Here is a 252,659-nt window from a genome sequence, read left to right as displayed (position 1 = left end):
GATCCCCCCACCACTCCTGGGTGCAGAGCCCAGGTTTCCCTGCCCTGCTGCCCACACCTCCTCCTCCCAGAGTGCCAGCCCTGGGGTTATGAGCTTAAAGCAAAGAGGGTTGTGAGCAGTCAAAATAGCTGCTGCTAAGGCAGCTCAGGGGATTAGACAGCTCAAGCCCAGCCCTGCAGCCACCCTGGGAACCTGCAGAGGACGAGCCCTGCAGGCTGTGCTGGGCACCAGAGCTGGGGTCACTCACCCTGCCAGGCCAGGCTGGAGGTCAGCCTGAGTGCTGCCCTTCCCCAGGGCACTGCAGGGACTGCAGGCAGTGTTGGCTCTCTGCAGAGAGGGTGATTAGACCAGTATTAATCACTGATTTTACCACAATGACCCTGTAAAGTCTTGGTTTAACCACACAATAAATTCAGCTTGGTGACCCCTTTGACAGCACTGCCACAGTGTCCAGTGACAGACTGGCCCAAAGCAGTGAAAGATTTCAGCAAAACCTTCTCATCTTTAAACCCCAGGCACAGCAAACAGCATCCCCACAGCACCTGGAGAATTGCAAAGACAAAGTTTAATCACAAGCACTGGGACAGAGCAGAGAGAAACCAGATGGGATGAGGGACACAGGACCTGGGAGGGAGCAGGAAGAGCATTTAAGGCTGAGTTAAACACAGACCCTGAGGGACAAACTCCTGGGGAGAGGCACACACTGCCCCAGGGCTGAGTCACATCCCTGGGTTTGCATGAGGTTGATTTCTGCTGTTCTCAGACTTGTCAGAATCTGGTTGATTCCAACCTGCAAACGTGACACTTTCCTGGTACATTAAATCCTCGGGGAAAATGCAGCTGGCACAAAATCTGGTGAGTCTTTATCTGTACCCATCTTTCCAAAGCTCTGATTTCAGGGATCCAGGGAGCTGAACACTCAGAGCAGCAGCTCCCCCCTCACAGCTCAGCCCCTCCACAGGCAGGAGCTGAATGTCTTCAGAGTCTTCTCCCTATTTGCAGTGTGCACACTGAATATTCCAGGCTAAATTTAGGGGTGCAGATAAGAATATCAGCCTCAGCCACACAGCTCCAAGGGCACTGGGGACATGGACAGCAGCCAAGGCTCAGCAGCCACAGCTCCAACAACGAAATTTCAAGGCAGCAATTCCCAATTTGGTCACACAGGGAAAAAAACCCACAAGTTTAGGGCTCGGAAATGACTTAAATGTCACAGTATTTTCTCTAAACCAGCAGTGTGTAGAAATGTGATGTCAAAGCAAACCAAATCCATCCTACAATCCTCTCATCTCCCATGGGGCTGGGAGGGCATTTCCAGGGGTGTAGCTGTGACAGGGATGGGGTTCTGCTGTAAAAATAGAAAAACAGAACTGATGGCAACCCTTTATATTGTGATGGCCCTGCCTGTAAAGAAAGGAATTAGAGCTGTGTTCATGGCAAAGGGCTCTGGGGCAGATGGGGAGGAAAAATAATATTTTAATGTCTGTGAGATAAAGGAAAGCAAGAGGGGAAAAAGGAAAAAAGAAAAAGAAAAAGGAAAATCTTCATCTGATTTGATAATGATTTGAAAAAAGCCAAATATCACTCCAAAAAGGGAAAGAAAAAATAAAAAGAAGTGGTATCCAAATTCCTGCCAAGTGTTTTTGAGTCTTGGAGCTGCCTGCAGAAACCTGCCCGAGTTCCAGCCGTGCCCTGCAGGGGCTCTGCAGCTCCCCTCTCCCAGTTTGCTGTCAGGACAAGTTTCCTTCCCAGCTTTGGAGAAATCCCCATGAGCAGAGCAGGCAGGGGAGCAGCAGCATCCCCTGGGGAGCTCAGCACAAACACACAGGAGGGAGCTGGAGCAGGGGAATCCATCCAGGGCCATGCAGGAGCTGCCTGGCACCCGCCAGGGCTGGGCACAGCTCTGGGCTTGGAGCAGCTGGGATCAGAAAATCCTTCCCCACTAGCCCTTCCTGCCTCCCTCCCCACCCCCAGGAAAAGTTAAAAACAAGTTCTGGAGCTGCACACAGGAAAACAAGGCCAGAAAAAGCCGTGAGTGGGAGTGAGGAGCAGCAGCACCCTGGCAGGGATGGGAGGCTGGGAGCAAACCCTGCACTGAAACTGCTTGTGCAGGAAAACCGGGCTCAGTTCTGTCCAAAATATCCCATATTTCAGTCCTTTATTGCAAAAACCCAACCCCACAATTCTTGCCTTGCAAGGCAGGTCAGTGCTGGTTCTGGAGTCTCCCAGTGCCCCACGTCCCCTGGAGCCACCACAGAGCAAAGGACACGATTCCTTCCTGTCCCCTTGCAGATGGTGCACAGGGGCTGGTGATCATTCCTTCACTGATGCCAGTAATAAACTAAAATATCTTGAAAAGAGCCTCTCTCCCTGGCAGCTGCAGACAAGATCCCAGCCCAGATATGGTTAATTACTTCATTTTCCTTCCCTTTCCATAGCCAAGGAGTGAAATGGTTGCCCCATGATCACAACCCAAGCTCCAAGCAAGGCAGGAGAAGCAGAGTGACTGCACTGCTGTTATCTGACCCAGTGTGGGCTGAGTGCTTCTTATCAGAGGGAAAGTTGAGACTGGAGTAGAAAGGCAGAAAAGGAAAAAAAAATCACCCATAAAGCAGCAGCAAGGCCAGAGAGCAACTGAATTAAAGCACTTGTATTTTAAAGATATAATATGAGGGGAAAAAACATTGAATAATTCTGTGTTAGAGAGAGCCAGGCAGAGTGCTGTGCCCCCAGACATCAGACCACAGAGCACTGCCCTGCAAACACAGCTTTTGTCCCAGCAGAGAGGGCTGAGCTCTGGCAGGGCAGCTCCAGGAGCTCCCACAGCATTTCCCATCCCTGGTACTGCAGGATGGAGATCCCAGCCCCAGACCAAAGCTGGGAATGCTTTATCCCCATGGCACAGTATCCACAGCATGGAATGTGCTGCTGCTGAGGCTCAGGGAGTTACAGGGTGTTCTGTGGGTTTTCCTCAAGATTATATTCATTTAAAAGCCAGAAGAAAGCTCTTGCAAAACCCAAAGGAGGAACCACGGCAGCAAGGCCACTGATTTTCTGCAGAAAACACATCCAGGTTTTCCCTGCAATCCTCTCTGTGCCCCTTGGGGCTGAGGTGGCTGCACCCCACAGATGGATCCAGCTCCCTCATCTGCTCACAGACAAAAAGAAAAGAGATGAAAAACTCAGCCCTGCCTCAGCAGAGCGCTCCTGGGGCTGTTTGGGTGCAGTGCTGAGTCCCTGCTGCCAGCACCCCGTGCCAGGAGCTGCTTTGGGGCACTCAGGGCCAGCTGTGGGTGCCCCCCACGCCAGGGCTGGGTCACATCCCTGCCCAGGGCCTGCAGGAATAAAGGACAATGTTTAACCACCTGCACTGAGCTCCCTCTGATGTTCTCCAAGTGAAACTTGATGCTGCTCAGCAAAGACACACCTCTTCCAGGGTGTTGTGCAAAATTCTGCATTTTAATGTAGGACAGGAAATATGAAAAGAGCCGGGCAGAACCCAAACAGCCCCGCTGGCCAGGCCGAGCAGCAGGGAGCAAAGCAAAGGCTTTGCTTGGCTCATCCATCAACCCACCCGTGATTTTCCAGGGCTCTGGAAGCTGCAGCTCCGCCGCTCACAGGTTTTTAAAGGGTCACAGAGTTGTTTCCCTCAGCTCTGCAGAGGGGTTTTTTTGTTCCTTCCTTCTCTCTCATGCTGTGTTTCCTGACTCCACAGTGGGATGGGTCGGTTGCAAAAGATTCTCATTCCCTTCCTGGGATTGGTTTTGGCCTTCTGGTTCTATTCTGCGAGGGACACTTTCAAACCGGGTAAGTATCCAAAGGGAATCTGACTTTAAGGAAAAAACTACGAAAAGCCACATTTGGGTGTTTTGCATAGAAACCGGCCAGAGCTCGGACCAAGCCACGTCCGAGCCTTGGTGTGGTGGCAGATGCTGGAAAGTTGCTTTAACAAAGATTTAAAAGCAAGGACTGTGCAGTGAAACCTCCTGAGGGAGCAGGTGAGGCAGGGGGTGAGAGGGAGAGGGCACCGAGCTCCATTTTCCTGTGTGCAGGAAGAGTTTACAAACAGAGCTTGTAAGTGTTGGAGTTTCAGTTTGGAGCGCACACTCAGTGGGTTGTTTTTATTACAGAATAGTTGGGGCGTTATTAAATTGTGTCCTGGCTTGTGGGAAAAGCTGCTGGAAGGGTCCAGCACTGTCCCTGTGTCACTGCACTCCCAGGGGAGCTGCAGCAGCTTTTTCCATGAGATGGGAGAGCTCTGCTGCTGCCACATGCTTTGCACTCGCAGGCTCGTTTACCTGCCAATTAACTGCTGGTTTTTTCAGTTTTGAGATTTGTTCTAAGAGCATTTGGGTGACTGAGATGCCTCTGTCGCAGAGATGCTGCGGGGCAAGCGGGTGATCGTGACGGGAGCCAGCACAGGGATCGGGGAGCAGATGGCTTATCACCTGGCACGGATGGGCTCCCACATCCTCATCACTGCACGGACAGAGGCCAAGCTGCAGAACGTAAATGACAGCCTGGGCACTGCCAAGGGGTCACACAGACACGGGGAGGAGCCTCCCATCACAGCCTGGGCATCCACAGCACAGCCCTGGGCATGGGGACAGTCACAGGTGTCACTGGGTACAGTGATAGTCACAGGTGCTACCTGGGCACGGTGACAGTCACAGGTGTCACTGGGTACAGTGATAGTCACAGGTGCTACCTGGGCATGGTGACAGTCACAGGTGCTACCTGGGCACAGTGATAATTACAGGTCCCAGCCAGGCACGGTGACAGTCACAGGTGCCAGCCAGGCACAGTGATAGTCACAGGTCTCACTGGGCACGGTGACAGTCACAGGTGCCAGCAGGACACGGTGGCAGCCCTGGGAGCTCCTGCACACAGCCATCCCCCGTGCAGACACTGCACCCTGCACTCCCATCCCGAGCTGAGCACACATCCCCACACCCTCATTCCAGGCAGGGCTCGCCGGCTCCGGCTCCCCTGCGCACACACACACACACAGCCAGCTGCCTCGGGCAACACGCTCACCCCAGCAATCATTTCCAGACTCCCTTTGAAGCTCAAACACCCTCCCCAAACCCCAGAGCGCTGGTTTGAGGTGGGGACACGCCTCGGGGAGGGCGGGGGGCGCTGACCCCGCTGCCGTGCAGGTGGTGCGGCGCTGCCTGGAGCTGGGAGCAGCCTCGGCGCGTTTCGTCAGCGGCACCATGGAGGACACAGCCTTCGCCCAGAGCGTGGTGAGGGAGGCACAGACCTCGCTGGGTACGTCTGCAACCTGTCCTGCACACTGCCAGCATCCCAGCCCGGCCCTGCCTTCTGCCACGTGCAAAAAACATTGGGAGAGATGGGGAGATGTGGGTGATTCAGATATCCCTTTAGGGTGCCCTCAGAAACTTATCCCTTTGATAAGAAATCCTGCCTTAGGATGACTCATGCTAGAGAAATGTTCACCCCCCTGTAGACCCCCGTGATATCCCTTAGTGTTCTAATTGGTCTTTTTTTTCCTTTTAAGTAATTGCTCACCTCTTCACCTAAAACCTTAAAATAGTTGGATAGCTTTCAACTTGTAACTTTATTCACTTCTCAAGCCACCTCAAACCTATAAAATCCCCTTTATATTCTCTGTACTCAGATTTGCTGCCGGATTCCTTTGCAGAAATAAAGGTGCCTGCAGAACTTCCATGCAGGGATCCCAAATCTCTTTCTCACTGGCTAAGACAGTGCTGCAAGCAGAATGAAATCACAGAAGAGCTGATAGCCAGAGCCCAGGCCTTGCTTGCATTTAAGGACTCTGTGGCTGATGTTTGCCTAAAGCAGCCAGGACAATCTGTTCTATTCCAAACGTTTTATCTGGGCTTGCTGTGGCAGCCTGGAGCAAAACCCCAGCCCTGGCTGGGGTGAGACAGGAACAATTCTCCCCTAATTCTGCCCTTTGCAGCCCTGCTCCTCTGCCTGCATTGCTGCCTCTCAAACTGAACTGCGCTCTGGATTTCAGCTCTGGGCCTCCTGACAGCCTCTTGCAGTCTCAGAGCCCTGGATTTCATCAGTGCCAGGCTCTGAGGGATCCAGCAGCCCCGACCACTGTGGCCATGGGTCACAGCTCAGAAATGCACCAGCTCTGTGTAGAGCACTGCCTCTTCCTCCCCAGCCCTCTGGCAATTCAGGGGTGATCTCCCTTGGGCCATGGTATTTGAGTTTTGAACTAAAATAATATATCACAGCAAAATATTTACTGGCAGCCACCATCCAGGCTGTATCCCTGCTGCAGAGATAACAGGCCACAGCTCTGACCCAAAAACCTGATTTCCTTGCATTGCACTTATTCTGCTCCCAGAAAATGTTGTTTTGCAGCCCTCTCCCCACCAGCACTAATGCCCTTTTTTTTTTTTTTTTTTTGCTTGCAGGAGGCCTTGACATGCTGATTCTTAACCACGTTGGTGCATCCTACTTTGGTTTTTTTTGATGGGGATGTGGAGCACGTCCGAAAGCTCCTGGAAATCAACTTCCTCAGCTACGTGGCCATGACCACGTCAGCCCTGCCCATGCTGAAGGAGAGTGAGGGCAGCATTGTGGTGGTTTCATCCATGGCAGGTGAGGAGGGGGCAATGTCACTCAAAAGGCACCTGGGCTGACTGTCAGAACAGCACACAGAGACACCAGGCATCCTCCACAGCCATAAACATCAAAACCAGCCCCAACACCCAAATCCAGATGGGTTTGGGACTCCCTTGATGGAATTTGTTTTCTGCTCAGTCCCATTAAACCCCACAGCTGCTCTGTTGGTCAGTGTTCTGCTGATCAGTGCCCAGGGACAGGAGTTTGAACTTTGCTCCTTCTCTCCCCTCTGAGGGTTTTGTGGTTTTTGTGGGTTGCCCATGCCCAGAGCAGAGATGTGAGCCATGGCTTTGGCCTTAAGATCTGGAAGCCAACAAGAATATTTGTAAGGTTGCTGTTCAGGTGCCAGGATGACCCTTCACTTCACCCAAACTCCCTTTGAGTAAAATACTCAGGGGTTTTTTACCTTTGTCTCTGTTGAAGGGCAAAATAGAGGCTCAGGCAGAGCAGCCTCGTGTGCTAACACAGACCTTCACTCTGTGTCCAGGTAAAGTCGGGTTTCCCTTTACCGTCCCCTACTCTGCGACTAAGTTTGCCCTGGATGGATTTTTCAGCTCCCTGAGGCAGGAATTCGCCATTCAGAGCATTAATGTTTCCATCACGCTCTGCATCCTCGGCTTCATCGACACGGGTAAGAGCAGCGCTGCTCAATCCCCGCTGAGCATCCCCACCCCTGCTCCTCCCCCTGCCCTCCGCCCCTCATCCTTTCACCTCTGCTGCAGCATCTCTGGGGGATCCCAGCTCTCTGCCACCAAAAAAACATCTTCTAAAGTCATTCACTCCCCCATGCCGCGTAAATCTGGGCGCTGCTTACAGGCTGGCACCGCCTCGGGTGCCCACTCTTCCTTCATCCTCCGGGGGTGCCCACTGACCCCGCATCCCTGGAGTTCCCCGCTCTCCCCGCATCCTCCGAAGGTCCCCGCTGGTCCCACATCCCCCGGGGATGCTCCCTGGCCCCGCACACCCCGGGAGTCCCCACTTTCCCCGCACTCCCCGGGGATCCCCGCTGGTCCCACATCCTCCGGAGGTCCCCGCTCCCCTCTAATCCCGCGGGGGTCCCCGCTGGCCCCGCACACCCCGGGGATGCTCCCTGGCCCCGCTAGCCCCCGGGGGTCCCCGCTAGCCGCGCGGGGGTCGCGGCGCTGACCCGGCGCGCAGAGCGCGCAGTGCGCGCTGCCGCGGAGGTGCTGCAGGAGCGGCCGGCGCCGCGGGACGAGTGCGCTCTGGAGATCCTCAAGGGCGCAGCGCTGCGCCGGAGGGAGCTCTACTACCGCTACAGCTCCACGCGGCTGCCGCTGCTGCTGCGGGACTGCGCCGCCGAGCTCCTGGATTACCTGGTGAGGAGCCGCTACCGCCTGCCCGCGCCCCCCGGCGCCCCCCGCCCGCCGCACTGAGCCGGGAGGGTCCCCGGGCACCCCCGTCCGTGCCCGGCATCGCCACCGGGAGCGTCCCCGGGCACCCCCGTCCGTGCCCGGCATCGCCACCGCCCGGTCCGCGATGCGCTGGCGGCACCCGCAGGGACAGAGCGGGGCCAGCAGCGGCGGCTCCGTGCCCTGCTCGCCCCCGTCCGGCCGCGGAATGATAATTATTGTTAATTGTTAAATAAAGTGTAGTAAAGGGACTGCTCTGCGTGTGCTGGCGGGGTTTTATCGCGTTGCACTGCTCTGCTGGGCGCTGTCGGGGATGCAGGGACAGCCACAGCCAGGGCCGGCCCACCCTCACAGGGAACAATCCTTTCCTAATTTCTCTTCTTACTCCAAGACCACCCACACAAACCAGCACACACAGAGTGGGGTTTGCCCTATAAACTTTCAGAAAATCACTCTCAAATCCATTCACATCTGCCCAGCAGCCACTGAGCACTATCGCAACACTGGGAAAGATGAAAATCTTTGCTATTCTTCCATTTGCTCTTTCACTGCCTTCTGCAATCCATGGATTCAATAGTGATATTTTTTAGGGGTAAGAGCCACCCAACAAACTGCCAGTATTGTAGCCATGGTGATATCCCAGAGGATAAACCAGAACCATCAGTAATGGCTGGAAAATGGAACTTCAGCCAGCCCTGTTCTCTGCAGGTATTGCCATGAACCTGTAGAGCAGAGAGTGCTGAGCAGTAAATCCTTGTGCAGCCAGCAAGGAAGGGAAGGGCTGCTCCTGGTTTAGATGTGGAGTAGGGAGAGAGGGATGTGCACTCATCCCATGGATGTCTGCTCTGAGGGGACACTGCTGTCCCAGCCCCCAGGGCAGCCACCAAACCACACACCCACCACTCTGTGGAGCTGGAAGCTGCTCAGTGCCTTCCCTCCAGCACTCTCAAAGAGCACACCTGACACTCCTGGCAGGCCAAGGGTGCAAAGGGACAGCCTAAAGTCCAAAGCCACACACTTCACTAGGTTAATGTTTGCTAAATCACTGGCAGGGCAAAGAGAAGGGCCAACAGATATCAGCAAACCTGTGTGAGATAAGAACCAGCTCAAAACTGCCCAGCTCCATTTGCAAGCTCCAGCCACCTTCACCTCCCCATTCCTGCCTGTACCCCTGCAAAGGCATGGGATTGCTCCTGAAGATTTTCATCCCTTTGTTGGGAGCTGCACTGGCCTTTTATTTTTATTCAGCACCTGAGAACTTTGATGAAGGTAAGTCGTGGGACAAACAGGCTTTACAAGCACAGAGGGTCAGTGTGTGCCGTGCACAGGAACCTGGCAGGGCCTGTCAGGGTCAGAGCAGGAGGGCTGGGAGGGCAGACAGGCCCCAGGCAATGGGTCAGAGCACAGGGAAAACTCATGGAATTACACTGGGACACAGTGCCTGACCTCTGTAAATGACTTATTTGGGAAACGAGCAATTTTCCCACTTTAATCCTTTTATTGGTCAGCTGAGTGCAGAGCTCAAGCCTCACACGTGCTCCCCACCAAACTGGGATCAGAGTCCAGGCTCCAGCGGGGTCTGACGAGGCTGGCAGGGACATGGAGGAGCCACAGGGACAGGAAGGGCAGTGCCCATGAGCAGGGGGACAGGGAGGGCCGTGCCCGCTCTGAGCTCTGCCCTGCCCTGCAGAGATGCTGCGGGGCAAGCGGGTGATCGTGACAGGAGCCAGCAGCGGCATCGGGGAGCAGATGGCTTATCACCTGGCACGGATGGAGGCCCACCTGCTGCTCACAGCACGGACAGAGGCCAAGCTGCAGAAAGTAAATGGCAAGCAGGGCACACTGGGCTGGGTGTGGATATTCACTCCTGGTACCCTCCAGATGAACCCCAGGGCTCCCCCAGCACCAGCCCCATCTGGCCCAGGATGGGAACAGCCTGGGATGGGGGTTCCATGCAGGGGAGGCCATCCCAGCCCCTTGTGTCCCCCAGGTCGTGGAGAGGTGCCTGGAGCTCGGTGCTGCCTCCGCCCGCTACATCAGCGGCTCCATGGACAGCCCCAGCCTGCCCCAGCAGCTGCTCAGGGAGGCTGAGAACACCTGGGGTAGGTGCTGCGGGTCCCTCCCCACCCCACAGCACAGCCTCCTGGTCGGGAGAGGAAGGTGGCCAGTGGCAAACATGCTCTGCCCCCAGGTGGCCTGGACATGCTCATCCTGAACCACATCGGCCAGAGCAGCTTCACCTACTTCAGTGGGGACATGGAGCACGTCCGGAAGCTGATGGAGACCAACTTTGTGAGCTACGTGGCCCTGGCCACGGCTGCCCTGCCCATGCTGAAGGAGAGCGAGGGCAGTATCGTGGTGGTTTCATCCATTGCAGGTGAGCTGGCTGCCCACAGCCTGCCAGGGATCCCTGCTGAGAAGGCAGAGAGCTGGGACTCAGGGTCAGCACGTGGTTTAGATCTTTGGTGCACAATTCAAATCCTCTGGGAAATTTCCATTTTGTCCTGTCAGTCTCTTGGCGCTCTCTGCTCTCCCTGACATGTGGCAGTGCAGGTATTGAACACACATTTGCAGTACGTGGGCATCTCTGTGGGGATACAGGAGCAGTATCAGCTGCACTGGAAGGCACTCTGTGCCATATGCTGCATTTTAAACATTCCTGCTTGTGTTTGTTTCTCTCAAGCATTCATGACAGCTTATTCCAACACCCTAAATCCCAAAGCTGTAGCTCCTGGCATGGCAAGAGGAAGGCAGAATTGGTGCCTGCCCAGCACCTGAACACTGTGTCTGTGCTCCAGGTAGGATTGCTGGCCCGTTCACTGCTCCCTATTCTGCAACCAAGTTTGCCTTAGAGGGATTTTTCAGCTCCTTGAGGCAGGAATTCATCATAGACAAGGTGAACGTTTCCATCACCCTCTGCATCCTGGGCTACATCAACACAGGTAAGCTCAGCCCATGCCAGGCACAGCCAAGCTGAGCCCTGGTTCCAGCCTGCACCTCTGGAAACAGGAGGAGAGGAGAGGAGAGGAGAGGAGAGGAGAGGAGAGGAGAGGAGAGGAGAGGAGAGGAGAGGAGAGGAGAGGAGAGGAGAGGAGAGAGGAGAGGAGAGGAGAGGAGAGGAGAGGAGAGGAGAGGAGAGGAGAGGAGAGGAGAGGAGAGGAGAGGAGAGGAGAGGAGAGGAGAGGAGAGGAGAGGAGAGGAGAGGAGAGGAGAGGAGAGGAGAGGAGAGGAGAGGAGAGGAGAGGAGAGGAGAGGAGAGAGAGGAGGAGAGGACGAGGAGAGGAGAGGAGAGGAGAGGAGAGGAGGAGAGAGAGAGGAGAGGAGAGGAGAGGAGAGGAGAGGAGAGGAGAGGAGAGGAGAGGAGAGGAGAGGAGAGGAGAGGAGAGGAGAGGAGAGGAGAGGAGAGGAGAGGAGAGGAGAGGAGATCTTATAATTGTTACTGTCACTGTTCTAAGCCTGGCTGAACAGCTCTGATGCCCTGAGTGTGTGGGTTGGAGGGTGCCCCAGACGCCCCGAGTGAGCTGCCAGCCCCTGTCCCTTGCAGAGAGCGCCGTGAGCGCCGTGTCCCACGTCATCCCCGACACGCCGGCCCCCAAGGAGGAGTGTGCCCTGGAGATCATCCGGGCAGGAGCCCTGCGCCACAGGCAGCTGCTCTACCCCGCCAGGGCCGTGGGCACCATGCAGCTCATCCACAGCATCGCCCCCGAGCTCTTCGAGTCCATCGTCCGCAGCAGCTACCGCCTGGAAAACGTCAGGAGAACGTAGCCCCGAGATGGGAGGGACACCTGGGGCTCAGCAGGATGGGTCTGGGTGGTCACCCAGCTGTTGGGGGTCCCTTTGCGTCACTGGGGCATCCCTGTGCTGGCACAGGGAATTCCAGGGGTCTGTAATGCAGCACAGAAATGTCATTTTTAGTAATGGGCTCCTGTAAAGGGATTTTTCCAACCTGAGGCACTTCAGAGAAGTCCTGCAGCAGCGTCTGCTGCCAGTGTCCTGCTCACCAGCAGGATTCCTGCTCACCCTGCAGAAACTGTTCCCTCTGGAAAGTCACTGGGGCAGCTGAGCTGAGCCCTGGCCCAGAACCAGGGCTTGGGCCAAGCAGCACAAACCACCCAAAGCCACGGGAGTCTCTGGACCTGGAGATTTTCTGTCACACATCCCTTCCATGCTGGACTTTGTAAAAATAAATCCAATGTTGCTTTGAGATCTCTGCTTTTCCGGGTGTTCCTTCCCACGTGCACAAGCAGGGAGCCCTTATCAGTGCCCAGCACCCTTATCAGAGCCCAGCTGGCTAAACCGACCTCCTCCCGATTTGCATTAACGAAGCTTTCACTTCTCTAAAGACCTTAATGAATTTCTGCCATTCCTGACCTCTCCTCAGCTGCCAAAAACACACTTTTTCCCCCCTCTTTCAAATCTGCAAGAAGCTTTAAAATAATAGCATTACTGTACTTCCCTAAGTCTGGATTTCTCAAAGCCGCTGGGGGGAAACTCCATCCCCGAGTGCCACGAGCAGCTCCATGAACCAGCCCCCAAGCTCTGTGTCACAGGCCAGCACGGGGAGATGCCCCAAAAGATAAATGCAGGCCCTGCTTGGAGCCAGGCTGGACACCCAGGGGCTCCCAGGATAAGCCTGGCCCTGCTGTGAGCCGGGCTGGGAGCACACACAGGAACCGGGGCTCGGCCGCAGCTGCAACGTTTCCTGTTTGACACAGAGCAAAGACAGCGAGAGCCAGGATGGGGTGGTTGGCATGAAGAGGGCAGTGGGGCGTGTTCCTGCCCGCTGACACCCGGCTCAGCTCGGCACTCGAGGGGCAGGACGGGACCCTGGCACCAGGTAAGTGCTGCAGCACCCCCAGCACTGCTGGGGCTGGAGGGGAGCAGAGGCTAAAAGCAGCACCAGGCACCTTTTTCCTCTTTTTTCACCCCATACAAATTGCACCGGGAAACTGTAATGTGAACCAGCAAGAAACAATTTTTTATTTTTTTTTTTTTCTGGTTTCCCTTGAAGCAAGAAGTGTAACAGCTTGGAAAGCAAAGATAGAGGACATGTTTAATTAGAGAGGGTAATTTGGGGTAACAGAAGGAGGAAATAGAGCATTAGCTTGTCAAGAAAGCCTCGAGGGTTTGCTCAGCCCGGGGTGAGTAATGGACTGTGTTTCTTTAAGCTTTATTCTGCTTTTCGGTGCATTTTTGGTGTGCTGAGGCTTTTACAGCCCTGGGATAGGCTGGGCAAGCCAGAGGCAGCACAGGTGGGAGAGGCTGAGCCTTTCCTGATGGGAGGAGATGGATGAGTGGACACTGAGCAGGACACACAACTGGGCCTTTTCTAAAATGGAGCAAAACAAGTTGGAAAACGCTCAACATTTGGAGCAGTGTCCTGGCTGGGGCTTGTGAGCACCTTCCCCACTCAGAACAAGAGCTGACCACCCCAAAAACGCTGCTCACCTTCCAAGGAGGCCCCTCCAGTAAAAGATAGAAGCAGGAATGAGCTTTGAGCACAGCTACCACATGGAGATTAAAAAGAATTACCGAGCAGATTTTAACAGAAACTAAGCAGCATGGGAGTATTCTACATATGAACAGCACTCCAGCAGCACTGAATACCCCACAACCATTAAACGCCAGAAATGTTTGATTTTTGCCTTAACCCGTGTGTTTTGTCCCGGTTGCACAGGGCAGAGACCCCGAGGGGACGAGGCCACCATGCCCAGGAGGGCACGGCCACAGCGGCGGCGCCCGGGCGAGAGCTACGAGGAGAGGAGCGAGAGGAGGCAGGAGGCCAGGGAGGGGATGTGCCACAGGCACAATGTCACCTCCTGCCGCCGCCCAGCCCGGCCAGCCCCGCGGGCAGAGCACAGCCCCCGCCAAAGGGAGTTCCTCAGGAGGAGGAACCTGCCCGGAGAGACCCTGCAGGGACAGGAGCCCGAGGCACGGACCGGAACGAGCATCCTGCTCCAGGTAACTGTGCCTGCAGCGCAGCCCAGAGCTCAGCCACCTCTGGAGCATCGGGAAAGCACAGACAGAATGCAGACTGGACAGACAAAGTGGGCATTTCCTCACCAACTGCAGAGTCAGGCGTGGGGACACACTCACCTCCCTGCTCCTCTCCTGTTTGCCAAGCCCTGAACCACGTCGAGATTTTTCTGCCATTTCTCCAAGTACCACTCCAGCTTTTTGCTGCCAGGCTGCAGTTTTGCACTTGCACAAATTCTTTTTACCCATGATAAGTGAGGTCCATCCACCTGGCTTCCCTCCATCCCCTGTGCTGTGAGCAGGGAGGGTGGAGAAGGCAGGAAACTCCCTGGCGCACAGGATCCCAGAGGGGTCTCTGCCTTCAGGGACAGCTTTGGGAAAGTGCAAAACACCCCAGGCAGAGCCAAACGGATCTCCTTGTAAATACATTTCTGTGTAAAATTCCCTGGTGCACCTTGAGGGGCACAAAGCTCAGTGAGCAGAGACAGCTGAGCACAGGTGATGACACAGAACCAGCCTGGAGCTCCTGTACGAAGCTCTGGAGCTGCTGCAGCCAAAGCAGAAATTCCTGGGGATTTGCCACGGCTCCTTGGCATCTCCTCAGGATGTCCTGGGCAGACACTGACTCCAGCTGCCCTCTCGTTCCAGCACCCCAGGAGCTGCCCCATTTCTCCTCCTGCTCAGTCCCAGCTGAGCCTCAGCAGCCCCCGGGGACGAGGGGACTCTGTCAACACCCAAGGTAGGTGAGGGATGCTCAGATCTCCCAGCACAATATTCCCTTCCCTTCCCATCTCCACGGAGCTGTTTGGGATCAGCTGGCAGCTCCCCAGCCAGCATCCCCACTCCCGTGTTTTACCAGCCCAGTCCGATTTGCCCTGCAGACTGCAGGAATTGGGAATATTTTTCCTGGGGCAGGACAAACCAGCAGCGCTGCTGTGCCCCAGGGCTGCCCTGTTGCTGTCCCGAGATCAGCCAGGGGAGGGATTTCACTCGGGATCACTTCCAGCTGCTTCTCCATCCATCAGGGCAGGGCGTTCTTTGCCTCCTGCCCCCACTGAGCTGCCACTGGACACTAAACTGGGATAAATGGGAGCCAACTGGGAGATGAGCTCATGAAGAGCATCCCCTCGGGGGATCATTCACACCCTCTCCCTTTGCTCCCACAGGAACCCAGACCCTCCCAAAGCCCAGCTCAGCAGTGAAAGACTCGAGCCAGCAGACAGAGTAAGCAAAGCAGCTCCTGCCCCTGCCTGGGAATTCGCGCAACTCCCCACGCCCAAAGCGCTCCCCCTCCGAAAGGTTTGCTGCACAGCACTCACAGCTCAGCCAGAGAGGGGGTGTCCAGCCTGAAGACCCTCCCTGACCCCTCAGTAACACACTTTGTTTTTCATTCCAGCTGGGGAATTGCAGTTTTAAACAAGGTAAGCTAAGCACAGGTAATGACCAGCCTGAAACCGCTGAAAGTTAAACTGCTGTGGAAATATTTCCACTTCCCTGGGAAAACTACCCCAGTGGACCCCAGCAGGCCCTCCTTCTCCACCAGAATATCGGCTGTTAATTCACTTTTATTTAAAAATATTTAGATTTTTGTATCAAGTTCATGACGTGTTTATAAACGGAAACAATCCTGTTTTTACACATTTGCCCTTTCCCTTTCAGGAAATGGTGCAGCTCTCCAACTACCTGAAGGTAGGTACCAAACAGTGCTCAGCACCCACTGGGTGCTTTTCATCAAGAATAACACTTTTAAATTAATATTGTATTCATATTGCTAAATGAAGGGGTGCTAAAAGCTCAATGTTATCACGGCCAGAAAAGCCAACAGGGCTGGGGGGCTCTGGGCTGTCCCCCCAAACTCTGACCGTGTCCCCCTTGCCCACAGGAGGCTCTGCACCGTGAGCTGCTGCTCAAGCAGAAGATGGTGATTTTACAGGAGCTTTTGTCCACTCTGCTCCAGGCATCAGAGAAATCCTGGCAGGTATCAGAGAGTTGCAATCCCCTCATCACCTCCCTGCCCTGCTTCACCTCTCTGCTTAGGGAAGGGGGGAGCTCGACCTGAATTTTTCCCTTTCGTGCCCAAAGAGATTCTTGCAAAATGCACTTTGCTTTCAGATCAACAGCAAGTTTAAAAATCTGTATTATTCTGTAAGGTTTGGAGGGGTTTTTTTAATAGTTTGCCTTTCCCACTGGTTCTTAAATAAAAGTCAACACCAGTGAGTGGGGAAGAAATACCAGGATCATCCTCCCTGTTCTTTTCAGGGATTTATTCTGGGCTCCAACACAGTCCAGAGCCCCAACACCAAGGCTGTTGGTGCCTGGCATCCTCACAGCTTAAAAATAATTCTCTGGACACCCTGAGACAGGGACCCTTTTTTTTTTCCTTCTGTGAGGATGAAAAATTAAGATATTTTATGTAATATTCGAGGTATTTTTACAGAATCATTAAATCAAACAATTCATGCCATTGTGGCATTAAAAAGTTTCTGTTGGGGCAGAGAAGCGAGTGATTGGGTGAAGGGGCACAAAAACTTGTGTTAGACATCCTGTGGTCAGAAACTTCTGCCTTTGCTCGCTCCTTCCATATAATGTGAGCAGGAAAAAACACTCAGCCACACTCACAGGAAGCGGCCACGAAACCTCAGATGACAAACAGGTGGGTGCCCCTCGCTGCTCCTGCTGCAGCAGAGGCTTTGCTGCTGCCTCCTGCACGCTGCTGTTCATCAGCCTAAAAACCAGCTTCTCATCAGCCTAAAAAACCAGCTTCTCATCAGCCTCAAATCCCCCTCGGTGCTGGAGCCAAAGGCAGATGCTGCTGCTTGCAGGGGATTCCACGAGGCAGGTGGGGCTGGGGGTGATCCAGGGGGTGCTGGCAAAGGGAGGGAGGGATGGATGGAGTTTTCCCATAACGCTGTGCCTTGGAAAGGGAGGGCTGGCTGTTCCTTTCCAGCCTCAGGTGAGATGCCAAATGTTTGCTGCAGCAGCTTTTTAACCCTTTCTAACAGCTGGGTTTCAAAGATGAGCTGTTAAGTACCTGTGAATGATGTGGCAGTAACTCTTGGAATGGCCAGAGTCATTTTTGAGGTGCTGCTCATGTGTGGTTGGGGTTTGATGGGGCAAGTGAAGCTCTGCAGGAGGATGGGGGTGTCAGACTGCAGGGATAAAGCATTTGGCTCCTTCTCCCTCCCACAATTTTCACTTCGAGGTCAGAGAGACCTCCCTACCCCAGGCCTGTGCCTTAAATCCCCCAGCAGTTGTAAAACTTGCCCAGCTGATTCCAAAATGCTGCCAGTGAAGGATGATGCTCAGTGAGTCTCTGTTGTGATTGAGGCCCCTTCCAACCCAAACCCTTCCCTGATTTCTGCTCCAAAGCACAGGAAGGGCCTGATTGCCTGTACCTGGCACAGCCACATCTGTGCACAGCAGCTGGGACCTGTGCAGGAGGAAAACCAGGCAGAATATTGCACATTTAAAATTGCTTTTCAAAATTCCACCTACTTACTAAGAGCCTTTAGTTCTTTGCACCAATAACTGAACTGGGAAGATTTGGTCCCTGGGACTCTAAACATGCTTCTGTGTGAATTTAAACACTGCTGAGACACCAGGGAGTCTAGTTTTGCTTGGGTCTGTCAGCTATTCCTGTAACATCAAGGAGTTTCTTCTCAGAGTCGTGACTTCAAACAGCAGTGGGCAGAGAGGATATTGGTGTTCTCACTATTGGTGGTGGAAAAAACAGCCTACATGAACTCTGTGCTGGAAATGTTATCTGAATTTGCATGCAGTCTGCTTCACAGAGCCTGAGCAGCCTGACTAACAGCGAGAGGAGGTGATGATAATGAGGAAGATGAATCATCACCAGTGCCCTCCATCCCCCTGCCCAACTGCAGATGTTGCAACACAGACCCAACCTATTTTCTACGGAAAGCAACGAGACAAGACCGTTCCAGCAGCTGGAGCTGGAGGCAGGGAGGGAGCACAAGCAGAGAGCAGGGATGCTCCTGGGAACAGGCAGCAGCTGCATTTCTGCCTAAGCCAGACAGAACAGCCCAAAATCCCCTCATGTCATGTCAGTGCCAGCACCTGCACCCAGCAACCAGAGAAACTGCCTCAGGACAGGGTTTCAATCCATCAAAGTTTTATTTCCCCCATTTATTGTGAGGCTGGGAAGGTTGAATTGAGGTCTCAGCACTGAAGAGACTGATCTGATTGCAGACGAAGGGAGAAAATGAATCAAACCTAACCCAGCGAAACACTGGGGGCACATTGTGCAGTTCATTTCACATCTCACTTCAGTTGTTTTTTCCCCAGGGTCAGCTGAATGAAGACAAACTGAGGTGTAAACTACGGGTGCTGGAAAATCAGCTGCAGGCCTGCACCCAGGTAATGTCTGATTCACTGACAAACACAAGTGAAGAAAGGCAGGAAAACAAAAACCAAGCCTTGTAAGTGGGTCGGGTCTCAGTTTCTACATAATCTGATTAGATACATATCCAAAAAGGACTTCAACTCCTTGCTGAAGCAATACTTCACAGCACATTAGCAGTAGCACTTACACACTCTGGGTTTCCTAATACTCAGGTTTAGCAAGGTCAGGAATCTGACAGATGAGCACTTCAAGCTCTCTTTCTCTAGAGTTACTCAAAGGAGTGTGTGAAGAAGATCCTGATTGAGATGGAGGACCAGAAGCAGACCTATGAGCAGAAGGCAAAAGAGGCTCTGCAGAAGATGCTGGAGGACAAACTCCAAACAGAGCAGCAGCTGCAAAGCTCTCAGGTGAGCAACGTGTCTTACAGCTGGCCTGGCTTTAATTTAGCCCAAGCGTGACAAAGAAAACCCACATGTCAGGGAAAGGTGATGACAAGCTTACCATCAGCAGCAAAGATAAAAAAGGATGAACTTTGAGCTACTCAGCAAAGCCCAAAGCAGCTTTAATGCAACCTGTTCTCACTGCACATCAAATTACAGACAGCTCACAGCTGGAGAAATGTACTTGGGTTTGTCAGCTTGAATTGCAGCCCCTTCCCCAGCAGCATCCCAGCTCTGGGCCATTCCCTGCTCTGCACACACTGACAGACACCAGGGCACGAGGTCTCCAGAGCTGTTTTTTTCTAGAGTTGCTCATTTATATAAAAACAGATTTTCCCTTAGAGGAAGCAAATTGCTTTGGCCCACAGGATAACTGGTATTTACAGAAAAACAAGTGAGTTTTATCCCGAGCAGCACCAGGCTCAAGCCTTCTCCAGAGGGAACACCGCCCGTGTGGGCTCTGTCCATCAGATGGCATCAGCCCCACACGGGTTTTGTGTGCTGGGGCAGCCAGCACAGCCCAGCTGGTGTGACCCAGGGCAGGCTGGCAGCTGGGGCACCCACCCCTGGGTCACAGCCACCCCTGGGTCCCTGCTCTCCTCCAGAGGAGCCTGGCAGAGACACGAGAGGACCTTGCCTTCTGGAAAGAGCACGATGCCACGCTCAAAGCTGAACTGACCAGGGTGACCACAGCCCACACCGAGCTCATAAACAGCTTCCAGGCTCTGCAGAGTGAGCTCCAGGTATGTCAGAGCCCTGCAGCAGCAGCAGCTTCCTCAGGAATGTGTGATTGTGCTGATGCTGGGCTGCCCAGAACAGCCCAAACCCAGCAGTGTCCAAGGCCGGGCTGGACAGGGCTCGGAGCAGCCTGGGCCAGGGGAAGGTGGTGTGGGGGCAGGATGAGATGAGCTCTGATGTCCTGCCCAACCAAACCTGCCCGTGCCTCTGTCCCCTGTGTTCCCATGTCCCCTGCGTCCCCTATGTTCCTTGTGTCCCCTGTGCCCCCTCTGTCCCCCGTGTTCCCTGTGCCCTCTCTGTCCCCCGTGTCACCACTGTCCCCTGTGCCACCCATGTGCCCTCTGTCCCCTATGTTCCTTGTGTCTGCTGTGTCCCCTCTGTTCCCTGTGCCCCCTCTGTCCCCCGTGTCCCCTGTGCCCTCTTCGTCCCCCGTGTCCCCTGTGCCCTCTTCGTCCCCTGTGTCCCCTCTGCCCTCTCTGTCCCCTCTGCCCTCTCTGTCCCCCGTGTTCCCTGTGCTCTCTCTGTCACCCCTGCCCCGTGTCCCCTGTGTCCCCCGTGCCCTCTCTGTCCCCTATGTTCCTTGTGTCTGTTGTGTCCCCTCTGTTCCCTGTGCCCCCTCTGTCCTCTCTGTCCCCTGTGCCCCCGTGTCCCTTCTGCCCTCTCTGTCCCGTGTCCCCCTCTGTCCCCCGTGTCCTCTCTGTCCCCCATGTCCCCTCTGTCCTCTCTGTCCCCTCTGCCCCATGTCCCCTGTGCCCTCTCTGTCCCCCGCGCCCTCTCTGTCCCCTCTGTCCCATGTCCCCCGTGTCCCCCGTGCCCTCTCTGTCCCCTCTGTCCCCTCTGTGCCCTCTGTGCCCTCTGTCCCCTCTGTGCCCTCTGTCTCCCGTGCCCTCTGTCCCCCGTGCCCTCTCTGTCCCCTCTGTCCCCTCTGTCCCCCGTGCCCTCTCTGTCCCCTCTGTCCCCTCTGTGCCCTCTGTCCCTTCTGTCCCCCGTGCCCCCTCTGTCCCCTCTGTCCCCCGTGCCCTCTGTCCCCCGTGCCCTCTCTGTCCCCTCTGTCCCCTCTGTCCTGTGTCCCCTCTGCCCCGTGTCCCCCGTGCTCTCTCTGTCCCCTCTGTCCTCTCTGTCCCCTCTGTCCCATGTCCCCCGTGCCCTCTCTGTCCCCTCTGTCCCCTCTGTCCCCCGTGCCCTCTCTGTCCCCTCTGTCCCCTCTGTCCCCTCTGTGCCCTCTGTCCCCTCTGTCCCCGCAGCGGGCGGACTCTCAGAAGGAGCGGCTGAGCCGGGAGCTGCAGGCGCTGCGGGCGGAGCGCACGGAGCTGCTGCACACGGCCAGCGCCCTGCGCAGCGACAACGACCGCCAGGCCGGCCACATCCGCCACATCCAAGGTACCCGGGGCCCCCAGGGGGGGGTGTGCCCCCCAAAAACACGGCAGGGATAATGAGGAAAACGCTCCTAAACCCGCGGTGCTCTGAGCCGCGTGCGAGGCTCACAGCTCAACTCGCCACAAAAGCTGCTGATTGTAAAGTCACCTAAAAGTTGTTCCTGACTAGATTGAAGAGTTCAAATAAGTTGCTTTGCTAGAGGAGAGCTGAAATATAAAAATCTAAGCTGTGTCCTCAGCTTGGATCAGGGCTTTTCACCTGTGCCAGACCACTGCACTGCAGCCCTGGGGGCTGTGTGGTGATGGGGTTACAGAGGAGCTGATCCTGTCCTGAAGCTCCAGTTCAGAGGCATGGAAACTCACACACGTTATTTTAAATGCATACATGGCTATTTTAAAGCATAATTAAGGAAGAGAAAGTGGGTTGCAGTTCTAATCTCCTAACGGGTCTTGCATGAACAGCTTTAAAATAAACCATAAATGACTTGAATGCAAGGCATGAGTGAAAAAGCTGCCAAAAAAAAAAGGGCAGTAAACAGCTAAAAATCCCATCCCTTCAGAGAACAGGGCAGCCAAGAACCTCTGCTCCACTCTACGCATGTGGAGAACAGAAATGTTCCACCTTGCATAAAGATACACAGATTTACACCAACCTTGATTTCCTTCTATCCTTATTTCAGATAAACTGCAAAAAGAACAAGAGCAGAAGGCAACGCTGGAGGAAACAATCAGCCACTTGCAGAGTAAGTAACACAAAAGCACCAAGTTAGAGACCTCCTTTAGTGCTGGAGACAATGATGTTGCTTTTTGTGTTCCCAGACTTGATCCACAACCAGAACAACCAACGGAAGAGCCAGGAGGTGACGGTGCAAAGGAAAGGTCAGCAAACTTTGTAACCCCCACTCCCTGGACAAGGAACACTAGCCCTGACTCTAGGAAAAGTCTGCACTGGTTTAGAAGAAAGGGTTATTTTAGAGCTACACAGTTGTTTTGCTAGCTAACATTAAAATATAAATGTATTTATGATGGCAAACACTTTAAAAAATAAACTGATTTCACTGCAAATTCTACTTCAGTGGCTATGCCATATTTTTTTCCAAACAAAACACATTCCAGCTTATAATTGCTATTACAGCTGTATTTGACAAAGAGAAAGTAATAAAAAAGACATTTTAACTCTCCCTCCCTTCCATTTCTGGCAATTGCTTAGAAATATTGTTCTTAAGATGATGAACTTGTAGCTACAGCAGAGAAAGGTCTGTGATAACAAACTCAGCTCCTGTGTCTTCTGCTTTGTGCATAGGACACAAATATTATCCTTAAACTGTGCTGAGTAAACAAGAGCTAAAGCCAGCCCAGAGCCTGGAGCTGTTTCTCATCAGAAGCCTGACTGTTTTCTAGACCAGGTTTTCACCACACAGACCCCACCTCTCACTCCTGCCAAGGAGAAACCAAACGCTCTGTTAGAGCCCCCCGAGGAGGAGGAGGAGGAAGGAACAGAAAGTCTGCAGGATGAGATGCAGAGAAGGACATCCCAGCTCACAGCGAAGGAGAACGAGGTGAGGAAGTCACTCAGTGCTGGTTCTGCTCCAGCAGAAACCCCAAACACCAAAGCTCCTGCAGGTAACCCAGGCTTGGTGTCTCCTCTAAGGATTATCTGCCCTGATTTTTTATCCTGATACCACCCTTGCCTAAACCCCTGATACAAGGATAGGGCTGCAGGAACAGAGCTCTCCCTGTACAAACCTACAAACCCACTGCTGCTCTCACAGACAGCAGAGCCTCCACAGCCTCACAGGGAAAAGCCAAAGCCACACTTTAGGAACCAAGTCCTGAGCATAAAAGGAGGAAAAGAAAATGCTTGCAATAATTACAACAATAAAAATAACAGGAAAGGTCTGCTAACAGGACAACTGGGCTGCAAAAACCCAACCAACCAAAGCTTTGCAGCCTTTTGCACATGCCCTGCCAAACAACAGCCTTCTACCAACCAACAGCCCCTCAATTTTTACAGCAGTGTTCAGCCAGCAAGGATTGATTAAAAGTACTTAGGAAAAATAATTTATAACTTACTGTAGCAGAGCTGAGAGCCACAGAGAAGAGCTTGTCACACTAACACACAGAGCTGAGGGCAGCAGCAGCATCAGGGATCACCCAGCAGCTGCCAGGAGGGTTTATGAAGCACAATCATGGCAAGAGGGAACTGCTGGAGGGGACAAGACACCCCCACTTGGGCTCCTGGAGCCTCTGGGCACAGGCAGCTCATTCAGAGCTGCTGCCAATGCTCTGCCCATCAGAATGCCAGGGAGAACTCACTCCACCTGGGTGGGCAGGAAAAGGGGCCAGCCCTGAGTCCCAGCTCCCACAGGGTTAAAAGGACTGTCAGGAATTGCTGTCAGGATCAGTGAAATGCAGAAGGAATTTCAGGCTGAGGGGCAAACCCTGACAGGAGTCTGCATTCCACATCTTCTGACCTGCACACTCCTGTGGCTGTTACAATCACAGTTTCTCCTTTCTCCTGTGTTGGCAGCAGAGGCAGGCAGGTGTGGGATGCAGGCAGGTGTGGGATGGAGGCAGGTGTGGGATGCAGGCAGGTGTGGGATGGAGGCAGGTGTGGGATGGAGGCAGGCAGGTGTGGGATGGAGGCAGGTGTGGGATGCAGGCAGGTGTGGGAAGCAGGCAGGTGTGGGATGCAGGCAGGTGTGGGATGCAGGCAGGTGTGGGATGCAGGCAGGTGTGGGAAGCAGGCAGGTGTGGGATGCAGGCAGGTGTGGGATGCAGGCAGGCAGGTGTGGGATGCAGGCAGGCAGGTGTGGGATGCAGGCAGGTGTGGGATGCAGGCAGGTGTGGGATGCAGACAGGTGTGGGATGCAGACAGGTGTGGGATGCAGGCAGGTGTGGGATGCAGACAGGTGTGGGATGCAGGCAGGTGTGGGATGCAGGCAGGTGTGGGATGCAGGCAGGTGTGGGATGCAGACAGGTGTGGGATGCAGACAGGTGTGGGATGCAGGCAGGTGTGGGATGCAGACAGGTGTGGGATGCAGGCAGGTGTGGGATGCAGGCAGGTGTGGGATGCAGGCAGGCAGGTGTGGGATGCAGACAGGTGTGGGATGCAGGCAGGTGTGGGATGCAGGCAGGCACTGCCCCAGCACCCCGCTGCAGTAACGCTGAGCTGTGCTCTGTCCCTGCAGGTTCCCCGGGATGCTCAGGCAGCAGAGCCGGGCTCTGCCCTGCTGCGGGCGCAGCGCTGCAGCCGCTGCAGCAGCCCGGCCGCCCGGGGTGCCTGCAGCCCCCAGGGGACCCCCCCTGCTCGGGACCCGCCCTCGCCGTGCCGGCAGTGCTCGGAGCTGCGCGCGGAGCTGGAGGCGCTCGGCCGGGAGTACCAGCGGTGCCTGAGCCGGCTGCGGCAGTGCCGCGCGGAGCTCCGCCGCCCCCAGGGCAGCCCGCAGCAGGTGCGAGCTCCTGCCCCCACCCCAGCCTGGCGCCGAGCCCTCTGCGCCGTGCACGGAGAGGATCGGCTCGTTTGCCAGGCTGGGATGGAAGTGCCTTCCCCCGGCACACTCCAGTAACACCAGCTTCTCCCGGCAGAGACGGCGCGGGCCCTGGATCCCTCTCCTGGTGGCCGTGGCCGCGGTGGCCATCGCCGCCTTCCTGGCGAGTTCCAGGCTGTGAAGGAGCTCCCTGATGACTGACTTCACTGTGGGAACTGACCTCTGCTTCACCAAAACCTCACCCCACCTCTGCTGTTGTGTGTGTGCACATTGGGTTGGTATCCTGAGCTCCAGACAGGTCTCAGTGGCCACGGGGACATCACTCCTGCCCTTGGCTGCTGTGGTTCCTCTGTTCCTGCTGGAGGCTGCACTGCCCAGTCCCCGAGGCACGGGGGGACAAAGCCCCTCTGGCTGCTGCTGCTGCTGTGGCTGGCACAGGGTGAGAGGGACAGGGCATCCCCTGCCCTTGGCATCCAGCCTGCCTGGGTTCCATGCCCCCCAAGTTCTCCTCCTGTATTTATTGTCTCCCTAAATGGGAGATACTCGATCCTGAGCCATCACTACCCTCACCTGACAAAAAATCCAGCTCAGAGGGGTCTTTAGCAGAGTCTCCTGTATCCTGAGCAATCCTACCCCACACCCACCAGGCCATTTTTGTGGCCTCCAGCCTCTCTTGTGGCCAAACATCCCCACAGCCACACCTGCTTCCCTTTCACTGCCAGCCCACATGGATTCATCAGAGACAGGGGTTTAAAGTCCCTTTTGCAGCTGCACCGTGCAGGTTTTACAGCAGCACTTGCCCTTCATTCGTGTGCAGGCTCAGACACAACACAGGCCATGCCACCAACACAGGGGAAGTAAATAGAACTGAAATACACACGTAATGTGTAACTTAGTAAACACACACGGAGCCTACAATAAACTTCACTAATTCAAAGCACCATGGTGATAAAATCATTTATTCATCTTCAGCTGCCCACTGCGAATAAATACACACTGACTTTGCAGGGTGCAATGTGCAGGCAGGGCTGAGGCTGCTGGGAGCACACGTGTCCACACACTCGGTTTTTTAAAAAACGTGTTATTTGGTTTTGCCACCGGCCCGCGGTGACTGTCACAATTCAGCCTTCAGTGCTCAAGGACCACGAGAGATGCAGGGGACTGGATCTTCTGTCTCGGTCCCTGGCGCAGTGAGGAAGGGTAAAGAGTCAGAGAAACAGAAACGCTCGTGTTTCACAAGGCAACCGCTGGCAGAGACACGACCTCGCTGGAAATGCAGAGATCTACAAAATCGGTCTGGGCACTGAAAGCCTCCCTGAGCTCGTGGCACCAGGCATCCAGCACATCCCCGAGCTGGGCGCAGAGACTCTCCGGGACGCTGAAGGAGCAGATGCGGACCCTGAGCCCGTCCTTGATGCGGGGGCAGGCGGCCTGGGCCGTGAACACCCGCAGCGGCGTCAGCGCCAGGCAGTTCTCGGCGCCCTGGGCGAACGTGTACACGGCGGGGTAGCCCAGCAGCACCCCGGCCACGGTGCACAGGTTCCAATCGCCGGCGGCGACCTCGCCGGCGGTCACCGGCTCGGCGCTGGCGGCCTCGGCGTCCCGCAGGTGGCCCAGGAGGGCGGCGAGGTGCCGGAGCGCGGCTCGGGCCTCGGCCGGGCCGCAGAGCGCCGGGCGCCGCCGCGCCGCCGACACCTCCACGAGCGGCGGGGCCCGGCAGCGCAGCGCGGCCCGCAGGCGGCCCCGGGCCGGCCCCGGCCGCAGCACCAGCGCCGAGCCGCCCAGCCCCAGCACGTGCAGCCGGCCCGCGGCCAGCCCGGCCTCCCGCAGCCGGCACAGGTACCGCCGCAGCTCGGCCGGGCCCGCGGCCCCGCAGTCCCACAGCAGCGCCGGCTTCAGCCCGGCCGCCACCGCCAGCACCTCCCCGGCCGCCTGCAGCGCCCGCGCCGCGGGCAGCCGCCGCCTCCGCCCGGAGCCACCGCCCGGCCCCAGAGCCTCCCGGGCCGCCGCCACCAGCAGCGGCACCGGCAGCGGACCCGGCACCGCCGCCATCAGCGGAACCCGGCGCGGATCCGGGGCGGGCCCGAGCTCGGCACGGCCCCAGCGGAGACACCGCCTGTGGGCGGGAGCGCTCCGGGAGGAGGGAAAGGGGCCGGGAGAAGGGAAAAGAGCCGGGAGAAGGGCCGGGAGAAGGGAAAAGAGCCAGGAGGAGGGAAAGGGGCCGGGAGCAGGGCCGGGGCAGTGCCCGCACCTGGGCACAAAGCAGGGCACAGGACAGGGACAGGCACAGGGACAGGGACAGGGACAGGCACAGGGACAGGACCCAGCCGTGCTGGAGCCGCTGCCAGCTCTGTACCATCCCTGGGTGCTCAGGCTTGTACAGATGTGAACGATCATCCCCAGGAGAATCGAGGAGCTCCACAGGTCCCTTCCAACCCCGTTCTGTTATATATGCATTTCCAATATCTGCATATACATATCCCTATTAAAAACCCACACTGTAAGGAGAATCAGCCTTCGAGGTTGCTGCTGCAGCCCCGTTAAAAATAATACAATTAGACAAGGTGATATTGTCCAGGCACGTTTAATAGAGCACAGGTTATTTTCTTTCTCCTCCTCTAATGATCACCTGTTTATATACACTGTATTAATAGCAGATTAAAAATTTTACAGAATTGAAAATCTGATTTATACAGAGGAGTTGCTTAAGCAAACAAGATGTAAAAGGTGAAGGAGCAAAAAGTATTCCTGTAATCCCCTCTGTTTCGAGCCAAAACAAAAGCACCACAGACCGCTAAAATCGTGGGAATCGGATGACGAGATTTACAGATTTCATTTATTCAGATTAAAGCAAGGCACTGGTTAAGAAACACTCGTGTATATGTACAACTAAGGAGCCCCGGGGAAGCCGAGGGCCGGTCACTGTGCTGGCAGTGGCTGTGCCATGTGCAGGGCAGGGCCCTGCATGGGCCAGCCCTCCTGGTGGTTCTGCAGCAGCCGGTAGAGCTGCTTCAGGTGCGCCACGATGTTGTCCTTGATGTCCGGCGTGGAGATCTGCAGCCGCACGCTGCCGCTGTCGAAGGAGCGCGTGAAGTCCCCGGAGAACATCTCGTAGATCATCCGGGCCACAACGGGGATGACCTGATAAAGGAAAAAAGTCCCTTTTCTCAGCCTAAAGGCACAAATATCCCTGGGATTCTGCAGGAGCCCCTGGCCTGCATGCAGAGATGGTTTCCACAGTACCCTAAAATGCACTCACAAACCAATTCTATCCAGCACGTGACACATTTTTATTTGCTCTCCCAGACCATCAGTTTTACTGGAGTTTTCCTGGTGGCAGAAGCCACAGCAGAAAAGAACAGGTCTCAGTATGCACAGGAATTGATCCCAAACCCAACAAGGCTGGCACATGTCACCCCAGAGCCCCTGAGCCCTACCTGCACCACAATCAGCTTCCTCTCCCTGGGTTTTCCATCAGGCCACTCTTCTCCAAAACAGAAGTAGATCTCATATGGTGGCTGTTTCTCAATTTGTCCCTTCTGATGGGCAATCAGCTCTAGGAAGGAGGAAAAGCAGAGTGCTGCAGGGCTGTCCTCTTTAGGCTGGAAACACCCATGGCATCCCACCTCATTGCACCACCCCGGGTCTTGCCTGCACACTGCCCTCTGCCACCTCTCACACAATTACAGCTCACTCCTTGCACCTGAAGTGCTTTCTTTAAAAGCAAGTCACTCTGGCGTCCCTCAGAGCATTAAATGAGTGTACAGTGCCTTTCTCCTGCCACACACCCACTCCAAGCTCCCCTGAAGTCAGGGCAGCAGTGTCCTCAACCCACTCTCCACACCTGGTGCATGCAGGCAGGGCACCTTTCCAACAGTGTCCAAGACCTGCTTGCCAGAGCAGAAGTTACCTACCACTCAAGAACGTTTCCAGACAGAAGAGCTTGACCTTCTTCTGCCTCTCGATGAGATTTGGGGTGGTGGAGGAGGGGGCACAGGGCCCAGACCAGTACACCTTGCACTGGCAGAGCCGCACGGCGTAGATGGCGTGGCCGCTGACCTCCAGGATCAGTCCCCTGTCCATAACATCCAGCAGCCGGCTCGTGAAGATCTTCTGCCTTTCATTGGTGATCTGCTCCGTCCCTGGGAACTTGACCTGCTCCAAACTGATGGGCCCAAAGAGCTCCTCCTGGTCTGGCATGGGACCCAGCTCTCCGTAGAACAGTCTGCAGCCCTGTGGGTTGCTCACGGTCGTCGTGGGTCCGGTTTCCTTCCCTCGATACTCAAACTTGATTTCTAGATCTGTCACTGAGAGAGAAACCATCAGTATGGCTTCCCCTGGGGCAGCAGCAGCAGCAGGGACACCAGGCAAACCCCGCTGCCCTCACAGGGATGTTTAAACCACACACAGCTCTATTTAAAATACACAAGTTCTCCTCACTCACCCACAAACAACCACAGGAAAAAGAAAGGCCAAACATTATTCTTTGTGGGGTTTTAAAGCACAAAAGCAGCAACACTGCTACAAGCCCACGCACGTACTTGGCAGGGAGCTGATCCAGAGCTCGGGGCTGCTGAAGAAGTCGTGCTGCAGTGCTGTTGGGGGCATTTCCATATCCAGAGGTTCATTCTTTGGCCACACAGTTTCAGGGCTGCAGTTTTCTGCATTGGCTGGAGCCATTGGAGAATCTACAACAAGGCAACAACTGTCAATAAATCAAGATTTCATTTCAAGCATGTGGCAATTTACAAACAAACGCCGTCATTAATACATTAGTCTGTGCCACCAACCATTGATATTAAGAAATGGAAATGTCTCTTGAATTGGGACATGCTGAGATTGGTTCAATTCTTCTTCCTCTTCATCATCAAGATCATTATCCTTTTCATCCCACGGAGCTGAGCCAGTGGAACCTGCAAACAAGCACATTCTTGTGGGTGGATGATCAGCATGAAACACTGGAAAAATATCATCTTCATATTGGATATTAATTTGTGTATTTCTCCAATTTCAGTAAAAAAAGGATAAATCTGATCCATACAACATGCTAATTTTAGTTTAATATTTACTTTTAGAAAGCAAAGATTGAAGTATTGATGAAGACACAGCATTACCAATATTAGACTGTTTAGCAGGAAAACATACAACTGTGTGCAACTTCATTAATTTTAGGCTTGCAGCATGGTCCAAAGTCCTTTTAATTTAAGTCCAGGCTTCACCTGGCAGTGCTGCTGCTGCACAAGGGCAGCTGGAGAGTTAATGCAGAGAGAAGGAGCTGCCTTGGCTCAGTGCCTGCCCAGGAGCCAGCCCGTGGCAGCAAGGCCCTCACCTGGATTAATGATTGATCCCTGCGACTGCGGGATGTCACACACTTCATAAATTTTAATGGGGTTCATGGGCACCTCCTTGGTGCCATCGTACATCAAATTAAACTCGCGGCTCTTGTTCAGCGCACACCGGAGCTGGGCTTTCCACTTGGCAGGGTCGGGCTCGTCCACTCCTTCCTGGTACTTTCCTGTTTCCACGGCCCATGCCTGGGGACAAAGTACAGCCACAGCTGAGTCCAGCCCTCCCCACAGAGCAGCTTTTATCAGAAATCAAGCTTCCAAACAAATCCACCGTAAAATCTTTCCCTTGCAGAAGTCTTAATTAGAGCTCTCGTGATAACAACAAAAAATGGAAGTTCCCTCTTTAATTGTTTTTGCCATTAAAAGTGGAGAAAAAAAAAAAAAATCCAAATTCCAAAAGAATGTTCACAAATCTGGGTTAGAGATTTTGTGGGTCTCAGATTCAACACCAGAAGTCATTTTTGACAGGGAGCCTGTGCAGGAGGAATGGACTCGGTTAAAATGGAGTGGAATAACAGCCACAGACATCCAGCTGGCCTCTCCCTCTCTCACCCCAAAATCTGATTATTGGTCCAAGATAACCCTCCAAGACAGAGGTGAGAAATTCCTCAGAGGAGTGCAGGGAGTTACAGGGAATCCCTTGGGATAAGAATATTAGGGACAGCAGCGATGAGTGCTTGTGATGAGCTTGTGGTGGACCTCTTAAAACTTATGTAACAGCGTTCCATGGTTTGCTGCCAAGAACAAGCCAGTGACCACATCCCAGCCCGAGCAGATGAAGCCAACAGCAATCATCTTCCAGAGCCCATGGATCACACAGCACCCAACCTTTGGTGGTGGGAAAGGGTTAAAGAACTTTTAAAGAACTCAGCCCCATCTCAGGCAGTGCCAAGCTTGGCATCCAGGTGCACAGAGCGGCTTTTCTGAGGTCAGATAAATGAAACCTTCCTGCAAACAGCTCCCGAGGTGCCTGTCCAGCTCCTGGGCCAACAATCCAACCCTTTGTGTCCGTTTCAGAGCCGGGGGATGCCCAGCCCTCCCTGCCTCACCTTGAAGATGGTGTTCTCCTCCTCGTGCTGGGGGCTGTGCCGAGTGGCGTGTTTCCAGGGGATCTGGAAGCGCTTGGCCTCGCGGTTCAGCCAGATCAGCCCGGGGTACATCCCGCTGTCCACCTGGGCCACCAGCCACGGCTTCAGGCGCACCCTGCGCGGGTGGAGGGCCATGCTCTGCAGGGGTGACAGCACAGCCGCCGCTGCAGGTTACTGGAGCCTCGCTTGCTTCAAAGAAACCGAATTCATTTCACGAGAAAGGGCCCTGTCCCTGCTGTTATTGTGAGGGCACCGTGCTCTGAAAGCACCAATGCAGATCCAGCTGGACTCCTCTGCCAGGAGCAGTCCCTGAGCGGGGCCCAGAACTGTTACCAGGACAAGAGCTCACATTCAGCATTCCAGAGCGTCACTTGTGCTCAGCCAGCACACGGAGGGTGAGCTCTGAGCAGACCTGGGCTACAAACCCTGGGCAGGAGGTAGAGACACAAACAAGCCACAGCAAGAACAGGCAGCAGAGCTCCCAAAGCCTCCACGTGCACCTTGGAGAGGGGCTGGTGTGATCTCTGCTCCATCAGTCCTGTCACACTCACAGCGAGCAGGAGAAAGGCTCGTCCTGACTGGGAGGCTGTAGGAGCCAGGCTGAGGCACAGGGGCTGTTTTACCACACACACAGACTCTGAAAGTCATTTTATGACTTTTCCATGAATGCCCTGAATGCAGCATAATCATTGGCAAACAGCAATGACCTGTAATAACCAGGATGTTTATCCAGAAGGACATGAACTGCAGGTCTGCCTGCACTGCTGCTAAAAATCGAGTGCTGTTTACTTAATGTTTTTGTTAAGTAGCCCTGTGTTGCTCATACAACTGCAGCCAGCCAACAATATTTTCCCTGTGTAGAACAAAGCCAAACAAACAAAATTAATTCATGTCCCTCTCTAAGAGGAGGCAACATTCGGTATCTTTAGATTTTGGGAGGGGATTTCTGCGCTGCACTGTGCTTAGAAGGTGCATCTCCCACATTCATTTGTAAATCCTGAAACAGAGGTGAGAAATTACAAATATTCCCAGTAATAAAGCAGTTACAGGACAAGTAAAACCTTTGCCATAAGCCCTGAATATTGCTGGAGGAGTTGCAAAATGCATCTGGTAGCAGAGATGGAAAAGATTAAAAAAAAATCCTATCCAAGAACTAGTCTAGGAACAGGTTTTATTTGTTCAAATACCTGCAGATCCCATTCAGATGCAAGCGCTCACACAAAATTAATCCAAACACAACTCAGTTTATCTGTATATCTTTTCTGCAAAGAAAATGTTCAGCTTCAACTCCAAACCATCTTTAAATAATAGTTTGAAAATGTGTGGGCACATTACCAGACTGTTTCCCAGGAGCTGCAAAGGATCAGGAAGCAATCATCAAAATTATTTTAATGCTCCTCGCACTCTGCTGTGTTGGTTCTCCATGTTGAAAATGCTGTCAGAATTAAATCTTCAGAAACATGCTTGCAAAGACACAAAGTTCAGGATCAACCTGAACTTAGAAAGGAGACCAAAATCAGGCACTGATTCCTCTTGAAAAGGACAAAAAGTGACATTTTGAAGAATCATTGCTGGGGGTGGTTTCCACCACCTCTTTTACACTTAACTTTACAAGCAGTCCCTGCTAATAACGCGTGCTGTGCACACACAGTTTGCAAGACAAGGAGTAAATTCAGACGGCCAGAACAGCAGATTTGTGCTGGCTGGGATTGTCCCCGGGCCCGCAGACAACGTCTGCACTACAATGCTTTATGACCTTTTATCACCAATGACTTGTTGACACAACAACTGAGAGCAAATCAACTTGAATCCCATTGCTGGGCTCAGACGGTGAGTCAGACTCTTACAACCTTCAACTTCGATCCGGTGGGTTCCACCGATGCCAAACACCTGGGGAATGCCTGTGCACATTCCCGGCTCTGCCAAGGCAGGCTTGGCTCCTCTCGAGCCTCCTCGGTGCACAAAGCAGGGTCTATCCAATTCCCACTCAGTTTGGGAGGTGTGTGGGGATAATTAGCACATCCCCGTCCTGCTAATGCATCTCTGGTCAGTGATGTAATTAGTCCCTGTGCCCTAATTATTAGGATTTCTCCTTGGAGGCATTCAGCCCAACGAGAACAAACTCGGGAAGGAGCAGCCAGCCTGCAGCACTGCCCGGAGGGCTGCAGAGGAGTGACCAAGGTCAGGGACAGCCCCGGTCAGCTGTGCTGCCACTCGGGGCCCTGCTGAGCTCCAACAGCACACGGAGCACAGGAAAAACCTCCTGAAACCCAACCCAGCTTTGCTGCACAGATGCTTTCACTCCCCACCGCAGACCCAAATATATTCAGTGTTCCTGCTCCACCTCATCCATTAAAGCCTCTGAAGATGGAAGGGGTTCCTTGGGATTCACTGCTGCGAACCCACAGACTCTGCTCCTTCCTTGTTACCTTTGTTTGACTTTATTATCCTGGATTTCACGATCCTGTACTCGTTTTCTCAAAGGCAAACGTCATCCCTGAGAAACGGGCTGAGTTTCCATCTGACGCTGAATCACCTCCCTGCACCGGGAACCTTGGGTTCCACATTTCAGAGGTCTCCGGGTACATCTCCTGCCTCGCACCACCCGTGCTGCCCCCAACGCACCCCAGCACCATTAACTCTTTGAATTCCCAGTTTGCGCACCCCCATCTGGTCACCTCAGCCCCGGAAACTGGAATGGGCACGAATTGTTACCCTAACTGTTTTGGGGTTTGGGGGTGTAACAGCTGCGATCCGAAAACCGCAACGGGTGAGGGGGGTGGTGAGAAAACCCCAGCCTTGTCCTAACTTTAGGCCTGGCTTTACACCGCCCTGAAAGGCGTAGCCCGGGGCCAGCCCAGCGCAGCCGAAGGCAAGGAGCGCTCAATGGGCATTTCCAGCGGGCTGTGCCCTGCCGGCTGCGCCCCCGCAGCGGGGCCGGGGCTCTGCAGCCCCCCGAGCCCCCTCCGCTCCCGCCCCGAGCCCCACGCGGGACGGGGCCGCGCCCGGTGGATCCCGGGCCGGGCGGGGCCGGGGCCGTCCGATCCCCGCACAGCTCACCGCAGCTGTCCGCTTGTCCGTCCGTCTGTCCGTCCGTCCGTGGGGCTGGGGCGGGTCCGTCCCGCGGGGGCTCGGGGCCGCCCCGCGGGGGCAGCGGCGCTCGGGCAGCGGCGGCCGCGCTCGCCCAGCGCCCGCCCCGCCTCACCTGCCCCGTCCCGCCCCGCCTCACCTGCCCAGGTGCGCTCGGCGCAGCCGCGCCGCCCGCCCCGCCCCGCCCCGCTCCCGCAGATCGCCCCCGAACCCCGCAAATCCCCCTCTGAAACCCGCACATCCCCCCCCGAACCCCGCACGGGGAATCACCTCCCAATCCCGCCCCTCTTTTCCTTTCAAATGGAGTAAGTTTCCTAACTATCCAAATCCAAACAGGAATTTTTTTTTCTCCCTCCCGGTTAATGGAGTATTTAGGAAAAGAAGTTTGCTTTTAAGCGGGGTATCTTTGCCTTTTAAATGGGATATTTTGGGAAGAAAACATGAAGTTCCTGGGCTTTTTCACAGTTCAAGGCATATTCAGCTGAGTCATAGAATCACAGAATAATTAAGGCTGGAAAACGCCTCTAAGACCATCGAGTCCAAACATTAACCCAGCACTGCCCTGCCCACCACTAAACCGTGCCCCTTGACACCACTGCCACAGGGTTTTGAACATTTCCAGGGACGGTGGCTCCACCACTTCCCCAGGCAGCCTGTTCCAACGCTTGTCCATCCTTTCAGTGAAGAAATTCTCCCAAATATCCAACTAAACCTTCCCTAGCACAACATTTACATCCATATAAATCCACATCCAGTCAATGACAGCACAGGATGAAGCCAAACCCTGAAGTCAGCTCTGATTGAAGCTCCGTGTCAGACACACAGTTTTTTTTCTCTAAAAAGCAGGAAAACTTCTCTCTTCTCTGCCTCCCTGCCCGCTCTGGGGTCACACCTACCCCTGGGGAGGGGCTCAGCAGCTTCTCCCTGGTCCCTCTGCAGCCTCCTGCCCTCCAGCCTCACGTCTTATTTATTTTCCTCGTAGGTGGAGAACCGTGACTCAGTGGTGAATCTTGGTTTCAAGGATCATACAATACTTCACTATTCAGTTTCAATGAACTAGGAAAAAAGAATGGGAATTTCCCTTCTCCTTCTCACCGTGAGCACTGTGGATAATGCTGAACCCTGACTTTGGCAAGGATGACTTACACCCACAGCTCAGTCCCGAGCCAAGAGTTTGGAACTAGACAAAATCTTGGAGATCTTCACACAGAGACAAAACAATTCACTGTTTTTCTGAGGAAGTTTGCCTTGCTGGATGCCAAGTGCAAGGTAAATATTTCAGGCTTCATCCAGCATGGAATTCCACCCAGAGGAAACGTGCAGGAGAAAGAAAATCTTTCTGGCAATAAGCAGAAGACAAGATGTGTCAGAGCTCTGTGTTGGGTTTTGTTAGTGGTACCTGACCATTCCTGATGTGTAAATCAGGAGACAGCTGCTCCTGGAATAGAACACCTTTGTTATTCCTGCTGTATCAGAGCCTGCAGTGATGGGACAATTTTGGGAGCAACTGGGAAGAGACACGGGGAAACACTGGGCTGAACTCCAGGCCAAGCTCTGAAGGATCTTTGATCTCTCCTCTGATGGGTCAGCACAAAAGCAGCCCTTCATCCTCCCTGCATTCCTGCTGTCCCCGCCTCCCTCCTGCCTGGCGGAATTTTGGGATGCTTTGGGCTGGCTGTTGGAGCTGTGGAAGGAGCCAGCAGCTCCTGCTGGCTCTGGGCAATGCTGGAGCTGCCCAGGCTGGGTTTGCCCTTTCCCTGGAGGGACACTCGAGATGCACGAGGGGTCCTGGGGCAGCTCAGGGCTGGGGGATTTTAACAAAAGGAGCAACGTGGCAAAGCAGCTGGGTGAGAACTGCTGGTCCAGCCCTGCCTGCAGTGTCCCTGCCAGCACCCTGCTGCCTCTGCCACAGCCTCTGCTCCTTCCCAGATGCCAAACAAATGACTCTTCCCAGCCCTCTACAGGGTTTGGTGGTTGTTTTTTTTTTTTTTTTTTTTCCCTCCTGAGTTTCTACCAGGCTGCGCTGAAGCGTGTGGCAGCACGTTGGGGTAGCAGCTGATGGGAAATAAGCTCTTTTTCCATGCTCTGGGCTGGGAAACCCCACAGCTGTGGAGCTGCAGAGGTGATAATGCAGGGATAACTCATCAGGCAGGGCTGCAATCAGATGTTACCTGTACCTGATCATCCACTGTTCACTCTGACACAACACAGAGCATTGATCCTGCTCCTTCAGACAAACAGCACCCACCTCTGCACTGTAGTGTTTTCTAGAAATGGTTCTTTTTATTTTTACTTCTCTCTGCCTATATTTACCTCTACCTGCATTGTTTTTTTTAATCAAATTAAGAGATCTTTTGGCTGATAAGCTGGACCTTATGAGGTGACAGCAGCTCTTTCAGTGCAGTCTGCAGAGCACACAGAAGATGTGCTGAGGAAATTTCATGCCAGGAGCTATAGGATTTACTTTATTTCAGTGCCAAATTAATATCACTGTTTTATCAACACGATTGTATGTCATGATACCTGCAACAGCAGCAGCTGGGCTTTGTACTCCAGGTCTCTTGCAGCCCTTTGTTCCCAGCTGGAGAAGATTGCAGTCATCAAAACAAAAAGGAACCATTTTCTCTCCTGGGAACAGATCACCAAGTTCCCATAAGGCAAAACAAAATTATGCAATGAGTCAAGACAATGTCCTGGGCATGTGGAGTCTTGCTGTGTGCTCTCAGCACTCACATTCCAGCAGGCAGCTCCGTGCAGGAGAGCAGCACAAAATGGTGGAGAGGCTTCACCCCAGCACAGCCCAAACTCCCCAGCTGTGCTGCAGGAAAAAGGAATGGCCAACACCAAAAAAAAGAGTTCCAAAAAATGAGCAGCTTAAATCATCTGGGTCTTGGCATTAGGATAAGAGAATCTATGGTTTCCTATTAATGCTGCTCCAATCCTCTTAATGAAGATATTGGGCTGGCTTGGGCACATTTATAGCTCAGGTCATTCTTTCCACTGGCACAGATACTGGTTGGGTTCAGAACAAGTGGTCTGGTGTCCAGAAAAGTTGGTGGCTCCTCAGCAAGAGGAAAGGGCTGTGTGTGTGCTGAGGCTGTGGCTCTGAGTGCCCAGGGAAGAGCTGCACTCTGTGTCTGTAATCAAAGCAATAAATCAGGGGGAAGGGCTAAAGCAGGAGAATTTCCATGGGCACAAAGAGAGGAAGGGAATAAGGAGAATATGCTCTAAAAAGATGGAAATGAACAATTTTAGCTTAAAGCTTTAAGATGTGACAATAAGAGAATATGAGTGTATCCAGGTGCCTTCACTAATTGTCTCACAGCCTACAGTAGGTATTCAATTAATTTAATCCACCAGCAGGTTTTTTAATGGAAATATTTGTTTTCTCAGGGTTCCCTCTCTGTGGTTGTTGTTTTCCCTATGCCCCATCTCACTGAAGCACTGAGCAGGTAAATTACCTGCAGGTAATTTAGCACAGGCAGGTAAAACAAGCCAGCATTGCAAAGATTAATGTTCCTTCCCCTGTAATCCCTTTTCTCCCCTAGAAAACTCTGCAGTACAGAGTGTGGGGCTGTGTGTGGTGTGCACAGGGAACCTCTGCTCCCAAATTCTTTGACAGGGAGTTATTAATGTGTAGAAAGACCCTGAGCCCCTGGAGTTCACTTCTAAATAGGGCACAGCTTAGAACATCTGAAGGTCTCTGGGGCTCATGGGTGGGAATCTCCTAATGATCTTTAGTTATTTTTATCCTTGCCCAGTGCTCAGTGCTCTGGGGCAGAGGAGCCACTCTCAGATCTCCTGGGGAGCTGAGGAGGAGAGGAGGAACAAGAAAATAAAGCACCAAAAAGGGAAGGTGGCATAGCAAGACACAGCAGTAGCATCAGAGAGAGGCACGAGACAGCAAGAAGGAAAAGAACAAAGGACTTGGGCAGGGTTTTCTTCTTTTCCTTCTGTTTTTAACCCTGCACTCAGGAGGAAAATGGGACAGCAGTTCACCAACGCTGAAGGGGAGCAAGGAGAGATCGATGTTGCAGAGCTGCAGGAATGGTACAAGAAGTTTGTGGTGGAATGTCCCAGTGGGACCCTGTTCATGCACGAGTTCAAGCGGTTCTTCGGGGTGCAGGACAACCAGGAAGCAGAAGAGTATGTGGAGAACATGTTCAGGGCTTTTGACAAGAATGGGGTGAGTGCTGAGAAGGTTTTGCTGTTATTTGTGTCATAATTTCCAAATCTGATTTCTGCAGTGGGGAGGTGTTTGGGCTGTGCCCACCCTTGATGGGACTGAGGTGGGGCAGGAGAAGGACACAGACTGGCCTGGATTTACCTCCTCAAATCTCTACCTAAATCAAGGTCAGATTGTCTCCTTTAGGTACAAAGGGTGGATTAAAAAGTTAAAACTTGGGCAGTCACACTTTGAACCCTCAGACAGCCAAGGCTCCCACATGGCAAAAACATTTCTCTGTTGAGATAGAGGGGAGATTACAGTGCAGGCAAATCCTACTCAGGCTTGTTGTGTTGGAGGAACTGTCTGTATCAAATATGGGCAGGTGGTTTGTAATAAAATAATGATTTTAGCTTTGCTTTCCAAAAGCAAAGGAGTGCTGAACAGTTCAGACATTCTGAATTTGATTCCCTTTGCTGTATTTGTCCTGAGACACCTGAGGAAAGTGGATTTGTTGTTTAGTCCAGCTCCTGCACACCCTGCCCTGCTGCCACGGGGCAGAATGGTAGAACTCAGCTGCCCTGGCTGAGTTAAATTATTATTTTCCTGAAGCTCTTGATCATATTCCAGCTGTGGGGATGTTTGTTTCTTCTATCAATACAGGAAAAGGGGACTCAGGTTGTTCAACTCTGAGCAACTCATCTCCTTTAAGCTCCCTTTGAAAATAGGGTCAGAATCTCATTGAAGAAAAGTTTGTGGGAAAGGATTTAAAAAGGCCATGAAAGATGTGGGCAGGTCAGGCTTGTCTCAGAATTCCACGTTGTAAAAACCCAAATTCCTGTGAAAAATGAAAGGTTCAGGTCCCAAACTCTGCTCTGAAAACTGTGCAGAAGAGGTGGCAGAGCAAACTGCATAGAAGATGAAGTCCCTTTCCTGATTTATTGTATTTTCCCAACAGGACAGAGATTGTTTTTAAGGATGCTGGGGCATGGCAGGATGGGGGAGGAGGAGCCCAGGTGCTCAGGGTGTGTCTGTGCCTGCTGCAAACCTTCCCCAAAGTGCCAAACCACCCCTGTCCATGCATTATCCCCCTGGCAGTTTTACCCAGGTTTTCTGGAAGTTGTACAGCACTTTTCTATCAACTTTCCAGCCAGCCAAGTGTCATCCAGCTGCTGTTTCTCTGTTGGCACAGGATAACACCATTGATTTTCTGGAATATGTAGCTGCCTTGAACCTTGTTTTGAGAGGAAAACTGGAGCACAAGCTGAGGTGGACGTTCAAAGTGTATGACAAGGATGGGAATGGCTGCATAGATAAACCTGAGCTGCTGGAAATCGTTGAGGTAAGTGGGCATTGCCCAACCCCTCTTTGAAGCAATCCCTGCTCTTTGGCAATGCTATGAGGCCTTTGGGGTTGGTGATAATCAGGTTTTAAAGCTGCTCTGGGTGGTGATGGAGGGAAAATGCCTGAGCTTGGTGGAAGGGTTTGGAGGTTTCTGGGGTCTGAGGGCTCTGCTGTACCCACTGGGACAGCCTCTGGCTGCTGGGGATCCCAGAGCTCTGCTCTGCCTTTCCTTCCAGCCTGTGCTGCCTGGGGAGGAGGGTTGCACCCCATGCCCTCCCTGGGGCTGTGGCCTGGCTGGTGGATGGTCAGGATGCCCTCAGGGGCACCAGTTAGTGCCCAGATCCCTTTGTACTGGTGCCTGTCTGGGCTCCTGCTGTGCCCTGCACTTGGATTTAACCATGACTGTGTGGAGTGGAGAAGAGGCCCCTCAGTGATTCCAGGCTTTGATTGGCAAGGTGGGAGCTGCTCCCTCCTCCTGAGAGACAGAACAAAGGGAAATCCCCTCGAGTTGCAACAGGGGAGGTTTAGATGGTTATTAGGAAAAATGTCTTCACTGGAAGTGCTGTCCAGCCCTGACACCAGCACCTGCATCCCTGCAGGGTTATAAAAGCTGTGTAAATGTGGCACTTGGGGACAGGGGCAGTGCTGAGGGAATGGTTGGGTTGATCCTGAAGGGCTGTGGGGCTGAGCAGTCAGCCAGGCACAAGCACCTGTGCTCTTACCTGAGGTGGAATATCTTGGTGGCTGTGCTTCAGTTCCCTGCTCAGCAGTGCTCAGGAGGCTGAAAACCAGACCTGTCCCTCACCTGAGCATCTCAGGGGAGTGCAGGAATTGCCCCTGTGGGCAGCAGGGCCTTCTGGCTGGGAAGGTGAGCAGCTAGTCACCTGCAGCAGCAGGTGTGAAAGCAGGACAGCCTGTCTGGGCCATGTTCATTGCAGTTTGAGGTCAGCCAAGAATTGCCCAGAACTGTGAGGCCACTGCTAATCCTCTCTCTGGGAAGACTTTAGACAAAACCCTTCAGCCTAAGCAGTAAAGGTAACAAAGGTGCTGCCACGGGAGGAGTAGATAAAGTCTGACCCTTTCCTGTGGCAAAGGGGAGCAGAAACTGTGGCTCAAAACATGTGTTTGATCTGCAGCCTGCACACAACTTCCCCAGAGAGAGGGCTGGGCTAGTCCAGATGGGCCTGGCTGTGGATGTGAGCAAAAAATCACTCTCAAGGCTTTTGATTTTTCCCATCTATGAAACTCTGGCTTTGTTCTTTGCAAAGGAACCTGAGGTCTGAGCAATATGTGTAAGGAGAGCAGAGTGCAGCAGCTTCACAGAGCAAATGAGGTAATTAATGTGCAGTGAGTGTAGGGTAAGGTCAGAGGTTCCATTCCAGATCTGAGGCTCTTGAGGGGCAGATCCTTCCAGAAAGGCCAAGCCCCAGGCTTTGAAAAAGACCTTCACAGTGATGGGATGATAACAGAGTTCACTGCTTTTCATTTCCCACTGCTTTTCCTAATTTGTGAACCCCTTTCAGTCTATCTACAGGCTGAAGAAGGTGTGCTGGTCAGAAGTGGAGGACAGGCCCCCGCTGCTGACTCCAGAGGAGGTGGTGGAGAGGATTTTTCAGCTGGTGGATGAGAATGGGGATGGTGAGTGCTGGGTGGCACAGGCTGCACTCCTGCTCACCTGAGCTGAGCTTTGATCCTGGCTGTCCAGAGAGCACTTGGCTCTGCACAATGGACAGCTGGGTTTGGTTCTGCTCTGTTCCACTGAGCCAGGAGTGTCCTGGTGGAGCAGGGTGAAACCTTTCTCATTGTTCTTTCAATGTAAAATACTGAGGAGTCGCTGCTCGGGCTGGATTTTGATGTCACTCAGGTCCCATCCTCTGACAGCCCCTGGCAGCCAGAGGGCAGGTCCCAGTCCCAGCACAAAGAGCTGAGTAAGAGCACTGGTTCCAGTCAGACTGGGACCTGCAGGACCTGACTGGCCCTGGTGCTGGAGGAGCCCCTGCAGCATCTGGAGGCTCCCGTTGGGATGGGGCAGGTGGGAACAGCCCCTGCAGAGCTGGGCAGAATCTGAGCTGGTGTCTGCCTCACGTTTTATCTGACACATGGCTGGAATTGCTCCTCCTGCTCTCTTCCCTCCTGTTCTGCTGCCCACCTGTGCCCCCTGCTCTCCCCCACAGGGCAGCTCTCTCTTGATGAGTTCATCGATGGAGCCAGGAAGGACAAGTGGGTGATGAAGATGTTGCAAATGGATGTGAACCCCGGGGGATGGATCTCTGAGCAGAGGAGAAAGAGTGCTTTGTTCTGAGAAAATTCGGGTTTGACACAGCTGAAATCCTGATGCTGACCCTTCCTCTAGCCTGGTAGTGACTTTCCTTTTTAATTCTATCTCAGCATCCAGATGAACCCTGGAGTGGTTAAGGAGCCGTGTCACTGTTGGTACCCAGGGACTATTTCTGGCCCATGAATAAGTCTTGCTGTGTACACAACACTGTGTTTGCCAGCTCTGCTTTTTGGTTACACCCCAAGGAACAAACTTTTTGTGGCTTCCTGCAGCAGATCCCGAGCAGGGTTTGGGGGCTGGTGGCAGATGGGGCTGGGAGGTGAGGAATGCAGCCAGGGGTGCTGTCAGCAGTGCCACAGCTCATTCCTGCAGCACCCAGCCCAGCACAGGGGCTCTGGCAGGTGCTGTGTGTGCTCTGCTGCTCGTGTCACATTCCTGCAGACCAACACACAGCCAGGAAAAATGAGAATTGGATCAGAGAACACACATAGAGCTGAGGGATGGCTGGGCAGGAGGAGCAGCAGCTCCTTCCTCTCCCTGCTGGGCACCAGAGGCTGCTCCTCCTGCCTGGGGGGCTGTGAGTGCTGCCATTGCACAGCCCCACTCAGAACAGCACAGGGTGACTCTGCTCCCTCTGAGCCCCTGGTTCCTACAGAACCATCACTCTGAACTGTTCCTGCTCTGGGAACAGTGCATGAGCTCAGGGAGCTCCAGGATTTCCACTGCACTGGGAAAAGTTTGGTGTGGGAGCAGATGAGGGAAGAGCAGGGTTTTGCTTGGAAGTGTCTCTGCAATGAGAGGATTTGTGCTGCTCCAGGGCCACAGAATCATAAATTGTGGGTGGTTGGGGTTGGGAGGAACCTTCAAACTCCTTGATTTCCAATCCCCCTGCCCTAGGCAGGGATGCCACATCAGGTTGCTCCAAGCCCTGTCCAAACTGGCCTTGAAAAGTGGAAAAAAATGACAAAAATTCCAGTACAGTGGTTTTACACTGGACTTAATTTAGCCCCAGACTACAGATACAAAATTTACACAAGCTGCAGTCTGAGCCCTGCTGTTCTAACCCATGTTTCTACATAGATGTATGTGGGAAAAAATCTGGGTTGAGTCAATATTTTGGTTCGCCTTTATTGGGTTTATTGATTCATTTAAAAGAAAAAAGTTCCCAGGAAAATAACATGAGTTTGTCTGTTCCCTTTTAATTTTCCCATGGGATCAGTGGGTCAGGTCATACCAATGAAAAGATTTACAACCCCTTTTTGTGGCCTTTAATTAGGACTGCAGTAAGTGTCATTAGCTGATTAATTTCCTGGTTTGTGGTCTTGTCAGTTTACCCAGTGTTTAAATTCCATGGGGAAGTGTTCAGGATTAGACACAATCAGTGCTGCATTTCCACTCTGAAATAGCCTTTCTATGAGTTCTCTGTAAATACTGAGCAGTTTGTGGTGTGCTGACTTATCAGAGCTGATTAAACCTGTGCTTTCTGCTGCTCTGAGGCAGCTGCTCAAAGCTCTCTCTAGTCAATAATTTATCAGCCCAAGATCTGAAAGAAAAATCTGACTTCTAACTTGAGAGCCCGGGTGAAAACATTCACTTTTATTGATTATCCAGCTTGTGAAAAAAAAATGTTTTCATTGTAGGATAAAAATCTCTGAGAATTCCTTATATTTCAGCATCTCAACCAAGGTAACACACCCTGCTCCTTGCAGGGATTTAGAGAGGCTGTTTAGTTCCTAGAATTACATTTTGCTGGTTCACTGAAATGCTTCAAATTCTCCAATTCTGCTCACCCAGACTCCACAGGGGCTGCTTGGGGACCCCCAGGCCAGCAGCCTTCCCCTGGTGAGCACTTGTACAGATGTTGGCAGAAGTTTTGTAAAACACGAATTGAATAAAGAAATATTTATTAAAAACCTTTGTTTCGTAGTATTTGTTTGTTAATTAGGTGAAAATCTGTGTAAGCACCTGAGCATCTGACTGAAACTGTGGCCTGAGTCTGATCTATTGAATTTAGGGGAGGAGCTGGGTCAGACAGAGATAAGGCAGAGATGACCATGCTGTTGCAGAGTAGGGAAGGAGCCTCTTCTGTTTAACTTCCACATGATTACAGCAAAAACTATGAGAATATAATTTTTTTAAAAAATTGTTTCTCAATGGAATTTTTGTTGGTTTCACCTGCTTGTGGGGAGGGGTGGATTCCCCTCAGGGAAAGCTCCACGTGGCCTGGGAATGGAGGAGGCTGTCCCCAGCCCCCTCCATGCTTTCCTCTTAATTATCTGGATACAATTTTAACTTCTTAATGTCTGGATAAGATTCTCAATCTCCTGAACCCCCTTAATGAGAAGAATAAAGCATGGAGTCCACAGAAGTCGGCAGAATGAAGATAAAGTTCCTGATGGGAAGAGATTGAAAAGATGCAACTGATAAGTAGCTGAAAACCTTTTTTGTGGGGTTATGAGGGGATTGTGACTTCACTAAAATTCCTTTAAACTGTGAAATATACTTGGGGAGGATGGGTGTTTGAGATGAAGACTTTTTTGCCTCGGGAAATTGAGCTCTCTGTTTTGGGACTGGAATATGAACAGAGACATTTGATAGAGAAGGAGATGAAGAGGATTTTGGTTTTCAGCAGCCTGCCTTTAAAAGTAGCACCCCATGTGTGCATTGTAACCCATAACACGGCTCTGTGGGACTGTGGGAATGAGAGGAAAATTCATTGTTCTGTAAGTCCCTGGCAGATGCAGACAGTGAAGGTGAAGACACCCCCCAAGTCTAAAGCAGAAAAAGGAACTTTGCTCTCTTAAGTGAACTGAAATGATTATTTGAGTGGATAACTGACTGAAGTGTTCTCTGTATGTGTTTGGTAAGAAATGTGGAATGAAGGGAGGAGGGAATAATCTAGGAATCTTATTCTGAATAATTTTTCCTGTGTTATTAATAAATTTCTTCTTGTACTTTTGTTTTGTTTGAAGCCTGCGTTGTCTTTACTCCTAAATCCTATCTCTAAAGGAAATTAAGTATTTAAAATTGGCAAACCCTCTAGTCACACTGTGACAAACTTTAAAGTGGTTCTTAAATGGAGTGAGCTGACTGCTGCAGTCAGATGTCCCATTGTGACCTGCCAGGACTGGATCAGGACCCCTGAGGGCTCAGGAGCTGGGTGGTTCTGTGCCCTGTGGCCTGGGCAGGTATGGGATGGAGGTGCAGGGGCTGAGTTTGTGTCAGAGCTGGCAGGACCCACGGAAAATTGTTCCTCTTATCAATTGTGTAATCTTTGCTCAAGAAATGGCGTGGTGCTTTGGCCTGAGCTATTTTAAAGCCCTGGGTATAAACACACTGATCTGCTCTCAAACCCCAACATTCTTAGCAGTTGATGCTGTTGATGTCAGGCACTTTGCATAATCCATTTTCCAGACTTAGGGCCCAGGTGGAATTGGATTTGACTGATCCGATTTCTTTCTGCTCTAAACTGGGAAACAGGCTGGCTTGGAAAAGGCAAATGCCACCTGACTTTTCTGGGCTACCATCTGCTCTGTGTTTGATGCCCCTGCAGCTGGCCAGGGTGCAATGATGAGGTTGGAAAGCTGGAGCTGAGGCTGTTGTTGAAGGGAAGAGGGAACAGGAGCCAAGGAGGCATCACATCCTAAAATGCTCCAGGAGATGCATCCTGGAGAAAGTGCTGGGCAGCAGGAATGGAAGACTGAGGAAGAGAGAGGATCCCTGCAGCAGCTCTGGGCTCAGCCCTGCTCTGTGTGCAGCTGAGCTTTGGGCTGCCCCCGGGGTAGGGTTTGTGTCCAGGTCATCCCTGAAGCACCTGTGGGCAGATTCCCTTCAAAAATGTCCTGTGGAAAGGCAGAGTGACCTCCTGAGCCCTGGTCACTGCAGGCACTGCCCCTGCTCTCAGTGCTTTTCTTACAGCACCTCTGCTCAGCTCTCCTGTGGCAAAATTCCTTTCCTCTCCTTCCTCCCTTTCCTTCTTTTTCTCCTTTTCCTCCTTTATTTTCCTTCCTTTCTTTCCTTCCTGCCTTCATGTCTGCTATTCATCCTTTCCTTTCCTTCTCCTCCCTTTCCTCTTCTTTCTTTTCTTCTAAGTTAAGTGCACCTCAGAAGCTTAGAGTGCCTCAAGTGCATCACTGGAGAAGCTCCTGCACCTGAGGATGTTCTGGGGTCTGAGGGATGCTGTGACAGCGCCCGAAACCTGCGGGAAAGGGATTTTGGGAAGGGCTGAGAATGGCTTTTGTGGCTTTCTGTGAGATCAGCGCCTTGGGGGATTCTCTCGAGTTTGGGTCCCGGGGCTGTTTTGGGGGATCCGCTCGGGTTTGGGTCCCGGGGCTGTTTTGGGGGATCCGCTCGAGTTTGGGTCCCGGGGCTGTTTTGGGGGATCCGCTCGGGTTTGGGGTCCCGGGGCTGTTTTGGGGGATCCGCTCGGGTTTGGGGTCCCGGGGCTGTTTTGGGGGATCCGCTCGGGTTTGGGGTCCCGGGGCTGTTTTGGGGGATCCGCTCGGGTTTGGGTCCCGGGGCTGTTTTGGGGGATCCGCTCGGGTTTGGGGTCCCGGGGCTGTTTTGGGGGATCCGCTCGGGTTTGGGTCCCGGTGCTGTTTTGGGGGATCCGCTCGGGTTTGGGGTCCCGGTGCTGTTTTGGGGGATCCGCTCGGGTTTGGGTCCCGGGGCTGTTTTGGGGGATCCGCTCGGGTTTGGGGTCCCTGGGCTGTTTTGGGGGATCCGCTCGGGTTTGGGGTCCCGGGGCCGGTCCCGGCGCGCTCCCGCTGCTCCCCGCGCGGCCGGCAGAGGGCGCTGCGGGACGGGCGGACACGGCGGGAGCGCGGGGGGAACCGGGGGGGTCCCAAAAAACGGGATGGGGTGGGATGGGATGGGATGGGATGGGATGGGATGGGATGGGATGGGATGGGATGGGATGGGATGGGATGGGATGGGATGGGATGGGATGGGGACTGGGAAAGCCCTTTTAGAATAACTTCGGCTTTGTAAATAGAAATCTGTCTGGTCAAAGCTGCTTCTTGCTGCTCCTTGGGCGCAGAGGAGAGGCTGAGGGAAGCTCGGGTGGGGCTGACGGTGTCCGTGCCCAGGGAGGGTGCTCAGAAAGCCCACGCTGAGCTCAGCTCCCTCCTCCTGCTGCTGCAGAGCCAATGGCTCCGAGTTTTGTGCTGGTCATCTGTGGGGGAGTTGGTTTTTTTGCAAGAAGGAGAGTTACACTCTGAGTAACCAGCTCAGCCCACCTCCAGTGAGCCTCTTGCAGGGTTGTGAGTGGACAAGTTGGCCCATCGAGGGCTCCTGTCCAGGGTGCTGTGGTTTGTGAGCCCAAGAACAACCCCAGAGCAGCATTTTCTGTGCTGGTGTGAGCCACTAAATCTGTCCTGCTGGAAACAAGAAGAATTGATTGGAAGAGAGAAAAGCATGAGCTGAAATAATATTGTAAAACATCTTTATTAGTTCACCATAGGACTGGAAGTACAAAAGCTTCCAGGCAAAACTTTGTCAAATGAAAAAGACACGCAGGAAAAAACAGTCAGGAAGCTGCTTATGAATTGCAAACACCCAATAACAATAAATAAATATAAAATAACAAAACTCTCAGCTGGGCAAGGAATCCTTCCTGGTGTCCTGTGTTGCTTCACCACGCCTGGGACTGCTCCCGTGGATGAGGAACCTGAGCAGGAGCTGTTTGGGGTGAGGCTGCTCCTGCAGCCACCCTTGGTCCTCTTTGGGGTCCTGGCAGCCCTGCCCCAATGCCCAGGGGCTGCAGAAAGCAGCACTGAGCTCCACAGGCACTGCCCTGAGCCCACCTGGAGGTGATGGGCCCCAGGGTCAGGGATCCTCAGGTACCTGTGGGTGCTCTGATTCTCCCCCTCCAAAACCCACACAGGGTCAAAACCTCCTGCTTCTCCTTCTCCAGGTGCTAAAACATGCAGGAACAGTCCCACAGCGCTTCTCCCTCTCAGGTTATTGCATTGCTGATTATCTGGAAGCCCTTCCTTCCTTCCAGATGCTTCAGGGAGAAACACTTCCTTCCAGTCCAGGGGGTTGTTAAAAAAAGGCACCATTCGATGTTTTTAATGCTTTTAAACAAAGAAAAGCCACTGCATTCACCTGTCCCCTTTTTCTAGCTAGTTATCACTAATCAGTGCTGAGCAAACAACAACAAATGAAGGAAGGAGTGACCAGAACTCATCAATTGCTCTGGAAACACACATGGAAGGAGAAGGTTTGGATCTGCTTTTGCAGGACCCCTCTCACTGGGGCCAAGTCCTGGGCAGCCCCGGGTTGGACCCCGCAGGGGGGTGTCAGCCAAGCCTCAGTGGGAATTTTGGGGTGGTTTTGGTGCATCCTTGCCCTGCACAGGCTCTGCTACTCCCCTGCCCAGGCAGCACCAGCTGTCCCCTCTCTGAGCTCAGCAGCAGCAGCATCCAGAGGCCCTGAGGCCATCCCAGCTCCGTGTGAGATGAGCCCATCTCTCCTTGCAAGGGTCTCTCCTTGAGCTGTCTGTCAGTCTGTCTGTCAGCAGGACTGCAGCCCCACAGCCCAGCCCGAGGGGTCAGAGCCAGGGGGAGGCCACGGGAAAACATCCTGGGGGCTACTGAGCATCCTGGGGCTCCTGCCCGGCCTCGTGCGGGTTCTTGCCGTCGTTCTGGATCAGCCGCACGATGTGGGTCAGGTCCAGGCTGCGGGTCAGAATTTCCAGCAGCATCTCGTCCTTCTGCACGCCCTCCATGAACTCCTCCAGGGACAGCTCACCTGCAGGGCAGGTTCACAACGCTCTGTTAAACACCAGCCTCGCTCCGCCCCGCGCTGCTGCCCCCCAGCATCGGCACGGAGACAGGAATTGGGATCTCAGCGCTGGAACTGGGATCTCAGCGCTGGAACTGGGATCTCAGCGCTGGAATTGGGATCTCAGCGCTGGAATTGGGATCTCAGCGCTGGAATTGGGATCTCAGCGCTGGAATTGGGATCTCAGCGCTGGAACTGGGATTTCAGGACTGGGACTGGGATCTCAGTGCTGGAATTGGGATCTCAGCGCTGGAATTGGGATCTCAGCACTGGAACTGGGATCTCAGCACTGGGACTGGGATCTCAGTACTGGAACTGGGATCTCAGCACACTGGAATTGGGATCTCAGCACTGGAATTGGGATCTCAGCGCTGGAACTGGGATCTCAGCGCTGGAATTGGGATCTCAGCACTGGAACTGGGGTCTCAGCACTGGAACTGGGATCTCAGCACACTGGAATTGGGATCTCAGCACTGGAATTGGGATCTCAGCGCTGGAACTGGGATCTCAGTGCTGGAATTGGGATCTCAGCACTGGAACTGAGCTCTCAGCACTAGAACTGGGCTCTCACCACTGGAACTGGGCTCTCAGCACTCAAATTGGGCTCTCACCACTGGAATTGGGCTCTCACCATTGGAACTGAGCTCTCAGCACGGTGCATTGTGCCCCAAAGCCCAGCACAGACCCCACCCAGGAGGGGCTGTGGGCACTGTCCCCTCTGGGGAGGGGGGGCTCAGCCTTCACTGGGTCACCCTCTGCCAGCTCTGTGCTGGTGTTTTGGGGCTGGCAGCAGCAGGAGCTGCTCTGGCAGCTGGAGGGCAGGAAGGGGGGAGGCAGCAGCAGTGGCACTGCCCAAGGCAGGGCCTCACCATCTCCGTTGATGTCGATTTTGTCAAACACCATGTCTGTGAACTCCTCTGCCGTCATCTTCTCGTTGCAGCGGTTGATGGATCGGATGGCCTGGGGGGAACGAGGGGCACAGGCAATCACTGAGGGCTCTGCAGGTTTGTGTGTCCATCACAACATGAGAGGCCAAACTCTTTTTCAAGGCTAAAACTCGTTCTCAGACAGTTAGGCTTCGAAAGGAATAAGTCCTGTCTAAAACTCTGGAGATTAAAACCACCCAGAAAGGGAAGCAATGCTTTATGAGATTTAGTGGGCATGCTGGGATAAGCCAGGAGCCATTCACCTCTGCAAACCCTTAGATTAAATTCAAGTGCTTATCTGGGCCCCAGTTTTAGTGAAGAGGGTTGAAGAACCTGCCAGGAGAGGACGAGGGGCTGGGGGGTGTCCGAGGGGTGTGGGAGGGCAGAGGGAGGATGGGCAGAGGGCAGGCAGCAGATTTGGGCACTGGCTGCTAACTGACCATGGGATTCCCTGGGCTGGAGGTCCCTGTGCCAGCCTCTCTGGCTCCCTGCACCCAGTGCCCAGCTGTGGCAGGAGTGGAGAGCTGAGCCCACTCACTTTGATGATGTTCAGCAGCTCAGCACGGTCGATGCAGCCATTCCCATCCACATCATAGAGCTTGAAATACCATCTCAGCTTCTGATCCACCTTCCCCTTCAGCACCAGGCTCAGGGCTGCCACATATTCCATAAAATCTATGTAGCCATCCTAAAAGCAGAAGGTTAGAAGCTAAGGTGAGATTGAAAGCAGGGTGGCAGGCAGTAAGGGATTTTCTTGGTCACTTTTGGAAGTCCCCACTGGAACTGGTGCCTCCACCCTGAGACCAGGGGCTGGTGGGGCACAGTGGTTAAAGCCAGGGTTCCACCTTGATCTGTGCAGAAATGTAGAATCATAGAATTATAAAATCATGAAGGCTGGGAAAGGCCTCCAAGGTCACCAAGTCCATCCTTGGACCATGACATGTTGGGAAGGCACAGACTGGGTGGGTGGGTCTGGCTTGGGGACTGAGAGCTGGTCTGTGCTCAGGGAATTAACATGCCAGACATTAATTAGCAGCCCAAATCAGTGGGAATTCAGAGGTCAGAGTGGTTTATGCAGATGAACCCAACCTCATCCTGCCAGCACACACCTACAGCTCCTTTCTCCTGCCAGGGGTGTCTCATTTCCAGGAGAGGAGTCAATTCAGGAGCCACCCCAGCACTGCTGACCCCTCAGGCTGGGAAGGTGTTTCTCTGTCCCTGTGCCATTTCTGTACCTGCTCCACGTTTGGAACACAAACACTTTTATCTCTGACTTTGCTGTGGGTGTTTGCCCACCCCAGCTCACACCACGGTGTTTGAGGTGCCAGCTGCACCCAGGGTGGTGGAACCAGTGCAAAGCTGCTGCCAGGAGCTCACAGGAGCTGCCCCAGACACTGCCCACAGCTCCCAGCAGGGTGGTAAAATCCATCCTGCACACCAGAGCGTTCCTGTGGTGCTCTGAAAGGTTCTTTGAAAGGTTCTTGCTGTGGTTTGTGGCACCTCCCTGGCAGTGCTCAAATCCCTGTGGAAGTGGCACTGGGGACATGGGATGTGGTGACCCCAGCAGAGCTGGGTTCAGTCATCTTAGGGGCCCTTCCCAACCTCAATGATTCCATGATTCCCACTGCCATGGGCAGAGCAAAAATTAGGGTTTAGCCCATGAACAGGCATGCCCCCAGGCTGGGGCCACTTCCAGAGGAGATCATCTGCTTTATCCCATGGCTGCAGGAGCCAGATTAGGTACAAATAGCTGCTAAGCCCCATCCACAGCAGGATTTCCTGTGCATCAATTCCCTTTCCAGGCATATGCTCAAGCACTGGGCAGCGAGCCAGGGAAAGGCCAAGGCACAAACCAAACACCTGAAGGATTTAGGGCCTGATTTGCATTTTTGTCAATGGGATTAATGCCATTAAGCTCTTTGGGCTGCCAAAAATAGATTCCTCATCTCCCAGGAGGTGCAATTTCAGGTCATTTGCAAGTAGAGGAGATGCAGTTTCCTGTTGGGGACACAGCATCCATCTGTTTCCCTGAGCTGGGGGAGCAGCATTCCCAAATATCTGCTCTGGGGCTGCATTCCCAAATATCTGCTCTGGGGTTGCATTCCCAAATATCTGCTCTGGGGCTGCATTCCCAAATATCTGCTCTGGGGTTGAATTCCCAAATATCTGCTCTGGGGTTGAATTCCCAAATATCTGCTCTGGGGCTGCATTCCCAAATATCTGCTCTGGGGCTGCATTCCCAAATATCTGCTCTGGGGTTGAATTCCCAAATATCTGCTCTGGGGTTGCATTCCCAAATATCTGCTTTGGGGCTGCATTCCCAAATTCCTGCTCCAAGCCAGTCCTGCTCTGGGGTCCAGCCTGGGCTGCAAAGCCTCTCCACAGAGAGTTCCTTATCCCATGGAATAAAATCAATCTCAGGGCAACCCATTCACAGTTTCAAACAATGCCAGCAGCCCTCACTGTCCCTGATGAATGCAGCCCTTGTCCTCACAGAGACTGTCACAACATCCAGAGTTTAAGGATTAAAGGGCACTTCATTTGAAAGGGATCAAAGACTGCCAGATAAAACCCCACTGTTATAAAAGGAAAATACCAGCTCTGGAAGAATTCTCTGTGTCCTTGAAGAGCAGGCAGTGGGTGAAGAATTTTTTGCTGGCACGTTTCACCTTCCAGAACTGATTCTACAGTTTATGAGGCCACAGTAAATCAGGCTGTGCACGCTCAGAGCAGTTTGTCCCTCACACCCACCCAGCCCAGGGGATCCCAGGGTGCAGAGCACGGCCGAGTGGGAAGGACAATATTTACCTTGTTAAAGTCAAACGTCTCAAACATTTGCTCAACGTATTTGTTCGCTGCTGGAGTCAGGTTTTTCAAGCCAAAAAACTGTTTGAACTCGTAGAGGGTGAGCTGGCCAGAAGGACACTCTGTCATGAACTTCTTGTACCACTGGTGGCACTCGGTGGTGCTCAGCTCCTCCACGGTTTTCCCATCCATGTTCCCCATCTCTACACCAAGTCCTGGGCCCTTTGCAGCCAAAAATGGAGGCTTGGAGAAATTTAGGAAACAAAAATAAAAAAAATCTCACAATTCTGCTTCTTGACTTCAAAGTCCAGATGTGCCCAGCACTGCAGGGGTCATCAGGAAAAGCCAAAGTTGCTGGTGCTGTACAAATTCCAGTGGTGATGGAGACTCTCCCTGAGAAAACCCAAAGGCACAAAACCCTCTTTGGAGGGGAAGGTGACATTTAAGTACCCAGCAAATCCCTCCCCAGCCAATGGGGCTGGGGTGGGGGTGGTGGGCTCCTGCCAGGCATTAAGAGTTCAGGGTTAAAATAGAAAAGAGGTAAAATGGGGAAGTCTTGCAGATTACAGGCCCAGCAGGAGATTAGGAGGGTGGAATTTTCTCTGTGATGAGCTAATCTCTTAATCCACTTCATTTATCTTTTGGGGGGGGGTGGGAGGGGGGCTGGTGTCACATGAGCAACAACTTTTGCATCAGAACCAGAGTAAGAAGAAATGAGAGAAAACCACTTTGTATCCTCTGTTACTGCTTTTTGCTTTCCCTTCACCTCACTCTGCCAGAGGATTCCACAGGGGCTCTAGAGCCTGGAATTCAAGGAGAGGGAAGTGCCACTTCAGCTCCTGGAAGAGACCAGGAGGGTAAATTTAGAGTGAGGAGACAAATATAGAAACATAATTGCTTTGAAAGGTAAAGGTTTAAGTGTTTTAATTGCAGACAGCAGGAAGGGGAAGGGCCCTGTTCCTCCAGCTCCAGGAGTCCTGTGTCCAGTCTTGGTCCTGCTAATTGGGTGGTTTTTCCTCAAAATTGTCCCAAACTCTGCTCACCCCAACAGTGTGACCTGGCTGCTGTGTTAAAATCTCAGCTCACAGCAGTGGAGTTAAATTCAGCTTCAATTTTCACTGATGGATTATTATGAAAAATTATCCATGCAAATCCAACCAAATCCAATGTTGTTTTCACTTGGACGTGCAGCATTTTGAGAAGTACTCAGGAATAAATTATTCCTGAAATAAATTATTCCAGAAAGCATCACAGGTCAGGTCCTGGGCTGGAAGTGAATGGTTGTGACTGCAGGGTCTGTCCCACAGGGAGTTTATCCATAACACACAGTTTATAACACACAGTTTATATCTCACAACTGCAGTTATCTAACAAGTGACAGATACTGCACCATGTAACTTAGGAATAACTCTGCCAAAATAAGCAGCATTACACAATCATAAAACACTTACAGAAAAGGAATTAAGCTGAGGAGCACTAATTGGATGTGCTAATTCTGTCCTCACCACCAGGTCCCTGTGCAAGACAAACCTGCAGGGATGCTCTGAGCCCCAGCCCAGCCTGTGCTGAGCCAGGTGAGCTGGGCTTCTCAGTGCCCTGTGCTGGGACACCCAGAGCAGCGGGCAGCAAGCCACAGGACAAGTTGGACGGGGTTTTTTAGAGCAAAATCCACTCTGCATATTTCCCTGGGGAGCAGCAGCAGAGCCTCCCCACCCAGCCCTGCCCGGGCTCAGCACGGATGGGACACTGAAGCGACACAGCTGCTGTTTGGGGGTTTTATTGCCTGTCTGGGCTGCTGGCAGCTATGGCTTGGGGCGGTGGAAGGATCTCCATTTCCTGGGGCTGGCGCTCTCCAGGCCGGAGCGGGACCGGCCGTGCTTGGCGCCCTCGTGGAAGCGGAACCCGCAGAAGGGTTTGTGCGCGGTGCAGAACGGGGCCAGCGAGTTGGGCCACTCGGGGCGGTACAGCACGAACTCCACCGAGCTGAGGGAGCGGCTCTCGGGGTGCACCAGCACCGGCACGAAGCGGGAGCCCAGGGCAGGAGCTGGAGGCGGCCGGTTCCTCGGCCTGGGAGGTGGGTTGGTGGCCTCGGGCGCTGCTTTGTCCTTCTCCATCCCCTTGGCTTTTGTGGGGTCCTTGCCAGGGGCTTCTGGTGTTTTAGCCACCTGTGGAGCAAAAGAGGCAGAGAAATGTGTGGCAGCTGCCCCCACCCCTCACTGCAAAGGCAGTCAGGGCAGTGTGGGTGCTGAGGGTTTGCACATCCCTGGCCAAAATTCTGAGGTGGAGCTTCTTAAAGACAAAAGGGGTTTAAACTCAAATGATACTCTGGAAATAGAGTTTCCTTTTTTTTCGCTTTAGACAAATGATGAGAGAATACAAATAACGAGACACAAAGGGCTGGATTCTGTCTTGACTCCCAGTTACAACAGATAAATGCCAGCAGCACACACTCCTGGTGAAGCTGTCACCAACCACAGCCATGGCAAACCTGCCTTGGAAAGGGCTGAACACAATCTGACCCAAGAGGACACAGCAGGGATGGCAGTGTCTGGCTCTGTCCTTTGGAGCAGCTCAGCAGCTCTGGGTCCCTCTGCAGGGACCCCACACCTCCCTGAGCCTCCTCCTGTTCTGGGAATCGCTCTCAGCAAATCTCCAAACAGGTTTCCCCCCAGAAATGCAAAGGCTCCACCCAGGAGCAGGGAAATGTTTGGCCTGAGCTTTTCCAAGAACCCTTTTCAGAGGAGGGGTGGGCAGGAGCCCCGAGACACCCACGGGGTGACCTGTGACCCAGGGCTGTGCTTGGCTGCAGAGATTCTCCTGCTGCTCTTACCTAAGCATGACTCAGTTCTCGTGTTTTCATTGACGACACCTCAGTGCCAATGGAAACTGCCTCTTCCCTCAGCAATTAGCCACTCTGCTCCTGCCTGTCCTGAATCAATCCTTAGCTGGTTGTTTATTTTTAACCATGTAAAGAGGTTTCCTACTTTCCATGACGTACTTGGTCCTAAACCTATTAGAAGGGGAATGCCTGCAGATGGTTTGGAAATCTCCTTAAAGCCTTTGAGGGGAATCACCACTACCCTACAGGTTCACCACCTGCTTTTGTCACTCCTTTCTCCAGGGCAGACGTCAAATGGCTGAAAGGCTGGAGCTCAGCACGCAGGGGTTATTTCAGCACTTGCTGCTGCAAGGAAACCTCAATCCAATTTTCCCCAGGGGATAAAATAATGGGGTTTTGACTCCTGAAAAATCAGATTTTGTATCAGCACAGCCATTTCAGTGAGGTTTGTGCACCCCTGCTCTGGACTTAGGTTGTTCAGAAGCTGCTGTTTTCACACACGTATGTGCTGGTGGCTCTTGGCCGTTCTCGATTTGGAAGAGACAAGTACACACACGACTGTGCTGATGCCTGTGCACCCACCCAGCAGCAGCACTAAAGTCATTAATCTCCTGTATTTGGGGCGTGGAGGGCAGGCTGGAGCTGCCTTGGCAGATTGCTAAGTCATGCAGATGCCTTCAGGACCAGCAGGGCTGGCTGGGCTGGACCCTTCAGTGCCCTCAGTGAGGGGCAGGTCCTGAGCAGGGTGTGCTGAGCTCTGGCTCAGCTCCTGCCCTGGGGTTTGGCTGCCTGAGGGTCCTGCTCATCCTCTGGGGCACCTGGAGCTGTGCAGGAACCTCCTCCTGCCCAGGTGAATGCACTTGCTTGCGTGAGCCCTGCTTGGAGGGGAAGCACCAGATTAAGGCCCTGGTGCTATTTATGGCCCTGCCAGAGCTCCGTGCCTGAATGAAGAGTCACACACAATCCTATTGCACCTGCTCCTACGTAGAGAGATCCCTAATCCCTCCCAAACTGCCTGATGTCTGTCACAGCAAATCCCCCAGGTGGGTCCCAGGGAAAGGCTGAACAGGCTCAGTAATGGGGGAAGCAGGAAGGTTTCAGTGGAGCTGCTGGGGGACTGTCCCTCAGAGCCACCCAGGAGCCACCCAGGAGCCACCCAGGAGCCACCCAGGACTACCACAGGCAGTTTGCTGTGAGCTCTCAGCAGGGGCAGAGCTGGCTGATGGCAGCAGCAGGATTTGCACAGCAGGGATGGGATGGAGCATCTCACTGACATCACTGGGACCTGTCAGGTTGGTCACCCTCGGGCAAGGATCTGCAGCCCAGGGGAAGGGGACATGGGGAGGGAGTGTCCCTCACCTGGGACATCCACCTGTGAGGTGTTGGTGATGGAGGCCCGGGGTGTGTGTCTGTCTGGGGTGGAGGCAGGAGGCAGCACTGGGCAGGGCAGGGCTGGCTCCCAGAGCTCTTGGGGCCATTGTGACCACAGGGGCCTTTGTGACCACGGGGTGCCCCCGGGTGCTGGGTGTCACAGTGGGCTGGGCAGGGCAGGGGGTGCAGAGGAGTGCAGGGGCTCTGCCATGGGAACAGGATCTCCAGCCAGGCTCTGCAGGACATTCTGCTGGCCCCTGTCCCCGCTGGCACAGCTGGCTCTCTGTCCCTGGGAGCCCTTTGCTGTTCTGCAGGCAAACCTGAGAGTTTCTCCTCCCATCCCTCCTCCTCCTGAGCTGCCCTCACTGCACAAACCCCTCTCACACCTGCGAGTGCAGCAGGAACCACCAAATCTGAGGGTGCAGCTCCTCACCCTGATGCAAAAGCAGATTGTTCTGGGCTGTTTACCCGTGTTGGGATCAAAGGCAGCCTCACACTGTGGTGTGTTACATCACAGCACTGCTCACACGGCTCTTTCCATGCCATAAAATCTGCTGGAGATCTTCCAAACACTTTCCTGAGCTTTGTGCCCAGCCCAGCCCACCTTTTGCTGTGTGGCCTCAATCACTCAGGAGTGACAGTTGTCCTTCCTTAAAAATACAACCCAACCACCCAACTTGGCAGCTTCCCTGTGTCTCTGGAGTTTGCACTTCACAGGAGCCACTGTGCCCAGCAGCACACCCAGCCTGCTCCTCGTGCTGCTCCTGAGTCTTTCCTGCCCTTTGAGGGGAGGTCTGTGCTTGGCTGGGAGGTGGAAGGTAAAGAACAAACACCTTTCATCTGGCACAAACAAATAGGAATGTGCACAGGAGCCCTGGCAGAATTGCTCAGCAGCTTGTGTTCAGGGATAATAAATTCACCTCAAAACCCCTTCATGTTGTGAGGGTGATGTTTTCCTCGCTGGCCACCCAAGCTCTGCTCCCTCAGAGCAGCCCCACAGCCCCTTTGAAGCCTCCCTGCTGTAATGAGATTTTGTGGGACACCTTTGTCATTCCACAGCATTTATTGGCTTCGCTTCTTAAAATAGCTCCCCTTCTCCTTCCCTTTTCCCTGTGTGTCTCTGTGTGTCCTGCTCTGTTTGCTCACACAAGGGCTGTGGGTATCAGCCAGCACTTTTGTCTTGGAGAGAGACACTGAGTCCTTTGTCTTTCCAGCAGGGAATGGATTCCTCATTCCACCTGATTTCTGCTTTTGAGAGGTGCCTGGGAATTTTCTTTAAATGCCCCAGGTTGGACTCGGTGATTTCAGAGGTCTCTTCCAACCTCTTTAACTGATCCTGTGCTGTAGACAGGTAGAATTATAAAATAAAGGCTTTATGAAATCAGGCCTCGCTCTGCTGGCCTGTCATTGCTGCTAAACGCAGCTAACAAGCAATTTGCAAGTTCCCATGTGAAGCAGACTCCAAACCCATGGGTGCTTTGTGCTTTTCTAGTGTTTTCTACGTTTGTCTTTTGGTATTTTTTCTCCTTACAATCTGCAGTTTTTAGGGTTTGTTTTTTATTGCCTTTTCCCCTCCTCTTTTTCAACCACAAGTGTTTTAGGGGAAACAGAGATATAGGACAGTGCTACAGAGTTTTCCATTCCCTACCACTGCAGATCTGTTCCTTTTTTTTTTTTTTTCTTTAATTCCTAAAGAGAAATAAATTTTATTATAAAACATAAAATATGTTGAAATAGCAATGACTTAGCTGACTTCTTACTCTGCTGTTCTAGGCAGAACAAAATGTGACTGAATGCTCTCAGGAAAGCCAAAACAAAATTACCGAAGTAGCATGTTGCTGCACTGAAGTCACTTTCTTTGGATAATTTCTGCTTTCCAGCTGACAGGATGGGTTTCTTCAGTCACAGTATCATCTTCTTTGTATACTTTTATGGTTTTAACAGCTCCAGCCATTAGAAATCTGCTTTCTGATTGGTCAAAAACACAAGCAAACATTCCTGGCCCATTAACAGAAGATATCTCCCTGGAGTTATGAGGGATGGGTCCTGGGTGAGATAAGGAGCACTGCTCCAGCTGGATTTAACAGCAGGTGATAGAACACACACTTCCAGTTACAACTTGCATTGCAACCTAAGGCAGTAAAACATTACTTTTCTACGTTGTAAGGTGTAGTTTTCTTTCAAGTTGCTTTCTTTCAAGAGACTAAAACCAGCTGTGATGAGACACCGATGAACAGCTGCTTGTGGATAAAGAGGATCCAGCGTGTTCACCCCTGATTTTGTGCAGGATTCTATTGCTCGTTACAATCTCTGCTGTTTTATCTTCCCCAATTGCACAGAAGGGTCGCCCACCCCGCTACAGCCTGTCCCTGCTGAGTGCCAGGGCAGGTGTCTGTCTGTCTGTCTGTCTGTCTGTCTGTCTGCAGCGGCGTTTCTGTCTCACCAGCAGCACTTAAGATAACTGTTGGGAGAGTCCCACTAATTGCAGGGCACGTGCAGGGCACAGAGCTGCTCCAGCCACGGCTAAAACCCCCAGAAAATGCTTTAAATTATTAGAGCTCCTCCACCACAGCCACGGGATTGAATTTTAACATTTTAATTCTCCTTTTCCTTCCCCGTTTCTCATTCATAATTCACTTTATTCAAGTGCTGCCTCATAATCTGGGCCATGACTAGATTTCCCTTTTGGAATATTCTCATTTCTCATTCTTCACGCGGCACTTAATGTGTTGCTTTAATTTGTTCTTAAAAGCAAAAAAAAGAAGTCACTTTTAACAAGAAAAACATCATTTCAAAGTGATTAAATAAGTGATAATAACTGGGAAAAAACCCCAACTATATTGTTTTGACTCTCAAAACTTGGTAGAAAGAGGTGTAAGATCTTAACCTGAAGTTGGAAACTGTGTTTCAGAGTTAATGTTTTGACAACTATTTGGGGTTTAAAGTTCTCCAGAATCCCCTGCATTTATTAGTAGTCAATGTTACTCATTAACTCTCAATTTTTACTTGCGTGGGACAAAAAATCAGTGCTAGAAATTTGCTTTTATACCTAAAACTAGAAATGGTTTGGGGTCCAGATCTATTGAGTTCAAGGTTTTGCATCAAAAGCACCCAGACCCTGGGAGCACCCCAATCTCCCCAGGAGTTCCTGGCCTTGCCAGGGAAGCTGGGTCCCAGGAAGGTGAAGGGACAAACACGGGAGGGAGAGAAAGAGCAAAGCCCTCGAGGGTTCTGGCTCAGGAGAGCAGAGCCAGGGAGATTTGGGCTGGGTATAGGGAAAGTTCCTCACCCAGGGGGTGCCTGGGCACTGACCCAGCCTCTCCAGAGCTCAAGGAGTGCTCGGACAGAGGTGTCAGACACACACGGGGGGGATTCCAGGGTGTCTGGGTGGGATTTCAGGGTGTCTGGGTGCGATTTCGGGGTGTCCTGGGTGCGATTTTGTGGTATCTGGGGTGCGATTTCGAGGTGTCTGGGTGCGATTTTGTGGTATCTGGATGCGATTTCGGGGTCTCTGGGTGCGATTTCGGGGTGTCTGGGTGCGATTTTGTGGTATCTGGGGTGCGATTTCGGGGTGTCTGGGTAGGATTTTGGTGTATCTGGGTGCGATTTCGAGGTGTCTGGGTGCGATTTTGTGGTATCTGGGGTGCGATTTCGAGGTGTCTGGGTGCGATTTCGGGGTGTCTGGGTGCGATTTTGTGGTATCTGGGTGCGATTTCGAGGTGTCTGGGTGCGATTTCGAGGTGTCTGGGTAGGATTTTGGTGTATCTGGGTGCGATTTCGAGGTGTCTGGGTGCGATTTTGTGGTATCTGGGGTGCGATTTCGAGGTGTCTGGGTGCGATTTCGGGGTGTCTGGGTGCGATTTTGTGGTATCTGGGGTGCGATTTCGAGGTGTCTGGGTAGGATTTTGGTGTATCTGGGTGCGATTTCGGGGTGTCTGTGCAGGGCCAGCAGCCGCACCGGGACGGTGCCCGCCGAATTTCGGCTCTCCCGCGGCTCAGAGAGCCAAAGTCTCGCTGGGACTGGCTCGATCGCGGGCAGGGGCACCTGGCGAGGGGTGGGGCCGGGGTGGGGCCGGTCCCGCCCCCGGAGCCGCTCGGCCCCGTTCCCAGCGCGGCGATGCCCGGCCGGGAGCGCGGCGGCAGCGCCCGGCTCGGCCAGCATGAAGAAGCACCACCCGCACTCGGTGCAGGGCACCTTCAGCCGCCTCTTCGGCAAGCGCCACTCCAGCCCCAGCGCCACCTCCCTGTTCGCCACCAACCCGCCCTGGATCTTCACGCAGGAGGTGACCTCGGACAGCGCGGGTGGCACCGGTCAGTGTCCCCCCGGAGCCGTGCGGGGTCGGGACGGGGGGAGCGCGGTGCGCTGGGGTCGCGGGCTCCGCTGCTGCCCCGTGGAAGCGCCCGGTGGCACCGGGATGCGGCAGCATCCGAGCGGGCGCGGAGGGTCCGCACCGGGGCTGGGTCGCTGTGGGCGAGTTAAACTTGGCAAAAAGAGGCTGGAGAGTGGCTGTGAATGTGTTTTATTGCTTCCCGTCGCGCTTTCCCACGCCATGTTTGATCTGCGCCTTCGCAGGTTGGAGTTATTTACTCATAAACCTGTTTCTCGCAGGGCTGCGAGCGAGGAGGGAGCTGAGGGTTGCAGATCCCTCGGGATTTATTTGTGTTTCTTTGTGGTTTTAATTGCAATACGGTGCCCTGGAGGCTCATGTAGGAGGGAGCCAAATTAATAATAATGGAGCCAGGTAGATAGAAGATAGCAGTTTGTGGATGAAGTTTGGTGGTTGTAAGAGCCCGACAAACTCTTCCAAGATTAAAAAATTGGAAGTGCTGCCTGCTGAGCTGTGCAGGGTGAAATATTGTCTGTGGAAGCAACTGCGAGGTGGTTACACCCCAAAGGCCAAGCTGCTGAAACCAAGATAAAATGAAAATGTGACAGGGAGTTTCATGCAACTCTGCAACCTAGAAGGAAAATTGCTGATTTCTAACTGTCGTAAATCTGAGGAGGACTCAAGCTTCTCTCTGATGTGGTTTGGATTAAAAAAACAGAAAAGAAGTTGCTGTGTCTGCTTATTACAAGCCTGATTTCCGTGGCTGCAGTTCTGCAGTGGCAGGAAAAAAAAAAAAAAAAAAAAAAGCTTTATACTCAGGTGTGGGTCAGACTGCAAAGGAAAAGCCGGGAATGCTGAAGCTGAGCCTAAGGAGGAGATCTCGAATCGTTCCTTCGCATCCTCCTGGCGTTTCTGCCCCGAGCTCGGCTGGCCGAGGGTGCGGTGACAGTGTGACACTGTGACAATGTGATACTGGCAGCGCTGTGAGGAGGGTTCAGCATCCCCGGGACAGCCCCAGCCCCGTTTTTGGGACGTTCCCTGCAGTGCCCCGTGTCAGGAGGAGTCCCCTGCTGATCCCCACCTGCGTTTCTCATACAAAGTAAACACAAGTTAAGCAATGTGGAATGGGTGTAGGTTTGCATGTCCCTGACTCAGAGATTCCTGAATATAGTGACTGATGCCTCCTCCTCCTCCTGGGAGCTGTGGATACCCCGGCTCAAACCTGCTGCACGTCCTCCAGGTGATGCAACCCCCGGGGAGGAAGAAGTTCCATTACATGCGTGGCAAATTGTTTATTTGATTTCCCATGGCTGAGCAAACACAAATGTCTGCAGGACAGGCTGAATGTCAAAAAGTGGCCGAAGCAAGGCCAGTGCTTTGAGACAGCTGCTTCCCACAGCTCCCAAGGATGCATTTCCTGATGCCTCCTTCCAGGAAACGAGGCTGGCACAGCTCAGGTCTTGCTGCTGAAGGGCTCCCAGCAGGCAAGTCCTGTTTATCTAGCAAAGAAAACACAACTACAAGCGCTTCATTTTACTTTAATTAAAGCATTCAGGGTAGCGATGCTTAGTAATCTAGGATCAAAGTCCTTGTGATCTTTAATCCAGTTTCTCACTGGGTTTACCTAGTGACTTGTTAAATATAAAACTCATCATTTCAAGGCTCAGAACTATTCTGTCGCTGCTCAGGCTGTCTGAGTTCAAACTCCCCTGTTGCTTTGCCCTTAATTCCTGCTCCTTACTCACCGAACGCAGGGTCACCCACAAAATTAATCATCACAGAGTGGTTTGGGTGGAAAGGGACCTTAAAACTCATCTCATTCCACTCCCTGTTATGGGCAGGAACATTTTCCACTAGGTCAGGCTGCTCCAAGTCCCATCAGCCTGGCTTTGAACACTTGCAGGCAATTTGCTGGCACCTCTGTCCTCCCTGGGACTCAGCAGCTCCTCCTGAGTGCTTGGGCCCCTCCCAGGCAAGGAAGTGGTGAAGCCTTGGTAGGACCAGGCTGGCTGAAGCACAGGGTGATTTGAAAGCTGGACATGATGTCCTTTGTGCAAAGGATCACTTGTTGTGGGAGAAACTTGGTGTGAGGGAGGGGAGGCTGGGGGTATTCAGGGTAACCTGGGGGTGGGAGAAGGGAAAAGCTGACGTGCTCCTGGACTCTGTGGTGTGTTTGAAGGTTGTGTGGAATTCATCTGCCTCCAGAGGCTGTGCTGCCTCGTGCCCAGCCCTGGTGTGGTCAGGTTCTTCATTCCAGGTGTTCATGCAAGTGCTTTCCTTCTGTGAGACACACACAGAGGCATCTGCCCTCCTCTTTTTTCATAGACCTGGTGTGAAGCTGTTTCCTTGTGAGCTTCCTCCTGACTTCTGCCCATCCTTCTTCTTCTCCTCCCTTCCTCACTATCAAAGTCTGTTCTTGGGACACTCCTGCAGCTTTCCCTTCAGTCCCAGCCATTTTGTTTTTTTCCCCCCTCCTTCCTCAAACTCAGTTTTTCTTTAATGTCGGTCTCCTTGGCTACGAGTTATTTGTGTATCTCCTTCCAGCCAAGGTGGGGTTTACGTGCTTCAGTATTTCTGCTTGTTAATTCATGCTGCTAATCAGACACAAAGAATGTAATTAAATTAATTTTATGAGCTTTATTCACTGTCAGAAATAAACCGGCCCAAGAGGTGTGGTTCAAGGGGAAAGCACAAGGCTGGGAACCAGGAATTCCTGATGGTTTCTCCTGCTTGTCACACCAGGGCCCTGTGACTTCCTGCCCTGGTCTGTCCCTCCATCCACAGCAGTATTTGGTGGGAAGTCACCCAAAGCAGGCTGGAGTGTGGAAGTGTTGTGAAGCACCTGGAATTCCCTCTGGCTTGGCTGTCAGTGCTCTGACAGTGCTGAGCAGGGCAGGAAGGGCAGGAGCTGTCCCTGCTCCTGGTCAGCTCTGCTGCTGCCTCCCCCTCCAGTCCAGCTGCTCAGAGCAGCCAGGATTGCATCCTGTTCCTCCTGAGCTGTTCAGTTCCACCCTCCAGAGCTCAGGGAAGGCTCCTGGTCCAGGTGTGTGACAGGGTTGTGCCTGTCCTGCACACACGGGACCTTTCCCTCCCTGTCTCCCACTCACCTCCAACACACCCAGGTTTTCCTCAGGACCTGCTGGGCTTTGCCCACTCCTGGGAGCAGATGCAGCAAATTCCCCACAGCTCTTTAAGCCCCCGCTGTGCCTGGTGTTGTTTTTGCTCAGTGCTGCTGTAACTGTGCTCTCCCTGCAGGTGATGTGATCGAGGTGTACTACGGGGACAATCGCTTCGGGACAGTGACAGACTCTGGCACAGCAACGCTCAAACCCCGTCCCAGGGTCCGGCCCCTGCTGACCTTCCTGCCCCTGGTGAGTGCCCCAGTCCTGCTGGGCTGGCTGCTGCTCTCAGCCCCTACCTGAGGGAGAGCAGAAATGAAAAGCAAAAGTGCTCTGTAGTGAGGCTGGGGACGAGGGACTGGGAGGTGATCTGAGTTCAGGGCTGGTGTGGGGCACGGAGGAGGCACTGGGGGAGAGGCATGAGCACATCAGGCTTGCATTTTCAATTAAAAAGTAATTGCTGAGCACAGAGATGAGAGATCAGGCTTGCACTGCAGTTATCTCAGTGCTGCTGGCAGGATCTGTCCCAGGATCAGGGGTGTTGCTGGAGCAGTGCTGAACCGAGTCCTGCTGCAGCACAGGAAGGAGGTGATGCTGTGAGTGTGCAGGGGATGATTATTTTCAACATCTGTATGAAAAAACCATTCCCTGCAGAGCTGGGAGCAGGAGCTGGAGCAGCAAGGGCCAAAACAGCCAGAGCAGAGGGCCCGGAGGTGGCTGTAACTCCCAAAGCCACATTTGCTTGTGGCTGGATTTGAGGAGCCCCATGCAGCCCTTCCCAGAGGTCCTGTTCCCTAAAGAGCACAGAGAGGCACAGGGTTCACAGAATCCCAGGGTCTGGGCTGGAGGGGACCTTAAAGCTCATCTTGCTGCAGCCCCTGGCACTGGAGCAGGTGCTCAGAGAGGCTCTGCAGGTGTCAGTAGCTGAATGAAGTGATACCTGCAGGTCACCAGGTCAGTGAGGACAGTAAAATGCTTAAATCCTTTGGTCTTGGCAAGGAGATGATTTCTGCTAATGGAAGTGTGTGTGATGGAGGGATTAAGAGCAGTAATGTCCCCAGGACAAATCCTAAAGGTTGTCACCCAAGCCCTGGGGCTCTGTTTCCCCTGTGAGGGTCCCTCACAGAGCTGGGTGACAGCTTTGACCGGAGCAGTTAGTGGGAAAAGGCAGCGTTTTGAAGGATCACTCTGTGTTGGATGTTTGACTCTGGTGAGGTTTGATCATGATTGGATCTGGCACAGACTCTTCTGCTGCCACGTACATACCTGCACCAGGTACACACCTGCACGGGGCTGTTCTGCAGCTCCTGCCTTAACCCTTTCTCCCCACCCACGGGGAGCAGCTCCCAGTGAGTCAGGAGGATGCACACGCCCTGCCCTGCAGCTGCTGTGCCTCTGCACCTGGCAGCTCTTCCCACAGGAGCAGCTTCCTGCCCACAGGGAACCACAGCAGGGACTGCAGGACAGGGGTCCCCCCACAGCCCCCTGCCCACCTGGGCCCCCCAGCACTGCAGGGAGAGCTTTGGCATCCCAGGGCAATAAATCCCTTCAGCAAACCACCATGCTGCCCTAGCTCAAGCACGAGGAGTCTGGGGGCAGCTCTTTGTATTCAGAGAAATTCGTGGCCTCTCTGAGATCCCAGGGTGCTCAGCAGTTGTATTTTGGGGGGGTTTTTGTAAGGGGCAGCCTCAAACCTTGGTCATTTAATGGGTGGGTAGTTTGGGCTCCTGAGAGCCCATCAGGACAGGCAGGCTCCCCTCTCCAGGGACTTCTGACTGTTCCAGGGATGAAAAGTGATTCCTGGTGGTTCCAGTGAAAGCTTCCCCCCACGGGATCCTCAGCAGGCACAAATCTGATTCAGGTACCACAAACTGGAAATGCAGGTTCCTGGCACAGCACCCAGAGCCTGCTCTGAATCAGCTGGAGGTTTTCTGGGCTGGCCACACCCCGAGCAAACACCAGGAACAATCTTCCCAACCATCTCTGCAGACTGGCAGCGTGCTGGGGATGCTTTCCATTTTAGAAGCCAGCTCATGACGTGGGGATGGGTGGTTTTGGAGAGATGCTGAGCATTAGCAACTGCCACAGAGGGTTTTGGCGATGAACAGGTTTGCCCAGTTTGAAATGACACAGCCGAAATTACTGGTCCTTTATGAAGTGCAGACTGTGTCCTCCAGCTTTGCATCGCTCTCTCCTGACTGCCAGTCCCTTCCCTCTCCTCTCCAAGCAGGTGATGCATATGCTGCTGCTAAAGCAGAGCTCAGACATCTTTGTGTCCCTGCAGGTACCCTGGGGGTGCTCTGGGAACCAGCAGCAATGGATTTCCATCGCAAATGGGAACTGCTGGGGCTTTTTTCTTTGTGGTTTTGGGATCTCATTGCTCTGGACAATTTAACTATCAACTCTTGGAGTGCCTCTCTTGGTCTCTGTCTTCCCTCTGGCTCCCAGATGAAGTTCAGGATCTGCCCTGATGCCTTGGCAGCACTTGGCTTCTCCATCAGCACGGGGTTATCTGGTCCTTTGTGCAAACCCAGGCATGTGAATTCCCTCACTCCTGGGTCACAGTAACTGGCTCCTTCCCTGGTGGTTATAGGGGAGCTTTGCTCATCTGCAGGGTGATGCACGTAGCAAGTGAAGTATGTGTATTTTTATTCTATTTTGGCCAAAGCTGGGGCATTCCAGGGCTCTTCCACAGGAGCCCGGGTGCTGCTGTTAAATCAGCTCTGTCCAGCAGCTCCTGACTCCCCAGCCAGGGCAGTGTGTAACTGTGAAGTGCAGTCGGAGCCTGGATGGGGCTGCATCAACAAATCCAACTGACCTTTGATCCCGGAGACTTTGGAATCCCGCAGCAATCTGATGTGAAAACGGTGATAACGGCAGTGAAAGCAAAGGGCAGGGGCTCAATCATTATCCAGGCTTTTGTGTGCAGGAAATGGCTCAGGGAGAGGCGCAGGCTGATGGCAGGATAACATTTCCTTTGTCAAGGGCTGTTAACAGCTCGAGCAGCTGCCTGGGGTGAGCAGGAATGCAGCGGGCTGGATGTGGGGCTTGGGAATGGGACAGGACACTGTGTCCCTGGGCGCTGCCCATCGTGTCCCTCCCTGGATGCTCCTTCAGAGCTCTGTGTCTCTCTGACATTGTAGTGAAAGCTGCCCCCACTCCCCGATCCCAGCCACCAGAGCAGGTGTGCACATGGGTCCCTGTGTGCCCAGGTGTGTCCCCGAGGCAGCCCAGCCCCTCGGAGCCATGAGCCGTGAGTCAGGGCTCAGGAGAGGCTCTGTGCTGCTGGCAGAGCCCCACCGGCTCCAGGTGAGTCAGCCTGCCTGTCTCACATTGGGTGGCTGTAATTACCTGCAGTGCCCTGGCTTCAGGCATCCTCCCAGATGTGTGGGCTGCCGAATTGCTGGTCCTGTACCAGCTAAAGGCACTGCTGAGTTCCCAGCATGAGCGTGAAGGGAGTAATTGAGAGCAGAACACAAACCACACAAGGAGCAGTTTTCCCCAGAGTGCTCAGATATGCTGGTGCCAGTTTCCCAAAAAGCTGGAGGTCTGTCTGTGACCTCGGTGTGGTGTTTACGTGCCTGTGGCAGTTCTTGCTGCAGAAAAACACCCCCCAAACGCGGGGGAGCTGCTCAGTTTGCTGGGACATGGATGGTGAGTAGCAGGTGCTGCTGCTGGCAGGCTGGGGAGCCCCAGGGGATGTGAAATAGCTGAATTCCTCCCCTGACCTCGGCAAGTTGTGTCCATGGCCTGTGCAGCCTTGATCACTTCACTCATCCCCTCCAACCCTGTCAACAGCAGCTTCCACAGGGCCCTTCATACCACAGAAACTGCCCTGGATCCCATCAGGGCTTGTGTGGAAAGATTACCAGCTGCTTGTCAGCCCTTTGCTCTGATCCCTGCGTGTAAGACTGACAGCTCTGTTCTCTCAACTCGTGCAGAACGCCCAAGAATCCCATGGGGTGGCTGTGCCAACACCGTCAGTGCCAGAAGACTTTCAGGAAAAGGCAGCTCTTGGTAAGGGATGTTCTCTGTGGAGTCCTGGCCAGCACAAAGTGCTCACCACGGCCTCAGGGCAGGAAGTGTGTGTGTGTGTGTGTGTGTGTACCCAACTCTGGAGCAGACAGTCTGCTCATATATTTTCATGCTAAAATGGAATCTGCTATTAATTATTTTTTAAAGTAATTGAAAATTAATTAATTCCTAAGGGGTGAGGCAGAGTGGCTGTTACATTTCAGAAGTTTTAGGCAAGCCTGGCAAGGGGCTGCTCCCTGTGCCAGGCTGGCTCAGCTCTGGTGGAGAGGTGCTCACAGGCTGTGCTCTCGCTGCTCTTGCAGGCTCTGGCTCGCAGCTCAATGGCAATTACCGGATGTACAGCTCGGTGGGGGACCTGCGCCCGCAGGCTCTCGATGGGGGCGACCTGGACGAAGACATCCCCCCACCGCCATCGGTGCCCCCTCCACCCCCTCCAGCAGTGCCACCCCCTCCAGCCTCGCCCGTCCCTCCACCCCCCGAAATGCTGCCACCGCCGCCGCCACCGCCACCTGAGCTGGTGCCACCGCCGCCACCCGAGCCGGTGCCACCTCCCCCTGCCATGGCAGCCCCGCCACCTCCCTCCTCTGCCCTGTCCTCCCCCAGCACTCCAGCTCCTCCCGACTTCATCCCACCAGCCCCGCCGGGCGCCCGGGACCCCGCAGCCTTCGCCCCCGGCATCTCCAAGTGGAAGTCGGAGACGGTGCTGAACACGAGGCAGGCGGACGCCGAGGGGCCGCTCTGCCCTGCCGAGGCCGGGCTGCCCGCAGCCCCCAGCCCCAAGGAGAGCCTGCAGCCCAAGCCCGAGCCCCACCTCACCTTCCCCAGGTCGTTCAAGGTGCCGCCGCCGGCCCCGGCGCGCTCCTCGTCCATCCCGGTGCAGGAGGCCCAGCCCGGCCGGCAGCAGCCGGTGCCCAGGCAGCCTCACGCCCGGCCCCCGCTGCCACCCTGCTTCACCATCAGACCCGCGGCCAAGGCGCGCCTGGGAGAAGCCGAGCAGAGGAATTCGGGGCTCAAACAGGGCGTTGGGAAGTCGGCTGTGCCCCCTCCGCTGAGCCCCAAGCCGGGCCCAGGGCTCGGCCGAGGGGTGAATGCTGCCGGCCGCCGCTCCCCACTGCCAGGCTCCGAGGGGGAGAAGATTCCCCAGCTGAAAACAGCTGGGACAGACTCCCCTCCAAAATCTGAACCTCTCACTGCCAACGACCTGGATCTCCCTCCTCCGGACTACCCGAGCTGTGAGGATGACTGGAAGGATGCCAACAACCTGAACAAGCTGCGGGACGAGCTCTCGGCGCTGCTGCGCTCCCCGCGCCGGGAGGAGAGGCCGCTGGACAGGCCGGGCGCTGCCCAGCCCCTGGATGGCGCTCCCAGCCGGGCTGGCAGCCGTGAGCCGGGGCCCAGCGAGCCCCAACTCGCCAGGAAGGACACAGGGTTACCCAAGGGAGGGGAGAGTGAGAAGAAAGAGGTGCCCAGCAGCCCCCCCGGCACCAATGGGGGTTCTCCCAGCGCTGCAGTCACTGTCCTGGAGAGCAGCCCTGACATACAGCCCCGCAGTGTGAGGACGATCAGGAACGAGCTGGAGGCTGTGCTGTCCTTGAAGAAAGAGGGAAAACCCGCCCCGGGGCTCAGCAGCCAGAAGCAGGGTGTGGAGAATGGCACCAGCACCCCGCAGGTGAGGAAGAGCCCCCCTGACCTGAGGAAGAGCCTCCCTGACACAACTGGCTCAGTGGTGCCAAAACCGCTCCCAGCCCCTGCTGTGGAGAAAGATGAGACAGATCCCAAGGACCATCCTGCTCCTGCTGCTGGCAAGGTCACAGAGGACCTGAGCTCTGCTCCTGGGCACCCCAACAGCAGTGTGAGTCCCCCAGACCCACCTCAGGGACCGGCAGAGGAGCCCCCTGCTCCCAGCCCCTCCTCACCCCCGGTGTCCCCTGCACAGGGCCCGGCACCACAGCCCAGCTCGGCCGTGTTCCAGTACAAAGTGCACCGGGCCGAGCCGCCCCCTGCCCCGGGCTCAGCTGAGCCCCCCTGCCCCGGGAGCTCGGCCAGGAGCCCCCCGGCCACCTCGGGAGCAGGGCAGGAGGAGGAGGAGGTGCTGATTCACCCGGTGACCGGGGAGCGCGTGGAGCGGGGCTCGCCCATGGCCCTGCTGCTGGCGGCCCGGCAGCGCGCCCAGCGGGGCCGCCAGGCCGGGGACGGGGCGCTGAGGGCCAGGCCGCCCCTGGGGCTCAGCAGTGCCTCGTCCGACACCACCTCCAGCAGCTTCTTCCGCCACGAGTCCAAGCCCTTCTCCTTCACTGTGGTGCCTCGGCCCTCGGCGGCCGGTGCCGCGGGGTCCGGCTGGAGCAAACCCCTCTCCTTCTCCAGCTCCTCGGAGCAGGGCCGGGACGTGCGGGCGGTGGGCGAGGCGCAGCCCCCCGGGCCCCGGCGAGCCGCCGCCTCCAGCCTGCTGCGGGGCCTGCTGGACTCGGGGCAGCCGGCCCAGCCCGGCCCAGCCCGCCACGGAGCGCCCAGGGAGGAGGAGAGCGGGGACACGGCGCTGGACTTCGGGATTATCCCCCCACCCCCCGAATTCAGCAACGAGACGGACGAGGGTCCCCTCCCGAGTCGGGAGGAGAACCGCAAGTGCCCCAGTGTCCCTGAGAGCAGCCGGGGTTCGGGCGAGCCGCGCTATTTCAGGTGGTCTGGCTACAGCCGCAGCTACGGGGGCAGCCAGGAGCCGGCAGCTCCGCCGCCCTTGGAGAAGAGCTGGAGGAACGGCGACTTCACCGCCCAGTACCCGGATTACAGCAGCTCCACGAGTTTCCCCAGCCACGGCCCCAACCCACGCCCGCTGATCAAGAAGCGCCTGTACATGTCCGAGCCCGACAGCTCCTACCCCCGGGCAGCCGCAGCCCCCCGGGCCTCGGGAGCCCTCTCCTCCTACGGCCCCGGGGGGTTCAGCTCCACGGCCGGGGAGGGGTCTCGCCGCCTGGGCTCTGCCCTCAGGAACGGCCCCTCCAGCGCCCAGGGCAGGCGGGCGACCGCGGACGCTGCTGGCAAAGCCACGGCCTACGGCAGCAGCGGGGCTGACGCCAAGTACAAGGGGCAGAACGGGGACTTCTCGCCCGCCAGCGTGCTGGCAGCCAGCAGGTACGTGCCCCCCTGAGCCCACCCCTTCCTGCCCTCCCTGTCCCTTGGAACTGGCCCCAGAGCAGCACTTGGGGCTCCAGAGCAGTCGCTGCCCCTTGGTTTGTGCTGTTGCCTTTAGGAGCAGAGATCACACAGTTAGGGGAAATAAAATGGGTGTTTATTGAAAGGCCTGCAAAGGCCACACCCTGACAGTACCAGTGCCACAGTGTGGTCCCTGCCCTGCCTCAGTGGCTCCAAGATGGGAGTAAAAGGGGGTTTGGTCACATGGTTGCACATTTTATATACTTCAGGCCATTTGCATACAGGAGTCAACCATCCAATTAATAGCCTCAAATTGTAAGGTGTCATCCTCCTCTTCTCCTGGCTGGCCTGCCCTCCTCTTCTCATGTTGTTTATACTTAGGACCTGGAGTGTGAGGAGACTGTCCTTGAATCCATAGCTGGTATCAGACTATTTTGTCTTTACCACCCTAAAGCACAATGGAACATACCCAAGCAGAACAGAAAACTCAGACCTTAAGGCATCAGTGCTCATTCCCAGCTCTTGCTGCTGCCCTGTCCAAGGGCAGTGACTGCTCCATGGCTGCTCCCTGTGACCCCAGTGCCCACCTCCCTCCCCTCCCCACCTCACTCAGCGGGGACACAGAGTAAAACCCACCGTGGCACTGACTGACCACCGAGGTGTGCCTGGCTTTGGGTGACTCACCCTGTGTTTTCCCTGCAGGCCTGCCCACGGCTCCTCGCACTACGGGCCCCCCTCCAACACCTTCACGGTGCGGCCTGGGGCGCGCCAGCCCATCTCCTACACCTACCAGAGCCACCGGTAGAGCCGCGGCTGCCCCGCCGGGACGGGCCAGAAGGTGCCCAGGCTGCTCCTTCCCTTCTCCACGGACACCAGGGACGGTCCAGCCCAGCCTGAAAATGCACTTGCTTGAATCTGCTGATGGAGAAGGTGGGGAATGAGCCTGAGACTTGGACTTTTCTCACAGGACTGTCATGGAGAGTAGTTACTGAAGAGGGCAGGCTGCTGCCTTGTTACCTGAGCAAACGTGGCTTCCCTTTTTCCCATTTTCCTCCTGGATTGTTTTCAGAATGCTGCCTAATAGAAAGCCAAAGAGCATCCTCAGCTCTCTTTAAAGAGCATCACCACTGGCAAGATAGATTTCAGTTTGGTTTTTAATTGGTTTAAGTCCAGCACGTTTGGGAGCAGGGAGAAACCAACCGAGAGATGTGCACAATGGAAGCAAAGCAGTGTATAGCTGAATGTCAGGGATTAAAATAAGAGTGTGAGGCCAGTGGGATAGAGGAGAGTTTAGGATGCCTAAATCCTGACCCTTTCTGTCCTTCAAGAGTTTGCAGCAAATAATTTCTGCCTTAAACCCAGCTCTGGGCAGTCTGTCTGCTGAGCTGGGCTCTGACCCTTCTCCAGGAGCAGCTTTGGGAGCAGGGGCTTTGCTGTGCCTTTAAATGTAAATGTTGGCCACTGTAAATGTTTCTGTTGGTAATTATTCCTCGTGGGAGGAGGCTGTGAGGCCTGCCTGGATGGCTGTAAAGCACTTTGGAGGACATGGAGCAATCCTTTTCCTTGGGCTGGTGGGTGTCAGCAACTCTCTGCCCCTGAGGGGTCTCTTGCCACTTCACACCTGTGTGACTCCCCAGGTGTCCTTGTTAACTGTTCCACTTGGCTCCCAGACCAAGGAGCTGAATTTCAGTGGGGCTGTGCTGATCCTGGTGGGGTATGGGGTGTCTGCAGGGACACCCTGGAGGGAGCTGGTTCCTGCTGTTCCCCCTCAGTGCTTTTCCAGGTGCTGGATGTGTAGAGCTGCCCCTGCTTCCCTCTGAGCAGCTTTCAAGAGGGTTTCAGCCTCCAGAGTGTGCAGTGGGGTCTCAACACAGCTGACCTGATTTGGGAATAGCCAACCTCCTGAAACTAGACACAGAGAATCTTCCTCCTAGGTAAACTTGCTGAAATCACTGTAAGATAACTGTAAAAAAACTTGTAGAGAGTATTTTCTGATCACTGACAAACTAAAAGCACTTTGAGACACGAGTCTGTTTTTATGGGAAGCACTTTCTGTTTTCAATGCTATAAATACCACTGGTTCCACTCCAGCTTACCCTGCCTGGCACACACCTGGATGTGGCCTGCAAGCAGATCTTGCTCTACAATTCAGCTCAAAATCAGGGATAAATTTGCCTTCACAGTGGAATTCTCAAAAGTTATCTTGATATTGAAGTCATGTCACTGACATTCTATGTTTTGTATTATTCCCAGCTTTACCTAATAATTTAACAGGCCTTTCAGCAGCAGCTTAAAGTATTCTGAACTTTACTTTGCTGTGAATAAATGAAAATGCAAATACAGTAATCAGTCTAATAGCTAATTCAAAGGGCATTTTAATGCCAGTAAGTCACGGTGACTTGGAAGATTTCCATTGCTCACCCCAGCCAATATTGAAATAATAGGCTTTAAATGTCTGGGTGTTGGTTTTAAAAAAATATTTATGGAGAAAAGTGACTATGGAGTAACTCTGAGGACATTTAAGTGTGCCAAGTGTCATGTGGAATACCAGCTGCCCCAAAACATGGAATTTTCTCTGTGCAAGGAGCATCCTGAGCACTCTCATTCATCTGTAGAAGCAAATCCATGCTCCTCCTTGAGGGGCTTCACCATCATGTTTTGATATTGGATGAAGTTTCACCAGTTTAACTTGAAAACAAACAAAGGAGTCCCTTTGCTAACATTGCAAATTAATGTTTGTTTGTTTGTTTTTTCTTCTGATACTTTGTTTTCAAAATAATAAGCTATAATTGCAAATGAGCTCTCAAAAACAGTTTTAAGGTTGGGTGGGCATTTTCAGCTTTTGATACTGACTTTGCCCAGAAGTGGGGAGGGTGGGGGTTTGTGTGCAATTTTCCACCTCAAGGATTCTTCCAAACTGGAATCTGTCCAACACACGTTTGTTTTTGTTCTTTTTGGAGAAAAAAAAAAAAGTGACACTCCAATGCTGGCAGTTGCTTTAAATGTCACATTTACTATTTCACCCAGACAACACAATTCATGTGTAGTTGAAGTATGGCTTAGACACCACAGAGTGTCTCATTTCTAGGAGACATAATTGTCTTAATTTACTATTAGAAGTGTGATACTATAAGTCAGCTTTATAAAACATCAGACAGTGGCACTCATTTCAAGAACAGCCTCATAAAACCTGGGCAGAAGAAGCCTCATGGCTCAGCTGCACTCTTTGCTCCAATGGTTCCTGTCTCATCCTGGCTGAGCTCAGAGCTGTTCAGCTGGCCCTGGACATTGCTGAGAGAGAGAAATGGCCAAAGCTCTGCCTTTACACTGATTTATGGATGGTAGCCAATGCTCTGTGGGGTTGGTTGGAAAGGTGAGAAGGAACAGAGAGGAAAACCACTCAGGGCTGCTGATGAGTGGAAAGACGTTGTCACTCTGTAAAAGTTGTCACGTTGATGCCCATGTTCCCAAGAGCAGAGCTAATAACCAACACAACGAGCAGGTAGCTCAGGCTGCACAGACAGAGGTGGCACAGACAGACTTAGATTGGGAACACAAGGGAGAATTGACCTGGCCTCAGGTCACCAGGGCAGAGACAGAGGGGTGGATCTAAGCATGGACATCACCAGGGTAGAGACCAAGGGATGGATCTAAGCATGGACATCACCAGGGCAGAGACCAAGGGATGGATCTAAGCATGGACATCACCAGGGCAGAGACAGAGGGGTGGATCTAAGCATGGACATCACCAGGGCAGAGACCAAGGGATGGATCTAAGCATGGACATCACCAGGGCAGAGACCAAGGGGTGGATCTAAGCATGGACATCACCAGGGCAGAGACCAAGGGGTGGATCTAAGCATGGACAGCACCAGGGCAGAGACCAAGGGATGGATCTAAGCATGGACATCACCAGGGCAGAGACCAAGGGATGGATCTAAGCATGGACATCACCAGGGCAGAGACCAAGGGATGGATCTAAGCATGGACATCACCAGGGTAGAGACCAAGGGATGGATCTAAGCATGGACATCACCAGGGCAGAGACCGAGGGGTGGATCTAAGCATGGACAGCACCAGGGTAGAGACCGAGGGGTGGATCTAAGCATGGACATCACCAGGGCAGAGACCGAGGGGTGGATCTAAGCATGGACAGCACCAGGGTAGAGACCGAGGGGTGGATCTAAGCATGGACATCACCAGGGCAGAGACCGAGGGATGGATCTAAGCATGGACATCACCAGGGCAGAGACCAAGGGATGGATCTAAGCATGGACATCACCAGGGCAGAGACCAAGGGGTGGATCTAAGCATGGACAGCACCAGGGTAGAGACCAAGGGATGGATCTAAGCATGGACATCACCAGGGCAGAGACCAAGGGATGGATCTAAGCATGGGCAGCATCTCTCAGGTCTGCTATGAGGGGCTGGGGTCCAAATATAAACACAGGGGGGTCTGGCAGACTGACTGCATCCCCCTGCCCCAGGCACGGCACGGCAAATGCTGCATGCTGACCAGGGTGGTTGGAGACCTACCCTGTGCCTCACGCCACTACCCAGAATCATTGCATTATTGCATTATTGCATTGGATTATTGCATTATTGCATTGAATTATTGCATTATTGCATTGCCCTCCCTAGCGCGCCCTGCTGGCCGCTGTCCCTCCCCGGAACCTTTGTGCCCGGAACCTTCTGCGCGGCCGCGGGGCTCCCCCGGCCTGCTTCCCGCTGGGATAGCGGGAGCACCACGGGAATGGCGCCAGAATAGTGGGAACAGGGAATCCCTCTGGGATAATGGGAATACACCGCTGGGATAATGGGAATACACGGCTGGGATAATGGGGATATACCGCTGGCATGGTGTTCTCATATTGTCCCTGCCCTGTGGGGAGCTTGGGGGGGGCACTGACACTGCCCTTGGGGAGTTTGAGGTGGCACTGCCGCTGTCCCTTAACCCTGGTCAATAAATTCCCAATTCCCCAATTGTCCCCTGTCCCGTGGGGAGCTTAGGGTGGCGGCACTGCTCTTCAATAAACACAACAACCACATTTATTTATTTATCTATTTATTTCTTTATTTACTGTGAACATAGTCCGGGTGGGAATTGACATCCTTGAGGCGGCGTGAGGGACGGGACGGCGCCTCAGGGGCTGAGGGGATCTGGGACCATTCTGGGGACATCGGGTGGAATTTCCTCATGGAAATGGTGGCCGAGGGCTCCGGGACCTTTCTGGGGACATCGGGTGGAATTTCCTCATGGAAAGGGTGGCCGGGTTTTGGAAGGGGCTGCCCCGGGAGGTTCTGGAGGTGACAAGAAGGTGACAAGGGAGGGCTGGACGTGGCACTGAGGGCTCGGGTGGGATCGCGAACAGCTTGGTGATCCTGGAGGGATTTTCCAATCGAAATTCTATGTGCACAGAGCAGATTGGTGAAACACGGTCCTGATCGCTTCACCGTGAGAAGCTCTGCTCCCTTTTTTAAGCGTTTTTGAAACGCCGGGAAGCAAAAACACAGAAAAATCCGCCTCAGTCGCGCGCCCCTTCTCTCTCCCTTCCCGTCGGGCGCGTGAAGTCAGAATGGAGAAACACGCTCCTGTTCGCTTCACAGGGAAAAGCTCTTTCCCTTTTTTGAGGCGTTTTTGGTTTTGTTTTTTGGGTTTTTTTTTTTTTGTTTTGTTTTGAAAAGATTTTTGAAGCGCCGAGAAGCAAAAAACACAGAAAAATCCGCCTCAGTCGCGCGCCCCTTCTCTCTCCCTTCCCGTCGGGCGCGTGAAGTCAGAATGGAGAAACACGCTCCTGTTCGCTTCACAGGGAAAAGCTCTTTCCCTTTTTTGAGGCGTTTTTGTTTTTGTTTTTTGGGGTTTTTTTGTTTTGTTTTGTTTTGTTTTGAAAAGATTTTTGAAGCGCCGAGAAGCAAAAAACACAGAAAAATCCGCCTCAGTCGCGCGCCCCTCCTCTCTCCCTTCCCGTCGGGCGCGTCAAGTCAGAATGGAGAAACACGTTCCTGTTCGCTTCACAGGGAAAAGCTCTTTCCCTTTTTTGAGGCGTTTTTGGTTTTTGGGTTTTTTTTTTTTTTTTTTTTTTTTTTTTTGAAAGATTTTTGAAGCGCCGAGAAGCAAAAAACACAGAAAAATCCGCCTCAGTCGCGCGCCCCTCCTCTCTCCCTTCCCGTCGGGCGCGTGAAGTCAGAATGGAGAAACACGTTCCTGTTCGCTTCACAGGGAAAAGCTCTTTCCCTTTTTTGAGGCGTTTTTGTTTTTTGGGTTTTTTTTTTTGTTTTGTTTTGTTTTGTTTTGAAAAGATTTTTGAAGCGCCGAGAAGCAAAAAACACAGAAAAATCCGCCTCAGTCGCGCGCCCCTCCTCTCTCCCTTCCCGTCGCGCGGTGAAGCCGCTTCCGGCCGCCATCTTGGCCGCGGGCGCGCTGAGGCCGCGCGCGCGCCGGGCGCCATCTTTGAGCCGGGCAGCGGAGACACGGCGGCGGCGGCGGAGCGCGGCGACAGCGGCGCGGCGGCCCCCGGGGGCTCGGTAAAACTCCCCGATCGAGCGGAAATTAAAGCGCTTCGGAGCCCCCGCGGCGGCGGCGGGGAGATGGGGGGAACGGGAGGTGCGGGAGGGAGGGGAGGTGGTTGTGACCCGGTTCCTCCGCAGGCCGCGCGTTCCCCGCGCTGTCCCCACAGCTGAGGGGTGAGGTGGGATGAGCTGGAATTAAATGGAATTAAATGGAATTAACGGGAATAAAAGCGGCATGAGGCGGGTTCGTACCCGCAGGGCTTTGAGGAGGGGACCCCAGGCCTTTCCTTAGCGCAGTTTTTTTATAAATTTCCTCGTTCGCAGGTAAAACTTCCTTCTGTGCTAGCGCCGCGTCCGAGGGGCTTTTCTGCCGTAATCACTAATTATTTTTAATTTCCTAAAGGAACTTCACACTGAGTAACTCTGGAGGCAGCCGGCCTGAATCCCTCCCCTGGTTTGTTCAAACAACGCGATTCCCTCCATTTTTTGGGGATTTTTCTTCTATTTTTTTAAAAGGTTGGAGCTGAGAGGTTTCTGCTTTCTGACGATTTTTTTGTTATGCAAACGCCAAAAAGAGATTTTTTTTTTTCTTGTTGTTATTACAAGGATTAGAACCTTCAGGTTATTCACACTCAAGGTTACACTTCCTAAATGTTAAAAAAAAAATATAATAAGAGGAGATTTGCTGGGGAATGAAGGAATTTGGGGTTGAATTCAGGCACATCTGAAGCAGAACAGGAGATGTAATAAATTTAATTAAATCTCATTTTTGGTATTGTCACAGCAAATCACTGCCAGGCCCTGAGGTTGAGGTCAGAAATACCAGAGGAGGGAAAAAAAAATTTATTTTCTTTAATTCTTCCTGTTTTATCGAAGAGTGAATGTAGCAGCTTCTCTTAATTTGGAATTGATTCCTAAGGAGGGAAAAAATCTAAAAAAAAAAAAGGGGTTCAAATATGGAATTCCTGGTGCTTTTCCTTCTTTGTCACTCCTGATAAACAGGAAATGAATCATCAAATGTCATCAGGAATTCAAGGCACACACAAACAGCAAGGAAAATTTTTTTTCCAGGAGAAATTTGAGGGTTTGAAATCCAAAAATTCCTCTCAGGGAGGTGCAGGAAAACTTCTCTTGGCTGTTTGGTTTTACTTCTCCTTAAAAAATAAGTTGGTGTTGGTTTTTTGGTCTGGTTATTGCTGACCCTCAGCTGCTGCATTTTGGATTTTTTTAAATTTTTTTTTCCCCCTAATAATTGGTTTAAAAATATTTCACTACAAAAAAAAAAATTGTAATGGAATTCTGGACAAAAAAAAAAAAAAAAAAGTGTTTAAATTTCTCATTAACTTCAATTCTAGACCTGCTGAGTGCACCAGAGTTACTCATTTTTATTCAGGATTTTATTTCTGATTGCCACCTTTTTAAAATTTACAATTAGAGAAATAAGCTTTCTAATGAACCTTTTTTATAATTAAATTATGATGGAGTTTAGAACTTCAACTTTTTGGGGGAGGGGGGGGATTGGTTGATTTTTTTTTTTTCTGTTGTTGTTTCTTTTTAAGGTTTTATTCCAATTTTAAACAAGGTTTAAACTCTGAACTGGAATATGAAAAAAAAAGCTGATTTAATTTATCAAGAAATTAAATCTGAAGGGATTTTCTTTCCCCCCCCAGGGTAGTGGATGTAGAAATTTTGCATTTTTAGGTGTCACCTGAGGAAAGGAAATTGCAACCCCAATCCTCAGGGATTTCAGTGCTGGCTGAAGAATTTAAATTGAAATTTAATTTTAACTCCCAAGAGTGTTGGGGAAAACACCTGGAAAAAACGTTGAATTTCACAAGAAGGAAAATCCTAAATCTCCATCACCCAAAATTTGTTTTTGGAAGGTTGAAAATTGAATTTGGAGATGGAAGAAGGGGAGGGAACCCTGCACTTAATTCCTGTTTTATTCCCTTATTATATAAAAAAAAATCTCTAATATGAGAATCCAACTTTTCTTTATTTTAGATTTGGAAAAAATTCCCTGGGCAAAAAAAAAAAAAAAAAAAAAAAAAACAAACCTGGGATAATTCATTAGTATTTGTGTGAGTAAAAGATTCCAAATGTTTCTTTTTAAGCTGTAAAGAAAAAATTTCATTCAGTTTTGTCCTCCCCAAAGTGTCAGAAATGTCAGTGGGGTAAAATTGACTTTTATTTGGATTTTAGCTGCTTTGCTTACAGGTTATGTAAAAAAAAAAAACCCTAAAAATGTGATTTTTATCAGAATATCCAAAAAAAAAAAAGTGATTGACATAAAAAAATCAACTTTTTTGGCACCAAAACCTCCCAATCAGCTGCTGGATTGGATCCAAACAAAAAAAAAAAAATTGGATAAATGGAATTCCTGACCCAAATTACCAATTTTTGCTTCCCTCCTGCTTTTCCTTGGATGCAGAAAAATCCATTCCCAGCATGGGATTGTCCCTAAATCCCTTCTCCAAAATTCCACAAAAAATCTCATTTTCCCCCCTCCCAGTGTGAGATTTACTTGCAGTTTGATGTGGGAAATTTACCAAAATTCCTGATTTTTTTTATTTTTATTTTTTTTTGTTGGTTTTCTCCTTGTTCTGCTGTCCCTCCCTCTTTTGGGGTGTGTATAAACACATTTATGGGTTTATACACACAAAATTTGGGTTGGTTTTTTATTGTTTTTATTTTTTTTTTTTGCTGTACAGGTTATAAAGACGGGGAAAGGTTTTTTTTTTGTGTTTTCTTTAATAGGTGAAGAAATCTCAGAAGACCCGAAATTGCAACTTACTGAATTAAATAATTAACCAAAAAAAAAAAAAAAAATAGAAATTTCCCCAGCTGTGGAAGATGGAGCCTCATTTTTTGCATCCACTTTGAATCCTGAGTTCATCTTTAAAAAAAAAAAAGGCGCTGGGGCTTTTTTTTTTAAATAATTTTTGTTATTTTTTATGGTTCTTTTTATTTTTTTTTTATTGGAAGAGCTAAAATATCCCTGCTTATCTCCAGTCTGCCACTTTTCCAATGGACTCTATTCCTCCATTAGTTATCAGATTGTTCTGAGAGCCACCTCAGAGTTTGGCTGAGAGGTTCCCTTTGGAATTATCAGGAGAAAAAAACCAAAAAAAAGGCAAAAAAAACCCAAAAAACCAAAAAAAATTCTTTCTGCCCCTTTGTTATTCATTGACGGACTCCTTCGACCTACAGGAGAGGGAACTGCATGGCTGGGAAGATCAAAATCTCTGCTCCACCTGGCCAGGTGAGTGAGCTCCAAAATCACCTGGCAGGGGAGAAATTATGGGATGTGCAGCTTGGGCAATCACAGGGATCACCCTTGTCCTGCTCAGATCAAGAATTAATTGATGGGAGTTGAAGGAATGGGGATATTTCCAATTAAAGGTGGGAAAAATGTTGTCTCAAAATCCATTCTTGAGGCTTGGATTTATTATTATTATTATTATTATTATCATTATTTCTGTTGTTCTAGGATTATTATTATTATCATCATCATTATTGTTGTTATTATTATTGTGTGATTTTTATTCTGAGATTGTTATTCTTCTGTGATTATTGTTTGATTCTATGTGTTTATTATTCTGTGACTATTATTGGTTATTATTCTGTGATTATTCTGTGACTTACTCTTTGATTATAATTATTTGGTCATTATTCTGTGATTGTTATTTTATTATCATTTTGTGGCTATTATTATTACTATTATTATTATTATTCTGTGATTATTAGTAGTATCTAATGATGAACATTTAATTTCAACTGGGAAAGAGAAGATTCTATTAATAATCTGCAATAATACCTCATAACAATGAATTATTGAATCAACATTGTTGAAAACTCACAATTACAGAATTTGAAACACACCTTAAAATTAGAGTTTAATTAATTTCCTCCACCTCAACACCCAGAACTATTATTAAGATCACAGATTACAATTTATGCTGACAAAATTCCTGCACTTTTAACCAAACCTGACTTAAAACTTCACCTCCACTTCCCAAATTTAAAAATTCACCTTCAACTCAACAACCTCCCCTTCGCTTCTCTACCCACTGATCCCAAATCATTCCACCCCTCCAGAAATGAAGAAATTCATAAGAGAACTCCTCCAACACCAGCAATTTTTGCTGCTCTTCCCCTCCCTGCAGGTTTTCTTTGCAAAGAAGCTGTCCCAGTAAGGCAGGAGCAGGCTCTGAAGGAGGCACTGGTGGCCAGGCTGCAGCAGAGCCATGTCCAGCCAGGGTGATGATTGCTATTTCTACTTCTACTCCACCTGCACCAAGGTCAGTGAGCTGCAGCCCTGCACTGCTCCTCTGCCTTTCACTCCCAGGAAAAAAAACAAATTCCTCTTGGCTACTTCATTCTTCTTCAGCTCCCACTTCTGAAAATTGCATTATTTAACATGTGGGATTCTACTTTCCTCTTTTCACCTGTGTTCTTTTCTCAACTGGTGGGATTTCCATTTCCAACACATTTTTTTTAACATGTATGATTTTCCCATCCCATTTGTTTAACCTGGGTGATTTCCCTTTCTAAATAAATTTTTTATTGGATGATTTCCTTTTCTAAATAATTTGTTTAACCTGGGTGATTTCCCTTTCTAAATAAATTTTTTTAACCTGGGTGATTTCCCTTTCCAAACAATTTTTTTACCCTGTGTGATTTCCCTTTCCATCCCACTTTTACCCTGTGTGATTTCCCTTTCCATCCCTTTTTTACCCTGTATGATTTCCCTTTCCAAACAATTTTTTTAACCTGATTTCCTTTTCCATCCCTTTTTTTTACCCGTATTCTTTTCCCATCCCATTTTTTCATAACCTGATTCTTTCCCATCCCATTTTTCACCTCTGTTCTTTTCCCATCCCACTTTTTGTAACTTCTATACTTCTCTTTTCCAATCCCACTTATATTTTGAAACTGACTGAGTTTTTTTTGTTTATTTTTTGCTGATTCCTTGTGGATTTCAGGGAGACTCCTGTGCCTTCCGCCACTGCGAGGCTGCCCTGGGCAGTGAGACAGTCTGCACCCTTTGGCAGGAGGGCAGGTGCTTCAGGAATGTCTGCAGGTTCAGGCACATGGAAATTGATGTGAGTGTACCCCAAAAATCCCCAAAAAATTACCACACCTTCCCAGGGATGTGAGAGGATAAGTGGTTTTTTTTCCAGCAGTGATTCACCAGGAGAAAGGGAAAAAAAAAAAATCAGTTTTGAAGGTGTTTCTCAGCAGGAAATGTTCTTATTGTTTGCTGTTATTTGTCTGAAATGTTGGTATTCCTTAATTTTATACCAGAGAACCTACATGGATCCCACTTCTTAAATATAGTGGGAGATCTGGAATTCTCCCCAACACTTTATCCTGAGCTCTTAAGTGGGAAGAAAAAAAGGATGGCAAGGAGCTAAAGCTCTAAAAGATAAATTCAGATGGATTTCACCAGCAGTTGAAATCTGAAAATTGAAATTTTTCCCTGTCATTAATCCCATTATTTTGGATTTTGTATTCATTGACCTCAGTGACAATGTGCTGTCTTTTCCAGCTCAATGATATAAAAAAAAAACCCTGATAAATCCCATTTTCCCAACCTCCAAAACCTTATCCCTAAACCCTCAAATATTTTTTCGCCGCCCTTTAAAATGAATTCCACTTTTCCTTGTGACCTGTTGACAAACTCTGGCAGTTTGTAGATCCAAGGGAGAATTCCCTGAGTTTGACTTTGATGGTTTTTTTTCCCTTCAGAAAAAAAGAAGTGAGATTGCCTGTTACTGGGAGAACCAACCTGGGGGCTGCCAGAAGCACAACTGTGCCTTCCACCACACCAAGGGACGTTATGTGGATGGGCTCTTCCTTCCCCCCAGCAAGAGTGAGTTTGTCATTTCCTTTTTTCATCAAAATATCCAAGAATTCATGCTAAATACTCCTTTAAATTGTCTGGATAAGCTGTTCTTAACCCCTGAGCAAAAGTCACCTTTTTTCTTAAAATATTGAAGAATTAATGCTGAATATTCCTATATGGATGGGCTCTGCCTTCCTCTGTGCAAAAGTGAATTTTCCACCTCTTTTTTTCCCCTCAAAATATCCCAAAATTCATGGTGAATATTCCTTAAAATTATGTGGATAGGCTCTTCTTACCCCTGAACAAAAGTGAGTTTTCTACTTGTTTTTTTTCCATGGAATATCCAAAAATTAATGGTGAATATTCAAAAATTCATGGTGAATATTCCTCAAAATTACCTGGATGGGTTTTTCCTACCCCTGAGCAAAAGTGACTTTTCCACCCCTTTTTTCTTGGAATATCCAAGAATTCCTGGTGAATATTCAAGAATTCCTGGTGAATATTCCCATGTGAATGGACTCTTCCTTCCCCTGAGCAAAATTGAGTTTTTTGCTTCCTTTTTCCTCAGAATATTCAAGAATTCATGCTCAATATTCCATAAAATTCCATGCAGGCCAAGGAATTATTTTATTTTAAGGAATGTATTTTTTTATTTTATTTTAAGGAATTTATTTTATTTTAAGGGGAGTTTGCAGTCAGGTGAATGGAGAGAAAATCTGAATTTTTGGACTTTTTTTTCCCTGCTCAGTGCTTGTTGATTTTTATTTTTCAGGTTTCATTTTCCCTTTTCTCCTTTAACCCCTTTATGGGTGTGGAATAAGGAACTGAATCCAAGACTGTTCTGTTATTAAATTTACAACACTTTGGGGTCAAAGTTTGGGATTTGAGTCACATTTGAATTATTTTTTTTCCAGCCACACTTCCTGAAAGGGAAGTTTATAATCAGGGGAATGGAGCAAAATTCTAATTTTAATTTTTTTCCCTTGCTCTGTGCTTGGTGATATTTACATTTCAAGATTCCTTTTCCCTTATTTTTACCCCATTTATAGATGGAGAAGAAAAAACTTGACACCAGATATCTTCTGTTATCAAATTTCCAACTTCAGGGTGAAAATTTGGGATGTTTTTTTCCTTTTTCCAGCCACTCTCCCAAACCCCCCTGAGGCTGCAGAGGATGAGGTGAAAATGGTGCAGCTGCAACAGAACAAACTCTCTGTTCAATCCAACCCCTCCCCACAGCTCAGGGGGGTGATGAAAGTGGAAAATTCTGAGAATGTTCCCAGCCCCACCCATCCCCCAGTGGTGATCAATGCTGCAGATGATGATGAAGATGATGATGGTGAGAAATCTGCAATTTCTTGAAAATATTTCTGGTTTTATTCAAGATACCAAATCGTTAATTTGGGAATTATGCAGCAGTTAGAGCTGAAGAAAAGAATCATAAATATTTTTATGGGTTGAGATCTTGAACCAGCTAAAAATGAATAATTCTGCTTAAATTCCTGCTCCATAAATGATTTAATTTTGATTTTTCCCTTCCAGATCAACTTTCTGAAGAAGGAGAAGAAACCAAAACCCCAGTCCAGCCACCACCCCCAGAAAGCCACAATGGGCTGAGGGTGATTTCCACCAGGAAATCCAATCCCAGTGCAAATCAAGGTATTCCAGGAGGAAGGATTGGGAGGAGAATTTCACAATTAAAACCAAAATATTCCTAAAATAAAATAGAATCCAGGCATAATGGATGAAATCCAGGAGTTCATGTTCCCCAAGCAAGGAAACTCCTCCTGGTTTGGTTAGTTTAAAAGAGTTTAAATGGAATTTGAAAGAGTTTAAATGGAGTTTAAAGAATTGAAATGTCTGCAAATGTCCCTTCAGGCACTGTGGAAATCCAGATCCAAGGAATGCACAAATCTTTAATGAATTTGTGCTCAGAATGTGGATTTTTTCCCTTAGAGGATGAAAAAAAGCTGCCACTTTTCCAAAATCCCACCTGTTGTGGGAATTTTAACTCCAGGGCATTGATGACAGAGTTTATTCCCAATATTTTGGGAAGGATTTTCCTCCATTTCCTGAATTTTTTTTTTTTTTTTTTTGCTTCCAGATGACAACTTAAATTTTGGGATAAAAACCTTAGAAGAGATCAAATTGAAAAAACTCAAGGAAAAAGCCAAAAAACAAGGTGGTGAGTTCATATCCCTAAAATCCCTCCTTATTTACCCTTCTTTTCATCCTTGGCTTTAATCCTTGATCATTTCCAAAGGAAGGAATTTTTTATTTTTACAAATTGAGAGGAATTATTTTTACAAATTGAGAGAAAATTTTTTATTTTTACGAATTGAGAGATCCTGCAAGGGACAGACTCGGATGTTTTTTTTTTGTAGCTGCTTGGAATTCTGAGGGAAATCCAAATAGGTCATTTAAAATGAATTGCTAATTTCTAATAAATTGCTGATTTTTCCATGGTTTTCCATGCAGAAGGTCCTTCAGGAGTGGCTGTGGATCCTCTCCAGACCAGGAGCATTCCTGTTCCAGAGAAGGAAAACGTCCGGACTGTGCTGAGAACTGTCACCCTCTCCTCCAAGGAAGGTAAATCCCAAAATTCCCATTCCACAGCCCCCAAATCAAATTAGTGAGAATTAGGATAATTCAGATTTGGTGTAGCCTTTTCTGAGATGAATTTTTTTTAATTTGCTGGGTTTGGTTGGTGTTAAAACTCAGGCAGTTTAATCATTAAAACAGTTTTCCTTCCTGTGGTTTGGCTACCAGAAAATGTCATTTTTTGGGGTAAGGGCTGCTTGCTACACTGAAAAGATGATTCCTGATTTTAGGGGAGGACCCTGTGATCCAGCTAAATCTTCCTGACAGACTGGGAAAAAGAAAAACTGTCCCAGGTGAGAGCTTCTGGTGATGTATTTACCTCAAAACCAACAAAATCTAATAGCAACTAAAACCCAGAAATATTAACAATTCATCTGGGAGGATCCAAGTTCATGGGGAGAAATTGTTCTAAACCCTCCTGCAGAGGAATATTCTCAAAGAATTTCTCATTTTGTGTCTTTTTGAAGGTGGGAAAACTTTCCTTCCATTGAGAAGAAATGTTGGGGACAGGCTGGGGAGGAAGGCAGAGCTGCAGGAAAACACTGACAAGGCCCCAAAAAGAGGCACAGGTACAAAATTCCCACCTGGAGTTTCTGTCCAGCTTTTCTATTTGGGATTTTTTTTTTTCCCCTCCAGGTTTTTTCTGTTGGGATTTTGTTCCTCCTTTCTTCTCCTGTTTGTTTTTGTTCTCTGGTTGGGGTTTCAAGGTCACTTTGAATCCCACTGAATCTCATTTCCTACCCTATATTGGGATTTTTGCCACTTTTTAACTTTTCCTCTTGTTTTTTTAGTTCAAGTCCTGAAGTCCCTGAAGGAGAGGTTGGGGCTGCCCTCTGAGCAGAGCAGCACTGAGACAGGTAAAAATCAGATTGGAAACATTCCTTTTTTTTTATTTCCCAAGAATTTCTATGCAGCCTTAAGTTGGTAATTTTAAAGCATAACTGGCTCTGATATTCCAAATCCAAGTGAAGTTTATTGTTCAGGGAATTGGGATTCAGTCTCAAGAGGAGGAATTTTGGGATGGGAGGAATTTCCAGCCTGCAGGAAAGGTGGAGAGGGAATATTCCCAAAGGATGGAATGGCTGCAGACTGATGGGGTTTAGTTGGAATTTTGGGAATAAATCCTTCCCTGGGAGTGTCCAAGCCCAGGATGGACAGTGAATAAAGTGAATAAAAAGACAAAATTGGTGAAATGGGATAGTGGGAGCTGTCCCTGCCCATGGGATTGGATGATCCAACTCAACAACTCCAGGATCCCCTGTGCTGGTTTGGGATTTGGGGATAAATCCTTCCCTGGGCTGGGATGGAATTCCCAGAGGAATTCCTGGGAGACCCCAAGGCTGGATGGGCTTTGGAACAAACTGGGATTGGGGAAGGTCCTGCCCATGGCAGGGTGGGAATGGGATGATCCTTAAGATCCTGCAACCCAAACCATTCCATGATCCCATCAAAAATCCCATTTTCAGCACTCCTGACTCATTCCCACAGAATCTGTGGCTGCCCCATCCCTGGCAGTGTCCCAGAGCACTCTGGAATAGGGGAAGGTGTCCCTGGAGAACATCCTTCAAATCCTTCCCACCCTCAATCCCAAATTCCCTCAGCACTGGGAGAAATTCTGGAGACTTTTCCCCCCTCTTTGATCTCAGTCCCACTGACCAGCTTTGATTCCTGTGCCTGCAGACAAAGCTGCCAAACCCATGGAGGAGATCAGGGTGAAAACCCTGGAGGAAATCCGACTGGAAAGAGCCAAGCAGAGGCGAGGGGAACCCCCAGGGAAGAGCCCAGGAGAGAACAGGAGAGCTGAAGATCCCAGTTTGGGGGCCAGAGCCCCCCCAGGCACCCACAGCAAACCCCTGCCAGGAGCCCTGGCTGAGAAAAACCACAAGAGGTCGGCAGAGGAGAAGGAAAAACCCGAGGAATTCCCCAGCAGGGCCAGGGCTGAGGCTGATGGCAGGAAACAGAACATTCCAGCTGTGGCAGGCAGGGCACAGCTGGCAGAGGCTGGGAGAGCCAGAGGGGCTGGAGAAGTTCGGATCAAAACCTTGGAGGAGATCAAGAGAGAGAAAGCACTGAGGATGCAGCAGAGAGGGGAGAGCCTGCCCCAGCCTGGGCCTGGGTCTGGGTCTGTGCCTCCTCCTCCTCCTCCTCCTCCTGCTGCTGCTGCTGCTGCTGCTGCTGCTGCTGCTGGCCAGCCTGAGGCTGCCCTCAGGGGCAGGAGACTGCTCAGGGTCACCAAGCTCATGGGTGAGGAGGGAATTCTGCTTCCTTTGGGGGTTCTGCTTCCTTTGGGGGTTCTGCTTCCTTTGGGGGTTCTGCTTCCTTTGGGGGTTCTGCTTCCTTTGGGGGTTCTGCTTCCTTTGGGGATTCTGCTTCCCTTTGGGGATTCTGCTTCCCTTTGGGGATTCTGCTTCCTTTGGGGGTTCTGCTTCCTTTGGGGGTTCTGCTTCCTTTGGGGGTTCTGCTTCCCTTTGGAGATTCTGCTTCTTTCCTTTGGGAATTCTGCTTCCCTTGAGGGATTCTGCTTCCTTTAGGAATTGTTCCCTTTGGGAATTTTTCCCTTTGGGAATTCTGCTTCCCTTGAGGGATTCTGCTTCCTTTAGGAATTGTTCCCTTTGGGAATTTTTCCCTTTGGGAATTCTGCTTCCCTTGGGAATTTTTCCCTTTGGGAATTCTGCTTCCCTTGGGAATTCTGCTTCCCCCCTGGAAATTGATCCTATTTGCTCAGGAGTCACTTGGATTTGTCCTTTTGGGTTTGCTTGAAAAGCTCTGAGGTTTAAAGGTTCTTTGGGTTCTCCACAAATTCCATGAATTTCTGTGTTTCCCACTGGAAAATTCACCCCATGAAAAGTTTTAGACTCCAGGGTTAGAAGGTTGATGGATTTTCCAAGAATTCCATAACTTCCTTCAGGAGCTTTTAGGCTCTGGAGTTAAAAGGATTTTCTAATTTTTTTTTCCATTCATTCCATGAGAATTTCCCACATTTCCCATTAGAAAATTCATTCCTTGAATTTTCAAGCTCCAGAGTTAAAAGGACTTTTTGATTCTCCATGAATTCCATGAATTTCCTGTGTTTCCTATTGGAAAATCCATTCCTGGAAAAGTTCCAGGCTCTGGAGTTAAAAGGATTTTGTGATTCTCCATGAATTCCATAATTTCCTACTGGAAAATCCATTCCTTGATGAGTTTTTTGTGCTGTAATTCCCTTTTTTTTTTGTTTTTTTTTTCTGCTCTGGTTTTGTGTGGTTGAATCTTCCCAATCCTGGACTCCACTCCCCTTTGAAATAGGGTTTAATGAGGATTTATCAGCACAAAGGCATTAAAAATTTCATCCTTAAAATCACTTAATCCATGATGTGACTGAAGGAGAGAGAAAATCCTGCAGGAATTTGCTTCTCTTAATAAAAATAGAGAAAAATAAAAAAACCCTCAATTTTTAATTTGTTTTTTAATTTGTTTAAAGCACCTGGAAGAGAAGAAAAAATGATTGTGGAGCTGAACAAACCTTCTCCTAAAGGCAACTCTGCACCTGCTGAGGTGAGTCTGGTGTGAGGATGAACAAATTTATAACAAAAATTCCAATTTCTGAGCATTTGGGACATTAAATAATAAATTTTCCCAACAATTTTGTCACTTTTTTAATTCCTGCTCCTTGTTTCTCTCACCTTTCCTCATTTAGAAATTGGGGTGAAATCCTAAAAGCTGTCAGGAAATAAATCCTCCCTTTGAATTAATTACTTAATTTGAATTAATTTTTTAGATTATTTCTGACAATGAATACAAAACAGAAGTGGGCAAAATATTTTTGTTTTCAGTGATATTTTTTTTTTAATTTTTAAAATCCCAAGTTGGATATTTTAACCTTAAAAACTTTGGATTTTAAATGAAATCACTCTGTAGAGGAATTTAGTTTTATATTCCCAGAAAAATGGAAAAGGACACAAGCAAAGCCTTTTGCTCCATGAAAATTTGGCTTTTTTTGGGAATTGCAATTTTAAATGACATTTCCATAGGAGGGATCTTGGAAAAAAAAAAAAAAAAAAAAAAATTTGGATTTTAATGGTGCCACTTGGAGCCATTTGGGAGGAGTTGGCACCCAAAATTCCTTGGTGAATCCCTGGATTTATTTATCTGTCTATGGATTTATTTACCCAGAGATTTTAATTTTTTTTACCCATAGATTTTTTTTTTTTTTACCCATATATTTTTATTTTATTACCCATAGTTTTTTTTTTCCCATAATTTTTTTTTACCCATAGATTTTTATTTTTTTTACCCACAGATTTTTATTTTTATTACCCATAGATTTTTATATTTTTTTACCCATAGATTTTTTTTTTTACCCACAGATTTTTTTTTTTACCCATAGATTTTTATATTTTATTACCCATAGATTTTTATTTTATTACCCATAGATTTTTATTTTATTACCCATAGATTTTTATTTTTTTTACCCACAGATTTTTATTTTTATTACCCATAGATTTTTATATTTTTTTACCCATAGATTTTTTTTTTTTTACCCACAGATTTTTTTTTTTACCCATAGATTTTTATATTTTTTTACTCATAGATTTTTATTTTATTACCCATAGATTTTTATTTTATTACCCATAGATTTTTATATTTTTTACCCATAGATTTATATTTTTATTACCCACATATTTTTATTTTATTACCAATAGATTTTTATATTTTTTACCCATAGATTTATATTTTATTACCCATAGATTTATATTTTTATTACCCACAGATTTTTATTTCTTTTTACCCACAGATTTTTATTTTTTTTTAACCCACAGATTTTTATTTTATTACCCATAAATTTTTCTTTTTTTACCCATAGATTTTCCTTTACCTATAGATTTTTTTACCCACACATTTTTTTTAATCCACTCTTTTCTCCATAACTTTTCTCCATAACTTTTCCTTTTTCCCTCCACAGATTTTTTCTTTTCCCCACACAAATCCTTACCCTAATAACCCTCTTATGATGATTTTTTTTCCTTTTTTTCCTTTTTAGAACTCAGGGAATTCTGGAGTTCAGGTGAAGAGCCTTGAGGAAATCATGTGGGAAAAACGTCAACTCAAACAACTGCAGGAGGAGAAAACCCCAAAAGGATCTGGGGCAGTTCCAGCTGAAATCCAGGAGAAAAAACAGGAAAAAAACCAGGAGAAGAACCAGAAGAGCCCAGAGGCTGCAGGAGGATCAGCCCAGGCTGGCAGGAGGAGACTGGGAAGGGTCCAGGAGACCCCAGGGGGGAGCCCAGACAAAGATCCAGGGAAAAAAGGAGCTGAGAGGAGAGGCAGAGGTGAGAACTGGGAATGGACATAAAGCAGCTCCAGGAGGGGGCAGGGATGGCTGGGATTTTGGGATGGAATCCTCTCCTGGGAGTGTCCAAGCCCAGGTTGGACAGTGGATAAAGTGAATAAAAAGATAAAATTGGTGAAATGGGATAGTGGGATTGGATGATTCAACTCAACAACTCCAGGATTCCCTGTGCTGGTTTGGGATTTGGGGATAAATCCTTCCCTGGGGCTGGGATGGAATTCCCAGAGGAATTCCTGGGAGTCCCCAAGGCTGGATGGACTTTGGAACAAACTGGGACTGGGGAAGGTCCTGCCCATGGCAGGGTGGGAATGGGATGATCCTTAAGATCCTGCAACCCAAACCATTCCATGATCCCATCAAAAATCCCATTTTCAGCACTCCTGACTCATCCCCACAGGATTTGTGGCTGCCCCATCCCAGGCTGGGTTTGGATCACCCTGGCTGATCCCAAACCATCCTGGAATTCCAGAATTACCAACAAAACCTGAGAATTGTTTTTGGTGGGGGTTTTTTTGTGGTTTTTTTTACCCAAAGCTGATAAAATTCCCTTTTTTCTCTCCACTCCAGCCAAATCCAAGGTGAGCCTGAAACCTCTGGATGCCAAAACCTCTCCCAAGCAGCCCCTGAAGAGGAAGGGCCCTGAGGGGCCCCCCCCTGCTGTGGTGGCTGTGAAGCCACTCAGTGCCACCCCTGGGGACAGCCAGCAGCCCTCAGCCAAGGTGAGGCCCCAAACCCTCCCTTCTTCCCAAAAAAAAAAACCTGGAAAAAACTGAATCTTCCTCCAGCTCTCCATCCCTTCTCACCCCACAAGTGTCAGAGGCACATTCCTCCTCCAGCATTCCCTGCTGGCATTTGGGCAGGATTTTATCCTATTCCAAGGCAAAAATTCCTTTTAAAAAAGAAAAAGTTAGTTTTATATCCTAAAACTTGTCCTGCTCCTCATTTCCAGGTTGTTGCCAGTTCTGCAGAGAACAGCCCAGGCTCCAACCATGGGAGAGAGAATTCCCAGAGCAGGTAAAGCAGCCCCAGCCTCTCCCCATCCCAGGGCTGGGGGGCTCCAGGGGGAAATTCCAGCTGAAATCCAACAGCTCTGGGATTCACTGGAATCAGTTTGGGATTTCTTCAAATGCTGCACTTGGGCAGTGGCTCCCTGGGGTTTCTTCAGTCTTTTTTTTTATTATTTTTTTGGTGATATTTGGGGTTTCTTCTTGCCCCTTTCTCCCCCAGATTCCAGCTGTGTTTCCTCACAGCTGAATCCCCAAACCCTGAGCTGATCCAGCTCATCCCAGACTCCCCAAAACCCATCCCAGACTCCCCAAAACCCATCCCAGACTCCCCAAACCCATCCCAGACTCCCCAAAACCCATCCCAGACTCCCCCAAACCTGATCCCAGACTCCCCAAAAACAGATCCCAGACTCCCCAAAACCCATCCCAGACTCCCCAAAACCCATCCCAGACTCCCCAAAACCCATCCCAGACTCCCCAAAACCCATCCCAGACTCCCCAAAACCCATCCCAGACTCCCCAAAACCTGATCCCAGACTCCCCAAACCCATCCCAGACTCCCCCAAACCCATCCCAGACTCCCCAAAACCTGATCCCAGACTCCCCAAACCTGATCCCAGACTCCCCAAACCTGATCCCAGACTCCCCAAAACCCATCCCAGACTCCCCAAAACCCATCCCAGACTCCCCAAAACCCATCCCAGACTCCCCAAACCCATCCCAGACTCCCCCAAACCCATCCCAGACTCCCCCAAACCCATCCCAGACTCCCCCAAACCCATCCCAGACTCCCCCAAACCCATCCCAGACTCCCCCAAACCCATCCCAGACTCCCCCAAACCCATCCCAGACTCCCCCAAACCCATCCCAGACTCCCCAAACCTGATCCCAGACTCCCCAAAACCCATCCCAGACTCCCCAAAACCCATCCCAGACTCCCCAAAAACCCATCCCAGACTCCCCAAAACCCATCCCAGACTCCCCAAACCTGATCCCAGACTCCCCAAAACCCATCCCAGACTCCCCCAAACCCATCCCAGACTCCCCCAAACCCATCCCAGACTCCCCCAAACCCATCCAGACTCCCCCAAACCCATCCCACACTCCCCCAAACCCATCCCAGACTCCCCCAAACCCATCCCAGACTCCCCCAAACCCATCCCAGACTCCCCAAACCTGATCCCAGACTCCCCAAACCTGATCCCAGACTCCCCAAACCTGATCCCAGACTCCCCAAACCTGATCCCAGACTCCCCAAAACTGATCCCAGACTCCCCAAACCTGATCCCAGACTCCCCAGTACCAATCCTGGACTCCCAATACCAATCCAATACTTTGCAAAATTGATCCTGGACTCCCCAAACAGATCCCAGACTTTCCAATACCAATCCAATACTCCCCAGAATTGATCCTGGACTGCCCAGAATTGATCCTGGACTCCCCAGAATTGATCCTGGACTCCCCAAACAGATCCCAGACTTTCCAATACCAATCCAATACTCCCCAGAATTGATCCTGGACTCCCCAAACAGATCCCAGACTTTCCAATACCAATCCAATACTCCCCAGAATTGATCCTGGACTCCCCAAACAGATCCCAGACTTTCCAATACCAATCCAATACTCCCCAGAATTGATCCTGGACTCCCCAAACAGATCCCAGACTTTCCAATACCAATCCAATACTCCCCAGAATTGATCCTGGACTCCCCAGAATTGATCCTGGACTCCCCAGAATTGATCCTGGACTCCCCCAACCCATCCCATCCTCCCGAACCATCCCCAAACTCCCGCACTCCCCAATTCAATTCAATTCCCTCATTAAGCTTCACCTCAGGGATCTCCCAAACTGATTTTTTTTTTCCTGTCCCTGTTTTTCCCCAGCCCCCAGCTGCAGGGGGGTTCCCTGGCACAGTCAGAGGTGTCAGGATCCTCCTCCTCCTCCTCCTCCTCCTCCTCCTCCTCCTCCTCGCTGGAGGTGCCGCTGAAGCTGCGGCGCCTGAGCAGCGCCGGCGCCGCCAAACCCGCCCTGTCGGTGGAGGACGACTTTGAGAAACTCATCTGGGAGATCTCAGGGGGAAAACTGGAAGCAGAAATCGACCTGGATCCAGGGAAGGATGAGGATGATCTCCTGCTGGAACTCTCAGAGATGATTGACAGCTGAGAGCGGGACTTTTAACAACAACAAAAAAAAACGCGGGGAAAAAAGAGACGCGACACCAAAAAAAAAAACTTTCAAAGAAGCAAAATTCTTCCCCCCCCACCCTCCCCCCAAAATCCTGTAAATGTTGTTGGTCCCTGGAGGAGATGCTGTTCCCAGCTGCCACAGCTGGATTGGTAGGAATAGGCAGAGGCTGAGCTGAGTTATCCCAAACTCTGAGTTCATCCCTGCGCTGCTCCCACACGGGACAGACAAAGCACTTGGAATTCCTGGGGGACACAGATCCCAACTGCAGAGCCATCCCAGCTCCTCCTGGACACTGCCCCCAAAGCTGGAGTTACTCTGTCAGCTCTGGAATTCACAGATGGACTCAGAACTGGGGAGTTCAGGAGCTCCTGGCTGCGTTGGGGGATTTGGGGATTTTGGACCAAGCACTGCCAGGAGGATCCTGACTCCCAGTGATCCTTGGGATCCTTCCTGATGGCACCAGGACCCTCCATGGGCAGCCAAAATTCCTCCTGGCTGCCTGCAGGAATTGGGGAGAAGGAAAAGGAGGATTGCTTCAAGTGCCTGTCGCTCCTGAGGATCCCTCCCTGCTGAAGGACTGGACTCAGCCTCTCACATCCAGAATTTTGGGAGGGTAAAAGCACCTGGAATGTTCCTCCTTGGCTGCTTCCCTCTTTTCCAGCCCATGAAGATGGGATTGGGTGGAATCCCCGTGGGTGGTTTTTTTTTTTGTTTGTTTGTTTTTTGGGATTTTTTTTTTGTTTTTCCTGTAAATATTTTATTCTTCCATTTTATATTTGTATGATTCTATTTAAGGGATTAAAGGTAGGCTGCTCACTCTGGTGTCTATGCAGAGCTCTATGCTTTCCATGGATTAATTAAAGAATGGGTTGGGAGTGTTAATTAGAAATTAATGAGGCACAGGAGCAGGGGGAGGGTTGTGGGATCATCCAGGGAAGGGAATGGGGCTGGATAAGCCTGAGGGGAAGGGGCTCAGCCTGGAGAAAAGGGGGATTGGGGGAATTTGTGGCTCTGCACAAACCCCTGACAGGAGAGGGCAGGGGGGGATTTGGGATCTCATCCCAGGGAACAGGGACATGGGCGGTATTTCTGTGAGTTTTGGCTTCTTGGGACAAATTAACGGGAAAACTCCGGTGCCTGGAGCAGCACAAAAAGCCACTGGAATTTAAAGTCGGGCACTTTAATGCACGGCTCTGCTGTAGTTCTGAGCCAGGGGAATCGTGGTTATTCAAACCAAATAAAATAATAGCAAAAATTAAAAAAAACTTAGTAAGGGGCAAAACCCTGCTAACAGCAAAAATAATGAGAAAAATCCCACCACTCACACCGCCACTATCCCACAGTGCCCCGCGCGTGTTATTTCCCACTCACACCGCCACTATCCCACAGTGCCCCGCGTGCTCGCATCCTCTCACTCCTCCACTATCCCACAGTGCCCCGCGCGGTGCCGTTCCTGTACCACCACTATCCCACAGTGCCCCGCGCGGTGCCGCTCCTGTACCGCCACTATCCCACAGTGCCCCGCGCGGTGCTGCTCCTGTACCGCCACTATCCCACAGTGCCCCGCGCGGTGCCGCTCCTGTACCGCCACTATCCCACAGTGCCCCGCGCGCTGCCATCCCCTCACGCCGCCCCTGTCCCACAGCGTCCCGCGCTCCGCGGGCCCCGAGCAGCCATGGCGTACCGCGGGCAGGGCCAGAAGGTGCAGAAGGTGATGGTGCAGCCCATCGTATCCTGCCCGAGCCGCTGAGGGCGCGGGGGAACGCGGGGCGGGCGGGTTTCATTGCCGGGGTAGCGGCTCCTTCATTGCTGCGGGCGCGGGTTCCCCTCAAGGTTTGGGGTTCATCCTCGAGGGTCGCGGGTTCTCCTCAGGGTTTGGGTTCCCCTCAAGGTTTGGGTTCCCCTCAAGGTTTGGGTTCCCCTCAGGGTTTGGGGTTCATCCTCGAGGGTCGCGGGTTCTCCTCAGGGATTTGGGTTCCCCTCAGGGTTTGGGTTCCCCTCAGGGATTTGGGTTCCCCTCAGGATTTGGGTTCCCCTCAGGGTTTGGGGTTGGTTTCTGAGGGCTGTCCCGTGTCCCGGCTCTGCTGTGCCCTTAACTCTCCTCTCCAGAACCTGATTTTCCGCTACCTGCAGAACGTGAGTGCCGGGGCTGCCCCGGGGGGACGCGCCCTCCGCCCCCCATCCCCCATCCCCCATCCCCCATCCCGGCAGGGACCCCCCCATCCCAGCAGGACCCCCCCCCATCCCAGCCCGGGGCAGCCCCGGATCCTCTGGGAATTCCATCCCAGGGAAGGATTTATCCCCAAATCCCAAACCAGCACAGGGAATCCTGGAGTTGTTGAGTTGGATCATCCAATCCCATGGGCAGGGACACTTCCCACTATCCCATTTCACCAATTTTATCCTTTTATTCCCTTTATCCACTGTCCAAACTGTCCTGGAGCACTCCCAGGGATGGAGCAGCCCCAGCTCCTCTGGGAATTCCCTCCCAGGAACATTTATTCCCAAAATATCCAATTTAACCCCCATTTTTTCCATTTAAAACCATTACCCATGAGGGGAGTGCCTGCTGCTCCTGCACCCTGGGGATATTCCTGTGGATAATTCCCACTCCACCCTGCCTGGGGGCACTGAGGGAACCAGCCTGTTGCCATCCCTGTTTTTCTCTGTGATTTGCAGAGATCCAGGATCCAGGTGTGGCTCTATGAGCAGGTGAACATGAGGATAGAAGGCTGCATCATTGTGAGTCCCCTCTGCTCCTTCCCCACTCCTGAAACCATTTCTTCCTTTTTTTCCCCCATTAAAAAGCAGAGTTGGGGTGGGAATCTTCCTGTTTCTCCTGGGTTTGGGGTTTTTTTTGGGGGGGGGTGTTTGAGGTTGCTGCTGCTCTTGCAGGGTTTTGATGAGTACATGAACCTGGTGCTGGATGATGCTGAGGAGATTCACTCCAAAACCAAATCCAGGAAACAGCTGGGTAGGTTGGGGGAGGGGATGGGAGGTGGAATTTGGGGGGTGGGACCTGAAATCCAGGTGTGGAACGTGGAATTTTGGGGGTGGGACCTGAAATCCAGGTGTGGAACGTGGAATTTTGGGGGTGGGATGTGGAATTTGGGGGGTGGGACCTGAAATCCAGGTGTGGAATGTGGAATTTTGGGGGTGGGACCTGAAATCCAGGTGTGGAATGTGGAATTTTGGGGGTGGGATGTGGAATTTGGGGGGGTGGGACCTGAAATTCTGGTGTAGGAGCCTGAACTTCAGGGGTGAGAGGGGAAATCCAGATGTGGAAGGGGAAATCCAGGTGTGGGATCCTGGAGCCAGCGTTTGGGAGCTGGAATCCAGATGTGGGAGCTGGAATCCAGCTGTGAGCTTCAACTCCAGCTGTGGGGAGTTTGGGGTTGGGGCCCGAAATCCAGATGTGGGACACGAAAACGGCGCATGGGAGGCCCCAAATCCAGATGTGACCACCTTGTTGGGAGCTGCAGTCCAGATGTGAGCCTGAACTCCAGCTGTGGGAGCCCAGATCCAGCTGTGGGAGCCCAGATCCAGCTGTGGGAGCTCAGATCCAGCTGTGGGGAGCTCAGATCCAGCTGTGGGAGCCCAGATCCAGCTGTGGGGAGCTCAGATCCAGCTGTGGGAGCCCAGATCCAGCTGTGGGGAGCTCAGATCCAGCTGTGGGAGCTCAGATCCAGCTGTGGGAGCTCAGATCCAGCTGTGGGAGCCCAGATCCAGCTGTGGGGAGCCCAGATCCAGCTGTGGGAGCTCAGATCCAGCTGTGGGAGCCCAGATCCAGCTGTGGGGAGCCCAGATCCAGCTGTGGGAGCTCAGATCCAGCTGTGGGAGCCCAGATCCAGCTGTGGGAGCCCAGATCCAGCTGTGGGGAGCCCAGATCCAGCTGTGGGGAGCCCAGATCCAGCTGTGGGAGCTCAGATCCAGCTGTGGGGAGCCCAGATCCAGCTGTTGGGAGCTCAAATCCCAGTTTGGGGTGCTGGAATCTGGGGGTGGGATCTGAATCTGGATTTTGGGATTGGGATCCAGATGTGGGGTTGGATTCAGATGTGGGGTTGGATTCAGATGTGGGATTGGGATCCAGCTGTGGGGTTGGATCCAGCTGTGGGGTTGTATCCAGATGTGGGGCTGGGATCCAGCTGTGGGGCTGGGATCCAGATGTGGGACTGGATCCAGCTGTGGGATTGGGATCCAGATGTGGGGTTGGATCCAGCTGTGGGGTTGTATCCAGATGTGGGGCTGGGATCCAGCTGTGGGATTGGGATCCAGCTGTGGGATTGGGATCCAGATGTGGGGTTGGATCCAGATGTGGGGTTGGATCCAGCTGTGGGGTTGGGATCCAGCTGTGGGGTTGGATCCAGCTGTGGGACTGGATCCAGATGTGGGACTGGAATCCAGCTGTGGGGGGTTCATTCCCTGATCCCTTTGGGTTCCAGGTCGGATCATGCTGAAGGGAGACAACATCACCCTCCTGCAGAGTGTCTCCAACTAAAAATTTGGGAAAAATTTGGGAAAAATTTGGGATTGGGAGCTCTGGAAAACCAGGATGAGCCAGAGCTGGAGATCCCAAAATTCCCTTGGGAATTGTGTTTTGTAGTTTGGGGCTTTCTTGGGGAAATAAAAATGGGTTTTTTGGTTTTTTGTTGGTTTTTTTTCCACACAAAATTGGGGAATTGGGGTTTCAGTCTTGGGGAGGGGAAGAAGAAATTCCAGGGGTTTTTCCCTGTGGGATTAAATCCTGGAGTTCCCAGGTTTTCCCTTTATCCCAAAACAATCTCATCTTTCCCAAATCAGTCTCTTCATAAAACCCATCCCTTATTCCCCAAAATAATCCTTTTTTTTCCCAAAACAAATCCCTTTTACCAAAAAAAAAAAAAATCCCTTTTCCCCAAACAAATCTCTTCATCCCAAAATCCTTTTTTATCCAAGAAATCCTTTCCCACTCCTCCCTCAAACCTCAGCTCTGCTTTGGGATTTTTTCCCCTTCCAGCATTTCCAGCTGGGAATTTTGTGAGAATTTTGTGGGAATTTTGTGAGAATTTTGTGGGAATTTTGTGGGAATTCTACCTGGAGCATCCCAAATTCCTGCCAGAAGGGGAAATTCTCCCCGCGGGCAGAAGGGGGAGCTGCGGATTTTCTGCTTTCTCTTTTTTTCCCAATCCCATTTTTCCAGAGGGTGAAAATTCCTTTTGCTCCCGGGCAGGGCTGGGTGGGGGTGGAGCCGTTTTGGGGCAGGAATTCCTGGAGGAAATTCCTTGGAAACCCCAAAATCCTGGATGTGGCATCTCCAGGGATGGGAATTCCCATTTTCTCCCTTTTCCAGCTCCCACAAACCCAAAATCTGGGGGCGTTTTTAGCTTTTCCCAGTGTGGCATTTATTGGGAAAAAAACCTCATTTTTTCCTAAAACTGGAATATTTCAGCCCCATTCCTGCCCAGGAGGGATCAAATCCAGAATCCTGGAATCCCCAGACTCCCTGGGGCTCTCAAGATTTTTTTTTTTTTCCTTTTTTTTTCCCTTTTTTGGGGATTTTTCCCTCCCTCTGGCACTCAGGAATTTCCCATCCCAATCCTTTTTTGGGATTGTTGATCCCAGTACCAGACTGGTTTTACTGGGATTGCTCCATTTCCTTCCTGGGACACCTGGAATGTTGCTCATCCCCGAAGGATCTTACAGGGTGAGGGAATTTATGGGGTGACTTTTATAGGATTCTGTGGGAATCTTCGAGGGTTTTACACATTTGGATTCTCCAGAATGTGGGAATTTGGGAATTGGGTGGGGAGGGCACACCCAGCTCTCCAAAATTTGGGAATTCAGTGAGGAGAGCACACCAAGCTCTCCAAAATTTGGGAATTCAGTGAGGAGAGCACACCAAGCTCTCCAAAATTTGGGAATTCAGTGAGGAGAGCACACTCAGCTCTCAGGGATTTGGGAATTTGGTGAGGAAAGCTCTCCAGAATTTTGGAATTTGGTGAGGAGAGCACCCCCAGCTCTCCAGAATTTGGGAATTGGGTGGGGAGGGCACACCCAGCTCTCCAAAATTTGGGAATTCAGTGAGGAGAGCACACTCAGCTCTCAGGGATTTGGGAATTTGGTGAGGACAACTCTCCAGAATTTTGGAATTTGGTGAGGAGAGCACCCCCCAGCTCCCTGGGGTTTTGGAATTTGGTGAGGAGAGCACCCCCAGCTCTCCAGAATTTGGGAATTTGGTGAGGAAAGCTCTCCAGAATTTTGGAATTTGGTGAGGAGAGCACCCCCAGCCCTCCAGAATTTGGGAATTCACAGGGAGCAACCCCGGCTCTCCAGAATTTGGGAATTCAGCACGGGGAGCACCCCCAGCTCTCCAGAATTTGGGAATTCACAGGGAGCACCCCCAGCTCTCCAGAATTTGGGAATTCACAGGGAGCACCCCCAGCCCTCCAGAATTTGGGAATTCACAAGGAGCACCCCCAGCTCTCCAGAATTTGGGAATTCACGGGGAGCACCCCCGGCCCTCCCGGTGCAGAGGTGACCCTCCCGCCGTTGTCACCCCGCGGGGACCCCCCAGAGGGGTTCGGGGGCAGCGGGACCCAAAAATCCGTTCGGGGACCTTTATCGGGCAGCGCCCGTCAATCAGCGGGGAGGAAACGAGATAAGACGGGAGCGAGGGGGAGGGGAGGGAGCTCGGCGTGGGGAGGAAACCGGGGAGGGGGGGGGCTGGGCTGGGGGTGCGCGTTTGGGGGTACGGGTTTAGGGTGCGGGTTTGGGGGTGCGCGTTTGGGGTGCGGGTTTGGGGGTGCGCGTTTGGGGGTGCGGGTTTGGGGTGCGGGTTTGGGGTGCGGGTTTGGGGGTGCGGGTTTAGGGTGCGGGTCTGGGGTGCGGGTTTGGGGGTGCGGGTTTAGGGTGCGGGTTTAGGGTGCGGGTTTGGGGTGCGCGTTTGGGGTGCGGGTCTGGGGTGCGGGTTTAGGGTGTGCGTTTGGGGGTGCGGGTTTGGGGGTGCGGGTTTGGGGGTGCGGGTTTGGGGTGCGGGTTTGGGGTGCGGGTTTAGGGTGTGCGTTTGGGGGTGCGGGTTTGGGGGTGCGGGTTTGGGGGTGCGGGTTTGGGGTGCGGGTTTGGGGGTGCGGGTTTAGGGTGCGGGTTTGGGGTGCGGGTTTGGGGGTGCGGGTTTGGGGGCGCGGGTTTGGGGTGCGGGTGTCACCCCAGGTGTGTCAATCACCTGCTGGGAGTGTTGATGGAGCTCAGCTTTGTGTCACCGCTGCCACCAGCCCGGTTTGTGTCACCTCCCCCCGTCCCCCGTCACTGCCACCCCCGGGATGGAGACACGGGAACCCCCCGGAATCCTCCCAAAATCCTCCCGGAGGTGTCGGAATTCCAAATTCATCCCTTATCCCATCCCAAACCGCTCCTATTGATCCCTCACCTCCCCCCCAAAAAAATAAAATAAAATCCTCTTTCCCACAAATTCACCTTGGAGGCGCTGGAGAGGCAAAGCCCGGCCTCGTGTCCTGGTGGGAATCCGTGGGAATTCCCGGGATGATCCCAGATTATCCCACCCGCAGCCCAGCCTGGACTCATTGCACCTTTATTGGCTGCGCTTTGAAAAAAAAAAATTAAAAAAAAATAAAATTTAAGAAAAAAAAATGCAGCTATTTTTTCCCCTCTTTTTTTTTTTTTTTTTTTTTTTTTTTTTTTTTTTTTTTTTCCTTTTAGGCTGAGTTTGGTCTGGGCCTCCCCAGGCTGGGCTTGTCCGTCCTTTCCCCACTGGGGACAAACTGGGGGCCGGGTGGCAGCCGGGGACCTGCTCCTGGAATTCTGCTCCTGAAATTTTGCTCCTTCCCTACTCCTGGAGTTCTGTTCATCCCCTACTCCCGGAATTCTGCTCCTTCCCCCTCCCCCAGCCTTCTCCCGGCTCCTCAGTTTAATTTTCCAGCGGGATGCGAACCCCGCCTTGTGGGGGAGATTTGGGGGATCCCAAATCGGGACGGAAAATCGGGATATTGCCCGGTGGATGCTCCTGAAGGCTTCTCCCAGCAAAATCCCGGCTGGGGTTTGTGCTCTGACGCTGGAATGCGCAGGGATGGAGGTTGGAGGATGAGCCCTGCGGGGTCTGGGGGGTCTCTGGGTGTTCCCATCCCCTCCGAGCCTTTTCACAAAATGGGCAGTGGGGGGAGGAAACATTCCAGCCCGGCTGTTCCGCAGTGTCCCACACACGCAGCCGGCCCTCGGGAAAGCTCCGTGCGCGGCCGGGATCTGCAGGGAAAGCAAACAATGGCATCCCCAGGGACAACAATGGCCCATTGTCCTTTGAAGCCCGAACAATGAGACAATGGCCCTCAGTCCGCTCCCTCCATTCCCAGGCACGCCCCCCCCGGCCCGGGACCGCCTGGGGCCGGGGGCTCCCGCTGGCCCCGCGCAGCACCGCGCTCGCCGCTCCTGGCCCCTCGTCCCGCTCGGGGTGAGTCTCGGGGGTCCCCGCTCGCGTGGGGTGTGCTGAGGAGGAGGAGGAGGATGTTTCCTTTCCATCCTCGGGGTTTTGGCGGCGGGGAGGGGATGGAAAAGTCCCGTCGGGTCACGCGGGCCGTGCCCGGAGAACAGCGGGGCTTTGTTGTCTCCGGGGGTGGCCACTTGTCAGCTCGCCCTGAAGGATTCCTGGGGAATCCGAATCCTCCTCCTCCTCCTCCTCGTGGCGATGGGAACCAGCCCGCCCTGGAGCTGGCAGGGGGAGGGGGCAGGGGGTGTGTGCCCCCCATGCTGCGGGGTCCGGGGCACCCCGGGAGCTCAGAGCCGCTCCCCAGATGTCCCCAGGCCGCCCCCAGCCCCCCCGGGAGCTTCGCTCTCGCTGTGGGGTGGGTGCCAATCCCTCCCTCTGTCCCCGCTGTCCCAGCCGGGGGACACCGCGGGCTGGCAGCGGGGGGTGGTGCCACCCCCAGGGTCCCTCCGGGAGGGCAGAGCCGCGGCGGGGAGGCCGTGGAACTCTCCTTGTGCCTCCCAAAATCCAGGCGTGTTCAGAGCCGGCACCGCCAGTCCCAGGGTCGGGATTGCTGGATCCGCTCTGGGGTCCCGGTGCCACCGGGCCCGGTCACCTCTGCCACCCCCGTGTCCCTCTCAGCATCCTCGGCCGCTCCTCTGCGGCCACCTGGGCTCTCATTTGTTCTTTTCCCGGTGCTTTTTTGTCGCTGGGGTGGGGGACAGGGGGACCTGGCTGTCCCCAGCAGCCTCCAGCGCCCCTTGCGGGCTTCCAGGACCCCCCAAAATCCCGCACCCTCCCCCCAACCCCGCTCCTGCCGGTACCTACGGGCAAACAAACGCACCTGAATAGGGAATGAATGGAGTGAGAAAAGAGCCCGGAGCACTTTGTGCTCGCAGCGAGCCGAGAACAATCGCTAAATACAAATCAGCGAGAGAAAAGGCAAAGAGAGAGAGAGAGAGAGAGACAAAAGCAAGAACGGCGGCACAAAGGAGAGGAATGAAATGGTAAAGTAAAGTCAAACAAAAAGGAGCCGGGCTGAGACAAAAGGAGGGAACAATATCCCCGAGGCAATAGGCTCCTGAACAATGGGGACAGTGACAGCGGCACAAAGACACACTGTTTGCAAGTAGACGTTATCTCACACAGCCACTGGCAGGCCTGGCCCTGGCGCTTCTATTTTCAGGGATGCTTTTGTGCTGCGCTGAACAATATTCCTTGCATGGCTGCAGATACAGAGATCAGGGTTGAGGTTTTTCTTTTCGGTTTTTTTTTTTAGCCTTCCCGGTGCCAGCTCTGCCATCAAAACAGGTTGAGCCCTTTGGAGAACAGGGCAGAGCGAGCTGAGGGTGATTTGGTGACAATACCAGGGGAGGTGGCACCGATTGTCACCGAGGGTGATTTGGTGACAATACCAGGGGAGGTGGTGGCATCAGCCGGTGCCACCAGGCCGGGTCACGGCGCAGCGGGAGCCCCGGGGGTTTTTAGGATGGACAATCCTGGGTTTATGGGGCCCGAGTTTGCATTTGAACAGCGTGGCCGCGGGAGCGGGCAGACCTGCGGGATGGGTTTTGCCGGCTCCTTTTGTTCGCAGCTCTTTGGGTTTTAAGCTCTGGAGGTGCTGGCTGGGCTGGGAGCCCTCGGGCGCGGCTGGCACCGCTCCCTGGCACCCCTCGGAAAAGTCACCCGGGCCCGGTGACACGCGGCGGTGGCACAGTTTGGGGGGGACAGTGAGCGGGTCACGGCTCTGAGGAGGGGTGAGGATGTCCCTGGGGGTGTCCTGGCTCATCCCCGGCATCTCCGAGCTCAGGTTTTGGCACTTCTGGAGCCACAGGGAGAGCGGACGGGCATCTCCCGGTTTTCCTTGTGGGATTGGGGCCGGCTGGGAATGTTTGGGGATGCTCTGTGCCCTCCTGCTCCCGGTTTTCCTTGTGGGACTGGGACCGGCTGGGAATGTTTGGAGATGCTCTGTGCCCTCCTGCTCCCGGTTTTCCTTGTGGGACTGGGACCGGCTGGGAATGTTTGGAGATGCTCTGTGCCCTCCTGCTCCCGGTTTTCCTTGTGGGACTGGGACCGGCTGGGAATGTTTGGGGATGCTCTGTGCCCTCCTGCGTGTGCCCATCCCCTGGAATTCCTCACCCTTGGATGAGCCATGGGAGGAGGCCGCTCTCCCATGGAGAGCTCCGGCTGTGCCTGCGCCGATTTGTGGGATCATGGAGGTGTCATTCAGCTGTTTCCCAAAAAATGCTCTTCTGGAACATTCCCATCTGTCTCCCACTGCCTGGCTCATGCCAGAAATGCCGTGCAGGGTCACGATTCCCCCCACGGCACTTTCGGGGTGTTTTAGCAGCACCCAGACACCTCCTGATCCACCCCGACCTCTCATTTCACAACCCCACAACCCAACCATCCCTTCCTGCAGCTCCTGCCCTTCTCCTCCCTCCGAAATCCACCCCCTCCTCCCACAGCAGCCCCTCCAAAACCCCGCGGACGTCAGCGGGTTACCAAAACCAGCGGGGACAGGAGAAATTGGGGTGTCGAGCAGCCGGGGCCGCCCCTATCGGGGCCGATCTCCAGCGCCGCCCAGTTCGAGCAGCTGGGCTCAGCTCCGGCTCGAACAAGCGGCGCTGCCTGATATCGATCACCTTATCTGGGGGCATATCCTGTTGCTATTTTGGCTGTTTCCTCCCCTCAACAGCTGGGGAGCAGCGCCAGCTGCTCGAAACCTGCGGCATGGGGGGGTTTGGGGCGCCTGAAAGAGGATCCTGAGCTGTTTTTGGGGGTGGTGCGACATCTCAGCGGTGCCAGCGTCCCCTTCAGTGCCTGAGGGCACGAGGGGGGTACGGGGGGAGGGTTGGGGTGCTGAAATCAAAGCGAAGCCGCGCTCGGAGCCGTTCTGAGGAAAAAACGGCTCCCGAATCCCGGTATCTGATCTTGCGGCGGCTCCGCGCACGTGCCCGGCGCTGACGCGCTCCCCGGGGCGCTTGTGGCACATTAAAGTCCTTGTCCCTTGTCCCCTCTAGCAGCGGCCCCGCGGCGCTCCGTGCCCTGCCCGAGCTCGTCCATCCCAATCCCGACCGAATTCCCGCATCCAGAGGGTTCCTCGGCCCCGCTGGGTGATGGGAACAGGGACACATCGCCACCCCCCAGGAGTTTCACCTTCTCCATCCTCTCCTGGCATCCCTGGGTTCTGCAGTGCCAAAAATGCCATTTAATCCCCATGAAGTGATGATTTTGGGGTTTTTTTGGGGGGGAAAACAAACGCACTCTTTTTGCTCTCAGCAACTCCCTGGGGATTTCATCTTCCCTGTCGGGAATTTCTCCCAATTCTCTCCAAAAATCCAAATCCAGCTCTTCCTGGCTGGAATTTTGTGCGGAGCCGGGAGATCTTGTCTGCAATTAGCTGGTGTTTAAACCCTCGCTAACCCTTAACACACTAATGACAGCCGTAATGATGCTGCGCACATCCCGCAGCTAAAGATTACACTCGCTAATTAATTAAGCCCCGACCCCTCCTCCCCTCTCCCCACTTCCCTCGGCAGCCTAGAGAAGAAATTGCTGAGATTCTCTTCAGAAAAAAAAAGGACATAAAGGCAGGGAAATGCAGGCACCAAAACAAGACAAACGGGGATTTGGAGACAATCCGGGCCGCGTCCATGTGACCCGAGGAGTGGACGAGGCAGGAGAAAGGAGAAAAATGCCAAGAGCAGAGCGGCCAGGAGAGAAAAAACAAAAAAACTCAACAAAACCCCCCAAAACACCAAGAGCCAGCTTAAAAACCAAAAAAATAAAAAACCCAACAAAACCGAAAAAAAAAAACCGGGGAAAGAAAAGCACCAAGATGAAGGGAGTGACAAAGCATCAAAGGGAAAAGAAACCAAAGGCGTCGGAACAAAGGACGAGCTGGAACAAAGCACCAAAGAGGGGGGAACAAAAGCACTAAATAGAAAACAAAGGCGGGGGGACAAGAAAAGCCCCTCAGAGGGGCTGAGCCGGAGGGGCCCGGCCCTGGGCCGTGGGTGGCAGCGGGTCCCCGCCGGAGCCGGGCTGGGAGGGTGACAGCCCGGGGACAGCCCGGGGACAGCCCCAGTGTCGCCTTTGAAGCGGCAGCGCCGGGCTCGGGCCCCGGGGGAGGTCGGGGCGCAGCTCGGCCCCCGCTGCCCCCTCCGGGCCCGCTGTGTGGTCCGGCCGGCCCCCCTGTCCCTCCTCTGTCCCTCTGTCCCTCCTCTGTCCCTCCCGCTGTCCCTCTGTCCCTCCCGCTGTCCCTCTGTCCCTCCTCTGTCCCTCTGTCCCTCCTCTGTCTCTCCTGCTGTCCCTCTGTCCCTCCCGCTGTCCCTCTGTCCCCCTCCAGCTCAGCATCCCCCCCGTGCCCCGCTGCCGCCCCTGCCCCGCGGGGCGGGCACGGCTGTGGCACTGTGGGGACAGTGCCAGCCTGGCTGTGTCCCCTCCCGCTGTGGCTTTGCCTCGGTGCCGCGTGTGTGGCTGGGCTGGCCCCTGTCCCCCCCTGTCCCCGGGACAATCGGGGTCGGGAATTGGGTCCCGGAGCTGCCCGTGCCCTGCGGGATCCCCTCTGGAACTCGATGTTCCCGGCAGGGTCGGCACAAGAGGTGTCGCACACGGTGGGGACCCCCAGGGTGGGCCGCGCCAGGAGTCCGACTGGAATTGGGGTGCTGGGAGGTGGGATTGGGGTGCTGAAAGATGAAATTAAGGTGCTGGAAGATGGAATTGGGGTGCCACCACGGCAGTTGATGGCACCTGGGTCAGTGGCAGTGCCTTCACTGCATCATCCCGGGATTCTCACGGGTGGGACACAAGGCAGGGACGTGGGAATGGCCAAGGGGACACAGGGATGGAGTTCCTGTGAGGACACAGCTGTGGGAACATGGGACTGCGTTTGGGACCCCTCCGAGGGTCCCGATGTGCTGCGGGGACTCGGGACTGGCTGTGAGGACACAGGAATGACTGAGGGACACGGGACTGGCTGAAGGGACACGGGACGGGCTGAGGGGACACGGGACGGGCTGAGGGGACACGGGACTGGCTTTGGGGACACGGGACGGGCTGAGGGGACACGGGACGGGCTGTGGGGACACAGGAATGACTGAGGGGACACGGGACGGGCTGAGGGGACACGGGACGGGCTGTGGGGACACGGGACGGGCTGTGAGGACAGAGGAATGACTGAGGGGACACGGGACGGGCTGTGGGGACACGGGACGGGCTGTGAGGACAGAGGAATGACTGAGGGGACACGGGACTGGCTGTGGGACCCTGCGAGGGTCCCGCGGTGCCGTTCCCATCCCGCCGCGCACTCAGCCCGTGCCCGGTGCCGGTGCCGAACAATGGCTCGGTTTCCGTGGCGGAAGCGGGGCCGGGTTTGTTCTGGCGGCGTTGCCCCCTCGGGCCGGTTCCGAGGGTCCCGGCCATTGTGTGCGGCCTTTCCATGACTCAGTGCCGGGGCTCCTGCGGGCCGGGCGCCTCCAGCAGCCCCGGGCTCGGCCCCGCTGGCTCCGAGCGCTCCGGGCAGGGCGGGGGGCTTGGGAAAAGGAAGGCAGCGCTGGCCGAGCCTTTCCCCGGCCTGCCCCCTGCTCCGGGCCCGCTGCCCCCTCCCCTGCTGCCATTGTCCCGGCTTCCTGCTGCGGGGGAGGCAGCAGAGCTCCAGGAGAGAAGGGAGGCCCGGAGCCGAGGCTGGTGCCTCGCTCAGGTGCAGCCAGGTGGGAGCAGGAGCTGAGCTGGTCACCCTGTGAAAGGACAGGGACAGTGTCCGTGTCATCCTCTCCATCCTGGCACCTCATGGTCCTGGGGATGTCCAGCACGTCCTGGGGATGTCCAGCAGGTCCTGAGGATGGCTGGGAGGTCTTGGGGGAGCCCAGCAGGTCCTGGAAGTGTCCAGCAGGTCCTAGGGATGCCCAGCAGGTCCTGGGGATGTCCAGGAGATCCTGGGGATGCCCAGCAGGTCCTGGGAGTGTCCAGGAGATCCTGGGGATGCCCAGCAGGTCCTGGGGATGTCCAGGAGGTCCTGGGGATGCCCAGCAGGTCCTGGGAGTGTCCAGCAGGTCCTGGGGATGTCCAGCAGGTCCTGGGAGTGTCCAGCAGGTCCTGGGAGTGTCCAGCAGGTCCTGGGGATGTCCAGCAGGTCCTGGGAGTGTCCAGCAGGTCCTGGGGATGCCCAGCAGGACCCCGATGGATGCTGGGCCCAGGGCCCACAGTGTGGGTGGCACTGGGGGTCCCAGCAGGGACGGCCACCAGCCCCGGGGCCACTGGGGCCGGCGAGGAAGGAAAGGAAAGTGAAAGTCCGCTCTGGCCCGGCTGTTGCCATGGCGACCCCAACAAAGCTCCCGCTCCCTTTTATTTTATTTTATTTTTTTGGCTCCATCGCGCCGGTCCCCGGGCCCTTTGGGAATTGTGTCCCTGCCCAGTTTGGGGGCTGCGCTTCCCGTCCCCTCCCACCCCCGGAGTGGCTCTGGGGACACCCGGGGCTGCCCGTGCCAGGGGTGGCACTGGGACAAACTGGGACAACTGGGCAGGAGCTGCCTCTGGGCCCTGCCCCCTCCTCACCGGCCTCAGTTTCTGCAGCTGGGAATGGGAATATGGGAATGTTACACTGGTTTTAGTGGGAATATTTCACTGGTTTTAATGGGAATGTTACACTGGTTTCAATGGGAATATTTCATTGATTTCAATGGGAATATTTCATTGATTTCAATGGGAATATTTCATTGATTTTAATGCGAATGTTTCACTATGTTTAATGGGAATGTTTCACTGATTTTAGTGGGAATATTTCACTGAGCCCCTTTAGGGTTTGGGGTCTATGGGTGCAGCCCACTTCCCCTATTTCCTGTTAAATCCACGGACTGAGAATGGGAATTTATCCCAGGTTTCTGCTCTGCTTTTTCCCATCAATGGGGACAGGGAGAGGGCTGGGAGTGGGGAGTGGGTGCCCAAACCCCTCCAGAATCCCAGCTCAGTGCATGGGGTGAGCAAACCCTAAATCCAAACCCCAAATCCCAGCAGCTCCATCTCTTCTCTCCCATCCTTGGGTGAAAAAAAAAAACAAAACCAAAAAACAACCCAAAACAAAAAACCCACCAAAAAAAAAAAAATCACAACAAAAACAAACCAAAAAACACTTGGAAAAAAAAAAGAAATTCCCAGAGAAGAAAATAACGGTGTGGGGGAGGAAAGAGCCCGGAGTCAATGGGAACTTTCCCGGCTGCTGAAACATAAACAGCTCTTCCGTGTTGACACAACATTTTAAAGGTTTCACGGCAGGAAAAAAAAGGCTCCTTGTCAACATTGGCCTGCCCAAGCCACCCCCTCTCCCTCTCCAGCTGCAGCCTGGCTCCCCTGGAAGGGTTTGTGTTCCCTGGGGAAGGTGGGTGATGGAATTCCCGGGAGCTGCTGGGGGATGAGGCACGTGGGGCGCTGGGTTTGAGGTGTGGGGAGTGTCCCCCAAGTAGGAAAATCCTTGAGGATCCAACAGAGCTCCTGGTTTTCCATCACAAAGGGTGTGGGAATGGTGTCCATCTGTCCAGCTGGGGAGCTGCCAGTTGTTCCCCTTGCTCTGTGCCAGCCTTGCCATGGGGCACACAAGGGGGTGGCTGCAAAAAAAATTTAAAAAAGGGTTTAGCAGCACTTAATCCTTATTTTAATATTTAAAGGAATGATTCCATGGATTTTCCTTAAAATTCTGATTTAGTTATGAAATTCATCCCTTTTGGGATTGGAAAAGGGGAAACCCTTTTGGGATTCCCAACGGACAAAGGTTGCACCTGGAGGAGCCTGGAGATGTTTTGGGGAGTTGTAATCAGCAAAACTCTTTGAAAATCCTAAACCTGAGAGTTTGGGAGCTCTGAGAGGCTCCAAGGGAGGTGCAGGTGAGCTCAGAGAGCCTCACCCTTGAGGTGTTTATAGGGCCGGGAGATGATTGATTTGGGGCATCAGGAAGTTTCCACGCTGGCCACGAGCCGAGCTGGCAGGAACGGGAGTGGGAAGAATTCCCGAAGTGCGGCCACAATGGGACCGTTCCACTCGGGCTGCGATTCACAATGGGGCCGGGCTGGGATCCAGGGAGAGGCTGTGCCAGGGCTGCGGGCACCATGGAGCCCCCTTTGTTCCCCACCTGCCCTGCCCAGGTGAGGTTTCCGCTTCTGCTCCCGCCTTTGTCCCCCCAGGTACGATCAGGGAGCGTCTCACGGCCCCAGCCAGGGGCTCCTCGCCCGAGGCTCCTCGGGAATTTCTGGGATGGTGGAATTGAGCAGGGATTGGATTGCTCAGGGATTTTCGGGGAAAGGGGAGGTGGGGGATGAACCAGCGCAGTGGAGGAGCAAAACTTGGGGTGATTGAAAAGTTGGAAGCCGGATTTGGGGGTCTGTCACTGGCGCGTTGTGATTTTGGGGATGTCCCCGCCGATGCCGGGAATGTGGGCTGGGCTCTCCAAAATCCAGGCACGGCTCCACCCCCAGCTGGGAGCGAGGGGGGTCCGGTCCCTGCTGCCCCGGGGTGAGGTGCGGGGGGTCTCAAGGTGTCCCCCCAGACCCCTCCGAGTCTCGCCCAACCTTTGGGGGTCTCGGGAACTGCAGGGCAGAGCGTGGGAGCCGCCGGCGCTGTCACACGCGGGTCCCCGGCGGGCGGGGGGTCTCGAGGGGAGGGGACGGGGACCAGGGGCCGCCCCGGAGCCGCTTGCTGGCTGGCTGGACCGGTGTCCCTCCTCCTCCTCCTCCTCCTCCTCCTCCTCCTCCTCCACCTCCTCCTCCTCCTCGCTCCCTCTCTCCGCCCGGCGCCGGGGCAGCTCCCACCGGAGGCGCTGGGGACATGGAGCGGACCTGAGGCGGGCGCGGCGGCGGCTGCGGAGCCCGCACCGGCAGCACCGGGACTGGCACCGGCACCGGCAGCACCGGGACTGGCACCGGGACTGGCACCGGCACCGGCAGCACCGGGACTGGCACCGGGACTGGCACCGGCGGCGGCGGGACCGGGGCTGATCGCAGCAGCGCAGCGGAGCCGTGAGTGCGGCCGGGGGGCACCGACAGAGCCCCGGGGGTCGGGGAACACCCTCGGGGGTCAGGGAACACCCTCGGGGGTCGCGGCTGAGGCACCCCACCACGAGAACCCCCCCAGAGCCCCTCGGCTCGAGGAGGAGAAGGGAAAAGGGGGAACGGGGCGCGGGTCCGGCCCCGCCGCAAAGTTCGGGGCTGCGAACTCCGCTCCGAGCGCCCCCGCAGCCCCGGGGAGCCGGCAGCGCAGGAGTTAATCCCGCACCCCCGTCCCGCAGCCCCACGGGGAATTTTGGCCCCGTCCCACCGCGAACCGCGGCTCCGGAGCTCCGCGCGGTCCCCAGAGAGAGATTTGGGGTCGGGGACAGCGGGACAGCCCCCGGCACGATCCGGGGGTGTCCCCGCGGTGCGCAGGGACAGACGGACGCGCTGTGGTGGCTCCGACACAGCCCCGCGTGTCCTGGGGCTGGGGGCGAGCGGGGGGGACACGGCTGTGCCCTGCTGGGGCGGGTTGGGGTCCCGCTTGTTGCCACCTCTTCATCCCCCATCCCTGTCCCCCATCCTTATCCCCGATCCCTGTCCCCCATCCCTGTCCCCATCCCTGTTCCTTGTCCCGACCGTCCCAAGGGACAGGTGACACTTCGGGACATCCCGCCCACCCTTCCAGGTGTCCCGGCGGGGACAGGGGACGCCTGGCTCGGGGACAGGGGACGCCTGGCTCGGGGACAGGATGGCTCCGGGCAGGAAATCTCGGCCGGTGCCACACGCGGGAGGTTCGAGAGGCACAAACACCGCGACACTGTCGCGATAGAGCACGACCAGAGAGTTTGGGAGCGGGGACAGCGCTAAACTCTGTCGCTTTGCTGGGACAAATCTTGTCACCTCTACAGCGACATTCCCGGAGCGGGGTAGGGGTCATCACAGCGCGGATGGTCCTACAGGGGCTGTGAGTGCAGATTTGGGGGGAATTCGGGTTTTTTTCACCCTTCGAGAGCTGAAAAATCTCATCTCAGCGAGTTAAACCCAAAGTTCAGCGGCAAAGAGAAACGCGGGAGCGGCGCGGTCCTGCAGGAGAGGTTTGGAGGCGGAAAAGGCGAATAAACAGACATCTTCGCCGGGTTCCACCTCTGATTAATGATTTCCAGGGGGTTGGTGCCAGGCAGCAATGATGCTGCCCGGGAAAAATCCGTGGTTGGAGTCCCGGTTCCATCCCGTGGGCTCGGGGAACACTTCACTCCCCAAGAAAAGCTGGAGTGATGGATTTGAGGAGTGAGAAAAAGGAGAATTAGCTCGGTTAATGTGATTTTTTTCTCTCCCGTAGCACGGAGCCGATAAGGTCCCTCCCTCCCTCTCCTACCGAGCCGATAAACTCCCGTTTGTAATTCGTGCCATTTCCTCCCGGTTCAATTTAATTTGGTGCAGGATCCATTCCGGTGACACTGATACAGTACTTTTCCCCCTCTCTCTCTTTTTATTTTTTTTCCTTTTTCTTTTTGAAATCCAGCGATTTTCGGAGGCTTTTGTGCTGTTAAAAATAGCAGCTGGCCTTTGACAACCGCGGGCAGGCTCAGGACAGTTTTTCTTGACACATTTTTCATCTGATTTGTGTCCTTCCCGTGGCAGAGTGGCACCAGAACCGCCACCTCTCCCTTCCCAGCGGAGCAGAAATCCTATTTTATTTTTATTTTTTAAACCCCTTTTTTCCTCTCTTGAAAAAACTCAACTCCTGCGTTGCTTTTTTTTACTTCCACCCAAACCCTCCCCTCTCCCTAAATCTGTCTCGCAGCGAAGTTTATCCCAGGCTGGGAGATGTCCTGAGGGGAATTTCTGGACTTTTTGTCTCCCTGCCGAAATGTCCATTATTCCGGGGGGGATCTGTGCCCTGGCAGCCTGGGAAGGGGGAGATGGAGCAGCTCATAAAGTTGTTATGTGCTGGAGGGGTTTAAATTTCATTGATGGGCTGCAGGGGAAAGGTTTGTGTCCCGGGAAGGGAGCATGGAAAAGCTGCTCTGTCAGTTGGATTATTTTTAATTTTGAGGCTTCCTGGCATCCCTAAGAATGGGAGCACTTTAAAACCAATTTTTCAGTGAGATTATTTTTAATTTTGGGGTTTTTATGGGGTCCCCAGGAAACACAAATGCTCCCAGGGAGGGGAGCAAGTTAAAGCCAGTATTTCAGCAGGGTTATGATTAATTCTGAGTTTTTCTGGTGTCTCCAGGAAGGGGAGCATTTTAAAGCTGCTCTTTCGGTGGGGTTATGTTTAATTTGGGGGTTTTCTGGTGTGTCTGGGAAGGGGAACATGTTAAAACTGCTTTTTCAGTAGGATTATATTTAATTTTGCGTCTTGCTGGCATCCCTGGGAAGGGAAGCATTTTAAAGCCACTCTTTCAGTGGGATTATTTTTAATTTTGGGTTTTGCTGGGTCCCTTGTGCTCAGCTGGGACTGGGATTCTCCAGGGCTGAGCAGCTGTGGGGTGAAGGTGACTCTAAACCCCCCTGGTGAGGATTTGGGGGGTCCAAAACCCCCCAAAAAAGGGTGAGGAGCTCCAAGCTTGGTTGGAAGAGGTTGGGGCAGAGCATCCCTGGGAGCTGGGATTGGGAATTTCCTGCTGAGGATGTGGGGAGGGAGAGGGGATCCCTGTGGGATACAGGAGATGGGAATTTTTGGGATACAGGTGAAGAGAATCTTTGGGATACAAGTGATGGGAATCTTTGGGATGCAGGTGGGATGTGTGGAGGGAATCTCTGGGATGCAGATGACAGGAATTTTTGGGATACAGATGACAGGAATTTCTGGGATGTAGGTGGGATGTGCAGAGGGAATCTCTGGGATGTGCTGGGCTCTGGAAGATGTGCCTGTCCCAACCCTCCTGGTGCTCAGCTCCGGGATCCCAACCCACAAACCACAAACCCAAATGTTTTCAGGGACATTGGGATGGCCACAGCCACTTTTGGGGGTCTCTCAGAGCTGACCCTGTGGGTTTGGGGGCTCAGGCTCGCTGTCCCCTCGGGGATGTTGTCTCTTGGTGTCCCCAGCTTTGTCCAGAGCCCTGTTCCTGTTTTCTCCAGCTTTATCCCATTGTAAACATTCCCGGCTGCTTCGTGCCAGCCGGGCTTTGTGCCTGCACGTGGGATTGCAGAAATAAAAAAAAAAAACTTCCAAAAAAGCTTTGACCACCCAGGGACCACCTTTCCCACCACCAGGGCCGTGCTGGCAGCGCCGCTGCTCCTGTCCCACCCTGCGAGTTCCAGCTGTGCTGAGACAACACCCGCTGCTCATTTTCCTCAAAAATCCCATTTTTTGGAGCAGAATAACCCCCCCATGGCCGGGCAGTGGCTGCCCTGAGCCCGCGGTGCTGTGGAGGAGCCGCTGCCCTCTTTTGTTCTCTGCTCTGAGTGCAGGCTGAGGGCCAGGGGTGAGGAATTCCCCCTGCACTGAATCCCTGGGGGGATTAAAGCTGGAAAAGAACTTTGGGATCATGGATCCCCTAAACCCGGCTCTGCCACGGCCAGCACCTCGTGTTCCCTGGGAAAAGAGTGGGGGACCCGAGCTGCTGATTTTGGGGAGGCTGAAAAGCTCTGAGAGAGGCTGGGGGGGCTCAGAAGAATCTGGGGGTTCAGGGCTGATGAAGGAGCTGAGAGGGCTCAGAGATGATGCAGAGAAGAATTTGGGGGGCTCAGGAGGAGCTGGGGGGGCTCAGGGCTGAAGGCAGAGCTGAAGTTTTAGGGCTCAGGGTGGAGGAGCTGGGGGGCTCTGCATGGATGGAGGAGTTGGGGGGGTTTGGGCTGATTATTGAGGAATGGGGGGCTCAGGGGGTCTGTGGGGCTCAGGAGGAGCTGAGGGGGTTCTGTGGGGTTCAGGGGCATCTGTGGGGTTCAGGAGGAGCTGAGGGGGATCTGTGGGGTTCAGGGGGATCTGTGGGGCTCAGGGGGATCTGTGGGGTTCAGGGGGATCTGTGGGGCTCAGGGGGATCTGTGGGGTTCAGGAGGAGCTGAGGGGGTTCTGTGGGGTTCAGGGGGATCTGTGGGGCTCAGGGGGATCTGTGGGGTTCAGGGGGATCTGTGGGGTTCAGGAGGAGCTGAGGACCCCCAGTTTGGGGCCGGAGGAGCCGCGGGCTCGGCGCTGCGGGAGCAGCCTGGCTCTGCGGGAGGCAGAGCTCCGAAACCCGCACAGCTCCCGGGCCGGGCGTGCCGGGATTGGGGTCCCTGCAGCACCCCCGAAATGCCCGGGCCGGGCTCTGCTGGGCCGGGCTCTGCTGGGCCGGGCTCTGCTGAGCTCTGCCTCTCGTTTTTCCGCAGGATTTTCTCTGGGTTGGGGTTTCGTGGCGCTGCGGGGAGGGAGCTCCGAGCCGCGGAGTTTTGTGCGATGCATCACCCGATTCCCACCCGGTTTTAACCCGGTCGGGAACACGCAGAAAGGAAATAAATTAGCGCAGCTTCTGACAGTTCTGCTGGGAAATATCTCCGTGTTTTTTACCCCATCCCGAGCCTTTCAGGGAGTCGCTGCAGGGGTGGGATCTGCTCCGGCCCCGCCGTGCCCCGGGTGCTGGGCAGTGCCCGGGCTCCCGCAGCTCGGGGAGTTACAGAGAGACAAAATTTCAAATATTTCAGCCCCAGCTCTTTTGGGTTTTTCGGCTGAATCTGTGTAATACTCACCTCGGAGCAGCTTTTCCTGCTAAAAATTATGGGTTTGAGTTAAAAGCACTCGCAAGACAATTCGGGTGAAGTTGGCAGAACCCCCAGGAAACAATTTTGGACAATTTTTGGAGCTCCCCTCCCTCCTTTCTTCCCATTCTGTGTCCACCTGCTCCAGCCCCACGTGGAGCTGCTCCAACCCCCAAAAATGGCTCTGCTCACCTTCATTCTTTCCATCCCCAAACACCCCAAATATTTCTGCGAGTGCTTTTAGCTCAAATCCATCATTTTTAACGGGAAAAACTCCTCCCATGAGGATTGCACCGAGGGGGAAGCTCCTGCCCCTTCAGCCAAAGGATCCAAACTGGGAAGAGATGGGGCTGAAATATTTGAAATTTTGCCTCTCTACAATTTAATGCTCCATTCCCAGGTCTGAAATATTTAAAATTTTGTCTCTCCACAATTTAATGCTCTGCTCCCAGCCAGACCATGTGATGGTTATAAAAGATGCAGGTGGTGGCTGCAGCCTCCTGCCACCTTTTCGCTGTCCCTTATCAGACAGGGACAAGATAAGAAGCCACCTGAGGACCCCCTGAGAGCGCCCAGTGAAATCTGTAATTGTTATTTTAATGCTGGTGCAGGCGGCTCACGCTGCTCATTGTTGGCTGGAAAGAGGAGAGGATATAAATTAAATATAGCCAAGGGAGCTGAAAGGCAGCATTTGATCCGTTCTGCTGTGGAAAAAGGGGCTGGCAGAAGCTGGGGACTTGGGAGAGGTTGGAAAGGAGAAATCAGGAATTTGGAAGGCAGAAATTCAGAAATTGGAGGGTAGAAATTAAGGATTTAGAAGGGACAAAATTAGAAGTTGGAAGGGAGGAATTCGGAAGTTAGAAGGTGGGAATTCAGGATTTGGAAAGGGAGGAATTCAGGATTTAGAATCCAAAAGGGAGAAATTCAGACTTTGGACGGGAGAAATTCGTGGTGATGTTGCTGCTGTCCCAACCCCAAAACTGAAAGTTTTTTGTTGTTGGACAGTTCTGGGCTGCCACCACGGCTCTGTCCCAACAGTGCCACCAAACCAGTGCCAGTGCTGGCCACCCCTGCCACCCCCAGGGACACTCGGGGTGGGGACAGCTCTGAGGAGAGGCTGGAACGTGTCACCTGCAGTGTCCCCACCGTGGGGACAGGGAGACAACTGCAGCGGGGACTGGGGACACAGAGGGACACAGAGGGACACAGAGGTGGCTGGAGCAGGGATTGGGGACACAGAGGGACACAAAGGTGAGTGGGAGCCCCAGATTGGGCAGGAGGGTCACTGTCACTGTCACTGTCACTGTCCCCTTCAACAGCCCCGTGGGAGGAGCTGCTGTGGGGACAGTTTGGAAAATCCTCTGCCCTGGCCCTGGGAATGGCAGAACTGGGAATGGGAGAACTGGGAATGGGAGAACTGGGAATGGCAGAACTGGGAATGGCAGAACCAGGGAATGGGAGGACTGGGAATGGGAGAACTGGGAATGGGATAACTGGGAATGGGGGATCACTGGGAATGGGATAACTGGGAATGGGGGATCACTGGGAATGGGATAACTGGGAATGACTGGGGAATGGGAGAACTGGGAATGGCAGAACCAGGGAATGGGAGGACTGGGAATGGGAGAACTGGGAATGGGAGAACTGGGAATGGGAGAACCAGGGAATGGCAGAACTGGGAATGGGAGAACTGGGAATGGGAGAACTGGAAATGGCAGAACTGGGAATGGCAGAGCCGGGAATGGCAGATCCCGAGCAGGGCGGGCTCGGGGAATGCCAGAGCCCGGCCTTATCTTTGTGTGGAACAATGGAGGGCTCGGCCCTATTGTTCTGCTCGCGGTCCCCCGGGGCACGGGCTGGCTCGGGAGCGTGCCCGGATCCGCGGGCAGGGCCGGGCGGGGACAGGGGGTGGCACGGGTGGCACGGACCCCTCGTGGCTGCCGCTCCAGCGATTCCCGCAGGGAGCCCTTTCCCGCTGCTTCTCCATGTGGATTTTTGGAGCAGGGAAGGTCCCCTGGAGAGCCCAGCTGCAGGATGGGCAGGGCAGAGCAGAATTTGCCGGTTTTTAGGGGCTCTTTTAGGGATTTGGGTTCTCGGGTCCTTTCTGCTGCATTTCCTCTGGTTTATGGGTCCGTCCTGGGAATTTGGCTGGGGAAAACGCATTTTTGCATATGGGATTTGTATGTTTTCCCCCCAAAAAACAAAAAAAACTCATCCTGGGGGCTGGGCAAAGCTGGCACAGCCCAGGGAACAGACACAGGAGCCCAGGACCCCTCGGGCTGCAAGCAGAGCCCCCAAATCCCCCCCAAATCCTTTTGTTCTCCCAGAGCCAGCAGCACATCCCAGTTCCTTGGGAGCAGGCTGGGATGGGCACCTGGAGGCTGGAGCTGCCAATTCCCACTGCTCGGGGAGCCCAGAGGAATTTGGGATAGAGCAGGGAGGTGACACAAGTGCCACCAGCACCACAAACCCTCCACTACTGCAGGAACCCCCAGTTTGACTCCCTGTCCCAAATGGGGAGGGTTAGCAGCTTCTGGTCCATGCTGGGTTTTTGTTGTGCAGTGAAAATCACCCCAAAATCCTCGTTCTCAAATCCCTCTGCTCTCCCAGCTCCCACCTGGGAGCTGAATTTGCTGGGTTTTAATTACTCCAAATCCAGCAGGGCAAAGAAGGGGTGAAGCCCAAACCCATCCCATTGGGATTGGGGTGATTTAGAAGTTTCTGCTCCCACATCCCTTTGGGTCCTGCACCCAGAATTGAGGTGTCCCAAACCCTAAACCCCGGGGGTGTCTCCCTGAGCTGAAATAGTGACCAAAAAATGACAAAAGAGTGACAAAAATGGCTCCTGCAGTTTCTCAGAAGCGCTGCCGGATGCTCTGCGTCACCCAAGGTGGGGGATGAGCTCAGGAACCCAAACCCACACCCCAAACCAGAGCAAACAGCACCAAAACCCAAAACAACCCTGGCTGAGGGGGAAATGGGGCCAGAACTGCTCTGCTCTGCTCAGGGGGCTTCATCCAAACCCATCCATCCCTGAGTCCTGTGAGATGAGACCACCAGGAACAGAGTCAGGGCTGCCTTGGGGAGGGTTTTTGGGGCAGGAGATGATTTGGGGACAAGAGATGATTTGGGGAGCAGGAGATCACTTGGGGGGACAGAAGGTGATTTGGGGACAGGAGATGATTTTGGTGCAGAAGATGATTTTGGGGGACAGAATGTGATTTGGGGACAGGAGATGATTTTGGTGCAGGAAATTATTTTGGGGGACAGAATGTGATTTGGGGACAGGAGATGATTTTGGGGCAGAGTGAGGTTCATGAAGATTCTTGATGTTTCCTGGGGCAGCTCCCAAGAAAAACCCCATTACTGGAACGTGAAGCAACCCCAACATCTGGAGCTCTCCATGCCCTGAATTTGGGCAAATTTAGGGACTCTCATGTCCCTTTTTGTCCCTCCATGTGACAATCTGGGCCCCTTTGTTGCAGCCCAGGGTGCTGAGCACAGGCACCCCAAAGGTTTCCGGGGCGCTGCCGGTTGCGGCTGTGGGGCGGAAACGCGGCCCCATAAGATTTTGGGGTGTGATTAGAGGTTTGGGTGCTGCAGGTGACAGGTCCCAGGGCTGGCTCTGAGCACCCTTGGGTGCTCCTGGGTGTGCCCAGAAATCCTGGGAAACATGAGGAGGGATTGGTACCCACAAACAGGAAAACCTGGAAAAGTAAGGGATTAGTGGAAAGTGGAAAATGCCATAAAAAATCCCATAAAGGATGGGGTGTTGTTGGCAGGAATGGATTCCCAAAACCTGGAAAAAGAAGGGAATTATTGAAAGGTGTAAAATTCCATTAAAGCTGAAGAGCCTTTATGGATGTGGGTTTTGACAAGGGATGGACACCCAAACTCCTGGAAAAATACAAAATTGTTGGAAGGTTTAAAATTCCATAAAAACTCAAGGATGTGGAGTTCCTGATTGGGATGAACTCCCCAAAATCCTGGGAAAAGAAGGAATTATTGGAGGGTGTAAAATGCCATGAAAACTCAACGATGGCAGTTTATGGACTGGGATGGACCCAAACCATCACCGAGTTCTGCACATCCCAACACCACCATGGATTCCCCATGGAAAAAGGGTTTGGGAAGGTGGGAGGTGCAGGGCAGGTGGGTGACCCCCACTTTGGGGACTTTTTTCCAACCAGGAAAAGGGTTGGATGTGTTGGCCTTCCCTCCCCTCAGGCAACACAAAAATCTGGTTTAAATTCTGATTTAAATTCTGGTTTAAATTCTGATTTAAATTCTGTTTTAAAGTCAGGTTTAAATTCTTATTTAAAGCCGGGTTTCAAGTCTTGTTTAAAATTTGGTTTTCTCTCAGCACCTCAGCCGAGCCCCCCCTTCCAGGCTGTGCCTGGAAACTCTGAGTGACACAAGTGACACAAAAACGCCACCGAGATCGGGCGCCCCGATAAACCCGCGGGCGCTTTGGGGCGAGGGCAGGGCGGCACTGCCAGGGCAAGGAGGGACCCCTGCCAGGCTCTGGGTGAGTTCTCCCCATCCTCCTCCGAAATTTTTCTTTATTTTTCCGTGTTTTGTCATTTTTTCTGTTTAATTCCCGCCATCGGTGGCTCGGGGGGAATCGGTTCCGCTGGGGAGGGATGGTGGGGATGATGTTGAGGTTCTGGTGGGGATGTCCTGGAGAGGTTTTGGGATTTCTGCTCCAGGGATTTCTGCTGGATCCCAAAGATCTGGAGCTCTTCCCACACCCCTCTGTGGGTCACAACCCCGCTGGGTATTGGGGTAAAGGCTCAGCATCCGCAGACCAGGGAGGTTTTTGCATCTAAAATATCTTTTTAGACTTGTTTCTGATGAGGAAAAAAAAGGGTAAATCCCCATTTTTCAGAGTGATAGGGTTCTCTCTATTAGAGGGAATGCTTTGGGGTTTTGTAGGGTTTTAATGCAGGAGAGTGAGAAGGGAAGAGGAAAAGGGGGCAAAAAAAAAAAAAAAAAATTTTTTTTTTCCTAGTGGTTTAGACCTGTGATTTTCTGCAAAGGGGACTTGGTGCTTTCAGACTTCTCCCTACCATCCCTGCCCTTGATTTCCCTCTCCTGAGCATCCCCTTTCCCCAAAGATCCTTGCAGCCCCATAAAAATCCCCTGGACACAAACCCTGCAGAGCCGGAGGTGCCGCAAGGATCCTTTTCCTTATGAATTTCTCTCCTGGAGTGGAGGAACCAACCCAAAGCTCCTGTCTGGTCTGGAGGCCAGGAAATGGGAATGACCAGTGCTGGTCCCATCACGTGGCTCCTCCTGGGATTGTTCCTGGGACTGGGGGGGGGGATTTAATGGGGTTGGAAATAATTCCAGCGCCGCGGAGTTTCCTCCACTTCCCTGATGAGATCATTCCCGGCTCATAAATCCCGCGGCCAGGAAGTTCCACCTGAGGTTCAGGCGGATTTTTTTTCTCCTCCCCTCCTCTTTTGAACCCTCCCTATGGCAAAAGGAAAAATGTGTTTGGGATGTGGCTGTGAACAGGGTGGCTCCGGGCCAGGGGACGCCCAGGGAAGGATCCGGCTGCTTCCAGGGATTGGGATTTATTTGGGTAATTATGGATCTCCTGGCTGGGTTTTGTCACACAAGCTCGTGGGAGGCAGAATCCCTGGATTTGGGGGTTGGGAAGGAATTTTAAAGAGTTGTTTTGGAGATCCTAAAGGATAAATCCCTTTGGAGTACTGGGAAAGCAGAGGAGGATGGAAATTCTCCATCTGAAGGGACACTGGGATGTGTCCCAGAGTTCTGGGATGGATCCAACAGATCCTGGTGCCCACAGGGGATGTGTGGGGCATGGATCTTGATCCCAGTGATGTGTGGGGCATGGATCCCAATCCCTGTGCCCACAGGGAATGTGTGGGGGTTGACTCATCCTTATCAAGCTTTGTTGGGGGATTTGTTTTCCCATTCCCACCCACTGGGATCCTGCTGGACACCAGAAGGTCGAACCCCAAGGGGATGAGTTGGATTTGGCCAAGGGTGACAATCCCATGGGAAATCAGGAGCAGAGCTGCTGAGAGCAGAGCCTGTCCTGCAGTTTAGTCCTCACCCCATTTCCTGGGACCCCATGGTCTCCTGGGATTCATAAGGGAAGGAAAACATCCCTGATGGAGAACATAGAGCACCCCATGGAGCCTCCCAGATCCTCCTGTTCCCCTTGGTCCTGCCTGGGGATTCTTCTTTTCCTCCCTGCCTTGCATTTGAGACTATTTAGGGATGAATCCCTGTAAGTTTTGGACAGTGGGATTGATTTGATTTAACCCCAAAACTCTACTGGAATTCATCAGGGAATTCAGTAATAACCCTGGGTATGGCCTGGAGGCCTGAGGAGCAGGCTGGAGATTTTTTGGGATAGAATTGGTAAAAATGGTTATAATTTCTTTAGGATTCAACCTTCCATGGGCTCCCTGGAGACCTGGATTGCTCCTTTCCATTTTGAAAAATTTAAAATTGATGCTCCCCCTGCCAAAAAAAAAAAAAAAAACCAAACCCATAACGTGACTGTGCTGAGACAATTCCAGGGGTGAGGAGGTGACATCCCCCCATGAGGACACCAGGATGGAGAGGGGACCTGGTGGCACAGGCAGAGAGGTGACCCCCACTCCTTCCTGTGCCTGTTCCCGGGAGTTTCCGTGATGCTGGTGCTGTCACAGGAGTGTCACCGCTGTGCCCTGACCCCGTGGGGACATTTCCGGATGTTTCCGGAGCCCGTTTGTCCTTTGGGGAAGGAGGAATCACCTTCAGGGTGGGGGATGGACAAATCCCTGGCTGGTTGGGGTGGCCAGCAGCAAATCCCAGCTCCTGCTCACCCCAAAAGTCTTGTCAGGATGGAAAGGGGTGTTTGGGGTCTGGGGGTCACTTTGGGGTGGGGATTTTCCATTGGGCACTGCCAGGCTCCCCTGGGAGCATCCCCATCCCCAAATCCCCCGTGCCCACCAATAATCTCCCATCTCAGCACTTTTTTTTTCAGCTTTTCCAGCACCCTGAGCTCTCTGGGCAGGGGAGCTTTGGGTTTTTGTGCTGCTGAGCACAGGTGAGGTGTTGAGAACATGGAGGATTAGGCTGAGCCCAAATTTGGAGCGTTTCTGCTGCTGCTTTGTGGGGCAGTGGGGTGGGGACACGTGCTGAGAGCAGAGACACGTGGAGCTGTGGCTCTCACATGGTGCTGGTGCCATTTCTAGGGCTGAAAACACTCATCAAGTTGCTTTTTGGGGTTAAATTTCTTTTTTTTTCAGAACCAGCAAACCCTGTGGGTATCACATGATGCTGGTGCCATTTCTGAGTCTAAAAACCCTCATCCCATTGTCTTTTGGGGTTAAAAAAATCATTTTTCAGGGTAAGCACCTTGGGGACAGAGCCCTGGCAGGGGACACATGCTGAGAGCAGTGACACACGGAGCTGTGGCTCTCACATGGTGCTGGTGGCACTTCTGAGTCTAAAATCCCTCATTCAGTTGTCTATTTGGGTTAAAAAAATAATTTTTCAGAACCAGCAAACCCTGTTGGTCTCACATGGTACTGGTGCCATCTCTGGGGCTGAAAACATCGTGTTGCCTTTTGTGGTTAATATTTTTTTGTAGAACCAACAAACCCTGTGGGTCTCACATGATGCTGGTGGCATTTCTGAGTCCAAAAATCCTCATCCCATTGCCTATTTGGATTTAAAAATAATTTTTCAGAACCAGCAGACCCTGTGGCTCTGATGTGGTGGTGCTGGTGGCATTTCTGAGTCTAAAACTCTCATCCTGTTGCCTCTTTTGGGGTTAAAATATCATTTTTCAGAACCAGCAGACCCTGTGGATCTTACATGATGCTGGTGGCATTTCTGAGTCTAAAACGTTCATCCTGTTGCCTGTTGGGGTTAAAACCCAATTTTTCAGAACCAGCAAACCCTGCTGGTCTCACATGATGCTGGTGGCATTTCTGAGTCTAAAAACCCTCATCCAGTTGCTCTTTTTGAGGTTAAAAAATAATTTTTCAGAACCAGCAAACCCTGTTGGTCTCACACGGTGCTGGTAGCATTTCTGACTCTAAAACGCTCATCCTGTTGTCTATTTGGCTTAAAACCCAATTTTTCAGACCCTGGGCTCCTGCATTTCCTCATCCACATTTTCCTCCCCCACCTGCCATTCCCAGGGAATGCCTCCCCCCCATCCCGGGATGCTCTGGATCCCCAGGGACATCACGGCAGCTCCGTGAACTTCCCCCAGGCAGGGACATCGGCCACCCCTGGCCATCCCGGGCAGGGCAGAGCAAACATCCATTCTTCTCTCTTGGAAGACACCCGGGGGCGGAAAGGCTTGGAAGCGGCTCCGGGGGACATTCCAAGTCTGGCAGGAAAGCGGCCGCGCTCGTCTGGCAGGAGATGGGCCATTGTCTGTGCCGGTGGCCGGCCGGGATTCCTCAGGTCCTGCCTGCAAGAGGAAAATCTCCCTGTGTGTCTTTATTTTTTCCTCTGCCCCCTCCCAGGGGTGTCGGGGCTGCTGCTCGTGCCGCTGTTTCTCTTTTGGTGTTTCCTCCTCGGATTTTTCCCTGTTTGGCCCCGGTTTTCTGGGATGTGTTGGCGGGATGAGGGTTTTTTTTGGGATGATTGGGCACCACGTTGGGCTGCTGAAGGGAGAAGTCATGGGTGGAGGGCTTTGGGAGGGAGGAGAGCAAAAATTCCAAGAGTTGGGACAACCTTATGGGCAGGAGAGGGCAGGGTCATCCTGAAAATTTGGGTCCCCCCAAACTGAGGGGCAGGATGAGGCAGGAGTGATGTGACACAGGATGAGGGGTCTTGGTGACTCTTGGATCCCCAAGATCCTGAAATGCCAGGATCTCGGTATCTCTTGATCTCCACATCTCTTAGATCCCTAAATTCCTGCAGTTCTGGAATCTCGTTGCCCCTTTGAATTCCCAAACTCCTGCAGTGCTGGGATCTTGGTGTCTCTTGGATCCCAAATTCCTGCAGTGCTGAGATCTCAGCATCTCTTGGATCCCCAGGTTCCTACAGTGTAGGAATCTTAACAATTTTTGGATCTCTGAAATTCCTGCAGTGCTGGGATCTCAACATCTGGATCCCAAACTCCTGTAGTGTGCAAATCTCAGCATTTCTTGGATCTCCGAATTACTGCAATGCTGGAATCTCAATATCTTTATCCCAAGCTCCTGCAGTGCTGGAATCTCTAGGATTCCCAAGCTCTGCAGGATCTCCACATCTCCTGGATCTTCAAATTCCTGCAGTGCTGGGATCTCAATATCTGGATCCCAAACTTCTTCAGTGCCAGGATCTCAACATCTCTGGGATCCCAAGCTCCTGCAGTACCAGGATTTTGGCATCTCTGGGATCCCAATCTCCTGCAGTGCTGGGATTTTGGCATCTCTGGGATCCTAATCTCCTGCAGTGCTGGGATTTTGCCATCTCCTGGATCCCAATCTCCTGCAGTACCGGGATTTTGGCATCTCTGGGATCCCAATCTCCTGCAGTGCTGGGATTTTGGCATCTCTGGGATCCTAATCTCCTGCAGTGCTGGGATTTTGGCATCTCTGAGATCCTAATCTCCTGCAGTGCTGGGATTTTGGCATCTCTGGGATCCTAATCTCCTGCAGTGCTGGGATTTTGGCATCTCTGGGATCCCAATCTCCTGCAGTGCTGGGATTTTGCCATCTCCTGGATCCCAATCTCCTGCAGTACCAGGATTTTGGCATCTCTGGGATCCCAAGCTCCTGCAGTGCTGGGATTTTGGCATCTCTGGGATCCCAATCTTCTGCAGTGCTGGGATTTTGGCACCTCCTGGATCCCAATCTTCTGCAGTGCTGGGATTTTGGCACCTCCTGGATCCCAGTCTCCTGCAGTACCGGGATTTTGGCATCTCTGGGATCCTAATCTCCTGCAGTGCTGGGATTTTGGCATCTCTGGGATCCCCAAACCTGTGCCAGGCAGGGTGGGGGTTTTCTGGCACCTCAGCCCCTTTTCCCAGCCCCTGGAGCCGTTGTGCTCCACACAAGCAGGGCTGATAGGATCAGCCTGGCTGGCGGGCAGGAAGGGTGGCACGGCCACCGGGAGAATTGCAGGACGTGCCGTTCACGGGTATGAACCAGGGAATAAAACCTGTCACCGTCCCCAAAACCCTGGAGTTGCCAGGCTGGGATTAGGAGGAAAGGTGAAATATGGGAATTTCAGGGCTTTGCTGGTTGTAGGATGAGCTCCCCAAAAAGCTGAGGGAAGGGAGAATCCCATGAGGATTTGGGATCTGTTTCCATCCTCCGGGCTGGCATTTTCCATCCCAGCCCCGTTCCCTCCCTTCCTCCCCGCCCTGGATTAAATGGGGAACATTAAAACCCAAGAAGATCCCTTTCAGTGCTGGTGCCAGGGCGATTGTTCCTTTTGTGCCCATTGTGTGCCCCAGGCAGCCCCGGACCCCACACCTGAGACCCGCCTGGAATGAGATAAGGACGCGTTTTCCCCTTTTTCCCTTTTTTTTTTTGTTTGCTCGGCAGAGTGGATAATAAACCCTCAATGAGGCCTCTTTCAAACACGGCCCTATTAAAGCGCTGGCCCCATTTGAAAAGTAAATTTCCAGTGGCACCGGGAGGTGAAGCACAATGGGAACGGGACCTGCGGGAGGGGTGGGATTTGGGATTTTCTGCCTGTTTCAAGCTGAAGGCATCGCTCCTACAAAACCTACAAAACTTGGATTTTTTGACTGGGGCTAAAAAACACCAAAAAAAAAAAAAAAAAAGCCGGGAAAAGCTGGAAAAAGGAAATTTCACGCACACCTGAGTGGCTGAGGTGTTACACATTCCTGCCTCAGTTTCCCCACCTGTAACACATCCTCACAAAGCAAATCCTCGCTGGAGCTGGCACAGCTTTCCCACCGTGTCCCTCCTTCCCGGCCATGGGTTTTGGGGGCCGGGTGGCCCCGGCCAAGGTGAGCCGGGGCAGGAAGGGGCGCCGCAGGATGCGGCAGCCCCCGGGCGATGGAGGAAACCCGGCGGGTTTGTTCGGAGGAGGGCGAGGGAACCGAGATTAAAAAAAGGCCCGCTAAGATCAGAAAGGCTGGCGAGCACAGTGCCCTATTGTGGAGCTGTCACACTTCCCTTTACTTTATTGCTTTTGTCCAACACCCCATTGTTCCACTTCCTTTTGTCCCCTATTCACAGCCCTGGCTTTTCATTACCCAGCCGGCCTTGTTGTTTTCATTTCTTTTGTTTGAAGTTCCTGAGAGGAAGGTTTTATTTTCAGCCGTTTGATTAATTCGCAGCTTGAGCCGGGCTTTGTTTGTTATGTAATTGCTGCCCCCAAGCCGGGCAGCCCAGCTCAGCCCTCCCCACCCCGCTTTGCACCCCCAAATTGGGTTCAGGGGGGTCTGGGAGGTGAGAGGATGCTGGGTTTGGGTTCAGGTGCTGTCCCACAACCCAGATCCCGATTCCTGGCAGCGTCTGGGGTAAATCCCTTCCCTAAGAGCCTCCTTTTCCTATTATTCCCATTTGAAAGGAGAGGACAATGCTCGTTCCCGTTCTTGCTGGGTGGTGTGAGGGTTGGTGGCCTGGAGGAGCCAAATCCCGGTGGGCACTGCCCCGTGGGCACCACGAGCACAGGCCTGGCACTGGAGCGAGGAAGGGGACACGGTTTTGGGGACAAACCCCATGGAATGACAGTGCTTGGGGTCCCGTTGGGGTGTTAGACCCCATTCCCAATAAACCTCTTTGTTATTCCTGCAGTGGGATCAGGGTTGGTGGGATCAGGGATTGGTGGGATTCCTGGTACTTGTCCTGGCACGGCCTTGGCCAGTGCCAGGGACTCCTGGAGGAGCCATTCTTGCCAGTCCCAGTCCCAGTCCCAGTGTCCATCCTGTACTGGGCATTCCCTCAGGAGCCTTTCTAGCACAGTCCTGGAGCACTGAGGAGGATCCCTGGGGGGCTGGCACCCTCCTGTCACCCTGCCTGTTGGCTCACTGGTTGTGGCTCACTGGAAGGTCCCTCAGTCCCAATCCCTGCATCACCTTTGGGAATTCATTCCTCCATTCCAAGATTTCCCTGATCCCCCAAATCTGGAAAACCAGGAACAAGAGCTCAGCTTTGCCCACAGCAAACCCCAGGAACGCTGTCCTTGCACTGTGGGCACCAGGCTGGGGGAGGTGTCCCCATGCCCGAGGGTGCCTGGTGACCATGGTGACATCCCTGCTGCCCACAGGATGTCCATGAGGAGCCCGGTGTCCCCACCCCCAGAGCTGGATGGAGCGGGGACCATGGTGAACTGCGCCATCAAGACGGAGGAGAAGAAGGAGAGCGGCCCCGAAACCCCTCCAGGGGCTGCCCCCAGCACTGAGCCCCGGCCCCACGACCCCCCAGGACCACCACCCAGGGATGGCAGCGACCCCCAGACCCTGCCACAGGTGGGTGTGACAAACGTGGTGCTGCCCCCATCCCTGCTCCAGACCCTCCCATCCCAGGGAAGAGGCGGTGGCTGCTCCCCCGCGTGGATTTTCCTCATCCCAAGGAATTAAAACTGAAATCTGAGGCTCTCCCAAGGTTTTTTTTTGCTCCTCCTGATCATCCCTGGGCTTTGAGGGCTTCACCTTTGGTGTGGAATCCCCTCAAGATGTTCCACATCCCTTCAGCCTCCCTTTTCCATCGTCCTTGGGTTTTTCCTCTCCCTTCAGAGGGGAAAGGAGCTCAGAGGAGCCGGGCAGGCTGGATAAGGGAGAGAAAATCCCAGCATTTCCAGCACGATTCTCTCTAGATGGGATTCAGGGAATGTGCCTGCAGCTCCCAGCATCCCAGCAGATCGGGATCCCCATCCTGGGGGTGTCCCTGGGGGTGTCCCTGGTGGTGGCAGCAGCTCCCAGTGACATTCTGTGCCCGCAGGAATCCCGCTCGCCTGCCAGGGACGCTCCCGAGCCCCGGCGCTCCGCCTTCGAGCCCGCCGGGGGCGGCCAGGAGAAACTGGACTTCAACAGGAACCTGAAGGAAGGTGGGAAATGGTTTTTGGGGACAAATCTCATGGAATGGCAATGCTTGGGTTTCCTTGGGGTGTTAGAGCCCGTTCCTGATAAACTTCATTGTCATTCTGGTGGTGCCCATCTGCCACTGGGGTGGGATGGGCACCCACAGGGGCTTGGAGGGATCAGGGACTGGTGGGATCAGGGACTGGTGGGATCAGGGATTGATGGAATCAGGGTCTGGTGGGTTCAGAATTGGTGGGATGAGGGATTGGTGGGATGAGGGATTGGTGGGATCAGGATTGGTGGGATCAGGGATTGATGGAATCAGGGATTGATGGAATCAGGGACTGGTGGGATCAGGGATTGGTGGGATCAGGATTGGTGGGATCAGGGATTGGTAGAATCAGGATTGGTGGGATCAGGGATTGATGGAATCAGAGACTGGTGGGATCAGGGATTGATGGAATCAGGGACTGGTGGGATCAGGACTGGTGGGATCAGGGATTGGTGGGATCAGGGATTGGTGGGATCAGGATTGGTGGGATCAGGGATTGGTAGGATCAGGATTGGTGGGATAAGGATTGGTGGGATAAGGATTGGTGGGATCCAGGATTGGTGGGATCAGGATTGGTGGGATCAGGGATTGGTGGGATCAGGATTGGTGGGATAAGGATTGGTGGGATCCAGGATTGGTGGGATCAGGATTGGTGGGATCAGGGATTGGTGGGATCCAGGATTGGTGGGATAAGGATTGGTGGGATTCCCAGTACCAGCCCCTTGTCCTGGCAGGGCCTTGGCTCGTACTGTGCCGGGCATTCCTAGAGGAGCTGTTCTGGTGGCCACTTCCCAAGGGGTCTCTTGAGATCCATTCCCTCACCCAGATCCCTCAGGATTTTCCCAGAGCTGTGGGATGGGCTGAGCTGTGGTGCTGAGCCTTGGGATGTGCTCACGTGGTGTCCCCTGTCCCTGTCCCTGTCCCCCAGTGATGCCAACCATCGAGAAGCTGCTGTCCAGTGACTGGAAGGAGCGGCTGCTGGGCAGGAACACGGCTGAATCCAAGGAAGTGAAAGGTGGGATCCACCTCCACCAACCTTTCCCTGCATCCCAGCTGCAAGCACAGCATTTCCCACCACAGCATGTCCACGTCATAGGGATTTGTTCCTTTTTAAATTTTTTTTTTTTGGGTTGAGCATCTCTGACTGCATGGCGGGTCTCAGCATGTGAGGATCTTTTAATCTCTCCCAAATTTGTCATTCCTTGGTCACCCAGTGCTGGCTGTGGGACTTCTCTGCCTCACATTTCCCACCCCAAACACTTCAACCTCTCTCCTCAACCAAAGGAAATGGGAATTACTCTCCTTAAACAAAACCACCTCCATCCCACCTCGTGCTGCCAACTCTCTCCCTCCTCCCAACCCCCTGACCCTCACCCAGCCGGGTTTTTTTCCCCCCAGGAACCCAGGAGAGCCTGGCAGAGAAGGAGCTGCAGCTGCTGGTGATGATCAACCAGCTGTCCACGCTGCGGGACCAGCTGCTGACGGCGCACTCGGAGCAGAAGAACATGGCCACCATGCTCTTCGAGAAGCAGCAGCAGCAGATGGAGCTGGCCCGGCAGCAGCAGGAGCAGGTGGGGACCCTCCCTCCCCCCAGGGGTCCCCACGAGGGGCAGGGAGGTGCTTTTGGGGTCTTGTTGTCTGTTCCCATCCCAAAGCTCCTTCACAATCATCCCTGAGCCCCCCCCAGCTCTTCTTGAACCCCTCCAACTCCTCTTGAGCCCCCCAGCTCCTCCTGAACCCCTCAGCTCATTCTGATCCCCCCAGCTCCTCCTGAACCCCTCAGCTCATTCTGAGCCCCCCAGCTCCTCCTGAACCCCTCAGATCATTGAGCCCCCCAGCTCCTCCTGAACCCCTCAGCTCATTCTGATCCCCCCCAGCTCCTCCTGAACCCCTCAGCTCATTCTGATCCCCCCTCAGCTTCTCCTGAACCCCTCAGCTCATTCTGATCCCCCACAGCTCCTCCTGAACCCCTCAGCTCATTCTGATCCCCCCAGCTCCTCAATAATCACCCCAACCCCCCCAACTCCTCCATCCATGCAGAGCCCCCCAACTCCTCCGTCCTGATCCCTGAAACTTCAGCTCTGCCTTCATCCCTGAGCCCCCCAGCTCCTCTTGAGCCCCCCAAACTCTTCTCTGCATCTGCCCTGAACCCCCTGCTAGCTCCCCCATCATCCCTGAGCCCCTCAGCTTCTCCTAAGCCCCCCGAGCTCTTCCTGACTAACCAAACTCCTCCATGCTCATCCCTGAGCTCCTCCCAAGCCCTTCCCACAGCTCTGGGGACCCCTGCACCCCCTTTTTCTGTGGTTCTGGCTGGGTTCTGCCAGGCTGGAGGCCAGCTCAGCACTGTCCCCAATGTCACCAGCCTGCCCTGTCCCCTCCCCAGATTGCCAAGCAGCAGCAGCAGCTCATCCAGCAGCAGCACAAGATCAACCTCCTGCAGCAGCAGATCCAGGTAAAGGCAGGGGACACTCCCTGTGCCCCTGTCCCCACGCTGGGTGACTCCCCGTGTCCTGCTGTCCCCTCCTGGGGGTGACACTGCCCTGCAGCGTTGATCTGGTGTCCCTGTCCCCTCCAGCAGGTCAACATGCCCTATGTGATGATCCCTGCCTTCACCCCCGGCCACCAGCCCCTCCCGGTGACCCCCGAGTCCCAGCTGGCACTGCCCATCCAGCCCATCCCCTGCAAACCAGGTGAGCTGGCTGTCCCTGGCACTGTCCCTGTCCCCCCAGCCGTGTTCCTCCTGTCCCCAACCAGTGTCCCTCTGCTCTCACAGTGGATTACCCAGTGCAGCTCCTGCACAGCCCCCCTCCTCCCACGCTGAAGAGACCCGCGGGCCCGGGCCACCTACAGATGCAGGTACAGCCCCAATAATCTATCCAAACCTTGGTACAGCCCCAAAAACTCCTTCCAAACCTCTGTACAGCCCCAAAAATCTATCCAAACCTTAGTACAACCCCAAAAACCCCTTCAGTCCTTGGTACAGCTCCAAAAACCTCTCCAAACCTTGGTACAGCCCCCCAAAAAAACCCCTCCAAACCCTGGTACAGCCCCAAAACCACGGCCAAACACTAATATAGCCCCAAAGACCTCTCCAAACCTTGGTACAGCCCCAAAAATCAATCCAAACTCTGGTACAGCCCCAAAAACCCTCTTCAGGCCTTGGTACAGCCCCAGAAATCTATTCAAACCCTGGTACAGACCTAAAACCACTATCAAACCCTAACACAGCCCCAAAACCCCTCCAAACCCTGGTCTGGGGGTTTGGGGACAGTTCCTCACCCTCCTCCTCCTCAGGAGACCTCGCAGCCGCTGAACCTGACGGCCAAACCCAAAGGTTCGGAGCTCCCCAGTGCCTCCAGTTCTCCCAGTTTGAAGATGAGCAGCTGCCAGTCCCTGACACCGAGCCACGGGGCCACCAGGGAGCTGCAGGCCAGCCCGTCCAACCTCCCCCTGGGTGCGCTCCCGGTTTTGGGGGGACAAGGGACATCCCTGCTGATCCCAGGGGTGACCTGGGTGACACTCCAAGCTGTGCCACCCCTCGGGGCGTGGATGTGGTGGTCAGGGTGGGGTCAGTGCCCAGAGGGTCAGCAGGGCACTTATGGGTGTCCAAGGGGTCAGTGGGGTGACCACTGGCACTGATGGTGTCCAAGGGGTCAGTGAGGTGAGCAGGGCATTGATGGGTGCCCAAGGGGTCAGTGGGGTGGCCGTGGGCACTGTTGGGTGCCCATGGGAGTGGGTGCTGTGAGTGGTCAGTGGAGTGGCCACTGGTACTCATGAGTGCCCAAGGGGTCAGTGGAGTGGCCACTGGAACTGGTGGGTGCCCAAGGGGGTGGGTGGTCTGGGGGTCAGTGAGGTGACCACTGGCACTGACGGTGCCTGAGGGGTCAGTGAGGTGGTCGCTGGCACTGACAGTGCCCGAGGGGTCAGTGAGGTGACCACTGGCACTGACGGTGCTGAGGGGTCAGTGGGGTGGCCACTGACACTGATAGTGCCCAAGGGGTCAGCAGAGTGACCACTGGCACTGACGGTGCCTGAGGGGTCAGTGAGGTGGTCGCTGGCACTGACAGTGCCTGAGGGGTCAGCAGAGTGACCGCTGGCACTGACGGTGCCCGTGCCCTGCCAGGGTTCCTGGGAGAGGGCGATGCCATCACCAAAGCCATCCACGACGCGCGGCAGCTGCTGCACGGCCACGGCGCCGCCATGGAGGGGTCCCTGAGCAGCCCCTACCGCAAGGTGAGGGTCACCACCCACTGTGCCACCCCGGTGTCAGAGCTGTCCCCAGCTGGGGCTGCTCCTGACCCGCTGTCCTGCAGGAGCCCGTCGGGATGGACGCGTCCCCGGGGAAGGAGCGGATGGAGGAGGCGCCCGGGCACCGGCTGGACGAGGCTCTGCTGAGCTGTGACGTGGATGGTGAGCACGAGGGAGCGCTGAGCTGAGCCTGGCTCTGCTCTGGCTTAACTGAGCCCAGCTCTGCTCCAGCTCAGGCTCATCCCCTGTGCCCCTCGCAGGCTCCCGGCACTTCCCTGAGTCCAGGAACAACAACCACATCAAGCGGCCCATGAACGCCTTCATGGTGTGGGCCAAGGACGAGCGCAGGAAGATCCTGCAGGCGTTCCCAGACATGCACAACTCCAGCATCAGCAAGATCCTGGGTGAGATCCCGAGGCTGGATCCCCGGAGGGATGGGAATGAGACCCTGGGCTGGATTCCCTGGAGGGTTAGGAATGAGATCCCAGGGCAGGGGATTCCCTCTGCGTCCCCCTGAGGGATGGGAACAAGACCTTGGGGCAGGGCCCCTCTGAATCGCCATGGAGGGACATCCCTGACCTGGGGAAGGTCAGGGAAGCTGGGGGAATGAATCCCAGGAAGGAAAGTCAGTGAATGAGGAAATTAACCCCTGGAGATGCCTGGGATGGTCAGGAAATGAGAGGATGAATCCCTGGAGGGAAAGTCAGGGAATGAGAGGATGAATCCCTGGAAATGCCCAGGGAAAATCAGGGAAGTTGTTCCTGATATTCTGGGAGAATCAGCTGCAGCACAGCTGTAAATCCAGGTGCTATCCCCACAAGGAATGCCATTAATTAACAGCACTCATTCATTAATCAACCACCAGCACCAATTAACCTGGGGATGGGTTTATCACCTCACTCAGGCATAGAGTGAGGACACTCTGCTCCTTCCCCACGCAGGATCCCGCTGGAAATCCATGTCCAACCAGGAGAAGCAGCCCTACTACGAGGAGCAGGCACGGCTGAGCCGGCAGCACCTGGAGAAATACCCGGATTACAAATACAAACCCCGGCCCAAGCGCACCTGCATCGTGGAGGGCAAGCGGCTGCGCGTGGGCGAGTACAAGGCACTGATGAGGAACCGGCGCCAGGACGCCAGGCAGGGATATTTGATTGGGTAATTAATTGATAAGGGATGCACGGTGTGCCCCACCCGTGCGATCTGAGGGGTGGGGTGACATGGGTGTGGCCTCACCTGGTCACTCTGGGAATTGTGCCCCACCCACGGGATCTGAGGGGTGGGGTGACATGGGTGTGGCCTCACCTGGTCACTCTGGGATTTGTGCCCCACCCGTGCAATCTGAGGGGTGGGGCTCACCTGGTGACATGGGTGTGGCCTCACCTGGTCACTCTGGGATTTGTGCCCCACCCGCGGGATCTGAGGGGTGGGGCTCACTGGGTGACATGGGTGTGGCCTCACCTGGTCACCCTGGGATTTGTGCCCATAGTGACCAGGTAACATTGGTGGGTGTTCACCTGGTGACGTGGATGTTTACCTGGTCCCCACGGGGTTTTGTGCCTGCCTGGTGTCCATAATAGGGGGCTCACCTGGTGTCCATGGGGTTTATGCCCACCTGGTGACATGGGTGAGTGTTCACCTGGTGACATGGGTGTTTATCTGGTGACATTGGTGGTTCTCACCTGGTGACATGGGTGTTCATCTGGCAACATGGATGGGTATTCACCAAGTCACATGGGGTTTGTGCCCACCTGGCTTTATTGGGGTGCTCACCTGGTTCCCATGGGGTTTGTGCTCATCTGCACCGGTGGGGTGGGGCTTACCTGGTGCCTGTGGGATTGGTGCCCACCTGATGTTTATGGGGTTGGTGCCCACCTTGTACCCATGAGCTTGGTGCTCACCTGATGCCCGTGGGGTTTGTGCCCATGGGATTGGTGCTCACCTGATGTCGATGAGGTGAGCGCCCACATCGTGCCCACAGGGCTCGTGCCCACCCAATGTTTATGGGCTTGCTGCCCACCTGCCCCCCACAGAATATCCCCCTCACTGCCCACCCCCATGTCCCACAGGCCTCAGGGCAGCCAGGTGCCCCCCAGCTCCTCGGACGTGCTGTACCCACGGCCGGTGGGCGTCCAGCTGCCCCCGCCCCTGCTGGAGCATTACCTGCCCCGGGGCGTGGACCCCACCATGCCCGTCATCGTCAACACCCGCAGCCTCAAGGACGGTGACGCCGGTGACGACGGGCACTCGGTGGCCGAGGGGGACATGTACCGCTACAGCGAGGACGAGGACTCGGAGGGCGAGGACAAGAGCGACGGCGAGCTGGTGGTGCTGACGGACTGAGGGGGACAGGGGCAGCGGGGCTGGCTGCCACAGGAGCCACTCAGCCCCCAGAGAGCTGCCCACCCCCACAGGGCTCCCACAAGGGTGGGCACCTGGAATTTTGGGTGGCGAGGACTGGCTTGGTCTTGCTTTGGTGGCACGTGGAGCTGAGGCCACCGAGCCTGGAGATTTGGTGACGCGGCGGCTGCGCTGTCACCCCTGAGGGGGTGCAGGGAACCTCCAGAGCATCTCCCAGCCCTGCAGCACCTGCAGAGAGCCTCACCTGCTGGGCACGGACTGGGGACACGGGGTGGGGACACGGGGTGGGGACACACTCGTCCCTCCTCTATCCTGGTGTGACCTCCCCGCCGCGCTTCCCGCTCGCTCTTTGGAGCCTGCCAGGAATTCCCACCGAGCCAATTTTAGCTCCAGCCTGGCCCCGGCTCCAGCCAAGGGCTGCTCGGGGCCCTTTGTGCTCCCAGCAGCTCTGGCCCACTTTGGGAATAAAGCAGGGGCTGTTCCTGCTCTGCCAGCCCCTCTCGGAGGGGACGTGCCCGGCTGGCCCTGAAGTTTGGGCTCCACCTGAGTCCTGCAGGGTGACAGGGAGGGAGCAATAATGGCCCTTGGGGAAAAAAAAAAAGGAATTATTGGGCAAAATGAGCTTGCTCTGGCTAGAGCCTGTTCTGGAGGGCTTGGGGTGAGGTGTGGCTGTGAGAGTCTCCAGGTGAGAGTTAGGGGTGTCCAGGTGAGAGTTTGAGGTGTCCAGGTGTGTTTGTGCAGTGTCCAGCTGTGCACACACACTGTCCAGATGTGCATGTGCAGTGTCCAGGTGTGCATGTGTGGTGTCCAGGGATGCGTGTGCAGTGTCCAGCCGTGCACACTCAATGTCCAGCTGTGCACACTCAATGTCCAGCTGTGCACACTCAATGTCCAGCTGTGCACACTCCAGCTGTGCTCAGCCTCTCCCTGCCCGTGTCCCTCTCATTCCCTCCGTGCACGGGGCTGTGGCACCTCCCTGTGGCAGCAGCTGGGAACAGGCTCCGAGCCTGGGACACCGCGGGGACAGTGACAGTGCTGGGGACACCACGGGACAGTGACATGGGGACACCATGGGAGCTGCAGCCACCAGGGCTTGAGGTTGCACAAAGCAGGCACCAGCTTCTGTCCCCTTGTCCCTCTGTCCCCTTGTCCCCATCCCGGGGTGGGGATCCAAAGCTCAGCAGCATCAGCACCCCAGTGCTGGGGACACTGCCATGGGGACACTGCCATGGGGACATCCCAGGGGACATCTCACCTCCTCTCCTGCCCTGTGTCAGTGCTTTATTTATTCCCAACTCCCTGTGCTGGGGTCCCTGGGGAGGGACAGAGATTCTTGGGGAAGAAAAGGGGTCCTAGGGGAGGGGTCCCAGCTCCAGGACTGGGCTGGGCTGTGCTGCAGAGGGACTGGAAGCAGATGTGTCCCCTCCCCACACCTGCAGCTCTTCCTGTCTCTCTTCCATTTTTTTTTTTTTTTTTTTTTTTTTTTTTTTTTTTTTGTTGTTGTTTTGTTTTTTTAAAGATTGTAAATATAGATAGAGCTTTATTTTGTTAATAAGACAATGAGTAACTTAACCTGTATATTTCACATCCCTGTTTACAATCGTTCCTCCCCCTGTCCCTTGGCACAATAAAAGTGACATTTTGGAGCAGAGAACGAGGCCTGGGCTTCACCAGATTGGGGTTGGGTGGGGACATCTCCAGGTGTGGAAGGGACAGGAGCACCCCCAGACCCCGGGGGTGCTGTCCTTGCTCCAGCACAAGCCTCCCCAGATCCACCACCCCCAAATTCCAGCTACCAGCAGCTTTTATTTTGTACCACCAGCAGCCCTGGGTCCGAATGGGGGAGGTCCCTGTGCCCAGACCAGGGACTGTCACCTTGTCCCCACAGCCAGGATGGGACACAGGGCTCTGATTGAGCTGGACGGGGCTCAGCAGGGCAGGGGGGTGAAGCTATGCCCGGTCCTGGAGCTCCTCCCAGGGGTGGGGACACGGCCAAGGGAGGAGGACAGCGGTGGGGACAGGCAGGACCGACCCCCCGGTCCCTCCTGGACCCCCCTAACTCTGGGGGAGAGGGTGAAGGCAGAGCTGGGAAGCTGCTCCAGCAGCACAGGGGGTGGAGAGGGGAAGCCACCAAGCCAAGGGGGTCAGTGAGGACAGGGAGGGGGACAGTGGGGACACCCAGGGGTGGCTGTGGGGACACCCAGTGCCCCACTGGTGCCAGACCCGCGTGGCTCCCATGCCCTGCCCCTTCCCCTGCACTCCCACCCCTCACAGAAAAGGGTCCCGGTGCCACTGTGGGGGTGGCACCCAGCGGGGCAGGAGGGGACAGAGGGCACAGCAAAGTGCCAGGGCAGCTGTGGGGGGTCCTGAGCAGACGGGGTGACCCCGTGCCCCCCTTGGTGCCAGCAGGGCAGGGACCCGCCAGCCCCGGCGCCCAGCGGGGCTCGGCTTTAAGGCGATGCTGAGGCTCCCTCGCCTGGGCTGGGGCCTCGCCGGGGCCGTGGTCCTCTCCAGCATCTCATGGTCCAGTCTCGGGGGTGTCCAGGCTCTCCTGGGAGCGGTGGTGGCCAGGGCAGGGCTCCTCTTGGCCCCAGGGGTGAGGGGCTGCGAGGGCACGGCCAGGACAGCAGAGCTCGGGGTGGCGCCTATTTGGGGACCTGCAGGGCTGCGACCACCGGCTTCATCTTGAAGTATTGTTTAAACCTTAGCTTTGCATATCTGGGAAAGGGAGAAGGGACAGCTCTGGGCCATTGTATCCCCAGGGAACACTGGGATCCATCCTGGGATCCTCCTCAGGAACCTCCCATGGGATCGTTGGGATCCTCCCTGGGATCCTCCCCAGGGACCACTGTGATCCTCCATGGGATCCTTCACAGGATCCTCCCTGGGATCTTCCCCAGGGACCACTGAGATCCTCCATGGGATCCTTCACAGGATCTTCCCTGGGATCCTCCCCAGGGACCACTGGGATCCTCCATGGGATCCTTCACAGGATCCTCCCTGGGATCCTCCCCAGGGACCACTGAGATCCTCCATGGGATCCTTCACAGGATCCTCCCTGGGATCCTCCCCAAGGACCACTGAGATCCTCCATGGGATCCTTCACAGGATCCTCCCTGGGATCTTCCCCAAGGACCACTGAGATCCTCCATGGGATCCTTCACAGGATCCTCCCTGGGATCCTCCCCAGGGACCACTGGGATCCTCCTGCTCCTCTCATTTCCCACAGGGAGCAAGTGAGGTGGACTCACCTTAAGAAATTAAAGTCTATGGTCGAGTATTTATCCTGGATCAGGCCCCAGCACGCCCAGAGGAAATGGGATGCCTGCAACGGGCACAACAAGGATCAGGGAACGTGGGACAGAGACACTTGTGGGACAGAGACACTTGTGGGACAGAGACACTTGTGGGACAGAGACACTTGTTCCTCTCCTGGCTGGGGCCTGGAATTCCCAGGGCTGTGACAAGGACAGGACACAGTGGGACTGGCCCACACTGGGATTCTTGTCCCCTGCAGAGGCTGATCCCAAGGGATGGCAGCAGGGTGGATGCTGAACGTGGGTTCCCACCCCCTGTGCTGCCCTCCTGGCAGCTCCAGCAGGAAAACAGAGGATATTTCACCTGAAATTTCCAGAACATTGGCTGGGGCCACCCCTGGCAGTTTCCAAAGAGGATTTCCTCACCCTAGGCGGTGTCTGACCCCTCTGAAGGGCTGCCCAAGGCTGTGGCTGTGGGACACACACTGTCCTCTGCTGTCCCCAGCACACCCTGTGACCTTGTTTGGGGCTCAGTGCCCCTGAGGCACTGCCAGGCCCTGTGGCACAGCCTGTCCCCAATGTCCCCAAGCTCCCAGGCTGGCACCTGCAGCCCCATCCTCAGCTGAGCTGGAAGCCCAAGAGCAGAGGAAAACTCATCCCCTGGGTTGTTTTCAGCCCTGGAGTGAGGTTGGCTCCTTCCAGTTCCACACTCACCAAGGAAAACTTGTTCACTTGCACGTAGAGAATTTCCAGCTCCTCCTCGGACACCTGGGTGTCCCCTGGGTGCCCCTGGGTGAGCTCCTTGTAGGCCTGAAGGTAGGAGTGCAGCCACTGCAGCTGCATCTCCTTGCTGGGGTACAGGTCATAATCCACCTCCTTCACACCTGGGGGGACACGGGGGACATTGGGGACACGGGGGAGGCAGGGAGGGATTGGATTCTCCACAGCAAAGCAAGGAGAGCACAACCCCACCCAGGCACAAAGCAAGGATCAGCCTCAGGTGAGGATCTGGGAGTGGCACCCCAGGGACATCCCAGTGCCCACAACCAGCAGACACCCTGCTTTGAGCATGGGCACCCCCTTTTCCTGCTCTAGGATTTGGGGTGTGGCTCTCTCCTCCATCCCAGGCATGGGAAGAGCCCATTTCCCACCACTGGACTGGGAATACGACTCCTTCCTCCACACCAGAGATGTGAAGACCCCATTTCCCACCATGGGACAGGGAATACAATTCCCTCCTCCATCCCAGTAACAGAATATCCCATTTCCCATTTGGGACTGGGGATAAAACTCCCTCCTCCACCTTCCAGTAGCAGGAACACCCCATTTCCCAGTATGGAGGTGAGGATTTATCTCCCTTCTCTATCCCAGAGATGTCGAGGTCCCATTTCCCACTTGGGACCGGGGATTTAACTCCTTCCTCCACCCCCAGTTTGGGGACACCCCAGGGCAGTTTGGGGACCTCAGGGCAGGGCTGGGGGTCCCTTTGGAGCCCTCAGAGGTTCCCACCCCATCCTGACCTGCAAACTCGTTGAAGTGGTTGCCGATGTCGAAGGCCTGGTAGTTGTAGCCCGTGTACTCGTAGTCGATGAAGCGAACGCGCTCTGCGGGGACAGCGGCCGTCAGGAGGGGGGTGGGGGACAGTGACACCCCCAGGGGGGGCAGAGGGACACGCACAGACCTCGTGTGCTGTCGTAGATGATGTTCTTGCACAGGAGGTCGTTGTGGCACAGCACCACGGGCGAGCCCAGCTGTGACAGCGTGTCCTGCATCCAGGTCAGCTCCTGCTGCAGCACCGCGGGGCTGGGCACATCCTGCGGGAGGCTGGAGGGGACACAAGGGACACAAGGGACAGGGTGGCATCGTTGCTGCTCTTGGGAGCCTCCCTGGGGTTCAGGGCTGGCGCTTCCCTGGCTTCCATTGCTTCCCTGGGGGTTCACGGGCAGAATTTCCCTGGCTTCCAACATTTCCCGGGGGCTCAGGGGCAGAATTTTGCTTCCCTGGGGGCTCAGGGACAGAATTTTCCAGTTTCCAGCACTTTCCTGGGGCTCAGGGAATAAATTGCATTTCCCTGGGTGTTCAGGGGCAGAATTTCATTTCCCTTAGTGGTCAAGGGCAGAATTCTCCCAATTTCCCTGTCATGCCTTACGAACAACCCCATTAACAACACGGAGCAAAGGCTGTTTTGGGGGTGGGGGCCAGCTTTGGTACCCAGGCAGACACCACACCTCAGCCTCAGCACATCCCCAAAAACCCCCAGGCCCAGCCCCCAAACCCACCCAGGCCTCGCCCAGCGCTCCCTCCCCGAGCAAACCCCCGGGGCCAAGAGGATGTTTTGGACTCTGGTAACCTCAGGAGCAGCTTCCAAGAAGAGAGCTCGTTAATGATTGCCTAATTGGCTGCGCTCGAGGCGCAGGTTGGGTAAAGTCTGCCCGTGCTGAGAAAAGCCTGGCTGCCAGGGTTAATGATTGCCTGATTGCCCTGCCTGGGGTTCATTCACCTCCTCCGCCTCTTGGGGCTGCCCAAAGCCTTCCCAGACACCCCAACGCTCACCTGCTGTGCCTAAAAAAAATGCTGGGGAGTTGGAACGGGGTGTTTTAATCTAGCCTGGGTTTCTAGATTTCGTCATCAGCTCAGCAGGGTTTGAGCTTGGGTTTATTCTGGGCTTAGATTCCCAGGAGGAGGAGGAGGAGGAGGATTGTTACAGCAGTGGGAGGCTGTGGCTCCAGCTGGATCCTGCCTGGATGCTGCACAGACACATCCCCGAGCTCCAAAAAAGCTGAAATCCCCCCCAGTCTGGCAGCAGGAAGGGGCTGGGGCTGCTCCCAGGGGTCTGAGAGGGATCCAGCCCCAAACCCAGCCCAGATCCCTGAGGGATCCTGTGGGAGCCCAGGGTGTACCCCTGGCCTCCTTGGAGGTCTCAAAACCCCCCTGGCAAGGGTCTCAAAGACCCCTGAGTGAGACCCTGGTGTCACAGGTGCTGAATTCTAACCCCTGAGTGAAATTACCAACATAGAGGGAATGGAAACAGGTCACCAAAATTAGTAAAATGTAAATTAGACTTTTAGAACATAGATAAATAGACTTTTTGGAATGTTTATGATAAGGGACACGTGGCCAAGATGGAGAATTTGGAGGGTGGACACCTTTTCCTCCTTCTTCTCCCTGTCATCCATGTTAGGTGACATGCTGGCACTTTAGATTGGATGGGGTCAGGGCTGGACCATTTAATAAAATTGTATTGTATTGGGAAATTTTTGTAAACATGTAACATGGTACAAACTATATAAAATAAGCCCTGCCTTCACCAGGGAGATCCCACCATGGATGCCAGGCTGAGCAGACCCTGCTGGCCAAGCAAAGGATCCCTGAGATAAAAAACAATAAGCAATCCTTAAGAAAACCGTCTCCTGCAATCTCTCATCGGCTGCTTCAGGGAGAACCAGGGTTTGAACCTCCTCATGTCCCTCTGGGGTGATCTCAGGGCAAAGGAGAAACCTCAGACTGGGACATCTGGCGTCCCTGGGTGGGCTCAAACCACCAACCTTTCAATTAACAGCCCCAAACCCACCACAAATCCTGAGGGATCCAGCCTCAAATCCACCCCAAATCCTGAGAGATCCAGCCCCAAACCCACCACAAATCCTGAGGGATCCAGCCCCAAACTCACCCCAAATCCTGAGAGATCCAGCCCCAAACTCACCCCAAATCCTGAGAGATCCAGCCTCAAACCCACCACAAATCCTGAGAGATCCAGCCTCAAACCCACCACAAATCCTGAGAGATCCAGCCCCAAACCCACCTCAAATCCTGAGAGATCCAGCCCCAAACCCACCACAAATCCTGAGGGATCCAGCCCCAAACCCACCACAAATCCTGAGAGATCCAGCCTCAAACCCACCCCAAATCCTGAGGGATCCAGCCCCAAACCCACCCCAAATCCCCTTTAGGCTTTACCTGGGCACCAGGGCTCTGTCCCCTGCTCCTGCCCGACCCCAGGCTGGGTGGGCAGGGGGTGCCCGAGGCTCTGTGGGATCCCTCTGCCTTTACCTGGGGTTGGATACCTTTGGGCTGAGCTCTGTCTTCACCAGGCTGAGGTATTGGTGCAGCTTCTGCCACAGGATGGGCCTGGGGAGGCTCCCGTTGGCGTGGATGGAGTGGACTCGAGCCATCTCCCGGGCCACCAGCCTGGCGTGGAGCACAGGAGGGGGGTGAGAGGTTATCCCAAATCCTCAAAATCCCCACACAAAAGTCCCCAAAAAGAGCTTTGGGATGTGTTGAGGGGGATTCCCTGAAAACCCTGCTTAAAACACAGGGTTAGCACAGCTGACCCCCACATTCCATGTCAGAGATCAGCCTCTGAACCATTTCAGAATTCCCATTTTCAAGGCAAATTCAGCCCTAAACTGGGAATTTAAACCCTAAATTCTGCTTCCCAAGAAACCCCAGCTTCCCACATTCCTTTATCCCAGGTTCCCAGGAGACCTCTCATGACCAAAACCTGATGCTCTCAGAAATTTGGCAACTTTGACACCCCTGGCTGCAGTTTGAGCTGTTTATCCCCCAGGGATAAATCCTCAGGGATTTATCCACCCAAGGCTGGGCAGACTCAGGGCTGGGAATGGCATGGATGGAACTGGGCAGACTGGGAATGGCATCGATAATGCTGGGCAGATTGGGAATGGCATGGATCAAACTGGGCAGGTTGGGAATAGCAAAGATGGAACTGGGAATGACGTGGATGGAACTGGGCACACTGGGAATGGCATGGATGGGACTGGGCATGATGGGAATGGCATGGATGGGACATGGCAGGTTGGAATGGCATGGATGGGAATGGACAGACTGGGAATGGTATGGATCGAACTGGGGTGACTGGGAATGGTATGGATGGAATTGGGCATGATGGGAATAGCATGGATGGGATTGAGCATGTTGGGAATGGCATGGATGGCACTGAGCAGACTGGGAATGCCATGGATGGCACTGGGCATGATGGGAATGGCTTGAATGGGAATGGACAGACTGGGAATGACATGGATGGGATTGGGCATGATGGGAATGCCATGGATGGCACTGGGCAGACTGGGAATGCCATGAAGAACACCTGGCAAGCGACCAGGACACCCACACCAATGAGGCGAGACCCGTAAACACAAAACAACCCCCCAGAAACAAATTTAACACACAACAACCCCCCAAACCCAAACCTTCCCAAGCTGCTTTTCCCTGCAGACCCCCCAGCCCAGGGAATTCCCACCCACCTGAAGAGGTGGGGGTCCCGCACGTGCTCGGGCCCCAGCGCCACCCCTGGCAGGAACTGGTAGCACAGCCCGTTCTGGAAGGCGCAGTACAGGGCGGGGGCGCAGCCGTGGGCTCGCAGCACCTGGAAATTCCTGAGCTCCGTCTCCCTGTCCACCAGCAGCTCCGTCCTGCGGCCGTACACCCGCACCAGCAGCGCGTCCCCCATGGCCTCGTCACGGTAGCACGCCACCAGCTTGTTGGTGATGCCGTCGGTGAAGAGCTGGGAGGGGATAAAAATGGCTCAGGTGACATCTGGGAATGCTGAGGTGACACTTGGGAATGGGGGAATCGCCGGTGTTGAAACACCAAAAAATGAGGGTTTGGAATTTTCCGTGCTGATCTCAGGAAAACATTGATTTTTAACCTGAGAATACTTCCAAAACTGAGCGATGGAATTCTGATCACGAGATTGTTGTTTAAGTAGAAATATAGATAAATAAATAAGTAAAGTATGAAATGTTACTTTAAAGTAATATTGAATTATGTTCACATTACTATTAAAAAAATAAAGTAAAACAAATAAATCAATGTTTAAGAGGTGACACCTGGGAATGGGGGAACTCCCTGTGTTGAAATGCCAAAAAAACCCAACAAAAAATCTCCCAAAAAATCCAAACCAAAAAAGCCACAAACCCCCCACAATATTCTGCTATTCTTCACCTGCGAGCTCACGCCAGATGAGCCAGCAGAGCTCTTGGCACGGGAGCAGCACCGGGAAACGCTCCCGAAAAACAAACAAACAAAAAAAATTAATCAGCAGCTTGGCACCAAATAAAAAAAAAAAGTAATAAATAAATAATTCACCCAACAAGGGCGAAAACAACCCCGGAGAGAGCAGTGCCAGCCCGGCCCCGCCTGCGAGCCTCCCCCTGGGGCGTGCTGCTGATAGGCGGGGATGGCACTGCTGGGGACAAGCGGTGGCACTGCTGGGCTGGCTCAGTGTCACCACAGTGATGGCTCCAGTGTCGCTGCTGTGCTGGGCCCAGTGTCACCATTCTGCTGTCCCCATTATCACTGCTCTGATGGCTCCAGTCTCACTGCTGTGCTGTCCCCAGTGTCACCATTCTGCTGGGGACACGCGGTGGCACCGCAGGGCTGGCTCAGTGTCACCACTCTGATGGCTCCGGTGTCGCTGCTGTGCCATCGTCCCCAGTGTCGCTGCTGTGCTGTCCCCAGTGTCACCACTGAGCTGGCTCCAGTGTCATCACTGTGCCGTCCCCAGTGTCGCCGCTGTGCTGTCCCCAGTGTCACCACTGTGCTGTCCCCAGTGTCGCCGCTGTGCTGTCCCCAGTGTCACCACTGAGCTGCCCCCAGTGTCACCATCCTGCTGGCTCCAGTGTCGCTGCTGTGCTGTCCCCAGTGTCACCACTGAGCTGTCCCCAGTGTCATCGCTGTGCTGTCCCCAATGTCGCCGCTGTGCTGTCCCCAGTGTCATCGCTGTGCTGTCCCCAATGTCGCCGCTGTGCTGTCCCCAGTATCGCCGCTGTGCTGTCCCCAGTGTCACCGCTGTGCTGTCCCCAGTGTCACCGCTCTGATGGCTCCCCGCAGATGGAAAGGGGGTTTTGTTCTCCCGCCGCTCCGCCTTGGCCGCCTGCCCGCGCACAAGCCGCGGCTGCTGCCGGGCTCCGAGCCCGGTCCCGCTGGGATTTTGGGGCATTTCTAGGGCACTGAGGGGGTTTAGGGATGTGTCACCCCATGGGAAATCACCCCCATTTTCCCCCATGCCAGCTCCGGGGCACTGTGTCTCTCCAGGGGAAGTATTCCTTCATCCCACCAGAATTTCAGGCACTTCCAGGGCACCGAGGGGATTTGGGGCTTTGTCACCCCATGAGAAATCCCTGTCCCATTGTCCCCCGTGCCAGCTCCTGGGAATGATTCCCTCATCCCTGTGGGATCATGGAGCAGGAGGGGGCTCCTGCTCCGGCAGCCGCGGAGCTCAGGGATGGGATGGATAATTTTAGACATCCCACTCAGCCACCCACGCTCCCCTATAGGGTGCCTATATATAGGGCTCCCCGAGGATGACTCCAGGCACTGGAATGAGACCCCCCCCCCAGTCAGACAGGGTTGACATCCCCATTCCACAGCTGGATTTGGGGTGAACAGAGTGAGGCTGCTGCCCCTCAGCTGTGGCTGAACCTTCTCAAGCTGCTTTTCCCCAAGCTGATAATCTGGGTTTCACCACAGGGCTTGGCTTTCTTGTCCTGTCAGGCCTCAGAGGCTGGAAATTCAGGCAGAGGTTGAATATTCCCAGTGGGATATCAGCAGAGGTGTCACATCCCATCCGTGCAGGTGTCACCGTCGGCCACACGTGGGTCGACCACACGTGGGCAGCTCCACACTGAGGGAAATCCTCGTGTGCTGCTTTGTTTTGCTGTCCCACAGCCCGGGCAGCCCTTTCCAGCCGGTTTAACAGGATTATTGAACCTTATCCCCCCTGAATTCCAGGCCACCGTCTCTGGAGACACACACGTGGTCCCTGGTGATCTGCAGGGACTGGCTGGGTTTGGGGGTGGCGGCTCCACCAGCTCCCAGGGACCGGCTGGGGGATGCCTGGTGCTGTTCCCTGTGGATCCAGGCTGCAGCCACCCCACTGCCACCCCAAATCCTTCCCTCCTGCAGCCAGGTGACAGCAGGGACAGAGGGAAGGAGCGAGATCCCATGAACTTCGCAGGGATTAAACGCAAAACCGGACCAAAGCGCTGGGTGAAGCAGCAAAATCCAACTCCTGGTGCTGCACCCACCGGGAGAATCCCCGAGAATCCCTCAGCATTCTCAACACCAGCTGCCTCAGCACTCCCAGCCCAGGGCCAAATCTGAGCTAAAAACATCCAACCCTGCTGGATCCCCGCAGGGCTTCGGCTCCGCAGCGCTGCCGCTCTTATCTCTGTCTGAGGGACGGATGGACGGATGGATGGATGGATGGATGGATGGATGGATGGATGGATGGATGGATGGATGGATGGATGGATGGATGGAGGAGTGTGGGTGCCTGACTCAGCCGCACGGACATTCCTCGGGGATGAGGAGCAGCAGCCCTGGGGTGCGGGCACAACCTGGAGCGCAGCAGGGCAGGGCAGCCCGAGCACCCAGATCGTGCTCCCGAGCTCCGGGAGATCTCCCCGTGCCACCGGCACCGCCTGGCACAGCCCCCGCCCCAGGGCACCGGGCAAGGGAACGGGATCGTTAATGGGACCCATCTGAGGCCCCTGGCCAGCTCCACCCCATCCCGAGCGGCTCCTGCGAGGAAAAACTCGGGAGGAGGGAAAGCAGCCGAGGGAAATGCGACGGGAGGGTTTTCCCTTAGCTCTTAACTGTTTGCTTTTTTTTTTTTTAATTAAAAACACACGCACGCACACCCGAGCTGCTGGTGAACACTGACCCCTGCGGAGCCTGGATACCAGAGCCGGGGTCCCTCCACAACCACCGAGCCCTGCGAGCAAGAGCGAGACATTTCCTGCCCCTGCAAACTCCAACTCCCAGCTTCCTGCCCGTTGCCATCTGCCCTTTCAGATGCCTTTTCCTCCTTGTATTTAATTACACTTGGCTATTAATACATTTTTAATGACGGGAAGCGTGTGCCTGTCGGAGGGGACACTCGCTCACGTGCAGACATTTAAGGGCGCGCAGTCCCAGCCCCTGCACGCTCCGGTGCCCAGCGCCAGGGCACTGCCGAGGGCACAGGCGCCACCAGCCCGCGTCACCCCAGACCCGGCCGGAGGGGGACAGGGATTCATTGCCAAGCCAGCCCAGCTCTCCCAGCAAAGCCCTGGCAGCTCCGCACAGCCGAGCCCTGTCCCGCGCCAGGAGCCCGGAGCTGGTGTCCAGCTCCCACCTGAACTGGGGATCTGCCCACGCAGCCCGGGACAAGTGGGAGCCAACAAATATCCCAAACAAGAGCGGCTCCCAGGAGCACACCCTGCGCCTCGGCAGCCACGCGGGACACTTTTGTACCCACAGCCACCGCTCGGTGACCACCGCACGAGTCCCTAAACCTCGTGGGGGGGGGGGGTGTGTGCGGTAGGGGTGTCACGCCTTTGCATAGCTGATGGACCCCCGGTTATGCTCTGAACGCAGGAGTGGGGGTACAGGGTGTCACATCCCCTTGGCAAGTCTGGAGACCCCCAGGGTGAACCCCACAGAGTCCCCACGGTGAACCCTACAGCCCCCTTGAGTGAACCCCTCATTCCCCCTCGATCAGATCCGGTAGCCTCCCTGGTTGAACCCTACAGTCCTCCTACGACAGACCCTAAAGCCCCCTGGGTGAACCCCACAACTCTCCTGGGTCAGACCCTATAGCCCCCAGGGTGAGCCCCACAAACTCCCTAGGACAGACCCTACAGTCCCCAGGCTGAGCCTCGCAGCCCCCCTTAAGCTGACCCCACACCCGCCGGGGTGGGCACCGCAGCCCCCTCAGACAGAGCCTATAACCCCATAACCCCACCCCAGCCGGGCTCCGCAGCCCCACCGAGCTTTCCCCGCGGGGGAGCAGCCGCCGGTTCTCGGGGTATCGCTGCAGGATCCCCCCCGTACCTTGGTTTTCACCGTGGCCGGATCCCAGGCGGGTCTGAGCTGCCGCACGATCCGCAGCGCCCCGGGCAGCACGTCCCCCTCGTCCACCGCAATGCCGAGGTGCGGCACGGCGGGGGTCCCGCCGCCGCCCCCCCGCTCCGGCCCCGAGCAGTCGGGGCAGCGGGCGGGCGCTGCGGCCATGGCCAGCTCCGCGCTGCCGGAGCCGCGGCCCATGTGCCGGGGGCTGCGCGGGGCCGGCGGCCGCGGGGAGGAGCCGCCGCCGGTGGGAAGCCATGAGTCACCGGCCCGCCTCCCGCCCGCCTCCCCGGCAGCGGCGGCAGCGCCCGCACCGGCACCGCGGGCAGGGATCTGCATCCTGCCGGGACCGGCACCGGGGGCAGGGACCGCCATCCTAACTGGACCGGCACCGGGGGCAGGGATCTGCATCCTAACGGGACCGGCACCGGGGGTAGGGACCGGCATCCTAACGGGACCGGCACCGGGGGCAGGGATCCGCATCCTAACGGGACCGGCACCGGGGGTAGGGACCGGCATCCTACCGGGACCGGCACCGGGGGCAGGGATCCGCATCCTAACGGGACCGGCACCGGGGGCAGGGATCCGCATCCTAACGGGACCGGCACCGGGGGTAGGGACCGGCATCCTAACGGGACCGGCACCGGGGGCAGGGATCCGCATCCTAACGGGACCTGCATCCCAAATCAGGGACCAGCATCCTACCGGGAGCGGCACCGGGAGCAGGGCGGGACCCGCACACCGAGACCCGGGAGCCGCACCCTCACCCGATCTGCACCGGCAATATCCCACCCGCACCGGGACCGGCCGGGACCGCATCCTGGCCAGTGGATCCGCATCGGTACCGCATCCTGGTGGATCCGCACCGGGATGGGACATCCCATCCACGCCCGACCCGCACCGGGACCCCGCTCTGCCGCACCTGCTGCTGGTGCCTCCCCCACCTATTCCTGGAACCCCAAAACCATCCCAGAGGATCCACACCGAGACCGCCACACCTGCAGCTGCTGCCCTGCACCCCAATATCCGTCCGTCCGTCCGTCCATCCATCCATCAATCCATCCATCCCTCCCCTGAGCCCCTTCTCCATCCCTCCTTTTGGGATTAAAAAGGATGAGGATGCCGTGCACGGGATGCGCTCCAGGCAGGATGGATCCCCTCGGGAAAACCTCTCCCATTGAACCCTCCGCTCACTGACTTCCGTGAGGGTTCACAGCTGGGCTGGAAAGAGATTTTGGGGGTGAAGACAGAGCGGGATTTTCCCGCTGGCAGAGCCCCCGCAGCCCCCGGACGCGGCTTCATTCCCATTTCATTATCAGAGGAAATAACAGCGTGACACGGCCGGCAGAGGAAAAATGCCCCCTCCAAAGTTCCCAGCTGGCCGTGCCGAAATCAACCCAATGGACCGTGGAGACCTGGGGAAAAAATCATTTCAGGAAGGGGAGGAAGGGGACAAAAACCCCGCAGGGCAGATTCTAAAAATAGCGCCAGCCCTGTCAGTGTTAATAGGACGGGCATAATTGCCGCCGCGCTTTGCTGGACTGAGCGCGGCCTAATTGCTCGGCCGGAACGATCTAATCCGGGCTGGTGGAGCCCCGCGGGCAGGGCCGCAGCATCCAGCGGGAAATTGCGCCTGGAGCAGGCGATTAGAGGTGTTAATAGCCCGGCTTAAGGGGCCCGGCCGGTTTTTAACTCCTGCTGCTTGAAACGAGTGCACGGGGTTGGAATAGAACCGAAAAACCATCCTGGTTCAGGCCGGGCTGAGTGTTTTCCAGCTGGGGGATGTGGCAGAAGCCGCAATGGGGGCTGAAATCATGAAATCACCTCTAACACCCACTGGAGTCTTCTCCAGACCAGAGTTTTGGCTGTGGAGAGCAGGGCGGAGGAGGTTTGGATATTTCCAGGTGGGATTTCAGTCCGGTAGAAGGGGAGACTGGCCGGGCATCCAGAAGGTTGTGGATGTAGCCTCAGCAGGTTCCCTCTTCTCTGGCGGCCCCATCCCTCCCTCCGCTGCTCCCGGGGTTTCCTGCGCTGATGAGCGGCTCAGGAAACGCTGGGTGAGAGGAGATATCCGTCCCATCCTCCACCCCCCGGCCCTGGAGAGCCACTGCCACCACCCCGGCGTTGGAGGTGACAGAAAAAATACACATCGCACCCACAGGAGTCTGAATTTTCCCACCCCCGGTGTCTGACCCCCCCCCCCCTCTGCAAGACCAACCCTTCACTCATCCTCCTGTTGCTTTAAATTGTTTAATATCAAAGTCACGAAGAAGGGCAGAGCTAACACTGGATAAAACTATAATTAAACACTGATTATTTCCCCTCCCCAATTTAGGAACAACTCCAACAGTCCCAGACCATCCCTGAGCCACACCGGCAGCAAGTCCCCGCGCTGCTGCTGTCATTGCACATCATCCCCAAAGGATCCCGCTGGGATTCCCAGCGCCGCTCCAGGCTCAGGCAGCAGCAGAAGCTCCCGGGAAGCAGCGCGGGGGTTCGGGAGCGGGAGCGGGAGAGGTTTGAGTCGCTGCGGTGGCGGAGCTGGGAGGGAGCTGCTGTTCTCCCGCTGTTCCTCCAGCCTCCGGTTCTCCTCCTGTTCTCCTCCGGTTCTCCTCCGGTTCTCCTCCGGTTCTCCTCCGGTTCTCCTCCCGGCCCCTCTCGCCCCCCGGGCCCTCAGCGGGCCGTGGCGAAGCCGATGCGGTTGTGGCGCCGGTCGAATTTGGTGTAGTAGTGCCCGATGAAGGTGGCGCCCAGGATCCAGAGGGGTCCGGCCGGAGGGGGGATGTCCAGCCCCGAGAAAGCCACCACGCACACGTCCTCCCCGTACTGGGATTGCTGCGGGAAGGAGACCCGCGGGGTGATGGAGGGGGCAGCAGGGGCGGTTCCCTGTGTCACCTCTGCTTGGCCACCCTGTTCCTTCCTCGGGAATTGTGGAATATCCTGAACCTGGATCATTGGGCCAGCTCCTTTCCTGCACAGACAACCCCAAAATCCCACCCTGTGCCTGGGCGTGTTGTCCAAATCCTCCGTGACCACTTCCCGCTGTTCAGTGTCCGCCCATCCTGGGTGTGAAAAGCCTTTCCTGATATCCAAATTCCAGCAAAAACGATCCCTGCTGATCCCAAATCCCCCCCAAACCACCCAAGGAAGCAGGGACAGCTCGCCCTGACTCATATGGACACCCCCACCCAACAAAAGAGTTTGGGGAAGACAAGGAGCATAATTTTGGGGCTGATTTTGAGGGACCCCCAGGACACTCACCCGCAGGACGTAGGCCGGGCCGCTGAGGCCATAGACCTTCCCTCCCAGGTGGAAGGAGATGTTGGGCAGCTGAGACACCTGCTCACAGTCCACCACGTACTGCAGGGGAGGGGACAGCGTGGGACAGGGGCCGGGCAGGCAGCGGGGACAGGGGCGGGGTCGGCTGTCACTCACCTCTCCTTCGGCCACCTCGCTGGCCCCGATGGCTTTCATGAGCACGGAGACGGGCCCGGCGGGGCCGGTGATGTAGGAGGCCCCCGTGTCCACGGCCACCGAGCAGCCCTCCCTGCAGAACAGGATCTCGGCCCCCACGGACACCCTGCAGAGGGAGGAGTGGCCCTGAGTGTCCCCTGGGAATGTCACCTCCATCCCGAGTGTCCCATGGTGACACTGGGAATGTCACATCCATCCCCAGCCAGGCCTGTGCTGCTCCGGGTTTTCCCAATGTGGGATCTCAGCTCCATCATGTGCAGGGGTGGTTTATGGTGGGGTTTGTTGGTTGTGGTTTTTTGGGGGGTTTTGTTGTTTTTTTTTTTTGGGGGGGGGGGGGGGGTTGTTTGTTTTTTTTTTTGGTTAAACAAAGCGGGATTGTTCCACCTCAGGACTACCGGGGGTTAAACTCTTCCAACTGCAGCTCCCAAATGGAATATCAACCCACGGTGCCACCCCCTCTGCATTCCCAGCTGCTCCTGGCTCCTTGCTGAGCATGGAGGAACTGGAGGAGCTGGAGGAGCTGGAGGAGCCCACCCCGTTCCTCTGCAGACGGGGAAAAGCATCCAGCAGCAACGCCGAGGGAAAATATCCCTGAAATCCCTGAACTCCCACCCTCACAGAGCTGCACTGGACGTACCAGTGCTGGGCTAACACTGGATTCGATGATCCCAAAGGCTTTTCCCACCTAAACAACCCCGCGATTCGCGATTCCACAAATCCCCGTGGCATTCCCGGCCAGCAGGGGCTGTCCCCGGCCTCACCCCTTCATGCTGATCTGCCAGAAGCCGCTCCTGCTCACGTTCACATAGTGGAAATCGCCGGTGTAATAGGCAGGGTCGCTGCCTCCCAGGATGATTTCCCCGCCGGGTTTCAGGGCAGCGTTCCTGTGTCAAACACAGATGGGGTGATTCCCCTTTCCCCAAAAATCTCTACATGGGCAGGAGTGATTCCCCTTTCTCCAGAAATTCCAGCCCAAGAGGGAGCGATTCCACTTTCCACAAAAATCCCAGCCTGGTAGGATGTGATTCACCTTTCCCCAAAAATGCCAACCTGAGGAAACAATTCGCCTTTCCCAAAATCCCAGCCCTGCAGGGAGTGATTCCCCTTTCCCCAAAAATCCCAACCTGACAGCAAGCAATTCTTTTTTTCTTCCCAAAAATCTTGACTCGGAGGAAGCGATTCCCTTTTCCCAAAAATCCTGACTAGGAAAGGAGAGATTCCCCTTTCCCCAAAATTCCCAGCCCGGAGGGAGCAGCCAGAGCCACACACTGGAGCAGAGGGGACAGCGAGGTGCCACATGCTCCAGGTGGGTGTGGTGGCCGTGGGGGGAGCAGGAATGCGGGCAGGAGCCGGGAGGGACATCCTGGGGGTGGCAGAGGGATCCGGGGACACCGGGGGACACCGGGGGCTGGCAGTGGGTGGCCTCGAGCGTTGGGTCTCCTTACTTGGAAGCGCTGCAAAGAGAGGGACACTCCGTGAGGCTCCAGGGCCAGCGGTGTCCCCAGGGAGCCCAGGGGACACAGGTGACACCCAGAGGCCCAGAGGACCTAAACCCAGCAGCACCCAGTGGGATTTAGGGGCGTGTTTGGGGTCTCTCTGTCACTGCACAGTTCCAGGCTGAGGGTTTTGGAGCAGAATTCCTGCTCATTTTCCCGCTGCTCCGGTGGGTTTGGGGGTGCTGGGAGGATCTCAGCAGTTTGGGGGAAGAAATGGAAGGAGGTTTGGCTGCTGGTGCGGGGGTTTTCAGACAGGTTTTTTGAGCGGTTTGAATTTTTTTAGATTTTGCCTGCGGTAAAACCAAATCTCCTCCAGATTGGAATTGCTCCAGCTCCTCTCACCGAGCTGGTGGCTGTGCAGTGACAGTGACAAACGAGCCAGGAGAGCCACTCCCTGCCCGGCAGCTCCGGATCTGCGGCCACCCCTCTCTGCCCCTTGTGCACTTCATTCCACCCCAGCTCCTCCGGGATCCCCCATTCCTTCCCTCCCACCCCAGCTCCTCCAGCATCCCCCATTCCTTCCCACTCCAAATCCTCCAGGATCCTCCATCTCTCTCCCTCTCTCCTCAGCTCCTCCAGCATCTTCCATTCCTTCCCTTCCTTCCCACTCCATCTCTCCCAGCCTCATCCCCATCTCTCCCCCAACTCCAAAAACTCCAGCCCCAGCTCTTCCAGCATCCCTCATTCCTTTCCTCCTTCCCACTCCATCTCTCCCAGGATCCTCCATCTCCCTCCCTCCCTCCCCATCTCCTGCAGGATCCCCCATTCCTCCCCTGCCTCTCCACCCCAATCCCAACCCCCAACCCCATCCCTGCCGCGGTTGTGACCCCCCAAACCCGCCCCCTCCGGGTCTCCCTGACCCCCCAGCACCCACCGGCTGTAGTAGACAGAGAACGAATCCTCCCTGAGGATGTGCTGGGCCAGGATGCGATCGAACACGGGGGTGATGCCGTCGATGGCCTGGCTGGGGTAGCCCATGCCCAGCACCCCGTCAAACCTGGCGAAGATGAAGGGGAAGGCGGGCAGAGCCGTGGCCTCGGCGAACACCTGGATGATCGGGATGTCCGACACCTGCGGGAGGGCACGGGGGGGGGGGGGGGGGTTTGGAGGGTGCGGGAAGGGCTGAACTCCCCCAAAAAACGCCAAAACCCCTCCCCCAAAACCTCCCCAAAAGCCCCTCAAAAACACCCCCAAAAACCTACTCAAAAAAAACCCCTAAACCCCTCCCCTAAAAACCTCCCCAAAAGCCCCTCAAAAACACCCCCAAAAACCTTCTCAAAAATCCCCCCAAAAAACCCCCTAAACCTCTCCCCACTAAAAAACCCTCAAAACCCTCCCCAAAACCCTCACATGTCTCCTGGGCTGAACCAGCAGCTCCAGGCATATGGATTTTGGGGATTTTGTGGTTTCCAGGTGTGGGGTTTGGGTATTTTGTAGGTTCCAGGCATGTGGATTTTGGGGATGGTGTGGATTTCAGGTGTTTGGATTTTGGGAATTGTGTGGATTCCAAGTGTGTGGATTCTGGGCATTTTGTGGATTTCAAGTGCATGAAATGTTCAGGTTATGTGGATTCCAGGTCTGTGAATTTTGGGGGTTCTGTGGGTTCCAGTGTGTGGAATTTGGGGATTTTAGAAGTCCCAGGTCTGAATTTAGGGGATTCTGTGAGTTCCATTGTGTGGGTTTTCGAGAGTTCCAGGTCTGTGAGTTTTGAGGATTCTGTGGGTTTCAGGTGTGTGGATTTTGGGGATTCTGTGGGTTCCAGTGTGGATTTTGGGGATTTTGTTAGTTCCAGGTCTGTGAATTTTGAGGATTCTGTGGGTTTCAGGTGTGTGGATTTTGGGGACCGTGAGGTTTTCAAGTGTGTGGATTTGGAGGATTTTGTTAGTTTCAGGTCTGTGGATTTTGGGGGTTCTGCGGGTTCCAGGTCTGTGAATTTTGGGGATTTTGTTAGTTCCAGGTCTGTGAATTTTGGGGGCTCTGCGGGTTCGGGGCTCACCATGACGATGTCCTGGCTGAGGACGCCTTTGACGCTGCCGGTGCCGTAGCGAATGGCGAAGCCGGTGCCGTTGGCGATGTAGGTGCGCGACTTGGAGGAGTCGTAGCGGCTGTGGGACACTGGGGACAGGGAAAAGGGACATCCCAGAGGGGCACAGAGCATTTCTGTCCCCCTCAAAATCCCCCTCTGAGGGAGGGACCCACCCCGGGAGGGACCCACCCCGCCTCAATGTCAGGGGTCTGGATACCAACAGAGAAACCCCCCCATGAAAAAAATCTGTCAGAAGAGAGATCCCAAAATCTGTCAGGAAAGAGACCCCAAAATCTGTCAGTAAAGAGACCCCACCCCCTGTGAGCAGCTCAGGGACTCGCTGAGGTTTTGGGGGGTCACCTCCAGCCCCGGCCGTGCCCCCCTACTCACCACAGGCGCTGTAGAGGGGGGAGCACTTGTAGGACGGCACCCACAGGTTGGCCGAGCCCGTGTCAAAAACCACCTTGAAGGTCTGCGCGGGGGTCCCGATGCTGATCTCGCCGAAATATTGAGTCTGTGGGGGCACGGGGGGCATCCCTGGGGCACAGCTCGGGCGGGACAGGGCTCACACCGAGCCGAGCCGGGGCCGCCGGGTGACACGGGGGTGACAAAGCCCCCAGACTCACATCCAGGTAGTTGGTGAGCAGGGTCGGGGCTGTCCCGTTGCGGGGACCGTCCCCTCCTGGTGCGCGCGGGGCCCGGCGCAGCTCCGGGAACACGTCCCGCACCTTCACCCCCATCTCCTGCAGCGTCTGGCGGATGGAGGGCATCCTCCGCAGAGCGATCCTGGGGGCACCACAGAGCTGGGGATCCCCAAATCCTGCCCCCCCGGCAGCTTCCAGCGGCATTCCCAGCCCCGGGAACTCCAGCCGAGCGGCTCTAGATGGCAGCAGCTCCCCGCGGCTCCCATCCCGATCCCACCGCAGGATGAGCCCGAGCCCACCCAGGGTGGGGACCCCCGGGAGGGTGCGGGCGTCAGGAGGCACCCACAGGGCTCCAGCCCGTCCCCTAACTCGGTTATTTGGGATTCGGGGTGCTCCCAACTTTTTGAGTATGGGAGAGCCCGCGGGGCTCGCGGAGTCTCAAGTGATCATGCGGTGCTCGAGGAAGAAGAGTGAGGAAGAACAGAAGAGGAGGAGGAAGGGGTGAAGCAGCAAAGCCCCTCACCCTCCTCAGCAGAGCCCGGGAATAAAAGCGGGGACAGCGCCGTGAGGGCCACACGAGCCCCGGCTACCTCTGCAAAGCCTGGGCTGGCCAGGGGACAAAGGTGGGGCCGCAGGTGACGGCCAAGAGCAGCAGGTACCGCTGCAGCCTCCTGCTGGGCGCAGCCATCGTGTCCCCGCTGTCACCTCCCGCTGTCACCTCCCGCTGCCACCTCCCGTGCCCGCAGCTCCGTCCCGTCCGGGAGCAGAGGAAGCTTTTATAGCCCGGGATCCTCCATCCCTGAGGGTTCCTCCTCCCCTGGCAGGGGGAGGGATGGGAATGGCATGGATGGGACTGGGCAGACTGGGAATGGCATAGATGGGACTGAGCAGACTGGGAATGATATGGGCAGAACTGGGATGACTGGGAATGACATAGATGGCACTGGGCACACTGGGAATGGCATGGATGGGACTGGGCACACTGGGAATGGCATGGATGGGACTGGGCACGCTGGGAATAGCATGGATAGAACTGGGCAGACTGGGAATGGCATGGATGAGACTGGGCAGACTGGGAATGGAATGGATGTGACTGAGCAGACTGGGAATGGCATGGATAGTACTGGGCACGCTGGGAATGGCATGGATGGCACTGGGCACGCTGGGAATGGCATGGATGGCACTGGGCATATTAGGAATGCCATGCTAAACCAGGGCTGGAACTTGGAGCAGGGAACGGCCAAACTCATCTCAGCTGCTCCATACGGGATCAGATCGGGGTGTTTGGAAAGGAAAACGCTGCTAAAATCCCTCAGGAGCTTCCAGCTGCACCCCCAGCTCCCTGTGTCCCCCCAGCCCAGGGTGGGGGGTGCTGCATCAGCCCCGCGGCTCCCAGGGTCTCCCAGCCTCGGGAATCTCGGTGGGAAATGACTCCAAAGCAATAAAAATGTCCTTGGATGAACCCCGAGGCCACCTGGACCCCCAGCCCCACAATCACCCTCCCGCTCATGGGATTTGTTCAGGGCTGTCACCCCAGTCCAGGGGGACACCCCACAAACTCCAAACAACTTTTCCCCAAAACTGGAGGTTCAGCGCCTCATTCCCTGTGGGATTTCGGCTGCCAGGGCACTGCTGACCCCGGCAGCCCCAGGGCTCAGCCCCGCGGGGCTCTGTCCCCATCCCTGACGTCTTTTCCCACGCAGGGCCCGTGTCCCTGCGTCACTCCGGGGAGCCTCGTGGCCCGGCGCAGGTTGTGGGGCGGGAGCGGGGTCAGGACCTGGCAGGGAGCCCGCGGCCATAAATCCCTGCCGGGCATCCCGCGGGCTCTGCCAAGCTCCGCTCCCCGCAGGAAAAGCCGCGGGTGCGGCAGGACTTCAAAGGAAAAGAGGCTCCCGGGATGTGGGGCTGTGGGGATCCCACATTTCCAGCCCCTTCTGACCCACAGCAGCCACATCTGCTGGATCCCCGAGGGTTTGGGATGCTTTGTGCCAGCTGGATCCCTGTGGGGAATCCAGAATGGGATAAACTGGGAAGTGCTGTGGCATCCCTGCCGCTGGGATGGCCCCAAAACCCCCCCTGGGATGGGAAATGGAGGGAAAAGAGGGAAAAATTACTTCCCCAAATCCACCTGAGAGCAAGGGCTGCTGCTTCGGGGTGGCCACTGGGGTGGCTGTCCCAGCTCCAGGGCTCTGGGGTGTCCCCAGCCGGGGACACTTTGCCAGTGATGGAAAAACCCTCCCAAGGAATTCCTCAGTCCCCTCTTCCAGCCTGGAGTGGGATCTGCGATGGGAAAGGCTTAAAAAACTTGGAAAAGTGGTTTTGTGGGGGGTTAGAGGGGCAGGGACAGGTGAAGGAAGGGCACAGGGACATCAGGCAGCTCTGGGACAGTGCTGGGTTCATTCCCAGATCCACAGGGAAGATCCTGAACTCTTCCCATGCAGCCCCAAAACATCCCTTAACTTGAATTTGCAAAATTCCAATTTGCAAAATTCAAAATTTCAGAATTTCAGGGCATCAGGGAGAGGCAGAAGTCTCTCACTGGATCCATGTGGGGAACCTGTTGCAGTTAAGGTTTTCTCCAGTAATGGATCCCGTCCAGAGCAGCTCCTCTGGAAATAGGGAATTGCTCCCCACTCATTTTCCTGCCTGTTTTTCAGGCAGAATGGAAGGTAAACATTTCCCAGAGCAGAGCAATCACCTTCCTGATGGATAAATTCATTCCTCTCTCCAGTCAGGCTGAATTGGTGCTTTCCTTAAAATAAAATCTGAATTTTTTAACTCTTCTACTCAAAAAAAAAAAAAAGAAAAAAAAAAAAAAAAAGAAAAAATTGGAAGTATGGCTGAACAGTTTTGATTTCTGGAAGAATTTTTTTTTTTTTTAGCAGCACAGAAAAAAGGCAGTGAATTTCTGCTCTTCCCACACATTTTCCAGCTTTTCTAATCCAGATTTTTGCTGCTGGTGAAAACACACAGAGCTCGTGAGGATGCTCATTCCGGGTGACTGAAAAAAAAACAACTTTTAGGAAGGGCTTAGGGTGGCACCAGCACCGGGGGAATTCGGGGATTGACGTCAGGGCAAGCCCAGAGCTTGTGAGTGAAACCCAAACCCTGCCAGGGAGAGGATTTACAGAGCTGGGGGGAAAACATTCCCAGCAAAAATCTTCTGGAGAGGAGCTCTGGATGAGGGAGGTCCCAGAAATTCCCTGTGGATCTTCCGAGCCTGGAAAAGCTGTGGTGACTCCATGGAAGTGTCTGGGTGGGGTTTGGAGCAATCTGGGATAATGGAAGGTGTCCCATGGGATGGGATGGGATTTAAGATCCCTAAAAACCCAAATATTCTGTGGTTCTGTCATTCAGAAATCTCCTCATCCTTGGTTTTCCCAGCAGGGTGAGGTGATGGCTCCTCCCAGCACTTGGGCACCTTTCCTGCTCCCCCACAGGGATGGGGCCCCTAAAAACCTTGGGAATCTCCTGATCTCTCATGCTGCCTCTGGGAATCTTCTTCTTCCTCCTGGTGAAGCCCTAAAAATGAATCCTCACCAGGAAAAGTCAGGAATTTTCAGCTGGAGCAAAGCAAAACAGGAACAGAGACACTGAGGAGACTCCAACCCTCCAGGTTCCTGCAAGGAATCTCATTTTCCCTTCCCTGAGCTGGGATTTGGGTGCCAAAATGAGCCCAGAGCTGCTCCCAGCCCTGTTTAACCTGGAGCACACCTGGGCTGGTGACAGTGGGCACAGCCAGGTGACAACAGCCACAGCCAGGTGACAGCAGGCACAGAGCCACCGTCTCCCACCAGGCTCCAGAGGGAACAGGCTCAGCTCCAACCCGTTAATTAATTCCTGCACGTTAAGGAAAGCTCAGGGAGTTTTGATGTGATTGCTTTTGGGTTTAATTAAACTCCAGCTTGCCAAGCACTCCCAGAAACTCAGCGGGGATCCAGCTCAGCTGGTGGAGATGCTGAATTATCCATGAGTTATCCATGAGTTGTCCAGGAGTTATCCAGGACTTGTCCAAGAGTTATCCAGGAGTTACTCAGGAGTTGTCCAGGAGTTGTCCAACTCCTGTTCCCGGGGAGAGCAATTCCAGCAGCCTGGCAGGAGAACTCCTTAAAAGTCACCTGAGGTGACACTGGGGGAGTTCCTGCCCTGCAAAGGGCCCTGTAACACCTGCAGTGCTGGCATGGCAACATCCCTGTGCCACCCCCAGCCATGGCAACGTCCCTGTGCCACCCCCAGCCATGGCAATGTCCCTGTGCCACCTCCAGCCATGGCAACGTCCCTGTGCCACCTCCAGCCATGGCAATGTCCCTGTGCCACCTCCAGCCATGGCCACATCCCTGTGCCACCTCCAGCCATGGCAATGTCCCTGTGCCACCTCCAGCCATGGCAACGTCCCTGTGCCACCTCCAGCCATGGCAATGTCCCTGTGCCACCTCCAGCCATGGCCACATCCCTTTGCCACCCCCAGCCATGGCAATGTCCCTGTGCCACCTCCAGCCATGGCAACATCCCTGTGCCACCCCCAGCCATGGCCGTAATGCCTCCTGGTGACATCAGGAGGTGCCAGAGCTGGGACAAACCCCGAGCCTTGGAAAAGAAGCCAAGTCTGAGCTCGATCTGAAATATGTTTGTTTTTTTTTTTTTTTATTAAATTAAATTTTTCACAGAAAATAATTAAATAACAACAAGAATTCCAGAATCCAGTCTGGTACAGCCCTTGGGTCCTGGAGCCGGGCTCAGGAGCTCCATGGGTTAGTGAGGGGACACTGTCCCTGCTGGGGGGTGGCTCTGGCCACCACTGAGGGTCCTGGGGATAAGAGAGTCACCAGCTCTTGGGGACAGTCTGGCCTGGGCTCTCTCAGCCTCTCCCATCGCAGCCACTGGCCCAGAACTGGTCAGGTCACACCATGGAGCCGCTGTCCCCCATTTTCTGCAGGAGCTGGGACAGGAACAGAGCAGGATTAGTGTGAAAATGCCCCCGTGCAGCTCTGGGGACACTGTGGTGACATTTCCTGTGCAGTCCCATCCGTGGGGATGGATACCAGCCAGGGATTGAAGGGTCCAAGGGATCCCCAGCCCTTTCTCACCTGGCTCAGCAGGGGAATGTTTGCCAGCGAGCCCAAAAACCCAAAAACCACTGGGAAAAAGCTCCTGTGTGGAAAAAAAAAGGGGCTGCTGAGCTCTGGAGAGTGTCCCCCAAGCCCAGGCTCCATCCCAAGGATCCCATCACAGGGAACAGATCCTGAGGATCCCATACCAAGGATCCCATCCTGAAGATCCCATCCTGAAGATCCCATCCCCAGGATCGCATCCTGAAGATCCCACCCCAAAGATCCCATCCTGAGGATCTCATTCCCAGGATCCCATCCTGAAGATCCCATCCCAAAGATCCATGTCCCCAGGATCCCATCCCAAAGATCCCATCCCCAGGATCCCATCCCAAGGATCCCCTCCCAAAGATCCCATCCTGAGGATCCAATCCCCAGGGCCCCATCCCAAAGATCCCATCCTGCGGATCGCATCCCGATGATCCCATCCCCAAGATCCCATCCCCAAGATCCCATCCCCAGGATCCCATCCCAAAGATCCATATCCACAGGATCCCATCCCGATGATCCCATCCCTATGATCCCTTCCCCAGGATCCCATCGTCAAGATTCCATATCCACAGGATCCCATTCCCAGGATCCCATCCCCAGGATCCCATCCCTATGATCCCATCCCAATGATCCCATCCCCAAGATCCCATCCCCAGGATCCCATCCCAAAGATCCATATCCACAGGATCCCATCCCGATGATCCCATCCCAAGGATCCCCTCCCCAGGATCCCATCCCCAGGATCCCATCCCCAGTGATCCTATCCCTATGATCCCCTCCCCAGGATCTCCTCCCCAGGATCCCATCCCTATGATCCCATCCCCAGGATCCCATCCCCAGGATCCCATCCCCAGTGATCCTATCCCTATGATCCCATCCCCAGGATCCCCTCCCCAGTGATCCTATGCCTATGATCCCCTCCCCAGGATCCCATCCCTATGATCCCCTCCCCAGGATCCCCTCCCCATGATCCCCTCCCCAGGATCCCATCCCCAGGATCCCATCCCTATGATCCCCTCCCCAGGATCCCCTCCCCAGGATCCCCTCCCCAGGATCCCATCCCCAGGATCCCATCCCTATGATCCCCTCCCCAGGATCCCCTCCCCAGGATCCCCTCCCCAGTGATCCTATCCCTATGATCCCCTCCCCAGGATCTTCTCCCCAGGATCCCATCCCGCACTTGAAGAGGGAGATGAATCCATAAGCCTCCAGCAGCATCCCCAGGATCGGCCAGCGCATGAGGACCACCACGAGCCCCCCGAAGAAGAAGCTGGTGCCCTTCAGCTTGGGCCGCTGGAAGAAGAAGGTGAAGGTCCTCCGGAAGCCGATGATGAAGACCAAGCCGGAGAGGAAGAGGAGCTGGAAGAAGGGAGGGCAGAGGGTCAGGGCAGCTCCTCGATCCGGCTGTGGGGACCTCCAGCCCGGCCCTACTCACGTTCCCAAAAGCCAGCAGCACTGAGTCGAAGTACAGGAGGATCCCGAAGAGGAGGAAGAAGAGGCCGAAGCCGACCAGGCCCACTCCGATCCCTGTGGAGAACGGGGGAGCTGAGGCAAAGCTTGGCTCCAAACCCCAGTCCTGTCCCGTTCCTTCCCAAAAACACCCGTTGGATTTTTACCAAACCTCAGGAACAGCCTTTGAACCCAGGCCAAGCCTGGAGGAGGCCCAGAATAATATCCTGAGGGCACTGGATAAATCAGGAAAAAATCAACAGGGAAACCCCATCCAGCCTTTCCCAGAGCCTTCCCCTTTTCCCTGTCACATCCTGGAGACGATCCCTGGACAATCCTGGAAAATCTCCCCACCCCCTCTTCCATCTCACCCCTTTCTGTCCCAACCACCCCAACCAGCAGCTCCAAATCAGGACTGAGAGCTGCCAAATGTCCCCAGAGAGCTCCTGGACCCCGCAGGGACTGGAATTCCAGCGGGGACAGGAATTCCCGTGGGGACAGGCCACCCTTGGTGCCTGCTTACGCTGGAAGTCGCTCAGGGACACCATGGTGGCGGTGGAGGGCTGGGCCAGGCGGGGTGAGGGTGGCCCCGCTCACAGTGACCCTTGGAAAAGCCCTTTAGTCCCCACGTCATCCTGGGAATCATTAACGGCCCCGGGAACGCCCTCGGCGCCACCTCCGGGGACACGGTGCCTTCAGAGGGGACATGGTGGCTTCAGAGGGGACATGGTGCCTTCAGAGGAGACACGGTGGCTTCGGGGGGGACATGGTGGCTTCAGGGGGACAAGGTGGCTTCAGGGGTGACATGGTGGCTCCAAAAGGGACACGGTGGCTTCAGAGGGACAAGGTGGCTTCAGGGGGACACAGTGCCTCTGGGGACATGGTGGCTTCAGGGGGGACATAGTGGCTCCAGAGGGGACACGGTGCCTTCAGAGGGGACACGGTGCCTCTGGGGACATGGTGGCTTCAGGGGGGACATAGTGGCTCCAAAATGGATGTGGTGGCTCTGGGGGACACGGTGGCTTCAGGGGGCACACGGTAGTTCAGGGGGACATGGTGGCTCCAAAAGTGACATGATTGCTTCAAGGGGGACACAGTGGCTCCAACAGGGACATGGTGACTCCAAACAGGACATGGTGGCTTCAGGGGGATGTGGTGGCTCCGAAAGGGACACAGTGGCTCGTGGCCACCAACCCTGCTGGTCCCGCCCTCCCTGTCCCAGCGGAATGAGTTCCATGGGATGGGGTGGGATAATGGGAGGGATCCCTAAAATAGGGAAAACAGGGAGATTGTGGCTTCCTCGGGGTGGCTGAGTGGCACTGAGGGGACAGCAGAGGTCCCTGCATTGTCCCCAGGATTCCCACGGATCCCAGGCTGCTCCAGGGGAGAGTTTTGGGAATGTCGAGGCTCCTGGGATTCACTGGTCAGGGTGGGAATATCGGCTCCAGACCGGTCTCTGTGTCACCTGTGTCACCCCAGAGCCACCCAAACCCAGCCATTCCCAACATTTATCCCACAAACTGCCCAGGGATGGGAATCTTATCCCTGCACAAGCACCAAAACCAATCCCAGTGGGAAAACAAATCCCAAAAAAACCCCAGGAGAAGCAGGAGGAGCTGCCTCTGGAGCCCCATCACCTCCTGCTTCTCCAACCCTACATTAAATCCCATATCCAAGCTCATCCCTGGGAAAAAAAAAAAAAAAACAAAAAAAAAAAAAAAACCAGGAAAACATTGTTGTTTCATAGATATTTTTATTTCTCTACTGCTAGGAAAATATCCCATAAAACCAAATCCCTCCCGTCCCACCCCCCCCAATGCATAAATAGATTTATTTCCTCCCGATGCAAATCCTTTCTGGGTTAACAAGTCACTGCTTTATGAAGTGTTTATGAAAAATAATAACCAAAATAAAATTAAGTAATTAATTAAGGTTTGGTTTCCTTGTTTTTTATTGTTATTATTATTTTTTTTAAATAAAATAAAATCACGGCTGGGTCACGCTTTGGGGACAGCAGGAGGTGGCTTTGGGAAGAGCGGGGTGGGAGCTTTGGGATGCTCCTCATCCTTTCCGGATCCCAGAAATGGGAATTGCTGCCCTACAGCCACCCCAGGGTGTCACCAAAGTGTCCCCAGAGCAAGGGGGGATCTGCCCCAGCAACCCGAAAAGGGACATGGGGAAATAAACTCATCTTCTCTTCAAACTTACAGTCTCTGTATATTTTATTTTAAATAAATTTGCTTTTTAATAAAAGCAGAAAAAATAGATATATTTTTTAAATAGGTTTTTTTCCTTCTTTTTTTCTTCTTCTTTCTTTTTTTGTGATTTTTTTTTTTTTTAATTTTCTTTTTTAACATTTCCTTCCCCCTCTGGTAAATTGGCAAAGAATATTTTTTTGTTGGCAGGGCTGGCACCAACAAATCCTGCGAAGAGAGAGCTCGGCACGAGCTTTTTCCCGGGAAAAGAAGAGGAAAAACCAAATATAGATATATATTATAAATGTAGAATTTCCATCAAACATATATTAAGGCATGTAAATAGCAAAATAAAGGGCCAGCTTTATGAGCTAAAGGGGCTGAGGGAGGCTGGGGAGCAGGGTTAGGGCTCCAGGGATCCTACAAGTATTGCTAAATTGGGATTGGGATGCAGGCAGGTCCTGGGGGGCTGGGATCAGGCCAGGAGGGATGGATGGGATTTGGGATTATTCGGGATTATTTGGGATCCAGCTCCTGGCTGCATCTGCCCTGCCACTCTCACATCCTTCCAGGGATTCTGTTTTTTCCCCAAGGAAAAAAAAAAAAAGGAAAAGGGGGAATTTGCTACAGGAAATCCGAACCGCTGGAAGGGGCTGGAGAGCCGCGGGAAGGGATTTTTGGATGGTGACAGCAGGATGAGGGCAGCCCCTGCTGTCCCCAAACCCTCCTCAACACTGTCCCCACCCTCCAGAGGGGGTCCCTGCCGACCCCACAGCTCCTGGCACCCCAATTCCCTGCTCAGCTCCCATCCAACATCCCCATCCCTGCCCACACCTCCCGCTCCGAGAGCCCTGGGGACACCTCCATGTCCCCTCGGTGCCACCCCCATCCGTCCTGTCCCCTTCTTCACCCGGAGGTGACACTCCCAAAATCAGGATCAGAGCTCAGGGAAGGGAAACGGTGCCTGAGGAGCCGAGGAGGAGAATCCAGGGATGCTGGAAGGTGGCAGCACCGTCCGTGGTGGGGTCCCCACCCCAGAGCCCCTCGGGGGTCCCTGTGCTCGCCGCTGGCCGCTGTCACAGCTGTCCGGGTGCGTCCCTGGGGCCGGTGACAGCCCTGGGGGCTCCTTGGGGACAGTCCCCAGCCCCCACCCGCCTCCTTGGGGCGGTGCCACATCTCCCGGTGGTGTCGCCGCCGGAGGGAGGGAGGGGGGTCCGGGAGAGCCGAGCACGGTGGCGACAGGGTCGGTGTCACCTCAGCAGGGGACTAAAACGTGGCCCCGTGGAACTTGATGGCGCCGGCAGCAGCCAGGGCTTGAGCTGGGGAGGGGGACAGGACAGAGGGGCTGAGCTGGGGGGCTCCACCCTGCGCCCATCCCCTCCCTCTCCCCGTGGAAAACGCGGCGGGGATTCGGCTGCCAGGAGCCGGGGGAGGCTGTGACCCCCCCAGTTTTCATGCTGGGCCCCCCTTTTCCACCCTGTACTGCCCCTTGGCTTTGGGGGGGGCAACGCTCGGTCCATGGAGGAGCCAGGGCTGACGTGGCAGTGAAGGGATGGAGGGGATGACGTCAGAGAGAAGAGGTGCTTACGTCACAGGCTCACACCCGCATGAGGTGGCTGCTGTCGGCGGCCCGGGGCTCGGACGAGAGGGGGTTGGTCGGTGGAGTCGGGGAGGCTGGGGAGGTGGGAGGGCTGGGGGTAGCACACTGAGCTGGAAACGAGAAACGGGAGAGGGGGGTGAAGGGGCGGGCGGAGGGCAGGGGACAGCAGGGAGGGGACAGCGGGGAGGGGACAGCGGGGAGGGGACAGGGGGAGGGAGGGAAGAGAAAGGAAAGGGGGAAAGCAAGCGCGGGTAGGGCAGATCCACAGCTGGCAGGACAGAGCCACAGCTGGCAGGAAGGACAGAGCCACAGCTGGTCAAGGCAGAGTCAGCCATAAACAGGCTGCCAAAAGCAGACTTTTTGTCAGCCAAAAGCAGGACAAACAGCCAGATAAGAAGCCGCAGTTGGCAGGAAGGACAGAGTCACAGCAGGGGCAGGACAGAGCCACAGCTGGGCACAGCACGCACACGTGAGCTCCCGACAGGGCTCCTCATGGACAAGGCTTGGTGTGACACTGCAGCCAGCCAGGAACAGGATGTCACCGTGCTTACCTGGGCACAGGGTGCCACCACGATCCCCCCCAGAACAAAGCACCACGTGCACGGCCACAATGTGCCAGCCCGTGCCACCATGACCCCGGGGCACGGAGTGACACCAAAACTCCCTGGGCATGGGGTGACACCACACTTCCCTGGGCATGGGGTGCCACCATGCTGGCTCAGCCACACCCTGCCATCTCATGCCATCTCATGCCACCTCATGCCACCCTGCCAGGCACTCCCACCCTCACAAACACTCCCAACAAGGTGCTGGGAGCTGTGCCCAGCTGCTCCATCCCAGCATCTCAGGGCAGGCAGCCCCAAGAGTTGTTGGCATCACCTGTCCCCCTATCCCCTCTCCTGCCCACTGACCCCTTGTCATGCTGCCAAAACCTGCACCTGCCTTCACCCTCCTGCCCTCCTGGCACCTCACTATCCCAGGGATCTGCAGGATTCCAATCCAAGCCCCTGTTCCTCACCCGAGAGCATCCGGCCGCGGCGCGAGGCCTCGGCTGCCAGGGCACACGAGATCTCGATCCTCTTCTCCTGCTCCTGCAGCTGCATCTCCGGGTCCTGGGGGGTGTCCACCTCCCCCTCACCCAGGGGGATGACGTTCTGCAGGCTGGGAACATCAGCTGGGGTCAGCACCTCTGCCAGGACCCCCTGGATGGGCTGGGATGGGATGGGATGGGATGGGATGGGATGGGATGGGATGGGATGGGATGGGATGGGTGGGGAAGGGGTGGAGGTGGATGGGTGGTCTCAGAATGGCCAAAGAGCAGATGGAGATGAATGGTCAGTTCCCCTCAGGATGACCCCTACCATGGCTGGGGTGGTCGCTGCAGCCTCACCTGGATTTAGCAATGAGGGTCTTGATCCTTTCCACCTTCTTCTGCTTCTCCTTGATCTCCTCAGGGCTGAGGGGTGATTCTGGCTCCAGCTCCACGTAGCGCTCAGGGATCAGCACTTTGTCTGGCGTGGACAGCTGGGGACAGAGGGACAGGCTGAGACCTGCCCTGTGCTGGGCACTGGGGTCCTGTCCCTGTTGATCTCGGCAGAACCTCAAAATGTTACTATACAAGGGTTACAGAGCAGTGAAAGGACACAGTAACATGGTCCTCTCTTGCATGGTGCAAGAAAGAACAAGAAAGAGCAATTTATTGAAGGAAGATATGGTTTTAAATAAGACATTTCGTACATAACAAAATACAGACAGTTCATTGGCCAGAGAAGAAAACACCTCTTGTCCCAGGTTTTCCCACGGATCCAGCAGGTGTTTATCTTTTGTTATGATTCTTTTATGTTTACAGTAGAGAAAGAGGCTCTAGCTTGGGAAAAATCCCAGCCGAGCCTGAGAAAGCCAGACGGGAAAAATCCTTTAAGATTCTCCCTGGGCTATGACATGTCCCCTCCAGCCTGCACTGGACACAGCTCCAGGACGCTGCCAGGCGAGGTGTGACCGCCCTGAGGACACTCAGGGACACGCTGTCCTCACCTCCTTGTTGATGTCCACGTCGTAGTGCTGCGGCTCCAGCTCCATCTTGCGCAGCCGGGCGATCTCCTCCTGTGGTGTCTCGTACACCTTGCCGGGCTCGTCGGAGCGCAGCGCCGCCTCCAGGTCCGAGATGTCGACCTCGTGGATGCTGCGGTGCCGCCGCACCTGTGAGGGGCCACGGCCTGCTCAGAGTCTGTGGAGGCTGATGGGCTCTGCCCCAGCCCTGCCCTGGATGGACGTTCCTTGAATGGGATGTCCCTTGATTGGGCTGTGCTTTTGTGTTGGGTTGATGTGGCCAGAAATGTGGATTCTGTCCCCATCTGTTGCAGCCGGGTGGGACAGTGACCCTGATCTCCTGGCATATATTATCTGCTAATGGGCCATCTTTAAACCAGCTGGGGCAATCATCTTTACCTTTCCCATGACCCACCCTTCATCCAGGAGGTATCACCTGTTAATGGGCCATTGTTAGAAACTGGGTGTGGCACGGATTCTTATCCCTGTGGGAGATATCTCCTGTTAATGGATCATTGTTTAAAACTGGGTGTGGCTGGGTGTGGCAGTGATCTTTATCTGTGTGGGAGATATCTCCTGTTAATGGGACATTGTTTAAAACTGGGTGTGGCAGTGATCTTTATCTCCTGGCACACATTATTTGCTAATGGGCCATCTTTAAACCAGCTGGGCAATCATCTTTATCTTTCCACAGCCCATCCTCCCTCCAGGAGATATCTCCTGTTCATGGCCAGTGAGTCCCAGTGCATGACTGATAAAATTCCATCATCCCACTGGGAGATGCTCCAGCCAGGGGAGGAGCCAAGCCTTTCCTACCCAGATAAAAACTGAGATTTGGAACACCAGAGCACCTTTCCCACTGGATTCCAGAGGAAAGCCAGACCTTTCCACATCATCCCTGGACCTTCAGAGGAAAACTGCACCTTCTCCAGGAGCACTGCTCCAGCTGAACCACATCTGCCACTGCAGGAGGATGCAGCCACCATTGAATGGGACTGCTGCCACCACCCTGACTGACTGACAGGGTCTCAGGTTGACTCTGTCAGGGTTAGGACTGTTCTTTGTAATACTGTATTTCTATTTGTTACCCTTTGGTGTTTCTCCCTTGGTACCAACTTTGCTTTCCCCCATAAAAACCCCAGTTTTTTCCCCCAGTTCTCAGGAGACTGTCATCCCTGGCCCCCTCACAGAGCTGCTGGATAGTAAAGGAATCTCTGAGGAATCCCCACACAGTGCTCCTGTCTCTCTGTCCCTGAGTCAGCCTGGGATGGCCTCACAAGCAGAGCTGAAGTCACTGAGCTGAAACCACTGAGAGCTGATCACTTGTGGCCACAGACCACTGCTCACTGAGGTTTATGCAGAGGCCAGAGACCTGCCAGAGACCCCCTTAGAAGGCTGCAGACCCCCTTAGAAGGTCCCTTGCAGGACCCTCTCTCTGGGAAAGTTTGTGGCTTCTTGGGTCGGAACATTGAACCTCCACAAATCCCACTAGTGTCCCCTGTGCTGTCCCCTGTGCCACCTCGCGCTGTCCCCACCCACTCAGGACTCACCACCTTGTATGAGGAGGGGGTTTTGGTGCCAGGGGGGTCGGGCTGGGGTCCGGGCAGCTGCTGGGGGCTGGGGAGCTGCAGGCTGCGCCGCTTCTCCTTCATGGAGCCGCTCTGGTGCCGCTTCATGCGGTCGATCTGCTCCTCCACGCTCATCTTCACCTTGGTGTCAGTGGCAAACACGGCGCTCTTGGGTCTCTCCTGGGGACATGGCCAGCCCTGAGGTCTTCCCCTGGTGACCAGCCACATCCTCCCAGTGCCACACCCCTCTGCTGGGAGCCACTGGGATGTCACACCAGGATGTCACACCGGGATGTCACTCCCAGGAGTAGAGAAGGTGCTGAAGACACCCTGGGCATCTCCAGGAGTTGGATGGTGACACATGGAGTCACACAGCTACAAGCTGCTGTCCCCAGGCTGCAGCAGAGCTCTCCTTGGCTCACCCAGCCCCCCCAGCCAAGCCCCCCATCCCCTCCAGCCCAGCCCTACCCTGGAGCTGAGCCCGTTGGCCAGGCCGTTCCTCCTGGGCACTGCCTCGTCCTCTGCCGGAGACTTGGTCCTGGGGGGGACGATTCCCACTGCGGGGACACCACAGCACCAGGGTGAGCAGGGCAGGGTCCCAGTGCCACCCCTGGGTCCTGCCAGGTGTCCCCAGTGCCACCCCCAGGTGTTGCTGGGTGTCCCAGAGCCACCCCCGTGTCCTGCCAGGTGTCCCCAGTGCCGTACCCTTGTTCAGAGCTGCTTGTTTGTCCCCGTCCTGCTCCGTCCGGCTCTGCGGGAGCCCCTCGGGTGTGGGGCCGGGGGCGCTGGGCCGGGGGGGCTCCTTCTTGCTCTGTTCAAAGCCTGGTTTGGGCTGTGGAGGGGGGAAAAGGGCCCCAGTGAATCCCAGTTCTGCCTGGGGGGCCACGCTCTGCCTGGGGACACCCTCTGCTCTTTGGGTGACAGACCTGGACAGTGGCCAGGTGGGACCAGAGCACCCCAAAATTGTAGGGAGACAGGCTGAGGGGGCTCTGCTCTTGTCCCTGCTCTGTCCCCTCCTGTCAGGGCTAGGCAGTCACCGCTGTCCCCACAGGAAGGGACAAAGTTTGCCACAGGGTGACAACCCCAGCACAGCCCCCAGGAGCTGGGGACAGGGACATTCTGGCTCTCTGCACACCCCGTGCCACACAGGGGCAGGAGAGCCATCAAAGGGGCATTTTTTGGGTCCTTCCCCTCTTGTATCCTATGGGAACAGCCCAGGAACTGCTGGGGTGACAGAGGGGTGTGACAACAGGCCAGACAACTCAGTGTGTCCCCCAAAATGCACCCTGACACCCCTGTGTCACATACAGCCACCACTGTGCCACCCATGGCAGCTGGAAGTGCCACCTGCGCTGGCTCCGTGCCCCTTCCCGGCTCGGCACAGCCACGGCCACACACCCCCAGCCCTGGCTGTGAGGACACTCATGTCACCTGTGTCCCCACACACAGCCGAAGTGTCACCATGAATTCCCCAAATCCAGGTTTTCCCTGGAGCTGCGGGCTCAGAGCCTGCCAGTGCCACACGGGGAGCGGTGACACTAAAGGATAGTGACAGAGGCAAGGGCAGAGCAAAGCAGAGGGGACAACCAGGGACAGCCTCTCCAGGAGGAGGAGGAGGAGGAGGAGGAGACGACAATCCCTGTCCTGAGTGTGTACAGGGCGTGGCAACCTGCTGGGGAGACGAGGGGTGTGGCACAAGTGCCACCCCCACGATGTCCCTGCAGATTTGGGGCGGGCAGCTCCGGCTCCTGCCTCATCCCAGCGCCTTCCATGCCACGAGGAGGAGGAAGAGGAGGAGGAGGAGGGTGGCGGTGCCCCTCAGGGTGCTGTACCTGTCCCCGCTTGGCCTCTCCAGCGCCTTGGTGCCAGGAAGGGGAGGCGGGGTAGGGCCAGAGGCGGCTCTCGCTGGGGAGCGGAGGAACGGCCGGAGGAGACTCCAGGGGAACGTAGGACTTGGGGAGGGGAGGTCGAGGCGGGCCCGGTTCCTGGGGCGGGCAGGAGCGGGAGGCGTGAGAGCAGAGAGGGAACAGAGAGTTAGAGAAGAGAGAGAGAAAAAGAAACACGGTAGGAGCAGCCTGGAGGAAGGGATGGAGGAAGGAGTGATGCCAGGGTGTCCCTCTCGGTGTCCCACATCCTGCTGCTCGTCCCCAGGGCCAGGCAGGGCTGGGGGGATGCACAAATGAAGGGTTCTTGACAGCCCTTGGAATCACCTCTGTCCAGCCAGCAGGGCTGGGGAGTCCCCAAATTCTGCCCTAAATAAATGTTCTGTGCATAAAGGTGACAGCAGCCCTGGGTGAGGGCACTGAGAGCAGCCCTGGTGGCACCAGGAGCCAAAAGCTGGAGATCAGCAACTCCCATCCCACAGGACCTTGGACCCCAAAGTCACCAGGTGTCACCAGAGTCACCAAAAGGGTGCCCCCAGGCAGAGCCACGAGGGGAGGCAGCTCCATGGGTGCCCAGCAGCTCACCATGCCCCGCTGGTGACAAAGAGGGGACAGCCAGGGACACTGACCTCGCCGGGGCCTGGCTTGGTGGGCGATCCCTGGGAGCCAGAGATGAGGGAGAAGGGGCTCAGGGGGCTGGTGAGGCTGGCAGAGCTCAGGGGGCTGGCGGGGCTGTTGGAGCTGTACGTGCCCGAGGGGCCCAGGGCCACTGTGGAGAAGAGCAGAAATGAGATCATTAGAAGATAATTATTAGATAATAACGAGGGTCTTCATCTCCCTGAGCCCACGGGGACACCCCAGGCAGGGACACCCCCCCTCACCTCTGTGCTTGGCAGTGTCAGTGCCACGGGAGGGGTTGTTCTTCCTCAGCCCCTCCATCACATCCTGGATCCGCCAGATCTCCTTCTGGATCTGCCGGTTCAGCATCTCGTTCTGGAATGGGGGAAAGGCAGAGCTCGGTGGGGCTCAGGGACATTGGTGCCAGCCCCAAACCAGGCTGGAGCCCAGCCCCAAACTGAGCCTAGGAACTGACTGAGGCTGAACCAGCACCACCAGAGTTTTTATCCCTGATCTGCTCCCCAGGACCCCACCTGGGCTGGGGGCAGCTGGGGGGATTCTGGGCTGCCAAGTGCCCAGAGTGGCCAAAAATGGACATGAGGTTCAGGGTGACAGGGGACACTCTCACCTGGATGTCCAGGTTCAGGGTGACAGGGGACCCTCTCACCTGGATGTCCAGGTTCAGCTGCTCCCAGAGGTCATCGTGCAGGGTGGACACCTCGCTCTCCAGGCTCTCGTACTCGGCTGTGCTGTTTGCCAGGGCCTGAGGGGACAGTGGGAGGGATCAGGGGGGTCCTTGCCACCCAGCACAGCCCCCCGAGCTGGGGAGGGGGTGACAGCAGTGGGGACAAACCCTGAGGTACCCAGAGAACAGCAGAGACAGAACCAGGAGCTGAGGTGGCACCTGGAGGGCACTTGATTTGCTTTGTCCCCAGGGAGGGACTTCAGCCCCCAGCCAGCCAAGGGGAACTCCCTGCTTGTTTTCCATCCATGAAGGGACAAAAGGGACCCAGATCCCCCCCGTTACCGTGCTGGCCTGGGACAGCTCCACCCGGATGTTGATGAGCTGGTTCTGCAGCGACTCCTTCTTGTGCAGCAGCTTCTCAGGGTAGGCGGGCTGGCTGCCGAACATCTCCAGCTCCTGGTGCGTCCCCATCAGGGCACTCTCCAGACTCTCCTGCGGGGACACATGGAAATGTGAGGTCCTGGCTGCTCAATAAAGCACAGGGAGTGCCACAGCCTCGCCCTCAGCTCAGAAATGTCCCCAAGCTGCACCCCTGGAAGTGCCCAAAGGCACGTGGAGAAGCCGGGATAGTGGCCCAGAGGTGGAACGAGATGTTTTTAATGTCCCTTCAGCCAGGGATGGCAGGGGACACACACACCTGGATGTCCCCAGGTGACAGGGAACACACACACCTGGATGTCCAGGTTCAGGGTGACAGGTGACACACCTGGATATCCAGGTTAAAGGGGACACACACATCTGGATGTCCAGGTTAAACCCAAACCCTCCCATGGTGACATCACTTCCTCACCACACAGGTGCCACCACCAGGTCCCCGTGTGGCCATCTGAGGTGCCACCACCTTCTCAGGTGCCACCATGTACCTTCTCAGCCCGGAGCTGCTGCACCAGCCTCTCCTGCTCCCGCAGCACCTTGTTCTGCTCGCAGAGCTTCCCCAGCAGCTTCTGTGCCAGGCAGGAAGAGACAAGGGGGAGAGGATGAGCAGGATGAGAATCCCACCAGGACACAGTCAGGACTGGTGGGATTGATGGCCCTGGTGGAGGGGAGGGGGTTTCCAACCTCCTGCTCTCATTGCAAGGACTTGAGGGTGACATGAACAAACTGGGACCTAAGCTCAGGGCGAGATTTATCCCTGAGGAGCACAAAACCACCGGCACAGCCCTGCCTGCAGGGACAGGGGACACAGAGAGGGGACAGGAGTGGCTCTTACATCGGTGTCCTGCTCGCTGATCTTGTAGGGGTGCAGCGTGTCCCTGTAGGGCTCCGGGAACGGCGTCACCTGCAAGCAGAGTGAGGGGTGAGCCCAAAATCCCCGTGGGACACGCAGGGAAGGGGAGGCAGCTCCCAGCCCCTCCCTCCCATCCCTGCGAGCCGGGAAAAGGAGACCAGAGTCGAGCCCCATCATCGGGAGTCGCTGGGATGAAGTCACAACCTCTCCCTGCTCATTCCCATTCCATTTGTGATTCATTAAGCGCCACCTTTCCAGCGGCAGGGAAAACAAAGGCCGTGCGATTGAGCTGTAATTCCACCTCGGCGGAGTGGGAGCACCTATAAATCAGCAGCTGCTGCAGCAGCAGGGCCTGTTTACCCCTGCCTGGCTTCTCCGTGAGTCATTTTCCTTTCCTGGAAATCTCAATTACTAATGGGACCTTCGGCAATTAACTGCCTCCCAGAGCTGGAGATGAAAGGCACGAGATAGGAAGGAGGGGATCATTATTGCTAGAAAGCAGAGAGGGTGCTTTGGAGGCATTTAAAACTCCAGGATGATGCAAATGGATCCGGATCTGGGAAATGCCCGGGGGGCTGGAGGCAGAGCCGGGTGGGTCGGGAGCCCGGCCAGCTGGAGGAGCATCCCGGGAGCTCCTGGTTCACCCTCCAGCACATCCCTGCTGGCGGCAGATGGAAACAGGAAAATCCTTTTTTGTTGGAAAATGCCATTCAGGAAGTGTCCAGGGCAGCACAGCCCGGGGTGGGTGGCATCACCATGTGACATTGCAGGGATGTCCCAGTGCTGGGAACAGAAGGAGCCTCCGGGGTGGAAAGGCCATTCCCTGTCCCTGTTTCAGGAATTATTCCCTTGGTTTAAGAGCTGCATTCCTGTCACCCCACTCATTCTCCTTGAAAAACAAGGGCGAGCCAAGCCCTGCACGACCGAGAATCCCCAGGACAGCTTCGTCCCAAAGAGTCCCAGAGCAGCTCGGTCCCCAAGATTGCCCGGGACATTTCTGTCCCCAAGAGTCCTGGGAGGCAGCTCCGTCCCCAGAAATCCCAGAGACGGCTCCATCCCAAGAGTTCCTAGAGCAGCTCCACCTCCAAGAGTCCTCGGGACAGCTCTGTCCCCAAAAATCCCCGGAGGCAGCTCGGTCTGAGAGTTCCAGGGGCACCTCGGTCCCCAAGAATCCCTGGAGCAGCTCCGTCCCCGAGAATCCCCCGGCACAGCTCCATCCCCAAAAACCCCCGGGCAGCTCCATCCCCAAGATTCCCTGGAGCATCTCTGCCCCCAAGAATCCCCCGGGACATCTCTGTCCCCACCTCGCGCTGCCAGCACGAGGATTTGCCGGCTGGGAATGACTCATGGATGGATTAGCAAAGCCTGGGATGGAGCAGCGCGTCCCCCGAGAGCGAGATGTGCCAGATGCCGCGGCTGCTGAGCGAGTGGCGATGGCAGGAGGTGACCCCGGGTGGCAGGAGGTGACCCCGGGCGGGGCCTGGTGGCCGAGCCTTACTTGCATGTAGAGCTGGGCCCTAGGGGGGGAGGTCTCCACCATCCTGTTCACCATAGTGATGAGGGTCTCGCTCTCGCTCATCTGCGGCACACAGGAAGGAAAGGGCACAGGTCAGGGGGACACGCGCCTGTGCCAGCGGTGACCGGGCCAGCAGCCCTCAGGATGCCAAATGCCACCTCCTGAGGTGGCCCAGGTGCTCCAGCTGTGGCCCAGTGCTGCTGTTGCTCCTTTAAGTGAGTTTTTTTGGGGGGAGAATACGGATAAAACAGAGCCAGCTCAGAGCAGATGGCACAGACAGACACGAGCTCGGACAGGACGGCAGCAGCGTGGCCGGCACACAGACGGACACACGGACAGGCCCTGGCACTGCCCACGGCTCTGTGCCCAGCTGGGCTGGCATGGCCCTGCAAATGAGCCCTGAGTGCTGGGGAGCTGACTGAAAGCTGGGGTTGGGGACAGCAGTGTCCCCCTTTTCCAGGTGGCACCAGGAGTGGCGCACCCCTGATGACAGGCACAGTTTGGGCAGCTCTGTGCCACTCCACGGGGACAGGACTGTCCCCATCCAGCTGTGGCACCTCAGTGCCAGGTGACAAAGCCACTGTAACACCTGAGCTCCAAGCCAGCTCCTCCCAGAGCCCTCAGCTCTGAGCTGGGCACTCCAGGGAAGCCCTGGCACGGCTGAAATCTAAAGAGTGACAACACTTTGTCACCAAACCAGGACCCAAACCCTGCTGGAGCTGCAGTGGGGGAAGGAGAGAGAAAACAGAGCAGGAGGATGTTTGAAGAGAGGCCCTTGACAGCATCACTCCAAATCAGCCTCTCCAGAGGCCGCAGGAAGAAGAGGAGGAGGAGATGCCAAAACCTTTTTAGGGAGCGTTTTAAGGAGCCACGGAGAGGCTGCAGCGCTCAGAGAGAGCACAGGGAGCTTTTATTGCAGAGAGAGCTGCTGGCCCAGCTCCAGGGCGGACACAGATCCTGGCCACGGGGGATTTGCAGCCAAATGGGATGGAGCCCAGGAGCAGCTCCCTCCGTGCCAGCCTGGCCCTGGCTGTGGCTGCCTATGGCTCTCCCAGCTGTATCCCCCTCCCCACGCTCCTGCCATGAAGTCACTGCAGTTTTACCCCCAAAATCACTGGGAAAAATCAGGGCTTTCCTCTAAAAACTCCACAAAAAAATCCTGGTTTTCCTCTAAAAAATCCTGGCAAAATCAGGATTTTCCTCCAAGGTTTTGCTCAAGAAAACCCAGGCAAAACCAGGATTGTCCTCCAAAGACCCCTGGCAAAATCATGGTTTTCCTTCAAAAAACCCCACACAAAATCATGGTTTTTCCTCCAAGGTTTTCTTCCAAAAGCCCTGGTAAAATCATGTTTTTCCTCCAAGGTTTTCCTCAAAAAAACCCTGGCACAACCAGAATTGCTTCCTCCAAACCCCCTGGCAAAATTAGGGTTTTCCACTAAAAACCCTGTAAAAATCCGGGTTTCCTCTGGCAAAATCGATTTTCCTCTAAAAATTCCTGCCAAAATCAAGGTTTTCCTCCAAAAATCCTAGCAAAATCAAGATTTTCCTCCAAAAGCCCCATTAAAAATCAGGGTTTTCCTCCAAAACCACCTGAGCACTGCTGAGTTTTGGACCCACCTGCACCAAACCTTTCACCCCCGAGGTGCCACCACAACACCGTGACCACTGTCCCCACTGTCACCTGCCACCTCTGGCACAGGGGACACCCTGGGTGTCCAGCACCAACCTGGGGTGTCCCAGACCCTCTGCACCCCCTGAGCTCCAGGACAACACTCAAAACTCCCAGCAACATTGGAATCCACCCCAAAACTCCCCCCAAAAAACAGAGGCACTGCTTCGGTTTGGCGCGGGATTTTTCCGCTGAGGGATGAGCGGCGCTACGGATGCGGAGGATGGAAGAAGCAAAACCAAAAAAAGACAAACTGGTGCTGCTGAGATGCTGCTGGGATGCTGCTGGATGCTGCTGGGATGCTGCTGGGATGCTGCTGGATGCTGCTGGGATGGCGGGAGGGGTGAGGATGGATGGCAGCAGGGGACAGGGACACGCGGCGGGGACAAGAAGCAGCCGGTGAGGTGAGGCTGGCAGCCAGCTCCGCCTACCTGCTGGTCCAAATATTCTAGGTTTCTTTGCAACTGAAGGTCTAAAAGTTCATCCTACCAGGAGCCAGCAGGCAAGAAACGAGCAGCAAAACACATAAAAGAAGAAGCAAAGCAGTTAGGGGGGAGCCTGTGGAATTCCCGGGTCGGGAATGCTGCCGGGAATGTGCCCTGTGGGCCCTGGGCAGCTGCTTTCTTATTTTTCTTATTTTTCTATTTTTGTTCTTTTTTTCTGGGGAGACCCTGTCTCTGGCAGCGGGGATGGATGGGCGGCATGGGTGGGCTATGGTGAAATTCAGGTTTCTCCCTCCCCTGGCAGTCCCATGCCAGGGTTTTGGGACCTGTGGGGACCTCCTGGTGTCACCCCCAGTTCCAGGAGGGGACACGAGGCAGGAGAACAAAGCAGCTGTGGCCAGATGTGAGGAAGCGGAGCGGGAGAGGTTTGGGGAGCACCAATCTCAGCCAGGAACCACCCTGGGGGTCTGAGGGTGTCCCATTGCTGCAGAGGGCCCTTCCCACATGGATTCCCTTTGGGAATGGCTGGGAGGGACCAGAGACACCAGTGAAACACTCAGCTCTGACTCTGCCCCTGGAGGGCACTGGTGCCACCTGGGTGAGGCCCCCCCAAACCACCCCATGTTCCCAGGGAGGGGTCTGCACCCCCCTGTCACAGGGTCACCCCCAGGGGACAGCGGGTACGTACCATCTTGTCGTGGATGGTGGGGGAGGCTGGGAAGGGGTACGGGTACACCCCGGCCGGGACGGGCCGCCTGTCACCCAGGTAATCGTACTGCGAAGAGAGGGGACCCCCACCCCGAAATCAGGGACATGGGACAGGAGAAAGCACAGGAGAGGGACAGGGACATGAGTGCTCCCTGCTTGGAGCACATTCGGGGTGGCTCTGAGCACCACATCCCATCCCATGGATCCCATCCCATCCCATGGGTCCCATCTCATGGATTCCATTCCATCCCATCGCATCCCATCGCATCCCATCCCAAGGATCCCATGGATCCCATGGATCCCATCCCATCCCATCCCATCCCATTCCATCCCATCCCTCCCATGGACCCCATCTCATGGATTCCATCCCATCCCATCCCATCCCATCCCATCCCATCCCATCCCATCCCATCCCATCCCATCCCATCCCTCCCATGGACCCCATCTCATGGATTCCATTCCATCCTATCGCATCCCATCACATCCCATCCCAAGGATCCCATGGATCCCATGGATCCCATCCCATCCCATCCCATTCCATCCCATCCCTCCCATGGACCCCATCTCATGGATTCCATCCCATCCCATCCCATCCCATCCCATCCCATCCCATCCCATCCCATCCCATCCCATCCCATCCCTCCCATGGACCCCATCTCATGGATTCCATTCCATCCTATTGCATCCCATCACATCCCATCCCAAGGATCCCATGGATCCCATGGATCCCATCCCATCCCATGGACCCCATCTCATGGATTCCATCCCATCCCATCCCATCCCATGGATCCTATTCCATCCCACAAACCCAACCAGGGAACCTCAGCAGGCTGGCTACAGGGATCCCAAACCCACCCTCATCTCGGTGTCACTTTGACACCAGGCCATGAACACAGAGCTGTCAGGGCCACACCCCACTCCCCTTCCCGCCCCTCAGGTGCCCACCTTGGGCGAGCTGATGGACCTGCGCATCACGAAGGTGGCGGGGTCGGCGTAAATCTCATCCCCCCGGGGCGGCAGCCGCTCGAAGCGGGCGCTGGGCGAGCGCACGGGCGAGTAAACCCTGCCCTGGCCGTAGGAGCCCTGGCTGGGCGAGCGCGGCACCGAGCGCGAGCGCGGCTGCAGCGACATCCTCCGCAGCGAGCCCGAGGCCGCATCCACCTCGTCCAGGTAGCTGGGCGGCCTGGCGGGCGCCGGCAGCCACAGCGGCACGTCCTGGCGGCCGAAGGCGGCGTGGAAGGGGCCCCCGTTGCGGAAGGAGTGGCGCTTGTCCTCCAGCGCCCAGGCGGGGCTGACGCGCTCGAAGGCGGGCATGGAGCAGATGCTGTCGGGGCGCACGCCCGGCGGGTAGTACTGGTACTCCTCGGGGTACTGCGGCGAGTAGGGCGAGTAATAGTCGGGCACGCGGCGGGACACGGGGTAAAACCTGCTGGGGCTGCATGGGGGGAGAGAGAGGTGAGGGCGGTGGGCAAGGACAGAGCGAGGGGAGGTGGGTTGGGCAGAGGGAAATCCGGGAGGGTGGTGTTTGTGCTGCCGGGGATTCTGTGGGAGCTTCCTGCATGGAATTTCTCTATGGGATCTCATGGTGCCTCTCCTCTCCTCATATCCCTCCTGCAGGGACAATGAGGTCGCTTCCTGTTCCGGCATCCTTCATCCCAAAGATCCTCTGGTGGTTTCCCATCCTTGTATCCTCCTCCAAAGGATCCCGTGGTGGTTTCCCCATCCTGGCCTCCCTCCCCCTTTACAACCCACCCTCCCTGGCTTTTTGCGGTGTCCCACACCCAGCTCTGAGCTGGGAGAAACACAAAGAAACAAGAGGAAAAGTAGATTTTCTCACCCCCAGGAGGCCACAAAGCACTAGGAAGGGGCAGAACATTGCCAAGAGCATCCAGCACATCCCTCACCTGCGCAGCTCCTCGGGGGGCGCGGTGGCGCGGCGGGAGTTCACCCACTGCTGCAGCTGCGTCATGGAGCTCTTGCGCTGGGCCACCTTCTCGGGGTGGGACCTGGGGGTGACCCCCCGGCGCTGGGGGACCCCGCTGTCGCCGTCACCCCCCGGGGGGAAGGCGGTGCTGCCGGGCCGGCTGGGCGAGGGGTACGGCCACCCGTTGGGCTGCGCCGGCCGCTCGGCGCTCGCCGGCGCCCGCGGCCCCTCGGGGTAGGGGCTGCCCGGCTCCGAGGGCGGCTCCTGCCCGGCCAGCCCGTTGGCTTTGGCCAGAGGCTCCTTCTTGCCGTCCGGCCGCTCCGACGGTTTCCGCTCCATCTTCTCGGAGCCGCGGCCATCGCCCTCCCCGCGGGCCTTGGCGTCGGGCTCGGCCTTGCCGTGCTCGCGGTGGGCGGCGTTGCAGTGCTGGTGGTGGTGGTGTTTGCTGGGAGGGATGTTCTCAGAGTCCGGCTTCTCCAAGTGCCTGAGACACCACAGGGGGGTCACCAACGCCTGGAAGTGCCCCTGGGGTGGCTGATGATGCCCCTGAGCCTTGTGAGGTCACTCGGCTCCCTTCTCCAGGGTGTCCATCACCCCCAAAATGTACCTGGGCCCCCAAATGTCCCTGGGCACTTTCTCCAGGGTGTCCCTCACACCCCTAAATGTCCCTGGGCCCTTCTCCAGAGTGTCCCTCACACCCCAAATGTTCCTCACACCCCCAAATGTCCCTGGGCCCTTCTCCAGGGTATCCCTCACACCCCAAATGTTCCTCACACCCCCAAATGTCCCTAGGCCCTTCTCCAGGGTATCCCTCACACCCCAAATGTTCCTCACACCCCCAAATGTCTCTGGGTCATTTTTCCAGTGTCCCTCACACCCCCAAATGCCCCTCACACCCCCAAATGTCTCTGGGTCGTTTTTCCAGTGTCCCTCACACCCCCAAATGTCTCTGGGTCATTTTTCCAGTGTCCCTCACACCCCCAAATGTCTCTGGGTCGTTTCTCCAGTGTCCCTCACACCCCCAAATGCCCCTCACACCCCCAAATGTCCCCGTGACCCCGGGCAGCACCGTGCAGGGGGCAGAGCGGCGGCAGCTCTCACCTCTGCGCCGGGGGGATCTGCACGCGGGCGGCCTCGCCCATGGCCTGGATCCAGGATTCCTGCTCCTCCGTGTTCTCGGCGCTGAAGAAGTAGGTGCGGATGCCGGCGTGCTCGGCCTGGGGAGACAGGGACTGCCCGTTACCCGCCGGCAGCTCCTCCAGCCAGCACACCGTCACCTGTGGGGCACAGAACGGGGGGAGAGACACGGGCACGGTGGTCAGAGCTCTGCTTCCAGCCTGGCACCCCCTCCTGCTGCTCCCAGCTCCCCTCCTGAGCGGCAGCAAAGCTCTGCAGGCGCCTCACAGCGGGGTTTTATCTCCCTTGGAGTCACTCACAAGGGAGTTTTGGGATCAGCGGTCCCCCCCCACCCCAAAAGGAGCCGTACCCCAATATTCGGTGGCAAAGAGAAAGCGAGAGCAGCAGCGTCATCCATGCAGGGGGAGGGGGAAGGTGGTTTCTGAGCCCTGGAAATATTTTGGGTGGAAAAAGTTCAGTTTTGATCCATGATGTTGGTGCCTGTTCTCTGACCAGAACATGCTGGAAGGAGCCTTTATTTGAGGGCCTTTTGAAGCTTCCACCTTCCCCCCCATGGAAAAGTGATGAGGCAAAGCGAGGAGCAAGAAAAGGGAGGAATTGGAGTTTTCCTCCTGAAAGAATTTCAAGGGTACAATCTCTTTAAAAAAAAAATTTAAAAAATTAACTAAACCAGAAATATGAGGTCTGATGAAACCCCTCCCTTGAGTTTCCATCCTCCCCAGAGCATGCAGCCACCGTGCCCAGCTGGGGTCACCTCCTGAGCCCCCCATGCATTTCTGGAAGCTCTGCAGGCAGGGGAGGAGGTGCAATCACAGGGATCCATCCCTGGGATCAGCAGGAGCGGGGGAGCAGAGCGAGCCCGGGGGTCCCTCAGCCTCTGCATGCAGCAGAAACACAAGAAGGTACCTAGGTGCTGGCGGGGTGCTGGCGTGGTGGGTGGCACCGAGAAACCCCTCCTGTCCTGGCATCCTCGGAGGAGGAGGAGGAGGAAACACAGAGACGGGGTCAGTGGGAGGGGAGTGGGAACCTCTCTGCCCTTCCCTGCACAAAACTGTCCTCACAAAGCCAAGCTCAGCACGTGGGCAGCAGCTCAGTGAGGTTTCTCCCATCACTGTCAGGCAGCAGGGATTTCACAGAATCACAGAATTACTGAGGCTGGAAAATCCCTCTGGGATCATCCATGGGATCCATGGGATGCCTCCTGAATCCCAGCAGTGCCCAATCCCCACCCTGAGCACTCAGTGTCACCTCCAGGTGCCATCTCCAGGGCTGGGCACTCCAAACCTCCCTGGGCAGCCCCTGCCAACCCTTTCCTTGATGAAATTCCACCCTGAGCCTCCCCTGGCCCAGCCTGAGCCCTTTCCTCTCCTCCTGTCCCTGTTCCCTGGGATGAGATCCCAAATCCCCCCTGGCTGCCCCCTCCTGTCAGGGAGTTGTGCAGAGCCAGAAATTCCCCCTGAGCCTCCTTTTCTCCAGGCTGAGCCCTTTCCCCTCAGGATTCTCCAAACCCTTCCCCAGCTCCCTCAGGATTCTCCAGACCCTTCCCTGGACACCCCTGTGTCACTTCCCTGCTGTCACCTGCAGAAGGTGACACCAGCATGGGCACAGGCACAGGGCAGACCCCATGTGTGACCCATTGCCATCTCTCCCCTGCTAAACCCCACTCAGCTGAGCCTAAATTCAGGTTTAAGGGGGGGCAGCTACACAAATCCCTCCCTTAGACTGGGAGTGCCCTGTGGGGACCCCAGCACTGGCTCTGGACATGGGGAGGGCACACTGTGTCAGTGTCACAGTGACCCACGACCACGAGCAGCTGGGCTGGGGAAGGTGCCCGGTGATGCCAAAGGTGCCCAGCAATGACAAAAAGTGCCAGGGAAGCTCAGACCCTGCCAGGAGCAGATGTGGAGAAGCAGCAGCTGCTGTCACCTCTCCCTGCTCCCCTCTGCGGTGGCAGGCTGTCCCCTCTCGGTGACACTTGCCAGTCACACGGTTAAACCGGGATTGGAACTGGGGACAGCTCCGTGTGCGGCTCCAGGAGGGGAGCAGCAGCCATGGAGAGGGGAAAACAGGGCAGGGAGAGGGTGGGACCCCCCTGCAGAGGGGGGTGGTGACCTTGGGGACACTGCCCTGTCCCCGTTTCACCAGCAGATGCAGATCCCACCCATGGGCATCACCCCAGCGTGCTCCATGCGCCGCCACCAAGAAAGCCACCAGAGCAGCAGGGACCCTGCCAGCATCCCCAGCGCCACCCCAGTGCCACTCCAGAGCCACCTCAGTGCCACGCTGTCCCCTCAAGCCCCAGCAGGGTCACTGACCTTGAACGTGTGCTTCCTGCTGATGTTGTCCGAGGGCTGCACGGCGGCCACGCGGAAGCTGAGCAGGGGGATGCTGCCCAGGATGTTCTCCTCCTTCTCATCTGTGGGGCAGATCCTGGGGTTACACCCACGGAGGGACCCCCCACAGCCCCCCCGTGCCCCGGGCTCCCTCCCACCTGTGGGATCGGCTCCCTGCCTGTTGCTGCTCCCGCAGCTCAGCCTGGCTCACAAACAACCTCCTCAATTATTGATGCCGGCCCGGGGCCGAGCCCGGGAGCTGCCAGGGAGGCGGGGAAAACTCGGGATTAACCCCTGGGCACTGCAAACACCGGGGTGGAGCAGGAAAGAGCCCGGGACTTTGTGCTGGTGGCACTGGGGGTGGCTGTACCTTTGTAGTAGAAGAGGCAGCGATCCACCAGCACGAACCAGCGCTTGTTCCACTGCTTCACCCCCGAGCTGGCCTGCAAGAGAGGGGCAGTGAGAGCAGTTTCAGGGCTCTGTGGGGCTAGGGACGGGTGGCACAGGGGGGTACCTGCTTGTAGAGCCACCCACTCTTGGTGACAGCAGCATTGGGGTTCCTCTTCATGGAGTTGGAGCGCTTCCCGAAGGCGATGCCCTTGCGGGAGGAGCGCGGAGCCTGCAGGGGGCAAGAGGAGATGCTCAGTGCCTGGGCTGGGGTCCCTGAATCCCTGCCTGAGCTGGGGACAGCGGTGCCACACTGCCCTGGGCACTCACCCGGCCTCCAGGGCGCTCGGGGGGCACCTCGGCCACCATGGCGTGGTGGGGGGGCTCGCTGGGGACGGTGGCCGGCCGCTTGCTGCTCGCCTTGCTGGACATGTCCGAGCTCTGTCTGTGACACCAGAGAGGGGATCAGCGGGTCTGTGCCCCCACTGTGCCCCCACCATCCCCAGCCCTGCTCATCCCACCCCAACGGGCACCCAGGGGATTGGGGGTGACCTACTTGGGCAAGTCAAGCCTTGAGGTGTCCTCGGGGACCTGTCCCGTCACTGGGTGCAGGAAGGTGTTCCGCCTTTCATTGTGGCTGTGGGGACAGATGGGGTGGGTGTTAGGGGTCCCTGTGTCCCCCACAGAGCCCCTCAGAGTCCCCATGTCCCCCATGCAGTCCCTTTGGCACCATGTTTGCTGTTGTATTGGTTCTAGGGCTGGTATCCCCTCCCCTGCCCAGAGCACCCCACTAATCCCTGACTTAGGATCCTCCACAGCATCCCAGAATCATGGAATTGTTAAGGCTGGAGAACCCTCCAAGATGACCGAACAGAGCCATCAACTCAGCAGCACCAAACCGTGTCCCCAAGTGCCACACCCACGGAACAGGACACTCCTAGGGATGGTAAGTGGAGCCTGTCCTCCTCTCATTGTCCCCTCCTGTCACGGAGAATCAGAGGGTTCCCCCTGAGCCCCCTTTTCTCCAGGCTGAGCCCCCCAGCCCCTTCCCCAGACACTCCAAGATTTCATTGGCTTTTCTCAGAAAGTGCCCAGGCAGGGCCAGCCTTGCCAAAATCAGGGCTGTGGTGGCCAAGTCACCCTTCCTGCTGCTGTCACATCCCTCCTGTCACCACTGGCCACACTCACAAGTCGCTGCAGCAGCAGCAGCAGCAGCAATGGCCCGTGCAGGGCTGTGCCTGCAGCCATGTCCCCAATGTCACCTCCTCCCCTGGCTGCTGCCAGAGCCACTCCCAAAGCACCTCGAGGCTTTGAGTGGGGTCACCTGGCCACGGGGGCTGGCAACCCCCAGACCCCAAACACCATCCTAGGGCACCCCAGACCCCAAATACCAGCCCAGGATTCCCAGCACAAGCTGTTGCTGCCTCCCTGGCACTCCCTGGGTGCAGCTGAAGGGATCCCTGGCAGTGCCAGCTGTGGTGTGACAGGGCTGTCCCAGGCTCAACTGGCACTCTGTCCCATATCTCTGGCCATCCCACAGAGATGGCACTGCCAGGCAACCCCAGAACCCCTCCTGTGCTGCTTCCTGGGGTGCTCAGGGGGAATGGATGAGGTCCAGGGCTCCATCCCATGAATTTCACACCAAATCCCATCCCCTCCTTCCCAAACCCGCCAGGCACTGGGACACGGAGCCACCAACTCCTCCTGCCTGTCACCAAAACGGGGGAAGTTGGAGCAAGAAAACACTGCTGCCAAGATCATCCCATCCCATCCCATCCCATCCCATCCCATCCCATCCCACCCCATCCCATCCCATCCCATCCCATCCCATCCCATCCCATCCCATCCCATCCATCCCATCCCATCCCATCCCATCCCATCCCATCCCATCCCATCCCATCCCATCCCATCCCATCCCATCCCATCCCATCCCATCCCATCCCATCCCATCCCATCCCATCCCATCCACCACTGACAGCCCAAAAAGTGCTGCTGCTGCTGATCTGCTGCCCCTTGCAGTCCCACCCAGTCTCCTCCCAGGTTTCTGATCCTCTCCCTGAGCACCTTAAAAACTCGGGGGATGTGTGTGCACCCCACAACCAGGGGGGTTCACTCTCCAAACCCCCTCAGTGCCCGCCCCACGCTCCAGCACAGCCGAGGGGGCTCTGACCCAGGGCTGGAGCCACTCCCGGGTGATTTTGTCACCCCTGAGGGGTTCAAATCCCGGGAACTGGGGCAGGTCCCAGCCCCGCAGTGACGCTGACGCACGGGGAGGGTAAAACGCTGAGAGAGCAGCACCCCAAAAGCACCAGGTGTGGGGAGTGGGCGCTGCCAGCACCCACCAGCTGGTCTGGACCCCACTCTGGGTGCCCCCCCCCATCCCTGAACCCCACTCTGGATGTCCCCCCATCCCTGAACCCCACTCTGGATGTCCCCCCCTCCATCCCTGCTGGCCCCAGGTCCCTGTCCCCGCAGCCTGGCCTCCCTCCACGAGCAGGACACCCCCATTTTGCATCTCCCTCGGCTCCTCCTGGCTCCCACCACGCTTCCTCCCCCTCACCCCACCCTGCCCTCACCCCCCGCCGCCGGGAAGAGCCGCAAACCTCCCGGCAGCCGCTCGGGGCTGACCCCGCTCCACCAACTCGCCAGTCCCCATCGCCTCCCGAGCACTGCAATGCAGCAGCCACTGCCCGGCCCGAGGGTCCCGCACCGCCGGCTCCCCGCGGGCTCCCCCAGGGCCCCCCCGCATCTTTGGGGGCTCCTACCTCACCCTCCGGTCCGCCCGAAACTTCAGCATGGTCCCTCCCGGGGGGGCGGCTCAGCGCCCGCCCCCAGCTCCCGGCATGGCCAGGGGACACCAGAATCCTGCCGGGGGACACCAGAGCCCTGCCCGGGGCCACCAGAGCCCTGCCCGGGGACAGCGCGGGCCACCGGGGCACCCCCGAGCGGGCAGGGGGACGCGGGCGGTGGGCGAGGGCTCGGTGCCAGCCGCGCCTGTCCGTGCCGTGCCCCGCGCCGGTGGCACTGGCGGTGCCGGAGCTCCGGGGGGCTCCGGGAGGGGCCCGGGGGCTCCGGGAGCGGCGGGGTTGGGCAGCCCCGGTGTGCGGCAGCCGGCGGGGAAGGCGACAGCGGGGACAAACAGCTCCCGCTCGCGTCCCCGCAGAGGAGAGGCGAAGGGCAGCGCGGCACAGCCGCCTCCCCCAGCACAGGTGCGGGGCCGGGGAGATGCTGCTGGCAGGGAAGGGCGGCACGGGAGGCTCGGGAGGGGTTTGGGGGAGCTCAGAGGGGCTGGGAGGGGTTCCCGGGGCCCCCCCAGGCCGGCAGGGCAGTGAGGAGGGCGGGTGGCACAGCGAGGGAAGCGGCCGCGCTGAGCTGAGTGAGTGCTGTCACTGCCCTGGATTCAGCGGCTGCGTCCCTTCCCCCTGCTTGTGTCCCCAAAACATCCCTGAGTGCCCCCAAAACATCCCTGAGTGTCCCCAAAACATCCCTGAGTGCCCCCAAAACTATCCCTGTGTGTCCCCAAGTTATCCCTGTGTGTCCCCAGACCATCTCTGTGTGTCCCCAAGCTATCCCTTCTTGTGTCCCCAAACCATTCTTGGGTGTCCCCAAACCATCCCTGAGTATCCCCTAAACAACCCTGTGTGTGTCCCCAAAACCATCCCTGCGTGTCCCCATACTGTCCCTACTTGTCCCCCGAAAACATCCCTGTGTCTCCCCAAACTCCCTGCGTGTGCCCAAACCATCCCTGAGTAATCCTAAACCATCTCTGGCTTTGTCCCCAAAGCATCCCCGTGTGCCCCCAAAACCATCCCTGTGTGTCCCCAAGTTGTCCCTGCTTGTGTCCCCAGACCATTCCTGGGTGTCCCCAACCCACTCCCAGGTGTCCCCAAGCCATTCCTGGGTGTCCCCAACCCATCCCCGGGTGTGTCCCCTCCTCCCCGTGGCTGTTCCTTCCCCAGATGACACCGGGAGGAAATCCCGGGGACCAGGATGGGCACAAGCTCCAAATAGGGGGGGAGGTGGGGACAGACCCCACAGGGCACCAGCACCCCCAAAAAATCCCGGGGAGCCTTCACGGGTTGGGAGCAGGGAGCAGCAGGATTTGGGCTCCGCCTGGACTTTGGGAAGAGAATCCCAAGCCCTCAGGGCGGGTAGGAAACCCTCGGGAAAAGGGAGGGAGTGAGGGAGGGAAGGAATCTGGCTGACATTTCCAAGAAAGCTCCAAAGAAGGAAGACGAGCACGGGGAGGCTGCTGGGCTCCATCCCGGCACGGCCCCGCTCTGGAAAAACCCGGGAGCACCGTGGGACTGCCAAAAACCCGAATTGCACCCGTTTGGGGTGAGATCAGCACCAGTGACCAGCTCAGGGATGTCCCCCTGCCCTTTGGATGGCAGCAGCAGTTCCAGCCCATCCCAGGATGGGCCAACCATGGTACGGATGAAACTGAGTCCAAACTAAACTGAATCCAAACTAAACTGAATCCAAACTAAATCAAATCCAGACCAAACTAAATCCAAACTAAACTAAATCCAAACTGAACCAAATCCAAACCAAACCCAACCAAATCCAAACTTAAACCAAACCCAAACTAAACCAAATCCAAACAAACCAAATCCAAACTAAACTGAATCCAAACCAAACCAAATCAAATCCAAACTAAATCCAAACTAAGCTAAATCCAAACTGAACCCAACCAAATAAAAACTGAATCAAATCTGAACCCAAACCAAATTCAAATCAAATTCAAACTGAACCCAACCAAACCCAAACCAAATTCAAACCCAAACCAAGTTCAAACTAAACCGAATCCAAATCAAACTGAATCCAGACCGAACCAAATCTAAACTAAACCAAATCCAAACTGAATCGAATCCAAGCTAAACCAAATCTGAAGCCAAACCAAATCCAAACTAAAATGAATCCAAACCAACCAAATCCTCCTTTTTAGGCCGTGGGGTGAGGCACATCCATGGACAAACATCACCACAGTGCCATGGGCAGCATCAGCCTCACACCAGGGTCTGAACTGGTGGCAAACGCCCCCGTGCTGCTGTCCCCTCCTGTCCCCTCCTGTCCCCTCCTGTCCCCAGTCCCCAGCACAGTGACTCACCAGCTCCTCCATCACCACCAGCCAAGGATCTGGGGCCAAGGTCCCCCAACAGCCATGGGTGAGTGCCAGCCCTGCTCGGTGACAATGCCAGCGCTCGCTCGGTGGCACTGCCACCACGGCAGGAAGGGACCTGCCAGGGGAGGCTGTGGCTGCTTTTGGGACAGCAATCTGGGGATAGTGTGGGAGGAGCAGGCTTTCCTGCTCTTCAAACCACAAACCATGGTTGGGGCTGGTCCCCAAGGAACCCCAGAGCCACTGTCACACTGTGAGTGCCACCTCTTGTCCCTAAAGACCCCCAGAGTCACTGTCACACTCTGTCCCCATCCCAGCTATGTCAGGGACCCCCATGGCTCGTGGAGGGCACAGATGAGGGGGTGAGGGTGGGACAGGCCAGGGATGGGGGTGGAGGCAGCCAAATTCCCCCCCACAGAGGCCATAAAATTCCTTCATCCAAAGGTTTTCCGTGTTCCTGGATTCCAGGGATGGGATTTGTGTGGCCACCAGCCAAACACGCCCCGCACGTTGGCCTCCCTCCCTCCTTCCCATCCTCCTCCCTCCCTCCCGTATTTTTCCAACCCTTTCTTCACCTCTCCCTCTCCTCCCGGGCTGCATCCCTCTCAAATCCTGTTCTCCCTGGGAATTGCAGTGCTCAGCACCCATGGGAGGGGACTCGGGGTCACCCTGTCACCCACGGTCCCCACCAGGGACAATCCACCCTTGGAGCAGCAAGGACAAACTGCTGAGGAGCCCAGGGTGGGAAAAAATTGATTATAAGGCATAAAAAAACCCCCCAGGGATGCTCTGCACTCTGGGTCCATGTGCTGGGAAGGATTTTTTAATGCATAGGGATTAAAAAATTAAATGGAATTCAGTTTACTGGGAGGGTCTGGCAGGGATGGGTGGCAGCAGCTCAGCTGCTCCAGCATCTCCACACAGGCTCATCCCAGCTGGACTTGTAGGAATTCCCTGGGAGAGGGAAGGAAAGGCTGCAGGGAAGAGGAAAAACGAGATGAAGAACAGCAAGGAAACTCCCCCAGCCCCTCATCCAATCCCAGAGCCAGCGGATTTGCAGCACAGTAAATAAATGGGAATAAACAAAGTGGTTTGTGGGCACTCAAAATCCAAGTGTGGAGCCACATGCTGAGGCTCCCCCCTCATCCCTGAGGAGCTCCTGGCAGATCCTGCTGCTCCCAGCATGGATCTGCTCCACAACCCCAGCCCAGCCCTAATCCTGGCCCCTCCATCCAGCTGAGCCAGCAATTCCAGCCCTGCATCCATCAGGGCTGGGGGTCAGGGGCAGCACAGCCCTGCTGGAGAATGAATCCCACTCCTGGAGAATGAATCCCACTCCTGGAGAACGAATCCCAACCCTGAAGAACAAATCCCAACCCTGGAGAGCGAATCCCACTCCTGAATAAAAAATTTCAACCCTGGAGAACGAACCCCATTCCCAGAGAACAAATCCCAACCCTGGAGAACAATTCCCACTCCTGGAGAACAAATCCCACTCCTGTGCCTGTGTCACTTCGGTGCCACCCCAGAGTCACTGTCACCAGGATGAGGACAAGGAGCAGTGAGGAGCTGGTGTTGTCCCCTGCCTTTGTCTGTGCTGGTGCTGTTGTGAAGCCACCCAGAAGGGACAGTGCCAGTCCAAGTGCCACGTCCCCACTGCCACCTCAGCCCTGTGACAAACTGCCCCTGTCTGCTGCCAGCACCGTGCCCAGGCAGGGCCAGCCGTGCCAAAATCAGGGCTGTGGTGGCCGAGTCACCCTTCCTGCTGCTGTCACATCCCTCCTGTCACCACTGGCCACACTCACAAGTCGCTGCAGCAGCAGCAGCAGCAGCAATGGCCCGTGCAGGGCTGTGCCTGCAGCCATGTCCCCAGTGTCACCTCCTCCCCTGGCTGCTGCCAGAGCCATTCCCAAAGCACCTCCAGGCTTTGAGTGGGGTCACCTGGACACTGGGGCTGGAACCCCCAGACCCCAAATACCATCCTAGGACCTCTCAGACCCCAAACACCATCCTAGGGGACCCCAGACACCAAACACCATCCTAGGACCCTGTAGACCCCAAACACCATCCTAGGACCTCTCAGACCCCAAAAATCACCCCAGGGCCACCTAGACCCCAAACACCCTCCTGTGGTCACCTAGACCCCAAACAGCATCCAAACCCCAAACACCACTCCAGGATGCTCCAGACCCCAAACATTATCCCAGGGCCACTCAGTCCCCAAAAACCAGCCCAGGGCCACTCAGTCCCAAACACCACCCTCAAACCCCGATGCCCCACCCTCTCCTGCGGGAGGCTCTGGCCACCAACTCGCCACCAGCCCTGAGTTTCCCGTGGGAGCCGCGCAGGGAGGGAGGCGGAGGCGAGGGCAGGGCTGGATCCCCTGGGAAGCTGCCGGGCTGCTCTGCCAGCCCTGCCCAGCCGGGCAAAGTCCTCAGGAAGGGCGGCCCGGCAGCTCCTGAGCGCCCACGGCCCACGTGTGACATCAGCGGCGTCACACGGGGACATCCCGGCCGTGGGGGCGCGGGGAGGGACAGCGGGAGAAGCTCCCGGTGGGATGGAGCGGGGCAAGGCTGGGGATTTCCAGAGAACAAAGCGGCTGCTGGCAGCCAGCGGGGCCGGCCCTGGTGGGAGGGCGAGTCCCCCGCTGCCGCGCCAGCTGGGGTCGGGGAGAAGCACAAAAAGCACAAAAAAAGCACCGGGAGTTTGTGTTTTATCTCCCTGGAAACCCCGGCTCCATCCCAGCACGGCCCGCGGGGCTGCTGGCCAAAATCACTGCTGCTGCTGCTGCTGCTGCCGGGGCTTGGAGCAGGCGCGGCATCCTGACCCCGAGGGGACATTTGGGGAGGGTGACAGCCCCCGATCAGGACAGAGCGGTGACAGTCCATGTCCTGGCAGCTCTGGTGTGCTCCATTGTCCCCTCGTGGGGACAGAGCCCAGTCTATTGTGCACGGGGTCACCGGGCCCCCAGTGCCACCACTGCCACCCAGGGCCACCATTCCCACCCAGAGCCACCATTCCCACCCAGAGCCACCATTGTCACCCAGAGCCATCATTCCCACCCAGAGCCATCATTCCCACCCAGAGCCACCATTGTCACTCGGAGCCACCATTGTCACCCAGAGCCACCATTCCCACCCAGAGCCACCATTCCTGCCTGGAGCCACCATTCTCATCCAGAGCAACCAATCCCATCCAGAGCCACCATTCCCATCCAGTGCCACCACTGCCACTCAGAGCCACCATAGCCAGCAGAAGCCACCATTCTCATCCAGGGCCACCATTCCTGCCTGGAGTCACCATTTCCACCCAATGCCACCATTCCTGCCTGGAGCCACCATTCTCCTCCAGAGCCACCACTGCCACTCAGAGCCACTATTCCCATCCAGTGCCACCATTCCCACTCAAAGTCACCATTGCCACTCGGAGCCACCATTGCCACCCAGAGCCACCATTCCCACCCACTGCCACCATACCCCACACAACCTCTGAGCTGTCACCTGGCCTCACCCCTGAAGGGTTTGAACTCTCCCTAAGCTCTTCAGGAAGTCACTTCCAGGGTCGGGAATACCTGTCCCGAGCAATCCCTGGCAGCAAAGTGGCAGAGCCCCAGCCCCTCCCCAGCCAGGTCAGCTCAGGGGATTACGGCACCGGCGCTGTGAAAATCCTGCAGGGACAAATCCCCGGCACCTGCCCGAGCTGTGCAGCTCCATAATCCCACCCAGCCCCCGATGGCACCGTGCCTGGAGTGCTGCTCCTGCCAGCTCTGCTTGTCACCACCCCCGGGACACCGGCTGCTCACGGTGGCACTGGCCACAGACAATGGCCCACGAGTGCCATGGGCAGGCTCTGTGTGCCACAGCCACGCTCTGTGTGACACGTCTGGGCTCCGTGTGACACGTCTGGGCTCCGTGTGACACATCCAGGCTCTGTGTGACACGTCCAGGCTCTGTCACAGCGCCACTCTCACACACACGCACACACTCACCGGTGTCACCGCGCGTCCCCTCCGCCCGCTGCGCCACTCGCCGAGCCGGTGGCTCTCCCGCAGCCGGCCGGGGCGGATGATTTCCCTTCCAAGCCCATGGAGACCGTCATTGGTATCAATCATTAACAGCCGCCGCAGCTGCCGCCAGCTTAACCCCCTCGGCTCCGGGCGGAGCGCCAGGAGCCATCCCTGCCTTTAATGGCACAGTGACACGGCGATGTCGCTGCAGGACAATCGGCCGGGAAGGAAAGAGGGATCCAAGGGGTCCCACGCCCCCACGGCCCCACAGCCGCCCCTGCAGTGTCCCAGCTGCGTGTTTCCCCACCCGTGTCCCCGGGACACGAGTGCTGAGAGCAGCCCCGCGTGTCACCGAGCTGCCACATCCAAATCGCCACATCCAAATTGTCACATCCCAGCGGGATCTCTGCTGTCCCCAGGGCGATCCTGGGGGTTGAGCCCAGCCAGGAGCGGCTCGGAGGGGCAGGGGCCGCTCCCTCCAGCCCAGCCAGGACTGCAGCTCGGCGCTCCCGGAGCTCCCTCTCCCTTTCCCCGCAGCTTTTCCAAGGAACATCGATGGCTGTAACTTTATCCCGGCGTGTTTACAACCCAGCTGTGGCTCTTGGCTCCCTCAGCCCTGCCGGGGGCCAGCCCGGCTCCGGCTCAGCAGCCACACGGTGCTGTCACAGTGTCCCTGTCCCCTCCCCACCCGCCATGCCACGCTGTGGGGATCAGCACCTGCATCCCCACGGAGAGGGGGCTGGAGGAGGAGGAGCACGAGCGCTGTCCCTGCGCCTGAGCCCTGCGAAGGGTGGACAGATGTCCCTGTCACCTCCCCCCGCCCCCACCGTGCTGCTGGCCGCGTTACCCAACCTGCCGAGGGGTTGAATGATTAACCCCGGGCTGCGCCGGTGTCCCTGCGGTGTCCCTGCACAGCCCCACACCGCGGTGGCACCTGGGGACCCTGCGCTTCTGTCGCCACCAGCCCCAAGGACCATCCTATGCCAGCTCCCCTCAGCTTGTCCCCACAAACAATCCCCACCCCTGTCCCTCATCCCTGTCCCATGTCGCACGGCTCTGGAGGTACTCACAGCACCGCCACCACCGCCCAGCTCCCGCTTCCCGACACGGCCACCCCGGTAATTTCACCCTTGTCCAGCCCCAGCTGCAGCGCCGGGGGCGTCCGGGCTGGAATGATCACAAACAGCCTTGGACAAACATCTGCACGGCACCACCCCGCGGGCTGCAGCCAGCCCGGCCGCGGGATGGTTTCAATCACGCTCAAATCCCACCAAAAGGCCACAAAACTGCCCAGGGGAACGAGCCAGCCACAGCAGCTGATAAAGGTTGCAGATGTGGGGCTCGTTTGGGCTCCCTGTGTCTTATGTGGGGTTCAATTTGGATCCCCATGTCTGTGAGATGCCGTGGAATGGGCACAGCTTTGGGAGTTCCCATTTCCCACAAACTCCTCATGAACACCCCTAATTGGGAGCATCCCCAGCTCCCAGCAGTGATTCCTGAGGCTCTGGAAATCCAGGAGCTGCAATTCCCGCTCCAGCCCACCAGGATGGGCCGCAGGCTGAGCCCCAGCCTGGGTTCCATCAGGTTGTGCCACTCCCTCCGGAGCCTTTTGACGTTTTTTGGATAAATTCCCCAATTTTTCACTGCTGGATCTCCAACACAAAAAAAACCCCAAAAACCAACCAAAAAAAATAACCTGAAACCACAAACGTGGCACCCAAGATGGGCACAGGCAGCAGCAGCTCCCACATCCATGCTGGTGCCGCAGGACCCCATTTCCCAGTGGGGTTTGGAGGCTCTGGATCAGGGGGTTGGGCAGCGCTGGCTCTGCCCCAGCCCGGGAGCTGCAGCTCTGCCAGGCCTCCCGTGATTCATCCCAACCCCGCGCCCCGACCTCCCGCAGTCAAGCCCCGACACATTCGGCACATTCCTGGCATAGCCGGCCCCGCGGAGCCCCACACCTGCCGGAGCGGGAGCCTGGGAAGGTGCCAGGGGGAGATTTATGGATCCCAAGCACGGTCCCAAGGCCGGGATGGCAGGGCAGCAGCGGCTCTGCTCCGGTGACACAGCAAACTTGTCACCGTGGGCAGCTTGTCACCTCCCCGAGCGCCCCAGTTGCCTTGCTGGTGCTGTGCCACATGTCCCTTGCTGGGTCGGGCTGGGTGTGAATGGGGAAATTCTCCTTTTTTAGATCAGATCCTGCACCTTGCCGGGGCTGGGAACAGCCTGTCACCCGCAGTGACACAACCGCGCGCGGGTTGCGCAAGGGCTCGGCACCAAACAGCTCCCAAGGACGGGAGCAGAGCCGGCCCCGGGCAGGCCCTGGTGGTTTTCCGGCCCCAAATCCATCTGTGCCACATCCCACGGCCCTGGGATCAGCCCAGGGTGACAGCCTGGGTGCCAGGAAATGTGTGGAGAGGCAAAAAGCGTTCCCGAGTGCCTGGGAAGAGCCACCGTGGAGCCAAGCTTGGCACACATGGATGTCACGGCAGCTCCAGCTTCACCAAAAAAATGGGCACGTGCTCACCTCACAATCTCTGTATAGAAAGGAGACAAAGATCCCACAAATCAGGTTTGCCCTAAGCAAAAAGATCTAAAAAAGCCACACTCAGTGCTCCACAAATCCCAGGATCAGGGGACCCTAAATCTCAGAACCTGCAGCCTTTGCCAGGATTGAAGCGGTGCCATCCCTTGGGACATCCCAGGGGGGATTCACAGCCTTTCCCTCTGCCATGCTCGGATGCGACAACCTTGGTTTAATGTCACCACACCCACCCTGGTGTGCCTGGCACGGCCGGGAGCAGCTTCCCGGTGAATCACAGCTCGTTCCCAGCTCCCCAACCGCGTCCTCATTAGCACCCCAAGCCCGGAGCAGCCCCGGGGAGCAGCTGCGGGGGAAAAGCCAAAAATCTGCTGGGGGAAAAACAGAGGGAGCCGAACACCCAGCCAAGCCCTGGGAGTGTCGCAGGAGGCGCGGGGACAGGACACACCTCTGTGTCACCAAACAGCCCCGGCCGTGTCACTTGTCCCCGTCCCAGCGCCACCTCCGCAGCGCCAGGGCGGGCTGGGCTCTGCAGGGCGAGCTCTCGCCCTGGGTGAGGTTCAGTCACCGTAGGATGCTTCCAGTTGGAAATCGGGAAGCTCCAGGCTGCTTCCCAGAAATCCCATCAGCGCAGGAACCCGCTGCCAGTTCCCCCTTCCTTCTCCCGAACAAGTGAGCGCAGCCCCGCTCTCCCTCCGCCCCGGGGGAGGAGCAGCCTCGGGATCCGGGGAGGGAAGCTGGAAGGACGGGATGGCTGAGCCGGGCTGGAGCCGGGCCAGTCCCGGGCTGGAGAGACCCCCCGGCGCTGCCTTTGGCGGCGATGGAGCAGCTCGGGATGGTCAGAGGATTCCCCCTTGGAATGCCCTCAAAAATGTCACAGGATCCCTCCCAAAAATATCACAGAATCCCTCCCAAAATTGTCACGGGATCTCTCCAAGGGTGTCACGGGCAGCCAGGACCAAGGAGCTGCACTGAGGAACTGGGACTGGTTTGCTCAGCCCCAGGAAGAGCCCGAGGCTCGTTCCGTGTTTCCACAGGGCACAGCTCTGAGGGATGGAGCTCTGAGGGATGGAGCTCTCAGGGCACAGCTCTCAGGGATGGAGCTCTGAGGGATGGAGCTCTGAGGGATGGAGCTCTCAGGGCACAGCTCTCAGGGATGGAGCTCTCAGGGATGGAGCTCTCAGGGCACAGCTCTCAGGGATGGAGCTCTCAGGGATGGAGCTCTCAGGGATGGAGCTCTGAGGGATGGAGCTCTCAGGGCACAGCTCTCAGGGATGGAGCTCTGAGGGATGGAGCTCTGAGGGCACAGCTCTCAGGGATGGAGCTCTCAGGGATGAGCAACTGGCACCGTGGAGCTGGGGGATCCCTCCAGCAGCTGTCTGTGGTTCTGTGCCTCCCATTTTCCCTGGTTTTAGGTCAGGGATGCTGTTCCATGCGATTGGAACCAGTCTTCTCCATCCCAGTCTGAGCCAGGAGCCACCAGGAATTGAGGGAATGTGATCCCAAACCTCAGCTCCTTGGGAAAGTAGGGAAAAGTCATCCAAGCCCTCAGCCTGCCCCAGGGCCTTCTCCCCTCTCGCCTCTCCCTATCCCAGCAGGATGGAGCGAGCTCAAGGAATGGAGCAGGATGGAGCCAGGACCAAACTCAGCCCCAAACTTGCCCCTTCCAGCACTGGAGAGTTCATCCCCAGCTCCTGGGCATCCCATGGATGGCTGGGAGCCATGGGATGGAAACCACAGCAATCCCAAATCCCACAGGAGGCAGGGAAACACAGCACAGCCATCCCACACCCCACATCAGGCCAGGGAAATCCCACCACAGCCATCCCACATCCCACAGCAGGCCAGGGAATGCTCCAAACCCAGTACACCCACACAGTGCTGCCAAACAGGGGCTGGAGCACCTGCCACTGGGATTTGGGGAGGAAGGAGCTTTTCCAGTCTCCAGAAAAAACCCTGGGAAGCGTGACAGAGCCCACAGGGAAGGGTGACTCTAAAAGAGCTTTTCCTAAAACACCCCTTTAGCGAGAATGAAGCAGGAGACAGAGCAGGGTCTCCCCCAGGTGATTTGAAGCAGCACTTCCAGGAGATTTTAGGTGGAATCTCCAGGAGAATCCCTCAGGGCTGCTCCCCCAGGCTCCAGTGGCACAGGGAGAGCCCCCTGAGCCAGGCAGGATCCCCCTGAGCCAGGCAGGAACCCCCCTAGCCGGGCAGGAACCCTCCCAGCCAGGCACCTCTGCCTCTGCCCTGCTCCTGGCCCTGCCAGCCGTATCCTGCTGCCACACCTTCCCCGGAGCTCCAGCCCGGAATTAACCCCTGGTAGAGCATGGCCAGGCCCGTGCCCGCCGTGCCCACCGTGCCACCTGCCCGTGCTGTCCCACCCAAAGCTGCTCCAAACCCGATCTGCAGCTCCCCCAGCACAGCCCAAACCCCTCCAGCACCTCCATCCCTGCTCCTCAATCCCATTTTTAACCCCACAGAGGCCGGGCAGTGAGGACGGAGCTCTGTTACCTGCTCCAGGTGCTGCCGCGGGCAGAACCGAGGAGAAGAGCCCGGGGCTGGCGGGGAAAGGACGGGAAAAGCTCCAGTGGCAGGAACAGCCCGGCTGATAAGCGAGGGCTGAAATCCGAACCTGCAGCTCGGCTCCTTCCTATATAAACAGCACGCACACCCCCGGCCGTGCTGCCTCTCACGCCACTCCCGCTGCTCCAGCCACGCCAGCCACAGCCACAGCCACAGCGACAACCACAGCAGCGCTCCCCGAGTCCCTTGTCACCAGTCCTGCCCTCCCCCGTGCTGGTGCCAGCCCAGGGTGGAGCCTCTCGCTGCTTTGGGGTGGTGCTTCAGGTGCGGTTGAGCTCCCGGGGCGGTGGGAGTGGGATTTGAGCTTTGGGAAGGGGACTGGGCACCAGGCACACGGGCACGGGGGAACGAACCGTGTGGGAGAAGCGAAACACGCGGGGTTTAGCCAAAAAAAAAAACCAAAACAACAGGTGGGAGGGGCTCAGCGCGCTGCTGGGGCACCTGCGGCCGTGGGAAATGTCCCTTTTCACTGCGGTGACACCACGGGGGTGACAAGGGCAGAGCGTGGCCGGTGCCACCCCGCGGGGACCCTCGGGCCACTGGGGACGCGGTGGCTGCTGGTGGCCACGCTGTGCCACCACTGCACGACTTCCTCGTGCCACCGCGGGACTTCCTTGTGTGGAAGGACTTGCCGCCCTTCCTGCCGCGGGACAGAACCTCCGCAGGACAAAACCCTGCCCTGTTTTTCCCAATTCTTCAGGCTCAGCCCCAAACTGGGATGGCCACATACCATGGGCGAGGCTGGGCTGGGAGCTGCTCCAGCCCGAGGGGCGAGCGGGGCCGGTGGCGTGTCCTGCTCGGGGACACGGGGATGATCCCGGGAACCACCCACAGGAAAAGAAAATCCCAGGAGTGCAGATGAAACCTCTCTGTGACACCTCTGTGGGGACATCCCCATCTGTGACCCCTCTGTTTTTCTCACACTCCCTGCTCTCCCAAGGCTGGATCCAGCCGGGAATTCTCCCGGGGTGCGGAGCCCCAGGAGCTGCAGCCAGCTCCCCGCCCCTCTTGCACAAGCGGCCCTGGGGTGCAGCAGCAGCCCCAGCCTGTTTACCAGCAGCAGCCACCTGCTACTCCTGCCTGATCCCGGCAGGAAGGGCTGCAGCTCCTGAGCCACCCTCTGCCACCCATCCCCAGCTGGCTGCACAGGGCCACCAGCTGTCCCCAGAGCCCCCACGGCCACCTCAGGGCATGGGGACACTCCCTGGTGTGGCGCCCATCAGCATCCTCCAAAGGTGTTTTGGAAAAGCAAATTTGGAGGGGTTGGGTTGAGTTGGATTTCCTCCCCAGGGCCACCCCGAGGATTTTGGCCCCTGGGGACAGCACCCACCATGCCCCAGGTGTGAAAATCCCTCCTCTGGCAGCACCCAAAATCACCTTCCAGCAACCCCAGAATCCCTGAGGATGGAGCAGAGAACTTCCAGCACGGTCTGGGGCTCCTGCCAGCACAGAGAGGAGAAACTGGGAGCCTCTGTTTGGGTGTTTTGAATGCACAATCATCACCCTAACCCAAATATATTTTTTCTTTGGTTTCTTTTGTTTAAAGAGACAAAGCGACAGAACCAAAACCCCCCCCACCATTCCCAGCCCCAATTCCTGCCCCATCCACAGGAGGAAATGCGTGGCCTCCACCTGCCCAGGAGCTGCTCTGTCACCCCAACCCCACTCTGAGTTTTTGGGGGAATCCCCAGTCCCAAATTGGGGGGGTTCAGCCCCTCCAACACCTCCCTGCTTCCCACCCCCCACCAACAGGGGCCAGGGAACATCCCCCCCCTGCTCCAGCAACCTGAGCCTGAACCCAAGGTCCTGCTTATCTGCAGCACAAGCATGTCTGGTGATAAGGCTGGGATGAGATAAGGCCACGGCAGCCTCAGCGCTATCAGCAGCCCTTCCTCCAGCCCTGCACCCCAAGGCTGAGGGGTTCAGCACCCCCAAAATCCCCCAAACATCTCCCACATCAACCTCTCATTGATGAGATTTAAAACTTCCATCCCGCTCCTCACCGGTTTCCCAATCAGGCAAAGCGTTGGTTCAGGGGAAAAATTAAATTTAAAAAAAAAAACAAAAACAAAAAAACCCAATCAAATAACAAATAAACCACAAAGCAGAGCAAATAATGTGTCAGGGTTCCCCTGACAGCACGGGGTGGGGGCACACCCAGCCCGGCCGCATTAGGTGAGCTGCAAAAACTGGAATTGCAAATCATCGCTGCTCAGCCGAGCTGAAAGGAGAGCCGAGGAAAACAAACCCAGGAGCTCACCTGGGGCTCACCTGAGCCTTCCTCCTGCTCCTCCTCCTCCTCCTCCTCGCTGCGGGCCGAGCATCCCCCGAGGGCTGCCCGGGAAGGAGGAGAGGAGCCCAACCTGGGGAGAGGCTCCGGGGGTCGCCAAAAAGCTGAGCCAAGCCCCGGTGCCCCCCCTCCCTTCCCGGTGCCCCCGGTGCCATCCCCGGGCCTGGGTACCCCCGGCAGGGCTAGCCCAGGGTTAAACTGGAGAATTAAAGGGAAAAAAAACCCAAAACTGCCCCCTCGAGTGGGGTTTGTGTGACAGTAGGGTGGCACCACCACTGGGGTGGCACTGCTATAGCTGGGTGACCCTGCCAGAAGGGTGACACTGCCAGAAGGGTGACCCTGCCAGAAGGGTGACCCTGCCACAGTGGGATGACACTGCCAGAAGGGTGGCACTGCCAGAAGGGTGGCACTGCCAGAAGGCTGACCCTGCCACAGTGGTGGCTTTTCCTCTGGGACAGGGCGGGTCAGGGAAAAGGCGACGGTGGCAGTGGGGTGACACTGCCAGAAGGGTGACACTGCCACAGCGAGGTAACCCTGCCACAGCAGGGTGGCACCGCCAATCGGGTGACACTGCCAGCGGGGTGACACCTGGGGTGGCACTACCAGTGACGTGACACTGCCACAGTGAGGTGACACTGCCACAACGAGGTGACACCGCCACAGCGAGGACAAGCGGGGGCCGGGCAGGGGAAGTCCCCAAACCCCCCCGGAGCAGCCGGGACGCGCTGCCAGGCTGGCACGGGCACTGCGGGGACACGCCACCGCCCGGTGTCCCCAGTGCCACCAGCCCGGACATCCCAAAATCTCCCCGGGAGATGTCCCAGGAGCCGGCGCAGCCCGCGGAGGGCTCGGGGTGCGACCCCGGGGGCACAGCCCGGGGCAGGGGAAGCGCTTTGGAGCGCGGGCCCGCCGCAGGATTGCTGCCTCATTAGAGAGCAATTACCGGCTAATTATGGGATGGCAACACCCAAACCCGATCGGGAAATGGGGATGCTGGGTGGCGGCGGGTGCGCGCGTGCACAGGAGCACACACCCCATCCCCCGCACCCCCCAAAAAAACCTCGGGAGCCTCTGGAGCAGGGGTGGGACACGGCACGCGAGGTCAATTCCCGCTGGGCTGGCTCCGTGCCTCAGTTTCCCCGGTTGAGGAGGCGTTTTCTGCTCCCAGCCTCACCCCTGAGGTATCCGACAGCCCCAGCGCCCCTTCCCTGCACCCCAAAATCACCCGCGGTGGCTCTGCCTCAGCGGGCAGCGCCCCAATCCCACGGACCCCATCCCGTCCTTCTCCAGCAAGCATCGGGATCATCCCATGGGGATGGAAATGGGGATTGTGCTTCCCCAGTGTCCCTCCCGGGCCTGGTGGCACCGGGAATGGGGTGGCCTCACCACCGCAGCCCCACTCTCGGCCATCCCATAGCCCAGGAGCCGGTGGCTGCAGAGGGCAGGTGAACTTTAGCCCCATGAATCACATTCCTGCTGCTCCCGCTTATCTGGGGTGCGCCTGGCAGCACAGAGAGGCCACCAAGGACACGGGGCAAGGGGACACCCAGACAGGAGTGGTCCCTCCAACCCCCCCCGGACATTCAAAACCCTTCTGGACATTCAAAACCCTCCTGGAGGTCTCTCCAAATGGTCCTGGACATCCAAAATCGTCATCGGGGTCGCTCCAAACCCTCCCGACCTTCAAAAGCGAGCTCCCGAATTCCCTCATCGCCCTGACAGGAGAGCAGAGGAGCACTAGGAAAGGTCACTGCGTTTGCACATCCACAAAAACAGGCGTTTAGGAACAGCATCGAAAAAAAGGGAGAAAAAATCTGCCGTGGAAAAGAGGAGGAAAAAATCCCCTGTGGAAAAGAGGGGGAAACAAATCCCCGATGGAAATGAGCCCCGGGAAGCGGTGCCGAGCGCGGGCTCGTCCCGCGGGACCGGCCGGGCAGGGCTGGGAGGCGCCGGGGCTGCAGGACCGGTCCCGGCTGTTCCACCGGAGCCCGAGCCACGGCTCGGCATCCCCGGGGCTCCGGGACGGCCCCACGGAGCCACCCGAGCCCTTGGAGGCTGCGTGGTCAGGGGTGGCTGTCCCCAGCCCTGTCCCCATGGATCGGCAGCGCCTCATCCTCCAGCTCAACACCCACCGCGAAGGGTCCTGGACCTCCAAAACTTTCCTGGGGGTTTCTCCAAAACCCTCCTGGACATCCAAAATCCCCCTGGGGGTTTCTCCAAAACCCTCCTGGACATCCAAAACTCTCCTGGAGGTTTCTCCAAAACCCTCCTGGACATCCAAAACTTTCCTGGGGGTTTCTCCAAACCCTCCTGGACTTCTAAATCCCTCACAGCCGCTCCCGCCCCGGTTGCACATGGAGAGGGATCTCCCACCCTTGTCCTGAGGAATCCAGCAGCCACATCCCTGTTTTTTCTTTTTGTTTTTTTTTTTTTTTTTTTTTTTTTTCCACCTGGATGTGACATCCAGGCCTCGCTGTCACCGAGCAGCCGGAGCAGTTGTGTAAGGAAAGCTCGGAGGGGGAAAACGGCGGCTCAGGTGGCTGCAGCAAGAGGAGGAGAGGAACAACAACAGCAGGAGCGGCAGGGAAAAGGGTGCGGGAGCGGCGGGAGGATGCGGGAATCGGGAGGAGGATGCGGGAATCGGGAGGGGGATGAGGGATGTTCTCTCTGCTCCGTCACCGCCAGGATAAGCCCCAGCCCTCCCCAGTTCCTGCCCCCTCAGGATCGGGGACGCGCCGAGGATGGGGAGGGATGGTCCGTGGGATGCCCCGCACCAGGTCCTGCTCGCTCCGAGAACAAAGGGATGCTCGGGAAGACTCCGGTGGGATTTGGGAGCAGCTGCGCGGCCACCACAGGGCTGGGAACTGCGAGGGGATTTCACCAAATCCCAGAGTCTGGAGAGGGCGGGGAGATGGACTGGGGGGCACAGACACGGTGTGGGGGGATCACAGGAACAGACACCGCCCAGGATCACGGACAGAGCACGGGGGGATCACGGACTCGGCCCTTCCCCGGCCCGCGGGGTGTTCGGAGCTGGGCGTCTGTCGCCGAGCTGCCAAACACACACAAAAAGCGTCTCATTATCCCCTAATTAGTGCCTTGCCAGCTCCTGCAATTAACACCCGTGCAGGCGGCTGTTGTTGAGGTAAACAGAGGGTTTGAAGCGCCCTGGAGAGCCGGGGGTCCTGGCGGGGCGCGGACCCCCCATGGGCCGAGCCCGGAGGGTTCCACTCGGCTCCAGAACCCTCCGGGTGAGCCGGGCAGGGAACAGAGACCCCTTCCATTATCCCAGGCTGCTCCAAACCCCAGGAACCCGGCCTTGGACACTTCAGGGATGGGACAGCCACAGCTCCTCTGGGGAATCCACACCAGGACATCCCCACCCTCACAGGGAACAATTCCATCCCAAAATCTTATCCATCCCTGCCCTCTGGCAGTGGGAAACCATTCCCTGTGTCTGTCTCTCCATCCCTGGTCCCTCCCCAGCTCTCCTGGAGCTGCTTCGGGCGCTGGGAGGGGCTCTGAGCTCTCCCTGGCGCTTTCTCTCCCATCTCCAAGCAGAGATGCTCCAGCCCTGGGAGCACCTCTGTGACCTCTGGACTCGCTCCAGCAGCTTCACTTTCTTCCAAAACGAGCCCATGAGTCAGGAGCAGCCAGGGCTGGACTCGGGGCTGCCCCGGAGGAGCCGAGCCTCCTGCACAGCCAGGTGTTCATTCCCTGGAAACATCAAAGGAATCGCCCGGCTCTTAAATGGCCTTTCTCCGGCTGACCCAGAAACGCGGATCAAGAGCTGCCTCATCCCTTAATTGAGAACTTGGTGACTTTGAATCTTTATTAAAGAGCTTTAGTGAATTCGCAGATTAAGGGCACGACCGGTCGCTGCCACCATCCAGCCTCACTCCTGCCACCATCCCTGTCACCATCCCTGTCACCTCCAGCCTTAGTCCCTGTCACCATCCCTGCCACCATTCGGCTTCACTCCCTGTCACCTTCAGCCTCGTTCCTTGTCACCATCCCTGCCACAATCCAGCCTGGTTCCCTGTCACCATCCATCCTCATTCCCTGCCTGCCAGTGCCACCTCACCCCGCAGCTCTGGAGCCTTTTCCCTGCTCCAGCCTGGCTCTGGAGCTCTGGATGCTCTCTGGACAGGCCCTGAAAGGGCTCCCTGTGCTGCTGCCACTGACTAAAAACCAGAATCAAACCAAATCCACCTCTGCCTGCCCAGAACAACCCAATCCCAGGGGATTTTCCAGTTTGGGGTGATGGAAGGAACTGGCAGAGCTGCAAGGGGGGCTCCACACGTGCCCATCCCTCCTTCCCTCCCTCCCTCTGCTTGCAGGTTTCCCTCTGCCCGTGCCCCATGTGCTCCTCAGCAGTGACAGGAAAAACAGGGATGTTTTGGATCATCACCTCCCCACGGGCAGGGGGGGCAGGACTGTGGTGGGTGGGCGCAGAGCTGTGAATGCTGGGGAGGAACGGGGCTGAAGAGGAAGGAAGGAGGCTGGAGAGGAGGCAGCACACTCCTCAAGGCGCTGTTCCTGCCTGCTGCTGCGGATTATCGTGTTTTCCAAGGAAAACAGGAGTGGGGGATGCTACTATCAAATCCTGGGAGAGACAGAGCCAGAGAGAGAGGAGCAGCAGGAGCCAGAGCCACGCGTTCCCTTCCAACCGAGCTCTGGGAGAAATCCCCAGCCCGGCTGATTCCCGGGGGCACAGATGGAGCAGAAAACACCCCCCAGCCCTGCCTGCCTGGCTCAGCAGGGATTAAAAACCCCTCACTGCCCATCTGGGGTGGGTTTTGTGCCCGAGGCCAGGCCTGGAAGTGGCATGAGGAGTCTGGGTACCGCGACACATGCAGACACACCGACACACTCACCCGAGTGACAGTGACACGCAGCCAGGGCCACGCTGCTGTCCCTTGTCCCTTCCCCACAGCGGGGACAAGCTGGTCAGCGGTGCCCTGGTGGCTCTGGCATCTCAGCAGTGCCAGCCACGTCCTTCAGCCTCCTGCCTGTCCCTCCTCTGCCTCGTCCTCGCCAGCCCAGCGGCTGCTCCCGCCTGTTTCTATGGGAACTCGGCAGGAAAACGCGGATTGCGGCGCCAGCCCGATGCGCTGCCAGCCTGTCACCCTGTCACCCTGTCACTGCCTCTGCCAGGGGCACCTCTGGGCACACAGGGACCCCTCGCCACAGCCCCTGGCCCCGTGGGGTGTCCCTGGCAGCCAGCAGGGCACTGGTGGCCAGTGCAGCAGGGTGGGTGCCCATGGTGGGCTGGGGGTCCCCTGCAAACACTGACTGTTCATAAAGGCTGATTTTGTGCTTCCTGTGAGATTTTTAGGTGGGGAATTTTAATTCCTATGTCAGCCCCTCTCTGGGTGTCCTAATCCCAGCTCTGTGTCCCCAAGGAGGTGGCTTGGAGTGGGTGACAGGCCCAGGTGACCCCCAGCTACAGCTCTGCCAGGCCGAGGAGGGAAGGAGCTGCCTTGGGAAGCCTCTCCTGGCCAAGAGAAGGGGATGAGAAGGGGACAAGTGCAGGTCTGAGCAGGACAGAGCCAGACAGGAGCTCTGCTTTCCCATGAGGAAACACCAGTGGGACCCAGGGGAAGGAGCTGGAGCAGCCACACAAACACACTGAGCCCAGCGTGAGCAGGGCTGAGCATCCCTGAGCTCAGTGCCAGGCATGGAGCAGGAGTCATGGGGGGAATCATGGGGGGATTCATAGGGAGACCACAGTGGGATTTATGGGGGGATTAATGGGGAATTCATGGCAGAATTCCTGGGGGAATTCATGGGAGATTCATGGAGGGATTCACGGACAGATCCACGGCGGGATTCATGAAAGGATTCATGGAGGGATTCACAACAGCGATCACAGAGGGATTTGAGGATGGATCATGGAGAGATCACCATGGGATTCATGGATGGATCATGAAGAGGTCATGATGGGATTCATGGAGGGATCACTGTGGGATTCACAGAGTGGGATTCATACATCGTGGGATTCACAACAGGATTCATGGAGGGATCACGACGGGAGTCATGAAGGGATTCATGGGGGATCACAGCAGGATCCACGGAGGGATTCGTGGCCAGATTCCCAACAGGAGTGGCGGGGGGGTCCCGTTGCTCCTGCAGACGCAGAGAGCGGCGGGGTGCCGCCGATCGGGGGCTGCAGAGCCGCGCGGCGCCGCAGCAGCCTGGAGGGAAGAATCCTGCAGCAAACGCAGCCCCGGCTGCCTCCGCTGCCGGCCCTCCCCGCGCTCGGGGATTAACCGAGCGGCTCCCGCGGCCATCTGGAGCGGGGGCCCGGCCCCCCCTGCCCCAGGGACCGCGGGCCGCGGCGGGGCCAGGTGCTGCGGATCCCGGAGGCGGCCAAGACCCCGCACGGAGGTGACAGAGTGACCGGACCCCTCGGCCAGCGGTCAGCTGTGGGGTGCCCAGCGACCCCAGGGGGGAGAGGCCGGTCCGGCCCCTTCCGCTGGGGTTTAATAGACTCGTGGCGTATGAACATCCCCATCATGTGATGAATCAGAGGCCGCTTCCCTCCGAGCTGCGAGCGGCGCAACAAAGCTGCGATTGAGGGCTCGGGGCAGCGGCCGCGGCTCGCGCGTCTCCGGCACCGCCAGACGCCCCCCGGTGCAGGGGGACCGGAGCGGCGGTGCTGCCCTTCCTCCCGGCCCAGGAGGAGGAGGAGGAGGAGGAGGGGGGGGAGGATGGTTCTCATTGCTCGCAGCAGGCAGCCAAACGAGCCACGGAGCCAAGAGAAGGTCTTGGCTTCCCTGGGAAGCGCCAGACGACATCTCAGCCCCATCCATCACATCCCGTCCCCAGCACGGCGCAGAGTCCAGGGAAAGGGTCCAGCCCTTCTGAGCCCCCCCTTCTTCACCAGGATGGGGTTTAGGGGTGCCGAGACAGCGAATAACGGGGTCCCCCAAAACCTCCGCACTGCTCTGCCCCTGCAGGGAGCAGGGGCCAAGCCGGGGGTGTCCAAACCCAAGGGGTCCCAGCCTGCAGCGTTCGGGGTTTTGGGGACACAAACCAGCTCGCAGCCCATAAACACACGGCGGGGACAGCTCGGGGGGGCCCCAAAAGCTCAGCATGAGGGGCAGGGGGTGCAGGGGCAGCCGGGGGGTGCCGGCCCCAAAGCAAGCCCTGCTCTGCCCATGGGGCCGGAGCGCAGCCCCCCCTTTTCCCTAAAAAACCCCCCAGCACCAGGAGGGGATGCGCTGCGCTCTGCGCCCGCGAGGAGGAGGAGGAGGAAGAGCGGAGGAAGAGGAGGAGGAGGAAGGGAGCCGCGCCGGAGGCACTCACCGTGCGGGGCGGGCAGCGGCCGGTCCCCCCCCGCTGCCTACGGGCGCAGCATCTTCCCGGGCACCGCCAGCCCGAGCGGGAGCCGGAGCCGCAGCCGGAGCTGGGCATGCTCGGGGGCCACCGAGCGGCACGTGACACCGGGCTGGCACCGAGCGGGGGGGGCCCCGCGCCGCCCCCACCGCCCCCCATCCCCGGGGGGACCGGCCCGACCCCCGTGTGTGGCACCGAGGGGAGCCGCGACCCCGCAGGGGCTGGGGAGCGCTGCCCACCCCCCGCACACCCCCCGCACCCCGCAGGGATCGCGCTGCTCCCGCATCCCGGGGGCTGGGGGCGGCCTGGACCCGCATTCCAGGCAGGGACCGGAATTCCCTGAGCATCCCCGTGGCGGGGGACAGAGGGGACTCTGCTCCCATTGCCCCTTCCCAGTATCCCGGGTCCTGCCTCCCAGCGCTGGGATGGGGCACAGAGAGGTCCCTTTATCCCTCCTGGGTCAGGGGACAGCCAGGACATCCCTGTGCATCCTCGGGATCTGCATCTGGCGGGGCAGGGGAGCCCCTTGGGTGCCAGGCAGGTGTGGAACCCTGTGGAGTGGGGTGGGCTCTGCACCCCTGAGAGAGAAGGGGTGGCAGGACAGCCCCCAGCAGCTCAGCTGGTGCCCAGCGTGGCTCAGGGGGATTCAGGCCCCTGGCCCAGCCCAGTGGCTCCCAGAGCTGGGCACGGAGGTGCTGGTACTGCAGATTGTGGCCCTACAGTGATGGTGCCATGCCCCAGTTCATGGCACTGCCCTCATTCTGCCTGTCACAGCTGCCAGGCTGTGGTGACACCTTGCTGGCACCTGCCAGGCTTTGGTGACACCCTGCTGGCGCCTGCCAGGCCCCTGGTGACATCCTGCTGGCACCTGCCTGTGTCCAGCTCGGGCTCAAGCCCCACAGGGACCTTCCCTCCTGGGTCTGGGGACAACAGGGAAAGGGAAAACCGCCCTTGATCCCATAATCCCCCCATTAGCCACGGGGCATTAGGGGCTGGGCAGGGGAGTGGCTTTCACTGGATCCTCCTGTGACATCCTCCCTCCCTGCCACCCCACAGCAGGACCCCAAAACTGCAGCTGTCCCCTCCCCATGGTCACTGTCGCCAGGCAGAAGGGACTCACAGGGGCTGCTCCACCTCCCTCTGTCCTCCTGCTTCCCAGGAGCCCCCCAAAACAGCCAGGAAAAATCGGGGAGCCCCTCAGCGTTACCAGGCAGGCTGAGCACTCCAGTTTGGTGTCCAGATATTCCCTGCTCCATTAACAGTGCACCAGGAGCTGCTGGAGCAGCCCCCACCCCAAAACCAGGGACACAGCAGAGCCTTTCCTCCTGTAGGCAGAGCAGGGGGCAGGATTGGGATTAAAAATCCCATGGGAGCACCGGGATAGGGTGCACACTCCGGGCTGGCATCCCCCAAATCCTTCCTTCCCCACAGCTGGGCCCAGTGCCACCCCTGGAGGACAACAGCCACCACTCGGTCCCCCGAGCCCCAGGTGGGGCTGGCAGGACCCTCCCCCTGCCCTGGCCCGGTGGCACCACCTCCCAATCCCATTCTCTGCCCTGCTGTGACATTCCCAGGCCCTGGGGCACACAGGGAAGGTGGTCCATGACTCGGAGCTCCAACCCCACCTGGAAGCTCCCAGGCAGCCCCAGCCCCACTCCCTGCTCTGCTGTGGAATTCCCGGGTCCTGGGGCACACAGGGAATGTGCTCCCTGCCCCTGGGGTCGCAACTCCAACCCCACCTGGAGCAGCCCCAGCCCCATTCCCTGCTCCACTGTGACTTCCCCAGATCCTGGGGCACACAGAGAAGCAAGTCCGTGCTCCAGAGGAGGCACAACAAAATTCCACAGCTCCAGCCTGACCTGGAGGCTCCCGGAGCAGCCCAATACCCCTCCCTGCTCCGCTGTGACATTCCTGGTTTCTGGAGCACACAGGGAAGGTGGGTCCTGCCCCCGGGGTCACAATTCTGATCCCACCAGGCAGTTCCCCACGCAGCCCCAGCTCCATTCCCTGCTCTGTTGTGACATTCCCGGCTCCTGGGACACGCACAGAATGTGATTCCCGAGCTCACAACTCCAACCCCACATGGAGCAGCCCCAGCCCCGCTCCCGGCCCCGTCTGGAGCTGCCTGAAGGACACCTCGCCTGCGCTGCCCAGATTAGAGCGGCTGATCCCGGCCCGCCGGAGGATCTTTGCTCTCGCCGAGGTTTTATGGCTGTCTGGGCACACAGGGAAAGCTCCAGGTGCCAGATAGGGACGGGCTCAAAGATCCCGTCTGGAACAGCCTCACCCGGCAGGACCCGGAGCCCCACGCGAGGCGAGGCACAGCCTGCAGCTCTCAGCCTGTCTAGACACCAAAATCGCCTCGCCACGGCCCCAATCCCAGCACTGCAGGCAAGGAAGGGGCGAGAGGGAAATGGGGAACAGCCCAGTGGGATGAACCAGGAGCGGCGCCTCGGGCTGGAGCCTCCCCGAGCCGCTCCTGCTGCCCCAGGGACCCTCCGAGGCGCCGAGCCCACAGCCCCCGGCAGCTCCGCAGGAATCCCCCGCTGGGCTCCGGGGGATGTTTCCCTGAGGGATGACGCGGGGGAAGGGGTGGCCGGCTCGCCCACCCCACTCCGCAGCTCCGAGGAGAATTTTTGTTTTGCATCTGGGATGGGCGTTTGGAGCAGGAGCTGCAGGTGCAGAGCCCAGAGCTGGGGCTGGTCCTTCCCGATCCCTGCCCGGAGTTTCAGCATCCCGGGATGCAAAAGTTTCTCCCCACCGCTCCCTTCTCACTTACTTGATGAAGTAGAGTCCGCCGTGCATGGTGGTGTCCACCTCCCAGCCTCGGGGCAGCCCTGCGGGGACAGGCCAGCAGCGGGGTCACCCTCCCTGTGGCCCCCGAGCACCCCCGGGACCCGCAGGGTGCTGCGAGCAGGGACTGAGGAGCGATCGGGGAGTTTTGTACTGCCCTGATTGACTCTCACAACGTTCAAAGTGCATTTCTAGAGAAGTTTGAGGCCCCTCCTCACCCGAGACCACAAGAAGGAAAGGAAAATCCCCCAGGAATCTCTCCAGCTGGGGAGAGACAGCATCACCTCGTACAACCCCCCAGCCCTCCCCAGCTGCAGCCAGCAGCTCCTGGCTCAGTTTTGGGGGTGTCCTTTGCATTCCCAGAGGATTTCACTCCACATTTCCCAGCCCTGACCCCCAGGAGCCGGGCCCGAGCCTCACCTGCGCAGGAGAAGTGCCCGCTCTGGATGGAGTAGCCCGTGCCGGGGTGCACCCAGCTGGTGGATTTGGTGTCGTCGCTGCGAGGGACAAGGACAGAGGGGCTGTCAGCACCCCCGGGGGGCTGCGAAACCCCTCCCCATCTCCGGCCGAGGCTCTTGGCACCACGGGGAACTCTCCAGCCGAACGACAGGGTTTTAGGGAAGAGGGGAAGTGTCCCCAAGAGGAGAGAAACGCGAGGACAGGAGAGGTGGCTGTGCCATGGGACAGCAGCCGCGACCTCGTTTCCACCCCAAACCGAGCCCCCCACCCTTCGCAGCCCCCCGAGCACCCACCCCGCTCCCCAGCCCGGGCCGTACTCGATGAAGAAGATTCTCCCGTCCCCGCAGACGCCGTAGGTCCACCTGCCCGGCAGGTCCAGCCACTCGATGTCATCCCCCATGGGGGTGGCACGGGGGGCTCGGGCACGGAGCAGCCAGGACAGCGCCCGGCGCGGGCAGTGCCCAGCGAGGAATCCCGCTCTGTGCCCGGGAGCAAAGGCTCAGCTCAGCCCTTCCACCCCGGCTCTGTTCGCTGCGAGTAACCCGGGAGGGAGGGAAAAGGAAAAAAAAAAAAAAAAAAAGAATCCCGACCAAACCCATGGAGTTTAACCCCCTCGGAGCCGCGGTGCGCAGGGCACCCTCCCAGCCCTCCCCGTGACTCTCCAGGGCCAGCCCGTCACTGCTTCCTCCTGTGCCTACTCGCTGTAATTACCGTCAATTAACTCGAGGTGAGTAATTACGGAGTTGTTACTTCCCTCTCCTGTTCATTTGGAACAATGTCGGATTCTTCTGGCCCGTCTGATCTCGCAGCCAAGCCGTATGTAGGGCACCCTGATGATTATCTGCGGCACTTCTGGGGCTGCCCACCGGGTATTTTCTCTCTCAGCCCTCAATTAAATGTCTTTTAAGGCCAAAGGTGGGGTCTGGGAGGCACCTGGGCGGATGATTGAAGGAGCCAATTCGCCCTCCTGTCTCAGCGGCGCCTTTGCAAAGCTGCTCGTGGCACCAGCAGGGAGATCCCGGCTCGGGAGAAGCCTCAGAGGCGGAAAAAAAATAAATTCCTGGTTCCCAAAAACTCCCTGGTTCTCAAAGCAGTGATTTTAGTATTATTAAGGTCGGAAGAGACTTGCGAGATCAAACTGAACATTTGATCGAGCACCATCACGGCCACGGAAAAATCTCAGGGATTTTCCTGCTCAGTCCCCACATCAGAGCAGTTCCCCGTCGGGATTTGGGGAAACCAGTTCCCCGAAAGCTTTTCCCGGAGTTCTTTGAACCACTGGATGAGAAAAACACGTCTGGTTGGTCCATTTGGGAGAGCAGGGATGGCACCGTGGCGCTGCCACCGTCCTGGGCAGTTTTATCTGGAAAAGCCCCATTCCCTGGGCATTGTTTGACCTGGAAAACCCCATTCCCTGAGCATTGTTTCCCCTGGAAAAACCCAATTCTCAGGACATTGTTTCATCTGGAGAAGCCCAATTCCCTGAGCATTTTCACCAGGAAAACCCCCAATTCCCGGGCCATTGTTTCACCTGAAAATGCCCCATTCCCTGGACATTTTCACCTGGAAAAGCCCCATTCCCTGGACATTGTTTCACCTGGAAAAACTCAATTCTCAGGACATTGTTTCACCTGGAAAAGCCCCATTCAGTGGAAGCTGGATCAGCAGGGCTTTTTGTTTCCATGGAATCTCAGACTGGTTTGGGTTGGGACAGACCTTAAAGCTCACTCAGAGTCATGGTCAGGAACATTTTCCATATCCCAGATTAATCCAAACCCTGTCCAAGCTGGCCTGGGACACTTCCAGGGGTGGATATCCCGTTATCCACAGGGACGATCCCCTTTGGAGACTTCGCTCTGATTCCCAACACGAATCCCAAATTCCCACCCTCCCCATCCATCCGTGACTGTGCCACAAATTCCTCATTTCTCCCCCAAAGAAGGAGCAAGACGGGGAAGTGGAGGGATCTGGGACTGAGGGAAATAAATCGGGAACTCGCCTGGAGCCGGGTCAGGGCTGTGGTGACTCCCGGGATCCCCAAATTCCATCCCCTCTCCAAGGCAGGGGGATTTGCTGCCTTTTCCCGAGATTATAAAAACCTTGGGGACACCAGGAAGAGGAACGCGGGATGAGAGGGAGTGTCCTGCAGGAAAATCCACAGCCATGCACAGGGATGCTGGTTTGAGGATGAAGGTTTTGCTGCCAACAGGAGGATTTCCCATTTTCCTTTCCTTTCCCATTTTCCTTTCCTTTCCCATTTTCCTTTCCTTTCCCATTTTCCTTTCCTTTCCTTTCCTTTCCTTTCCTTTCCTTTCCTTTCCTTTCCTTTCCTTTCCTTTCCTTTCCTTTCCTTTCCTTTCCTTTCCTTTCCTTTCCTTTCCTTTCCTTTCCTTTCCTTTCCTTTCCTTTCCTTTCCTCCCAGCCCCGATGTCCCCACAGAGAAGCCACCAGCCGCCACCTCCCCCTCCCTCCACACCATCCCAAAATCTCCAAATCTCGGAGCAAAGGGAGGGAAGCAGCTGGAGAAGGGACTGGCGGTGTCAGGGAGGACACCGAGCCCGGCTTGGGGACATTTCCTGCTGGATGCGGTGGCTCAGGCGGCAGGAATGTCACAGAACCGGGCGCTGTCCCGCACAAAGGGGCGGTTGTTGCTCCCGCCCTGCATTTTCCCATCCCAAAGCTCATCCAGAGGACAAGAGGGGGGTGGCCGGGAGGAGGTGGCACCTTGGGGACAATCTCAGCGGGGGGGTGGTGGCCTCGGCGGCGGCGCTGACAGCGCGTCCCGAAGGGTTCTGGCACCACCTCCTGGACAAAACATTCCGGGAAAAAAATAAAAATAAAAAATCAAACAAACCAAAATTCAAACCCGGAATGCGGCAGAGAGGGAGGGATGCGGCGCTGCCACTGTCCCCACATGTCCCCTCCCTGACTGGAACCATGGACTGGTTGGGATCGGGAGGGTTTAAGGATCATCCTGAGGGAAGGAAGGAACAATTTTCACTTTTCGAGTGCTCCAAGTCCTGTCCAACCCGGCCTTGGACACTTCCAGGGATGGGGCAGCCACGGATTCTCTGGGAATTCTGTGCCAGGGTGTCCTCACCAGCGAGTCCCTGGCACTCCAGCTGTGCCCCTGGCACTCCAGGTGTGTGTCCCTGGCACTCCAGGTGTGTCCCTGGCACTCCAGCTGTGCCCCTGGCACTCCAGCTGTGCCCCTGGCACTCCAGGTGTGTGTCCCTGGCACTCCAGGTGTGTCCCTGGCACTCCAGCTGTGCCCCTGGCACTCCAGGTGTGCCCCTGGCACTCCAGGTGTGTCCCTGGCACTCCAGATGTGTGTCCCTGGCACTCCAGGTGTGCCCCTGGCACTCCAGATGTGCCCCTGGCACTCCAGCTGTGCCCCTGGCACTCCAGATGTGTGTCCCTGCACTCCAGATGTGCCCCTGGCACTCCAGGTAAATCCCTGGCACTCCAGCTGTGCCCCTAGCACTCCAGCTGTGCCCCTGGCACTCCCCCCTCCCCCTGCTGCAAGCTCCCAGCTGGATTCCAGTTGCCATTGCACAGCCACAATCCCGGGTGGTGGCTCCTTCCTGGCACTCCCAGGTGGAGCAGGAACTGCTGAGGAAAAAACAGAATTATCTCCTGTTCCTTCCTCCTGGAAAGGCTGGAAATTCCTGGTGATTTGGTGGATGGTGGCACGAAGGATTGGGAAGAAGAATCCAAAATGTTCTGCTGGGATTTTGTTGCTGCCCAGAGGGAGCTGAGCCTGGATCCCAGAAAAGGGGGAAAGAGAGAAAGGAAAAGAGAGAAAGGAAAAGAGAAAAAGGAAAAGGGAGAAAGAAAAAGGGAGAAAGGGAAAGAGAGAAAGGAAAAGAGAGAAAGGAAAAGGGAGAAAGGAAAAGAGAGAAAGGAAAAGAGAGAAAGGAAAAGAGAAAAAGTAAAAGGGAGAAAGGGAAGAGAAAGGGGAGGAAGCAAACGTGGCAAAATTCCACATTTCTGCCTTCTCCTGCTTCCCAGCTCCAGAAAAAATGTTTTTTCTTTATTCCAGCAGTTTTTTTTAAATCAGGAAAATCAACCCTGGGGTGTTTTAGGGATGAAAACCAAGAGGGGAAAACATGGATTGTGCTCCAAGGTGGGAATTCTGAGTAAAACAAAAATCCTTGGATTTTGCAAATTTTTTTTTTTTTTCCCAAATTTATCTTGCAAATCTCTTTATTACAATGCACAGATTAGTCCTGAACAGTTTCTTATGTACAGAAATAGAATTTTTTTTTTTTTTTAGGTAGAAAAAAACCCAACAAAGCAGCCACAAATCAAAGAAAAAAAAAGAACCAAAAATAAAACACCCATAGAAAGCCAAATCCAAACTTTCCCCCAAATGATACAAAAATAAAAATCTGAGGATCACAGTTTTGATTTAAATCCCTCCCCCCAAGTTTTGCTTCCCAAGGATTTGAAGGAATTTTAGGGGGGGAAAAAAAGAGGATGAAGAAAAGGGAAAACTCATCCAAGCAATGGGAATGATGATAAAAAAATCTGATTTTTTTTTTTCCAAAATTTTTCCCCTTTGGAAGCAGATTTCTTTTTTTAGATCCCGTGGATTGCCAAGGTTCTTCAGAGCACCAAAAAAATCTGAGTTGTCCATAAAAAACTGAAGCAGCACACTGCCAAAAATCCCAGGGATTGGGAAATCCATGGGAAAACCAAGGAGATCCAGGGGAAAATGAGTGTAATTTGTTTTATCCTCAAAAATTCCAAGAGGATTTCTCAGGATTTGAGGGTGTGATGCAAATTATAGAGGGAAAAAAATCAAATTTTTTGGGATGGGCAACAGGCTGGAATTTGAATGAACACAATTCTAATTTAATTAATCCTCTAAATTTCCTAATTGCATCATAAAAAGAGGATTTTTCAACTCAAGCTATTTCTAGGAATAATAAAAAAAAAGGATAAATTAAAAAAAAAAAAAAAGAGATTTTCAAGTCAGGTTAAAGCAGGAATAAATAAATTTCTTCCAAATTAAAAACTGAAGGAATTAAGGAGAAGTTTGAAACACTTCTAAATTTTTTTTTTCTTCTACAAAATGGAAATTATTCTGGCCAGCTGAACAAATAATTCATTTATTGACCCAACTTTGTGCAAACAATGGAATTTTTCTGGTTTTATTCCCTGCTTGGAAAATTCCCACACCAACCTCCAGCTCCAAAACCACTTTTTTTCCCCCCCACTCAATGATTTTGATGAAAATAATTTATTGTTTTTAAATTAAGAATATAAATAAAAGAGTTTTGTCCTTTCACTGAAATGTTTTTTGGTGACCTCAGTGCAGACACAAAAGAGTTAATACTGATTTTTGGGAAAGAAAACTTGGAATTTTTGCTTTTAAATTTCCTTTAATCCAAGATAATTTCCTTTAATCCAAGAAAATTATCAGGATAAAGAAGACTGGATATAAAAATTCACTTCAATCCCTCTCCCAAAGCAGAATTACAGCAAAGATTAATTAAATAATTAAGGAATTTTCTGTCTCTAAATTCAAGCATCATCCACAGCCTCATTATGTTTTTATTATTAATTGGGAGGAGGAATTTCCTAAAAAATCAAAGAATTTGTTGGACAAGCAGCCAGAACCCTCTGGAATAATCCTGGAAAAGGGAATAATTTAAATTAATCAAAGCAAAGCTTGGCTGGAATATTCAAACCTCAAAAAAAAAAAAAAAAACAAACAACTCCAGAAACACTCAAACATTGGAAAAATCCCCATAAATGGGATTTTTAAAAATGAGGCTTTTGGAAAAGCTGGAAAAACACAAAATAAAATAAAATAAAAAACTCTCACCAGCACATCCCTCAGGGAATTTCAAATCAAAACTGCAAATCCAGGGAATGAACCCCATAAATATTTCCTTCAAAATAGGTTTTGCTTTGCATTTTTTTTTTGTTATTTTCTTTTTTTTTTTTTTTTTTTCAAAGTGCAAAAAAAAAAAAAAAAAATTCCAACAGAACAGTCCCCACTTTCCCAAGGTATGGCAGGAATTTTTGGGAATGGATTGAACCCTTAAGCAGCCTGGTTATAATCAAGTGCTAATTAACAGGAATGTAATTAAAGCACCCTCAAACTTTGGAGGGAGCTGCAGGAATTTTTGATCTGGGTAACAAAGTGAAAATTTGGAATTTCAACATCAAACTGAAAGAAAAAAACCCCCAAAATAGGGAAGGAAATTCCATTTTTTCTCCCCATTTCAGCACATGCAGCTGCCACTTGTGGTTGGATCCCAAATGGTAAAAATTGCAGGAGGTGCTGGAAGGGCTCAGTCCTTTTTTGGGGGTTTTGAGGTTTTTGTATCTGGATAACAAACTGAAAATTTGGAATTTCAACAACAAACTGAAAAAAAACCCCAAAAATTGGGGAGGGAAATCTCACTTTTTCTCCCCATTTCAGCACATGCAGCTGCCACTTGTGGTTGAGATTTGCAGGATCCCAAATGGTAAAATGTGCAGGAGGTGCTGGAAGGGCTCAGTCCTTTTTTGGGGTTTTTGGGGGTTTTGGTATCTGGATAACCAAATGAAAATTTGGAATTTCAAAAAAAAAAACCCCAAAAATAGGGGAGTAAATCCCATTTTTTCTCCCCATTTCAGCACATGCAGCTGCCACTTGTGGTTGAGATTTGCAGGATCCCAAATGGTAAAATGTGCAGGAGGTGCTAGAGGGGCTCAGTCCTGTTTTTGGGGTTTTGGGGGTGCTGCAGCCTGTGGAACACCCTGAGCCTGTGCTCTGGCCTCAGGCAGTAGCCAATGGCTTCCTCAGTCTCCTGGATCCTCCTCTGGAACCTGCAGCTGTCCCGGGCCAGCTCCTCCCAGGGGCCTCTCCTGTCCTCCTCACTGCTGATCAGGAACTCGGTCACCTCCTCCAGGAATGTCACCTGTGGGAAGGGACACGGTCAGCACAGCCCGGGGACAGGCTGAGGGACAGGGGGTGGCATTTGTGATTGGGAGGGGATTTTGGGATGGGATTCCTGATTGGGAGGGGATTTTGGGAGGGGATTTGTGATTGGGAGGGGATTTTGGGATGGGATTCCTGATTGGGAGGGGATTTGGGATTGGGAGGGGATTTGTGATTGGGAGGGGATTTTGGGATGGGATTTGTGATTGGGAGGGGATTTGGGATTGGGAGGGGATTTTGGGATGGGATTTGTGACTGGGAGGGGATTTGTGATTGGGAGGGGATTTTGGGATGGGATTCCATGACTGGGATGAGATTTTGGGATGGGATTTTGGGATGGGATTTTGGGATGGGATGGGATTCCATGACTGGGATGGGATTTTGGGATGGGATTCGTGACTGGGATGGGATTTGTGATTGGGAGGGGATTTTGGGATGGGATTTGTGATTGGGAGGGGATTTTGGGATGGGGTTCCATGACTGGGATGGGATTTTGGGATTCATGATTGGGATGGGATTTTGGGATGGGATTTGTGATTGGGATGGGATTCCTGACTAGGATAGGGGTTTTGGGATGGGATTTTGGGATGGGATTTGTGACTGGGATGGGATTCCATGACTGGGATGGGATTCCTGACTAGGATGGGATTTTGGGATGGGATTAATGATTGGGTTGGGATTCATGATTGGGATGGGATTTTGGAATGGGATTCGTGATTGGGTTGGGATTCTGGACTGGGATGGGATTTTGGGATGGGATTAATGATTGGGATGGGATTTTGGGATGGGATTCCTGACTAGGATGGGATTTTGGGATGGGATTAATGATTGGGATAGGATTAATGATTAGGATGGGATTCCATGACTGTGATGGGATTTTGGGATGGGATTCCTGGTTGAGATGGGATTTTGGGAAGGATTCCTGACTGAAATGGGATTTTGGAAGGGACTCCTGATTGGGATGGGATTTTGGGATGGGATTCCCATCTGGAATGGGATTTCATGACTGGGATTCCTGACTGGGATGGGATTTTGGGATAGGATTCCTGTCTGGGATGGGATTCCTGATTGGGATGGGGTAAAATACAGATAAACTATGGATAAAACAGGTTAAAAAAAAGAGTGAAACAAGGGTGAAACAAAGGTAAAAAATGGGTAAAACATGGGTAAGAAAAGGGTAAAACGTGGTTAAAACAAGGGTAGAATGTGGATTACAAAAGGGTAAACCATGGATAATACAAGAAAAAAATAAAAATAAGAAGGGTTTTGATGAGTCAAGAGCCCCATGAGTCACCACAGGATAAGGAAGGAACTCTGAACACTCATCCCTGTGTGACCAGCTGGAATTCCAGGGGGTGGAGTTCATGTCAGGAAATTAAAAATATCCACAAAAAAAACTGTCACACTGTTAACTCCTTTTAACAGCTATTAAACAGTTTAAAGCAAAGAAAGGAATTTCTGGGCTCAGGATCTGCACTTGGCAGTGTTTAGACTAGGATTAGAGTAAGGATTTAAACCCAGCTTATTTTAAACTATTTGTGCCTTTACATTCAGCTATAAAAAGGCACAAACTGAACTGCCAACACCTCTAAAATCAGGATTGATTTTTCTGGCATTCCAGAAAAAACATGGAAATGTACAAAAAAAAAAAAAGTGCTGCTCCACTCCCAGGATTTCTCAGCAAAACAAGGCAAAACCCAGTTTTTTATCCCATTCCATGAGGACACCTCCCACTATCCCAACCTGGTCTAGGATGAAGAATTCTCCAAGAATTTCCCGGGAATGCCTGAGGAATGTCCCTGCTGCTTTAGGAGCTGTTACATCAGCCCGTCCCCACCTTGCAGCGTTTTTACATCAGTCGGAGCCACAATTCCCGAGGCTCTGACGTCATTTGGGATATTGCAACCAGCTCATCCCAAATTTCAACCCGGCTCGGGGTCACCCAAAGCACCCGGGCAAAAAAAAAAAAAAATTCCTGCTGGAACAACAGCCCTGGCACTTGGGAGTGCTGGAAATGATAATTATGAATGGAAATGAAGGGAGGAAAAGAAAGCAATCTGTTGTAAAAATATTAAATGTTATCGATATTTTCTATTGTTTAGGATAAATTTCTGTTTATCTGCATCCTGGCACATGGATTATTATTGGACAAATTCCTAAAAAATCTAATTACTCTGCCTGTTTGGGCTCCATAGTCCAGTTTTTGATTACATTATTACTATAAATAACTATTTTATAAATTAATATTATTAGTGCCCAAATTCCTAAAAAAAAAAATCTAATTGCTCTGCCTGTTTGGGCTCAAAAGTCTGGATTACATCACTTCTATAAGTAACTATTCCATAAATAACTATTCTATAAATATTGTATTACTATACTCTATGACATATATACTATATATACATATTATATATATATAATTACAATATAAATATTCTATTTATAAATATTATAATTTAATGGTATAATATTCAATAATCTCTTAAAGGGAAATGGCAATATTAGGATAATTAATGGGAATTTTACTCCAGAGCACTCAACAAGCCCATTCGGGTTGTAAAAAAAAAAAAAAAAAGAAAAAAATCCTAAAAATTCTTTCGGTTGGAAAGTAACTTCCTTTTACCAGCAGGGAAATTCCTCCCAGCTTTCGAGTTTCTCAGGGTAAAAATTCACACCCCAAAACCCTGAGTTTCTCTTGACGTCGAAACCACAAGAGAAACTGAAAAGAAATTTCAACTGAAAACGGAACCAGAACTCGGAGTTTACAGAAGGAACCCCCCAAAATCTCCAAATTTCCCATCACGTGCCGAGGGAAATGCTCAGCACACAGGGAATGCTGACCTCACCCCCACTTGGCACAGCGCGCGTTTGCTTTTGAAACAATCCCAAAGCACAGAAATATCAATCAATCTGTCGGGCTGTACCTTTTTCCGCTTGGAATTGGTAGTTTTGGCAGAGTGACTGTCCCCGCGGTTGTGTTTTTCCACCCTGCACACGCTGAAATGCTCCGAGGTGACGGAGCTCGGCCGCTCTGTCCCTTTTTTCTCCGCTGTCTGAAAGGCCGCCGTGAAATTTAAAGGGTTATAGGGATCGTCCGAGCTACAGAACGAGTTCCAGAGTTTCAAGTTTTCCGCCTCATCCCCGCTGTTGTCGCAGTCCCACTCGTCCTCCTCCGAGCTAGGAGAGCCCTCGGAGGACTCTGCCCACGACTCTTCCTCCTCCTCCTCCTCCTCCTCCTCCTCCACGTCCGACATTCCCTTTCCCGGCTCGCTGGAAGACGTTTGGATGGTGGCTGTGAAGTTCTGAGGGTTGTAGGGATCCAAGCTGTAGAAGGAATTCCACAGATGGAGCCTCTCCCCGTCCTGGCTGCCGGCGTCTGAGTCCGAGGGCAGCTCTTCGCTGTCAAAGCCGTCATCGCCTTCATCGCCATCATCATCATCATCATCATCATCATCATCCCAGTCCTCCTCATCCTCACTCTCCTCCCCGCTGGATACTCCCCCGATGATATAATCGATTAATTTATTCGCGCACGCGGGTCTGGTCGAAACCGGGAAGTTTTGCTCCGTTTCCGAGTCCTCACCCTCCTCTCCGGCCAAGGCTTCTCCCTCCTCAGCCGCATCCCGGAGCCGCTCCTGCTCCCCGGGGACACCTCCGGGCTGCGTCCCCGCACCCTCGGGCTGCTCCAAGTCCCCGCTGTTGCCGGTTTCTCGGATATCCCGGTGCTGCTCCTCCTCCAGGCTGTGGTAGCCGTGGTCAGGGTCGGGCACGGGCAGCCGCCAGGGCTGGAGGAACGCCAGGCGTTTGCTGCGCAGGAACTCGACCTCGGGCAAGGCCTCGGCCCGCAGGGGCTGAGGCAGGTGGCTCTTACCCTGCTCCAAGCCCAGCGCGTACCGGTAATCCACGGCAAGGGCGCTCACGCTGCTCCGCACCAGCCCGGCTCCCCACAGCCCCGCCGAGGGCTCGGCGCCGCTCTCCGGCCGCTTCTCCGGGGGTTTCTCCTCCCAGTCCAGCGAGGCGTCCGCCTTGGGCAGCAGCACCAGCGGCAGCGGCGCCTTGGCGGGGCAGAGCGCGGAGCTGAGCGCGGCGCCGGGCAGCAGCCGCTGCAGGAGGGCGGGCAGCGGCGACAGCAGCTGCGACACCACGCGCAGCAAGGAGAAGGGCGGGCTGGCCTGGGACGAGCCGCCCGCGGGGGCCGCGCTGGGCCCCGCCAGTTTCGGCCAAGCCGCGGCCAGGCCCAGCCGGGCCCATCCCAAGCCGGGGCCGGCGCGTTCGCGTCCGCTGTGCTCCATGAGGCCGTTCAGCGCTGCCAGCGGTGCGGAGGGGCGTGTGGAGCGGCGCTCCGTGGCGGGGCGGTGAGTCTGAAGGCTCGGGGGGCGGCGGGCAGCTCCAGTGCGCGTTTCGAATCCATCCTGAGGCAGCTTCAGCACAAAATGGCGGCGCCGCCGCCTCAGCTCTTTTCACCCCCAGAGGGAGGGGAGGGGGGAGCGTCACCTTCCCGCCCCGCCCACTGCGCATCACCGCCTCCCATTGGGCGGTGTCGCCGGGGCCACGCCCCCTTCCAGCGACCACGCCCCGCGGGAATTGCATCAGCCGGCGCGCGGCGCGCGGCAGCGCCCCCTGGCGGCGCGGCGGGAGGACCCCGAACCCACCGGGGTTCGACACTCTGGGGACACTTTGGGGACACTCTGGGGACATTTCGGGGACACTTTGTCAGACACAGGGACAGCGGAGCGCACTGGGAAAGGAGCTGGAAGATCCAGGGGGTTGAGGGATGCAGACCCCAGATTCCCAGGGCTCGGCATTCTGGAGGGTGTGGTGGGCAGATGTACAGAAGTGCGGGCAGATGTGTGCCCAGATGTGCAGGCAGAGGGGCAGATGTGCCACCCCCTGTGCCTTTCATCCCCTTTTTTGATCCCATTCCCGTGTTCCAGGCAGGAGGCAGGTGATTCCTAATTCTCCCACCCTTGCTAATCCAAGCCACCCCCACGCCCCAACTGCCACCAGATCCAATATTTAAAACTTTTAATATAAAGGTTAAAGTTAATTATTCTCGATCCTGAGAAACATTTCCGTTTACGGAGCTGTCGCTGTAAACAAAGCACCACAGGCACCAAGCCCGCACCCGGGGCCGGGTGACAGGCGGGGGGGGACACAGATGTCCCCAGGGCACGGGGACACCAAGGGTGGCACAGGACGGGCAGCCCGACACGCCGCTCTCCTTTGGGAGCGAATTCCCCGCGGTGGGAATTGCCCGATTCCAGGGGTGGGAGGGGATTTCCACACACCCCAAACCCCTCCCTGCGCCACCTCCCCCTTCCCCTCCGCCCCGGCGCTCACGCTACTCGTTATTAAAAAAAATTAAAATACGCATATCCCAAAGGAAGAAATAACCCCCGAACCCCCCGCGCCCCTCCCTCCCCGCGTTGCTCCCTTGACACAAGGTAAACTTAAAAAAGAAGCCACCTGGGCAGCGCCCTTTGGGGGACACACCCGGGGGTCCCCGGGGGACTCAGAGGGTGCCGTGGCCACGGGATCCCAGGGCGAACCAGCCCATCTTCTCCTGGGCCAGGTCCAGGTCACGGAGGCGAATTCCCACCTCCCCCAGCAGGATGTTCTCCCAAAATCCTTCCTCGCTCAGCACGCTCAGCCGCAGCTCCCGCTGCTCCAGGTCCCCCCGGGGGATCCCGTCGTACACCAGCTGTGGGACACAAAGGGGACAAACCCCTCAGCCACCAGCAGCCGTGGGGACACCCCAAATCCATCCCAGCCCTGCCTACCATCTCGTTGTAGGTGGGATTGCAGGTTTTTCGGGCCACTTTGGTTTTCCTCTTGGTGGTTTTTTGGGGGTCGGGCAGCAGGTAGGTTTTGACGTAGGGGTCGGGGTCGTTGCCGTCCTGTAGGGGTGGCTGTGGGACCGAGTGGGGACACGTGGTGAGCACAGGGAGGGGACAGCACGCCCACCCTGCTCCCCTGGGTGCCCTGCTCCTACCAGCCCTCGGATGTGCATCACCATGATGAAGAGCTTGTTGTTCTTGTAGGAGATGGAGAGTTTCACCTCCCCGCCGACCTTGCCCAAGGATCGAGCCCACGTGGCGTCTGGAGAGGGGGACAGGAGGGATGGGACACCCCTGATGTCACCTCCCTGCCACACCCCCTAAAATCACTCCCCAAAAATCCCCCCTTCCCCACCTGCTGGCTTCGGGCTCGGGTTGGTTCCAGCCGCCTTCTCATCCCGGGGCAGGGGGTGGAAGAAGGTGTAGATGAGGTCACACTGCGTGGACAGGAGGTGACATTAGTGGTGACAACGGTGACAACACCCCTGCTGTTCAAAACCACTGCTCTCAGTGGGGCACACAGCGACGCTGTGCCATCCCCAAGCACTTCCCCACCTCGCTGGTGGCCCTGGCGCTGTCCCCACCTCCCCACAGCCCCCACCCCATGTCCCCACCTCTGCCACCTCGGGGGTGGCGTGGATCAGGTGCCAGATGTAGCCGTTGAGCTCCTCCTTGCGCCGCTCGGCCACCGCCTCGCCCCGCGAGCGCCCGATGACGAACCTGCTGGGGAAGCTGCGGGGACAAACACTCAGCAGGGTCCTGGGGGGCTTTGGGGAGCCCCTGCAGGTCCACAGGGGTCTCAGGGCTACCTGGGCAGCAGCGAGGAGGGGAAGAGAAGGCGCAGTTTGTTGTGCAGCTCCTGGAACTCCTCGAAGGTGCGCTGCACGAAGGTCACCTCTCCCGGGTTGTCCCTCTGCACCTTCACCACGTAGGTCTGCAGAGAGGCAGCACCGTGAGGTGGACGGGGACAGCCTGAACCCAGCCTGGCGCTGTCCCCAGCTGTCCCCACTCACGTAGCCCTTGCTGGGGTTGAAGACCCGCTCGTGGCGGCAGAGGAAGACGTCGCGGATGCGGCCGCACGCTTTGAGGGTGTGCGTGCGGGGCGCGAAGGACAGCGTGGGCCGCGCCTCCGAGCCCGCAAACTTCATCTGAGCCAGGTTGTGGATGAAGAAGTTGAGCTTGGTGGCCACGCTGCCCAGGCTGGACTCGATCAACCTGCAACGAGCGGGGTGAGCTTGATGCCTTAAGATCCAAGTTTTCTGTTGTGCTTTCTGTTGTGCTTTAGACTGATAAAGGCGAAATAGTCCGATACCAGCTATGGACTCAAGGACAGTTTCTTCAGACTCCAGACCAAAAGTACAAACAATGTGAGAAGAGGAGGGCAGGCCAGCCAGGAGAATAGGAGGAGGACACCTTACAATTTGAGACTATTAATTGGATGGTGGACTGCTATATGTAAATGGACTGAAGTCTATGAAAATGTGAAATCATGTGACCAAGCCCTCTTTTACTCCCATCTTGGAGCCACTGAGGCAGGGCAGGGGCCACACTGTGGCACTGGTACTGTCAGGGTGTGGCCTTTGCAGGCCTTTCAATAAACACCCATTTTATTTCCCCTAACTGCGTGATCTCTGTTCCAGCTCCCAAAGGCAACACGCTCAGTGCCACCATCCGAGGGACGCTGCGGTGTCACCCACCCTTGTCCCCTACCTGGTGAAGTAGGTGGTGGCATCAGCGTCGGTGTCCTGGGGCCTCAGCGCGTCGTAGACATACTTGAGATCCTCCAGGTCAGAGAGCTCGGGGATGCCACAGGACAGCATCTGGCAGGGATGAGGGCAGGGATGAGGACAGGGGACAAAGGGACCCTCGTGCCATGCTGAGGGGAATTTGGTGGCACCCCCAGCTCTCACCAGCCCCAGCAGGTTGAGGAAGAGGTGGGTGTGCTTGCGGATCAGGTTGTAGGCCTGGCAGCACAGGTCCACGAAGTCGTGGAAGCGGCTGGAGGGTTTGTCCCCGCCGTTGATGACGTACGCCATGTCCGAGGTGAAGACAAAGGGCGCCCGGTCCCTGCCGGGGGACAGGAGGGACAGAGTGAGCAGGGATGAGGAGAGGGAAAGGTGACCACCAGGACATGGAGAGGGAGAGGTCACCCACCACCAGGACAAGAAGGGGAGGTCACCCACCACCAGGACAAGGAGATTGGGAGGTCACTGTGGCCACCATTGGGATGACAGAGAGAGGTCACCCACCACCAGGACAAGAAAAAGGAAGGGTCACCCATCACCAGGACAAGAAGAAGGAAGGGTCACCCACCACCAGGACAAGGAGAGTTCACCCACCACCAGGACAAGAACAGGGAGTTTCCCCCAGAGGTCCCTGGGGCCTCTCTCACCTCTTGATGTTGCCAAACATCTGGGCGTGGCCCAGGAACCTGCCGAAATCGATGTGGAACATGTGGCCTGTGGTTTTGAGCATGATGTTGTCGTTGTGCCTGTCACAGATGCCCAGCACGTAGGTGGCCACGCAGCAGCCGGCGCAGGAGTAGATGAAATTTTCCACGGCCTGTGAGGAAGGAGGAAGGGCACAGAAAAAGGATGGGAAGGAAGGTTCCTGGAATGGGGGATGTGAGGAGCTGGAGGTTCTTGCTCACCTTCTCGTATTCATCTTCCTTGGGGTTGTGTTTCTGCAGCCAGTCCGCCAGCGGCCGGTCCTTGAAGGAGCCGGTCACGCCGTGCTCCACCTGGATCTTCCGCAGGGTCTCGGCGTTGGGGATCATCTCCACCATGCCTGGCAGGTGGGACAGGGTGGTGAAACCCTTCCAACCCCAAAAACCACGACCCTGCCCCTCTTTGTCACCAACCCAACCACTCCCTGCCCTGTGTGACAGGTGGGATCTGACCCCAGGATGTCCTGAGCCACCCCCAGCCCCAGCCAGAGCCTGGTGACCCCTGGGGACACCCAAATTCGGGCTCACCCCGCCCACGGCCGGTGGAGAAGCAGCGGAAGATGACCATGCGCATGTCCAGCCCCTCCTGCACCCAGATCTTGTTCATGATGCGGATCATCTGCAGCGTCAGCATGTCCTGCCGCAGGTCATCGCCACACTGCCGGGGCAAGAGCCACCAACCAGGGCCATCAGGGCCAGGGGAGAACCAGCAGGGCCAGCAGAGAACCAACAGGGCCAGGGGAGAACCACCAGGACCAGGGGAGAACCACCAGGACCAGGGGAGAACCAACAGGGTCAGGGGAAAACCACCAGAGCCAGCAGAGAACCACCAGGGCCAGGGACGAGCCATCAGAGCCACCAGAGCCAGGGGAGAACCATGAGAGCCAGGGGAAGAGCCAAAAAAGCCAGGGAAGAGCCCTCAGAGCCAGGGAAGAATCCTCAGAGCTAGGGGAGAACCATCAGGGCCAGGCACAAGCCACCAGGACCAGGGGAAGAGCCACCAAAGCCATCAGAGCCAGGGAAGAACCATCAGGGCCACCAGAGCCAGGGAACAGCCACCAGAGCCCCCAGAGCCACCAGAGGCAGGAAGAGCCCTCGGAGCCCAGAGCAGGGGGAGTCTCAGAGGGCTGTGCCAGGGTTTGGCATTCCCAAAGGACCCAGGCTCACCTTGAAGATGACGCGGATGTTCTCCCCTAGAGGATCCACGTTCTGGAAGGAGAGCTTCAGCGGGACGGCGTTGGAGTTGAAGTAGGAGCAGTCCTGCCGTGGGAAGGAGGGAGGGCAGGTGGTCAGGGTGAGCTGGGCTTGGGCAGAGGAGCCCCCAGAGACCCCCGGGCTGGGCACTCACCCGGGGCACGATGCCCTTGACCAGCAGGCTGGGGCTGAGCGGGAGCCGGCACGAGCCGTGGGCCTTGAAGAACTGAGCCACATCCTCCAGCCCCTCACGCAGGATCCCCTGTGGGGCAGGAATGGGATCCATGGGATGGGATGGGATCCATGGGATGGGATGGGATGGAATGGAATGGAATGGGATGTGATCCATGGGATGGGATGGAATGGAATGGGATGTGATCCATGGGATGGGATGGAATGGAGTGGGATGGGATGGGATGGGATCCATGGGATGGGATGGGATCCATGGAATGGAATGGAATGGAATGGAACGGGGTGGGATTGGATGGGGTGGGATGGGGTGGGATCCATGGGATGGGATGAGCAAGGAACACGGTGGCCATGGATAGAGAGAGATGGGCATGGGAAGGGGTTAGCATGGGGCAAAACCCAGGGTGGACACAGGACAGCGCAGGAACGCGACGGGACAAGCCAGGCATGTGATAGGATGTGTGAGTGTGGGACTGGCACCCAGCACCCCTGCACCCCTGCCAGCAGCAGCACCCACCTGGCGGGTGGACGGGGTGGCGTCCCGGACCTGCTGCGCCAGCCTGGCCAGCGTGCTGACCAGCAGGCACTGCCGGTCAAACTCCTCGCGCAGCCCCTTCCCGCAGCAGCACAGCAGCGCCGCCAGCAGGTACTGGTACCGGATACTGAACTGCGAGTCCTTGAGGCCATCCTTCAGCAGCCTGCGGGGGACACGCGGGCTCAGGACAGGCTCAGGGTGTCCTTCAGTTTGGGGACATGTGGGCTCAGGACAGGCTCAGGGTGTCCTTCAGTTTGGGGACATGTGGGGTCAGGACAGGCTCGGAGTGTTCCTTGGTTTGGGGACACGCGGGCTCAGGACAGGCTCAGGGTGTCCTTCAGTTTGGGGACACGTGGGCTCAGGACAGGCTCAGGGTGTCCTTCAGTTTGGGGACATGTGGGCTCAGGACAGGCTCGGGGTGTCCTTCAGTTTGGGGACATGGCGGGTCAGGACAGGCTTGGGGTGTTCCTCGGTTTGGGGACATGCGGGGTCAGGACAGGCTCGGGGTGTCCTTCAGTTTGGGGACATGTGGGGTCAGGACAGGCTTGGAGTGTTCCTTGGTTTGGGGATACGCGGGCTCAGGACAGGCTTGGGGTGTCCTTCAGTTTGGGGACTCAGGACAGGCTCAGGGTGTCCCTCAGTTTGGGGACACGTGGGCTCAGGACAGGCTCGGGGTGTTCCTTGGTTTGGGGACACGTGGGCTCAGGACAGGCTCAGGGTGTCCTTCAGTTTGGGGACATGTGGGCTCAGGACAGGCTTGGGGTGTCCTTCGGTTTGGGGACTCACGGGCTCAGGACAGGCTCAGGATGTCCCTCAGTTTGGGGACACACGGGCTCAGGACAGGCTCAGGATGTCCCACAGCCCCCAGACCCACCAGAAGAAGTAGTGGGTGATCTTCAGGTCACAGATGGCTCTCTTCATGAGGAAGCGCACCAGGGGACTGTCCAGGTAACACTCGTACTTCAGGGCCTGCACAGGGGACAGGGGACAGTGTCACAGGGACACAGTGGCACCACAGTGCACCCCCCATGGCACATCCCAGTGTGTCCACTCACCTGGACCAGCTGGGGCAGGTAATCCAGCAGCTCCGTGTCCGAGATGGAATCAATCCACTGCACGGCCGTCCTCCTCACCTCCTGGTCAGGGAACCTGCGGCCAGGACACGTCCATGGGGTGACAGCGTCCTCCTGCCACCACCACACGGGACAAGGTGTCCCCACAGCCCATCACGGGTGGCTTACGTGGCGTGCAGCAGCCCCAGGGCGTCCTGGTGGCTCATGGAGCTCCAGTGGCTGAGCAGGGCGTAGATGTCGGGCAGGCAGCCCCAGTCCCAGCTGGGGGCACTGGCCAGCAGCATGGGCAGGGCGCCGGGGGACGCGTGGCAGTGGTGGCGCTTCTCCCAGAGCAGCTGCCGGTCAGCGTCCGTCAGCCTGCGGGGACACGGGGACACGGGGACACGGGGATATGGGGACACGGGGACATGGGGACACGGGGATTACAGAGAGACACAGGGACATGGGGACATGGGGACATGGGGATATGGGGACATGGGGACATGGGGATATGGGGACATGGGGACACAGGGATATGGGGACACGGGGATTACAGAGAGACACAGGGACATGGGGATATGGGGATATGGGGACATAGGGACACGGGGACACGGGGACACAGGGACACGGGGACACGGGGATATGGGGACACGGGGACATGGGGACACGGGGATTACAGAGAGACACAGGGACACAGGGACATGGGGACATGGGGACACGGTGACACAGGGACATGGGGATATGGGGACACAGGGATTCCAGAGAGACACAGGGACACGGGGACATGGGGACACGGGGACACGGGGATATGGGGACACGGGGACACGGGGATTACAGAGAGACACAGGGACATGGGGACATGGGGATATGGGGACACGGTGACACAGGGACACGGGGACATGGGGATATGGGGGACACGGGGATATGGGGACACGGGGACATGGGGATATGGGGACACGGGGATATGGGGACACGGGGACACGGGGATATGGGGACACGGGGACATGGGGATATGGGGACATGGGGATATGGGGACATGGTGATACAGGGACAAGGGGACACAGGGACACAGGGACAGAAGGACACGGGGACATGGGGACACGGGGACAGCATGAGGGACAGCGAGGCACAGGTGAGGTGGTGGTGGGAGGGTGAGGAAGTGGCACCCCCGTGACCCCAAAACACAGGAAAGGTCAGGGAAGTGACATCCCTGTGCCTCACTGTGCATGGATAAAATGGGGTTGGCAGGATTGGGAGGTGGCATCCCTGTGACCCCAAAACACACAGAAGGTCAGGGAGGTGACATCCCTGTGCCTCACTGTGCATGGACAGAATGGGGCTGGCAGGATGGGGGGTGTGTCCCCCCTGTCCCCACCTTTTATTGGAACCCAAATAAACCCCTGAGCCCTCCCTGCATCCCCACCTGGCCCCACCCCTGGAAAGGAGAGGCTGAGGGACAGCAGGACACAGTCCTGGGGTCCCCCAGGGGGGACTGAGCTGTCCCTGGCTGTCCCAGGACCCCCATCCAGCCCCGCTGGCCGAGCCCCCCCTCTCTGCACAGCTGCTGACACCCGATCCCCCCGACAGCTCCAGCCTGTCCCTGCTCAGCTGTCCCCAAGGAGAGGGACAACAGGGAGGGCAGAGCACGGCAGAACCACCCAGCTCCAGACAACCCCAGCCCTGGAGGGACCCTCAGACACCCCCTGTGTCCCATGAGGGGTGTCACCACTGTCCCCCCCGAGCAGGATAGTGCCAACCCTGGGTTTATTCCTTTACCAATAAAGGGATTTTTTCTGCATGGCCTCCCGCAGCTGGCGCTGGTCCTCCTCCCCCAGGCTGCCGAACTCGTACCTGGGGCTGCTCTCGGCCGCGGGCGGGTTGGTGAACTTCACCTCGAAGGCTGAGGTGGGGAAGTCGATCTGGGGCAGAGGCAGAGGGTGAGGAGACCCCCAGGTGGGGTTTTGGGGGGGACTGCACCCCTGGAATGCCAGGATGTACCTGCAGGATGACGCTGTCGGGCTGGTTGAAGTTTGGGGCACTCGACCTGGCCCTGGAGTTGTCCTGAGTCGCCGGCCACAAGCCCAGGAGCTTCCGCCCGCAGGTCAGGACCCTGGGGGGGACAGAGGGTGGCACCAGGGGGGCACGAGGGTGGCACCACTGCTGGTGCTGAGCTGAGGCACTGGGGACCCCACAGCACGGGGGACATCGAGGTTCTGGGGACACTGAGGCACTGGGGACCCCACAGCATTGGGGCACTGAGGTGTTGGGGACCCCGAGGTTCTGGGGACCCCACAGCATTGGGGACACCAAGGTGTTGGAGTCCCCCTGGGATGCCTGCCCAGCCCCTCACTGTGCCCAAGGTCCTGGAGACCCCACAGCACTGGGGACCTTCCTGTGCCCCCCACCCAGAGATTCCAGCCCAGCCCCTCCCTGTGCCCAAGGTCCTGGGGACCCCACAGCACTGGGGATCCCAAGGTTCTGGTGACTCCATGGCATTGGGGACCCTCCTGTGCCCCCCAGGGATGCCAGCCCAGCCCCTCCCTGTGCCCAGGGTGCTGGCACACCCCACGTACTGCCTGAAGTTGAAGAGGGGGGTGGTGACCCAGCCCAGGGCCTCGGGGACCCGGCGCTGCTTGCTGGTGTCAGAGGAGCTGCCTGGGGGTGGCACAGGCACAGCAAAGAGGGTGACACTGAGCAGGGTCTCCCTGGGCAGCCGGTTCACCTGCACTGGGAAGCAGATCCTGCAGGAGAGAGGCTGGGAATGGGCTCGGGGTGATGGGGATGAGCTTGGGGTGATGGGGATGGGCTCGGGGTGCTGGGGATGGGCTTGGGGTGATGGGGATGGGCTCAGGGTGATGGGGATGGGCTCAGGGTGATGGGGAAGGGCTCAGGGTGATGGGGATGGGCTTGGGGTGATGGGGATGAGTTTGGGGTGATGGGCATGGGCTCAGGGTGATAGGGATGGGCTTGGGGTGATGGGGACAGGCTCAGGATGATGGGTATAGGCTCAGGGTGATGGGGACAGGCTCAGGGTGCCAGGGACAGGCTCAGGGTGCCAGGGATGTACTTGGGGTGCCAGGGACACACTCTCCCATCCCCTCCTTTGGATGCCCCAGGAGATGCCAGCCCCACAGCTGGCTTTGCTGCTGGCACCAGGGTGTCCCTGGCTGTCCCTACCAGTCCCAGGCAGCCCCTGGCAGCCCCTCACACCCCACAGGTCTGGGCACACCCAGCTGCTGCTGCCCCAGCTCCGGGATCCCGGCTGCTCTCTCTGTCCCGCCAAGGTGACCACGGGGACAGGGCCCTGCACGGACACCCCGCCGGGCACTGACCTTGCCCCACAAGCCCGTGGGACCCCGGGGCTGGGATTCCTCTCCTGCACTCCCAGGGAGCTCGGGCTGGCAGCTACATCCCGCAGCAAGAGGAAGGATCCCCGGGCTCGCCGTGCTCGCCGTCCCGCCGGGCCCCTGTCCTTGGGGCACCGCTGCCTTCTAAAATTACCCCGGCCCTTCCCCACCCCCCCCGGGCCGTGGGGATGCCAGGCATGGCCTCCCTGCCTGCTCCCAGAGCTATTCTGGGAGCAGATCCCCTTTCCTGGGCGTTGCTATTCCCAGGGAGTGACACAAAAACTTCCAGCACCCAAAAAAAAACCAACGAAACAACTCGGGACGGAGCAGAGGAGGAGAGGAGGATGGTGAGGATGATGAAGGCAGTGTGGGTGGGCATGGGACCCCTGTGCCCACGCCATGGCCTTACTGCTGGTCCCAAATAATGAGGTGGAAGAGGTATTTGTAGACGTGGGCCTTCCTGGTGAGCAGGGGGCTGCACAGCTCCTTCCCGCCGTGGCTGAGGGAGCACGAGAGGTAGAAATCTTCATAGCTGTGAGGAAAACACCAGATGAGCTGGGTGAACCCCTAAATCCTGCCCTGAGGGTGGGAAAGGGGTGAGACAGTTTACCCAGATCACTGGAGACCCTAAATCCTGCCCTGAGGATGGAAAAGGGGTGGGAGGGGGCTTTACCTGGACCACTAGGACTCCAAAATCTTTCCCCAAGGATGGGAAAAGGAGTGGAGCTTTATCAGGGCCAGGAGAAACTCTAAATCCTTCCCCCAGGATGGAAGAGGGGGCAGGGCTTTACCCAGATCACCAGAATCCCTAAATCTTGTCTCGACGATGGGAAAAGGGTGAGAGGGTTTACCTGGACTACAAGAACCCCAAAATCTTGCCCTGATGATGAGAAAAGGGGTGGAGCTTTACCAGGGTAATGGGAACCCCTAAATCCTTCCTCGAGGATGGGAAAGGGGTGATGGGGTCACCTGAGCCCCAAAATCCTTCCCCGAGGTTGGGAAAAGGGCTACGAGAACCCCAAAATCTGCCGCGAGGATGGGAAAGGGGGACAGAACGGGGACATTTCCCCCCCTGCGATGTCCCCAGCGCCATATGGCACGGCGCATTCCGGCACACGGGGGGGCCCTGCCGTGCGGCAGGTGCCGAGCGACAATCGGGGCAGGGCTGCGACAATCCGGGCGGGGCTGCGACAATCCGGGCAGGGCCGGGGGGCGCGGGGGTCAGGGGCTGGCGGCATTTCCCAGGCTCTGCCGCTTTGTTCGGAGCCACTCACCAAGGGGAATACATTAAGGACAAGGACAAAGGCGAGGGGTCCCCGGCGGGGCGGCTCTGCCGGCGCCGCTGTCGCCACCCCCCGGTCCCCTCCCGGTCCCCTCCCGGTCCCCCCGCGCCGGGCACGGGCACGGAGGAGCAGGAACAAAGGGGCCACGCCGCGTGGGGCCATCTGTCACCTCCCCCGGGTGGCCTCGGGATGAGCCGAGTGCTGCGACATCCTGCCCTGCATGGCAGTGCCAGCGCTCCGGGGAGCAGGCGGGGATTTTGGGGTGTCCCAGACACAGGGTGGGATTTTGGGGGTGTCCAGAGTTCCCGGAAAGATGTTGGGATTTTGGGGTGTCCCAGACACACAATGGGATTTTGGGGTTTTCAGAGTTCCTGGGAATACACTGAGATTTTGGGGTGTCCCACACACACAATGGGATTTTGGGGTGTCCACTGTTCTCGGGAACACACTGGGATTTTGGGGGGCCACACACACACAATGGGATTTTGGGGTGTCCACTGTCCCAGGGAACACACTGAGATTTTGGGGTGTCCCACACACACAATTGGATTTTGGGGTGTCCAGCGCTCCCAGGAATGTGCTGGGATTTTGAGATGTCCCAGTGCCAACATTCCCAAGAACATGGTGGGATTTGGGGGTGTCCCAGTGCCAGCAATCCCAGGAACATTCTGGGATTTTGGGGCGTCCAACATTCCCAGGAACACAGTGGGATTCTGGGGTGTTCAACATTCCCAGGAACACTCTGGGATTCTGGGGAATCCCAGACACACAGTGGGATTTTGGGGAGTCCCAGACACATGGTGGGATTTTGGGCTGTACCAGTGCCAGCATTCCCAGGAACATGCTGGGATTTTGGAGTGTCCAGCATTCCCAGGAACATGCTTGGGATTTTGGGGTGTCCAGCATTCCCAGGAACACAGTGGGATTTTGGGGTCTCCACCATTCCCAGCCACTCTGTGGCACTTCAGAACACCCCATGAGCTGAAATCCTCAATCCCTCCCCACTCAAGACACCCCACACCCCTTCCCTACCACACCCTCCACTCGGACAACCCCGATTTCACCAAGCCACCGTTCCCGGGAATTCCTGGGGTGCCAAGAGCCCGCGGGGGGCGCCCAGGTGAGCGCTCACCTGGCGGCCCAGGTGATGGGGATGCGGTGGGTGGCGTAGACGGTGAAGGCCAGCGGGCAGCTGAGCAGCCGCGCCTCCCGCGCCCCGCCCAGCGCGCGGCTGCCGGGAGCCGCCGGCTGGAAATCGGCGTTGAAGGTGCTGCAGTAGAGCTCCACCAGGTTGAGGATGGCGGCCGTGAGGCTCTCCACGATCCTCTCTGAGGGAAACAGGGAAGGGATCTGGTAGAGGCTTGGGGATCCAATAGGGATAGGGATCCAATAGGGATAGGGATCCAATAGGGATAGGGATCCAATAGGGATAGGGATCCAATAGGGATAGGGATCCATCAGGGACAGGGATCCAATAGGGATAGGGATCCAACAGGGATAGGGATCCAACAGGGACAGGGATCCATCAGGGACAGGGATCCGTCAGGGACAGGGATCCATCAGGGACAGGGATCCATCAGGGACAGGGATCCGTCAGGGACAGGGATCCATCAGGGACAGGGATCCAATAGGGACAGGGATCCGTCAGGGACAGGGATCCAATAGGGACAGGGATCCGTCAGGGACAGGGATCCATCAGGGACAGGGATCCAATAGGGACAGGGATCCATCAGGGACAGGGATCCAATAGGGACAGTGATCCAATAGGGACAGGGGTCCGTCAGGGACAGGGATCCATCAGGGACAGGGATCCAATAGGGACAGTGATCCAATAGGGACAGGGATCCGTCAGGGACAGGGATCCAATAGGGACAGGGATCCGTCAGGGACAGGGATCCATCAGGGACAGGGATCCGTCAGGGACAGGGATCCAATAGGGACAGTGATCCAATAGGGACAGGGATCCGTCAGGGACAGGGATCCAATAGGGACAGGGATCCGTCAGGGACAGGGATCCATCAGGGACAGGGATCCAATAGGGACAGTGATCCAATAGGGACAGGGGTCCGTCAGGGACAGGGATCCATCAGGGACAGGGATCCAATAGGGACAGGGATCTGTCAGAGCCTCAGGAATCTGTCAGAGCCTCAGGGATCTGTCAGGGACAGGGATCCATCAGTCCCTCAGGGATCCAACAGGGACAGGAATCCGTCAGGGACAGGGATCTGTCAGAGCCTCAGGGATCAAATAGGGACAGGGATCTGTCAATCCTTCAGGGAAACAAGGACAAGGATCTGTCAGAGCCTCAGGGATCCAACAGGGATAGGGATCCATCAGGAACAGGGATCCAACAGGGACAGGGATCTGTCAGAGCCTCAGGGATCTGTCAGGGACAGGGATCTGTCAGAGACTCAGGGATCCAACAGGGACGAGGATCTGTCAATCCTTCAGGGAAAGGGGCAAAGATCCATGAGAGCCTCAGGGATCCAATAGGGACAGGGATCTGTCAGTCCCTCAGGGAAATAGGATCAGGGATCTGTCAGTTCCTCAGAGATCCAGTAGGGACAGGGATCTCTCAGGGACAGGGATCTGTCAATCCTTCAGGGAAATAGGGATGGTGATCTTTCAGTCCCTGAGGGATCCAATAGGGACAGGGATCTGTCAGTCAGTCCCTCAGGGATCTGTCAGAGCCTCAGGGAAACGTGTCAGGGATTTATCACTCCCTCAAGGATCCAATAAGGACAGGGATCTGTCAGTCCCTCAAGGATCCATCAATCCTTCAGGGAAACAGGGGCAGGGATCCCTCAGTCCCTCAGGGATCCATCAGTCCCTCAGGAAATCAAGGACAGGGCTCCATAAGTCCCTCAGGGAAACAAGCACAGGGATCCATCAGTCTCTTACAGATCCATCAATCCCTCATGGATCCATCAATCCCTTAGAAACCCATCAATCCCTTGCAAATCCATGAGTCCCTCAAGGATCCCTCAATCCCTCACAGATCCATCAACCCCTCAGGGATCCCCCAATCCTTCAAGGGTCCCTCAATCCCTCAGAGATCCATGAATCCCTCAGGGATCCATCCCTCAAATCTGAATTTGGGACCCCTGCGCTGCTTCTCCCCCACCCAGGGATGAATTAATGACAGGGGGAATTCCAAATTTGCCATTTGGAGTAAGAGCAATTCCAGGTTTCCCATTTGGAGTTCAACAGGAGGAACAACACCCCCCAAAATTCTCCCTTTTTTTTTTTTTCCCTTTAACCAGACCGGTTTCCAACTCGTTTTTTGGCCTCAAGAATTGAAGGGGGAGGAGGAGGGGCTTGGAGATGAAAAGCACCATGAACTTGAGCCCAGAAAGGAGAGCAGGAGAAGAGAAATACCTCGATTTTCCCTCTTGGCCAGAACATTTGGATCCTGTAGAGAGAAAGAAGAAGAAAAAAAAAGCAACAAAAAACCCCACACACACAGAAAAGGAGAAACCACCAAAAAAAAAAAAAAAAAAAAAAGTGAAACCACAGGGGAAAAAAAGTGAAACCACAAAAAAAAAAAAAAAAAAAAAAGAAACCACAAGAAACCCCTGAGCTCCATCCCAGTGCTGCCAAGGCAGATTTATTTATTTTACATAACCACCCCAGGCTGCCAGATCCAGGCTATTCACAGATTTTCCACGTGGTGGAAGGGGGGAAAAGAACCAGATGTGACCATTTTTTCCCCCCTCTCTCTCATCTCCTGGCTGAATTCCCCCAGCCCTGCAGGTGCCCCTGGCTCACCTTCTGGATTTTGGGCTGCATTCGGGACGGGCAGGGCGGCATCTGGTTGAGGGCAGCTGTGATTTCCTGGGATTCCACGGCTGCCAGGGCGTTGCAGATGGCCATGACTGACTGGATCACCCGCTCAGCTTTCAGGGGAAAATCTCCCTGCCAGGGGGAGGAGAGGGGCTGCAGTGGGACCCCCAAAAACCCAGCAGGGCTGGGCTGGTCCTTGGCGCACGCCCGGTGTGGGAATGAAGAGATTTGTGCTGTGGTTTCACTGTTTTCCCATTTTTTTTTAGGTGGATTTTAGGGGGAAATGTCCTTTTCTTGGAGGGTTGTGGGCACTGGGAATGGGAATGGGGATGGGGATGGGAATGGGGATGAGGATGGGAATGGGGATGGGAATGGGAATGGGAATGGGGATGGGAATGAGGAATGGGGATGGGGATGGGAATGGGGATGAGGATGGGAATGGGATGGGAATGGGGATGGGGATGGGGATGGGAATGGGGATGGGGATGGGGATGGGAATGGGGATGGGAATGGGAATGGGAATGGGAATGGGGATGGGAATGAGGAATGGGGATGGGGATGGGAATGGGGATGGGAATGGGAATGGGGATAGGAATGGGGAATGGGGATGGGGATGGGGAATGAGGAATGGGGAATGGGAATGGGGATGGGAATGGGGATGGGGATGGGGATGGGGATGGGGATGGGGATGGGGATGGGGATGGGATGGATAATCCTTATGGATCCCTTCCCTCTGTGGTTTTTCCAGGATTCCTGGCTTCTCTCTGACACACAATGCCATAAGGAAAAGAGGAAGGAATCCACAGCGAAAGCAAAGTGACCCCAAAACCCCCCAAAACCCCCAAGATCCCCCAAAACCCCCCAAAAGCAGCTCTGGCCTCACCTCGGCCGCCAGGAACGCGTCCACCTCGTTGTGGAAGGTGTCAAAGAGGAGGCTCAGGGCCTGCCTGGGGGACAGGGGACAGTGCTCAGCATGGCCAGGGACACCAGGGACACATGGGGACACGTGGGGACATGTGGGGACAGGGGACAGCACTCAGCATGGCCAGGGACACAAGGGGACATGAGGGGACATGAGGGAATATGTGGGGACAGGGGACAGTGCTCAGCATGGCCAGGGACACGAGGGGACACGAGGGGACAGGGGACAGTGCTCAGCATGGCCAGGGACATGAGGGGACACGAGGGGACAGGGGACAGTGCTCAGCATGGCCAGGGACATGAGGGGACACATGGGGACAGCACTCAGCCCCAGACAGGGAACACGAGGGCACAGGGACAGTCCCACCTGGGGACACGTGGGGACAGTTCCCCTGGGTGGGCACATGGGGACAGTGCCACTGTGTGCCCCCCAGGTGTGAACTGGTGACAGTGGCACCGTGTCCCCAGCCCTACCTGCTGATGGTGTGTTTGATGGGTCGCTCCTGCAGGTGGATGTGGTGGTTCAGGGTGGAGGGGCTGCGGTCATCGCTGGCCTGGGGACACACAGAGGCTGAGCGGGGCTGCAGGGAGGTGACACCGGCCCCAGGGAGGTGACACCGGCCCCAGGGAGGTGACACAGACCCCAGGGAGGTGACACTGACCCCAGGGAGGTGACACTGAGCCCAGGGAGCTGACACTGACCCCCAGTGTCCCAGGGAGGTGACATTGACCCCAGGGAGATGTCCCCCAGCCCAGGGAGGGGTCCCAGGGAACTGACCTTGACCCCAGGGAGGTGTCCCCAGCCCAGGGAGGTGTCCCCCACCCCAGGGAGGTGTCCCAGGGAGGTGACCTTGACCCCAGGCAGGTGTCCCCAGCCCAGGGAGGTGTCCCCAGTCCAGGGAGGTGTCCCCCAGCCCAGGGAGGTGTCCCAGGGAGGTGACCTTGACCCCAGGCAGGTGTCCCCAGTCCAGGGAGGTGTCCCCAGTCCAGGGAGGTGACCCTGACCCCAGGGAGGTGTCCCCAGCCCAGGCAGGTGTCCCCAGCCTGCCCCTCACCCACCGTGCGTGCCAGCTCCCCGCGCACCCCCTCTCTCCGCAGCAGCTGCAGTCGGATTTCTCTGTCGAATTTCCTGCACTGCTGGATGTGCTCGTGGCTGCCCAGCGCCTGTTTGCTGCAGGGACAGGGCCACGGGCTCACCCCACACCCCAAAACCCCTCCTGGCTGCCCAAAAATCCCCAAATCCTTGGCCAGGCAGCCTTGGCTGAGGCTCCCAGTGTGGCTGGACTGCCTGCAGGGCTGGGTGAACTCGTGGCTGTCCAAGATGAAGGGACAGCCCCACAGGCTGATCCCACACCCCAAAATCCTACCTGGGTACCCTAAAATCCTACCTGAGTGCCCCAAAATCCCTCCTGGAATGCCCCATCCCAAAATCCCACAGCCAGGCACCTTTGGGATGGGCTCAGAGCAAGGTTGAACTTCCTGCAGGGCTGGATGAACTCCAAAATGCAAAACATGCAGGGAGAGCTCATCCCACACCCCAAAATCCCTCCTGGAGTACCCAAAAATCACTCCTGGAGTGTCCTATGCTGAAATCCCACAGCCAGGCAGCCCTGGCAGGGGCTCAGGGTCCTGCACAGGGACCTTTGTGGCACCAGGAAAGGTGGAGAATGAGGAATTGTTTTCCCTCCTTCCCCTCTGGGTGTGGAGGAGCTCAGCCTGCCAGGACCTGCCCAGGGATCCGTGGGAAGCAGGGCAGGGATCTGAGGGGTTCAGGGTGCTGGGAATGGGATTGGGGTGAACCAGGACAGGGATCTGAGGGGTTCAGGGTGCTGGGAGTGGGATTGGGGTGAACCAGGACTAGGATCTGAGGGGTTCAGGGTGCTGGGAATGGGATTGGGGTGAACCAGGGCAGGGATCTGAGGGGTTCAGGGTGCTGGGGTGGGATTGGGATGAACCAGGGCAGGGATCTGAGGGGTTCAGGGTGCTGGGAGTGGGATTGGGGTGAACCAGGGCAGGGATCTGAGGGGTTCAGGGTGCTGGGAGTGGGATTGGGGTGAACCAGGGCAGGGATCTGAGGGGTTCAGGGTGCTGGGAATGGGATTGGGGTGAACCAGGGCAGGGATCTGAGGGGTTCAGGGTGCTGAGAGTGGGATTAGGGTGAACCAGGGCACGGATCTGAGGGGTTCAGGGTGCTGGGAATGGGATTGGGGTGAACCAGGGCAGGGATCTGAGGGGTTCAGGTTGCTGATTGGGGTGAACCTTGGTGGGATTGGGGTGAACCTTGGAGCTGGGAGTGGCAGGAAGAACCTTGGAGCTGGAGGTGATAGAGAGAACCTTGGAACTGGGAATGACAAAACCTTGGAGCTGGGAGTGACAGGGGGACCTTGGAACAGAGTGACAGAGGGAATTCTGGATCTGGGAATGACAGGAGAACCCTGGAGCTGGGAGTGATGAGGAGAATTCTGGAGCTGGGAATGCCAGGGAATTCTGGAGCTGGGAATGCCATCCTGCCCCTTTTCCTTCACTGGCTCTGGGCACAAGGAGCTGCCTGAGCCTGGATAAATCCCACGGGAATTCCATGGCAGCAGCTCAGGGAGCTGAGCAGAGCTCCAGGGCTCTCCTGGCTCTGCTGGGAGGATTTTGGCACCTCCAGCATCTCCTTAGAAAAGATCAGCCACAAAGGGGCTTTGTGCTCCAAGAGGAGCAGGGAAATGTCCTTTGGGGGCTGCTCCCTGCTGGAAAAGAGGGATCATTCCTTTGGGAATGCCAGCCCACAGCTGGATGGACCCAGCCCTGGCAGCTCTGAGCTCCCCAGGGCTGCTGTGCCCAGCTGGGCACATCTGTACACACCTGGGCACCTTTGGGAACAGCCCCTTTGGGTGTCCTGAACCCCTCAGGGCAGCCCTGACACCCTCTCGAGGTGGCCCTGAACCGAGGTTTCCCTGGTTTTCCATTTTTTCCCCATTTTTTCCATATTTATTTCCACTTTTTCCCCATTTTTCCCCTGTTTATTTCCATTTTTTTCCCTGTTTATTTCCATTTTTTCCCCCATTTTTTCCCTGGTTTTCTCCCCCATTTTTTCCCTGTTTTTTCCCCCTGTTTTCCCCATTTTTCCCCTGCTTTTTCCTCCATTTTCCCCCCTGCTTTCCCCAGGGCTGCTCACTTCTGCAGGAATTCCTCCAGGCCACAGATTTTGAGCAGGAAATCGTCGACGTCGACGGCGCCGAGCTCGTCGTGGGTGTAGCACAGGGCCTGGTAAATGAGCAGGTCCACGGTGGAGGAGCCTGGGGGACACAAAACCTTGGGAATTCCAGGAATTCTGGGAATTCTGGGAATGGTGGGGATGATGGAATGGTGGAAAGGTGGGAATGGTGCAATGGTGGGAATAAGGGAATGGTGGGATGGTGGGAATGGTGGAATGATGGAATGATGGGATGGTATAATGGTGGGAATGGTGGGAATGGTGGAATGATGGAATGGTGGGATGATGGAATGGTGGGAATGGTGGAACACTGGGAGTGGTGGGAATGATGGAATGGTGGAATGCTGGAATGGTAGAATAGAGGGATGGTGGGATGGCATAATGGTGGAAATGGGGGAATGATGGAATGGGGGAATGGTGGGATGATGGGATGGTGCAATGGTGGGAATGGTGGGAGAGTGGGATGGTGCAATGATGGAATGGTGGAATGGTGGGATGGTGCAATGGTATAATGGTGGGAACAGTGGAATGATGGAATGATGGGATGGTGCAATGGTGCAATGGTGGGATGGTATAATGGTGGGATAGTGGGATGGTACAATGATGGAATGGTGGAATGGTGGGATAGTGCAATGGTGGGAATGGTGGGAATGGTGGGATGGTGCAATGATGGAATGGTGGGAATGGTGGAATGATGGAATGGTGGGATGGTGCAATGATGGAATGGTGGGAATGGTGGAATGATGGAATGGTGGAATGGTGCAATGATGGAACGGTGGGAATGGTGGAATGATGGAACGGTGGGAATGGTGGAATGATGGAATGGTGGGAATGTTGCAATGATGGAACGGTGGGAATGGTGCAATGATGGAATGGTGGGAATGGTGGAATGATGGAATGGTGGGATGGTGCAATGATGGAACAGTGGCCTGGCAGGAGCCCTGGGAAGAGCGGGCTCTTTGGGAATGCCGGAACTGGCGCTGTCCCAGCTGTGCTGGCGCTCACAGTCGCAGGTGAAGGTCAGAGGCTCCCTCAGGCTCTCGCCCAGCACCGTCACCTTCAGGCTGACGCCCTGGCCCAGCTGCTCGGGGCTGCGGCTCACGGCGCTCCACACCAGCCCCGTGCCCGGGTAATCCTCGGTGCCCGAGCTGCAGCGCAGCCTGCGGGAGCAGGGGGGCTCAGGGGGGAAAATCGAGAGGGATTTCAGGGGTGTCCCCACCCCAAAAATCACTGAACCCCTTTGGGTGGCCCTGACCCACCTCAGGGTGGCCCTGCAGCCCTTTAGGGTTGTTTTGGGGCTGTTTTGGGTACTCACACGTCCAGCATGTGACAGAAGGCGGCCACCTCCTCGTCCCGCTCCTCAGACACCTCAAAGAGCTCGTAGCCATTGGCCAAGGAGTGTGGCCGGGGAGCCACCTGTGGGGCAGGACACGAGCCTGTCACCTGGGGCCACCCCCGGACCCCACACCCCCACAGGGGTCACTGGAACCCAGCTGCAGGATCCAACCCCTCTGGAAACGGCAGATTCATCCCAGGGTTGGATTCATCCTAGGTTTGGGGATTCAGGGGAGACCTGGCCCATGGGACCTTCAGTTTTTGGAGTTCTGGATAGGTCTAGTTTATGAGCTCTTCAGTTTTGGACAAGTTTGGCTCTTGGGACCTTCAGTTTTTGGGGATCTGGGCAGGTCTGGCTCTCACAACCTGCAGTTTTGGGTTTTGGACAGGTTTATGGGATGTCTCCATGCTTGGATGGCTCTTCCTACATCCCACACAACATTTCATGGAGCCACGAGGACAGGACAAGGAGAATCCACCCAGAAGGACACCCCAGCTTTGGGACACCCCAGCTCCAAGCCCCCAGCTCCATCCTTGCCCCAATCCCAACCCCAGCAGCCGCATCCTCTCACTGGCTCCACGGAGATCCTGCGGTTCCTGCTGCCCGCCAGGTTCTTCCTGTTGCCCGCCCGGGCTCCACAGGCCCGTGGGGGCACCTGGGGGGGCATGGTCTTGCTCCGTGCCACCGGCTTCCCGCTGGATTCCTTCTCCAGGATGCTCCTGCCTTCCTTCCAGCCCCGGGAGTTTTCCAGCAGCGCCTCGGACTCGTAGGTGGATTTGAGGTTGAGGCAGGTGATGGCGTCCACGCCGTAGGGATCCTCCTGAGAGATGCGGCGCCCCAAAAGTTTGTCCTGAGCCACTGAGAACATGTTGATGTCCCTGGGCTGGCTCTGACCCTTTGGGGACAGCGGGGACGCCTTCCCCGAGCGCTGGCCACCCTCGGGACAGCCCCACAGCGGGTGCCGGGGGGGCAGAGGGGGCGGCGAGAGTTTTTTGGGGGAACCGCCGCCATTGTGGGGCTGGGAACCATTGAGGGGCTCCCCGAGGAAATCCCGCTGGGAGCCCTCGAGGATGAACAGGTAATCCCCGCTCAGGGGGCCCTTCCCCCACTGCTGCCCCGTGCTGGGCCCCGGTGGCACTTGGGGACCCTCGGGGGCGGCGGGGCGGCAGAGCGCGGGGTCGGAGCCCGAGAGCCCCCGCGCCGCTTTGATGCCGGCGCTGCCGTTCCTGTCCAGGGGGTCGTCCCAGGAGATGAGGGGGCGCTCCTGGAGCTGCTCCTTCCTGGCCCTGCTCTCCTCCTTGTCCTGCCGCAGCCGGGACAGGGCGTCGTATTCCATCTGCAGCGCCTCGGCCAGCGCCAGCTCCGTGCGGCTCAGCCCCACCGACTCCAGCGCCGGCCACTGCTCGCCGGGGCCCCGAGAGCCCGACATCCTGCTGGGCTGGGTCAGGAGAGAGGCATTGGGACTGAAATCCTGCTGGGCTGGGTCAGGGGAGAGGCATTGGGACTGAAATCCTGCTGGGCTGGGTCAGGGGAGAGGCATTGGGACTAAATCCTGCTGGGCTGGGTCAGGGGAGAGGCATTGGGACTAAATCCTGCTGGGATTGGGGTTAGGAGAGCAGCATTGGGTCCAAAATCCTGCTGGGGTGGGTCAGGGGAGAGGCATTGGGTCCAAAATCCTGCTGGGCTGGGTCAGGGGAGAGGCATTGGGTCCAAAATCCTGCTGGGCTGGGTCAGGGGAGAGGCATTGGGACTGAAATCCTGCTGGGATTGGGGTCAGGAGAGCAGCATTGGGTCCAAAATCCTGCTAAATTCAGGGTCAGGAGAGCAGCATTGGGTCCAAAATCCTGCTGGGATTGGGGTCAGGAGAGCAGCATTGGGTCTTAAATCCTGTTGGGATCAGGGTCAGGAGAGCAACATTGCATCCAAATCTTGCTGGGTTTGGGATCAGGACAGCGGCATCAGCCTCAAAATCCTGCTGGGACTGGGCTCAGAAGAGCAGCATTGGGTCCAAAATTCTTCTGGGATTGGCATCAGGAGAATGACATTGTGCTGCTCCAGCCTCCTGGAAATGGGAAAGTGAAGGGTTAATGGTGGGATGGGGAAAGGTGTGGAATTAATGCTGGGAATGGGGAAAGGGATTAATGGATGAGAACAGGGAGAAGTGAGGGGTTAATGGATGGGTGCCCATGGATTCTGGGAATAGGGAAAGGTGAGGGATTAATGCTGGGAATAGGGAAAGGTGGGATGAGCAGGTGGGAAGGGAAGGTTGGTGCATGGAGGGGGATCCCAAAGTGCTGGAGAGGGATTTGGGAGAGGGACACTGGATAAGAATTCCCACTGGAATTCCTGGATATGAGGGTGGGGAGGGGTTGGGATGAAATTCCCAGAGGAGCTGGGGCTGCTCCATCCCTGGGAGTGCTCCAGGACAGGTTGGACAGTGGATAAAGGGAATAAAAGGATAAAATTGGTGAAATGGGATAGTGGGAAGTGTCCCTGCCCATGGGATTGGATGATCCCTTCCAACTCAACAACTCCAGGATTCCCTGTGCTGGTTTGGATGGGATTTGGGGATAAATCCTTCCCTGGGGCTGGGATGGAATTCCCAGAGGAATTCCCAGTGAGACCCCAAGGCTGGATGGGCTTTGGAACAAACTGGGATTGGGGAAGGTCCTGCCCATGGCAGGGGTGGGATGGAATATCCCAAAGTCCTTCCCACCCATCTGGAATCTCCTGGATTAGGAAGGCAGGGCTGGCTCAGCCCTTCCTGTGTGCCTGGAAAAAGGGAAACGTGCAGGGGCCCAGCAGGGCCAGGGGGTAAAAATAAAAATGTGGCTGCAGCTGCTGCTGCTTCCCCTTCCCCAGGAGCCCACAGACACTCAAGGGCTGAGCTGGAATCCCATATTTTTTTTTTTTCCCCAAGGATAAAATCAGCCCCAGATTTGGTGAGGGCAGCAGGTGCTCACCCAAACCCCATGAGGCTGCCCCAGCGCTGTGATTTTATAAAAATTATAAATTATTTGAGGAAAAAAATCAGCCCCTGCCAGCAAATCCAGGGATTTTTAAGGCAGGGTGGAAAACAAGAGATGGGACCACCTGGTTTTGGGGTTTTAGATAGATCTGGCTCATGGGACGGGAAGGTTTTGGGATTTTGGACAGGTCTGGTTCCAGTGTCCCCCCAGGCTCTGCTCTGCCCCACACAGGGCTCTGTTGATGCCCCAATTTAGGGTAAAAAGGGGCCACTCCCCTTTCCCAGTAATGACAAATCTTTTACTGGGAGCTCTGGGCATCACCGTGCCCCTTTTGGGGAAATCAGCAAAATCCTAAATCCCAAAACACCAGAGCCAGGAGAGATCTGGGACCTCCCCCAGTCCCACAAGTGGCCCCCACACCCCACCCCAGTGGCCCAGGGTGTCCCCAGGCTGGTCCTGGGGGGTTTTTGTCACCCCCTCCAAGGGGCCCCCTGACCCTGAGCTCTGCAGCACCAGATGGTTCCTAATGAGCTCCACAATTCCCACAGGATTTGTTCCTTCCCAAGTCTCTCTCAGCCCCCCAGCACCAGCTCATCCAGGGATTTTGGTGCTTCCCAGCTGGAAAAGTGGCTCCAGGGGGGATGGAGAGGTTGGGAATGTTCCCTTCCCTGGCATTTCAGGCCCTGCTGGCAGCTGTGGCTTTTTCCTGGAAAAGCAGAAATCCCAAAAGCTGGATGCTGAACAGAGGAAAATCTGCTTTTAACCCAAAAGCAATAAACTCTGAAAAAAAAAAAATCTGAGTGAATTTTGTGGCTGACAAAGCCACAGCTCCGTGCTGGTGTCCAAGACAAACATCTGAACCCTGCTGGAGCTCAGAGCTGCGTGTGGGGCTGGAATTGCCACGGGAATGGGGTGGGAATGGGGTGGGAAGCAGGTTGGACCCCACAGAGCTGGAGGAAATCCCTGCTGAGGGGTCTCACTGCCACCAGGGGATGGCACCTGCCTTGGGGACACCCTGAGCAGGTGGCTCACAGCCCCTTCCCTTCCCAGAAGGAGCAAGGATTTGGAAAATCCCGTGGAAAAGTCTCAAAGTGCTGGACCAGGGGCAGAAACTGATGATGCTGATGGAGCCTCCAGGGGTTTATTGGGAATTTTAATGGTGCCATCGTTAAAGGGGCCACGATGATCCTGGGAAACTTGCAGGGTCCCATGGGATCCCATAGCAGATCCCTGGATCCCAGGGGCTCCCTGAGCACCCCCTCCCTTTCCTCTCTCAGGATCCTACAGGATCACACAGCAGATCCCTGGATCTCTGTGCCCAGGGATGGGATCCTAAGGATTCCCTGGTCACCCCAATCCCTCCCTCCTTCCCTTCCACCTCTCAGGATCCTACAGGATCCCATATCAGATCCCTGGATCCCCGTGCTCAGGGATGGGATCCCAGGGGCTCCCTGAGCAACCCCATCCCTTCTTCCCCCTCTCAGGATCCCATGGGATCCCATAGCAGATCCCTGGATCCCAGGGGCTCCCTGAGCACCCCCTCCCTTTCCTCTCTCAGGATCCTACAGGATCCCACAGCAGATCCCTGGATCCCTGTGCCCAGGGATGGGATCCCAGGGGCTCCCTGAGCATCCCCATCCCTCCCTTTCCTCTCTCAGGATCCTACAGGATCCCACAGCAGATCCCTGGATCCCTTTGCCCAGGGATGGGATCCCAAGGATCCCCTTCCCCCCCAGCCCCATCCCGGGTTATCCAGGCACACGCAGCGCCTCATTCCCGGCAGGGAGGTTCTGCCTTATCCGGGACACAATTCCCGATCCATTCATCATCCGGGCGGGAGGGAGGGAGGGAGGAGCCTCCGGATAAAGCCCCGGCCTCCACCTCCCATCCTGCTGCTCCCAGCTGGAATTCTCAGCCTCTGGAATGATCACTGGCACCGTGTCACCCCCGGGAGAGGTGACAAAAGTCCCTGGATGTGCTGAACTCCAGGGATGCTCCCCAGGATCCCAGCAGCTCCAGGAAAAGTGGGATCCGCTCCGCTCATCCCAAAAAAATCTCTCGGGGGGGAAATGTGGGAATTTTGGGTGACATTCCCCGTGGAATGCCCTTTGGGATCTGTCACCAGGGGGAAGCTCAGAATTTCCATCCCAGTTCGGAATTGGAAATCCCAAAAGAGAACTGAAAAACCATGGAAACAAAACCAAACAACTTCCTGAGTATTTCACTCCTGGAGTCACAAACTCATCCATCACCCTCCAATCAGCAAATCCCCCAAATCCCATCCCAGCAGACTTTTCCTGTCATCTCCCTTCCCATCCCTACCCTGTGGACAAAAATCCAAACCCCAAACCCTCAGGGGTTGCACTCCCAAATTTCCAGAGGGATTTGCATCTGGATCCTCACACCAGGAGCTGCCAGCAGGAATTTTTGGGACAGCAGCAGGAAAGGCCTGGATTTCATCCCAATGATCCAGCCCTGCTTCCAACCTGCTTCTGGAGGATTTTCCTGCTTTTCCAGCTGATTTTTGTCCTATGGACAGCCCGGCCCAGCCCTGTCCCAGCTCTCTGGAAGAGGCAGGATGTGCAGAGGCTCTGCCATGGTTTTTCCAGGGATTTCCATCCTCAGGAGAAAATCCTGCCTTGGAGAGGTTTGGGATGAGAGAATCCCAAATCCCCAAGTGAGGACAGCAAAAAAAGAGGGAGAACCTGGAGGCAGCGAGTCTGTGATGGGGACAAGGGGACAAGGGTGGGGTTGGCACCTCCTGGAGGTGATGGGGACAGTTGGGGACAATGGAGGTGAGAAAAGGACCAGGGTGGGACAGGGGACAGGTGACAGATCCCCCTTTTTAAAGCGAGCTGTCACATCCCTACTCCTGACCCCATGGGACCCCACAGTGTCCCCACGATGTCCCCAGACCCCAGCGCCACCTCCTGTCGCTGTCCCCGTGTCACACCCACACCCAAAGTTTCGGAATGACTCAACCCCCCCCCAGGGCCGGGGTTCTGGGGGTCCAGGCCACCCCCGGGGGACGCTGGAGGTGGCATCGCGCTGTCCCCGGTGCCACCAGCCGTGTCCTATGCAAATCTCGGCTTCCTCCCTGCCACCCACCCGGCGGCGGCGGGGACAGGAGGGGCTGGAGCCCTAAAACACCCCAAAAGCATCACAAAAACACTCCCCAAAACATCGCAAAAACACTCCAAAACCACCCCCAAAATGCCGTAAAAGCATTCAAAAAAATGACCCCAAACACCCCAAAACTGCCCTAAAAATGCCTGAAAAACACCCTAAAAACGCCCCAAACCCACCCCAAAACCACTCCCAAAACGCCTTATAAACGCCTAAAAAACACCCTAAGAACGCTCCGAAATCACCACAAATCCACCCCCAAAACGCCTCGAAAACCCCCAAAATCACCAAAAACCGTCCCCGAGAGCTGATCCGTGTGGAGCACAGATCGGGAAGCAGCAGCAGGATTTGGGATGGGTTTGGGATGGATCTGGGATGGGTTTGGGATGGGTTTGGGATGGATCTGGGATGGATCTGGGATGGATCTGGGATGGGTTTGGGATGAATCTGGGATGGATCTGGGATGGGTTTGGGATGGATCTGGGATGGGTTTGGGATGGGTTTGGGATGGGTTTGGGATGGATCTGGGATGGGTTTGGGATGGATCTGGGATGGGTTTGGGATGGATCTGGGATGGATTTGGGATGGGTTTGGGATGGATCTGGGATGGGTTTGGGATGAATCTGGGATGGATCTGGGATGGATCTGGGATGGGTTTGGGATGGGTTTGGGATGGATCTGGGATGAGTTTGGGATCGCCTCCCCTCCCTTCCCCGCGCTGCTCCAGGCGGCCCCGGGGGATGGATCCCGCTGCTGTATCCATGGAAAACGCTCCAACCCCTTCCCTGTTGCCATGGGGCGCCTCTCCCGGAGCCAGATGCTCCCGCAGGCGAAGTGCCGGGATGCAGGGAGCACAGGGATCATCCTGGGATGAGGGGGAAATTCAGAATTCCCATCCCAGTTTGGGATTGCAAGTGATGAAAATGAACCCGGTCTCAAAAATCATGGGGAAAAAAATTAAAAATTAAACAACACCCGCAGGGTTGTGAGCCACAAATCCATCCATCAACCCCAAATCCAGCAAATCCAACCCTCTGGAAGCAGAAAAGGGATTCAGGGAGGAGTGGGATCATAATCCTGGGGATTCAGGGAGGAGTGGGATCATCCCAGGGTGCACCCCAAACCCTTTTAGGGCCCCATGCTCCTCATCACACCCATCCCAGTCTGAAATGGGAAGAAGAATTCATCCTGCAGGATTCCCATGCCACGGGAGCCCAAGGACAGGTCTGGAAAACCGGGATGGGGGTGAGAATGGCGGTGGGAATGGGGCTGGGAATGGGGCTGCTGCTCCCTGGAGGGATCCCCGAGCCCCGGCCCCGCAGATTCCCTCCCATCCCGCGGCATCCCCGTGCTCTGGCTGTCATATCCCGGTGAATCCCGGTGAATCCCAGTGAATCCCGGTGAATCCCGGTGAATCCCAGCCACGCTCCCACACGGAGCACCTGCTCCCACAAGGAATGCCCGACCGCAGGGTTGGAAGGGAAAGGCTGGAGGGGCCGATTCTCTGGATCCTCTGGATTATCTGGATCATCTGGATCCTCTCCCCAGCCTCCCTCTGGAATTTAGGAGGGTGCTCGGGAGGTGGGGAGGAGGGGAAGGTGTCTGGCCAGGGCGGTTATCCCGGGAAATCCGGGATAGGCGGGTTCCCTCCCCCACAGCTCCCTGCTATCCCGTTCCTCCCTCTCTGGGAAGGAAAGATTGATTTTCCTGGGAAATTCACATTCCAAGCAGGTTTCCCCATCCCACAGCTCTGTGTTATCCCACCTCTTGCTCTCTGGGAAGGAAGGAT

At 55.7% G+C, this 252,659-nt stretch overlaps 17 protein-coding genes across 30 annotated transcripts; 7 read left to right on the top strand and 10 right to left on the bottom strand.

Annotated features, from left to right (window-relative positions):
* Positions 1–819: 819 nt before the first annotated feature.
* HSD11B1 (hydroxysteroid 11-beta dehydrogenase 1) lies at positions 820–12,164 on the top strand. The gene is given in 15 exon segments (XM_079327015.1): positions 820–855; positions 3,469–3,620; positions 3,716–3,807; positions 4,378–4,508; positions 5,160–5,271; positions 6,414–6,463; positions 6,465–6,600; positions 7,112–7,255; positions 7,783–8,011; positions 9,040–9,263; positions 9,685–9,815; positions 9,985–10,096; positions 10,186–10,371; positions 10,793–10,936; positions 11,539–12,164. Coding segments are annotated over 15 exon segments (2,085 nt in total). The 5' UTR covers positions 820–834; the 3' UTR covers positions 11,760–12,164.
* A 166-nt stretch (positions 12,165–12,330) lies between these two features.
* TRAF3IP3 (TRAF3 interacting protein 3) lies at positions 12,331–25,312 on the top strand. The gene is made up of 16 exons (XM_079327301.1): positions 12,331–12,831; positions 13,672–13,955; positions 14,619–14,709; positions 15,137–15,194; positions 15,367–15,391; positions 15,630–15,659; positions 15,853–15,948; positions 18,276–18,347; positions 18,600–18,740; positions 19,379–19,516; positions 20,756–20,891; positions 21,568–21,630; positions 21,707–21,766; positions 22,289–22,446; positions 24,079–24,339; positions 24,476–25,312. The coding sequence occupies exons 2-16, from the start codon at positions 13,701–13,703 to the stop codon at positions 24,557–24,559; spliced, it is 1,668 nt and encodes a 555-aa protein (XP_079183427.1). The 5' UTR covers positions 12,331–12,831; positions 13,672–13,700; the 3' UTR covers positions 24,560–25,312.
* A 93-nt stretch (positions 25,313–25,405) lies between these two features.
* LOC306812581 (UPF0739 protein C1orf74) lies at positions 25,406–26,433 on the bottom strand. The gene has a single exon (XM_079327321.1). The coding sequence runs from the start codon at positions 26,428–26,430 to the stop codon at positions 25,612–25,614; it is 819 nt and encodes a 272-aa protein (XP_079183447.1). The 5' UTR covers positions 26,431–26,433; the 3' UTR covers positions 25,406–25,611.
* A 513-nt stretch (positions 26,434–26,946) lies between these two features.
* On the bottom strand, positions 26,947–34,021 carry IRF6 (interferon regulatory factor 6). 2 transcript variants are annotated; one of them, XM_079327309.1, is made up of 8 exons: positions 33,868–34,021; positions 30,776–30,952; positions 29,708–29,912; positions 29,169–29,291; positions 28,920–29,066; positions 28,293–28,685; positions 27,816–27,934; positions 26,947–27,519 (listed from the first exon to the last, which is right to left on the bottom strand). In XM_079327309.1, exons 2-8 carry the CDS (start codon positions 30,947–30,949, stop codon positions 27,298–27,300), a joined length of 1,383 nt encoding a protein of 460 aa, XP_079183435.1. In that variant the 5' UTR covers positions 30,950–30,952; positions 33,868–34,021; the 3' UTR covers positions 26,947–27,297. The 2 variants fall into 2 exon arrangements, with proteins under 2 accessions (XP_079183435.1, XP_079183434.1); XM_079327308.1 differs by having other exon boundaries at positions 33,875–34,021.
* Positions 34,022–37,767: 3,746 nt separating this feature from the next.
* GUCA1B (guanylate cyclase activator 1B) lies at positions 37,768–41,820 on the top strand. The gene is made up of 4 exons (XM_079327498.1): positions 37,768–38,090; positions 39,262–39,411; positions 40,937–41,051; positions 41,588–41,820. The coding sequence occupies exons 1-4, from the start codon at positions 37,887–37,889 to the stop codon at positions 41,713–41,715; spliced, it is 597 nt and encodes a 198-aa protein (XP_079183624.1). The 5' UTR covers positions 37,768–37,886; the 3' UTR covers positions 41,716–41,820.
* Positions 41,821–48,186: 6,366 nt separating this feature from the next.
* LOC306812645 (guanylyl cyclase-activating protein 1) lies at positions 48,187–53,885 on the bottom strand. Of its 2 annotated transcripts, XM_079327406.1 has the most exons (5): positions 53,660–53,885; positions 52,212–52,451; positions 49,942–50,091; positions 49,347–49,437; positions 48,187–48,444 (listed from the first exon to the last, which is right to left on the bottom strand). In XM_079327406.1, the coding sequence occupies exons 2-5, from the start codon at positions 52,407–52,409 to the stop codon at positions 48,284–48,286; spliced, it is 600 nt and encodes a 199-aa protein (XP_079183532.1). In that variant the 5' UTR covers positions 52,410–52,451; positions 53,660–53,885; the 3' UTR covers positions 48,187–48,283. The 2 variants fall into 2 exon arrangements, with proteins under 2 accessions (XP_079183532.1, XP_079183531.1); XM_079327405.1 differs by lacking the exon at positions 53,660–53,885 and having other exon boundaries at positions 52,212–52,826.
* Positions 53,886–54,009: 124 nt separating this feature from the next.
* On the bottom strand, positions 54,010–56,487 carry CIMIP3 (ciliary microtubule inner protein 3). The gene is made up of 2 exons (XM_079327386.1): positions 56,407–56,487; positions 54,010–54,373 (listed from the first exon to the last, which is right to left on the bottom strand). The coding sequence occupies exons 1-2, from the start codon at positions 56,413–56,415 to the stop codon at positions 54,011–54,013; spliced, it is 372 nt and encodes a 123-aa protein (XP_079183512.1). The 5' UTR covers positions 56,416–56,487; the 3' UTR covers position 54,010.
* Positions 56,488–60,472: 3,985 nt separating this feature from the next.
* LOC306812688 (uncharacterized protein C6orf132 homolog) lies at positions 60,473–72,632 on the top strand. The gene is made up of 5 exons (XM_079327481.1): positions 60,473–60,729; positions 64,002–64,117; positions 67,807–67,882; positions 68,203–71,029; positions 71,753–72,632. Exons 1-5 carry the CDS (start codon positions 60,579–60,581, stop codon positions 71,853–71,855), a joined length of 3,273 nt encoding a protein of 1,090 aa, XP_079183607.1. The 5' UTR covers positions 60,473–60,578; the 3' UTR covers positions 71,856–72,632.
* A 7,512-nt stretch (positions 72,633–80,144) lies between these two features.
* On the top strand, positions 80,145–95,365 carry ZC3H11A (zinc finger CCCH-type containing 11A). Its single transcript, XM_079327277.1, has 17 exons — positions 80,145–80,822; positions 81,727–81,861; positions 82,546–82,665; positions 83,312–83,435; positions 84,550–84,747; positions 84,951–85,067; positions 85,513–85,593; positions 85,887–85,997; positions 86,240–86,302; positions 86,477–86,578; positions 86,801–86,866; positions 87,690–88,253; positions 89,470–89,543; positions 91,030–91,318; positions 91,906–92,057; positions 92,288–92,352; positions 94,230–95,365. The coding sequence occupies exons 2-17, from the start codon at positions 81,808–81,810 to the stop codon at positions 94,507–94,509; spliced, it is 2,460 nt and encodes an 819-aa protein (XP_079183403.1). The 5' UTR covers positions 80,145–80,822; positions 81,727–81,807; the 3' UTR covers positions 94,510–95,365.
* A 713-nt stretch (positions 95,366–96,078) lies between these two features.
* SNRPE (small nuclear ribonucleoprotein polypeptide E) lies at positions 96,079–99,172 on the top strand. Its single transcript, XM_079327329.1, has 5 exons — positions 96,079–96,262; positions 96,643–96,669; positions 97,213–97,275; positions 97,429–97,507; positions 98,976–99,172. Exons 1-5 carry the CDS (start codon positions 96,209–96,211, stop codon positions 99,029–99,031), a joined length of 279 nt encoding a protein of 92 aa, XP_079183455.1. The 5' UTR covers positions 96,079–96,208; the 3' UTR covers positions 99,032–99,172.
* An 11,765-nt stretch (positions 99,173–110,937) lies between these two features.
* On the top strand, positions 110,938–136,799 carry SOX13 (SRY-box transcription factor 13). 8 transcript variants are annotated; one of them, XM_079327425.1, is made up of 15 exons: positions 110,939–111,123; positions 111,780–111,993; positions 128,863–129,064; positions 129,537–129,642; positions 130,597–130,683; positions 131,067–131,239; positions 132,052–132,120; positions 132,244–132,358; positions 132,442–132,524; positions 132,963–133,122; positions 133,792–133,901; positions 133,982–134,078; positions 134,177–134,320; positions 134,858–135,074; positions 135,986–136,799. In XM_079327425.1, exons 3-15 carry the CDS (start codon positions 128,864–128,866, stop codon positions 136,257–136,259), a joined length of 1,836 nt encoding a protein of 611 aa, XP_079183551.1. In that variant the 5' UTR covers positions 110,939–111,123; positions 111,780–111,993; position 128,863; the 3' UTR covers positions 136,260–136,799. The 8 variants fall into 8 exon arrangements, 7 of the variants coding, with proteins under 7 accessions (XP_079183553.1, XP_079183551.1, XP_079183550.1 ...); XM_079327424.1 differs by having other exon boundaries at positions 110,939–111,162; XM_079327426.1 differs by lacking the exon at positions 110,939–111,123 and having other exon boundaries at positions 111,857–111,914; positions 111,945–111,993.
* Positions 136,800–137,804: 1,005 nt separating this feature from the next.
* Positions 137,805–149,776, bottom strand: ETNK2 (ethanolamine kinase 2). Its single transcript, XM_079326970.1, has 8 exons — positions 149,372–149,776; positions 144,799–145,058; positions 143,585–143,722; positions 141,216–141,358; positions 141,055–141,138; positions 140,249–140,418; positions 139,529–139,602; positions 137,805–138,995 (listed from the first exon to the last, which is right to left on the bottom strand). The coding sequence occupies exons 1-8, from the start codon at positions 149,759–149,761 to the stop codon at positions 138,923–138,925; spliced, it is 1,332 nt and encodes a 443-aa protein (XP_079183096.1). The 5' UTR covers positions 149,762–149,776; the 3' UTR covers positions 137,805–138,922.
* Positions 149,777–151,620: 1,844 nt separating this feature from the next.
* REN (renin) lies at positions 151,621–157,732 on the bottom strand. The gene is made up of 9 exons (XM_079326971.1): positions 157,617–157,732; positions 157,009–157,168; positions 156,773–156,896; positions 156,353–156,471; positions 155,231–155,427; positions 153,622–153,744; positions 152,822–152,966; positions 152,648–152,746; positions 151,621–152,221 (listed from the first exon to the last, which is right to left on the bottom strand). The coding sequence occupies exons 1-9, from the start codon at positions 157,712–157,714 to the stop codon at positions 152,060–152,062; spliced, it is 1,227 nt and encodes a 408-aa protein (XP_079183097.1). The 5' UTR covers positions 157,715–157,732; the 3' UTR covers positions 151,621–152,059.
* A 3,964-nt stretch (positions 157,733–161,696) lies between these two features.
* Positions 161,697–164,196, bottom strand: GOLT1A (golgi transport 1A). The gene is made up of 5 exons (XM_079327052.1): positions 164,098–164,196; positions 163,561–163,652; positions 163,306–163,484; positions 162,114–162,177; positions 161,697–161,965 (listed from the first exon to the last, which is right to left on the bottom strand). The coding sequence occupies exons 1-5, from the start codon at positions 164,120–164,122 to the stop codon at positions 161,927–161,929; spliced, it is 399 nt and encodes a 132-aa protein (XP_079183178.1). The 5' UTR covers positions 164,123–164,196; the 3' UTR covers positions 161,697–161,926.
* A 1,196-nt stretch (positions 164,197–165,392) lies between these two features.
* PLEKHA6 (pleckstrin homology domain containing A6) lies at positions 165,393–195,828 on the bottom strand. Of its 5 annotated transcripts, XM_079327371.1 has the most exons (27): positions 195,776–195,828; positions 186,134–186,214; positions 185,908–186,022; positions 185,705–185,809; positions 185,561–185,633; positions 185,173–185,273; positions 182,822–182,997; positions 181,701–182,204; positions 180,742–181,231; positions 179,777–179,863; positions 179,077–179,130; positions 176,959–177,039; positions 175,443–175,511; positions 175,096–175,176; positions 174,515–174,664; positions 174,155–174,250; positions 173,751–173,862; positions 173,499–173,638; positions 172,819–172,971; positions 171,692–171,818; positions 171,455–171,543; positions 170,969–171,166; positions 169,404–169,568; positions 168,760–168,893; positions 168,388–168,530; positions 167,358–167,479; positions 165,393–167,088 (listed from the first exon to the last, which is right to left on the bottom strand). In XM_079327371.1, exons 3-26 carry the CDS (start codon positions 186,007–186,009, stop codon positions 167,367–167,369), a joined length of 3,543 nt encoding a protein of 1,180 aa, XP_079183497.1. In that variant the 5' UTR covers positions 186,010–186,022; positions 186,134–186,214; positions 195,776–195,828; the 3' UTR covers positions 165,393–167,088; positions 167,358–167,366. The 5 variants fall into 5 exon arrangements, with proteins under 5 accessions (XP_079183497.1, XP_079183494.1, XP_079183495.1 ...); XM_079327368.1 differs by lacking the exons at positions 179,077–179,130; positions 195,776–195,828 and adding an exon at positions 195,423–195,612; XM_079327369.1 differs by lacking the exons at positions 176,959–177,039; positions 179,077–179,130; positions 195,776–195,828 and adding an exon at positions 195,423–195,611.
* A 23,501-nt stretch (positions 195,829–219,329) lies between these two features.
* PPP1R15B (protein phosphatase 1 regulatory subunit 15B) lies at positions 219,330–224,140 on the bottom strand. The gene is made up of 2 exons (XM_079327480.1): positions 222,575–224,140; positions 219,330–219,630 (listed from the first exon to the last, which is right to left on the bottom strand). Exons 1-2 carry the CDS (start codon positions 223,940–223,942, stop codon positions 219,412–219,414), a joined length of 1,587 nt encoding a protein of 528 aa, XP_079183606.1. The 5' UTR covers positions 223,943–224,140; the 3' UTR covers positions 219,330–219,411.
* A 518-nt stretch (positions 224,141–224,658) lies between these two features.
* On the bottom strand, positions 224,659–246,238 carry PIK3C2B (phosphatidylinositol-4-phosphate 3-kinase catalytic subunit type 2 beta). The gene is made up of 32 exons (XM_079327479.1): positions 245,347–246,238; positions 244,755–244,855; positions 244,445–244,599; positions 243,401–243,521; positions 241,297–241,408; positions 240,712–240,791; positions 240,200–240,263; positions 239,302–239,448; positions 238,912–238,945; positions 236,666–236,861; positions 234,660–234,782; positions 233,477–233,644; positions 232,902–233,013; positions 232,680–232,822; positions 231,093–231,281; positions 230,907–231,000; positions 230,726–230,820; positions 229,834–230,014; positions 229,282–229,389; positions 229,101–229,193; positions 228,462–228,591; positions 228,138–228,274; positions 227,880–228,049; positions 227,398–227,554; positions 227,198–227,307; positions 226,501–226,702; positions 226,297–226,421; positions 226,102–226,219; positions 225,843–225,924; positions 225,643–225,749; positions 225,431–225,559; positions 224,659–225,351 (listed from the first exon to the last, which is right to left on the bottom strand). The coding sequence occupies exons 1-32, from the start codon at positions 246,202–246,204 to the stop codon at positions 225,163–225,165; spliced, it is 4,830 nt and encodes a 1,609-aa protein (XP_079183605.1). The 5' UTR covers positions 246,205–246,238; the 3' UTR covers positions 224,659–225,162.
* Between the last annotated feature and the right edge of the window lie 6,421 nt (positions 246,239–252,659).

This window comes from Erithacus rubecula, assembly GCF_903797595.1.
Source record: "Erithacus rubecula genome assembly, chromosome: 26".
Lineage (NCBI taxonomy): Eukaryota > Metazoa > Chordata > Aves > Passeriformes > Muscicapidae > Erithacus > Erithacus rubecula.
The sequence above is the reverse complement of the archived record's forward strand: the minus strand, read 5'-3'. Positions and strand labels throughout refer to the sequence as shown.

Coding starts and splice junctions, on each gene's coding strand:
- TRAF3IP3 (XM_079327301.1), top strand. CDS start 13,701: ATGCCCAGGAGGGCACGGCCACAGCGGCGGCGCCCGGGCGAGAGCTAC. Junction 21,767..22,288: donor GGTGACGGTGCAAAGGAAAG/GTCAGCAAACTT, acceptor ACTGTTTTCTAG/ACCAGGTTTTCACCACACAG. Junction 22,447..24,078: donor TCACAGCGAAGGAGAACGAG/GTGAGGAAGTCA, acceptor CTGTCCCTGCAG/GTTCCCCGGGATGCTCAGGC.
- LOC306812581 (XM_079327321.1), bottom strand. CDS start 26,430: ATGGCGGCGGTGCCGGGTCCGCTGCCGGTGCCGCTGCTGGTGGCGGCG.
- IRF6 (XM_079327309.1), bottom strand. CDS start 30,949: ATGGCCCTCCACCCGCGCAGGGTGCGCCTGAAGCCGTGGCTGGTGGCC. Junction 29,067..29,168: donor TCCATTTCTTAATATCAATG/GTTGGTGGCACA, acceptor GCCTTGTTGTAG/ATTCTCCAATGGCTCCAGCC. Junction 27,520..27,815: donor GGAAGCTGATTGTGGTGCAG/GTAGGGCTCAGG, acceptor TTCCTTTATCAG/GTCATCCCCGTTGTGGCCCG.
- GUCA1B (XM_079327498.1), top strand. CDS start 37,887: ATGGGACAGCAGTTCACCAACGCTGAAGGGGAGCAAGGAGAGATCGAT. Junction 38,091..39,261: donor GGGCTTTTGACAAGAATGGG/GTGAGTGCTGAG, acceptor CTGTTGGCACAG/GATAACACCATTGATTTTCT. Junction 41,052..41,587: donor GGTGGATGAGAATGGGGATG/GTGAGTGCTGGG, acceptor TCTCCCCCACAG/GGCAGCTCTCTCTTGATGAG.
- LOC306812645 (XM_079327406.1), bottom strand. CDS start 52,409: ATGGGGAACATGGATGGGAAAACCGTGGAGGAGCTGAGCACCACCGAG. Junction 50,092..52,211: donor AGACGTTTGACTTTAACAAG/GTAAATATTGTC, acceptor TTCTGCTTTTAG/GATGGCTACATAGATTTTAT. Junction 49,438..49,941: donor AGCTGCTGAACATCATCAAA/GTGAGTGGGCTC, acceptor CGTTCCCCCCAG/GCCATCCGATCCATCAACCG.
- LOC306812688 (XM_079327481.1), top strand. CDS start 60,579: ATGAAGAAGCACCACCCGCACTCGGTGCAGGGCACCTTCAGCCGCCTC. Junction 64,118..67,806: donor TGCTGACCTTCCTGCCCCTG/GTGAGTGCCCCA, acceptor CAACTCGTGCAG/AACGCCCAAGAATCCCATGG. Junction 67,883..68,202: donor TCAGGAAAAGGCAGCTCTTG/GTAAGGGATGTT, acceptor CTGCTCTTGCAG/GCTCTGGCTCGCAGCTCAAT.
- ZC3H11A (XM_079327277.1), top strand. CDS start 81,808: ATGTCCAGCCAGGGTGATGATTGCTATTTCTACTTCTACTCCACCTGC. Junction 84,748..84,950: donor TGATGATGAAGATGATGATG/GTGAGAAATCTG, acceptor TTTCCCTTCCAG/ATCAACTTTCTGAAGAAGGA. Junction 92,058..92,287: donor GCCAGCAGCCCTCAGCCAAG/GTGAGGCCCCAA, acceptor CCTCATTTCCAG/GTTGTTGCCAGTTCTGCAGA.
- SNRPE (XM_079327329.1), top strand. CDS start 96,209: ATGGCGTACCGCGGGCAGGGCCAGAAGGTGCAGAAGGTGATGGTGCAG. Junction 97,276..97,428: donor GGATAGAAGGCTGCATCATT/GTGAGTCCCCTC, acceptor CTGCTCTTGCAG/GGTTTTGATGAGTACATGAA. Junction 97,508..98,975: donor CAAATCCAGGAAACAGCTGG/GTAGGTTGGGGG, acceptor TTTGGGTTCCAG/GTCGGATCATGCTGAAGGGA.
- SOX13 (XM_079327427.1), top strand. CDS start 128,864: ATGTCCATGAGGAGCCCGGTGTCCCCACCCCCAGAGCTGGATGGAGCG. Junction 131,240..132,051: donor CCCGGCAGCAGCAGGAGCAG/GTGGGGACCCTC, acceptor TCCCCTCCCCAG/ATTGCCAAGCAGCAGCAGCA. Junction 133,902..133,981: donor TGAGCAGCCCCTACCGCAAG/GTGAGGGTCACC, acceptor GCTGTCCTGCAG/GAGCCCGTCGGGATGGACGC.
- ETNK2 (XM_079326970.1), bottom strand. CDS start 149,761: ATGGCGGTCCCTGCCCCCGGTGCCGGTCCCGGCAGGATGCAGATCCCT. Junction 145,059..149,371: donor CGGCCACGGTGAAAACCAAG/GTACGGGGGGGA, acceptor ATCCCCTCCCAG/CTCTTCACCGACGGCATCAC. Junction 138,996..139,528: donor ATAGACTTTAATTTCTTAAG/GTGAGTCCACCT, acceptor TCCCTTTCCCAG/ATATGCAAAGCTAAGGTTTA.
- REN (XM_079326971.1), bottom strand. CDS start 157,714: ATGGCTGCGCCCAGCAGGAGGCTGCAGCGGTACCTGCTGCTCTTGGCC. Junction 156,897..157,008: donor TGCTCACCAACTACCTGGAT/GTGAGTCTGGGG, acceptor GTGCCCCCACAG/ACTCAATATTTCGGCGAGAT. Junction 153,745..155,230: donor TTCTCTGTCTACTACAGCCG/GTGGGTGCTGGG, acceptor TGTTTGACACAG/GAACGCTGCCCTGAAACCCG.
- GOLT1A (XM_079327052.1), bottom strand. CDS start 164,122: ATGGTGTCCCTGAGCGACTTCCAGC. Junction 163,653..164,097: donor GTCCCTGAGCGACTTCCAGC/GTAAGCAGGCAC, acceptor CGTTCTCCACAG/GGATCGGAGTGGGCCTGGTC. Junction 161,966..162,113: donor ACATTCCCCTGCTGAGCCAG/GTGAGAAAGGGC, acceptor TTCCTGTCCCAG/CTCCTGCAGAAAATGGGGGA.
- PLEKHA6 (XM_079327371.1), bottom strand. CDS start 186,009: ATGTCCAGCAAGGCGAGCAGCAAGCGGCCGGCCACCGTCCCCAGCGAG. Junction 173,639..173,750: donor TGACACTGCCAAGCACAGAG/GTGAGGGGGGGT, acceptor TCTTCTCCACAG/TGGCCCTGGGCCCCTCGGGC. Junction 167,480..168,387: donor CCGCGGCCGGATGCTCTCGG/GTGAGGAACAGG, acceptor TCTCGTTTCCAG/CTCAGTGTGCTACCCCCAGC.
- PPP1R15B (XM_079327480.1), bottom strand. CDS start 223,942: ATGGAGCACAGCGGACGCGAACGCGCCGGCCCCGGCTTGGGATGGGCC. Junction 219,631..222,574: donor CCAATTCCAAGCGGAAAAAG/GTACAGCCCGAC, acceptor CCCTTCCCACAG/GTGACATTCCTGGAGGAGGT.
- PIK3C2B (XM_079327479.1), bottom strand. CDS start 246,204: ATGTCGGGCTCTCGGGGCCCCGGCGAGCAGTGGCCGGCGCTGGAGTCG. Junction 239,449..240,199: donor ACGCGTTCCTGGCGGCCGAG/GTGAGGCCAGAG, acceptor TCCCCCTGGCAG/GGAGATTTTCCCCTGAAAGC. Junction 225,925..226,101: donor CCACCCCCGAGGTGGCAGAG/GTGGGGACATGG, acceptor CTGTCCACGCAG/TGTGACCTCATCTACACCTT.